Source organism: Antedon mediterranea, chromosome 2, assembly GCF_964355755.1.
Source record: "Antedon mediterranea chromosome 2, ecAntMedi1.1, whole genome shotgun sequence".
NCBI lineage: Eukaryota > Metazoa > Echinodermata > Crinoidea > Comatulida > Antedonidae > Antedon > Antedon mediterranea.
Genome location: NC_092671.1, coordinates 16,473,316 through 16,761,673, shown reverse-complemented (window position 1 = coordinate 16,761,673; position 288,358 = coordinate 16,473,316). Strand labels below are relative to the sequence as shown.

The 288,358-nt window shown below is 32.6% G+C and overlaps 11 protein-coding genes, 2 long non-coding RNA genes and 1 other non-coding gene across 21 annotated transcripts in view; 10 read left to right on the top strand and 4 right to left on the bottom strand.

Moving 5' to 3' along the window:
* Positions 1-36,305, top strand: part of LOC140040590 (uncharacterized) — a 63,872-nt gene extending 27,567 nt beyond the window's left edge. For 3 of the 5 annotated variants that reach the window (XM_072086638.1, XM_072086642.1, XM_072086639.1), the window contains 17 exons: positions 8,168-8,497; positions 16,129-16,395; positions 16,866-16,995; positions 17,301-17,491; positions 17,962-18,128; positions 19,064-19,220; positions 19,903-19,994; positions 23,804-23,933; positions 24,884-24,982; positions 25,854-25,995; positions 26,099-26,247; positions 26,507-26,698; positions 27,855-28,031; positions 28,142-28,423; positions 29,169-29,477; positions 30,362-30,510; positions 30,824-36,305. In XM_072086638.1, the coding sequence (XP_071942739.1) occupies positions 8,401-8,497; positions 16,129-16,395; positions 16,866-16,995; positions 17,301-17,491; positions 17,962-18,128; positions 19,064-19,220; positions 19,903-19,994; positions 23,804-23,933; positions 24,884-24,982; positions 25,854-25,995; positions 26,099-26,247; positions 26,507-26,698; positions 27,855-28,031; positions 28,142-28,423; positions 29,169-29,477; positions 30,362-30,510; positions 30,824-32,248 (4,155 nt within the window). In that variant the 5' untranslated portion in view covers positions 8,168-8,400 and the 3' untranslated portion in view covers positions 32,249-36,305. Of the gene's footprint in view, positions 1-4,127; positions 4,236-8,167; positions 8,498-16,128; positions 16,396-16,865; positions 16,996-17,300; positions 17,492-17,961; positions 18,129-19,063; positions 19,221-19,902; positions 19,995-23,803; positions 23,934-24,883; positions 24,983-25,853; positions 25,996-26,098; positions 26,248-26,506; positions 26,699-27,854; positions 28,032-28,141; positions 28,424-29,168; positions 29,478-30,361; positions 30,511-30,823 lie in introns of those variants that run through there. The other 2 variants (XM_072086640.1, XM_072086641.1) reach the window with 2 other exon arrangements.
* A 1,862-nt stretch (positions 36,306-38,167) lies between these two features.
* LOC140040592 (protein Wnt-3a-like) lies at positions 38,168-67,352 on the bottom strand. Its single transcript, XM_072086645.1, has 4 exons — positions 66,905-67,352; positions 41,436-41,674; positions 39,699-39,988; positions 38,168-39,328 (listed from the first exon to the last, which is right to left on the bottom strand). The coding sequence occupies exons 1-4, from the start codon at positions 66,976-66,978 to the stop codon at positions 38,849-38,851; spliced, it is 1,083 nt and encodes a 360-aa protein (XP_071942746.1). The 5' UTR covers positions 66,979-67,352; the 3' UTR covers positions 38,168-38,848.
* Positions 67,353-71,105: 3,753 nt separating this feature from the next.
* On the bottom strand, positions 71,106-83,687 carry LOC140039321 (uncharacterized). The gene is made up of 8 exons (XM_072084926.1): positions 82,993-83,687; positions 81,142-81,331; positions 80,737-80,864; positions 79,372-80,396; positions 78,495-78,879; positions 73,331-73,520; positions 72,860-72,990; positions 71,106-72,679 (listed from the first exon to the last, which is right to left on the bottom strand). The coding sequence occupies exons 1-8, from the start codon at positions 83,290-83,292 to the stop codon at positions 71,600-71,602; spliced, it is 3,429 nt and encodes a 1,142-aa protein (XP_071941027.1). The 5' UTR covers positions 83,293-83,687; the 3' UTR covers positions 71,106-71,599.
* Positions 83,688-84,146: 459 nt separating this feature from the next.
* LOC140039729 (uncharacterized) lies at positions 84,147-88,764 on the top strand. Its single transcript, XM_072085341.1, has 9 exons — positions 84,147-84,289; positions 84,639-84,712; positions 84,854-84,991; positions 85,186-85,324; positions 85,905-86,071; positions 86,276-86,399; positions 86,492-86,597; positions 86,801-87,058; positions 87,479-88,764. The coding sequence occupies exons 1-9, from the start codon at positions 84,277-84,279 to the stop codon at positions 87,798-87,800; spliced, it is 1,341 nt and encodes a 446-aa protein (XP_071941442.1). The 5' UTR covers positions 84,147-84,276; the 3' UTR covers positions 87,801-88,764.
* Positions 88,765-106,862: 18,098 nt separating this feature from the next.
* LOC140040588 (pleckstrin homology domain-containing family A member 8-like) lies at positions 106,863-112,284 on the bottom strand. Its single transcript, XM_072086635.1, has 9 exons — positions 111,937-112,284; positions 111,478-111,606; positions 110,974-111,279; positions 110,431-110,516; positions 110,086-110,141; positions 109,280-109,410; positions 108,813-108,883; positions 108,246-108,307; positions 106,863-107,782 (listed from the first exon to the last, which is right to left on the bottom strand). The coding sequence occupies exons 2-9, from the start codon at positions 111,585-111,587 to the stop codon at positions 107,597-107,599; spliced, it is 1,008 nt and encodes a 335-aa protein (XP_071942736.1). The 5' UTR covers positions 111,588-111,606; positions 111,937-112,284; the 3' UTR covers positions 106,863-107,596.
* Positions 112,285-113,994: 1,710 nt separating this feature from the next.
* Positions 113,995-128,385, top strand: LOC140040586 (endoplasmic reticulum resident protein 44-like). The gene is made up of 10 exons (XM_072086632.1): positions 113,995-114,120; positions 115,974-116,089; positions 117,820-117,935; positions 118,340-118,524; positions 120,251-120,363; positions 121,027-121,084; positions 122,501-122,617; positions 123,051-123,162; positions 125,271-125,412; positions 126,431-128,385. The coding sequence occupies exons 1-10, from the start codon at positions 114,064-114,066 to the stop codon at positions 126,666-126,668; spliced, it is 1,254 nt and encodes a 417-aa protein (XP_071942733.1). The 5' UTR covers positions 113,995-114,063; the 3' UTR covers positions 126,669-128,385.
* A 316-nt stretch (positions 128,386-128,701) lies between these two features.
* LOC140040587 (syntaxin-17-like) lies at positions 128,702-133,065 on the bottom strand. 2 transcript variants are annotated; one of them, XM_072086633.1, is made up of 7 exons: positions 132,941-133,065; positions 132,212-132,421; positions 131,805-131,870; positions 131,471-131,705; positions 130,613-130,782; positions 130,216-130,302; positions 128,702-129,448 (listed from the first exon to the last, which is right to left on the bottom strand). In XM_072086633.1, exons 2-7 carry the CDS (start codon positions 132,368-132,370, stop codon positions 129,215-129,217), a joined length of 951 nt encoding a protein of 316 aa, XP_071942734.1. In that variant the 5' UTR covers positions 132,371-132,421; positions 132,941-133,065; the 3' UTR covers positions 128,702-129,214. The 2 variants fall into 2 exon arrangements, with proteins under 2 accessions (XP_071942734.1, XP_071942735.1); XM_072086634.1 differs by having other exon boundaries at positions 130,613-130,779.
* Positions 133,066-133,200: 135 nt separating this feature from the next.
* On the top strand, positions 133,201-142,430 carry LOC140039727 (peroxisome proliferator-activated receptor gamma-like). Its single transcript, XM_072085340.1, has 7 exons — positions 133,201-133,339; positions 135,309-135,360; positions 136,536-136,612; positions 136,793-136,943; positions 137,604-137,803; positions 138,804-139,230; positions 140,340-142,430. Exons 2-7 carry the CDS (start codon positions 135,321-135,323, stop codon positions 140,606-140,608), a joined length of 1,164 nt encoding a protein of 387 aa, XP_071941441.1. The 5' UTR covers positions 133,201-133,339; positions 135,309-135,320; the 3' UTR covers positions 140,609-142,430.
* Positions 142,431-143,533: 1,103 nt separating this feature from the next.
* On the top strand, positions 143,534-199,794 carry LOC140040584 (nuclear receptor subfamily 1 group D member 2-like). Of its 2 annotated transcripts, none has more exons than XM_072086630.1 (8): positions 143,534-143,618; positions 161,338-161,430; positions 177,867-178,005; positions 186,233-187,257; positions 190,522-190,641; positions 194,337-194,463; positions 195,251-195,361; positions 195,786-199,794. In XM_072086630.1, exons 2-8 carry the CDS (start codon positions 161,353-161,355, stop codon positions 195,974-195,976), a joined length of 1,791 nt encoding a protein of 596 aa, XP_071942731.1. In that variant the 5' UTR covers positions 143,534-143,618; positions 161,338-161,352; the 3' UTR covers positions 195,977-199,794. The 2 variants fall into 2 exon arrangements, with proteins under 2 accessions (XP_071942731.1, XP_071942732.1); XM_072086631.1 differs by lacking the exon at positions 143,534-143,618 and adding an exon at positions 154,956-155,366.
* Positions 199,795-200,707: 913 nt separating this feature from the next.
* LOC140040591 (band 3 anion transport protein-like) lies at positions 200,708-223,473 on the top strand. Of its 2 annotated transcripts, XM_072086643.1 has the most exons (24): positions 200,708-200,839; positions 205,665-205,734; positions 206,219-206,279; positions 206,884-207,142; positions 207,547-207,752; positions 208,490-208,569; positions 209,157-209,317; positions 209,635-209,777; positions 210,215-210,395; positions 210,729-210,864; positions 211,583-211,684; positions 212,396-212,516; positions 212,689-213,066; positions 213,823-214,015; positions 214,374-214,580; positions 215,816-215,964; positions 216,631-216,831; positions 217,295-217,573; positions 218,173-218,262; positions 218,734-218,909; positions 219,320-219,573; positions 220,089-220,258; positions 220,788-220,958; positions 221,526-223,473. In XM_072086643.1, the coding sequence occupies exons 3-24, from the start codon at positions 206,235-206,237 to the stop codon at positions 221,592-221,594; spliced, it is 3,771 nt and encodes a 1,256-aa protein (XP_071942744.1). In that variant the 5' UTR covers positions 200,708-200,839; positions 205,665-205,734; positions 206,219-206,234; the 3' UTR covers positions 221,595-223,473. The 2 variants fall into 2 exon arrangements, with proteins under 2 accessions (XP_071942744.1, XP_071942745.1); XM_072086644.1 differs by lacking the exon at positions 211,583-211,684.
* A 6,598-nt stretch (positions 223,474-230,071) lies between these two features.
* On the top strand, positions 230,072-254,380 carry LOC140040583 (N-acetylneuraminate (7)9-O-acetyltransferase-like). Its single transcript, XM_072086629.1, has 21 exons — positions 230,072-230,246; positions 232,842-232,938; positions 233,155-233,275; positions 233,981-234,025; positions 237,882-237,944; positions 240,972-241,068; positions 241,981-242,058; positions 243,041-243,131; positions 243,831-243,936; positions 244,335-244,462; positions 244,766-245,005; positions 245,724-245,829; positions 246,255-246,344; positions 247,318-247,437; positions 247,565-247,721; positions 248,412-248,491; positions 248,612-248,716; positions 249,165-249,305; positions 250,209-250,286; positions 250,783-250,875; positions 251,305-254,380. Exons 1-21 carry the CDS (start codon positions 230,114-230,116, stop codon positions 251,548-251,550), a joined length of 2,415 nt encoding a protein of 804 aa, XP_071942730.1. The 5' UTR covers positions 230,072-230,113; the 3' UTR covers positions 251,551-254,380.
* Positions 254,381-255,371: 991 nt separating this feature from the next.
* LOC140039726 (uncharacterized) lies at positions 255,372-258,854 on the top strand. The gene is made up of 3 exons (XR_011842569.1): positions 255,372-255,473; positions 255,688-255,795; positions 258,304-258,854. It is a non-coding gene; the product is annotated as an uncharacterized lncRNA (long non-coding RNA).
* Positions 256,834-256,905, top strand: Trnat-ugu (transfer RNA threonine (anticodon UGU)). Its single transcript has one exon. It is a non-coding gene; the product is annotated as a tRNA-Thr (tRNA).
* Positions 258,855-260,275: 1,421 nt separating the features above from the next.
* On the top strand, positions 260,276-264,074 carry LOC140039725 (uncharacterized). Its single transcript, XR_011842568.1, has 3 exons — positions 260,276-260,438; positions 261,076-261,186; positions 264,020-264,074. It is a non-coding gene; the product is annotated as an uncharacterized lncRNA (long non-coding RNA).
* The last annotated feature ends 24,284 nt before the right edge of the window (positions 264,075-288,358 follow it).

The window sequence follows — 288,358 nt, the reverse complement described above, 5'->3', positions numbered from 1 at the left end:
TTTTGTTAAAAGCACATTAGCATTAACATGATCCCAAGTGAGTCTATGTTAGCAGTTAGTGAACATGACTTAAAACATTAACTACTGTACATGACTTGTTTCAAGGACTTTGCTAATGACTATTGTATAAATTGAACCAATCACTTACAGATTAAAAGTCTGAATCATTCACTTAAGAGTACTATTACATGTCAATAGTAATTAAAAATAAAATTGATGATAAAAGTTTAATATTTAGTTACCGGTACATAAATCCAATAAAAATCAAATTGAATAATATTAGTGATGACGTCTTCTCATTAATCATCAAATTTAATTGTGAAATAATAGGATTTGGTTTATATTGTTAGTTAAAGTACCTTTTTACTGTACAACCATTATTTTCCATTTTTTTACATTATGACGCTCGCAATTTGGCTAGAGAATATTGCTGTGCAATTGTCACCAACCACACATTGCACCAAATTTTTCACCCAAAGATCTGAATGTGCAATGTGCCACCTATTTGTAATGATGGAACAAAATAAAGCATGTTATGTGATGTAATTAAGCAATCAACTGAAACACATTAAAATATTATATATTTTTCTGTTTCTAGGAGTAAAAGCAAATGTGCAATACAAAATATTTTACTTGATTTAAATGATCAATCCATATCAAAGGAAATGTAATTATGTAATAAAATTCTTATTTTATAGTTACATTTTTGTTGAATGAAAATATGTAAAGGACAAGCAAATGACACTGAAAGGTGTGAAATCATACAGTCATGGTTTAATAAAGGTATTTTAGTGGTCAGGGTTAAGCTCATTACCAATCTTCAAAGTGGTGAGCTCCAAGAAATCACTTAAATGCACTTTATTGATTATTGTATGAATTAAATTTTAAATTGAACTTCTTAGTTTATAACTAAACTTTTAAGATAAAAACAAATTTTCACAGAGCTTTTTTTGTGATATCGGTGCTTTCCTGCTCAATTTTTCTTTTACTTTTTTCCCCCGTTGTTCCATATTGTAGACAAAATTTATTTTATGTGACTATTTATAGCAAGAATATTAAATTTCAGACGGTAATTATAACTGTTTGATTAAATTTGAACTTGTCTTTCACTATAGTCGTGCGTCAAATTTCAATTCCAAAATATGAAATATAATTTGACCGGCCAGAAGTTTTTAATTTTAGTAATATTCCATGAAGAGGACCACATGTTCTTTTCTGCGAATTGTCGATGACAGACTATTAAATAAGTTCGTGGAAGATGGATTTTATATGATATTCCACTAATCACAGCAAGACTTCAGTTCACACAGAGTTATCTCTTGGTCTTCATCAATAGCATGTTCCTGTCTCAGAAACTTGAGTAGTGCTATATTGCACGTCAGTGACATAGTATAGTATGTCATAACAGTTATTGTTTAATTGACTTTAATGTCGCTTAATGTCACAGAAATAGAGTTACATAAAAGTTTAATGATTCTTTTTTATTGCATTCCATTAGTGAGTTAGAATTTGGTTAAAACATTTGTTTGTAAAAATATGCATTTTATTGTCATTAGATTGATTTATTCATGTAAATGTAATATCTGTTAGTATTTTATATATATATATGTAATGTATGTTACCTACAATTCTAAATCAAGTGTGAACATGTCCTAAATTTTAAATTTTATAAAATCTTTATATTATAAATAAAGGCAAAAATAAAATTGAATCAATGAGAATTTATAGAAGTAAATGAACCAAATCTGTAGTGAGGTATGGAATTGATTTAAACCTGGTTGATCATCTGCCGTTAATAAATATACAGGAAAACATTTTGATATGAATATACTGAAATCGGATGTAGCTAAAACCCAAGGCTCTGTGTTATGATTGGTACTCTATTAAATGATGAAAACACAAACATGATTTTGTTATACCAGCCATTCAAACTAATTCAAGCTAATCTCTCCCCAAATGTAGGGGAGGCATGTCCTCTCTCCACCCCACCACCCCCCCCCCCCCCATCCCCAGGATCTGCTCCAAAGTTCTTCCTATTCTCATCTGCTAAAAAGATCTTGCTACCATAAGAGAATACTATCCTAAAATTATATTTTGATACAATGAGAGAATAAAAATAAATTAGTTTTATTGTAACTAAAATATATTACGTTTTTACTATAACCGACATTGATAAAACATATTTTCCTTTCTTATTAATTTTCATACCAATTTCATTGAATTGATTTTATAATAAAACATTGCGGTAAAGAATGCTTGGTGGCAGCAACCTGACAAAAAGACACAATGTCGCAAAAAGTTCTTTTTGAGGTTTGTAATTTGTAGCGAATTTAGCTTGCGTTTGTAGAATGTTGTGTACTTGCTGAGCAACAACTTCAAAAGAATTGTTTTTTCTTGACCTGATGTATGAGCTTGCGGCAATGAGCGGCTGACACATGATCAACTTGGTTCAGATCATCAGCACAAGTCATTGCTTAGCAACCAAGGTTTCATTTTCACCTGTCCAGCTGCTCTGCAAAATGTTTTTCATTTTCGAAATAAGTGATTTTCTTTTTTGAGATTAAATGTCAAAGTATTCAATTTCTGATTTTTATTTCAGTAGGCCCATACAGTAAATTTCAAATAAAAAGCCAATGCTTTTTTGTAATATCTAAATTATGAATTGGAAATATAAACTTATTAAAAAATTCAAAAATTGTCTGTATGAATAATTAATTAAATTAATGATTTTTGTATTGGTATGTAGGATGAAAAAATAAAGAATTCATCAAAAAATAGTTGGATCGCCTTAGATTGTTTTTAAAAAAAACCTGTTTATTTTATGTCTTTCCATCCAGCTCCATTAATAAAATCTTGTGTCATAACTCTCACTTGTGAGAGCAAGGGCTATTTTCAGTTTATCCAGGTAAGTGACACTAATATAGTGCAAACACTACTAGTGATTATGTGTAACATCAAGTATGTTTTAAAGAAATATCTTTTACTTAAATATTAATATTTTATTTTATCATATATTATTACTGATCCTTCATATCTTAATTATACTTACTATTTAAAGGGCCAACTATTAGACAAATTTACTTCTAGGTTGGTGCTCATTTTATGCTGCGTATTATTTGTATGTTATTTGATGAAATAAATGTTTGGGTTCTTTGAGTTTTTGTAACTTTTTTGCAATTATAAAAACTGGGATGAGATAGCGTAACATATAGTAGGCAAACAGTAGTCCTCCTACTGGTTTGCACTTGGGACCTTAGCTAAACTGCATTTTTATATTGTAATATGCAAAGGTGAAAGGGTGATAGCAACGGAATGTTAAAATCACCTACACCTGTGTGTAGCACTGCTGCACACCTTAGGTACCTCGTAAAAATCTAAAAATTGTTTCGGTATCATGCAAATTGACTTCATGGATAATGATACAGAAAACTTAATATTTGTTTGTTAGCTAGCTGTAAAAAAGATGTACATTTCCAATAAAACTTCAACTAAATACACAACACATTGCTACTATCCAACAGTTTCCATTGACACTATTGTTATATCTGCTATTGATTTGAAATAATAAAGTAATGAATTGGAAAGAAATTGACTTGTCGATTTTATGGGTCGTCCTTGCATCCATTCACTTTGGTTTTATTTAATTTTAATATTTTTTTTGTATTTTTTCTTTCTGTATTTTAAATGTATTGTTGAATGGATGCTAAATGAATAAATAAATGAATGAAAAATGAATTGCCATTTTCCATATTTAGCAGTATTTATTTTCACATGATTTTGTATTTTCCATATATAATATACAAAATTAACATAAAATTCACTAAATAGTATAGTTTTATCCAATTTTGAACATTTACAATAATCGTTATTTGCTTTATGGGTCCTAATTATACCTTTATTATAATGTAAACAAAATAAAGGGACATAGGTGTAAATATCCTCCTACAGGCTTCACAAATCTTTAACCTAATTATTCGTTTTCAACCTTCAGTCAATGGTATCTGCCTATAGGCAACAGTCATCAGTATACTTCACCTACTGTTCTGAAAGCTCTTCTCTGATTGGTCAAATCTATTAGTATTTCTTAGAACATTACCACCCACTGATTTGAGAGAGTTGAACAGTTCTGTGTGTATAGTTGTTAGTAGAAGCATTTTACACTAGTGAAAAAATGTATATTGTAGATTGTTATCATGTTTGAAAGAACAATACATATTGGATTTAATACAGGTAAAGTATGTAAAGATTCTTGTTTTCTTTATATGTGTGTTTTAAAAATAGAAATGATGGTTTTAGAGTGGTTATCAGCCATCTTTTGTGAGTGTTCTAGCTATATTAGTCACCACAAGCTGTAAGGTAAGGCCTGCATAGTTTCTTCATGACCTCCTCTTTCAATAGACCGCTTGCTTGTTGAATACAATGATGTGTTGAATAATGAAAAGCAATGCTTCAAATCAATTAAAGACAATTGTGTTCTTTTGTGTGTTTAACCTAAAAGTAGATGACAGTTTGCATTGTGGTTCTTAAAGGATTCCCAAAAATACTGTAGTAAATATGTTTTTGAATCCAAACACAATTTGTTCTATTTGATTTGACTACCGGTACTGTATGTACAATCTTATTTCTCCATGGTATAATTGTAATAGAGAAAAAATTATACTTTAATATATGTTTTAGTAAATACTTTTACTACATAATTTGTTTTATTACAGTGGCATAATCATTTTACTCAGTGATAAGGGTAGAAAATTTAGACATTTTATTCCAGAAATTTGATGGTGTTTTAAAAAAAAAGTTAATTCAGATTATATCTATTGATTAACATATTTGATTTTATATTTGATGTTATAAATTTGCTAATTATGATGAAAAATAATATTGTAATATATAATATATATAATTTTGCCTATACACAAAACTGTTAAATTGAACTTTTAAGATTGTTATGTTATAAATACTAGTATTGTTAATAGATATAGGCCAACCAATGAATATGTAAAATATATAAATTGAATTAAATATCATTTGTGACTACTGCGATATTATAGTGTATGGACAGATTATGCTGATGTTGTATAGAATGATTGATAGTGTGGAATGCTGGTAATGCGTAATTATTAAAGTTCCAGTAGCAAGTCAGTCAAATTAATACATTTTGAACCAGTATTACTGCTATTGTACAGGCAAAGTGTATGTTTGATGAAATATTATTTTCTTTTTGTATTGAAATGATACCGATCTTCCTTATGTATAATCAACACATATTTTTACTTTTAACCACTTGAGACATTAAATCTTTACATATACAGTAATTTTATATTATTAAAATCCAAAAGCAAATTACTGAAAATAATGACAATGTTGTGGGTATCAGTGACTGGATCTTAATGGAGATACAAAATAAAAAAATTAGCACAAAGTTAAATCAAAACAACCAGAAACATTAGCAGAGCTCTCGGACAACACTAGCACTTCATAATTTTAAATTACAAGCCCTAACTAAATAGTGTTTTCAGAAAGTCTGTCACTTCTTTCTAGTAATTTTTAGTCGCGTGGAAGCGACTCTATAGTTCACTATGTCGGTCGGTCGGTCTGTCTGTCTGTCGGTCTGTCTGTCGGTCTGTCTGACGGTCTGTCTGTCTGTCTGTCTGTCTGTCGGTCCGGTATCACTATGCGTTTTATCGCTTTCTGACCTTATCTTGATATCAGTTTAATCTAGTTAGGTCAATTTTTCACAGTATATTCCTTATGGCCAGGAATCAATGTGGTTATGTTTTCACGGTGCGCAATAAAAAATTACGCGGTCTACGCACGATTTAACGAAATCACGTTTGTAATCATATCTTCACAACCATGAATCACAATTAAATAAAATTTGGTACTCATAAATTTCAGGGCATAAATCATCATATGGCAATACAATTACGTGCGTAGCGCATGTAACGCATGCGTACGCGCGCTTAACATTTTCAAAATTTATTTTCGATGAAATAAGAGTACATTTCAGGCAATTTTAAGCGTTTACAAAATTGCCATGAGTGGGCATATTTTTGCGCGCGCACTGCACGTTAAATGTTATTGCGCACTCTTTTTGCCCGATTTCTGTTTTCTTGACTTACTTTTAAACTCGAAATTACGTTATACGAGCACGTCGAAAGTGACAGGCTACGCACGTGTAAATAAAAAAAAAAAAAATGTTTTTAAACATTTCAACATTTTTAAACATGTTCAGTAATTTCGGTCAGTATAGTTCACTATGTCGGTCGGTCGGTCTCTCTGTCTGTCTGTCTGTCTGTCGGTCTGTCTGTCGGTCCTGTATCACTATGCATTGTAGCACGCGACTTAATGGCTGTTGGCCTTGTTTTGTATGGATTCGATTTGATTTAGCGTTTTGCTGATTGCTACAGTAATAATAACTATATATTTGTATTTCTATAATAAACTAGCATATCTTAAATGTGCATGTTTACACTGTACTCTCTTCTGTTGTTATAGTATTTTATATATTTTTTTTCACATCAATTATTGGAACGTTAGTGACAGATTTATTAGCAAAGTAGTTTGGTAGGTTAGGGTTTACATGACGCCGTCAACGAACTAGGTCTTGACATACGAACTAGGTCTTGACATATAGCGTTTATTACACGTATGCATATTTATTTATAGTAAGGGGTTCAAACATGTCTACTTACATCAGGAAATAAGAAATTAAGAAAAATACCCACATTGAATAGGAAAACTACTGGAATACAAGTGATTCAACCAAATTAAGATACCTGAATTACAAGCTTTTTACAATATCATTAGATTTTATCAATAGCAGGTGTTTGAATGTAAGTTATAGTATATTCAACTGTATTTTGGGAATTTCACAATTCATTCAATATTCATATACAATGCGATCATAATGAATCGGATTCATTTCATGATTTCATTAATGAAATTTACAAATCAATACGACTCTTTTCAATAATCTGCCCATAGTTCAAAAGTGTGACAGCTTTTCTGCTTTTCCGCACTAATTTGGATTTTTTTTACTTAAGATTAATTACTAATGTTAATTAACAAATTGAGTTCCATCTAGAGTAGTTGCTTGCCAAGGTCAATTGTATCATTTCAATTTTACATTTAAATTGAAGAACACAATTACAGTGTACACGTATGTAGCTGTATTGCTCGTATACTCTTGCATTTCTAACACTTTCTCTTCTACAGTAATGCATACATTAAATGCACTAAAGAAGTGTTGTTGTCAATATTTAACTACTGTAGAATGTAAGCGCAACAATGAAACAGTATTGGAAAGCAATAAATATTACTTACTTACAAGTACAGTGACAAATGTTATCACTTATTTAATAATGATATACTATAATTAATATACTGTACAATTTTTTTGCATAATAAAACATTACATTTTCTTAAATAAATTATCGATGATTGTGATTTTGTCATACTGTAATACAGCAGTAGTTATTTAACAATCATGAATTGGAAATTTCCCTGACAGGTGACAAGACTACAATGTACGATACTGTACATTACATACATATAATATATATACTACTCGTTGTTAATACAACTTTTTAAATTAATGGTTAAAAAAATGAATAATTTTAAAAATGTATTTATTATGATTTTAAAAGATCCTTTATTAATGCTGTAAGAGAGGATGTCTCACCCACTGAATTTTGATACTTACAGTACTGTATGTGTACTCCCCCTCACTTTATACAGTACATCATCAAGGGGGCGGGATGGGCTTACAATAGAGTATACCCAGTCATTCTAATTCTAATTTATCAAAAATGACAGCAGGTCTTGCTAAGTAATCCTACCTTTTCTTGCTCAACTTGTCTGTCAAAGTTTTCTTTAAATGTCTCAATTTGACCAATCCCGTATGGTATAATAGAATGCTAATTTAAAGAGAAACATACCTTGTTACTGTTACCGCCCCCTTTTGACCTGTGGTATTACCACTTGCTCTTAGGTCACCGCTACTTCCCATCTTACTTAGAATTTTGTGACCCTAGGGGCAAGATATGTAGCAGCCAGGCCGAACTTAATCCAAGATTAACTTTATTTTCATTAAATATCAGACAGAATTGATTGACTTTTCTTCAACATCAGATGTTTGACTGACTTGTTTATTTCCATTTTATTTCAGATCACGGTAGCTTTTTAATTATTCATTGAAGCGGTGAAAGTCTGGCCGTATATAGGAGGGTTTATAAAAGGTACAGATGCTGTAGAAGTAGAGTCAGTTTAAAGTAGAGTCTTAAGTCGAAGCAGTGGATGTCTTTACAAGTGACTTTAGGCTAGAAGATTACAAGCTGGAGCTTAACACTGTAATAGAGGGAACCAAGGGACATCAACTTGTGACATTTATCAGAGCAAATCATGGGTAGCCTAATGAAAATAGTGTCATGTATTTTATTTACTTCGATAATTTCTATGAAGTCTTCAATTGTAGATGCCAGCAGTTTGGACAATTTCAGTAAGTTTTTTTTACTTGTGTCTAATATACAGTAATTTACTCACATGTTTCACTTTGTATAAGATGTCGGAATATATATAAATTGTTCCCGGCATTTGTCATCTTCATTGGGTACATTTGGCTCAAATTCATTATTTTTAGAATAGTAGAAGTTTTATAAAAATGGAATTCACAGTACCGTACTGTAGTTTATTTTAGACTCCATGCCCATCCATTTTCTTGTAGAATATATATATATATATAGCTAATCATTAAAAAAAACACTGTATATGTTAAAAGTGTTTTAAGAACATTAGGGTTGTTTTATGCTGTTGGGCTTGGCTTTAAATGTCATGTCAAACGTAGTTATTAGCTTGTTAAAAGGCTTGTAAGTATCGTTTCAATTGCGTCAAACAAGACAGCAAATATTGGTTAGACAATGATGTATATACTAGTTTTGGTATTCTAATACTAATAGTACTTAGAGATTGATGAGTGGGTGCAGAGTTTACATTAACCTGAATGAAAAGCATTTTAAAGTAAATGTTAAATTGTAGAAGAACAATTAGGAAAACAAAGTTTTCTTTTTGTTATCAGAACCTTAATAATAATTGTATAATACAGACTACATATTATACAGGCTGAGAAAAGGTTCCTTTATATCTTATATTCTCGGAAGCTCTTTAAATTTCTTTCTTGTTTTTTGGGAAAAGTGAGTCCTCTACAATTGCCAAGTTAAAGCTACTAGGTTTTTAGACTTGCAAATGCTAGCAGGTATTGTACAAGCCAAAGGAATTTTTAACCAGTACTTTATACCTTTATTAGCATCTCAAATCTTTATTTTACTAATTTGTACCAACAAAGAGTACAGGACATGCATTACTGTAGTAAAGCTTTAAAAAAAACCCGTGTCTACAGTACTGTAAAATATACAATCAAATCACAACTCATAATAATGTCAACATTGCTATAAGTATAAATTGTAAATAATAATTGGTTTCATTTTTGTAATATTTATTGGAATGTGAGGCATTAGAGACGTTATTAGGTTGTTGTTGATTAAAAAAAAAATATGACATTTCGCAAAATATTCTCTAGAGTTTTTTTGTTATCATACGGGTTTAAAGAAGTATCAGTAGTATTGTACTGTAGGTATAAACAATTAAACAAAAAATGATTTATTAATATCTATCTCAAAGATTTCAGATAATCATTGTCAATATAAAAATCTTGCCATTAAATAACAAAATGCACTTTCATATCAAGATATGCTATAATTGGTTATACTGTATACAGTACTGTACTTGAGTTAACCTGCTTTACCATTATTTCTACCTTCTACATGTAGTATCATTTAAATTTGAAAAACCCTGTAGTTTTTTAGTATTCACCATTAAAATATAGTGCACTATGTTAAACACCTTTGGGTGTAATGAAAATTTATAAAACACGATTTGATAATGAATTGCAGAGCAGCATTTATGATGGTTTCTTGGAAATTGGAGTTTAACACCAGTTCAATCGTTTTACTGTAATTCCTTTTATTACCTTAAAAAATTCCTTTATAGTTTCAGTAGAAGCTTCAACATTGTTTAAATCTTGTTGTTGTGGCAGCAAATGTGTTTGATTACAACATCGCTTTTCTGCAATTTAAGCATCCAGTAGAATCCCCAAAGGACACCTTTAGGGACCCATGAATAGGAGTTGGCCGGTAGTGTGTTTCTCTTGTTTGTTTCACAGAAAAGTGTCCCGTAGGGATGTTTGTTCCCTGAATAGGAATACCCCAAAGGGTATAATATTGTTTATAAATGTGTACCAAGCTATGTATCGTTGCTACTCCTACTCTCTCCACCCTCTATTCATCAGCATGTTATCGCCTTTGTTTTATTCCAATCCACTCACAAGTTCTTACAATATCTCCAAGTACTCTGTTTGTTCCCTGAATAGGAATACCCCAAAGGGTATACAGTAATATCTTTGTCTTAAATTAAATTAGTATGATAAATAACATAATTGTTTATAAATGTGTACCAAGCTATGTACCGTTGCTACTCCTACTCTCTCCACCCTCTATTCATCAGCATGTTATCGCCTTTAGCTTTGTTATACTTTCTTTTATTCCAATCCACTCACAAGTTCTTACAATATCTCCAAGTACTCTCACTTGCACTGAGGAGGAATTTTACCGAGGAAGGGGTTAGTGCTATGCTACCTGAAAGCTCTGCAAATCCTTTCTGGCTGTTTTGATTTAGCTTAAATTGATTATTAGATAAATTGTATCTTCATACGATTTCCAGCCACTGATACTGTAGCCACAGCATTGTCATTTTTTTCAGAAATCTGCAGTTTGAAATTTATATCTTACTTTTAACATGACATCAGTGACAACTGAAGGGACAAGACTGGAGGGAAAGTTCGATCATCATCATTTATTGCAAAATAATGATAAGATTGAGTGGGAGGCATTGCAAATGTTAATTGTTACCAGCGGAAAAATGCTGTGCTTACTGTACATATTTAAATTTTACTTAATTTTTAAAATCCTCCTTTATCCTTTTTTTTTCACAGTACCATGAGCGCTTTTGCGGAAATTGCGCTATAAAAATCATTTTTATCTTTTACACAAAATACATTTAAGTTAGTGCTATATATGTAGTAGTAACTAGTAGTAACAGAATAAATGTTGTATTCTTGAAAGGATATGGTGGGTTAATACTGTAGGTGGGTGAATTCAAAATGAGTTGCCTAAAGGGAGAACAGATCCTTCAAACTTGTCATCAATATCCTGTTTATTCTTACAATTTAAAAAAAAACCATTCATAATTTTCTTTTATTTCCACTTTGGTTAAATTTAGTTTAATATAATGTACTGTACAATAATGTCACACTTGCATATTTTGCGTTATAATGACCAGGTCATACCAGGTCGATGTGCAGATGTTTTTGCAGAGTTTCTTCATCAATATGTTCTTATATCTTCATTATAGGGTCTGTTTCTGCTGAAAAAATCAAAATAATCGATTTTTTCCAGTCACCGCAAACCACAAAAATAATCGCGTTGCAATTGAAAATTGCTACAACTTTAATCGGTTATTCAGGTAATCGGTTTTTAAAATCACGTCATCATTCCCCCCACAGCGGAGTTCAAGTTATGAAAGGCCGATGAGAGTTGGTTTGTTTTAACATCCTATCGCTGCCTAAAACTCTCACATGTAGGATTAAAAATTACTCTTACGTAAAGCTATTATTTGTAAAATAAACATCTAGGCCTACTACCGTACCACATACAACAAAATAATGATGTTATATTAATAAGGACACGTCGGCGAAAAAAGTTTGTTTCGCCGTTCGTTGGTTCTACCTTCGGCCTGCTAGGCCTATATAGGCTATATATTTCTACCGAAACAAGTCAACAGACAACAGGCCTAAAAAATGACATGTAAAACATCGTTAGCCTGGACTGGTGGTATGTAACGGGTGTACTTGTAACACAGAATCCTGGAGTCTCTCGGTATAATTCTCCCCCACAAAATAATACAAATCAAATGTTTAACATTTGATTGTTATTCGGTATACATCGCGATCGTGATTTTGCTGATCGTCGTCGATATCGTGCAAAACAGCATGCTTTGTTACGTGAATAAGTTTGTCATACTCTAGAGGTCAAAGTGAGGTCAATAATCGCTATTTGTGTTGCAGCTCAAAACTGCTCCGCAATAATCGGTTAATAATCGATTAAAACACGCAATGGATTGAGTGTTTTTAATCGGTTATTTTATTTTGCGCCGTTTCTGCTGCCCAAAAATAATCGATTAAAAAAATAAACGGTTAATAATCGATTATTTCTGCTCAGCAGAAACAGGCCCATAGTGTTATTATATACGAATCTTTGTTTTAAAATTGATTGCATGCTTTTGGTTATTTAATGCAGCTACTGAATATAATATGCAGTATCAAATTATAAACACTATTTTTAATTATTTTTTTAAAATTTCATATACATTCAACAGTGTGTAACTTGCCAATTACAAGATGGATAAACTATTTTATAATTTTATCGTGCTTATAAACTCATTTGAGACTTAGGGAGTGGATTTGAAACAGTTGCGAGTTGAAACCCTGGTGGCACTACCTGTACGTCAGGATTGAACCCCGGACCTTGGAATTGGAAGGCAGCTACAGCTTTACTACAGTAGTCATGATTAATCTTATTTCTCTCTAACAGTAACACTTACTGTATTATTTTTCCTTACTAATCATATTGTCATAATTGAGAATTATTATTAACTACAGTTTTTTCTCCTAACATTATATGAATTTTAAGATGTTGTTTGTTTCCACTCTAGTAATATCATTCCATAGAGACTATACAGCTTTTATTTTCATCGTGGATATTGATTTCAAAATGAATGGCATGTGAAGCATATCCGCACTGCTTTAATCAACCCTTTCTAATAGCGGACTGTGAATTGAGTGCAGGCTAACCTACACAAAATATTGATTTGGATAAAGTGTAATTATGGACTTGAATTAGAACAGATAAAATTCACATTAAAAGTAAATAAATTACAGGTGGTAGTGTGAGTAAATGAATAATTAAATAAAATTAAGGAATACCTCTAATTAGAGACCACTCATTTTATGTGGTCCTTCCTGATGAATACAAAACGAGGTTAGTAGTTGTAACTACAGTATTCCATTGATCAATTGTCTAAAAATTTGTATACGATTGGAGGAACAACGTCTTTCCTATTTCGTGGCAGCTTACCTGGTTAAAAGGATATTAGCCCTTTATCCACCAAATGGAGGACTAAAAGAGAAATTTTTAGTGTAACACCCCTAACTACCAATTTATATACAATCAAATAGATTATTGTATAAGTCCATTTTTAATAAAATGTTAATATATCTCCTTCCAGCACTGCAGGCTGCCATGGGTCTGTGAATGGCCTAATCCAAATTTCCTCAGTTTCCAGTTAAGCTTGAGGACTAGAATAATTAACATGAATATACTGTACTGTTTAGTAGAAAATTATCATAAAAGTGTATACAATTTATATATCATTGTTTGACCTTTTCGAAATACTGACATGAATTATGAGTACAGTATGAAACACAAGTTGTATCCATGGATCACTGACTTTTCAATATCATGGCTTTCTCAAATTGAATTTTAAAATTTTCATTTTTTTCCCGACACCCATAAACTACAGTACCAACCAGTGTTGTTGCTGTGTACAGTACAGTGAATTTGATGGTACTTTAAAATAAATAAAACGAAAAGTTATTATTATTATTATATAATTAATATTCAGAAGTTTTGTTGTCCTCAATAGTCTAGGATTATACAGTAAAAACGTACTGTACGTTAGATACTAAAACATTTGGTTAAGATGAACAGTTTAGAGATAAAATATTCGATAAAAATGGATCCTTGATGGACTAACTTTTACTTCAGATATATTAGTTTTAACATTAAGTTTAAAGTATCCAACAAACTTAGACGAACCAAATATTAATGGCATAGATAATATACTGTACACAGTTAATTTGTTTTTGTTGTAGCATTCCATAGTTTACTAATCCTTTTTATTTTTTATTGACTGTATAATCAGTTTTTGCAAAATATTCCTGACATTGTAAATGACTGTAATATTGCAACTCTTGCAATTCAACGGAAATTATTATTCAAAACTGATTTTGTATTATAGGAAGTTATTGAAATAAATGGTAGTTAGAAACCAGAAGTTATAGAAACCTAATACTCTATCTATTAATAATGCACAGTTACTGTATACTAATATGGAATAGAAAACAGTAGCTTATGATTATAAGTTTTTATGAATAACGTTATACTTGATTTTTTGGATAACATTCTGATATATGTAATTTAGGTTGTAGAAGTGAACCCTGGAAAGAACCAGTACACAGGAACTGGAAAACAAAACCTTTAAATATTTAAACTGTTATTTTTATCATCGCACAAATCTTTAGGGCACAAATTCTTTTTTTAACAGTGAATTATAGTAGGCCTACAATATATACATGCAGATGTTTATAATAAGCTACTACTATGTTAACAACTGCAGTATAAACTCAATAAGACATGGGTTCCAAAGTGTAAACATTAAAATTATTATTACTTGCTAATTCTAATTCTCATATGAAATAATTTGAGTTGAAAGGGACACAGATTTGTGGGTCACTTGTTTTTGCAATAGGTTAAAAGTTTAAACGAAACATCTTGGGGATTTTCACACTCAATAAACACCTATTTGATGTGTCAGGGTAAAGGTGAAGATAAATGATGTAGAAGTAACGTAGTATTTTTATTGCCATTCACACCAGATGTTAAAAACAAAGAATTAATTTGGAAAATATGATTGAATGTATTAACATTTTGAACTTGAATAATTGTTCGGCAGTCATATGATATGATGATGGACAGATATCACTAATTTTCTACTAAATAAAAAGGGTTGTTTATTTATGGGGTTGAACAGTAAGTTAATGAAAGATGCGGTTTATGACTTAGGATATGTTCAGATCTATTTATGCTATGCTTTCGTATCGCAAGCAATGTCATATTAACATTGTAACAGCAAAGTGTTGAGACTTGCGTTAGAAACTGAAATGTGATTGATTTGGGCGAACATCTTGTATGAAATTTGATAATTCCATAAGAAAGAAACTGTTGCTTGGGCGCATTCCCACTTATTCCCAATATCTAACAATTCACTTTTCCCTTCTTGAGGTGGTTAATTGTAAAGGGAATGATGGTGATTGGTTAAAATCTATTTTAGAAAAAAAGGACACTAGCTGGGTCTTTTTTTACTGTACCTTGTATAGAGACCCTTGTATACAGTACAGTAAAATTCCTCAAGATACTGTAAAACTTTATTCAATGAATAACATATTTTGATCTTTTTATTTTTGTTTTATTTCAAATTTATTTATAGAGGGTAACCCTTTCAACTAGACAAATTAATGCCAGATATTCATGGGCCCTCTTAAAATTCAATAAGTACATAGAACAGATAAATTACGTTGTGATAAAATACATATCTTTTTATGTAATATTTGTAATGCATATTCACAATGAAAACGTTTATGCACTATAAATAAAAGCTTAGAACCAAAATCTTTTGCGTAAATTGTTAATACTGTTGTACATTCTAATATCTTATGGTGAGCTATTCTATTAATATATCTGCAATTTAGTAGCCAGTGACTGATTCCCATTGTTAGTGTCACGGATTAATTATACTACTGGATTGGTTTGTGGTCTTTAATACAATTGATAGTCTTGCTTGTTCCATTTAGAGTGGTTGTTTATTAAATTGTAAAAACAACACACTGTAAAGTAGGTTTTATTCATAGAATTTCTAAATCTGAATGTTGTTACTTTAAATAGTATTATTTTGTTATTAATAAATAGAAAAACTAATTTATCTGTAAATTTATAATGATATTAATAATGGTATTATTTTTAATCAGTAAGTACTGTATTCCTATTACAAGCAGTCGATCAATAAATGGTGTTTTTTTAATAAAAGCAGAGTAGTAGGAGCTAAAGTATAAATAAAGCATATTTAAAATTCAATCTGTTTATACCCACTTGTTTACTAATTTGTCATATTATTTTATTCCAGCTATTATACCAAAAGATCCATATTATGAGAACGGTACAAATGTGACCTTGCGCTGTCACTTGGAATCGAACATGTGGACAGCGAGAGATTTGGTGTGGTACGCGTTTGTCGGTCAGTCCAGGGAATTTATGCCAGATAGTTCAATTAGAATAGTAAACGACAGTGTCTCTGAGCTTCATTTAATACCATATCTAGGGGACACCACTTACTGTTGTGCATTGCCCGATGATTTGAGTAATTATGACGCGTCAGTAGTACATATTGGATGTAAGTATGCTATCTGCATTTCTTAATTTTTACAAAGCATGGTTATTTATCAAGTAAAATTAATTTATACTATACTTCATTGAATCAAGATTTTGTTCGTACTTTTTTAAATCGGCCTGAAATTTATTATGCACAGGAAAGACTGCTAATACCTACAGTGTAATGTATGTTTTTTGATGTTTATATACAATTAAGGACGGCTTTTTTTTGTTTACCTCAATTGTTTATTAAGGCTAAAGAGTTTTTCACACCTCCTCCGGTCTGGCTAGACCAGGTTTGCACATACGGCTTTTCTTTTTCATGAAAAAGAGTTGTGCATAGGCACATGGAAAACAAACAGAAAACATTGATGTGTGATTTTATTTGATGGATTGGATCCGAACAGGAACTGATTTTAAGAAACACGTCGCTTTGCTCATACTTTTCTGGCATTTTGTTTCTACTGATATCAAATGTTTTTGTTTTTCCAGATAAACCTGATAAAGTGAAAAACTTTGTGTGCTATTGCAGAACTATCAGGTCTTTCTGGTGTCAATGGGAGGTTGTTCAGGGTTCTCATCGATTTTTTACAGACACATATTTCCGTTACAAGCCTTCACAGTAAGTTATTAATTTGCTTAAGTAATATGACATAAACCAGGTATTATGTGAATACTAATGTAGGAGCATACATTGATAATGATGAAATAGAATAAAATGAATAAAATAAAAATATATATAACTGTATGTACAGTAGTACTCTAGATTAGAGAGCTAAAAGGAATTGCAATTGTGCTTGCGTCTTCCCATACTTATACTATATATTATTTTAATTTATTCAACGGTCCAGTGCCAATTGCACAGTGGCTGTATGTGATAGCGGCTGTGTTTGTGTGGACTAGTATATGTTTGATTTGTTTTTATAGCGGATCATCATCAAATAATTGGAAAAACTGTCCGGAGCTACGACGTGTTGAAGATGAAAATTTGCTATCATGTACAGTATCTGCAGACAATGATGTGGATTATAACTTATATCAATACATTGTGGAAGTTATAGCATCAAATGAACTGGGAAATGTAACATCAAGTTCATATATTCATCCATCATTTGAAGGTTCGTTTGAAGGGCAACAAATTCCGAACGTTATCCCATTGATTAAGCACTTGCACTATTTTGTTGGAATTTCTCCTGATTTCTCTGGGAGCCTCTTTGAATTTTCATCCAATCTCCCGAATATTACTAAAGTTTTTCAAACCCATTTTTACTGTTTGAATTCTGTTTTTTTAGAATGTTATTTTTGTATTTAATATGTAATTACATCTGATGAGTTGCTAGAATGTGCGATGCAACTCTGGTAGACATTAAAGTGCTGTTTGTGCAGTGTATTTTTTAGTGATCAAATCTGTTAAATTGCGTCAAATCTGTTAAAACGCGTAAAATTCATCAACGCATGTAAGCCTCCCGAAAATTGTTAAATTGTGGTTGGAACATTTGAAAAAGGTGTGTATGTATGCAAATTGATTCTAGCAAGCACTGAATATTATTTTAGAGAATAAATGTATTTTTATTTTGTTTCTTTTTAGCTATACCTTACCCACCACAACATTTAGACGGAGAAGCTTTGGATGGATATAGGTTGAACATGACATGGGGTTTACCATATCAATGGCCACCACATTACGAACTTGAATGTGAATTGGGTTATAGAAAGAAAGTCAGTCCAGTGGAACCTGAATTGGATAAATCGACGGTAAGGTGACCTCATTCATACTGCATTTATCGTCTGCAGCAGACATGTTCTGGCAGTATGCCATTGGAGTGTTTGTGGCAGCACCAATGATTTATAGTTTTTGATTTTTATAAATTTCAAATGAACTTAAGTTCATTATAAGAACTTGTAAAGAGTATAACCAAAAAAAAAGCCCTGTAACTTTAAATAGATTGGATAAACATACAGGTATGATAAGGAAAAACGGTGTCACAAATATCATGCAGATATGTAACAATTGAAGCCATGGATCTGGGTAAACCTACTGCTTGTTTTTTAAATAGGCCTAGAGTCTGCTTTTACAGTATGTGAACTTCACTACAGTTTGTCCCTTTTATTAAAATATTAGAACTAAACATATGTTTTCTTTTTAATATATGAATAACCCATCTGAATTAAAATTTATATTTATGTAATTAATAAACATTTCTTGGTAGTTTAAGGAAGAAGAACTATTATGGACTTGAAATGAAAGAGGATGAAAAGTGTATAAAAAAATGAAATACTATATTGTTATTTCATCTATTAATTAAAGTAATTTAAATTGTATAAAACTAAATAATATCTTTTCTATGTTTTTTTTTATGTTAATCAAATGTTTAGATGTTCATTTAATAATTGTCGAGGACCTCTTCTGAAACAAGCTTCCTAGGTTAAAGGGTTATCCTCTGTTATACCATAACATAATACTTATTTAGTTTCTGTATGACTTTGTTTAATTTCAAATTATAATGAATTGTATTGTGTATATTATGAATAGCAATAAATATTACAAACAAACAAAAAGTTATAGAGGGCAGTAGACTGGTTTGAAGCAATGAAAATAGGTTTACTTGTATAAGAACTCACAATTCACACACAAGGTTGCACTATTTCTCCTAACTTGCTATACTTACAGATATTTTATTGTATTGTAGAAAAGTATTGATGACTGTACATCGGTTATGGAGAAAATAATTGATGATCTTCATCCCTTTACCACCTATGAGATCAGCATCCGAGCACGACATATATTCAATTTTCAAGAGTGGAGTGAATGGTCTGACGAGTTTGAGATAGTAACTCTTAACGAAGGTATGTTTGTTTTCGTCAGCCGATTCTTGGTACTGTAGCTATTTCCAAAGTATCATAGAAATATTTGGTAATACAACATCACATGTGTTTCACATGTATCTAATAGCAACCAAATTCTTAACCTAACCTTACATGACTGGCACCCATGTGATGCTGTATTGCCAAATATTCCTCAGAAATAGGTTGTATGTGGAGATACAGTACTGGGAATCGGGTGGTTTTCATTACCAACTTTAAAGGCCAATTTGCAGAAAACCGTTAATTGGCCAGAATCCAAATTTACCATGTTGTATTTTGACAAAATAAAATCTGTTTCTATCCTCTTTATAAAATCTGTTTCTATTCTCTTTATAAAATCTGTTTCTATCCTCTTTAAAAAATCTGTTTCTATCCTCTTTCCGTTCAAACACCCGTCCACACTCGGCGTTCTGTGTATATGGTCATAAGAAATAACACAGATTCTATATTTTTGTTTCCAACTTACCATTACCGCTCGTCTGTGTAAATGGGTCTTTAATTTGTTCATTTTCATTGTCCACATAGTATTTTAACTATCATACATACCCATGCCCTACGGTAAGCCCTCAAAACTGAATCGTTATTTTTTTTTTCATGATGCTACTTGTTTTTATTTAAGATTAATACATGTTTGATTGATGTGTTTTATATGTCTTATTTTCAGCTCCAAGTGGGAAGGTTTCTAATCTAAGAAAACTATCGGAAGATGTATTGCCTGATGACCCGTCTCTTCGGAAGGTTGTGTTTGTTTGGGATGTAAGTTATTTTTATTACAAAGAATCTGGCTTTAATAATCTTGTCCTATTTATAGGGGCCTCATTGCACGTTCATAATAGCCTGGCAATTTGTAATTTTCTAGCAGATTTAAAATAACCGATTTTAAATATATTTTTTTCAAATAAGTGCATGTGGCAACAAGAAGGACTGATTCATACAAGAGAAATGAATTAATGTATTTTGAACCATGACATTTAAAAAAAAATTAATCAAATTACTTTCATATATATATATATATATTATTCCATTATATTGCCGTATTTATTTGAATAAATTCTCCATCGAATAAACGCCCTCCCATAGAACATTGTTTGGACTAAACTCCCCCCATAGAACATTGTTTGGATTAAACTCACCCCATAGAACATTGTTTGGACTAAACTCCCCCCATAGAACATTGTTTGGATTAAACTCACCCCATAGAACATTGTTTTGACGAAACTCATCCATAGAACATTGTTTAGTCTAAACTCCCCCCATAGAACATTGATTTGACTAAACTCCCCCCATAGAACATTGTTTGGATTAAACTCCCCCCATAGAACATTGTTTGGATTAAACTCACCCCATAGAACATTGTTTGGACTAAACTCCCCCCCCATAGAACATAGTTTGGACTAAACACCCCCCATAGAACATTGTTTGGACTAAACTCCCTCCATAGAACATTGTTTGGATTAAACTTCCCCATAGAACATTGTTTGGACTAAACACCCCCCATAGAACATTGTTTGGACTAAACTCCCCCCATAGAACATTGTTTGGATTAAACTCACCCCATAGAACATTGTTTGGACTAAACTCCCCCCATAGAACATTGTTTGGACTAAACTCCCCCCATAGAACATTGTTTGGATTAAACTCACCCCATAGAACATTGTTTGGACTAAACTCCCCCCATAGAACATTGTTTGGACTAAACTCCCCCCATAGAACATTGTTTGGATTAAACTCACCCCATAGAACATTGTTTGGACTAAACTCCCCCCATAGAACATTGTTTGGATTAAACTCATCCCATAGAACATTGTTTGGACTAAACTCCCCTCATAGAACATTGTTTGGACTAAACTCCCCCCATAGAACATTGTTTGGATTAAACACCCCCCATAGAACATTGTTTGGACTAAACTCCCCCCATAGAATATTGTTTGGATTAAACTCACCCATAGAACATTGTTTAGTCTAAACTCCCCCCATAGAACATTGATTGGACTAAACTCCCCCCATAGAACATTGTTTGGACTAAACACCCCACATAGAACATTGTTTGGACTAAACACCCCACATAGAACATTGTTTGGACTAAACTCCCCCCATAGAACATTGTTTAGTCTAAACTCCCCCCATAGAACATTGATTGGACTAAACTCCCCCCATAGAACATTGTTTGGATTAAACTCACCCATAGAACATTGTTTGGACTAAACACCCCACATAGAACATTGTTTGGACTAAACTCCCCCCATAGAACATTGTTTGGATTAAACTCACCCATAGAACATTGTTTGGATTAAACTCACCCATAGAACATTGTTTGGATTAAACTCACCCCATAGAACATTGTTTGGACTAAACTCCCCCCATAGAACATTGTTTGGATTAAACTCACCCCATAGAACATTGTTTGGACTAAACTCCCCCCATAGAACATTGTTTGGACTAAACTCCCCCATAGGACATTGTTTGGACTAAACACCCCCCATAGAACATTGTTTGGACTAAACTCCCCCCATAGAACATTGTTTGGATTAAACTCCCCCTATAGAACATTGTTTGGACTAAACTCATCCATAGAACATTGTTTAGACTAAACACCCCCATAGAACATTGTTTGGATTAAACTCCCCCCATAGAACATTGTTTAGACTAAACACCCCCATAGAACATTGTTTGGATTAAACTCCCCCCATAGAACATTGTTTAGACTAAACACCCCCATAGAACATTGTTTGGACTAAACTCCCCCCATAGAACATTGTTTGGACTAAACACCCCACATAGAACATTGTTTGGACTAAACTCCCCCCATAGAACATTGTTTGGACTAAACTCCCCCATAGAACATTGTTTGGACTAAACTCCCCCCATAGAACATTGTTTGGACTAAACTCCCCCATAGAACATTGTTTGGACTAAACTCCCCCCATAGAACATTGTTTGGACTAAACTCCCCCATAGAACATTGTTTGGACTAAACTCCCCCATAGAACATTGTTTGGACTAAACACCCCACATAGAACATTGTTTGGACTAAACTCCCCCCATAGAACATTGTTTGGACTAAACTCCCCCATAGAACATTGATTGGACTAAACTCCCCCCATAGAACATTGTTTGGACTAAACACCCCACATAGAACATTGTTTGGACTAAACTCCCCCATAGAACATTGTTTGGACTAAACTCCCCCCATAGAACATTGTTTGGACTAAACACCCCACATAGAACATTGTTTGGACTAAACTCCCCCCATAGAACATTGTTTGGACTAAACTCCCCCATAGAACATTGATTGGACTAAACTCCCCCCATAGAACATTGTTTGGACTAAACACCCCACATAGAACATTGTTTGGACTAAACTCCCCCCATAGAACATTGTTTTGACTCGACTCCCCCCATAGAACATTGTTTGGACTAAACTCACCCCATAGAACATTGTTTGGACTAAACACCCCACATAGAACATTGTTTGGACTAAACTCCCCCCATAGAATATTGTTTTGACTAAACTCCCCCCATAGAACATTGTTTTGACTAAACTCACCCCATAGAACATTGTTTGGACTAAACTCCCCACATAGAACATTGTTTGGACTAAACCCCCACATAGAACATTGTTTGGACTAAACTCCCCCCATAGAACATTGTTTGGACTAAACTCCCCCCATAGAACATTGTTTGGACTAAACTCCCCACATAGAACATTGTTTGGACTAAACTCCTGCCATAGAACATTGTTTAGACTAAGCGAAACCCCCCACCCCATAGAACATTGTTTCTACTAAACGCCCCTCATAGAACATTATTTAGACTAAACGCCCTCCCCCCCCCCAGAACATTGTTTAGAATAAACTTCTCCATAGAACATTGTTTAGACTAAACGCCCCCACCATAGAACATTATTTAGACTAAACACCCCCCACCATAGAACATTATTTAGACTAAACGCCCCCCCCCCCATAGAACATTGTTTAGACTAAACTCCCCTCCCCCCTATAGAACATTATTGAGACAAAATTCCCCCATAGAACATTATTTAGAATAAAGTCCCCCCATAGAACATTGTTGTAAACGAAGCACCCCCCCCCCATAGAAAAACATTGTTTAGACTAAACTCCCCTCCCCCATAGAACATTGTTTAGACTAAATTCCCCCTCCTTCCCCCATAGAACATTATTTAGACTAAACGCCCCCCATAGAACATTGTTTAGAATGAACTTCCTCATAGAACATTGTTTAACCCGAACTTCGAACACCCTACACCACATGCATATACACACAATATTGTATTGATACATTTCTGTTTGTAGTAGAATTAATTGTCTTCCACGATCTATTTATTTACCAAGCATTTTGGTAAAATTTTTACTGTATTTTCTCACTCCTTGATACTAATTTAATAAAATTAAATTTGTTCATATCTAGTGGCATTTACTTGGTTATACATGTTGCTGTACCATAATTACACCCATATTATTCCCTCGAATAAATGCCTTCCTCGAACAAACTTCCCCTAAAAACCCTATAGAACAATATTATTCAAATAATGCTTTTTTTTTCAGGAAGTACCAGCCGATCAGTGTAATGGTGAGATCCTTGGTTACAATGTCTATGTCACAAAAGATGAATACACTATCAACAGTGAACCTGCATATAATGTTTCATCTACTAGACGATATATTGAAATTATAGGTAAGAAAAATGTGCAACAACAATTAACTCAATTAAGGAATAGGATACCACCCATGCTTTTAAAAGACATTTTGGTCATATAAAAAATCCTAGTATTGTAACATAGCATGGAATCATGGGAGTGATGCAAAGAGGCATCTTAAACGATTGCACTGTTATGTAAATTGCTTATTACAAGAAATCAGACATGTGTCCATACCCAAGCCTGTCGGCACAATTTCCTCTCAAATGTACCCAGAATTAATTTCTAAATATGACAAATAATTGCTCATTGCGCTTTCATCAGAGAAAACAAATGTTCTTTTTTTGTAGTATTTTATAAAGTATATATATAAATTTAATATAAATATTTGAAGTTGTTCTAATATATCCACAGTGTGTATCTATATTACTTATCTTCTTCATGGAAGATGTCACAACCAACAAATAAATATGTTCCTCATCAGTTTAACAATTAGATACTACAAAAAAAGAACATTTGTTTTCTCTGATGAGAGCGCAATGAACGTTTATTTGTCATATTTAGAAATTAATTCTGGGTACATTTGAGAGGAAATTGTGCCGACAGGCTTGGGTATGGACACATGTCTGATTTCTTGTAAAAGCAATTTACATAACAGTGCAATCGTGCAAGATGCCTCTTTGCGTCACTCCCATGATTCCATGCTATGTTACAATACTAGGATTTTTTATATGACCTATTATCTTAGTTAAATCTGCTATATACATATAGTATGTTGTTTTGTAGAGCACTCTTCAGTTCAAAACGGTGCATTTTTGTTGTGAATACTATTAGCATTTTGCATACCTGGATCAGCCTATATATTGTGCCAGTTCTGCGGTACATTTCATTTCGAAACCTGAGCTGCACTGACGAGATCTAATAAGATCGAAACAGTACTGTCTGCAGATTGGATATTAAATTTATATATATATTTTTATTTTTGTAGTTGATCAGTTTGACACATTCAGGGTGTATGTGGTGGCTTTCAACAGTGCTGGTGAGGGACAGCCAAACTTCCCATTAGATATATTTGATAGAACAAGTAGTAAGTAATGTTTCTTTCAAAACCACACGTTAACAGGGTGTCTAGTTCTTGGAGTACCTTACATATTTTTACATACAAAAAGTTGGATTTCTCTATTTAAGAGTTAACTCTACCAAAGATACATTTACAGTATTCATAGTTCATGGTTTAGATCTACTCGGTTTTTGTTCCTTTTCTTGGGTGTCTGTCGCCCTTTGGAACAGTTTACAAATCTCAATCCGTCAGGTTACTTCAATCACCTATTTTCACTCACCCTTTTAACTTGTATTTCTATTAGTTTTCAGCTTTTTATTTCTACAGTTAAACACATTGAGGCTTTTGCATAATGCGCTATATAAGCCCCTTATTATTATCTTATTGGAAATAAAGAAACAAAAAAGTTGTAGGGAATGAAAAGTAGTTAACTTCAATTCAATTCATCGACATTTTTATTCCATAATCAAAATAAAAACATATACAAATACAATACAAATAATAAGATAATGGAATGGGATACAAAATAAGCACAAGTGCTTTAAGCATGTAACCCTAACAAAAAGATCAAACAATTAGTACAAACAAAAAGAACAAACCAAAATAACATAATGTGATTTACTTAACTTAAATATTTCTATTGTTATAATATTGCTTTAATCTCTGTTTAAACAAACTTAAAGTGGGGGATTGTTTTAAATAGTCTGTTAAATTGTTCCAAATATGTGTTCCTTGGTAGGAAATACATTGCTGTCCGACTTTGGTGCGTTTTAGTTGTGGACAGTACTACTACTTGTTAGAGGGAAAACACACAACTCTTTGTACTATGTAAATGTATATTTGTGACCATTTGACCCATCCACTTGGTTTATTTGTTACCATTTTATTTATTTCATAGTTCCAGGGAAGCCTGTCAACATTGAAACTACAGCTCTTTCAAAAAGTTCAGTTTTTGTGCAATGGTCGGCACCAGTAGAAGCACATGGTAGAATTTTTTATTACATGGTGGACAGAAAAAAGACAACACAAAATGAAGAATGGTAATAAATATCAAGAATAGTATATAATAATATTATTGGTGTTTTAATAATACTGTTTCACAGTTGCAGCCTTGTTAAACTCATTGTTTTTCAATACTTATAGGATTACAGAGGCAGTTGACGGGAGTGAATATAGTTTTTTAGTTGATGATTTGGACCCTTACACCTTCTATGAGTTCAGAGTTCAAGCCAACAACTCAGCTGGCCTAGGTGCATGGTCAGAGAGTTCTCAGGTCAGGACACGGGAAGCAGGTTAGTATGGCTACTTCTTTGTTTTATATTTTAAAATCATGAGAAGCACTATTCTATTTAAAGAACTGAGCCTTGTCTTATGCTCTGTGTACACTATCATACTAGTGTGATGTGAGCAAATATGGTAGTGATATGACATTATCATTTCTATATATGGGCACATCACATTTTTTTGTCACATAAGGTTTGATAGTGTAGACAGAGTTCTTTGGTGTCATTGCAATTGTAAAACTAATAACTTTTACAAATTTTCTTTTAGAGCCATCTTCATTTCCAAGAGACATTAAACTGGTTACAATGAACGACAAACCGACAAAGTTGCTACTGACCTGGAGACCACCATACACGTTTCACAGCCGAGGAAAAATATTAACTTATAACATATATTTCTGTGAGAAAAATATAGCAGAATTTAGTTTCCATAATGCATCTGATGAACTTGAATGCGATGGTAAGTGTGTTTATTAAATATTTATCTTTGCGACGACCGGCAACCAAACTATAGAGTATCACGGTGCTGACGTCACGATGATAAGTGGCGCTGCGTGGTTGCTAGCGCAACCAAAAATGCGTTCAGCCTGCCTGAGTGACTCCAAGGTCACCAATGGTTTGGAATAGGCTTATTCAAGTAGTCATTTTAAAACATAATCATTTTTAATAAAAAAAAACTAAAATTTCAAAAGATCACTAAATATTTGTTTTTAACAATCAATTTATTCTTCAACTAGGTCTACAGTTTAAGTTAAAAAAAATCAAGCTAAGATACATAATTTGATAGAAATACAGATCTTTACTGTTTATCAACATAGTAGGGCTGAATGCATTTTTTGGTTGGCTAGCAACCATGCAGTGCCCTGTATCGTTGTGATGTCACACCGTGATACTCTATGTCATGTTAGTTCATCATGGGTCCATTCGGGAATATTGGGATCTGTTTCCTCAATCCCCAAAATTGGTTTGATTCTATGTCTAGACGACGACCGATGACACATCGTTTGACCTAGGTTGGTTGTCGGTTCTCGGTCGTCACAAATCAAAAGCTCCTTATTAAGGCTTAAATGATTCAGGTTTACCACTCCTGGTGTTCTGGGTTCTGCCACATTAGTACAGTATTATCTAAGCCTCCTGTTGTTTAAGTAAAACATAAAAGTAATTATCTAATTGGTAATAAGGTGCTTAAAATGAAATTAACCAAGTTTGTTGTTTACTTTCTATAAGTGAGCTGTATAGAGTAATGGTAAAAGATATCTGACCAGTATGTGCAAATTGCTTGCATCCTAAAGCTCTGTCTACACTATCAAACTTCATGTGACCAAAAAATGTAATGTTCCCATATAGACACGATGATGTCATATTACTAGTATATTTGGGCACATCACACTTTTTTGTAAAACTTTAGAAAAGATACGTTAGTGCATTGCCATAGGATGGGGCGTACTGTTGTACATACATTGTACAGGTGTATGTAAAGAACTTTCACACAATTCAAAGAAGTGAAAGCCTGTTTCCCAGTGTGCTGGTCATGTTCTAGGCCTACCAGGAAAACAGTCACTAGTCAAAATATATTAACTCTTAATCCTAAACGAAGTAATAATTTTATCTTTCAGAACCAAGATACTTAAATTTTACAGACATAGACGAGCATGAATCTCCAGAATCATATTACATTTATATATTAACTGACCTTAACACATACTCAGAATATCTGCTGTGGATGTCAGCTAGCAACATTGCTGGAGAGGGAATTCTCAGCCACAGGATGTCAGCAAGGACAGATGAAGGCGGTAAGTTGTGCACTAAATCTATACTACAGTTTATTTGTTAGTAACTTATGGAGTAATTTGAAGAGTCTCACTTCACGGAGCTAATCCATGTATTTAATTTCATCCTTCAGTTCCAGAGAAACCCGATCCCCCTGTAGAAGGTGAAGTTGATGCCTTTTCCGTAGAATTGCACTGGGAAGCCCCGGATAAACCCAATGGCAACATCACTAGATACATCATCAGTTACAACTCATCGGCAACAGAGATGCTGTCTAAGGAAGTTGATGGTACTAGTGTAGTAATCACCGAAAACATCTTTGGCAATTTGAAATATGCCTTCGCAGTGAGTGCCTGTAATGATCATCATTGCAGTGACTTTTCAGACCCGGTGCACATCACTACCTTGGTTGGAGGTAAGTAATAACTTCATTAAGTCTAATTTAATTGCTTAAGCTCTGTCTACACTATCAAACTTCATGTGATATGCCCATATATGGATGCAATGATGACATATCACTCCAATTTTTTTTGTCATACTCGTTTGAGGGTGTAGAAAGACCTTTATGGTCTTTGTCATAATATAGACAGCTATAGCTGAACACTTTTATAGGAACTCCTACTAATAATAAATACTATTTTGTTATGCTTCCAAGTAACAACATCTCAAAGGCTTTCAAACTTAAATTACAGTTTACACACTTTTTGTTTACCAGTGTGTGTACTCTTTCAATTATATTTTTACTGTAAACCTAGAACGTTGTACCTTCCATACCCATCAGTAAATTGAGTACCGTACATGTATTTCCTTAAGCTCTATTTACACTATCAAACTTCATGTGACAAAAACATGTGATGTACCCAAATATGGTAGTGAGATGATGTCATCGTGTCCATATATGGGCACATCACATTTTGTTGTCGTATAAAGTTTGATTGTCTAGACAGAGCTTAAGAGTATTTGTCAAAATATCAATTTTTGAACATATCCACGGTGAACCAGTATGCTATTAGTATTTATATCAATTAAATAATGATTACTAATTTTCACACAAGTTTTTTATTTAAATTTTAATGACAGACAGACCAAAACTGATAAATACCACATTTTTAAAATGTTATTCATTTTTTTAAACTGATCTAAATTATTTTGTATTTTAGTTCCGGAGCCAGTTTATTTATTTAACGTTAACCTTATTGCCACTGATAAAGTTGAGCTGACTTGGCTTGAACCAGTTCATCCTAACGGTGTCATCAGCCACTATATTGTTAGTTATCGACCAGAAAATATAACGGATTCAAAATGGAAGAACAGAACAGTGAGAGGATTGAGAACAACAATTCAGGTTGATTGCGCAGAGGGGGCGTCCTTCTTTACATACGTCATCAGAGCTGTGACGACAAATGGGTCGAAAATCTTGTTGGGTGACACTTTTCAAAAGAGATTTGAAATGTGCAGAAAGTTTCCAGGTAAAGATTGTGGGGAAAATAGAAAATAATCATAAAATAAAATTGTGGTTGACTTTGAACTACAATACCATAGCATAATAGGAGCAAACAAAACATTGTAGTTTTAAATACTATATTTTTGTGCTTATTACTTTACTTTCAATTGAATCGTTGTAGTAAAAGCATTGTTGATGCATAACTGACTGTATATAGACCTTTTAAACTTTTCTCAATTGATACTTTTTAAGCATTTCAACATTTCAAACAACATTTTGTTCCATTTTTTTATAATGTTTGTACAATCGTGTTGATTGCGTTTGTGTCATATATTATTGTTTTTATGTGTGTGCATTTTGATAATCACCTTACATTGTTTTGAGTCATCCTCGATAAACAAAGTTGAATAAAATTGTTTTAAAAAAAAACTGTATTTGTATTTCTATATTATTACAATTTAGTTTCTTTTCCAAAATTGGATAACTTTAGTACAAAACTAAAATATAATTGTGTGGATAGAGAACAAATTAGTCATGGTTTCGATTGATAAAACAAATATATTTAGTTAAATCAAACAATTGAAAAATTGGTTTTTAAGGTAATGCGTATAGGGCTATTTATATCTTTTTTAACATTGCATTTAGTGTCCACTTATAATATATTATAATAATTCATGCACATTATTTATGCTAAAGTTGGCGTCCTACTAGGATGCAATGCAAGGATGTAAACGTAACATACATAATTAGATGATTATTTAAACTGTCGCTTGTAATTGGTTAACTCGCTTAGTGAGAACCAAGCTTGAAGGCCTCAGTCCGCTTAATATAAAACACCATGTTATATATTTGAAATTATTTTGAATATATTTGTATATTGAAGCGTCTTATTTGTTTTATTTTGAACAGTTCCTGTGATTATAATGGCGGTGTTAATCCCTAGTCTCGTTGTCATGATGGCTGTTGCCTGTTTTTACATCATTAAAGTCAAGAAGATTGAACTTTTTAAACCGTTCCCTGAACCTCGATTTATTGAAGACTTCATTATTAAACCATGGGTAAGTTTTTATTTTACAAAACAAAGAAATCATTTCTGTGATAGACTGAATAAGAAATGATTAGAATAAACATTACATTCAGATGTACTGGTAAACTGTTGCTACAGTAAATAATATAAAGAACAAATCCAAGGTCTTTTCAATTTTTCTAATAAAATTGTCTTAGTAATCACATTCATTACTCTAGTAATTGATCACAGGTCACCATCAGAACAGATTAAAAAGAAATTTGCAGACAGGAATTTGCTTCAATATATTATATAAAGTTTATCAATGCAGCAATGTTGATTGTTTTTAATAATTTTCTCCATAGGATGCACCATTAAAACCAGAAAAAGAACATTTTGATCAGTTAAAATCATTTAATGATCGTTATACAGCGCCCCCCAACAAAATGCAGGAAAGAACTGTATCGAAAACAAGCAGTGGAATAGAATCTGACCAGGGTTTTGACGAGTCAGAAATAATGGGAGAGATACCAGATAAAACTACCAAAGCAGCTGTGTGCGCTTCAGGTCAGGGGATGGAACAATCCGTGAGCGAAAAGCATCGAGAAAACGGAGTGGATTATTTTGAAGAGGATGATGCAGTGTTTGAGCCACCTGTTGACAATGAATATTACCCTATTAAGGTTGCTTTGCTTAAAAGAGATGGATCTTTCGGCAGCAATGGCAGCGTAGAATATCATACAATGGGTACGGATGGATTAATTGCCATCGACACAAGCCAAGAGGAAAGTTGTAATTCGGTTGAACATCCTTCACCGATATCAAATGACTACCAATGCATGGGTAGAAAAGATTTTGTACCTCCATGTTTGAATACGTCAGCATCGGTTGATACCTCAAGCACTACATCAGATTATCCAGCTTCTCCTGACAGTTATGAGTACGGTGTATTAGGCCATACTCATTCAACCTCTCCACTTAGTCCAGTTTCAGTGAGCATACCAAGAGATGCCCCAGAATCGCCAGATCATTGTAACAAAAGTCAGCAGGTTTTGCTGCTTGCACCTTTAAATCAACAAAACAACAACAAACCAGCTTTTTCAAAGACAAACAATCTCAGAAACGAACCTGATGTATCAGGTGATTATGTTTGTAGCCCAAACACGCAGACAGAGGATCCAAATGACAATATAGATCCATATACTGTTATACCAATATGTGGTGGATCTCCACCTCAAACGTGTAACAGCATGCCTTATTCACAGCTATCGGTTAGACCAACAGAAATAAGAGAAGGCAACCTAAGCGATGGTTTCACAAAGTGTAATTATTCAAGAATACCAGACTGTCCGTTAACACCTCCGGCAAGTCATCCGTCTAAGTCATTAGATTCTTACTTGCCAGAAAAACCTCAAACAGACACAGTTGATAGAACTGATAAAGGAACAACTGGTGTGTTTGAAGTGCCAGATTCTGGTATTGATAGTGATCACAGTAACAACAGCCTAGGTATTGAGATCATTCCAGTAGATACGCCACAAGAGTTAAATGTGGAAGATGGAAAGGTGGTCAGTCTGCCGACAACGTTAGCAGGCAATACAGTCGTACAAAGACCGCAAACACAAATTGATATAGAACCACTTATTATAGACGATTTATTTACGCCATCTTGCGAACTTGATTCAGATTTACCAAAAACAGAATCATTAATGGAAACGCAAAATTCAAATAATATTTCAAATCCTATCAAGTCGTCGGAGGGAGATTACGTTGTTAGCCCAGTATTGTAGTTAAAGATATCTGATATGTCAATTGCTGCTAACCTTATTTCTGCTGTAAGAACTATACCACCTTCAGTAAGTGGCCATGCTGCTAGAATTCCAGATATGAAATGACATGAAAATGTATTCACTGACATTTTAAACAAGACAATATTGAATTTATTAAAGTGGACAGTAAAGCATTTGTTTAAGCAATTCAATTATGTAAGATGTTCAAAGAATATGGCTAGTATATAAATAGTGTTTTTTGTGCAATGGTACAAATAATTTTGTGAGGTGGAAATAGAAAATGTTATTTGTTCCTTTACACAAATATAAATACAATCATTATTTGTTTATAACACACCTACATTCGCTGCTAAAATGAGAGGCAAAAGGTATAAATCAATTGAAAAGGCAGCACTCCAATTTTGGACATGAAGTAGAAAAAGTTAAATAGAAAAAATGGCACATGCTACTTGTTGCTATTTGATGCGCATGGTAATGGTTGCTCATTGTAACAAGAATGAATTTGAATATATAACAAAATTGCACTCTTGTTGACATAAGAGTTCGATGGAGTTATTGAATACCATATGCACCACAATCCTCCATTCAAATGACAGAACCCTACTCAGGTGCGTTATAAAATGAAGTAATCATTATTATGGCTATATAAGTTGTGTTACTACAACTATTGGGCTTAAGACCGGTACAATTGACGACGGTGTTGCAACATGAAAACCTGTATTTCTCAATTGCAATGTCTAATTGTAGTTGTGATGCAGTTCAGGTGATGATGCAGTTACATCACAGCTTAAGAACATTTAAAAAAAAAGATTTAATCTAAGAACTAAAGTTTGTGGACATTTTTGTGGTCATTTGGCTTTAATTAAAATCATGAAATTTATATAAAATTCATTTATTTATAGAAAATGCATTAATTTTATTTAATGAATTAGCTTACTGTTTTATATGATAAATTGTAAATTGCATCTATTCAAGATTAGATAACTTCATTTTCATTTCATTTTTGTCTGACTATGTATGCATCTTCATAAATGCTGTCCGGCGGTGTTCTATTCCATATGCTTATCCATAACGTCATGCTTTTAAATATAATTGAAACAGTTATATCAAATTTATATCATTCATATCATTCAGCTTTTGGTAATTTATATTTTAATTATAATTGATAAAAGGTGCTTAATTGTTTTATTTAGTTTTATGTGCAGCTGTGGAATGTCATTGGTTCAAATCTTATCAAAGTCAATAGCTAAGAACATTGTCACTATCTTTATTTTTTTTTGTTAGTTCATTTAGATATGTATTATTTTAGTATCTCAATAGTATTTTCAGCAAATTGTATTCATGGAAGTAATAAATATTTTGATTATTGTATCTACTACGAAATAGCTTTGCTTTAAAGGCCAATTTACACAGACATGCAGTAAAGTGGAAAAGCATGAGCTTGCCCACATAGAATCTGTCTATTCTGAGTGGGTTTCTGCTCAACAACTCGTCCGTGTGAATGGTCATAAGAAATAAATATTGTTCTTTGTTTACCGCTACCGTTTGCCTGTGTGAATTGGCCTTAAGGGAGCTTTTGCCCAACTGTGAAGTACGTAATTGTACTGAATATTCAGTGCATTAGAAACTAATTAAAAAATATTTAAGCCTATTGAGTATTCCAAAAATGTCTTAGGTATCTGTTAAACCTGGTAAATGAGGATTACTTGTGAAGAAATAAATAAAAGTTAACCAGACAGGCAAGAAAAATATTGAATGAATATTGTTGACAGGGCCTGGTTTGATTGCAAATCATGTATTTGAAGAAACACCAACAACTGTATTTAGATATATGTACACAAATTTTAAATTATGGTATTAGGAAACCTTAAATAATTGTGTGTGTGATTGATTAAGGAATCTATATATTGATTGATTGATTGATTGATAGATTAATTGATCACTTGAGTTATTCTACTAACTAATATTGTCATTTTAAATGTGTTTTCAGAGAAGAGTAAAATTTCGCTTTTCCCTGGTTTTTATGACTTTGTTTTTGTTTTATATATATTCTGTATATCATGTATATACTTAGTGTGAAATACTGTTTATTCTCTCAATTCATATTTTAATAAGATTTTTATGTATATGTACATAATCGTTTTATTATACTGTACTTCATAATATCAATATTATTAAAAGTTAAGCCAACCATGGAGGTATGAGCCAACCACAGTAATAATAGTAAAAGTTACAGTTTGTTTTTACATTGGCTGCACGAACTACATTGCAATCAAAGTATATTAAGAAATGTATATTTGTTGAGAATATAAATAGAAAAATATCTGAAATATGTTGTATCGAGAAAGCATTGTGTTGTTTTGCGATTGTATTAAAACACTTTTAACCTTCAAATTCTTAAAATTCCCTTGATCTTTATGCACTGTAAAATTAATATTTTTCTAATAATAATATAGAAAAATGTAAAAAAAATGTATTAATCTTAGAAAAAAAACTTGTAATGTAATGCATGACATAATATAATTGTTGTATACAGTAAAAAAATATTTCGTTTTTATTTTATTGATTTATTCTAGGAAATATTTTTAGCCGCTCAACTAGTAATAGTATAAAGATGATCAGCAAAGAATCAATCTATGTTGTGATAACTACTGTAACTGTAACCTGTCCAATTTTGGAATTTAGCTTGATCATGGAACTTTTGACAACACTGATTTGTTTTGAGCATGTGCAGATGTTTGTTATGCTCCATGGTAGTCTTTTATTGTGCTATTGAAAAGTCTTTTAAAAGACAGCCGGGACACATTATTATTTGTTTGGCCTACATAATGTTATCTATTTCTTTTAAGTGCAGCTCAAAACTGGTGTACACTAATACAATTTTGACATTTAATTATTGGAGCACAAACAGGCGAAAAATGCTTTTTAGTGTGCTGGCCTTTAAGCGTGGTTCCCACTAGCGACGCAACACAAGGACGTAACGCAACGCAAGTGAATTGACCAATCACAAGCGATGGCTTATTCGCTTGTGATTGCTAACTGTCTATAACTTCGCTTGTCATTGGTTAAAACGCTTGCGTTGCGTTTACGTCCTTGCGTTACTTTCTAGTGGGAACCAAGCTTTAGCGTTCACCACAGAAATGAATAACAGTATTATTTTTAACTTGGATATTGTAACATAAATGTAAAATAAAATCTGGAATCAAAGTTCATTGGTGGTCAACCTGACTTTAGTCTTAACCTTTGATATAAGTCTCATTTTAATGCACTTTCTTGTTAGAAACGCTGAATTTTCTATAATGCGAGAACTGTGAAAATTGATATAAATTGGAGATGTTTTCAAACCCCTACCATCCATTAAGCATCTGATAGACCTATCCATTTTGACTTATTGTATATAATAGTAATATTCTGTAATCCTTATGTATTGGACATTTTATATGGCATTTAAAAAGTATATATTTTGTATATTTATTAAGGCCAAACCCTTCAAATGTATTACGGGTAGGTTGTGCGTAAAGAGTAAATCTGGGACGTGTAGATTGTTGAATGTTATAAGAGGGTACATTTAAACTTTTTATTTTTGACTTTTGTGTTCATAAAACATATTTTTATAGAAATAAGAAAAATAAATATTTTTGCATGTACCTAGGTTTATCATTGATTTATCGATGAAATGATATGTGTTAATGGAATTATATAGATAAGTTTGTTTTATGAATTTAGTTATATAAGAAAATATAGCTATATTCGTAATGTAATAGATTATCATTTTAAAATGTGAGATATAAATGTGCCAAATGTAAACCTACTCTCTATTGGTCTAATAATATTCATACGCATAAAAATAATATTTGTTTGTATTTGTTGAGATACTTTGTTACATAAAGTAATGAGCTGTTACAAGCGCCTTGAGCATTTTGCTGAATATTGGTAAGCTCATGGAGAAATGAGTTAGTATTTCTCAATGGTAAGCTTAACAAATCTTATTACATGTCCAGAACCAAATTGATAAACCAACTGTCATGCTATGTTACCTGTCATTGAATGTATGATATTGTAAACAGATTTACATTAATGTAATTGAATTGAATTTGTTTACATCATTTATATATTTATTTGGTTATTTCAACATTCTATTTCTTTTTATTTATTTTATATATTATTTGTTTTTGTTGGAATTTTATATTTACAGTTACTCATTTTACTAAAAATTGTGCAAAATAGGTTTCTTTTGATGTTGATACACAATGTACACATTACAAAACATGACTTTAAGTTTAAAAATAACCTTTCATCATTCACCTCATGCCATTATTTGTACCATTCCACATATAACCTTTCATCATTCACCTCATGCCATTATTTGTACCATTCCACATATAACCTTTCATCATTCACCTCATGCCATTATTTGTACCATTCCACATATAACCTTTCATCATTCACCTCATGCCATTATTTGTACCATTCCACATATAACCTTTCATCATTCACCTCATGCCATTATTTGTACCATTCCACATACAGTATAACCTTTCATCATTCACCTCATGCCATTATTTGTACCATTCCACATATAACCTTTCATCATTCACCTCATGCCATTATTTGTACCATTCCACTACATATAAACATTCATTATTTGTATAATAGACATAATCTACACGATTGATAATTCATTCAAATGTTTTTAATTCTCAAATTTCTATCTGTAAATTTTACAAAAATATAGTGAGATGATTCTAAAACTTCAATTTGAATCGTAAATGAAAAAAAAAAAGCAAAATACTGTAGATTAAACCCTATCAATGTAATCTATATTTACATGTATAAAAATCTCCAGAATAACTATTTGATTTGAAGGTTACACCTACAAGTCATGTATCTAAACTTTAAACCGTAAATACTCAACATTTACTACAGTAAAACTCCTTTTGTATTTTCCCTAACCGTGATGTGTCCACTTAATAGTAGGCGTGTCTCCTGTTTTACATCTGTGACGATTAGTTCTCCATAACTGTTTTGCGTCATCGCAAACACGTATGCGCATGCGTAATCGTATTCATAATTGTTATTCTTTCCTGATTAGTTATCTAGCTTATCTTAGCTACTAACTACTGACCAATCAGAAATAGTCATCATAGCAGCATCAGGACTATGACATGGGTAAACTTTGCTCTATCAAACTTAACATTGATGCAATCTAATATTTTATCTAGGCCCTGGCGTGACCATCCAACGTATGGAATGGATAACCGATTCAAGAAGGCTTATACGGGATATGTGTATGCATAGATCGGAAACAAATATGTCTGGAGAATGTCGTCTGATGTCGTGTTATCTAAAACTACTGACCAATCAGAAGCACGGAGCAATAATTAACGACGCTAAGTGCTGGCTATAATGTTATGATACCAGGGTACTCGTAGGGCTATGTCCAAACATTATTTACAGTATTATTCTAGCCTAAGGTGTCATGTCAGCAGACAATGCAAATGTAATTATAAAATGGAGGATCCTCCATGAGTTATTTTTTGTTATGATTAATGTTATCATTCTTGATATGTGTGGCTAAGATTGTTCAAGGTAACTGCATTCATAGTTATCATTGATTGTCTATAGCCTATATTATTATGCTAAAGGTTCTGTAATGGAAATTAACCTATGGTTTTCGTACAGTACCTCAGCCTACATTCTGTCCACGTCAAGTTCAGATTCTCTGGGGTAAGTATTTCATTACTTCTTTATAAGTATTATTTCATTTGTTAAGTTTACCGAATAGGCCTTTTTTGCAGGTTTAAACATTGGCTAGGTCCTAGAGATAGTTCATGACACCAGGGAAGAGTGATCTCTTCCCTAGTGTCACTTAATGAATTTCGAAACAAACAAACGTGAGAAATTGAGAGACATTATACGTCATACATTACTCTATATTTAATTACGTAATCTATCCAATTCAGCAGACTTAATTATAAGCATTCAAAAACAATAAAAACTTAATAGTATACACACTAGACTATTGTAATTATATTTCAAATATCCTAGCATACACCAACTGCAATAAATATAAATAGTATTATACAAATTATTATATATTTCTTCAAGATGAAAGCAGTACAGTTATTTACATTTATTTATTATATAAATACGAAAAATTGTAACTTTAATTTGTATACATTACATCGTCTGAATATTTTCGTTGTTTTTGGTAAGTACAATTGTATCGTATAGTTGAAAATGTTGTCAAGTAATTATGTTCACAGTAATTTTAAAAACGTATTACTATTCTACAATTATACTAACGGTGACACATGATTTCAGTAATTTATTCGTGTTTCGGGATTCAAACAGCGAAAGCTGAATTACCTATTTCAACCAACAGCACTCAACTTCTGACTTCTTGATAGATAGAATCTGTTTTTCTTCTTCAAGATGTCTGATTTTCTTCGAAACATTTGGGTTTTGTATGAGCGGTCACTATGCTGCTACTCCTCTGCGTGGCTCAATATAAGCTTCAATTCAAACCCGTGGATTGCGCGCCTAACGGGAACAACTTCCATTTTTTAAACTCTGCCTAGAATTTTGTTTCAAAGTTTATTAATTACACGTGTGTACATCATATTCGCGCCTGCATTGTTTACACTTAACCTCACAACACCACACGAATTGACAATCACAACGTTCAATCCTCTCAACGCGTTGCGTTTTGTAACCGCGTTGACAACACATTAACTCACAGCCGTCGATGGCGTGTGATGACGCGTTGCACACTCGTCCTTGCGTTCCAAACGATCCATTATCGGGATCATATTCGCAGTAACTGGGCGATATTTCATAGTAAATTAAATCACCTTTTGTTGGTTTCTTGAACATTTTGTATTTTGGTTTCAATGAATATTCGTTACCGCGTGCTGTTGTCTGTGACGTTATTACCATTTCTTTAGCGCTGTCGTAGCGAACTTTAAGGTTGTCACCAAGTTTTCGAAACGACGTTTGTTGCCACCAACACGTTTTGAATTCACATGTACCAGATATTCCGTGACATTTACACGCTAGTTCTACAGAGTTCAGGACAGCCTGCAAATAAACACATACGATTCATAAAAACTACGAATTGTTATTTATTCGGGATTTTGGAGTTTATTTCCAGGAATCAGAGTAAAGGTAAACAACTCAACAACATTCGATTGGACAAGAGTACTGCAAATACAATGTTATGGAACATATGTAACGATATCAGCATCTACAATTTTATTTTGAAAACGGAAAAAGTTGGTTGGAACGAATTTCGACAAATACTGTGTTACATCTATATCAATTGAGTAATTAAGATTAGGACATCTCTCCTAATAATAATATACCACATTGATTTTGACGATAAACCGCCTTATTGATTGTAACTGAGTTTAAAGATGAGTGAGGAAGATGTATGAAGTAATAGACCTACCTGACGTCCAGCTTCGTTGTTATGTCTATTCATTGCCGATCTTGCATTTCGATTATCTTCTCCTGGGTTCAAGAAACTTCTGCTAAACTTCACCCCCTGCATGATGTCCTCGCTGCACCCACCCCATTTCCACGTCTCATTTGGTGTGATGTCATAATCATGATTACGTGGTCCACGATGACGGCCATCGCAGCCACACGTCAGCAGGTCTCCTCGTGAGCAAGACCGTGTAACCGCGTGTACCATACCGGCTGCAAGTATACTGTGTACAAACGCCGACTCCCTGGAACCTACAAAACGAAAATAATGATAAAATACTATAATAACAATACATACTAAAAATACATGTACCGCCAATATTCAGGATTTATAACAAGCCTCATCCTTTGGAACATCTCTATTTAAGCTTGGTTCCCACTAGAACGTAACGCAAAGACGTAAACGCAACGCAAGCGTTTTAACCAATGACAAGCGAAGTTATAGACAGTTAGCAATCACAAGCGAATAAGCCATCGCTTGTGATTGGTCAATTCACTTGCATTGCGTTACGTCCTTGTGTTACGTCGCTAGTGGGAACCACGCTTTAGAGGACACCTCTATTAAGGATACACTTTCCTGTGAAACGAAACAAACGAAGAGAAATGTATGCTTACTATGGCCAATCAATTCCTATTCAGAGACACTCATATTAAGGGGAGGTTTTAGGTCCTGAAGGTGTCCCTTCAATAGGAGTTCAGTTCTACTGTATATAAAAAGTATTGTTATATACTCAGAATTTGTGTTGTATGCCGAACATTTTACAACTCATGGAGAGACTACAAAATGAATCTATGAATAGTACTCCGATGTAAGTAAACCTAAATGTTCATTATATATTTACTATATTTACCTACAGCCGACGGCGTTACAAACTAAATTCGTCTGACGATTTACAGTAACATTACTCGAATTGCCTTGAGATAGATACATGTTACCGGAGTATCCAGACAGCACGCGTGTCTCGATTTTATTATGAAACATTTCCAGAATGTTGCCAATTTATTGTGAAGTTAAAAATAACAGAGGCAGAAATATTGTTTTGAAGTGTGGAATAGAAAACTATGATGGAAGTATAGTAGAACTCCTATTAACGGGACACATTCGAGACCCTTTATAAGGATTGGCCGTAGTGATCATATTTGTTGTTCGTTTCACGGTAGCCTAAAGTTTCCCGTTGTTTTTTTTTTTCATTTCATTAAACAGCGAGTGACTCGCCAATTACAGAATGAATAATTTAATATCGTGCTTATAAACTAAGTTTCATTTGAGGCTTAGGGAGAGTTGAAAGAGTCGTAAGTTACAACCCTGGTACTAGGTCAGGATTGAACCACGGATCTTGGGATTGGAAGGCAAGCACGTTAACCAGCAAGCTAAGCTCCACTACCGTTAATATAAATGTGAATGTAAGATATCTCCTGATAGGGGTGTCTCATAGGAGAGGTTTTAGTGACTTCCTACTGTAGGCCTTTCGATAAATTTTGGTGGTGGTGAATGGTTAAAAATTGCGCACGTTCGTAGATGTGCACAGAATACTACGTCACAAACGTGTGCGCTACGACGTTTTGAACGCTTTCGTGACTTTCTAAAATTCGAATAGTCGCAGAAATAGTCTTCACAGGACCGATATGATTACAGCCATGTGTAGCAGACATGTTTTACATTATTTTATTTTTATTTTTCGTACCGCGTAATCATTACCTTTTCCTAAGACGTTTCCAAACACCGACTGCTCACCGACAATCGTCGTACAATTCCAACGCCGTCCTTTAAACTGAAATTGACATTCACCAATTCCCATGTGAGCGCCCTCAGCGACGCTAACCATCATCTTTGAGTTTTTCTGACAGAACTTGATTTGTTTGGTTACAAGCCCTGGTATCTCATAGCAATTTACGCCTTGATTCTCTGTAGTAGTTGTGTACCCTGTCCCCATATACCTAGAAACAGAAATAAATTGATAAACAGTATTTTTTGAGAAGCAAAAGATAGAACTAAATTATGACGTGAAGTTTAGGCCTACTTGTTAGTTAAATTACTTTGACCATTTACCATCCACATAAATCCTTTTTTATATATTATAGGCGTAAATCCACGCCTTTTATTGTTCGCGCATTCCTTCGCATCGCAAAAAATTGAAAGGGAAAATATAAATACCTATGCGCATAATACTCATATCGCGTGATTAAGTGCGCATAGAAGGCAGACTTAAGACAGCGCCTTATAACTGTACGGTACTGCTCTGTACCACCGGTGTCAGTCTGTATGTAATTTGTTTAAATATAATTTACAGTGATAGTAAACTCTGGAACATATGTTTCTTTGTCTTTTAAGGACATTGGTAATTGAATTCAGGTTCTGTCTAATTAACTTGAAAGTAAAAAATACATCATCTTGAATTTGTTTGGCTCTGGGAAGATTTGGGCCAATATCAAAATGTATCTAAAAACGGCATTATGGTCTCCATACTGCAACGCATCCACCTGTCTCAAATATCCCTTTTTGTTTTGTTTTATCTTTTAATTTAATATATACTTTATACATTGGATGTACTACTGTATAACATAATAATAGGTTTACGTTAGTATCGACTTGTAACAGTATACATATTAGTAGTAGGCCTCTGTAGCTAAATTGTACGTTGCTATAACCTAGTTTTATTATTTCAGTGATTGCCGTCTTGTGTTAATAAATGTTAACAAATAGCTTAATTATTTACATTTGTTCAAACAATTATTTTTTGTTCGTGTCTCTTGTATTTCTTATGCGTTGTTATAGTAGGTCTTAGCAACAACCAGCTGTCGTACTGATCTTAGAATTAAACATCAAATGTTTCTGACAAGGCTAGAGTTTAACTGAAATCAAACCCATCATATCAAACCCATTAATGACATGAATAAATTCACTCGTAAATTTCCCAACTTCGTATACTTGTTAACAAGGCGCATATTATCGCTCTGTTGACGACGCGTTTACGAGGCTGGTAGAGTTTATTAAGCGGGCTAAAGTTTCCGAGGACCTACACCTCTCCATTTTAAAGCAAAAGAAGTCAAAACTGGGTCTGTACATTAACACTCTGGGACATCGTAAAAGCTGACATAACTGCATGTTGTTAGCTTGTTGATTTGTACACTATACTGAGTACGTGTGTACGGAAAAACATACATTAAATAAGATAACATTATTACACGCATGTGTAAAAACCCTAATGTCTTTGACTTACATGAAGGAAAAGAGGCTTAGAAAGCTTAGCCGTGTTAATCGAATATTAGAGTGTATCAAGTAAGACGAAATTATAACAAAAAATAAATGTGTTGATTCGTGTCTGTATTAGGATACAGTGCCATACTGTCCCCGGTGAGACACAATTCCCAGTCTAGCGTATAATCCAGCTATATCTGACTCATGTACAACTTGTAAACAGTTTCTTTAGTATATTTATAGGCCTAGTAATAGTTACGGTGATGATATTCTCTTTTTTAGCCTATAAAGAATTAGAACAAAATAATGACGTATTCAGCAGTTAATCATGGTAGGCCTACGCATTTTTTTTTGACGCGCGAAATCTAAATTATGTGGCGTGTGTGACACACGGTAGAACGATGCGTCTACTTTTTTATACGCGTTTCAATTATTTTTAACAAAGAATAGAGATGGTAGAATACTATTATACTAAGCAATTGTTGTTGCCTCGATCTTGTTATTTCCGCTATTATTTCGCAATATTTCGTTACTTCTTATGCACAGTATTATGTTTTAATGAATTCCATTATAAATCGCGATAAAATCTGTGTTTAAATCGTAAAGCCTGTCAATCGTACTCTAAACATTTCTGTTGACAAACGACAAACATTTATTTCAATGACAGAAATAACAATGAATGAATAAATCCAATTTAATTTTAAAGCTGCCTTTTTATTACTTCAATACCGAAAGTTACGAGGGACAAAATAAAAAAGGAACACCCAAATTCCTCACAGAATTATTGCATATTCGTCAAAGCAATCTAATTGATTCGTTTCAATGGTTAATATTATCTTACAATAAGTATTTTAAATTGGCAGGAGTTTGTATAATAAATATAATAACATTTATTAATTTATTTCCGTGATAAGGTGCGATATCATCGAAATACCAAGGGTATGCAGTAATGTGTGGTGAGAGCTGTTTAGAACTCATCCGGAAACTTCAGTAATTGATATATAGATAATATCATAAATAAATATTGATAAGTATCAATTATGAAGCTGTCAATTATGAACATGTCACATGCCCGTAACCCGGATTAAGTTCATCAGTAACCCGGATTAAATTCATCAATGGAAACAACATTTCTATTTATTAATATCATACGAATGCAATGTACATCAATTTGTATTGCTCTCTGAGACAGAAATACATACAGTAGGCCTATAAAACAAATCTCAATCAAATACAAAATGTACTTTACTAGAAAATAAGCACATGCATAATATGTAGGTGGAATCATGTCAGGTTCACTCTGGCTAAAAAGGTGACCTTGTACATTTTTATAGCATTAGCTTTTAAATCGTTATTCGGATAAACCATTCATAATTAACTCAAAGAAAAATATTTTGGTAGACGACTTGTAAACATATTATAAACAGCTTCACTCAAACTGTATGTATTATTGCCCTATAACGAATACTTTACTGACGTGATACGATTGTAAACGCCTTCGTGTGGCACCAAACACAAAAACTCCTTATTAAACTCTTTACTTTAATGATGCGTTTTCCAATCTACTAAACCAACTTATTGAACAGATTTTACGATTATTACAAAACATAAAATGTTGAACAACGTCAACATATGAATCCACAAATGATTGAGGATCGGAAATGATCTTCAATTGCTTTATGGTTAGAAGGTAAAAGTTAATTAATTCTAGATAAAAAGTGATGTTAATGGTGTAATTAAAAAGAACTCTTAGACGAGTAGCACAGGTGAGGTAGTATCTACCGATTGGATTGTTGTCAACTTTAGCCCAGTGTGAGGTCTTCTTCCCAGGCAATACCGTCCTTATTATTTTCACCCTTATTATTGTCACTACACACAACTCGATTTAGGAGCTTGGAGAATATTAATCCAACAATTATAATTTCAAACTTTAGAACTTTCAAATTTTGTTGAATTGATGGAAATGTTGTAGGCCTGTTACTATGAGCTACGCAAATGCATCTGATTTCTATGACAAATAAATGAGCGTATTATAGATGGGTATGCTTTAATCTACCACACTATTGATTTAGCTTCACGTTGTATATGCAAATTAGCCTATACACGTTATAATGCAAGTTAACCTGCACGTTATAATATGCAAATTAACAAAATCGTGATTATGTAATCCATCTGGTTGCTTCAATAGATTTAAGTATTTTGGAAACAACTCTGTATTGTGATGTTTTAACCTTACTAGGGCTACTTACTAAGATGAAAAGATAGATATTTCTTTTTGAAAATGTATATATGACTGAATATTTGGATATTAGGCAATAACGTAAGGTCATAACTGGTCAGACACCTTGGATATTTAAAAATCGTCTACGTCATTCTAAGGTAAGACAAACTTATGTACACCTTTGAGGATACAAGTGAAATTGAAATTTAACCGCGAATAATTGAATAGTATATTTAAGATGTTACCGTGTCATTGCGTGCATGTGTTAATAGTCAGAGGGTACGATACGTGAAGGTTTCCCTCACTATTCTTCTTTATTAGTTTACAATCTTATACACTGGATTGATAAAGTTAGTAAGTGTTTTAGCACTTTAGAAATTTGTTGTGATCGCCGAAACAATGCCATGGACAATTGGGTTCATAATAAAGTGTGTATTATAGCTCGTTCAGCGCTTCTCCCGTAGAGGCTTGGTGTAAGGGAGATAAGTTATGTACCTCTAGTCTAAAGTAAAATTGCATTTATATTAGGCATACAGTACTTGAATATTGTTTTATGTGACTATGTTCATATCGCTTAGGTAAAATGGCCTCTAGAGATAAAGTTAAGCTTATTTGAATCGAATCATCTTTTAAGTTTTCTTTTGTTGAATGATATGCCTTACGGTCCCGTCTCTAATAGCCTAATACGATTATCACTAAACATCGCATCTCGGGACTTATTGTGTATTTTAGGCCCCGAAGGGTTGATATAGGCTAATTCCATACTCCATCGCTATTTTATTTTACACCGCAATTTGTTCACCAAACCCAGTACTTATTATAGGCCTATGCTAGAAATAATGATAGCAAGGTATAGCAGCGCATAATAGATGACCATACGATTTGAGTGAGTAGAAGAAAATTTAATAGAAATATTTCGTGTTTTTTTTTTCAAATCACAAATTCTTAAGGAAACTGTCCACAAACAGCGATGTGTAAAATTCTTGTTTTGCAAACTATCGTGCTAAATTTCACAAGGTAGTTTTCGTGTGTTGATTCTAGCATAGAGCAACCGTTTAGAATTTAAATGAGGCATGGCAATTCTTTAACAATTAACCATTTAACGATGAAGATGTTCAGCCCAAATTTCCTGTCCCTAACACCTTTCAGTACCGTGAACCGATGAGCGAAAGGTATTTGTTCGTGCTCTCTTCATGCAATTCTGCAAAGCGGACTTCCGAGTCATGTTAACTAACGAAAGACAAACAACGAAGACTTACCAAATCTAATGATTTTGCAAAAAAATACAAAGTCTGTCTTCCTAGATTAGTTATATTAGGAAATCTATTTTTTTAAATAATGCACGGTTTCATCAAAGAGGGATGTGTTGGTTTATTCTGAGCGTATACAGCGTGTATTGGCGGAGAATAAACATTGCGTAAAGTCGCAATGCACTATTAACTGTGAGCTACAAACGCGTAAAACAAGCGTGTTAGAATCATCGCATAATAATATAAACAGTAAGTTTAACTATTAATTGAAAGAGGCCAATTTATCTCTTAAAGCATATGACCATGAAGGTCAAGACAATTTTAAAAGTATCAACCACAAACACGTAACGGATATGAATACGCGAATTTATTTCCGTTGCGCAAACTGATGCTGTTTGTTATTATGTTTATTCCACAATCAACGTGCTAATTGAACACATATAGACGTGTATGAACTGACGTTATCCTAGCCAAAAAAAAAAGGTTACGGTAATAAGAATGAACAATGTAGGCCAAACGACAGTAAAACAACTCTGATACACCCCTATTCAAGGGACACCCATAATTGGGGAACACCAATGGGGAAACTTTCCCGTTAAATAACAAGGATAAACATATTAACAATCCCTATTCAGGACACTTTGTTTGGTCTTTTAATAGGGACTCTACTACTAATTGGAAACCAACTAATAACCACAGCACTAAAGACATGGAACATAGTTTGTCTTATGTTAATAATTATATTCCCCTTCATATACGACAAGAAACGATAGAAATATGAAATATCACAGAATGTATGTTGAGTAATCATTAAGGAAATGAATTTATGACAATTCTCATCAACTTAAAATTATTTACAGCTTTAATAAACAACTGCCAACATCAATATCCTTTTGGTCAATATTTTGCTTTTATTGATAAACTGTTAGAAAAGACCAACTCCCTTACTGTATAACTTGTATACTTTAATATAATTATTGTTAACGTTAATTCGTAATATTGTAGTATCCCCAAGATATGTATGTAATTGCTTTAACATTTACAACTATCCTTCAAAATAAACCACATTTTCTAAGTAACCATTCAGATAATGTTTTATAAGCCAATGAATTATGTGGTTACAATTAGAAATCATGAATCAGACAATTTAGACCTAATTTGTTAATGACCTATGACCTGTAACCCGATTTGTGATGAAAAATTGTTGCAAAATGTTTCGTTAATTTAATCAAATTAAGCAACGGAATAATTGAATTATAAAAGTTTGTTTAGGTTATTTTGAAATCATTGAAAGTTAACATTTCCTTTTATCATAATGTTTTGTGTGACTATTGGGCCCCTGAAATGAACAGTGTTTTTCACTGAGAGGGCTAACGGAAACGGAATGAATAAAAAAAAGTTTTTCCAAGCGTATTATAAATATAATCACAGAAGATTATTCGTAGCTGTAATTTTGCTTGCGTTCGAACCAAACCTGATTGGGCCAGGGTGATGGCATGTAATATTGAATTTTAATTTAAAATTTAAAAATTTAAGAATTTAAAAATGTTTAATTTAAAGTAAATACAAAGTTGAAATACAAGAAAGTAACAAGTTAACCCCGATGGACTTAAAGTTAGCTCCAGAGCTGTACAATTGGCATTGCTATCATGGATTTCTTAAATATAAACATAGTAACCTTTTCAAAAATGCATGGTAGCATTTGCCACCAATTTGATATCGAAAAAAATGCTGTCCCATTGACTATTAGCTCCACTGTAACAAGCTTAACCCAGGGAAAGTTAGACGCGTTGGGCGTGTTACAGAGATCACTAATGAGGTTGTTTAACACGCTAGTCTACGCGTTAAATGTGTTTACTGTGCGCATATTTATTAGTATACAGCAGTTCCATTCATGTGTGGGTTCATCCCACTTTTATTTCCATACATATGTTTCTCATCTCTTTACATCTTTTTTCTCTAGACACATTTTTTAGATCCATTAATTTTGATGACGAAATCGGTCAGTTTAAGTCACTTAGTATAATGTCACTTTGCTTTTCACCATGATCAATAAGTTAAGTTTACTGACTTGAGGGACATTGAACAGTGTGAACAATCGAAAACAACAAGAACATGTCCATCAGTCACAGCTGCCGTGACTGCGGAAATTGTCCAAAGTCTACACTCACCAACCAAACAAAATGTTTCCATTTGTTTCAAGTACTTCAGAAAGTTAAGTTGCAGAACTCCATCTAGGACATGGCTAATTTCCCGTCAGACGGTGGGGAAACTACCTCTATTACCTGGAATCATCCCACAGCCGGCTGAATAGATCATATAACTTGGGCCAACTTATACAAGTATGGATAATGAAGTTGTCTTGCTAATTTTTACTGACACAATAATCGAGTGTCAGGGGAAATGCGATTAAAAAGAACATGTGTTAAACTAGAAAGGTTACAACAAAGTATCGTAAATATTAAAAGACTGAAGATGACGATGCAGTTTGTTGACATACCTACGTATTACACATCCTTGTAAAGAATTATTAATATTAATCTCCCACGAGAACTGTATCAAAATACAGATGTAACTAAACATAACAAAAAGGGTTGTATTTAGAAAAAACAAACATAACAAAAATTGTTTTCAACAATGGTAATCCTAAATGAATTTGTGAAAAGAAAAATGTATATGTGCATAAATAGGTATAGTCTATATACGCATTTAAATAAATAGAAAAACTTTATTAGATATATATTAGAACAATATAAGCAACAATAACAAATACAATGATAATATCCCTCTAAATTTCCTAAATATACAAAATGTATAGAACATTGGGTTTATGTTCAGTAGTTTTTAGGCCCCGAATTCGTTTCTGAATAACAGTTATAATGATATTATTAATAAGTAAGGGTCTCTCACTCATAACTGAAAAATTACAATAATTAAGTAAATTATATTAACGATAATCTAAAGTTGGAATTTCTTAATAATTATGCATGCGTTGAAATCCTCGACAATTAATTATTACCATCGTCCTTGCCCCTAATCCATCGCCCCTGTCGCATCCCATCGCTTATTTGACAAATGCTGAAAAGTGTACATACAATATGAATATGTTAAATATAAAGTTTTCCCAAGTAAATCAAATTGAATAAATATTGAATTTAAGTCTTGATTTGTAAACAGATCCGGCTATCTTTGTTCATTAAAGTAAAATGTTTTAGACACTGTACACACATCCCGACTTGCTTATCAGTTTTTCTCCAGCTGTAGTTGTTAGGCCTAACAATGACAAGCCTTTGATTTTCAACTTGACTAATTTCTTTAGTTGTCCCAGCTTCAGCAGTGACACTTCTTACAATACTATCGAACAATATCAGTCTTTATTCTAAAATCGTGTTACTCGAAAGGGCTCTTTGAAAACAAATTGGTCACTCAACCTGGATGCAAAGCAAAATCGAATCATTTTTTTAATCCGTAAAATCTGCTTTTTAATCCCAGAGTAGTTCTGCGCCAACCAGTCTACGTTATTGAAATTGGCCCATAAGCCATTATTAACAATATACTACTTTATTAACTCGTTCAACCCGGGGCCATCCCACCCTTAAAGAGTGACACGCAAATACTACTTCTATTAATCACTTACGATATTTATCTGTCGATCATATAAACAGATAAGAATTTTAAACACAATGATACAATCTGTTTGAGTATTTTGACCCAAAATAATGAACATTGTATATATCTGAATGCCTAATTCATAGACAGCAATAAAATATATACCACATATTGTATGATAAAACATGTAAGTTTCTATAAGTAGAAACTGAAATGGTAAAATATAATATAATAGCGTTTGATAGCAATAGTCTGGTTAGATTGCCTAAACAATTGTATGATATTCTAAGCCGTGTATATTATAATAAGTAGTTATAGGTCTAACAATGTCCATACAGTATTTCAACTTTTAGGTTAGTTCTCAATATTCGTGTACGCAGGCCTACTATTATCTTTGCTCCATGCTGTAAGTGACGTGCTATTGGCGGGTATAGGTTACACGTTTGACAAATAGATAGTTTAACTTAAGCTTTCCTTTCTTTTGAGATAATTACATATACCAGATAAATAATACGTTTTAACAATTTCTTTATACTGTTAACCTTCATACCAAGTCAATATAGATTGGTTTTAATCCGGTCGATTCAAAACGATTACATCATCAGAAAAGAAAAGACTTGGAATAAGTCTCATGTCAAACCGATGGGATCATCTCAATGTGTCAACTTACGAATGTCAAATAACATAAAGGAAATAGAATGTTCGTGTTAAAATCCTCTTTTGAATGCATACAAAATTAATGAGATTAGACTATCCATGTCAACATACTTGTCAAGCCAATGAAAGAACACGCATCACCTTTTAACAAAAACCTACAACTCTTAACTTGATGTTATTGTATCGCATAGTACAATAACGAAGTCTAGCTTTTATGAGTTTCAATTTATAAATATGCTGTTGCTATTGACAATGTAGCTCCATGTACACTTATAGATCTTGTATGTATATACATTTAAATTAGGCCTAATGATATTCCAACGATGATAGGCCTAATACTAAAAAACTACTAACAACTAATATTCTATTTTGGTCGTAGACCTATTGATAATATTTATTAGTTATGTGTCTAGTTAGGCTTCTACAGTACCTGTATATTGTAAAATTTGAAACATATAACTGATAGGACCTACACTGTGAATTAGCATCAGCACAGACTGATGCCAAACAACCTTCTTTAAACGGTTGTACATTTATTTCTATATTTCACACAGTTAGGGCCTATACTAATATAAATATCTAGACATATCTATCTATCAAGTATCTGTTTCTTATTTCTATTGCTTAGAACGATGATTCATTTAACTTACCAATAAATTATATTCTGTTTCTTTTATTCACATAATATTTTAAAATATGATAGGCCGACAGATTCAAAAAATTGCCCGTAGCAGTAAAAACTGAACTGTGGCACATTTCTTCCAACGAAATTAAGTATAGTGTAGTGAAATAAAAGAAGTAGGTATTATTTTTACACCATGGCTAGATAAAATACAGAACCGACATCGATACAAATAACTTTCTTAAGACACATAGGCCTAATTCCATGCAGAAATAAGCAAAATAACACACGCCTACCATAAGTATAGTCCCAAAGTTGCTAGCATTTTACTTCTTTTCTTCTTTTAAACTGATCTATTTTTGTTGATCCTATGTCGTCTTTTGTAAAACATTCATGTGTATAGAATGGGTAAGACTTGTATATCAAATGGATCGTTTGAATGTGACTTGCATGACGAACGGAAGAACAACTTGTGTTCCCTTGACGAATCAAACGCTTGTCAGATAGTTAATGACAAATATCCATAACAAGATCTGAATCTCAAACGACCCGTTCGCCCCGAAAATTCTGTGCCAGTTAAAATTTAACATTTCGTTCTTCAACTTCTTTTTCAATATAAATCAATACGTAATAAAAAGCCAAATTAAATGTTAAAAGTAGAAATTATATTTAAAAGTAAAGTTTGTCCCCATCACCCAGGTTACAGTGTCGTTTGTTTAACTATTTTAACATCAATACATTTATATGAAATTATATATCGTATACATTTGCGCATTTTACAGTAGGCCTATTTATTAGTGAGAGGTATTTGTGACCAAAACGTGAATCAAAACGCGTCAATTCCCAGAACAAATGTTGAGTATTTAAGGCTGCTACACACTATGACGACAACGATAACGATCAATAGTTAAATATACATTTTTCTTATATAAAACAACGAAATTAGAAGTTTTTATTCTAGATAACCATTAAAAAAAAATCCAATCAAAATGATGTCATGATCAATAAGAACAATAAAATCGTTGTATCGTAACGAAATATTATTGATCTTATTAATCATGACGTCATTTGATTGGACGTGGACAATATTATTATTATTTTTTTTAATTTGTTTTTATTTCATACGCATCCAACTAAACAGCGAATAACTTGCCAATTACGGGATGAACGAAAACTTTAATAATTTATTTTGTTTTATGTAAAAATAGCATATTTATCGAGTTCCGTCGATCGTTATTCCTCCTGTAGGCCTATAGGCTAAATGGGCCTTTACATTTGAAACGAAGGATAATTTATATCGTTCCTTAAATTTAGAAAACAGTGGTCCGTATCTCAAGTATTTTTTTGATCGTCAAATATAGGCTAGAAAACAATTTAGTTATTTCAGAACATTCTAGACTTGGAATAGGAATATTCTGTAGCACCAGGAATTTAAAATATATAATTTTAGGATTTGAATATTTTAGAAATATAATGGTAGGAAACCCAATCAAAATTCAAGGCTCTTGAGGATTAGCTTCAAATTTACTAAATGTATTTGTTTTCAATTGTATTTCGAGGTATGTAAGGTTAAACCTATCGAAGTTAAAACTTTGCTGGAAGTTCTTATTCTCTCTAAATACCGCAAAGAAAGCTGCTATCACTAACATCAGTAATTGAATGATCAAACAGTTCAATTGTAAAGATTGAAAGCGTGTAAAATTGGATTGTACGTAGCTAAACCCTGACTTCATTCAACCGGTGGTTTACTTTAATAAATTGATTCATTGATTTGAACTGACTGTTTTTGTAGGCTTTGACGAATCATCCAGCTATAGAACAAACTCTCCACTGCGTGATGATAATAACAAACAGAGTTGCGATACTGTTTACACATTGCAATGTAAATAAATAATGAGAGGTGCGTAAATAGAAGAAAGTCGTGAAACTTGTCTTTTTATTTAACTAGTGTAACTAATAAAGGTAATCTCTGTATAGTTAGTATTCATAATTGAATATCAAACCAAGTATATCAGGCGGGGTATGTAGCTGGGATTGAACGGGAACTTAACAGTCAGGCTAGCCTAAAAGTATTATGCTAAGAATATACATAGTACATTTCTTTCATTTTCATGATTTTTTTTCGTTGATGCAACTTATTTTCTTACTTCAAATTAGGGATATGATTTGAACTGTTTAAGCTCTATCTACACTGCCAAACTAGTTTGATGTACCCAAATATGGTATTGATATACCTAAATATGGTAGTGATATGATATCATCATATCCATATATGGGCACATCACATTTTTGGTCACATAAAGTTTGATAATGTAGACAGAGCTTTAGGCTACAAAACGGGATGAGTTGTAATACAAATAGTTTTTATATATTTTGACAATTAAAGATGGACATACCCAAGTATGATACATGTGTCCCTCCTTAAAGATGGGCATACCCAAGTATGATATATGTCCCTCCTTATTGTAGATGACCAGGATGATCACCTGTTACGAAACTCTTAAATTAACGTCACAATTAAAAAAAAAGATTCCCAAGAAATGTCTTTTGTTGTGCTTTTTACAGTCCATTCTACCAATTTGAAGGGATTAAACTCAATTACACATGTCTAATCTGAATGTATATCTACCTATTGACTTGATTTTTATTTCTATTTATCTCCTTGAAAAGGTCTGAAGTGTTTCGTTATCCGCTTTTACGAGAGGTTACTGGAATACACAGCTTCCTAAGCTCCTTTTCGTATTCATATATTTCTTAAACCTCCACATTGTCCTTTATCTATTATTCTATATACAATTACTACACGTCTAGCTGTCCTATCCATGACTGACTATGTCTTGATGCGCTCTACTTAGTTTCTTACCAATCAAACCAACAATAGCTCCTTTTTGAGCAACTTTTGATGTTCATTCAAGTACTCACTTTTGTACAGTAACTAAGCATACCTCAAACTATGATAGGGCCTGTTTCTGCTGGCAAGAAAAAACGTTTTTTAATCAGATTGTTACTGTTATAGTTCCGACATTCTTCAATAAGTATTTATCAGTCTTTTTTGGCGATAAGATATCTTCTTAGTTAACTAATGCCATTATTTTAGTTTAGTTTGTGATTGGTAACCAAACATGTAAAAGGTAAAGGTATTAATATTTGTTTCTAGGTTAACGGGAAACTGAAGAAATTCGGATTAGGCCCTCCACGGACCCACGGCAGCCACCAATGAAGCTACCTACTTTATTAATTACAAACGATACGATAATAGATACCGTAAATAACTTATAGCTATATTTTTTGAAAAGTGTACATTACGGTATATAATACGGATTTTAAACTCGTTAAAACATTGTTATGATTTTATAAATCTGTGTGAATTTTGAAAACGTTTGATCTGACTACTGTCCTGATAGTCATATCTTTAAATGTCTTCACAGTCTCAGAACACATACAGAAATATAAAGATATGACCACATTTCAGTAAGAACTCGTGTATAAATAATTTCGTTAAAATGGCACTAATAACAAAATGTAGGCTACTCCAAACATATCGGTAGTATGTTTGTGGTATATTACATGCTTGGATTATTCGATGGTATTCGGTATATTGATTGAAGCGAAATCTTTATCATCATGATAGAATATTCCCATGCAAATCAGTAACAATGGGATGCACGTTATTTTGCCAGAGGTTATTAACGGTCATATAAGTGACTAAAGCAAAAATAAAAAAGTAAAAAAAAAATAATTTAATATGTGGTAACAATGAAAATCGATGCGGTGAAATTAATTTGACGTTTACTGTACCCATGATTTCTCTATGGTATACTATCGGTGCCAACGGACTCTTTTATTTCCATGTTTTGGGAACCGTACCACTAAACGTTATTTAACCTGTCATTTTCAATCACTTTTAATTAATTTTGTATCATTATTTATTTATTTTATGATATTTAGCATTAAAAGAGATATATATATATACTGATGACAAACAAAACATGGTCAGGGATGAAGCAACATTAATTAATTGTACTTCCTGTCTGCTTTCTAGCCTTCTCTCATTATTATTAATGTAAAACGACTGGATAATGAAACCTATCAACTTTCTTCCGGTAAACACACACGTAACATTAAAATAAAAACATCAGCATTAATGAAAAACGGTAGTAATAAACTGAGATTCTAGTTAACTACGACATGTTGAACAAAGTGTGTGGTACGAGTTTATTAAGTTTTAACAACGATGACGTTTTATTAGATTATTTTAACGGTATTTACAGTTGTGCCATACGATAATAATAGAAGCAGCCCCGTTCTTGAACGCGCGTTTTACCTAGGCCCATGAGAATCATCAACATCCCGTATGTTAGTGTGGTTTTGATTTATAGGTACATCGTGACGTTACACGCCATTTTATTGTACGCCTCGATGTCTAAAAAAACAAGCATTATCGTCTTAAATGATTTTATTTTGTATTTAATCTGACATCATTAAAACATAATACTTGGAATAAGTGGGTGGTAATTGGATGTTGATTTGTGACCGAATCTATAGGCCTATGTGTAACAGGTAGTACATTGACCATGTTCTTACACTGACACTGTAACCTACTTACATAATAATCATCTAAATATGGTTTTCAAAAGAATATTATTTTTCAATGTATCTATAGTTGATAGTGGATTTAGTAAACAGATAAGGTTTTGCGGTTACCACATATATATTGTCGATGTTTTTTTAATATAATTGTGAAGTTAGGAAGAAAATCCATGACTTAATGATTGAATTTGAGTTAGGCCTACATGACCATAAAAATAGAGATTTAATATTTTGAGAGCTGGATCATTGTAAGGTATAGGCCTACTGTACATCATGGCTTATGATACTTACACTTGTAGTGCTAATAGTCGCTGTAAACTTGTTGTGTATACACTAACATTATTTGAAGTATCAAACATGTCGGAAGTACGACTCATCTCAACTTCCTCTTTCCAAAACGGAATTTCTTTCAAGACAAACGTGATGTTTTTGAACCGAGAAAATCGAAAGAAACATTAATTTTAGAATACCGATAATAAACTTGCTTTAAAATTCGTGACTTTTAAGATACAAGGTGAAGATAAAAAATATTGCAAATTAGAAAATGTTTTGATCCGCTGATAATTTGACAATTTAAATTTCTTTATTATTGAATACCGGTAATAACTGTATAAACGTATTTAAATGATGAAAACGTGTCAGTTAGTCCTACAGTTGATATGCGTAAAATATCCGAAGTACCATTCAAAAAGTGGGTGTCCTTTTGATTCAGCTTCCATATGAAAATAATCATTCACCAAATAAAATCATCAGTAAATATAACACGATGTATAAAAGAAAATACTAGAGATATTCCTATTTACTGTATTAAAGATGTATTGTCCCCCCTGAAAAAAACTGTAATTTAAAGCAAAAAATAGTCAAATTGGCTGCCATTGGTTTTTGGTTAAATTTGACCATTTATTTTGTCATGTTTTTTTTACGGAAGGGATTAACTTTATTAAAACTACAAATAACCTATTCAAAGTGTGATTTAATTGACCTTCATTTTTCATGTTCTGTGTGTGTGTGTGGGGGGGTGGGGGGGGGGAGTACAATACATCTTTAAGAAATTTGGGGATACTTCAGACTGTACACCCCCATCGCGTGCAAGAATTAACTTGAGTGTACAAGCACAGACCACGATATGTCACATAATCTAACCACGTAGGAAAGTTTTAATTCATTGTTTAATTAAGTTGGTGGTTTTTAAACTTCCACCTAATTTATTTCAATGAGTTAAGGGTGGAGCTTCTCGTGCTTACTGGTTTATTCATTTTAGATAGGGGAAACAAAACAAAGTTTTTTGTAAAACGAATTATGGAGTTGTGATAGTTGTTTTACCAAAATTATTTGTGATATTTGTGTTTAGGCACAGCTTTGATGTTATCAGTTGATCCATCAAGTGGACTTAAAGTGGGAAACAAATCCTCAGTGATATCACAAAAAAGACACACATTGTTACGCGCGCGTACACACGCGTACACTTTTTGTTCGCACGCGTCAACTTGTATGTGTTCGTTCCTAAATAGTTTACTTCGTTCTAGCTCAGACCAAACCAGACCGATACTCGACTGTACATGTAAGATAAGAATATTACATCGGCTGAAATCATAATATAAATCGAGTCTTGTCTATTAAAAAATATGGAAATGATAAAAACTGCAACAGGCCTACTCACATACAGCATGCCGAGCATGGTATAATCAAAATATGTTAAGAAAGTAGCTATGATTATATAAGCAACCCTGGATAATCAAGATTTTTATCTATTGAAAGAATGCTACATTCAATCGTATCCCAAAATTAAGAAATGACACCAATTCGCTTGGGAAGGTATATGTAGACTTATCGTTATTACAACGACTGTGTGCTTAATTCGTTGACTGATGGAGGGTTCCTGATCCTGCTGCTTTGCTCAACTTATCTGGCAGCGCTTTACAAGTTTCTTAATATACAAAATAAACATAATATAGGCTTACAAATGAAAAATAAATAAAATTGGTATGTCTAAAAATTGTGTTACAATATTTAAAATAAATATAAAATAGAATTTAGAATTTCGTTGTTTTTAATAAATATTGCAAATATATTTCTTTTGCTTGTTGCAAAAGATGTCATAAACGGCCGTTCAGACGCGACAAGCGACTACGTAGCTATTGAGTCCAACGATTATTCTGCGCATATTATTTCATAACATTTGGATTGAATTGGCGTGTAGTCTAGTAGCGCGTAGTGAAACAAGAGGTTGCTAATGCGAGATTAACCCGATTCGTGTTCAAGAATTGCTTCTGACACAATGTCATAATTTAAAATTAATTAATTAATTTTAACTTTATAAATCGTTAAACTTTTTTTTTCACCCGTACTTTTTCATCGACCTAAAAAAGGCCATACACGTAATTTCTCTTATTCTGACGATTTAAGTGGAGGATACAGTGTTACAAGTACTCGTTGATTGGTTCATCCGTGACGGTTTAGTCAAATCATTAAAATAAAGGCTCAAAGTCGCCACTTAGTGAAATTCTTAATCAACAGACTGACTAAGTTACAATGACGCAGCAATGCTTGAAATTGTTGCATTTTGTCTGAATTACAATTTTATTTCAAATACTGAAATGATGTATCTGCTTGTAGTACTGCGCAGTCTACAAGTATATCTGATTGTAGTAATGCGCAGTCGCCGAGTATTTGATTATAGTACTGCGCAGTCGTCGAGTATCTGCTTGTTCTGCGCAGTCGTCAAGTGCATGCGTAATACTGCGCAGTCGGCAAGTATGTGCTTGTATCGCTATTCAGTTGGCAAAATATGCTTGTAGCGCTGCGCAGTCGTCGAATGTGCTTAATACTGCGCTGTCGTCAAGTATCTGCTTACAGTAGCCTACTACTGTACTCTAGTTTGATTTAATGCACTACCTAATATTTTTTAGATGGGAGGAATGCAACGGTGAATTAGGCCTATAGGATAAAAATAATCAGCCTGTTCTTTACAAAAGTAGTTGACAAGTATCATGTTGTAAGCAATTTAGAGTTTATACTTAAACCACATAGCACGAGTTGCCTCATAAAGTTGTACTGTAATTATACATCCATGTTACACTTAGTATTAACCTAGAGTCTGACCCTACCGGTTACCGCGTATATGTAGAAGGAATCAAACGGTTAATCTGTATTCGATATGACAGAGATTGCTTGTACACCGCGTCGCATCCCCGTTAAATGCGTCGTGTAACGCCTAGAAAATCATGGTTGGTGTAATTGATTAATTAAAATATAATATTACAGTAATTATTATGAAAGGACGTTCACCTGCGGTCTATTTACCAGAATTGGTGATTGTCAGTCTAAGAGGTATATATCACAAGGTCTTTATTCGCTCAATATAATTTGCTCGCATGAACATAACAATCGGACGGGTAATAACATAATGTATCAACCTCCCGTCCAGAATAATTTACGATATATTTTTGTACACGGCTACACTATACGGTTTAGTGCAAGTACAAAATGTTGTTATATAACATTTCTGCACTAATTGACATAAACGACACAATGTTGGACAAAATTGGACATCTCATAATCTTAACGGCGAGGATAAAAGAGATACAGGTTACGAAACATATATTTTAATACAGTACCCAATTAATTTAAACTCTACGTTTTGGGTCACAGACATCCTATATACAGTATAACATGCCCCGATATAATGTATCGTACGATACCATGTATTGCAGGCTATGTAATTGAATTGCTCACAGATAAGAAGAAGCTTACGAGTGCTAGACAAACGATTCATCGATTCACCGATTCAAAAATCGGACCTACGGGGGACAGTAATCCCATGACGCATACGGGACGCAATACTAGGCCGTATGACGAATTATCCATCACGCGACGTATCAACTTGTCGGTTCCTTGTAAAGTCTTAATTTCAAGTTCAAGGCGCGGTAGCTGTGTGATTGTGTGATTATGTTGACAACCATATTAATTAACAATTAACTCGCATTTACTCAAGGAAATCCGACGATGTGTATTCACGTGCTTTCCATAATAATTTTAAATTTAAACATTAAAATAATCATGTTTCGGCCTTCTTAAAAATTAACATTTTGCTACACATTCTCCGTTTCTAATTTGTATTGCTTAAATTAATTAAGATGTTAAGATAGAAAAAAAATACGGTTTTCAGTCACACCGCAAACACACAATTTATGAGATAATATTGTAAATTAAAAACATGTATTTTCTACTTTGCAATATGCCCCTCTATTTAAGAAGACATTCTTAAATATCAAATTATTTTGATTGAAATATGAGGCGATCCCGATTCTTAGATTAGTGTATTAACTGTCACCTAAAATTATATTTAAATAGTACATTGCAGAGGAACCATTGTGAAGAATTTCAGAAATAAGTTAACTACTGTCATAGAGGCCAACCAAACAGCGTGCGGTTCCACGTGCGGAAACTATAACAATCACAAATTAGTTTCGTAGGTTATTAAAATCTCAACATAGGCGGTCTCATACGTGCTAAGATCAAGTAGATGATGGGTGTACGGAGCCAGTATAGCGTCAGTTTAGGTTTCATTACAGCATTTTGGTTGTGCGTATGGCATGCAATTCCCCTGGAATATTATAGTATAAGGGGAAAGTGTTATAATGTAGTCCCAAAGGGGATTTTCTACTAGCTTTCTACCAGCTTATACGCAAGCGTATTTAATTTTTCCATCTTCCAAATCCATCTAAACGCATGCGTATAAGCTGACTCTTTCGATTCGAGCGAATAAATTCGCGTAGTGGGAATCGGCTTAAACACCACCACGTCATTTTTTTGTAATTACACCTAGACATGTCACATATTTCAAATTTTCATATCTATGTTTCGTAGCGTAAGGTTGAATTCGTTCCGCATTATCCAACGCACGTGAAATGATACGATTCAAGCGCGATACTTAGCCTACTCTTTACCCAAATAACGCAAATAAATTACGAATACGCAAACGCGATTTGACTAATTACAAGCGGCAGCTTGCTTTGCATCCTAGAACCAAGCTTTTGGTCTTTGAACCCAAGGGTATACCGTTACACGGCTACACGTACGGTTGCAATATTCTACGTTCCACGATAACTGCTCACACCTGCAACTCAGCCGCCGGACAACAAGAAAACATTTGTTTATTGTCACATTCAACGAGTCTATTGATAGTTACACTTCGTTAAAATAAAGTTGGACTGCCAGGAAGGGAATTAAATCAGAATTGATTCGCGACAATATCCTATTTATTTCCAATTTCACGATAATCTAATTGCTAAGTATTAGCCCTAAGGGTAATATTTGTTTTAAAATAAGGTGCAGGCACTCTTATCTGAAATACCATATCATAAAATCAAGTCACATAATTCTAATATGCCTTTACGAATATCGGAATTAGTCGGAAAAAATTCCAAACTGGTATCAGTTATTTTTTGGACGTTGCCTTTTTAAAATACCTCTTCTGCTTTGATGAAATACCACCTTAGAATCGACCACACCGACTTTTAGAGACACCAAATTTACTTTGGAGGTATAGGCCTAATCGTCAATTCGAAGCACAAACGAGTTTTTAGTCCTATCTAACTATTAACATAAAAATGTTAATTTGTGTTTTTATTGGCTATTTTATAATAGAATTATTTTCAGCTTGCCTTTCCTTAATTTTAAAAGTAAAATAAAAAATGTGCATTAAAATGCATGTTCGCGATGGTCTAACTTTTTCAAGCTTCTCGCGATCTGAAGCTTGACGCGTGTCGCTTCGCGTGTTATTATTCAGTGTGCACCGGGTTTTTGTGAGCCCCATTTGAACGCCGTGTTTTAAAAATAAACGCGTGTATTATAGTACGTATAGTATTCAACACACTTAATTAATTTGCCGCAAGTTAATATAACGCATAAATTAGAATCTGTTTGGTTTGCGGTTGTTTCAAAATCATTATCGTAATTATTTCCTTATTTGCCTATATTAGTTATTACTGTAAGTACCATTGTGTATATGGTGAACCACGAAATTAAGGCCTATCCTCCCCAAAACCCAACCCCCGGGAAACACAAACTTTGTTGATGGTCAATAAACAAATTAGATGAAAGCGGTTTGCGATGATTCTTATAGTTGAATCACGCAACCCCTTCATGTAATTCCACTCAGGAAAGGGGAGGCTTAGTAAAACGGTATTTTGATTAGAGATAAGAAGCAAAACCGGTAGAGCGGTGGGTTTCAAGATTGATGACATTAAAGAAACATGAACTAGAATTGTAGTCAATAATAAGACAGTGATGATTCACATCGAAGAGATGGTTTACTATTATTTTTAAACAAAGAAAATCTTGCTCGATTTTGTGGAATTAATTCTGCAATCAAGGACGCAGTTCATGACACATAATCTAATAGTGATATTATTACTCGCACGCATAATTTTCTTATAGGTTTTTTAATGCATGATGACGAACTATTTGCAATAGTAACTTTAGTTTAAACTTCTTTATTAGTTTGTGCTTCAACTCCAGTGCGCGCGTAATGTTTAAATAAATTACTGTAGGTCTATGTGTCATGGAACGCATTGAGGTATATTAAGGTTGTGTTACTTATTTTTAAATTGTTTATATTAACATCACATTTCGTTTGACTTTGGTCAAAATCATTTTGAAAATGGATAATTTTTTTTTCAATCTTTTTTATTTTAATACATTACAAAAAAATACAATTACAGACTAATACAAAAATTAACAATCAATTCTCCTACAGCAAAACAGTGATGCATGTATTTAATTATGTATCTATATGATGATGTTTAGTTACAGTATCTATACAAGAAAATAGCAGAACAAACAGATAATAAGGATTGAGTGGAGTTGTGGCTTGGTGGTTATAATGCTTGGCTACCACTCCAAGGGTCCTGGTTTCAAGTCCTGTAACATGTCAGGATTTTTTCCAAGGTCAAAATTACAACTCCACTCCCAAAGACTTGTAATAAGACTTTGTTAATGTAGAGCATCTTGTGTATAATGTTTGTCTTGTGAACCTCTGAGGGTCCCTAATGATCAGCAATTGCTGGATGGATCACCCTCATTAGATATGGTAAAAAAAACAAACAAAAAACGTTACATGAATGATAAAAAAACATACGGATTATAAAAAAGTGATAGGCCTAAGTTAAAGGCATTTGATTACAAAGTCTATGTTGGAAACTAGCAAAACATACAGATTATAAAAAAGATACAGGTATTTGATTAGAAAATGGATATTTACACTGATAAAATGCAGAATCGCCTTATATTTTTTAATGTAACATCTAAAATGTTATTTTTGTTTGAAAAATGAAAGTAAAACGTATGATATTAAGAAAGCGACACATGGGATTCCATCAACACTAAAATGATCAGAAGAGATGATGGTAATTCCTGTTAAGATATCAAAATATTGAATTTCTAACGTTTATGATAATAGAATGTAATTATTCTTTCTAGTATGAAGTCCTATGAAAAAATGTCTTTTTTTTATCAAAATATCGTGAATTAAAGTGTGTTTTCAGTGACGTGGAACAAAATAAATAAAATTTTAAAATCATACTTTCGAAGGAAAACTCTTTTAAAAAATGAAGATCTTTAAATGAATAGTTCTATAACATAACCCAAACGAAAACAGGGAGTTTATTATTGGAAGAGTATTACTGTAACACCAGACAAAACACAACCTGACTAGACTTTATACGGACGAATGGAACAGGGGTCAACGGGAAACTGGAAAACGAAGGGGACGGTGAAGACATACTGATGACTAAGCACCGGTAGCTCAAGGTTTATCTCGTAGGCCTACTATCTAATATTATTATTTATTTACATGTTAAAACTAAGGAGTTGTAATTTAGCTATAGAATAACACCTTCCTTGTACAACCCCTCCTTTGAGACACCAATATTTATTTTTTTATAGAGACCTTTACTCCATTTAAAGACATATCGCCATTTTAAATCAAAATACTTTTAATACCTAAACAATATTTCAGGTGAGAAATAACATTTCTTGTTAAAACTGTGATAAGGCGATCAGAGTGCATTGACGAGTGTTTTTAAATGTAACACTTTTAACAATCACTATACTCTAAGCATAATCCTAGTATTGTTAACATGGTTCAGATGTTTTAGTAAGTACTTTGACCCTATAATTCGTCACATAAGTGTTGCCACCTTACCCGAACGCGTTACAAGTAGAATATACAAGTTTACTTACCAACCCTCATCTTACTTTAAAGCTACCGATATACTTCAGTAGAAATATATAAATTTAATGTATTCTGAGGAATAATATTATAATAAAATGATAATAGTACCGTACATTAGAATGTTAGACATATTATCCTAAAGTGTCACTTAACGTAGTAGGCCTTCTTTCTTTTATGTATACATACATGTATTATACGCATGTTTTATTAGTTTGTAAAGCCGATTTTCCACTAGGCAAATTTGTTCGCGTGAATCGAAGGCGTCAGCTAATACGCATGCGTAGAGTAGGATTTGGAAGATGGAATACACATGCGTACAAGCTGGCGCTTTCGATTCGCGCGAACAAATTCGCCTAGTGGAAAATCGGCTTAATACATTATTTGCGAAATACCGTACCGTAATCTTCGTAAAGCGTGGTTCCCACTAGCGACGCAACACAAGGACGTAACGCAACGCAAGTGAATTGACCAATCACAAGCGATGGCTTATTCGCTTGTGATTGCTACCGGTAACTGTCTATAACTTCGCTTGTCATTGGTTAAAACGCATGCGTTGCGTTTACGTCCTTGCGTTACGTTCTAGTGGGAACCAAGCTTATAGCCATAAAAACATTATAATTATAGTTTGTTTTAATTGAGAAAGAGAAAAACAAATTGCATTGTAATATAATAAATAGGCCAATGTACAGGCCTAATATTGAAACTATTCTATTTTAAGGTGTATCTAATGAACCTGTACAATTTAAAAAAAAAGAAAATAACATTTTGAAAGTGAAAAGAAGATAAACATGTAGGAGAGGTAGTTCAGTCATAATTGTATACAGTGTTTTTAAATAAATCACTAAGGCCAGCCAATCTGACTTAAACTAAAACTTATTCGCAAAATAGGCCTACAGTTTTAAGTATATGTTCAAACTCGTCCACGGTCGGATGTCCTCCAGATCCAACCCTTGCTTTTTTAGTGCGAGTATCTTAACAAAGATAGAGAAAAGATAATTCAGTTACGGTACTTTATAATCTAAATATCAAAATCTAAAGTTCTGCAATAATGACAGTAAAAACTACAGCATGTTCACGTTAAAAATGTAAATTACATATTGCTATTATATACTTGGCATCATTAAAAACAGTGTCGGCTATATACGCGTTCTATGCTTACATAACATTTAAAAATGAACACATTAATCACCATCAAATAATAAAATGAATATACACTTGTCCAATTCTTAAGTTTACGTACTTTATGACATAAGACATCTGAAAGTAATAAGAGCCAATCATTCCAACATATTGTATAGAGTTTGACAGAATAAGGAAAGAAATAGGGTATACTCATTTGATCTTAATTATATATTTAATATTTGAATCCGTTGACTGTCATGAACACTTTAAACACGTTCCAGCTTTTCTTTTCGTCAGAATCGAGATTCAGCAGATTTTGTTAGAGAGTAAAATTAATTTTAAAATGTGGAAACAAGATCAGACATGATTGTTAAAATGCAGTAGGCCTACTAGTGTACATATCAAATGCAGTAGGCCTACTAGTGTACATATCAAATGCAGTAGGCCTACTAGTGTACATATCAAATGCAGTAGGCCTACTAGTGTACATATCAAATGCAGTAGGCCTACTAGTGTACATATCAAATGCAGTAGGCCTACTAGTGTACATATCAAATGCAGTAGGCCTACTAGTGTACATATCAAATGCAGTAGGCCTACTAGTGTACATATCAAATGCAGTGGGCCTACTAGTGTACATATCAAATGCAGTGGGCCTACTAGTGTACATATCAAATGCAGTAGGCCTACTAGTGTACATATCAAATGCAGTGGGCCTACTAGTGTACATATCAAATGCAGTGGGCCTACTAGTGTACATATCAAATGCAGTAGGCCTACTAGTGTACATATCAAATGCAGTAGGCCTACTAGTGTAGTGTAAATCTTAAATGCAGTAGGCATATACTGTGTACATCTAAAATGCAGTGGCCTGGCCTAATACTAGGCCTATAGTGTACATCTAAATTCAATTCAATTCAATTCACATTTATTTACTCATCGTTTATAAATATAATTTCATAGCATAAATGATGGCAATATTATGGTAGTTGATAAATAATAGAGTTTATTGTTTTAAATTCAGTCTTCTCCATATTGCAATGTGACCCAATAAAGGTATCACAGTAATTATAAGCATTAATAATTGATTGGTTAATAACATTATTTCAAATCCAAAAAAAATGACAATGCAAAGAAAAACGAAAATCACACTAAATTAGAATTTTCTCCCATTTAGTGAAGATATTTGAGAACCTTAACAGATATTGCGAAGTGCACCTAACAAGATCATTTTCACTATTCATAACTCTTATTTTAAGGCATGTTTACTATTAATTATTGCAAATATAATATTAGTTTAGGTTTATCATTATTGTTGAACTGTTGTTATTGCGTTTACACACTTTCCTTGTGTATTCGTTGTCAATTCCTTTCTCTCTCTCTCTTATTTTTATTTATTATTAAATTCATTTCAGCATAGAAACACATTACGTGGATTTGAAATCTATAGCAATGTTTCAATTAATTATAATAACCAATTGCATCACAATTATACATACTGTACTATCAAGTTACTATTTAAGCATTTGAATGTATTCCTAGAATAATATAGTTACAACTGAACATTCGGGTTGGCAATAGTTCAAATTGTTTCAACAATTGCAATAACTTTTGTTTTTTCCTAATCTCTATAAAAGTTTACTTTTTAAGTAGGCCACTTACCACCACATTGGTGTATATCCATCTACTAAGTTTAGTGTTAAAAGCAAACAAACCACCTTCACGTATTTCCACATTGTTTTTCTTTCACTCGTTCCAAATTGAATTAACCAAATAACTTGATTCTTGTCTTAACTTTTCAGAATCGACTTAAATCTATCGAATCGGATCCCAAATGCGGTAAGTTTCTGTGTTCTGTTCTTATGAAATTTGGTGCTTTGTTGATGATTACCGGCTTTATGAAGCAATTGTCACGCTCGGCTGATCTCACACCAAACTTGAAATCTTACAGTGCGTGTACTGTTCGAGCATTGTCTAATAGTGCGTAGTGGTTCAGATCTTTTGGTTATAGCCTGCGCACCAATAATGCCACCGTCTACCATGATTCACGAGCAGTTAAATTGAAGGTTATTCCCGCCTCTTTTTTATATTGGCATTCAGCCTAGTAAACAGAAAAGGAACCCCTCTAATCTTTTAGGATCTACCCAAAAATAACTATTCATGTATATCATTTCCCGTTGTACAGTTGGTGACGAAGTGGTAAATGACATTTATTATTAAGCTGTATTTATTGAAAAATTAATTTAGTATGATGAAAGAAACGGAAACGGAAAGTAGTATATTCATAACGAGATAATTAGGGTATATAAAAATGAATTCATAATATCCTAAAATTATAAGGGAAATATTTATTTTAAATTATATCGTTTTTTAAACTTGACCTGTAAATTATTGTCGTAACATCTAAATCAATTATTATAAAATAATTGTTTATTCTGAGATGTAGTTAGATCTACATTATTGTAGACAAAAGGTAAATTCAATTATATGTCGATGAACTAAGACATCTGAATAAACAAGATATATTTAACACATTAATTATGTATTGTACATGTCTGATTAAGATATTATTGATAATTTGCAATTCAGAATATTACGTTTGAAAATAATATCGTTTGTGACTGATTCCTTCTTGTTATCTAAAAAGGCACAATCCTCTGACAGAAGGCTTACGCGTTTGTTTTAAACATGAGCACATATTTTACTTATATCGATAGAAATTTCCATAAAAGATTAATTGACTTTGATGTTTCTCAATCAGCACCCATATGTGTCCATGTCTCTGAAGGAACACCGATGTCTACTAACGTCTAACTTGATCATGTGACACAATCAAATAGTTGGAATAGTATTGCAAGTCGACTTCTGATTGGATGATACCGCGTGAAAGTTAACATAAATGTCTTGAGCGCAGGCTTCTTGCAGATAGTACAGTACATTTTAAAACAACCGGTAAAAAGACAATGTTTGATATAAAGTATTTATAATGGAACAAAGTTTAGTAGTGCCAAAATGTCAGTATAAATTATTGTATCAAGTCCCATACAGATCACAATAGATATAAGATCTGACATAATTTTGTTGGTAGAGGAGACCTTGCGTATGTTGTTGATAATGAAGTTCGTTTTTGTTTTTTAAAATTACGTTATTCGTCTTTAGATCATCAAATAAGATATATATATTATACATTATTACTTTATATTGAATTGATTCACGATTTTTTAATAAGAACTAATTAAAAAATGATTTTAAACATAGCTGAAACGTTTTGAACTTATTATTGAAATATTTTCGTCTAAATTATCTACAGCATTGGCTCGTCATCAGTGAGTCAAGTGTTACTGTAGTATTTTCAGAACAATATTTATTTTAAGAATACATCAGTAACACTTTACTTTAAATAGAATTTAAAGAGACCAATGGTTTGATGTGATTGGCCTATTTGGATCCTGCCTGTTAAAGTAGGCCTACCAATTAAATGTACTGACAAATACAATTGTACATAAACTAAATATTAATAAACTTAAATATAATTCCCTTCTCTCATATTTAACACTGTTGATTTTTAACCATGGTCATAATCTAAGAAGTACTGTTCATAAGTTTCAGTTAACCCACTATATTTTTGTTTCTGGCCCTTTAATAATCAATTAGATACTAGTATTGTTAACTCTTCCTCTCTCTCAACTTTTCGTAGAAAACTTAAAAATCATTTATTATCATTGTACTCAAACTAGACCTTCAAACTGTTTTTGTCATGACCCTTTTTATTTTATATATATACAAATGTTTTTTTTTTCTTTTCGTCTTGCGTGACAAGAAATCTCTTCTTGCAAGATCCTCTATTGATGGTAATTTTTGTTTGTCTCATTATAAATTATCACTCTTTTTATTATTGCTTTACCATAGAAACTAATAAATGTTGAATTACATTACATTAGTAGAAAATGTCGTCCAAGTACATAGGTTTACGCGCGAAACTCTATGAAAGTGATCTCGTCATCGATATCGGTCGTTCTACTTTACCCTTTTTATGCTTCGTGACCACTTGGTCTGTGACAAAACTAATTATGATGAATTAATAATATGGTGTTTGGTCCTCACCTCTTTTCAAAATGATTATATTCAAAATCCCACATAAGTCGTTTGTTTGACATTTAAAACTAGAAAAAAAGATCACATCGAGTCCAAACATAACATGGTGAGAACAAACCAATACATCAGAGTACCATTTTTTATCTTGAATAAACATACTTAGCGAAGAACGAATCAAATCTATGTTTTCAAATTGATATTGTACTTTTAGAGAGATGCGAATTAAGACTGCAACATGAATTTATTCCCCTGCGAGTTTGCGCATCCGGACAAGAAGTTTGACTGCAAATTGTAGTGCGGCGTTTCATACACCTGTTGTTGAAGTTATGTTAGTTTGAACTCGGCAACCTAGATGTAATTTGCTGGAAGCTTACGGATGTAAGAACAAACGAAATACGGAAATTATGAACATCTATTGGCCGATGCGTATTCACTGTCAATTCTACCTCTTGTGTTTTTATACTTTTACCTTGACGAAAGGCATAGATAATTGATGACATCGTAAGTTTATTTGTACCGCTCGTCGATGTTTTTGATTTGATTTATTTTATTCGGCAAAAGTCATTTTATAAATAACATAGGCTACAAACAAAGAACAAAAATACAAAACCAATGGGTAACGCGTAAAAGTTTAAAAACTTGTTTCAATTTTTTATAGCCTAGAGTTATAATTTTTCTGCGTGTTTACCGCTGTATTTAAATACCTTTTCGAACCGCATTAGTGTAATATTCAATAGCTACTGGTAGGCCTAACGTACATTAGGCTTCTTGGTGGTGTTGCGGAATTTATTATTAGCTATACATATTAGTGTTCTTTTCCAAATCGTCCAAAGTAGAAGAATTCTAATTATTTTAGATTTATATTATTTGAGTTTTGCATTCAAAGATCTTGTAGTTTTGCTATGACATGACATGAGAGATGCAAAAACGCATTGAATAGAAGTGTGAAATATGTACAAAGATATGGTAAAGTACTGTGTCATTAAATATTGGATAAAAACAGCTAAATTAATCCAATTCCTTGATCGGATTTATATATAGAAACTATATAAGTACCGAGTTAAGGTTCCGATCCCTCTATAAAAGAATCTTTGTAATTAGATCATTTCCGAACTGAGTTCGTGTTCCATAAAGGCCTATTTACCCCAGGAATGTAAATCTAATATTTCCTCTTTTAATTCTCGTTGATTATTCAATAGACGTGTGATTTGAGTGATTGTAGTTACTTCCAGGATGTTGTACAAGGCATATAATATGATAAGCACCCGTTATTTCATTCAAATTGGTTGTTGTTTTAATTATCAAGTTATTAAGTTGATAAATTAATTTAAGTATCTGTGTGCTTAATCACCATGCACCATACTACTTAAGATACTTGGCGGTTCTTTTTGAATTAATAATGGTTTGTACTAGGCCTGTTGTATCAACAATGATGATTTTTCCAATTGTATTTAAGTTCATTAGATTTGCCACAAGTCTATTCTATTTACAGCGGGCGTTTATTTGTTTTTTCTTCAGTAAACTTATGACACGCCATGTATACCAAATGTTTTCTTTGTAGGAATATTAAGCCGGATCCTCGTTAGAACATAATTATCCCGACCTGTTAGCATGGCTTAGGCTACAATTTGAGAAAACCTTACTTCAGAACTGGCGACAGTTTATTGATCATCTGCTATGAATATTTTTGTGCATAAAAATAACAATAACATTGAAAAGAAACTAAAAAAATAAAATAAATTTCATAAAATATGTTTATATTACCTATTTTTATCAATTTTAATGATATAGTTAACCTTTTCCCCATGTTCTTACTTCCTATAATAATATAGGCCTACGGTACTTGGATTCTAGGCCTACATTATATTCAAAAGAACTTACGTATGGGTGGCTATTACAGTAAAAAATTATATTGACATGTAGGTCTACAGAGTTTCAACCTTATACAATTAAAATGCTAGTTTATTTTGTTACTTCGTGGCAACGCACGACACGCATAAAGCTAACGCAACCGCTGTTAGTGGCATCAACATCTGGTTGACGCGTATCCGCTCCTTTTTTGCAATCGAGTTTGCGCTATTAAAGAATAAGTTCTAGAGGGCATTATATACTTGGGCGTCTATTTAATTCGTTTGAACGGATGGATTAATAATTATGATTTCCTATTTGATGTAGCATATCCTAATGGTTGTTCAATGGTATTGGCTATTTATTTTACCTACAGCTCATTAAATATAAAACAAGAAAAACTTTTATTTATAATTATTCTGTATTGCCTGTCCCAAGAGCTTCATTAAAAAGTTCAATACTTAAACTATATGTGTTATCGTACCCTATAGAATCAAATAGATCACATTCATCAGTTTTGTAATTAGTTAGTTGAACGTTTACTGGGGTGTCTAACCGCAGTTGAGCCAGTTCATCATCTGTGTTAAATAAAGGCCACTCGGTGTAAATTGGATTGTATTTTACAGTTGACAACTCGCCAATCTCATTTGGATCTCCGGTATGAGCGAAGTTGGTCCAGTAATACACCATACTATCCGACAGAAGCTGTTCTTCGGGTGTGTATTCATAACCCAAGTAATTAGCATTTTGAAATATAAACGGTAGGTCGCCTCCGTGACAGACACGCCCATAGCAAAAGGACATGTCTTCGCCCCAGGCTTCTTCGAAAGAAAAGGCATGAGCGAATTCGTAGAGATAAATGGCGGATTGTCCGTTTTGTTGAGCAGAAGTTGACGCGTATCGCGTTGAGCAGGCGAATATCATGTCGGTGAACATATCAGACAGAACATCGCGTGAGTCGTCATCGAGTAGTCCAAGAGAGTACGTGTTTGTGAGTTTTAGCCCATCAATAAGACCAAATAGAGCAATAATGACTGTGCTTGATAGAGTTGCGGACACAGGTTCTGGCATTAAGGTGTATACGTAAGGCAGAGCATCCTCACTCATGGTACCCATTATCATTGGTTTGTCTTGGAAACTGTTCTGAGCGTATGCTTCGAGAGGATGCATTGGAATCTCAGCGCCATCGATGACTGGACCCCAGTATTCAAAATTCTGAAGTAGATCATCGTAATCAAGCATACTGGCTACCATAAGCTGTGCTTTCAAAACCTCGTCAGCTGAACGAGAGCGTAGGCATGTAATGTCACCAGAACCGCAACCCAGACTTTCGGCTAAAAGAGCTCCAATCTCTACGGAACTAACCCGATCACGATACGGTAGTGTGAATGGGTTACTCTGCATAATCGAACGTTGAAAGAGGCTGGCACTACCGGATGATGTCATATGTATGGCGATTGACTGTGCACCTGCACTTTGACCAAATAACGTCACCTAATTAAATATAATTATTATGTATTATATAACATGCCTATAAAGGTAGAAGGTCTCTTCAGTAAACTTTTTAGAGGGCGACATTTTACTTAAAGAAAATAGCTCGTGTGAACAAGAAACAACTGCATTCAGCATATCGATAATCAATAATTATAGCCCTATCAAAATAAAAATATTTACCGATTTTGGATTGCCACCAAATGCGGCGATATTTTCTTGTACGTATTTAAATGCCAATCGTTGGTCCAAAATAGCGAAGTTTCCATCCAGACTTTCCTCTTCCCCATCAGCCACCAAAAACCCAAGGGCACCTACATTTAGAAAATCTTGTTTTGTATGGCAAACTTATCAATGTCATTACAGTAGAAATACATTAAGGAGACACTCTGGTGACCTAACAAATTGTCCCCTTAATAGAGGTGTCCTCTGATTAGTGGGTGTATGAAAACATATATTGCCATTTGTTCATTCCATGAACAGAGTGTCCAAAGAAGGGGTTCAACTGTATAAGTTATTTTTAAAAAGCAATAAGCAAGAAAGAAAGTATTGGTAACCGTATATTATACAGTAATTGCCAGTGGGACGTAGGCCTACTAAATACAATTTTATCATACACTGCTTGATACGGGTGGGTTCTCAATACATACTTACCCACTCTGTAATTCATAACTACCAATATTGTGTTTGTTGTATTTGCTAAATGCTGGCCGTCGTAGAGTGGAGTTGCTGCTCCCCCGTGGTCGAAGTTACCACCGTGAACAAATATCATTACAGGCAGATTTGAGTTTTCATTCGTGTCCACTGGAGTAAATATGTTTAAATACAAACAATCTTCATTGTACTGAAATAAAAATTATTAGAACGTTATAGCATACAACTTTTTCTTTCAATCTTGTTTTGATTGTACTTTTTTTAGATGTTCACTTTTTGCTATTTCCATAAACTTCTTACGATCTGTCTACATATAGTATTAAACTAGTTTGACAAAAAAAGTGTGATGTGCCCAAATATGGTAGTGATATGACGTCATCGTGTCCATAGGCACATCACATTAAGTTTGATTGTGTAGACAGAGCTTTAGAGTTTATTTCTGTTGTGGTCATATTGCCATTTAAGCCATTTTAATTGGAAATCGTTTCAGTTTTAGGAAATATCATGATTATTGTAATAAATCATTCCAAAAAAAATAATAAATTCAGTATTTTACAAATACAATAATACCATATGCTACATCTCAATTTAACAGCATTTACAACTTTTTGAATTTAATTTAATGAATTTGAAATAACTGTATAGTTTTTGTTTACTTCTTTTAAATACTTCTATAACAATACAATACATAATGTCAAAAGTAACATACCCCCCCCCCCTCCCCCAAAACAAAATATATAATAAGAAATCAAACAAATAAAACCAACTTAATATGATTATTGTCAACTAATCAAGATTTAAGAAGTTCCATTTTTTGTTCCATGAGTCAATCTTATTGTTCTTAAGCAATATGTTGTTTATCAATTTCTCGAATTTTAGAACATTTTTTAAGTTTACAATACTTGGATTCATCTTACGGCTTCTACAAGAATAACTAAAATATTTTGCATAGAGAATAGTAGGATTTAAGTGCTCATTATCACATTAGAAATACTATCTTGTAATGTAACTGTATAGTTATAAACACACCAAATAAAAAGATGATGGTACGGTACCTGCATGTTTGATTCATGTATGGCTATTGTGGTGATACGTATTAATATTTTGTAAATGTAAATTAATCTACCCAATGATTATTTTATTATATAGAATACTAATTATGTTAATATGGAATGTAACAATAGAGTCCTTTTTATTATATTATATTATTGTTATTTATTCATAATTTTTAGGCATGACATTTTCAGTTACTTAAGTCCTACATGCTATTATTGTTTCAGATTGCGCTATGAAATCTTATAGGGCCTATGTTATATGCTATTGTGCAATTTGGTGTTTTAGTATAAACATAATAGGTTTCATTTTAATATATGTAAGTGCCAAATCCAAGCTAGGTATACTGTGCTTGTGTTCACTGAAGGGTGTCAAGTTGAACGAGAAAGAGAGAATAATGTATAATAAATGGTTTGAAGACAAAGATGTGTGGTTGGAAAACTTAAAAGTTAAAGTAGAGGATTGGTTTGCGGTGCTAGAGGTAGAGCAGTCTGCGGCGGTAAATTCTCATCGCTCCGCAAGCAGGAAATCAACTAACAGTTCAAAATCTTCTAAGCGATCACTAAGTGCTTCTGTGATTCAAGAAGAGCAAAAACATGCAGAGTTGCTAGCCAGGCAGAGGAGTCTCACAGAAAAGCAGAGAATCCAACAGGAAGAGTTCAAACTCAAACAGTTAAAAGAAGAGATAGACGTCGCCGAAGCAAGATTGAATGTTGCAAGGGATTTCGCAAGCGGAAGTGGTTCTGGTAGCCACAAAAGTACGTAATCAATGGAAGGGTTTCTAGATAGTGCATACCGACGAAATGTGTTATCGTTTGGTCCAGCGGATCCTGCTACTATTCCTGTATTAAATTTAGACCCATTTAATCCTGTTGTAGTCCCTGTTGTTCCTGGTGATGTAAGGCAAGCCTTTGCTCCAGCCGATCATGTTACAATTCCTGTGCTAACGTCAGTTGCTCCTGTGGTAGTTCCTGCTGTTCCCGTAAACGTACCGGCAACCCAAAACTTTGCTCAAGCAGATCCTGCTCCTACTACAATTCCTAGCTTAGCTTCGAACACAGTGACTGTCAGACTCCTGTGGTAGTTCCTGTTACGCAAACTCATCTGTTTCAGCAAAACCGGCAGGGTTGTCAGGATTCTTTTTCTTCTAATAGAAATGTTGGTTCTAATGATATGAACGAGGTGATAAGGACTATAACGCGGAAGCCACAAATGGAAATTAAGAAATTTTTCAGATGATACCTTGCATACATTCATTTGTGAAGTGGAAAACATCGTCAACAATAGGCCAATAACAAGCAATCAGGAGGATGTTAACGATCTTAAACCGCTCACACCTAACCAACTCATACTTCTAAAGGGTGATGTAAATCTACCACCTTGTAATTCTGAAGAGAAATCCAATTACTTCCGGAGAAGATGGAAACAAGCTCAATATTTGGCTGATCGTTTCTGGGAGAGATGGAAAAGTGAATATCTTCCGCTGTTACAAAAAAGACAAAAGTTGTTATCTCCAAGAAGAAATGCTAAAATTGGAGATATTGTTTTACTGATAAGTGAGAACACCCCAAGAAATGTGTGGCCAATGGGTAAAGTTGTGGAGACATTACCAAACAAGGATGGGTTTGTTCGGCAAGTAAAGGTAAAGACACATGCAAGTATCCTGACAAGGCCACCTGTGAGTAAACTATGATGATGATCCGGAAAAGTAAATCCGAGGCGTTGTCTATATTATTCTGAATTGAACAAAGCAAAAGAAGGAAACACAGAAAACTTAAGAAACTTTAAATGGACTTTATATTTAGCTTTATTTCTGTCGCTACTTATATACATTGTTGTTTAACATTATAGTCAATAAGTTGATGATGGATAATTTGTATTATAGGCCTGGATTTTACACTTTCATTGTAATTGTATGTAGAATTGTGCAATGCGCAATTGTGGGTGGGTATGTAAGTGCCTAATCCAAGCTAGGTATACTGTGCTTGTGTTCACTGAAGGGTGTCAAGTGAACAGGTGACCAACCATATGGGTTATGCTAATGAGGGTATAGCTTGCTTGGGCTGTGGCTGGCAGTTGGATAGTTAGGCTTGTTGGGTAAGGACCTAGCAAGCACAAAAGGCTTACTTAGAAGCCTAAGCTGGCCTAGCTATAGAAGTGGTAGATGTACCAAGGCTTACTTAGAAGCCTAAAGCTTTAGTTCAGTAGTAATTGATATAGGGTATAGCTATAGCTGCACATGTTATCCAGGCATATCTTTGGTAAGCAATTGAGACTTATCTTATTATTATTATTAGGCCTATATAGTTGTAATTATTTTAAACCAAGAATTATCTATATTGTATTGTTTTATCTATGACTTATTTAGATTTGCAAGAAACTTGTTTGTGCAGCATAAATATACAATTTATTTTTGATCAGTGTTTGTATACAGAGGCCTGTGATTGATTAAATAATTTTATAATAATACACAGTTGATTTTGTTTTAGTTGTTGCATTGTTTTTCTGTTTGTATACGAATATGTATTTATTTAATACTTACTTGGTTATTAGGAATCCTAACAATAGTATATTATTATTCTGTAAATAAACAAAATAACACGTATAGAAAATCTAGCACAGGCCTGTTCATTGATATAAGTAAATGAATGTAATAATTTACCACTTCTGGACAGGTTCCCATTGGATCGTCACAAACTTGTGGGCACCCTGGAGGCTGAGTAATACTCAAGAAAGTGTTGCTTGCGATCGAATGAGGTTCCGCTGGAGCCTTCCATCGCCTCTTCCCAACCGGTGGCATCGCATATGGAATACCGTAGAACACCCTCGCACGACTTGATAGTACCCCTTGTAACGTACCATACTTCGTGTAAACGGGGTCCGTATATTTATGACTGCATTTAGCGGACCCTGTGACGTTTCTAACACTCTTCGCATGGGCATCGAAAAGTAGGCAAGTTAAAAGAAAACCAACAACCGCTAACATGATGACTTATGTACGACAGTGATGACTTCAATAACAATTTTAAATATTACCATAGACATAATCGATCATAATAGACCGGTGCAGTGTTAATTGTTGTTCGGTAAAATATGCTGGTCAAAATTCCTGCTATATTCATCCTACTGATCAGTGTGTGCGCGCATGCTGATTAAAGCTATTGAACTGGTATTTTTTTAGCAGATGGCCTGATTGAATATTTTATTCACAACTCAAGCTGGGTGATTACATAAGGTGCTGTACCGTAGTTAATACAATGACAACATAAGCAGGAATAGCTCAGAAAGTAGAAGCCAAAGTAGTTTCGTCAGGACAAATCATTTTGAGTGAGGAATCTTAAACAACTATAAATAAACTTGAGTCACCTAAAACTGTATTGGATAATGTGTGTTTCAGCTTGTAATTGTATTCGAAAAGCTGTAATACATTGTTCTCTATGATATATTTATTGTGATAATTGTATAACATCAATACCTAAACAATAAATTGCATGTGAGTGTTGCATCATGGGAATGAAAACGCCCGTATCTCCGAAAGAAATAAAATCGTATGAATGAATATATGTGGCATACCTTGGTTCAATCTCTCTTGTAATGTTTCCAGTTGAACATTGAACAAGTTTTAAAGGCATGTTCAGACCTACGGATTTATGGTTTCGATCGTACTCCATAGGTCTGAACTAGAAGTAGTTTTACCTGCCACGTCCGGGTCGCGATTTTTTTTTCGTACATAAGTTGGGACCCCTTATGTGAAAGAAATACTTCCTAAATATAACTAAACATAACCCTTTAAACTATAAAGTAAAAATAAGTTTGCTCATGGGATTCGAATCCCATACATCGACATGTAAAGTCCATAAATCCACTCGACTATACAGACGGCATGAGAGAATTGTATAGTTGGCTCAATTACGTCACACCTTATGGATAATATGATTAATAATATATTCATGTTTATTTTATGACGTTTCATGAGGGGTCCCTAGCTTATGTACCAAAAGAAAAATTAATTTAATCGATTATAGCCGAAGCCTATAGACACTTCTTAAATAGATTACAATAAAATAAATGGAAACATCTAGCACAGTCCTGTAATAATGTAATAATTTACCACTTCTGGACAGGTTCCTACTGGATCTCCACAAACTTGTGGGCACCCTGGAGGCTGAGTAATACTCAAGAAAGTGTTGCTTGCGACCGAATGAGGTTCCGCTGGAGCCTTCCATCGCCTCTTCCCAACCGGTGGCATCGCATATGGAATCCCGTAGAACACCCTTGCACGACTTGATAGTATCCCTTGTAACGTTCCATACTTCGTGTAAACGGGGTCCGTGTATTTCTGACTGCAGGTAGCGGACCCTGCGACGTTTCCTACACTTTTCGCGTAAGCCTCAGAAAGTAGGCAAGTTAAAAGAAAAGCAAATACAGCTAACATGGTGATTTGAGTGGGCATAGCAGCGACTTTGACTAAGATTGTAAGTAAGATCATAGACCAGCTCGATAATAAAAGTATATTAAAGATTTGGCGAAATCTGCTGGTTAACATTCATAGTTGTTTTAATCCATAATAGTTTGAAATGTGCGCGTGCAGAAGAAGTTGTTATTCATTTCATAAAACGGGTATTTATGGCCCGATTAAACACGACTCATATTACGGTCATAAGGATTACTTAAAAAATATTTATTTACATGCAACTCATGGTTATTTTGGTTTATACATAAAGGAGGTTTCTTTACTTTCTCCGTGGTTTAATACACTGGTGCATTTAGTTACTCATTATGGGATGTAGGATTGTGATTATTGTACAGTATTTGCTTATAAACAGTTATTAAGTCATTGCCACGCCGTCTCTGAAAAAGAATTGAATTGATATGCATTTGTCTATATACTAATAATCGGCTAGTGTACTGGAAAATATTTGTGTTAAATGTTGTATTCGGTAAGCTAAATAATAATAATCTATTGCTTTATGATTGTATAACATCAATACCTAAGCAAGTGAATTGCCTCATAACCTATTTTGTCCCAGAACTCGCATATTACATTTTGGAAATCTCTATTCACAACGCTCCATGGTGTTTTGAAACGCATAAATGGCCAATTTCTTTTTGCTGAAAATTCCGGCCACTTTTTCAGGTACTTTTTAGTTTTGTTTACTTCTTTTTGATTTGGATTAGCATTATGAGCAAAATTTGCCCAATAATACACCATGGAATTAGCAAGTTTTAATTCAGCGTGTGTGTATTTGTAACCTGCGAGTGTTGCGTCATGGAAAACAAATGGCAATTCGGACGAGTGGCAGACGTGTCCTCGACAGAAAGTGAATTTTCCCCAAGCTTCCCTGAAAGAAAGTGCGTGATCGAAGACGTACTTGTAGATATTTGGCATTCCATGGCTTACAATCCCTCTTGTAATGTTTCTCGTCGAACATGTAAATATGTAGTCAGTAACAAGCTTACTTAGTAGATCGCGTTGATCTAGTTTTAGTATGTTCGGTGGGTATTTAAGCAAAACACGATACGCATCTTCACGGAAAATAGAAAGCACTAATTCTAGATATTCAGTGAAAGACACTCTACTACTGAAAGCTTCATAGACAAATATTCTACCTTCTTCGGTCAAAGATCCTATTAGTACTGGTTTATGCTGAAACTGACCACTTTGGAATGCCTTTATTGGGTGCATAGGAATCAGTTCACCTCCAATAGTTGGACCCCATGCTTCAACTAGTTGCAGCAAATGAACTGGGTCGATGAACTTCAATGAAGCTTTATCTTGGGCTTGAAGGATATCGTTTGCTGAAGAACGTCTCATACAATCAATATCTCTCAGACTACAGTTAAGGTACAAAGCTAAGAAGTCTCCAAGTAAGAGAGCACCAGTGTGTTTCCTGTATGGAAGAGTAAATGGATTACTCTCGACGATGGCACGATCAAAGAGATGGCTACTGGAATTGGAGATTAGATGAAGACCGACTGATTGTCCACCAGCACTCTGACCAAACAACGTCACCTGAAAAACGATAAAAGGTTCGTTCTAAAATATTGTTTCCTTATTTAACTTTAACAAATTCAGTAATTGCAATAAGCCTATAATTTTAATTTCAATATGATGAACTAAAAGTCGATAGAGTTGGTTACAAATGTCATACCACCAGATATTTAAAATGCCAATAACAACATACTGTAGCAATTTTTTCTTATTTATTTTAGATATTTTATAACTTTTAAATAGGTTCTTCCTTTTTATCAAGGTCTTATATAAGAAAATATTAGTTCAAGAATGGGCTTAACTTTCATCAACAACAAAAAAGAAATTTTACAAAAATAACAACAATTATTTTCAAACATACTCTATCTGGATCTCCACCAAATTGCTTGATATTTTCTTGTACAAATTGCAAAGCAAATTGCTGATCCAGAAACCCGAAGTTTCCTTCTATTGGATCATCTCCTTGAACGACGAGGAAGCCGAGTGCTCCTGTGTAAGAAACAGAAACAATGTTTTGTTATAAGGAAGGTTTGCAATTTTACAAATACAGTACAATTCGTAATCATTAAACCAGAAATATGTTTCAGTTTCTATCATAAGGGTCGCGACAAGACTTTCTAAAACTTTCAAAAGTTTCGATCAGTCCGTCTTCTACTCAATGTCAATGTTGTATATGCATTTCCACCAAAAGTAAAAGTAAACATGTTACGTAACGTCTTTGATTTATTGTCCAATATAATCTGCCAAGACTCTAATTGTTACTCACCAAGGCGATAAGCAATTGTCACTACAATGGTTTCTGTCATATTTGCTATGAATCTGCCGTCATAAATCCTTGCACCTATTCCACCATCAAGAAAGCTTCCTCCGTGTATGAACACCATCACGGGGAATCCAGAAGTCGCGTCTGTGTTAAGTGGACTAAATATGTTCAAATACAGGCAATCTTCACTAAACTAAAGCAGAAAAAAAGTGTTTTTATTATAATTTTGTTTTCCAAATCTTCTAACAAACTGTAAATAAGATGAAAAACTGGAATAATAAAACATATATTTTTGTGTAGGCCTACAGATGTTATTCTTGTTTATAATTCAATTCCGGATTTTAGCAGACAAACAAATAACGCATACATCACACATGCTATCCGAGGGCGGTGAGACTCCTACACCGAACTCAGTCGCTTTCGATGGGACGTCCCAGCCTGCATTGACACACCATTACAATTTTTTTAAATAAATTGGTTAAGACCAAGCATTGCTTGTTTCTAATCAGATCAAATATAATACTCATATAAGATCATAATAAAAATATTAAACTGGATTAATTACAACAACAAAAAACAACCATTTTGTCTTTCGTGGATTACTTCTTTAAGTTTAACAGAAAAAAAGCCTAACATCAAGTACGCATATTACATCCTGGACATCTGACGGGATTAAATCCCAGATCCCAAGAAATCTAATGAACGTACTGTTAAAGAAAGCAATAGTTCTAATTTATAGATTTTCCTCAAATTAGATATTGAATTAATGAAACCGTATGCAAATTAAATCAATAATGATTAATGTATCTTTTTAGGATGATGTCATCAGCCACACAAGATGAATACAGCTACTGTAGTTCAACCAATCTATAAAGGGCAGAGGGTGAGTAGGTTTTTAAAGTAAAATGTATATCCAGGACTCCAAATATGGATAAACTCTGATAATATCAAATCTGTGTCGGTCAATTGTCCAAATCTACAAAGTACTTCAAAGGTACGGTAGTGGATTTCTTGGCACGCATTTATTAGTTTCATTTTGTATAACTTTCCGGTGGTATTGTAACTTTCGATTAAATCAAATTAAACCACTGAGACCCGGAATCGTTGGCACATTTTAATAAGACGTTTTCTTGGCACATATTTTATAATTGTCTATTTAGTTTGAATTTAATTGATTAAGTTTTCCTGTGACCTTGTTTCACTTGTAACCAAAATAAACCATTGTTATCCGGTAGTTGTTTTCGTAATGACCACCCCATGACCTAACAAGTTTACGATGAACTTGGTCAATGTGACAGCTTTTGCAATATATTTCTTGTTCTCTGATAGTGGTACGGTACTGCAATTAAAAGACATTTTTAAGATCAGTTTCAATTTTTACAATTTGCGGTGATCTCCATATTGTTCGCGATATACAAATTACCGAGAAACAGGTCGGAATAGATTTTTTTTTATATTCTATAATGTAAAATTGGAAAAATAAAAAAAATAAAATCTGAACACTTTGAAATAGAAACAGCAAACGAACGCCTTACAGCAAACTTATTTGGAAAAATGGCATGAGTTTCATTCTGAGAAACCTAAAGTTGTTCCCATATATTGTGCAGATTATTACAAAATCTTCTTTAAAAAAGTTACTACTAACTCAATACTATGTATTATTAGGCCGACATTACAATATCTGAGTAAGCCACGAATCTTTTTACACTGTCTTAGGAACTACAGTGAACTTAATATTTCTCCATGGTCTATTTCCATCTTGGTTGGCTGCTTAGGTTCGAGTCATCGGAGAAAATCTGCTGAGTCTTTCCTAACTCTTCCATATTTTGTTTAGTAATTGGTAGGCCTACTTACAGTTTCAGGACAGGCATTCGGTGGTTCATCGCATGTCTGAGGGCACCCAGGTGGCCGATACACAGCTGGAAAAATAAAAGGATCCCATGAATGAGGCTCTTCTGGTGATCGCCAACGTCTCCAGCCAATTGGAGGAGTGGCGTACGGGATACCATAGAACATGTTGGCTTCATCCGTCTGAAATCCCTTAACTCTTCCATATTTTGTTAGAACAATCGGCGATGATGAACATGACACTTCAAATGTTGATAAAAACATAAACAATATAGCGACAATAAACATTCGTATTGGATACTTCATCTTAGGATACTCTTCCAAAATGACATATGAATTAAGTAGAACACAGTTTTAGAAGGAAGTTTGATGACGTAACGTAAACACGGAAGTATTATTGGTCGCTTTTGATGGGTCTAATGCTAACGGAAGCATACGATTGTGTATACAAACATCCTCTACTCTTATACAGATCGTATAATTTTAAGAGGTCAAGGAATACTACTGCACAGATAATGCAAATTGTATTACGTAGTAGGCCTATGTCTTATTGAATTACATAATATTATTCAGTTGACTTGATTTTTGTTTTTTATTAGTTTTTAATTTTAAAAGTACTGTGTAACCCAAAAGCGGGTATTCTAAGGAAGTGAGATTATGCTTCAAATAGATCACAAACATGTATTACATAGCATTCTAATTTCTACTTGGCCTATAATTAAAAATGTTATTTATTGTAATAAATGTTGACAATGGTATTCATGTGGGTCAGGGTAACCTATACACTTCCCAAATGCCAAGTTAAGCTTGGTTATCTGTATAGACACAGCAACGCAAGCGATTTTGACCAATAACAAATAGGCCGGATAATCCATTGCTTGTGATTGGTCAAATTACTTGCGTTGCGCTTATGTACTTGCATTGCGCTTACATACTTGCATTGCGCTTACGTCCTTGCATTTTGTCCTACTAAGTAGTGGGAACCATCTATTATATCAAGTCACATTACATTTAAAGGCCCTTACCAGTCGAACACTTAACCGATACACAACAAACGATCGATCGAATACAGTGATCGGAAATCAGTCATGCGTATCTGATAATAAACAATTGTTGCTACCACCACCGCCGCAACAATACACACAATATTTCAGTCGCTGTAAAAAGGCATTAATGATTCAAGTTCAAGTCTATTAAGTATTACTAAAAAGGCCAACAATGTAGAAGTACATCGAAGTTCAACCTACATTGGTCTTCAACATGTAACCGTATGTTATTACGGCTTAAATCATGGATTATAACGGTAAGACAAAAGCTTAACCTGTTTTACCTTCCCAACATCAAACTTATAGGCTATAACTAGGTGCTTAGTGAGGCGCAGGCTTTTGATTGGACCAGACAGTAGCTCAATTGAATGGGCTACTAACTAAAGCATAGGCTTACTTAATTTACTGATCAATATAAAACAACCATAACAAATACTGGAATATAAATAGCTTAGGCTAGGGTCTACACATATACATAGAACATAGTTTACTAAGCATCCCTTCAATCCAATTTAAATATTACAATTTACAATCCAATTATTTTATAAAAGTAACCAGTCTAGATCTCTAGATGTTTTTAATAATGTCATTTCATTTTATTTCCAGCATTCTCGGGTACAACCACAAATGATCTTCAGGCATGCTCTTGTTGTGGACGCACATTTAACCCTGAAACATTGGTAAGGTTATATCAGCATATTGGCATCTTATTGGCATAAAAATTATGTTCACAATTTCCCAGCCAATCAGTGAACCATCTACACATGGAGAAGAAAGTACACTGTCAACCTTTATAAATAATATTATTGTTTTCTTTACAGCAAAAGCATCAGAGAATATGTAAAAAGGTAGAAAATAAGTCCAAGAGCAGAAAGGTGTTTAATTCTGCTAAACAGAGAGCTATTGATAGTGATGTACCTTTAACTAAAGCTAAAAAAACTCAACCAATTGTAGTCACGGTAAGACCAGAGTTTGTAAACCAATTAATTATCTACTCTGTAGGAGCAATGTGGTCATAGTCTTTATTTAACAGCCTAGGAGTCTACCTATTTCCTTTTTGGAACACTCTAAGCATTCCTATAGATGTCATAATATTTTTTCTTTTTATCCTACTGTTGTGTACATTGATAAATCATTTATTTTTCTATTACAGAGCAACCCAGTGAAAATCACCAATTGGAGAGAGCAACATCTTGATTTTATCAACTCAATTCGGTCTGCCCGCCAAGTTAGTAAAGCGTTGAAGACCGGGGGTCCACTACCACCCCCTCCACCACCATCAATCAATCCAGGTACTGCTAATTCTTGAGTGATGCTACATTTAGTTTTGTTAAGATGAAACAAAGGTTGACCCTCTTCTTAGTTTATTGAGTGCGTGTTGACCTCCTGAATTTGGTAGAATGTAGGTCCTTAAAGTTGCTATGTTCGTGTTGATTTTAAATATGACCCTATCTGAAAGTTGACATGTAAGATTTAGAGATGTTGATACTCTTAAATATATAAGTAACGGTGTGATTGTTAATATAAAAGTTTATATATTTTTAAAATTTCATATGCATCCACCATAACTCACTCAATTACAGGGTGGCTAAACTATTTTATAATTGATTGTGATTATAAACTAAGTCTCATTTGAGGCTTAGGGAGTGGAGTTGAAAGAGTCATGAGTTACAACCCTGGCACTAGGTCAGGATTGAACCATGGACCTTTGGATTGGAAAGCACGTTAACCACCACATTTGGCACCTTATTTGGAAATAAAATTGGCCAATTAAGTTCATTGCTAAATAAAAAAAACAATTTCATAAATTTAAGTGTGTACTTAATGTTTTATCAATCTAATGTCATAGTTTTTATTTGTTGATATTTTCAGATTATATTCAATGTCCTCATTGTAGTCGACGGTTTAATCGAAAGGCTGGTGAAAGACACATTCCGTTTTGCGCAACACGATCAAAGACGTTCGGTGCGCCTGTTAAACCGCTCCACAAAACTGCTGTTGCTGACGTAGGATATAGCTCAACTGGAATAAGGAAATCTGTAAGAAACATTATTTGAATTGATTTTTTAAAAATACCTTAAAAGGTAAAATACTGGAGAAAATAACATCTTCTCTATTTATTTTTCTTCTGAAAGTGATTAACATCTTGAGTAGAGTCTTGAGTTTTTATTTTGAACATGGTATTATTCATATTGAAGGAATCATAAATAATGAACTGTTCATCAATTATTTCTGTTATATAGTATGATAGTAATGTAGTAAGGAGGAAGCCAAATGGGGGTGTAGCTTATTCAGGACGCAACTTTGAAGATGATCATTTTCGGGCAATGCAGGAACGAAGTCGAACAAACATTGGATTTGGTCGAAGTAAGCCCTTAACACATAACATTGCTAATTTCTCTACTTTTTTCCCCTTTATAAAACATTTAATCTATCATTATTTAATTTTAATGTTTAAGGTTCATTTGCCAGTCGTCCAACAAGTAATTACTCTTCCACTGGAAGTCAAAAGTTTGGAAAAAAAACACTAAGACCCAAAAGTGCTAAATTGAATCAACATGTCAGGTTTGTAAAATCATTATATCTAAAGCTCTGTCTACACTATAAAACTAGTTTGACATAAAGTGTGCCCAAATATGGTAGTAATATGACATCATCAGATCACATTTTTGTCACACTACAGCTTTTGTTTTTGAATAGTTGTTAAGATTGTGTATTGGAGACACACATCTGGCTCTGTCAACACAGCACTATTTTTACAATTACAGATTTGCTGATACTAGCAGTAGTGATGGCTACAAAACATCAGCACCCAAGTCTCGATACCCCTCTCATGATCCTCCAACATATTCATCAGTTGGTAGTGGTAACAGGGGTATGAACCAAGGTCAAGAAAATGGAGATGATAGGAGCAGGTATGGAAGCCAAGGCTCATTTCGAACGACAAAAGCAAGTCAGCTTCGTAGTATGAGCAGAAATCAATCAATCAGTGTTGGCGGTGCAAGAGATGCTTCTATGCATGAAACGTTAGTGTTATCATTATTTTATTATTTTATGAGGAGGAAATATTGATATTTTGATATACTGGTACTGAAATCTTAATAATATTATTATTACGTTTCTTTACCCAGGGTAGCCCACTGGTTTTTATTGAAGCCCTGCATACAACGTTATACATTATTACAAACTCAGCAGAGACTTAGTTATTAATAAATAAGTCTCAGTTCTCAATTCAACAGGAACATTTTTCCATATATCTCCTACCTCCTTGAGTATATTGTATGTACCTGAAACCTTACTTTGTAAAGTTGTGTGGAATTTTGTTTTTTTATGTATTTAAGAGTTTTTGTCTGCATGTGCAATTATTCTTCCATTTATATATGTATTATTGATATTGGTTCCAGTTTTATTATCGAAATTATTAGCATTTTTCATATTGTTTATAGAACAACTACATTAGATCTCAGTGGTGTACAAAATGGCGGCCTCAATCAAAGAGGAAGGAGCCCAAGAAGCATGTCACCCGCTAAACTACAACCAACTATGCAAAATGGATTATCCCCTCGTCCTCCTACCTCGCCAAGAGGACAACAAAATGATGGTAAAGTGCTGAAAGAACACTCTAGCCCGAGTGTGTCGACATCCTTTGACGAGGCAACAGGATCGCCTGCACCTTTCTGTTACAACTGTGGAACCATGTTCCCTTTGCCAGATGCAAGGTTTTGCTGTGGCTGCGGTATTAAAAGGGCGTATTTAACACCCATTTAGGTATAGATGTCATTGTAGAAGGAGATAGGTAAATGCGAAGCATCCTCGTATTACAGTATTGTGTGGGGGAATTTTTCTGCATCAACATTTATTAGACAGTACATACAACGATCCTTGATCCTAAATTCGTTTAAATGGTCAATAACTAATTATCTAACTACATTTAATTAGTAAACAGGGTTACATTAGGTGGTTAAAATCAGTACTGCAAGTATAAACCAACTTTATATACCATCGAGTAAAAATGCTAGAAGTACCGCGCGATATACCAAATTTTGCCTTACGTAAATTGATATATATAGATTCGTTGAGATAGTGTGGCTATCTTAAATCATTGAATATGTTTATTTTTATATATAAATTGACAGGCACAGAACAATAAACGGTGAAAATTAATTAAAAAAAGATAAATGTGATGAAATCAGTGAGAATTGGCAAAGCCCACGCTCACCACTAGAAATCCTTATACCTTTTCTTAATTTCATAAAATACATTTCTTTATTTGTCCTAAACACAAAAACCGTATATTGTACTTGGAAGGTTTTAAAACTACGTTTCAAAAACGTTGGGTTTACTCGCTCTGGAGCGGTTATATTTGCTAGTAGTGATATTCCAATAAACTGAAAACAATGATCGAGGAACAAGTCATGAAAAATGTTAATGTTGAAGTTCTAGATGTGGGCCACCACATATTCAGACAAATTAGAATTTAAATATTGTATAATAATAATAATAATTATAATAATAATAATTACTACTGTAATACATTAGTGGTGTACTGTACTAGATATTGCATTTTGACTTTTGACACGGGCCTGTAGGCCTAAATATGTAACCGAGGTCGTATTCGTATTGAAAAGTCCTAAAATAATTATTTTGTTTTTTAATTTAAAAAAATGTAAATACTGTAGATAGAGGAGAGTGGAAAATTTATGTTAGATATCATACGTGCAATAACAATAAAAAAAACCATCTATAATTGTCTTTATACATCAATTTAATTTCATCAATATTTTACTAGACTCATTAGTAATTTGTATCTAGAATTTTAATGCAATTGCATCTTTATGAAATTATTCAATTCGTGAAAATAGTTTCTTTTAAACAGTGAAGATGAAATACAATACTGAGAATATTATAATTCAATAAGAAATTATATTGAAAAGGAACGATGTTTCAACTCCATAATTGAGACATCGTAGTCATTCTCAAAATCAATTAATGGTCTAAATCAATGCAACTAAATATGATTGAGGTTGGGCAAGTACTGTAAAAAAAAAGGGCGTTGTTCACTTTTAAATCAATCTTTGTTTTCCAACTTTAAAACATAGCAGATTAAGGGTGTGGGGGTGGGGGGAATGTACAACAAAGGCAAAGACTGAAAACAGTTGTACTGTGTGCAATAACAACACTCAACATTGTACAAAAATCAAGTTAGACAAAATATTTTTTTTAAAAATCCAATCAAATGACGTCATGATCAATAATAACTAAAAAATCTTTGTATTGTCATGATATTATTGCTCTTACTAATCATGACGTTATTTGATTGGACTTATGAAAATATTACTTTCATCAAAGGCAGCATGGATGGCTATCCTATAGTTTTTAGATTTTGTTTTATGTAAGAAAATGCATATTTATTTATCGTCGATCGTTATCATCCTAGTGTAAATTGGTTTTAACAACATAATACTAAAGTAATAAATTAAATATTATTACCATAGAATGTCTATTTTTACCATAGAAATCTGTGAACATAACACACAGTGTTTTCCATCGTCTAGTAATCATTGTTGAAATATTTTAGTCTTGTTAAAATTCATATTCAGTTTTGGAAATTTAAATGTTACCGGTAATGAAATATTTTAATGAAATGAAATTAAAACTTTTTATTAAATCTATTCGTATACAGCGCATTATAAGCTGGCACCCGATGCGCTGTATAAAAACATTGTTGTGCAAAAGAGTGTTTCCTTTTAAATCATCCATATCAGTTATTTGGTATAATGTGTAATATGATTAATTAATAATATTTAAAGTTAATATGTAAATGAGTGCTTTTGCTTGCTGAGATTGCAAATGAGATTTCCTCGTTTATATCAGCAACAGATAAAGCTTTACCAAACAGTTTTACTTCGTCAATCAATCCTTGATATGAATTGTCCCACTTATCTTCATATCCTCCAATATAAATCGGGTTGTTTATTGTCGGGATGGGTCCAGAACAACAATTGGATTTACCTTTTAACTGTGCATCTAAATAAAACTGTATTGTACTACCGTTGTAGGTCATAGCAACATGATGCCAGTTATCGTTTGTGTATGTAGCGTCAAACAAAAAACTGCTTCCAGAAAACATTTTACCTTTGATAACAGATTTAGATTTTTCTTTTCGTATTTCGAATTCACCTTCCGTACGAAAACCATTGTTTATTATACTGTGATATAAAGATATACTTTTATATTTAAGAAATTGACCTTTGTATCGGAATTCAAATAGGTTCACAAACTTGACCCAGAAAGTCCAAAGGAGAGTTTGTCCAGATGTTTTAACGACCATTTAGTTTATAATAGAGTCCCTAAAGAAAACACTTAGCTTAATTTTGTGACTTTCCCATCGTTAAAACCAGGAGTGATCGACACTATTTAAGTACAGATTTGACAGTGTCATCCATCACAGAAATACCTTATGACACCGTTAATCACTCCCACTTAAACACCCCTGGATCAACTTAGGACCAATCGTTACCCTCACAGATGATGTAATGACATTATGCAAATGAACTGAGCCAATATACCCCCAGGTTTCAGAAGGGCCCAGACACACCTTACAACCACTTCTCCAGAAGCAGACCTACACACACCACACCTCACCGACAGCATCATTGATCCTCCGCGTTCCTTATCTATACTTATAGTTGTATATTGTACTGAAGTATTATACTGAATAAATAATATATGTGTTACGACAGTCAAGCGAGTTAGAGTCTTTCATTAGTACCTCAACAACCCAACATTATATTACATGGTGGAAGACCCGAATTTCATAAGGAACGGAGTGAGAAAACAAGAAATAAACACTTAACAAGACACGAAGACGAAGACGAAGACAAAAATAACCATATTTGTTTGAAAGGAGAGAAATTTACTTTGACTCAAAAGACAAGCTGAAACTTTATTTGAATGAGATCGAGACAAGCAGAAATTTTATCAAATTATTACCATTGGATGAAGACAAGAAGATAATCGAGGAAGACACAAAAGACAAGCTGAAATTATATTTGAATGAAATCGAGACAAGCAGAAATTTTATGAAATTATAACCATTGGATAAAGACAAAGAAGATAATCGAGGAAGACCCAAGAAGAATCAAAACAGAAGCAAGCGGACAAGAACTGTTTCGTTTAGAGACTTTCAACTTCACGCCGTTTTTTTTTCGATCGTTTTTTTTAACATTTACTTTTTTTGAACATTGATGAGCACCTTTAACATTTCTTTAATTCGTTGTTTGAACATTTAGACATTTTTGAACACTTTTTTGCTTTCCTTTAATTCATTTTTAATTGGATCCGAAGCATTTGGGGTAAGTCAAAACCATTTTGATTTTGATTTGTAACCTTGATTGAAAAAGTGAGAGTTTACATATACACTAAATTGTTTTTGATATTTGATTAATAATTAATATTATAAAGTATGGTCGACGTTGTTGATAACGAAGTAATTTTAAATGAGCCCGTCAATCCTCACCCCGTGCCCCACCTAAGACAAACCGATTTCCTTCCCAAAAGATATGACGGTTCCATAACCGATCACGACCAATGTAGTGCACATTACTTATCGTTTACCGACTACCTTGAGGCCCACACGTTAGAAAACCCTGTAAACAATGCCCAATTAATTAATGTAATAAGTATTTTTAAACGTAGCCTTCAGGGCCAAGCTAGACTCTGGATTGAGGGAAAGCAGTTCGATTCACTAGAATCCTTAAAAACCCAATTCATCAACAGGTTTAGTAAAAACAAATCAATCTATGCGCACATAAGAGAATACGATTCAATTACATACACCACTGGCGACAACGCCGAAAAGCACTTAACCAAAATCAAACAAGCCGCAGACAGAATTGGATACGCTGACCAGCAGATAAAGAATAAATTTATTTCGACCCTTCCACCAAAATGTAGAGCAGCTGTAGCCATGTCCACCCCAATCGATGCCACTATTGAAAATATTGTAAATAGCACACAAAATTACCTTGACCTTTCCGTAGATGATGCCACACGGGAAGTTTCATTCAATATCAATAAGGAAACAGATAGGCCTAATAGTCTCGAATCGCTCCAACATGAGATAAATTCTCTCAAGTTAGACATGGCCACAACAAAACGATCCCTTAATGATGATACTCGACGCTCACGTTCCCCCACCCGAAATTATATCCCAAGACGAAACCGAAGCCCAAGCCCCTACAAACCCCGATTCCAGACCCCACCGACTCCAAGATATAGACAACCTCCCCCAACCTGTTATTACTGCGGGAAACCAGGCCACATAGCAAGGCACTGCCGACAACAAAACCGCTCTTACGGAAACTATCCCCCGCCATACCCATACCAACAGTCAAACAATTACTACCCTAGCCACCAGCAGGATTTTTAAAAAGGGGACTAGATGCCGCCTATAATCTGGCCCCCCATACTAAATACGACAATTTTAAGGCAAAATACTTAGGGAATTCAGATAATATTGATTTGTTACTTAACGACAGAAATTACGTTAAAGGAAATTTACCAGATGGTAGAAATGTTTTAACTTTATTTGACAGTGGTTCAACTAGAACTATAATCTCACAATCGTACGTTAATTCCTCACTTTATTTATCGCGTTTAAAGCCAGTTAAAGTGAACACAACCAAATTTCGATTAGGTAACGGTGACTTCTTATATGCCAACCACTTAGTGCAATTCGAATTAATTATCCAAGGACACAAATTTAAAATTTCAGCATTAATCGTTAAAAATTTGACAGGTATTGACCTGATACTTGGAACCGAAACATTGTCTGAACTCGACGGTACTTTAAATTTTAAGGAAAACACATTTCGCATTAGACCAAAGATTTTTAGCTTTCGTCCAGTACACAAGATTTTTCTTAAACCCGGTGATACTAAAACAGTTAAATTAAAAGGAAGGGTTCCCGCCTTCGTACGCAATTCTGATGTTGTTCTACATGCAACCACCCATATTTCAAAACTTTGTCCATCAGATATGTTAGTAAAATTACATAGAGGAGAAACCAACATTGATATCACTAACAACACAAACAGAAACGTATCTCTAAATACACATCAACCTATCGCGAGCCTTCACTTAACCAACCTTGTAACAGTTACTAACGACCTACCAATTGATAGAATAAAGTTGACCAATGACAACGCAAACAAGTACCCACATTTAGAACGTACAGACCCATTGCTAACTTTAACCGAGGAAGAAATAATTAGAAAACAAGTTGATTTAACAGACAGCGTTTTAACACATAGAGAAAAAGAAGATTTGTATAAAACCTTACAACAAAACAGAAACGCATTTTCACTATACGGTGAACTATCTAGCTGCCCAAACTTCAAAGCTGACATACACCTCTCTAACGATGAACCATTTTTTATTCGCCCATACTTTGCGACAGACAAAGACAAACATGTTATTGAGGCCGAATTGAACAAATTAGTCAAACTAGGAATCTTAGCAGTAGGACACCAATCGTATACTTCCCCTGTCCTTCTTGTCTCAAAGAAAAATTCAAAAGATAAAAGAGTTGTCACAGACTTCCGCCATCTAAATTCCAGGATAAAACGTATTAATCACCCATTCCCATTATTGGCCGAAACTTTGAAAACAATAGGTAACGCTAATGCACAGATTCTTAGCGTAATTGATTTGAAATCAGCGTTCCACTGTGTACCATTAGCCGAACATGCCCAACAATATACAGGTATAGCTTCATATCATGGTGGAAAACATTATTATTATAAGAGATTAGCACAAGGATTAAACGTTTCACCAGGTATATTTCAAGCAAAGATTGACGAAATTTTAAATGAAATCCCAAATTCTAGAGAATTCTGTATCGCCCATCACGATGATATTATTTTATTTAGCCAAGACAAATTTGCTCATAAGCAGCACCTCGTTTCCGTTTTACAAGCCCTACAATTAAATGGTTTTAGAATTTGTCCAAAGAAATGTAAGTTATTCAAGAATAAAGTGCAATATATGGGACACACCATCCTGATTAATTCTTCAGGACACGCATGTATCACACCATTAGGCGACAGGTGTGCAGCTATCCGAAATTTGCCAGTCCCACGAACCCATAAAGAAACTAAACGATTTATTGGTGCAGTAAATTATGTATCCCATTTTTTCCCTCAAATACAATCAATTTTACGTCCGTTACACACACTCGCAAGCAAACGCCGAAAATTTTGTTGGTCTACTGAACACCAGAAAGCATTTGACGAAATTAAACAATTAATGGTTAAACCACCAACTCTTCAAATGCCTAGAAAAGAAGGTAGATTTACGCTATATAGCGACACTTCAAGAACCGCAACAGGTTCATATTTAACACAAACAGTAAACGGTAAAGAACACATAATAGGTTATTATTCCAAAATCTTACCACAAGCCTGTCAACGATATAGCGTCACAGAATTAGAGTTATTTGGACTTTACATTAACGTTTCAGCATTTCGACACTTACTAAAGGGTTGCGAATTTGATGCATTCGTAGACCACTCAGCAATTGTACAAATTTGGAATTCAAAAGATCAGCCATGTACACCCCGTTTACAGAAACTAATATTACGATTGTCCGGATACATTTTCCAAATTGGTTATAAGAAAGGAACTGAATTAGTTTTAGCAGATTTCCTCTCCCGAGCCCCTCGTGATGACGATTCCGAAATTGATCAAGTTGTACCCATTGCATTTAATATTACAGAGACTGAATCTCTTAACCCGATTACAAACACATCTACTAGCAGACCAGTAACAAGGTCATACGCCAAGAAAATGGGAATAAATATACCTGACCTACATAAACCCAAACCCAAACAAACGCCTGTCATTAATCAAAACCCAGTGACAACAAACACGCGACCTACACCTCAACCTTCCACTACACCACAGATAATCACGAGACAACAAACAAACGCACATCGATCACCGCCTATCATAACGCCACCTATCGCAACACCACCCCCAATACGTAATGTAAACATTCGACAACCTCCAGAGGAACGACTAGTAGACAAAAATAAACAAAGCAAAGACACTACACATCGAAATGTACCAGTTGAATTGTATACATCGCCCAAACCACTAGTACCAAACATAACTGAATTTAAGTCAGCACACATCCCAAAACAACAAGACTTAGATAGATTAATGGATGTTATTCAAAGAAAGATAATTAGAGATTATAACCTCCCAGTAGATGTTAAACAATTACGCGTTGAACAAGAAACTTCACCATTTTTTAAGCCAGTTTACGATTATTTAGTTCATGATATCCTTCCAGCTGATAAGAAAGCAGCTCGTGCAGTTCAGAATAAGTCAGAGCAGTACATATTGTGCAACGGTTTACTATTCCGTTTATTTTTCCAAGATAAAGGTGGAGAATTTGTATTGCAATTAGCTGTTCCTGAAAACTTAGCAGAGACTGTTATTTCTCAGTATCACGACAATTTGTTAAGTAGCCACCAAGGTACGATGCGTACTTACCTTACCATTAGGAAATTATTTTACATGCCCCTTATGTTCGAGAAAGTCAACAATTATACCCAAGCGTGTCTTAGATGTCAACAATTTCGTCCCAAAACCGATAAATTACGTCCTTTACACGATCGAGTACCAGCAACTTACCGTCCCTTTCATACACTCAGTCTAGATTTTAAGAGTATGCCAACATCACCTTCAGGTTTTAAACATATTATGGTAGTATGTGATGAGATAACTAGATTTTTGATTTGTGTACCTTTGAAATCCATTGATGCCGAAACAATTTGTGAAGCACTAATTCAAAAGGTCATCAGTATTTTTGGACCCCCATCTCGTCTTATTTCAGATGCAGCAACCTCCCTTACAGGAAAATTATTAACACTATTATGTAACACCCTTAATATTGATAGGAAAATCATCAGCGTCCACAATCACGGTAGTTTACAAGTTGAACGTCATATCCGCACCGTATCGGACCTGTTAAAGGTCAACCTTAACCAATTCGGAACAGATTGGGTTAGATTTGTATCAACAACATGTTATGCCTATAACTCGTTTTCATCCCCACATCTAGGAAACCACTCCCCTTACGAATTAGTTTTTGGCCGCCAACCTCCAAGTTTGACCTCATTAGCATTTAACCCTATTTCAGGATTGTCTCATTCCTATGAAGAATACTTTGAACATCTCAAGAAGAAATTTCAAAACATTTCACAGACAATGCTACAATTACAGCGAACACAACAAAACGTCCAAAACTCAAAAATTTCCCAACGCTTAGAAAAATGTCCAATTTACTCAGTAGGACAACTCGTATATTTATACAAGCCAACATCATCATCACTAACGGCAAATTCAAAGAAAATCGCCGCAGAATGGGTCGGACCATTAGTGATTCATGAAGTACTAGACAGAACACACTACATCCTAGCGACGATTAAAGGAGAAATACTTCGCGACGTATTCAATTATAACAGACTGAAACCCTGTTTTATGAGAACACCCAAAGAACGCAAAAATTTTACACATCTACAAAAACTTAAACAATTGTTGAATGAACCAACTGATGATAATAACGATAAAATCCAAAACACCATTAATGTAGTAAATGACGAAATCAATGTTGAATTTGTAGACGAACATGATAGGACACCAGCCCAATTGCAATCAGATACCCTTACACATCCAACTAAAGTAGAACCCCTTAACTTGCAACCTTACATTGACTGTGTAGAGAATAACATGGGATTAGCAGCTCCATTCCAAATGAAAGAAGAGCAAATAAAGGAACAAACTAATCTAATTATGACAGCACCTAATGATTCAAATATGACATTGAACCGAGGTAGATTTAAAGCAGGACATTTCCAAGTTTTAGTTTCGTATTCTAAACCGACTTCAGTCAAACGCAACACTGATAAAACAAAACACGAATCTAATGATCGCAAATTTTGGTGGAATATTGACAGATATAACGATACAGATAAATTAATTAAAGAGATCATTAATGATAAACAGATACCGATAAGTGGATCGCCAAAACGATTCATAAAACGTTTGTATAATGCAACAAATTACTGATTTAAATTTTTTTTGCAAGATTATTTTTAAATTACGACATTTGCTAAATGATAGCATAGTCTACGTATTTGATGAGATTTGTTTAGTAATGATGTGATTTCAGTTAAAAGAGAATTGAATTTATGTTTAAGTATTGATTTTGTAACGAGTTTTTTTTTGATGAAGATTAATTTTGAATTTTTGAATGATCGATATATTGAGATATTGAAAAGAACGACAATCATTTTGTAACAAATATTTTGTTGAACCTTTGAGTCGTTAATCTCAAGCATTAATTAATTGATATACAATAACAGGAGATTTTCTTAGTACTTTTAATTGTAATTTTTTTAACATTGAGTACAAAAGTCGAATTTGTCGACCGATTGAAATCGTAATTACCTGTAAATATAAATGCTTAAATCGATAAAGTTGTGACGATAACGATATATTGTGGATAAGTTTGTGTCAACGGGACACACACATTTGTTTCTTTTAAAGTTTTAAGTGATTAAGTTTGATATTTTGATTTTAGGCTAATCAGCCGCAGTTTTCTTGAGTTTTATGTTTTAATTTGATGATTTATGTTTGAAGACCATTAGAACGCGATAAGTTGTCGCACGAATTTGATGTATGTTCAATGTAACATACTATTTTTTTAAGTTTTGTAATTTTATTTTTAACTGATTTATGTTTGATTTACGCGAATTTTATACCAAATTCATTTTTAATTTCATTTTTTTAAGAGAGAGAAGAGAGAGAGTGAAAGTGATAAGGTTACACTTCAGAGTCAATGGTTTTGGCTAACTCAATTTTGCATATATATGTATAATAATGTTTTTTTTTTCTTTTATATAACTTTAATTTTGCATGCCACTATTATAACCATTTTTATATGTTAAATAGATTAGAAAAAAAAAAGGGAAACAGAGGGATGTGATATAAAGATATACTTTTATATTTAAGAAATTGACCTTTGTATCGGAATTCAAATAGGTTCACAAACTTGACCCAGAAAGTCCAAAGGAGAGTTTGTCCAGATGTTTTAACGACCATTTAGTTTATAATAGAGTCCCTAAAGAAAACACTTAGCTTAATTTTGTGACTTTCCCATCGTTAAAACCAGGAGTGATCGACACTATTTAAGTACAGATTTGACAGTGTCATCCATCACAGAAATACCTTATGACACCGTTAATCACTCCCACTTAAACACCCCTGGATCAACTTAGGACCAATCGTTACCCTCACAGATGATGTAATGACATTATGCAAATGAACTGAGCCAATATACCCCCAGGTTTCAGAAGGGCCCAGACACACCTTACAACCACTTCTCCAGAAGCAGACCTACACACACCACACCTCACCGACAGCATCATTGATCCTCCGCGTTCCTTATCTATACTTATAGTTGTATATTGTACTGAAGTATTATACTGAATAAATAATATATGTGTTACGACAGTCAAGCGAGTTAGAGTCTTTCATTAGTACCTCAACAACCCAACATTATATTACAATACCATAGAAAATATTTCCGATATCGTTAATTTTTAACCAGAAACTAACACTGAAGTTTGATCCAAAACTGAAGTGCTGAAAATCTTGAATAATGACTATTTGATTACCATTGAACATAGCAGCTCTTCCATTTACACCTTGTGCATATGTCAGATCTTCGCCAACAATGATGCCATGACGCTCGTTTCTAGACATGTCATCCACGTTACCTTCAAATGCGTAATGCGCCAATATATACGGGTCTGGCGTTACACTATTATCGGTAACAGTATTAGAAACTGGCGGTACCGTATCCGAGGATGGTCGCAACGTATCATAGGCTGGTGGTAATGTATCAGCATATAGCGTTACCGTATCCGAGGCTGGTGGTAACGTATCCGAATATAGCGGCACCGTATTAGAAACTGGCGGTACCGTATGAGAGGCTGGTGGCAACGTATCCGAATATAGCGGCACCGTATTAGAAACTGGCGTTACCGTATCCGAGGCTGGTGGTAACGTATCAGAATATAGCGGCACCGTATTAGAAACTGGCGGTACCGTATCAGAGGCTGGTGGCAACGTATCAGAATATAGCGGCACCGTATTAGAAACTGCCGTTACCGTATCAGAGGCTGGTGGTAACGTATCCGAATATAGCGGCACCGTATTAGAAACTGGCGTTACCGTATCCGAGGCTGGTGGTAACGTATCAGAATATAGCGGCACCGTATTAGAAACTGCCGTTACCGTATCAGAGGCTGGTGGTAACATAGCAGAATATAGCGTTACTGTATCAGAATCTAGCGTTACCGTATCAGAGACTCGCATTACCGTATTGGAATATGCCATTACTGTATCTGGCGGTAACGAGTCAGTGTGCGTCGTTACCGTAACAGAGCGTGGCGTTACCGTGTCAGAATCTGGCGATACCGTATCGGAACGTAACGTTACCGTACCGTACCGTAACACGAAGGTATCATATTATTTGGGCGGCTAACGTTACTGTTTTTGTGTTGAAATCTGACGCATTTTGTTTTACCTATTTTCTTGATACACATTTCCTTATCACCTACTTTTAATTGTATCAGGTCTTTTCCACATCTACTTGCCTCAATGTGAAGCGACAATATTTCTGATGATATGACTAACAGAAGGTATTGGCGAAACATTATCTAGAAAATAGAAACGGTCGGTGAGATTCATATTTAGACTAACAAACTACGAAGTGGACAGTGGCGTAACGGCTAAACTAAACCCAGAGGTCCAAAGCTTATGGGGAAAAAACAGGCATTAAAATACGTAAAAAAGGCGTAAAACGGCTACTTATGGTTTCTAAACCAGGGGCCTCAGATCTCTACGTTAAGCCATTGTGGACACACTTCTAAACGAAAGTACGAATGAATGGATAAAAGGACATTTATTTAATAATTATTAAACAATGTTTTTCCTCCAGTGCTATATACATACTTACACAATACGATGATTGATTAATTAATATGAAAATTAATTCAGTAGGCCTATAGAAATTCAGCTTACAGTAACCTGTATTTACATCTTGTAGTGTAGACAGAAGTAGGAACTACTAACAGGCCACAAAACGCGGTTGACAGGCAAATCAAATTTGCTTTTTGATTCGGTGTTTGGTTGACAACAAATTTAATTAGTAACAATTATGTCATTTCAAATCTATAGTCATCGAAAATAAAAACTGTGTCTGTTATAGGTATAACCATGGAACTACTAGTAGAATATGTATTTATTTGTTTAGGCCTACAACAATTTGATTACAAAACGCTTATTAAGGAGCTTTTGATTTGCAACGACCAAGGCAAGTTGTTAGATAGCCTTTGCGACCTCATATAATTTATGCTATATTTTACGTCATTTTTCCATCGTCTGTAAAATCTATTCAATTTTTTTTTTGAGTAAACAAAAAAGGAGTGGAGGGTGTGATAATAGAAAAAACCGACGGCAAAAAAAATATCTTTAAATCGAAAGCTCCGTATTTACTACTATAAAAGTTGATGTAAATTGACAGAGTCATTATGATAAAAAGTAATTCCACATTCATTTATTTCTCAACACTTGATTAAAACATGATAGATTGCATTATATTATAGGTCTACACTGTCATTTTCCTGATTTGGCAATAAACATTCAAGATATATTGTACCCCCGAAAAATAATTGTTTTTTTTAATGTCATTTTAATATCACATATAAAGTCTAATAGATTCAATTGTCAGACAATAAGTTTTTGGTTAAAATCAGAAAAGGCACTCTTCCCTGATTTTAACCAAAACTTGTTGTCTGACCAGGGAGTTGTAACAACTCCATGGTCTGACAGCCTATTAAAAGTTCCTTTTGTCTTTTAAAAAGTAAAACAATAATTACAGAAGTGAATAACTTTGTTAAAACTACATAATGGCCTATTAAAAGTCTGATTTTATTAATCTTTATTTTTTATTTTTGTGGGACAATACATCTTTAACGTAATATAATTACATTGTATTGTATACATTTTTTAAAATACATTATTACTTAAAAACAGAATTATTACAAATATTGTATTGTATATTATTTATTTACAATTATTTTCAGAGTTATTTTTTCTTATATATTTGACAATTTTAAGAAAGTTCTTGATATGTATATACTGTACTATAAAAATACCTGGTACCCATTAATGGAATGTTCCAAGAAGTCTAGATTTGGCTTGATGTAAAGCACTCAGATAGCGCAATGTTCCAAGCAGTCTAGATTTGGCTTGATGTAAAGCACTCAGATAGCGCAATGTTCCAAGCAGTCTAGACTTGATGTAAAGCACTCAGATAGCGCAATGTTCCAAGCAGTCTAGACTTGATGTAAAGCACTCAGATAGCGCAATGTTCCAAGCAGTCTAGACTTGATGTAAAGCACTCAGATAGCGCAATGTTCCTAGCAGTCTAGACTTGATGTAAAGCACTCGGATAGCGCAATGTTCCAAGCAGTCTAGATTTGGCTTGATGTAAAGCACTCAGATAGCGCAATGTTCCAAGCAGTCTAGACTTGGCTTGATATAAAGCACTCAGATAGCGCAATTTTCCTAGCAGTCTAGACTTGATGTAAAGCACTCAGATAGCGCAATGTTCCAAGCAGTCTAGACTTGGCTTGATGTAAAGCACTCAGATAGCGCAATGTTCCAAGCAGTCTAGACTTGATGTAAAGCACGCAGATAGCGCAATGTTCCAAGCAGTCTAGACTTGGCTTGATATAAAATATAAAGCACTCGGATAGCGCAATGTTCCTAGCAGTCTAGATTTGGCTTGATGTAAAGCACTCAGATAGCGCAATGTTCCAAGCAGTCTAGACTTGATGTAAAGCACTCAGATAGCGCAATGTTCCAAGCAGTCTAGACTTGGCTTGATATAAAGCACTCAGATAGTGCAATGTTCCTAGCAGTCTAGATTTGGCTTGATGTAAAGCACTCAGATAGCGCAATGTTCCTAGCAGTCTAGACTTGATGTAAAGCACTCAGATAGCGCAATGTTCCTAGCAGTCTAGACTTGGCTTGATGTAAAGCACTCAGATAGCGCAATGTTCCAAGCAGTCTAGACTTGGCTTGATATAAAGCACTCAGATAGCGCAATGTTCCAAGCAGTCTAGACTTGATGTAAAGCACTCAGATAGCGCAATGTTCCAAGCAGTCTGGACTTGCCTTGATGTAAAGCACTCAGATAGCGCAATGTTCCAAGCAGTCTAGACTTGGCTTGATTTAAAGCACTCAGATAGCGCAATGTTCCAAGCAGTCTAGACTTGATGTAAAGCACTCAGATAGCGCAATGTTCCAAGCAGTCTAGACTTGATGTAAAGCACTCAGATAGCGCAATGTTCCTAGCAGTCTAGATTTGGCTTGATGTAAAGCACTCAGATTGCGCAATGTTCCAGGCAGTCTAGACTTGACTTGATGTAAAGCACTCAGATAGGGCAATGTTCCTAGCAGTCTAGACTTGGCTTGATGTAAAGCACTCAGATAGCGCAATGTTCCAAGCAGTCTAGACTTGGCTTGATATAAAGCACTCAGATAGCGCAATGTTCCTAGCAGTCTAGACTTGATGTAAAGCACTCAGATAGCGCAATGTTCCAAGCAGTCTGGACTTGGCTTGATGTAAAGCACTCAGTAGTTTAGGAGAGACTGGATACACAACGATACGAGATTTGTGTTTTCCTGATAAACCAAGTACAAAATCGTACGATACGCTCACAACCAAGCTCAAAGAGCATTACAAACCTACTCGAATAACGATTTCTGAACGATTTATATTCAGAAATGTAAAACAGACACCGGGACAGACTATTTCTCAATTTGTATCCCATCTAAAGAAAAAGGCGATACATTGTGGTTTTGAAGGAGAGGCATTGGAAAACGCACTGCGTGATCAGTTCGTATGTGGACTAATAAGTCAGAGCATCCAAAAGAAATTATTGACAAAGAACCATACGTTCAAGGAAGCAACAGACATAGCCATAGCCTCGGAGGCAGCAACAGCGAATATGAAAAGTATGTCGCACGATGTGGACAAGCCAATCAACCACGTTACGTCTAACAGCAGGAAGTCTACGAAAACTTATCAAGCGTCAACCCTAACACGAACGCAGAAATGTGACCGCTGTGGTATGAACAATCATACAAGAGATACGTGTAAATACAAAAACGCTACATGCTTTAAATGCAACAAACAAGGACACCTAAAATCAGAATGCAGGCAGTCGAGTAAATCAACAAAACAATATAAACCTAAATCCATCAAGCAAGTAGAAGCACCGGATTACGACGAAGGTAATGACGATTTTGTAGATACAATGTTTTGCGTAGGCATTAAGCAGGACAATTCGGTACCACCAATAACGGTACAGATGCGAGTTGATGATATAGATATTGATTTTGAAGTAGATACGGGCGCAGCAGTATCGATAATTAGCTTTGACGATTACGAAAGCAAGCTTAGCCATCTACCATTAAAGTCAGTAAAACGTACACTTCACGCATACACAGGTACTAAGCTCGATATAGCAGGAGAAATTAAAGTCACCATGAACTATAGGGGCCAGAGTAACGTTCTCCCACTGATAGTAGTGAGAACACAGCGACGAAACTCACCACCCTTGCTTGGAAGAACCTGGTTAGAAGTGATTAAGTTGGACTGGAAGTCATTATTTCCACCATCGCTTGCTCAGAATTCGGTAGAAATAGATAACGATGTCGGTCAGTCATTCAAACGGAAGTTCCCAGAAGTTTTCCGAACGGAATTAGGTACGGTTCAGGGACACAAAGCGACATTACATCTAAAAGTGAACGCAATCCCAAAATTCTGCAAAGCTCGAAATGTTCCATTTGCGCTACGCTCCGCAGTTGAGGTAGAGTTAGACAGAATGCAAAACGAAGGAGTTATTTATCCGGTAGACTTTAGTCAGTGGGCAACCCCATTGGTATGTATTCCAAAGGCCGATGGCAGGGTACGTGTCTGCGGAGATTATAAAGTAACAGTCAACCCGAGTTTAAATTGCGACGAATATCCAATTCCGACCCCAGAGGAAGTTTTCACCAAGTTGGGAGGTGGAAAGCGATTCTCTAAGATTGATTTGAAATGTGCGTACCAGCAGTTAGTACTGGAAGACGAGGCGCAAGAGTTGGTAACGATCAACACGCACCGCGGATTATATCGATACACGAGGTTACCGTTTGGTATTTCGTCCAGTCCAGCCATATGGCAGCGATTCATAGAACAGGTGATAGCAGGACTTAAAGGAACATGTGCGATCATGGACGATGTTCTTGTTACAGGTGCGTCTGATAAAGAGCATATTAGTAATCTTGAGAAACTATTTGAGAGATTTAACAAGTATGGTCTCAGAGTGAAAGCTGAGAAATGCGTGTTTGTACAAAAGGAAGTAGTCTACATGGGACGTAAGCTATCAGCAGCAGGAATTCAACCGACAAACGATAAAGTGAAAGCCATCAAGGATGCACGAGCACCACAGAATGCAACAGAACTAAGATCCTGGCTAGGACTAGTTAACTATCACGCGTCATTTATTCCACGATTATCGACGATGATACATCCTTTGAATGAGCTGTTGGGAAGCAAACCATGGTCATGGACTGTCGACTGTAGTAAAGCGTTTAACGCGGTAAAGCGAATTATTAGCGAAGACATGATGTTGACGCATTATGACCCATTAAAACCACTGGAACTATACACGGACGCATCACCATACGGAGTTGGCGCAGTCATTTGCCACGTAAACGAGAACAATATCAAAACACCGATCGCGTACGCATTGCGAAGCCTGCATAAACACGAAAAGGGTTATGCACAACTAGACAAGGAAGCCCTAAGCATCATGTTTGGACTTCAAAGGTTTAGAACATACTTATACGGACGGAAATTCACGATAAGAACTGATCATAAGCCACTTGAACGCATTCTAGGACCTAAATCAGCTATTCCGACACTGGCCGCACAGAGATTACAGCGATGGGCAATCGTGCTGTCAGCGTTCGAATACGATTTAAAGTTCATTCCTGGAAAACAGAACGTAATTGCCGACGCACTCTCACGTCTCCCAATGCCATACGAAGGACGGGAAGACGATGCAGTATATAACATAGCGGGGCATACATTAGACAATTTGCCAGTCACGAGTACGAACGTACAACAGCATACCAGGAAAGACCCGCTATTGAGCAAAGTGTTATACATGGTACAGACAGGTTTATGGCAGTCAGAAAACGACGACGATCTAAAACCATTCCTACACCAAAGAGACGAATTGAGTGTAGAACAGGACTGTTTGCTGTGGGGATACAGGGTAGTGATTCCACCGAAACTCAGAGGGGCAGTTCTGGAGGAGCTTCATTGTGCTCACCCCGGAATCGTGCGTATGAAAGAGATTGCGCGAAGTCATGTCTGGTGGCCCCAGATAGATTCCGACATTGAACGATTGGTGAAGCAATGTCAAGCATGTCACCAAACACAAAGTCGACCAAGCGTAGCACCAATGATGGCCTGGATCTGGCCAAATCAGCCTTGGACACGAATACATATTGACTATGCGCAGAAAGATAAACGAGATTATCTAGTAGTGGTTGACTCATATTCGAAATGGCCAGAAGTCGTTCAGATGAACAGTACGACGAGTGCAGCGACCATCAAAGCGATGAGAGAGTTGTTCAGTAGATACGGATTGCCTGTTCAACTTGTAAGCGATAATGGACCTCAATTTGTTAGCGACGAATTTGAATTCTTCTTAAAGCAAAACGGGGTGAAACATGTAAAGGTTGCACCTTATCACGCCGCAAGCAACGGAGCAGCAGAACGAATGGTTCAATCTTTCAAAAGATCGTTAGCGGCAAGCCGAGCTAATGGGAAGGATTTCCAACAATGTTTGGACAGATTTCTTTTATCGTATCGCACAACAAAACACGCAACTACGGGACAAACGCCAGCGAAGTTATTCATGGGCCGTGAGTTGAGAACGCGAGTATCACTTTTACATCCCAGTACAGAAAACAAGGTACTTAACAAGCAGAGTGATCAGAAGCTTCATCACGACAAAACGAAAGATCTACGAGAATTTTACCCAGGTGAAATGGTATTAGTGAAAGATTTCCGACAAGAGGGAAAGTGGTGGCCAGGTACCGTGATAGAACGTACCGCTCCAAAATCATACGTAATTAGTGTTGAGGATGGCCGAGTGTGGAAAAGACACATTGACCAGTTGAAAGCGACAGACGCGGACGCTTACGCGAGTAAAACCCCTACTTCACATAGCGAGTTGGAACACAAGATTAAACAGACAGTACCAATAACGATTGCGAGCGAAACGATTGCGAACAAAGAGCAAACAACCACCAACCAACCGGTTGAAGAGGAACATAGATTGTCTTCATCGCCTGAGGTTATTCCACGACGCTCCACGCGACTTCGAAGGAAGCCAACACGACTTATCGAAGAGATATAGAACTTGTGAACAATGTTATTATTATGAACGTTAAAGTTATGTTGTTCATGTTTTTACACAAAATTATAATGGTGAGAATTACTCACATTTGTTAATTATTATGAAGAACCAAATAAGAACTATCTGGAACTATAGAAGCAGTAATTTAATCACGATGATTAACCTATTTGATTAACAAAATAATTAACGAAAGTTTATTGTGCTTATTGATATAATGTTAACGTTAAAATAAGAAAGGAGGAGTGTAGTATATGCACGCGCACATATAATATATGCGTACTGCGCATATGCTCTGACGAGGTTAGCCTACAAAACGTTCTATACTATTGTTCATGAATACTAGTTGGTTTCATTAAATACGTTCATTATTATACTCATCTCAACGTACTTATTAATTTGTCTACGACGATACACGACAAGCCTAATCTTAATAAACCCATTTTTAGAACATAAGAATTAATTTTACCAAACAGTAAGGCATCTTCACTGCCACCAACAATAATTGGAATGAGGATAGAGATAAAAGGTAGATAGAATACCTTGTAAGTTGGTCCAAAACCTCCTTCTTAAAAACAAAATAATTGAATTAAGATTTCCTGAGAAATATCTCTTTTACTAGATTTACCACAAATCTCTTTATTACAAACAAGTGTTCAGCTAAAGTATTGGTATGACGCGCCATATGTGCCAAAATGTTATGGATATCAAACCAAAAAAGAATCCTTTTTCTTTACATGTGTAAATGTACAGTTTAAAATTTCACAAAGATAGATATAAAAATGTCCATCTAGAACCTTCAAATATTCCCTTTTTTACATGTGTAAATATAATTGTACAGTTTAAAATTTCACAAAGATATCATCAAAGTATTTCATAATAGCTCTTTCAAAAAAGAAAATCTTATCTTTCACAAATATAGATGTCATCATTTCAGAATTTTCAGTTTTCAAGACCATGATCAGTGTAAAACTGTTTAATAATATTGCATATTGGTTTTAAAGTAGATATATAATGTAAAACATCTTCTTTGAATACTTGTTTAAATACTGGATTTTTGGCATCCTCTTTGTCGACACTCATACTGATCAAAAATGTCTCATAAGTTGGCAATAGATGCAATCCAGTCTGCAAGAAAATGAAGACAAATGTAACAGTTACAGTGGAACCTCTCTTTTGGGACACTAAAACTATTTAAGGAGGCAGTCCCTGTCAGGGGACACACCTATTCCAGAGGACATGAAATGAAGGGAAAATATTATATCCTCTTGTTATGGTTAAATTTTCATATCTTCTATGGTTTTATGTAGTATTATGGTCCCCTCTATAGTTAGGAAAATAAAACCTCCCCATATTACATTTTCCAAATTGGGAGGTCTGTTAGTTTCTAATAAAACTTTATTAAATTGGCTCAACACAACTTGTCTCTCCTCCCCAATCCACGAGTTCTCTCCCTGAACGCCCTCTATAGTAGAGTGACATTAATAGTACCAGCAGAAATATTTTTTTTAAGTACAGAAGAATTTGTATTAGTTAGTCGCAAGTTGCTTACATTTTTATACAACATAATACAAGATAGTTTTACACTTACTGAAATGGCTTTTCTAATAAAATAGTTGTGAAACATTGAAATAGTTAAGTCATATGCCACACCTGAAATTATAATAATTAATATTATATAAATGCTGTTAAATCTTGGTAAAACTAACTGCATTAATTAACAGTTATTATGGTTAAATTTACCATTTTTAACATCCAGTGTGAACAAGGCTTAAAAACAAACAAAAATTTGCGAGTGAGTGGCCGAGCGGTTAAGACAGTGGAACCGTAATTACATAGCCATAACATCGGCAAGGGTTCGAGGCTCACTCGCTCCATGGTTTTGGTGGTAGAACGAGTCTTCTCGGATAAGGACTATAAACCGTAGGTCCAGTGTACACATAGCTCATGCGCACTTTAAAGAACCTAGTACATCTTTCGAGACGAATAGGGGGTTACCCCGGTGTACTAGTCCACACAAACACAGCCACTGTCGCACACAGCCACTGTGCAAATTGGGACTGGACCATTTTAGAGGTGTTTACCACCTGTTGGTCCAGATCCTACACTAACTGAGTTAGTGAGAAGTCGAAATAAATAAATAAAAAAAAATTCTTACGTGCATCTTTGGTGAGATCCTTCTCGCCCATCGCAATTTTTTCAAGAAATATTGAGATGAATTCATACATCCTGAAAATGTAATTATTTTTGTAATTATAATACTTATAATACTTTCGATAAAATATGCAAGCAATCCCATTCATAGCTTGTTATATTTTCTGTCCTCATTGGGAAAAAATGTGATGCAACACTGCATAAACTAATACTGTAGTAAAAGAGGTTTAAATTCATATGGGTGAGAAATTATGTGATGTGCGTCTCCTAGTTATTATTTGATTGTTTCTTTCCCATTCTACAGTAGAAGATCTTTCTTTATTTCACACTACGCTGCTACTACTACTACTACTAATACTACTACTACTACTACTACTACTACTACTACTACTACTATTACTACTACTACTACTACTACTACTACTACTACTACTACTACAACAGTACGCATGAAGAGTTAGATTAACTTGCCTTCTCAACCACCTGAGTGACCTGCTACAGGTGTGGTGTTTCATAATTCTACCAGATTCAATATCGGATAACACCATAGCCTGCAATGTGTGGTACTTTTCTTTATCCTGTTCAAACAGTCTATTGATATCCTACAAGATTTCAAAAGCTATTTCTTACTGATGGGAAAAGAGTGGTTCGATGACAAAGGAGATTTCTGGAGAACATGCTGTGTCAAGCTGTAAGAGCTTTGTGTCTGATGCACAGAACAACACGATTTAACTATTTCATTATTTATGGCCAACTGTCTGGAATGACAATGTAAACTAAGCCAGGACTGTTTAAAGCATCTTGTTGGTTGGTCCTAACATTGATCAAGGGCTTCTGTCATCCAGTGCCCACATTGATCAAGGGCTTCTGTCATCCAGTACCCACATTGATCAAGGGCTTCTGTCATCCAATGCCCACATTGATCAAGGGCTTCTGTCATCCAGTGCCCACATTGATCAAGGGCTTCTGTCATCCAAAGCCCACATTGATCAAGGGCTTCTGTCATCCAGTGCCCACATTGATCAAGGACTTCTGTCATCCAATGCCCACATTGATCAAGGGCTTCTGTCATCCAGTGCCCACCTTGACCAGCGGAAAGGCATAGCCAATGCATCTGAAGCAGATACTAGATGTTTGGGCTGCCGTAAGTGCTGATTTTAAATTTAGAAAACATTTTTTTTTTCATTTCCAAAAACATAAAATACAAACGAATGTTTCTCAAATTGAGGAAACTACCAAACAGCGAAAATGTAAGGAGCAGAAAAAAAACAACTTACATGTAAATTGTTTTCTACCTCTCTTTTGATAACTGATATTCCTGTACCAAGTTTAGCTGTAAAATTGTGCAAAAGGAGCATGAATAATGTGTAAATTATTATATCAGTAAGACTTAATCTAATGTACATATTGACTATGTGTATTGTGAAATAACTTATGGAATTTTAGTTTGAATCTTGATTTGTTTAAATAGATGTTGAGATTCTCTATAAAGCATTATAAAGACAATACAGTATACAGTTTTTTTAACATTCGATGTGAATCAACCATGGAATTAACAGCACTAATCAACAGGAAAAACAGGTTTTTTTTAAAATAAATATTATAATATCACCGGAACTCACATAGAAATGGTCCCATTTCCAAACATGCTGCTATAAATATCTCTGTTGGTATTGTATTATTTTCCAAAAGTTTAATATCAGCAAACCTAAGTAAGAAAATAAAAACAATTAAAAAACATTTTATATCTGTTATTATCTGATATTTTTACTAATTACTTTGTAGGTTTAAGGGTTAAAACATGATTATATGATGGTGATAGTAGTAGTGATTCAATTATTTTAAGATATATTGTCCCTTAAAAAATATTTTTTACATTTTTGTTGTTGAATATGCCATTTTAATGTCACATAATAGTTATTCATTTTAACCAAAAACCGGAACAAAACAAAATTTTCCATAATAACATGAAATTTAAAGCAAAATATACCTAAATTGTCTGTTTGTCTTTGGTTTATTTTGTCATTTTATAAGTGAAATAATTATTTTTGTTGATTTTTTTCTACAGAAGTGAATAACTTTATTAAAATTGAAAAATGGACTATTCAAAGTCTGATTTGATTAATCTATAATTTTGGGGGGGAAAAATTATCAAAATACATTACGTTAAATTCAGTTCACTAAAAAAGGTTTTTGGACGGATATTTTGTTGTTGTTCTACATGATTTGGGCTTTGCTCTTCTTCTGTAGGATTGTACTCTTCTTTTGTTTTTCCCGTTTCTTCTATTATGTCTTCTAATATATTGTCTGCTTCTTGCTGATATACAAAATCAGTTTTTGCTTTTCTATATGCATCTTGTGGGTTATGTATGTCCACGTTTTGCAGGTTTTGTGTTTCTGTATCTTGCAGGATATGTATGCCAGGATCTTTGTTATTTTCGATCAGTTCATCGTCGGCTACAATAGATAATCTAGAACAATGGTAAATAACATTTTATGGTACTTAACAAGTACTTAAATTACAAGTTAACAATTGCGACTTATTCATTACAATGTTGTAGTATAAAAAATATGCCCTTATTTATTGTTTGTTTATTTTGTAATGCTTATAACAAGTGGAAATATGATAATGGCCTAAAAATACACTACATAAATTAAGAATTTCTTACATTTCAATACGTGATTCAACAGCGGGATCACTGGCAGACCATGCAAGAAATAAGACAAACACGAGACAACTGAAGCCTATAATCACAAATTTGCATGCATTACGACTCATCTTGGCAGGTTCTAACAATCTGTAATAAAGAAAATTGTTATGAAAGATGTTAAAATTATCGGTCAAATTATCTTGCATCATTGATTTGAACTTGTCACTGCAGGAAAATGATTTACTGTATATTGGCACATGGACAGACAGTCATTTTAAGTAAAAAATGTTTCTTGCTGAATGATTTACTGTACCACGATCTACACATTTGGCCTATACCAGTTTATATCTCCCTGTTCAGTGTTTATACAGTACATAATGAAAACTACCGGGATTTACAAAATACATCTATGAGTCATGTGGTTTCTAAACTGAACATTAATGTTGACCAATTTAACAGAATTCGAAAAATACCTACTAAACATCAAAATAATAACAACAACACTGTAGATGGCCAAATTTAAGAATCTTGCATTGCGTTTACTCTTTGCCAGTTGTCATTGCAACACAACACAGGCAACGGAAGCCTGACCTTGCAACATCGACTTATTTGCAAACAATGGATATTTTTCTTCTGCTCTACTACCCCAGATCAGATTTAAGTGAACTTTGCATCTATACATTTATTGAACACACAACTGTAGATTCATATCTGAAAGTCGCCACAAATGTACGAACGATAAGGCTAGGTATAAAGATAAACACATTCAAACAATTTTAATCAATAATTAATTTAAGTCACGCTTTGCTACACTTTAATTTGTTTACTTTCTTATGGTTCAGTGCGTCGTTATAAACTAATGGTGGCAGCACAACTTTAAAAAATATTTGAATAAAATTGTAATACGAGTACCGTAAATCTTCTAGTAGTAACCCACACTCTAATAGTAACCCCACTTCTAATAGTAACCCACCCTCATAAGTCAATCTATAATAATAACCCACTACTCTAATAGTAACCCATGGGGGTTAGTATTAGAGTCACAACAACTTATGATGCAGCCGTATTTTGAAAATAAGGAGATAATGCATTGATCTCGGGAGTGGGGGAGGATTTAGTGTTTTTGATTTTATAAAATAAAGTTAGAGTTCAAACAAATTTGTTTATTTGTACTGTTTTATTATTTTGCTATGAGTTGCTGACCGGAAAATTTGAGGCTTGGTTACAATTTTCAGGTGCCTAATTTAAGATTAGTAATAACCCACTAGGCCTACTCTAACAGTAACCCATCCTAAAAAAACAATCAAAGAATAATAACCCAGGGTTACAATTAGAAGATGTACGGTACTGTACTTAAAATGTTATAGCTGAAATATACATTTCCAAATTTTATTACGTTATAATAGAATTTTCATTAAAGGGGGCACTCCTATTCGACAAATACCAACAGTACTGTCCCTATCTACACATTCTGCGCCGCGCGGTGTCTGTTTGTTAGGCTGATGAGTTCGGCATCATTTTTGTTTTTAATACAAAAATATTACATTGACATTATGATAGTAGGGCCTACTATGGCTTGACAGTTTTCATAGTGAAAAGTTTGCCGCTAAATTTTAAATTCTCAATCAGTTCAGATCAATTGTGGAAACCCTACTATAAGGTATCCTATCTAAATCTAAATAATATATTATTTTTCAGGTGACCGAAAGTTCATCTTTAGTATTTTGGTCTCCTTATCCATATTATATCTAAAATGGAGAATAAAACTGAAACTGTATAATGCAGTTTATGGATAATTGTATATGCCTAAATATATAGAGTGCAAAGCTGGGGCATAATAACGAGCCGGCTTTATGATATCAGCACAGCCATACATTTGGCTCTGAGATAAAAATGTTAATAAAATACAAACATAAATAATAAAAAAAATAGTACCACTGTAAATAAATTACTAACCACGATTAACTTTCATAATAATACAGTATTAACAAGAACATAAATAATAAAATAATAATAAATAATATAAAAGATTATAAATTTAATAATATCCTCAATAATAGCCTAATAAAATTTCTTTAAACAATAAGATATTAATAATGTTGATAAGAATAATAATAAATAAATATACTTATATAGGCCTATAACTCCATCAAAAGTTAAGTGTTGTACTTTTCTTTTTCTTTAAACTTATGAACGCACCGTCATAAAACGTGTGCCGCTGTTCTAAAAGCGTCTGTTCAATAAAGTTATTATTATTATTATTAAACAAAATGTGTGTGCCGCCCTCTTTTTTAAAACTAGGCATATTACATTAATTTGTACTGTATGAATATGATATCAGAACAAATCAATTTGCTTATTGTTTTATTTTATCTTCCTGTTATAAACTTTTCTAAATATTTGAAATTTGTATTCAAGCAACCCAATATGTTAAACTAGTTTTAATTGATAACAAATATATCATTTAAAATAGTTGTTTTACAGTATTATATTTACGGCAATACGACGAGGTCATGTCATAGAGCCACACCGGCAAAATATTACGTTACGTTTGACATCGTGGATAATTTTCATTCGCTGAAAGTCGGTCCGGTTTTGTTAGTCATGGCTAACATGTTACTACAGATACCTGGAAACATGATATTTCTATGTTGTATTTTGGTGAGTTTACGGTGTTTATATAATTAGAAACCGATTTATAAATAGGTATTTGTTTTGAAGCATTATGCCTACGTTTTGATAATGATCTCTAGGCCTTAGTGTATGAAGTCGCTTGCTGTTAATTTGTCTAGGCTAGCCTATCCTACGTACAGTAGATAGGCTCTGCTGCTGTTCTGAGCAGAGCGGAGGGGAAGTCATTTGAGTCCCTGTCATGTTGTTGATTGAGAGTCTGAATGTGTATTCGGACGTACTGTAAGGCCTAGCCTATGCCTACTCAAAGACTGAATTAGTGGTCCCAAAAGTCTCTATAATTTATTGTAAAAATGCTTTTCGAATATTGTTTTGTTATTAATATAATATTAATAATAAAATGTTTAATTTTATTACTATTTAAATGTTTAATTTTGTATATTCCTACTAGGCCTAGGCCTATATAGGCCTAGGCCTAGCCTAGACTAGTTATTTATATTTAGAAAGAATCCACATGTACTGGAAGTAATAAACTGAATATCTTCTTTTTTAAGAAAAAATGTATAAATAATGATATTATAAAAACACTAATGCTTTTTGATGATGAACAACTCTAAAATGTATATAGGAAATGTTTTCTAAAATTTTGTATCTATTATGTTGTGTTTATTGTTTTATGTTTTTTATGTAAAAGGGTCCTGCGAAAACAGAAGTGTAAACTTCTCTATGCAGGATCCTTGCCATCATTTATGCTATGAAACTGTATTTATAAACGATGAGTAAATAAATGTGAATTGAATTTTAATTTTTAAATTAGGCCTAGGCCTAGTAAGTTTTTAAATATAATACTACTAGGCCTATATTTAAGTATTATTAGGCTTACATTACATGTCCATCTTTGACGTATATAACACATTGATTGTAGGTAGGCCAATTTATTAATTAAATAATGTTACTTGTTTCATTGTCATAGCTGAAAAGAGATGTTAACTCTGCATTAAACAGAGTAGTATTGAGCAAATGATACAGTGTAGTAGCATGTGGCAACAAGTTATTGTTACTATAGCCACCAGCTGGTACATTACTGTTTCTATACACTTAGAATTAGAATTTGACTATTGTTGTCCAATTAATGATTATTTGTTTAAAAGCTTTGAATTGTGATAACTTGGATTTCCTAGTGATAAATTGTCAAATTGTGGCTTTGAAATAGTCTTTGTGATTTATTTATTGTACTATGTAAATGTATCTTATTTAATGAAATTTGGAAAAGTTAAGGGTAGGCGTGGCATAGTAAATTGACTTCCTGAACTTTCAAGTTCTACTGACTTTTAAAACAATACCTTATTGTCTTTTATTGTATTTTAATTCTTTTTCGTTGTGCTTATCTAGAAAGTCCATGATGCCAGAGATAATTTAAATAATAAAGTAATCTAAATTATTTGATTTACATTATCCTGTTTTTATAATTATGTTTGATGTCATCACATCCCTCATAAACATGTTAATAATTAAATTATTAATAATTAAAACAATACCACTACCTGTTAAACACATTTAGTATCCACTTACATAATATTTTCCTTACCAAACTTGCAATGTTTGATTTAGTGATTTATTTTTCTATATACACATATACACATAATAGTTCTTTTGTACAGAAAGTAACTTCAACTCTCAATTGAATACAACTACCAATGCCATATCAAGTAACTCACCCTGCCCTCCCTAAGTAGCCCAAAAAACATTAAAAAAAATCCCCACTTTATTGCACTCGTCTACAGTACTGTAGTACCTTCATCCCTCCCCAGCTCACCATAAAAACTTGCAAACTCTTCCCCAGTTGTATCTAATCTCATTAGAATCACAATTTTTTTTTTCAGCTGGCCATGTTCGCATGTCCTGAAAGCACTCAGTCTGTTGTCACTTTGAATCAGGGAAACATTGATCAAATTTTAAATGGACATAAAGTCGTTTTTGTAAATTTTTATGCAGATTGGTAAGAACTTTGATATTAATATTATTTGTTATTTTTGTTTATATTGTCACTGGTCAGTGAATGAGTGTCACAAAATTAGATTTTTTTAAAGTGGAGCTACACTCAGACTTTCTCAGCTTATATCATGTTTAAGTATGTTTAATTGAAAGTGATTGCATAAAAAAAACCAGGAAAATACGGAAATATTTTCCAAAAACTCATTTCTAAAAAATCGGTCAGGAAATAGTGTTTTTTAACACATTACAGTTTTTCAGTAACTTAGGGGTTATTAGTTTACAATACGTCGCAAAACGCGTTACACTTAGCGACTGACGCGTTTTAGTCGCTGGTCAACGCATTGATGAAATGTCTCCCCTTTGGTAAATTATGTGTCGAAAAATGGGGAATAAATTTTATACACACAATTAATACGATTTGTTTAGGCCTAAGTAATATTTCCGATAAGAATGTCAGTATAATTTACATGTAACCTCATGATTTTCACTGTACAACAACAGCATAATAATCTTATCAGATTGCTTTTAACTTTAAGCTAGGGCTAGGCCTAGCTCAGCCGTCTGCTCAGCCTAGCTAGCCTTGAATTTTTGTCTAGAGGCCTATGTATTCATAGGCATGGTCGTTTCGCCCCATTTATCGTTCCTGGGTTTTCTCGCACATTAAGAATTGTGAAACACAAAATCCTATAGTATACAGAACAAGAGTAGTAAAGAGTAGTAAAGCGATGTGCAAGCTTAGACCTGACTGAAAAGCAACTATTCAGGCACCCTATCATGGCCCATGGGTAGGCCAAGGTCGGGTGCCAGCAAAACAAACTTCACTGCTGTCAGCCTAGCCTAGCTAGAGGCCAAGCAGCATCGGTACATACCTACACTCTAGTAGGCCTAGGCCTAGCTTTATTGAATATATAGCCACGTCTTTCTCAAATCTCGTTAAATTTGACATTTTAGTAATAGTCTCATAATCACATTATTACACTGTGAAACATAATAGGGTCACATTCAGAATGTTTTAATATACTTTTCGCCCGTCAAAAATAGCATCGCGACAAAATAACAGATCGCCAGCTGCAGTAGTGTGATTGTGAAAAATGTCACGTGATCGTACTCCCTAGCAAAATAAAAAACCCAATTGGACCCGAACGGGGGAAAGTGTCTATTTACGCAAAATTGCGCAATGTATACGTGATAAAAATACCAGAAATAGAAAGATCTGGAAAAATTACATCAATATACATTTTACATTTTTTTTTTGGTGAAGAAATGAATTTTTTAGGATTATTCAAATATACCCCCCTTTTGCATGTAAAATAATAGGAAATTACAAGGTATCCCCCCAAAACGCAAAAAGGCGTGATTTTCAAGAAAATCGTACTCATTGAAAAAAAATTCAAAAAAATATGAAGTATAAGGGATGATATTTTTAAATAATAGTTGAAATATATGAAAAATAGTAATTTTCTGGGTGGAGCTCCACTTTAACCAATCAACTTTATTAAAAAATTCGAGACACACAGGTAGAGAAATTCTAAAAATTTTTCTAATTTATTGTACATGTACGAATTTTAATATTGTTTTATTCTGTAGGAGTATTTTAACTTTTATAAATATCCTCTTATATTTTTGTACTACTGCTGTAGTACAGTTGCCATCCTTGAATGAATAAATAAATATGATTTTTTAATTGCCCCGGGACATTGTTATGGTTATTATTTGTTATCTTATCGTTTTTAGGTGCAGATTTAGTCAAATGTTGAAGCCTATATTTGAGTCGGCTGCAGTAGAATTAAAACAACAGTATGACAAGCCAGGAGATGTAGTATTAGCATCAGTGAATAGCGAAAGTGAAGGTAATATTAATATCCTAGATATTAATTAAGTGCAGCTTTAAAAATAACATCATAACTGTCATATTTGTGTGAATCATTGTATTATAATGACTTTCTACTGGATGTTGTTTATAATGGAAGTGTGATGAATTAAAAAGGCACTTTTCTGTCCCGTACAGTATAAACTATAATGAACTTGTTGATTTACAAATATCCCAAAATGCAAGTTGACTTCTGTATCAAGCTCTGTCAACACTCTGCCTGTTTTTTTTTTTCATTTTAAATAAATTGATGTTCACCATATGTAAAATTTTAAGAAAATAAAAACAAAGTAAAAACAAATATTTAAACTAAAATCACATACTATATATTTTGGTAAAACGGCAAAGATTTTCTTAAACTAATTTATTTGTTTGTTCTTTTAGGCGACATTGCATCAAAGTACCATATAACAAAATACCCTACCTTGAAATTATTCCGCAACGGACGCATCGCCAAGCGTGAATACCGTGCGCAGCGTTCAAAGGATGCGTTTGTTAAATTTGTTAGAGAGCAAATGATGGATCCAATCGCTAGGTGGAACACCCCAGCTGATATTGATAATATTGATGTAAGTTGTCAAAAATCAATTCTTTTGTAAAAAAAAAGGGGATGGACATATCTATATTTTCATACAATTTTTCAAATATAAATTATTCATAATCATCATTTTGGCTTTATAATTTAATGATAAATATTTTGGAATTGGTTATTTTAAATTATGGATTAACTTTAATTGAATGAATGCTTATTTATATTTTTATTGTAGGCCTACAGTTTTTAAAACTATCCTTGTTATTCAAATAATTTTATTGACATGTATATACATGTGTGAAACCCAGAATAGTACCAAAGTACATTCCGAAAAATATTTTGCGGTTTTCAAAGTGTAGTAAATTATGCTCATATACAGGGACATTAGATGCATTAATAATGACCAGTTAAGAGGTGATTAGTACAGTTCAAGATGCTATAATAATATCCACAATAAGGTTAAATTAAAGCATCACCATACTCATACTGTAAACCTGTGAATTAATATTATGCAATGTTTGAGCTAAATAGGTCGAATATTATTAACATATTATATTATAGTTATACAGTACAATTTTAGTATTATTATTATACAATTTATGTACAGTATATAATGTGCATTTTTAAATCAGATTTATGGAACAAAAGCTAGTGTAGGTAACAAACAATGCGATAATGTTAATTACTTTATTACTAAGATAATTACCTTGTGTTGAATAGTAAGTATGTAACATATTGAGATTATGTATTGTGAAAAAGACTTTAACTGCTATTTACATATAAACTTGTGAATAATACTGTATACAACATGTGGTACAGTACTAATTTGTGTGTATGAATGAAAGGAACACTATAAAACATATGTTAGTACAGATTTGCAGATTTTGTGTGTGCATTTGCAGTTTAAATCCTATCTTATCTGTGTTCAAGGTTTACATTCAGTATAGTCTAAAATTTTCCCAATACAGTAAGTTAAAAACAATTGAAAAGGCAAAACAATGAAACATATGGGACTTTGTCTATTGAACAAAAGCAGAACTATATTCCCATACAGTTTCTGTTTGAGGGTCCCTAATGATCAGCTGATGCTGGATGGACCACCCTCATAAAATATTGTTGAAATAAATAAAAATAAATAAAAATACTACTAATAGTAGGCTATTTTCCCAGTAGTGGTACAGGAAGTATCATAACATTGTGGTATTGTTTATTATAGCAATATTTGTACACATGAATATAAACTCCAAATTCAAATGAAAAAACAAAAGGCAGAATAGAGTGCTTTGTAAATATCGGTGATGGCAATTCTTAGAATCTTAACTGAATATTTAATATTGTTTATATGAATATTAATTTTTACATGTTCTAGCAGGAAAATAATTTATATAATTTATTCTGTATAGCTAATCTATAAATTGTCATCAGTCTCTGTTATGAAAATCAAAATAAATTAAAGTAATTTAAATCAAAGAATATAAAATAAAATTTTGTTTGTATAACTTATTTATTAGATAATTTAATAATTGTTTATAATTACCTTCGCCAAAGAGGTTATATTTTCATGCATGTGTGTTTGTTTGCATATTGTTAGTTAGCAGGATTACTCAAAAAGTTATTGTCCGATTTTCATAAGATTTTAAAGGATGATTTCACATAGCTGTATGAGACAGAGGTTTGCACTCACTGAGTTCTAGTTTAAAAATGTTTTATGTAATTTTTAATTTACTAATATTTTATGATTAATTTCTTTTTGTCTTTTATAGGATAAAAAACGTTCAGTGATAGCATACTTTGCTACACAGGATAATAATTATGAAACCTTTGCAAAAGTAGCAAATATACTAAGAGACGACTGTAACTTTTATGCAGGAGTAGGGTAAGTACCATCATTGTATTAAAAGAGAAAAGTTTATGAAATATTGTATGTATCTTTCACTTAAATTGTGAATTTACATGAATGAAATACTTACAAATTGGGTAAAATCAGTTTCTCCAATGTTATCTAAGTGATTCTTCATGGAGGGGGAACCACACAATATGGCTGCTGCGATCCACCATGCAATACGCTAGGTACCCGCCATACGCAGTCATGCACTACTCATGAGTGTAGAGTGTATTTTAACACGAGAACATATTAACTATTAGGAACGATCCTTGTATGCAAAAATGCTAGATAATTTACCACCAGTGATTTATTCATTTCTAACAATATAATTATTTTTATAAAAAGTTCACTATGGTTATATATCATTTTAGATTATTTTAAAATTTGACATAATATTTAAACTATTGCGGCCATCTTGAGTGGGCCCTCCTCGCTTATTGGAGTCACTTCCTGTATACAGTTGACGTTCTACTACTTTATTATCTATGGGTAAAATAGAACTTTTATTCGGCCATGCAATGGATCACTGTGATACAAAAAATAACCTAATGTAAGTTTCTCCCAAATATACCAAAAGGATGACTACAGAAACCAAACAATTATTGAATAAATGAAATACTTTATTTAATACAATTTTATTTATTTTAAAAACAGTGACAACTTCAAATCTGAGCTTGTTGCAGGACCTAGTGTTATGTTTAGGCCACCAAGGGTAAGTACTGAAAACATGTCCTTATTGTATAATACATTCATTCATCAGTGGAAAATTACTTCCATTTATTGTCATTTGCATATGAAATATACATAGAAATTATGTTTGCTCTGAGATATTAAAAAACAGATAAATGAAAAACTAACAAAAACAATTAAAAGTGTCGCATCACTCTTGTACGGCATACTGACAAGCATTCAGTGGATAAAAAGCTGTTACGAAACCTATTTGTACATTCAAGAGATGATGGACCAGTAAAGTCTACCGCTACGTAGCACATCAATACATTATGCATGGGATGAGTAGAATCTTGCAATATAAAATGTGTTTTCTTAATTCATCGATTTTCAAAAACGGATTCAATAGAGCTCTGCTCAATTCCAGTGATACTTGATGCGTACTTAACAACATGTTGTAGATCTGACTTATCTTTACTTGTGGCCCCAGTAAACCACAAAACAAAACATACAATGACCGTAAAAAAGTGCTCCAACAAAATAAAAGTAAAAACATTGTTGCCAGCATACTACATTATAACATCAACCAACGAATATATATCACAAGAATGAGTAATCCGCGATTTTCCCTGTAACAGTAATATTGTCCATGTGGTAGGGCGCCGCCATAAGTGAGGATGTATGTGGGATGTATACAACTTTTTGTGACGGTTACACTAATCAAAGGCTGGAACACCGGTAGTATTTTCATGATAAAAAATGTTATCACCTACTGTACATGCCAACATCATGTTAAATGCTGTTTGGATATTTAATTGTTCGTTTCATGCAATTTATTTAGTAAAAACTGCCGAATAAACAGTTCGCTTTATCAACCGGGCGCTACCGATAGCTAACATTGTATCCTATTAATAACATGTATTTTATAATAAATTATATCATAAAAACAATACTTAATTTACCGGGCATAGATTAGTACGCGGCAATGGTAAAGAATAGGCCATGCTGAGTAACGCTTCGTTGATTTTTGGTGTTGCTGTTAGGCCTTTTTTGTGAACTAATTTAGCATGTTAGTAAATAATTGTCTGTAGAAGTGAATGTACACTTGTTTGTTAATAAATATGTATTATAAAATGGTTTACAATTGCAAAATATATTTTCATAATTCTATTTAATGTATAATATCTATTACATCAAGTCTTATTTAGTGTGTATACATCCGCCCTTATGAGGGCGGCATCACTCTCTGTTACAAATTTCTCATGCAAAAACCGCGGAATACTCATTTTTGTGATATATATTCTTTGCATCAACCCAAGAAAAAATAATTTACTCATATTAACAAAGGGAATTAATGTATCACTATTAATAGCCATCTCCTTTTTGACATTTTTAAGAACACATTGGTTGATAGAGTGTACAATATTCTTTAAAATTTAGTGTTTTTTTTTTTATACAGACAAAAGATAGAGATATGCTGTATCTTGGCCCATTGACGAACTTCGACCTTTTACATACTTGGAGTAATGACAAGTGTATGCCTTTAGTCAGAGAAATAACTTTTGAAAATGGAGAGGTACAGTACTTAATTCTAAAAATGAGTCCTTAAATATGCAGTGATTAAAAATTGTTTTTTCATCGAGTCCAGTTTTCGTAATAATAATATACTATAATAGGGACTTTTAGATTTGAGTGATTTTGCAGTGTTATGACGTCATACGTCCACTCGTACTCACATCAGAGAGCAAATGGCAAAGTGCTCAAATTTGCCAAGTCAACGTGCCAGTCACCTACAAATTAATCATAAGGTAGCAGTCGACGTGAAAATCTAAAAGTCCCTAATAACAAATTCACAAGACCTAAGAAAAATCTATTTTTAAACAAAGATTCTCAAGCTATTCCAAGAGTTTAATGTAATCATCATCCAAATGTTGTGTATATTCTGTGTATTATGTTTTTATCAGTACAGTATATGAATTGTTATATATTACAATTTTAATGTTTTCTAGGAATTGACAGAAGAAGGATTGCCTTTCCTTATTTTATTCCACGATCCAAATGATGCAGATATTGTACAGAAATATAATGATATAGTAGCTAGGGAACTTGTTCCTGAAAGAGGTAAGTAACATAGCTATATAACTTGAAATAATGCAATCTAACAGGATGCTGAGCTCTGAAGATAAAGCATTTATCTGTGGCTGCTGCTACACAATCCCACTCAACTTTTTTACTGATTTTTTATTACACACCTTACCGTAGGGAATATGTACATAGTACAGTGCTGTAAGTATTTGTCGCAGCCAGACTAACAGTGAAGTATATTTGATTAACAACAAATAAAATCTTCAAAATATATTTAGGAACCATGGCGGTACGGTAACTTTTATATTTTCTAGGCCCCCAACAAAGTATGATCGCCACGAACCACGCACTTCATAGCGTGACAAGAAAGCACTAGGCCCCCTAAACATTCCATCGCGTGGTGGATTGCCGCATCTCCCATTGTCGCTATGGCGTGACGTAGCTCAAGTCGGACTTGCGCGAAGAAAATAATGTAATTTGTATACAGTTGTAAATAAAGATGATTTTCATTATTATAACTTATACCAATGTATATTTAATTAAGCTAATATAAATATAGATATTTCATTCTTCAATATCTGGCCAATATAACAACTCAATGACTGTTACGTTTTTTATAAACATCGTTTAAAAACCATTTAGTCGACCATTTAGCCTGCCCCCTCCAGGACTAAAAAAATCGATCAAAATCCGTTACGATTTAGTCGAGGTTGGCCTGATTTAGTCGGTGATTTAGTTGAAGTTCGGTTTATGAATTAAAATGACGTCATTTTTTTAGTTTTAGCTCGAACTACGACTAAAGTCCGGTTTAAGAATACGGGCGATAAGATCAAAGGATTATTACGAGTTCCTATCTTGACAAGAGCTCAGTGTCCTGTTGTTAGATTGCCTTGCTTGAAATAAGCTTGAAAGATGCTCACCTGCAAATAATAGTATACAGTGTACAGTCAACTCTCCCAAAACCAGAATTGACGAAAAACTGGACTTTTTTGGAGGGCCCAATTTGTCCCTATTCTAAATGTACTGTAATTTATTATGAAAACCGGAATACCCAATTCAGGAATCCGGACAAATTATGAAGTACAAAACACGAAAATTAGCGTCTGAAAACCGGACTGACAGTTAAAAAACTCCAAATATTTACGAAAACAACGTAACATAGTCGTCGCTGACTCGGATTCAATACATTCACAATGTACAAAATCTTTTAACCATACCCTGACCAGGGAGTTGTTAATAACAACTCCCTGCCCTGACCATGCATGAATTGCGCGACGTTTCGCGGCGGTACGATCAAATAATGTTGCCATGGAGCGCTACACTGTGATTGACAGGTCAGTTCATTTTTAACCCACAAGGCGGCAATTGCTTTGTTGCGTATCGAACTGCGGTGGGGGCTAGGACTTTTTCACATCGAAGCGCTATGTCTTAATGTCTATTGTTTTTAGCATATATTGTTAACAACTCCCTGTCTTTTAGCATATGAATTGTTTTTTAATAAAGTTCAATTTACATTCCACTCTGTGTCTTTGTTTTGTTTAAATTATTGTTAAATTCACAATTGCAATAGGACTTTAAAAAGGAATGTTTCACTAAAAATGTGCATCATTAACATGTTTTATTGGTACAGTAAATAATGTAACTTTTAAAAAAGGTAAATTGAATTAGCTTAATATTAATAAAGTAGGCCTAGGCCTATCAGTATTTATTTAATTAAAACTAGCTTGACACAATCATAGCCTAGGCCTTCCCTACGCTAGACCGTACCGGGCAGCATTCGGACCGGTGATTCAAAGCAATTTCAGTGACAACGTGATAACTTTAAAAATATGTTTTCAGGAAACCGGACTTTCGAAAAACCGGAAAATATATGCCCGCCCAAGGGTGTCCAGTATTGGGAGAGTTGACTGTATAGTGTACCAAGTTCTTTAACGTTCATTATGTACACGGGACCAATAGCTGTACGTCCTATCCGAAGGACGAGGTAATGAGATTAAAGCATCTTGCCTAAGGATACAGTCTCATCAAGAATGCAACCTGGCCCAACATTGCTTAACTTTGGTGATCTGACAAGAACCAGTGTTTTAACGCTGTATGGCCATATCTTTAATAATATATTATACTGGATTTTGTTGTCTTTACAGAAAGTGTGAATTTCTTAACAGCAGATGGAACCAAATTTAGCCATCCTCTATCTCACCTTGGTAAAAGCACAAAGGATCTACCAGTGTTAGCCATTGATAGTTTTAGACATATGTATCTATTCCCAAATATTAAAGTAATGAAGTGAGTAGTGTTATGTTTTTGTTTTTTGTGTGTAATATTACATATAATTATCAGTGAGTTGGCTAAAAACTGGAGAATACCATACAACACAACAGTTATAAAAGTTAGGTTTGTGGTACACCATGTGTTGCCTAAAGGAAATAAAGTACAATAATAATAGTTCATTCTTATATAGCACATATTATAAGCAAGCTCTCAATGCGCTGCACATTATTACCTCTGTCATTTTTTTAATCATACACGTATGGAAACATACTCCCATAATAATGCAGCCAGTAATCAACGCAAAGTTGTGTCTTGATCTAACCCATTTTATACACCTGGGTGGAGACAGACAAATGTAAGTAAAGTGAACCAGGATCTTACGATCAGTAAACGATCGGACAACACACTTCGGCACAAGTATGGTTAAGAATATCTTAATGTTTTGGTTGTTTTGGTACAATCGTCTTCTTTACTAATGTTTATTATACTGTACTGTATTAATGGTCTCTGTGTTGTACATGATGCATTCCAGTGCCATATTCATTCATTCATCTTTTTATTTCAGAATATCATGGTGACATAATATATCCATAGCAAAAGAGAAAAAACAAATCTTAATCTAAGAGCTCATAAAACAAAAATAAAACTATATAAATATATAAAGTCAATGCAACAAGGCAATCCATTGTATGTGCATTCTTGACACATTAAGAGCATGGCGATTAATGGCCATGATCAAAGAATTACTACTTGCGTTCACATGATTTTTAAAACTAAAAACAGATTTTCTAATGAACTCATCAAAGGATGGGACGTCATTTAAGACAAACATGCACTACAATTTCTAGGCTGCTTCAGCAGCAAACGTACGGCATCGTTATAACATACTTTCAGTGATATATATTTAGGCATATAATATTGAAATTATTTAATCTATACAGTATAATCTTTTTTACAGTACTTCAGGTCCATTTTTAATTTTAAGACCATTGTTTAAATTAAAAATAATTTAATTTTTTTTTCTTAATCTCAGTGAACCCGGAAAATTACGACAGTTTATAAAAGATCTGCATTCAGGAAAACTACATCGTGAATTTCACCACGGACCAGATCAGACAACGCAGACGCAACCGCCAACAAAAGGAAAGACCGATACTGCCCCTGTTGATAATGTTGTCAAACGTGACGCACCCGAAACTCCTCCTGAAAGTACTTTTGTAAAATTAAAACCAAGTTCTCAGCGATACTCTATGGCTCGCGATGAGCTTTGAGTAGATACCGTTTTATGCATAGTTTACACGCAATATCATGTGTAGATATACATGTTTTTTTCTTATTGAATTTGTTTTTAATTTGTATTGCCAACATTGGTGAAAGTAAAGTTTTCTACTTTTTAACTAGATTTAATTGTAATTCCTTGCGCTTTAAAATTTCTTTGCCGTTTAATTTGTTTAATAAAAACGTCTTTAGTTTAAATCCAGACAAGGTACTGATTTTTTTCTCACTACAACATTTGATTTCTTTTACTATAATTATAAAATATAAACCCACCTTAACTCTAAATGGGGACATTTGCATGCGTAAATGAACCGTGCATGTTTAGGCTCATTTACTAAATTTTGCTAGATAGAAGGCTATATTGATCAAGACTAATTCCGATTCCAAACATACAACAATAAAACCTGCCAATACCTTACTCACAACATTTGTTTTTGTTATACAGTACAACACTAGAGAAATATTGGATGCAATATTATGACCCAACTTTGGTAAAGTCTTTACTGATGAATATTTATTTGAATATGTACATAATGCGTATCTATAACTTTACATTGTGTGTGATGTTCAACGATTCAGTCTGGGTAAGGTTGTATAGAAAAGTAACAACATTACTGAATTATTAACGCTGTATTTGGAAATTCTGGTTGTGTTATAGAAAAGTACGCTATGCAAAGCACTTCTTCAGTTCAATGCCTATCATAATGCAGATGATTTACAAAATCTTCACGTATCTGTAAATGCTCATTTTGTCACTAAAAACTAATCTTTAAAAAATAGTCTTAAAAATTGAACAATTATTTGGTCTTGTGACAATTGTCTACCTGACCTAATCAGAGAGTAATGCAATTTAGTTTATTTTGTATACAAAATTTAAATATATCTAGGAATAAATTTGTGTAAAATAGTTAATTTATCAGATACAGATTTATTTGTTTTCTATTGTTATGTTTTGCCTTTTTCATTTATTACTTTGATATTTATTTTCAAACTAGACTTTAAATTTGAATTTCAAATTTTGACAATGCTGCTTTAATGAATGTGTTTCTGTTATGTTTATAGTTGGTCATCGGTTTACACATTGCGGCTCTCACATAGGCATGGAGTCAAATCGTATTCTGTCTCTCACTTCTTGAGCTAAGTTTTACACATTTTTCAATCGTATGGGGTCTCAACAATCCTATTTCATTGTGTACACCACCAAGATAATTAAATCTGTTTTTATAATTTTATAGTACAATTTCAAATATCCATTTGAAACAAACTTTCTATATTTTGTCTTTTTACAATTCACACGGCAACAAATTTGACCAATCATGATGTGAATCGATCATTCTGTCACTTGACATTGGTCAACCTACTTTTGCGTTTTTCCTACGTCGTTGCGTGGCATCTAAGTGAGAACAAAGATTTACAGCGTATAGGACAAAGAATTAGTTTAATAAAATCAATTGCGCAAAAAAAAAAATCATCAAAGTTCTTTTATAGACAGATAGCAATACAGTTTCCATTATGCATTTGGTTCACAAACTATGAAACTCAATGATCATGTTTGAAATACAAATTGATTGAAATCAACAGAATAAATCTAATCCATCTTCTAATCTATATGTGTGTTAATTGTTGTATTCCATGAATGAATGTTCTTTTTCCAAGTGTTTTAAAAAGCGATTTATTCAGATATTTTAACTGAATATATCAAATATAAGCAAATAAGAAAAAAAGAGAAGCTGCATGTGTGTCGGAAAGTTATGAGAACCAGCGCTGTGCAACTGAGAGATATTTATTAGTTTCTGTCATGTCGGAAAGTATAGAAATGAAAAAGTTTCGCATAGTAACTTGCATTACTTGTGTGTGTGTAGCTTAAGAGAGTTTGGAAAACAGGACATCACAGATTGAATATTTTTCTCTATACTCTCTGAACATATCTTCTATTTTATGAGTTTTGTCTTAAAGGATATTTTTAGGTTCTATCCAGCTATGGTAAGGTAAGTTCAATTCAAGGTCAAAATATTACACAATATGCTTTATTTACAATATAGTTTAATATTCCCATTGAATGTTATAAAACTTACGAATACAAATTAAAACATTTTGAAAACATTTAAGAAAAAAGAAATTGTCTACCTATAGTAGAAATATCAGAAAATGCATATTCTCTATGCTTTTTTGTAGACCTTAAATTTTGAAAACTTTTTTAACTTAATGTTTTGTAACCATAAGTATTTGACTTCTCTCAATCGGCCACTTCCATTTGAATTTTCGAAGGCTAGGCCATACAAAATTCAGGCCTAACAATTTAAAAGCTGTCTGTGTAATAGAACCCACCCAATCGTTTTAATGGGAGATAATGCATGACACGTGATACGAAATCAACCAATGAAATGGCAAGGATACACTATATTAAATCATATTTTGTTGATGGCATACATATTCATTTAGTGGAGTGGGTGAGTTCTGTTTTCAATGTTAGTTCACTACAAAAAAAAACCTTTTGGTCGTTATAATACTGTAACCCTTGCTATTTATTATAAATGACTTAATCTAAGTGAGAATTAAGTGCTTGTCGCTCTTCCATATCTACCATTTCTATGTCATTGGCTTTGTTGATATTCGTTTTTAAAACACGTCCTCCTGCGTACCCTACAAGAGCGCCACCACCGGTTGCTAGCAGACCTATTTTTGCGCCAGCGTACAGTCCAATAGGTCCACCAACCAAACCACCAACAATGGCCCCGCTTAATGGTAATATTGCTGTTTTAAATCTGGTTGCCTGTAAAGGAAAAAGTCCAGTTGATTTGATTTAAACTTATAATTGGCTTTGGTTACATTTTCGTAATATAAATGTACTTGAATCTATTTACAATTTGTTTAGTATTCTGCCCATCAGGTTATGTCCATTATTGTAATAAGTACATTGAAAATAAGTTTTATATGGTAATAGCTCATTCCATTTCCTGTATTATAAGGAAGAAAGCATAAAAATATTGATCATAATTTTACAAGGCTATCGCTTGAATTAGATACCCGAGCCAAAAACTAAATAAGCATTTCCTCATTATTTCATAGTCCAACAAAAACATACATTGATTTTCTTCCTTTTAAATCCAGGAACAAATGCATGTTATAAACCACATCCAACTCTGGTCTAAGGCTGTGTTTATACAACATCCTTCTTACTTTACATGCTTTCTATGCATTCACGTTTTCACAGACCAAGTTTAATCTCCTAAAACTAAGCCGTTCATACATGAATTTTAACAGGAAGGTAAGTTACAGCCAAACATCTGCTGCTATGTACTCTATTACATACAGAGGGCAACTTATCCCCTGAGGCTACATAAAAAGGCTACTTCAGCTCTCCAACTGGTCAAATTTTGCCAGTCCTCGAGTAGCCTTTCCAGGTGGTTTTATAATTTCATGTAATCTCTTTCTTTTTCTGTGCCGTTTATACTACACCCTAACCGAGAAATGTGTTGAATTAGCATGTTGTATAAACATCCACCTGAAATTGCCTCTTAAATCTTTCTTCCTACTAACCTTTAGCAGGTGCATGGCTCCTTTTTTAACATTGGCTTGTGCGCTGTCAATGTGGTCTTCTATACTTGAAACTTGTTCTTTCTGACCCTAAAATTGAAATAACTAATTAATCTACTTCTTTACAAACGTCAATTTATTTTATATAGCATTTAATTTTAACCTTAATTTTAGTATTGACATTTGAAAGTTTGTAAGGCAAAACTCAATATGGGAGGATAATCGAAGCATATTGATCAAAACAGCAAGAAACTCAAACACTTCTTTTTAGAACTACAAACGTTGTGTACTACAAACTTTATATCAACAGACATTTGAAAAAGGTCATGGAATTGAATTTGGAATATATTATTTCATGTTTTTAATGTATTTTAGTGGTAACACCAATTTCCAAATGTACCTTAACCATCAAAGCAAAGTCTTGTATGGCAGAGTTAAGTTCCATCAGGCCTTGTTGTAAATGTTTCCAAGATTCTTGTGATGCCTCTTTTCCTTCTTTCTTCTCCTCTTGTGCCTGTGTTGTAAATCGTGTTTCTGCAACACTATTTTCATAGCTATCTACATTCTCTGCTAACACAAATAATAGAATATTAGTATTCACAAGCCTCTTACAATTTTGTTCCGATACTCTTCTCATTGAACTGCTTCTGATTGAGGTTCAACAACCTACAGTGGCGTAACACAGAGGCCTGAAGCCCCTGGTTTAAGGACCCCCAAGTGGCCCTCCCACTTTTGAGGCCTCGGACATTTTAGCCTTTTTCAACGTATCTTAATGTCTGTCTTTTCCTGTGGGTGCTGCTCAGAGGCCCCTGTAAGCTCCATGAGGCAAAACTCTCCCTTAACAGAAATGGTCCACAGGCTTGTCAAGAGTGTAAGCCCATAAAACACACAATTGTAATTTGATTATATTAACTGCCCATCAAATACAACCCAAGGGTACTATTAGGTCATTTACAACAAGGTCACCTGGACAGCTCATGAAAATTCCTACATGGTTTTCAGCAATTTCTGTAGTGGCCTCCCATGTGTGTCAAGATAAACAATCAGAACTGGTAAATTGTTTAAAACAGACCAAGATTTATTACCCGGATTTTTTCAAAAACCCGGGTGAAATGGACTGATTCTGCTAAGGGAGAGAAATGCCTAATGTCCGGAGCCCCTGGGTTTAGCCAGTAAGCGTTCATAGCCGTTACGCCACTGACAACCTATCATGTTTGCAACAAAAGGTCATAAATCATAGATCCACCACTAAACTTACCTTCAATACTCAATCTTAGCCTGGTACTGCTTTCTTCTTGACCGAAAACACCAAATTTGTCTCCCTCACTTTCCTTAAATAAACACTCTAGCTCTTCATTTTCACCCATGAAATTGATGACAGCTTCAATAGCTTGTATTTGTGTGGGTTGTACACGTTGGTCAAATTCCTCCAGGTCTGATTCACTTATTTGATTACGCAGTTTCTGCATCTCCTTAATGTTGGACTTGAGTTGCTGGTTCATTGAAAAAAAAAAAATGATTTTTTAAACCTCAAATATCAAACTTTGATGTTCATTTTCACCTGCACAATGTAGAATATCCATTGATATTACCTGTACTGTTCGGCTGGCATTTATTTGTTCATTGTTAACTTTGTCCCAATCAAGTTGCTGTTGATACTGGAAAAAAGAAGTATAACATTCGTAATTAAAATCATATTTTAACTTACGGAGTCCTTCTCTAAAGCTCTATCTACACTAAAAAACTAGTTTGACAAAGAAAAAGTGTAATGTGCCAAAATATGGTACTGAAATTCCCAAATATGGTAGTTATATGGTATCATCATGTCCATATCTTGGCACTGCACATCACACTTTTTTTGTCACAAAAAATTTGATAGTGTAGACAGAGCTTAAGATAGTATGATTGAGTTTAAAGGATACTGTCTACTGAGTAATATAAAATGCTGTGTGTACAATTAAATGGTTCATTAGTTTTGCTTTGAAGCACTACTACTTACCCTTTCAATATTCACTTTGTGCTGGTTTAAACGTTCTAAATCAGCTGGAACAATGATTTTAGTGAATTTCATCACAGCATGTTCTACACGTTTCAGTGGCTGCTTCTGAATGCATCCTAAACTTGATGACCTTTTTCTTGTATTCTCAAAGGATGCCATTCGCAATGAATTTGTGTTTGCTTTACATAATTTTTTTTGTTTTGTCAGAATCTGAAATGAAAGTAAAAAGTTATGTTTTATTTAACGCATTTGGAAGAATCGAAGAATTATATTATAATTATATAGGTCAAATAGTGTTATTGGTTTAAAACCCTATCTGGTGATACCGGCTGTAGTAGATTAGTATGACTCTGTTGGTTGGGTAATGTATTTAATACTCTTAGTCTTTATATATTTTATTGCTATTTATATTGATTGGATTTGTACATAGCTGGTCTAGGCCTAAAACACAATTCATACAGTGTAGGCTAGGCCTATGCTGCTTTAGAAGATCTTATTCATGGCTCATTGTTGCCATTGTTGTCTGCAGCTCTGGTTAACCATGAACATGATGGTGGAACAGACAAGAGCTTTGTTTAGTGGCTATTCCCTCCTCTCGCCTAGCTTGTACAAAGCTAAGTGTAAACTAGGGCCTAAAAGTAACTCTGGCCTAGGCCTAGCCTAACTAGTAGGCCTAGGCTAGGCCTAGGCCCTTCTAGACTGCATAATTCTTTATAAAAAACATATTACTTAATGATTGAATTAATGAACAAAAATGGTGGTCCTAATTCTGTAAAATATTCTGGACGTTCTTGAAATGTTTACGTCGTTTTTTTTTATGGAATCTTCTGCTGGATCAATATTAATAATGATGGAATAATGAGCAATGGCAATATTTACCAATAGCCTCATAGTTACAGCCGCAACCGTTTATGCATTAATATGAGCCGTCTGTAAATGGAAACTACGTGATGACCTTTAACATAGTTTACCAGCAACTTTTTATAATACATTACATCGTTTCCGTCGTCGAAAACTAGCGCGTGATTAGTAGATAAAAAAAACTGTCCTAAAAACCTTCCAGATACAATATCAGCATAAAAATTAGACAGAATCCAATTACATGAATAACCGCCGTCTTGTGTGTTAGTAAGTAACATTGCCTTCTTGTTCTTGTTAAGTAGTTTTTTGATCAGCAAACAATGTCAGGCCTCTTGACAAAGTCTTGATTTGTTGATTTGTAAATTGTAATTAGGCCTATAGGGGCCTAGGCCTACTCTATCTATAATTCTAGGGCCTACTACTACTACTAGACAGGGACAAGGGCCTCAATAACTAGACATAGCTAGGGCCTAGCCTAGCTAGATCCACCCTGATCACCACTGGTCCTATCTAGTATAGATATATGTGACAATGACATTGCATTGTATTAGAGTCTACGGTACGGTCATGCTAATCTTCGCCCGGTGTCGTGTAGGGCCTGGTATCGCCATCCATACATACCATTACCATAACCATACATGCATTGGGGCTCGGTACATCGCCTGGTAGTGGTAGGATTTTTTTATATAAAAAAATTAAAAAGGATGCCAAGTTAAGTACATTTTATTAAGATGCTTTAGTCGTATTTACCTTTTTTATATATATTTTTCTTTCCAGAAAAAAAGTTAAAATCAGTTAATATTGTTGACATTTTTATTCATCACAACGCAAAAACAAAACAGGAAGGTATAATAATACCTCCCTGAACAAAACATCACTTATCACATGGGAGTGCAGTCTTCAGTTTCGGAAAAAACATAATCAGTATTTTGACAGTTTTTTATTTTAAAAATTGTATTATAAAATGTACAATTAAATTAATTATTAAATATCACAATAACATAAATATTATGTTAGCGTTTACTTCGCCCATGTTACTGGGCGATACTAGGCCCTACTGGGCGAAGATTAGCATGACCCTTGCACTAAGCTTTCTCAAATTGGTTTCGTTATACTGTAGAATTAAATGCCCTATGGAAATGTTTCATATCACATAGTCCAGGACACAAGTCATTATAATAAAAAATAGGATTTTAGCTTTCATGAAAATCATTTGGTTTTAAGAGTATTTATAAATTTATCTGGGTTTTTTGTACTGTTTAGGTAAGGTTTTGAATTTTCAACATCTACAGTCAATATTATTATTAATTATTGGGCTAGATAAATTAAATTGATTACTATATCATTAGCCTAGTATATGTAACTAACTAAACACCAATTAAAACCATTTACTAACATGTGCAACTACTTTCTACCACCCGCAACCACTTGTTAACCATGCAGAAATACTTTCTACTTTACCACCTAAAACTCTGGTTACCACACCTGCAACCACTTGTATAATGCAAAAATACTCTGGCTTTATCAGGCACTTGCTACTATACTATCCATAACCACTTGCTCCAATGTGGACAACCCCTTCATTCACAACCACTTGCTACTACCATGTGAAAATACTTGCTAACCATCATCATGAGCTATTTTGGGTATAAAGTATGTTATTAAGTTGAAATTTAAATCAATGATTTTAGTTGAGTGCGGTAATGTTTAGTACTAGGTGATACCATTACCAGTACTGATGCTCTTATTTAATTGCTTATTAATGAGTATTAGTCATCAATCAATCATGCCATTATTTTATTATAGGCATTCAGTTCACCTACTTTTTTCTGTCAATGTTTATTTATGCTGTACACTACTATACTATGTAAATAAAACTTGAGTATTAGGTAAACAAAGGTTTACCCCAGCCAGACCACCATTATTAAAGCAGTGGTACAGTAGAGCACAGTTTATGATTAGATTGATTCTCTCTTAAGAAATAAAACTAAAATACAGTACTGTACTACTGTATAAAAACAGGTATTTTTACTGTTCATTATGTACTCCAAGCAATGATGCAATTATATTGCAGATTGCACTGTACTTTACTTACCATATCTACTTTTATCTAAGATAAGTTCTCTTTTGAATAATCTTAACAGTATTGTAATGTTTAAACATTTTATTAAATACATATTGATTTGATTCATTATAATCAGTTTTAATTGTGCAATGTTTTTAACTATTACTATAGATTGAATTTAAAATGGAATCTCCGCAATCTGAAAACACATCAACATATTCTGGTAAGATCTTTTTTATTAAATCGTCATACAGTAGATTCATAAAAAAAATAGTGTATTACTATTATACTATACAAAATTCTTGTCCTACTGTATGTACTGTACGATATTATATATTTTTTGTTTCGCTGACAAATTCTGATTGGCATTGGGGAAATATTAAAGTTTCTTCTTTTACCTTATTCTGGTTAATTATTTGAAGCTAATCAATTTATTATATTTTAAGCAGTACTGAAATATATTATTTCAGATATTTATTAACTATTTTAAAAGATTTATAGCTAAAAAGAAGATCATAAGTAATAAGTTATTGCTTATGTTTCTTGGAATATTTCAAAACCTGATATAAAGAATTTATCTTTGTCACCTTGACTGAAGAAGAAAGGCTTAGAATAGGAATTGACCCAGAAAAGAATGATGAAATCCAAAGCTACTGTAGTGTAAAGGAAATGCTATTTGAACAAGCTTACTATATACTGTACCTAAAACTTTACAATTAATTAATTGCAATTTGAGTTTCAAAATGATCTAAATTATTATTCTCAGCTCTACGCTTAAAAGCGGAAAACCGCGTAGCTTGTCCACTTAGAATCTGTATCTCTCCTGAGCGGAACCCGCCTGTTCGCTCCGCGTTGTGTGTAAATAGTCATAAGAAATAATAATTAACATAGATTCTATAATTTTTATTACCGTTACCGCTCGTCTGTGTAAATTGGCCTTAATGAAGATTTCATTAAAATTAAATGTTATTGTTTTCTGTGCCGTGGTACAGTAAATTATAACATTCTTAAAATATCATTTTTAATGAAATCTTCATTAAGGCCAATGTATGGCCTTGTACTGTATAACATTGTATAACTACTTGCACTGATCTTGGAAAACACAGCGCTTTGAAACCTTTGTCTCTTGCGCTTTATAAATGTTATTTATTATTATTATTATTATTGTTCAGTGTTGTAAAGGTCATCTTTTTTAATACCAAAATGTTTAGTTAACATTGTGTATAAGTGGTTTCCAATATTATAGAACAGTTCCTTTATCAGTAAAATTTTTAGAATGGACAGAATGATATATTCTATTTATTTATTTACTGCTCTGAGCCCATGAGTTATGTCGCTGGGCCAAATAAACTGTATTTGAAATGTCAGTAATATGTTAAAATTCTAACTTTTGTTTAGCTATGTTGAAGTGCCAGATTTGTGGTGACCATTCCTCAGGACTTCACTATGGAGTTTATTCCTGTGAGGGGTGCAAGGTAAGTCCCTTTATTTTTAAGTTCCGAAACCTATGTTTTATGCCTAGTGTACATCAAAATGGTAGTAGTAGTAGTAGTAGTTATAGTGGTAGATTAATTCCGTGTTATTGATACAAAAGAAATTATTATTTTATGTTAATGATGTACAATTTGATCAACTTGCGTTTTTATGTTTTACAGGGTTTCTTTCGAAGAACACAGCGGTTGAACTTACAATATAAAGTTTGTCCGTTTTGGGATACCGTTCCATGTGACATCAATGTTTCAAATCGCAACAAGTGCCGTTATTGTAGATATAACAAATGCTTGAGCCTTGGAATGTGTGCTGCAGGTAAGGGTACACATACGGCGCAAAGCTGACGTACATGGACGTCTTGCGTAGCCTACGCCTTTGCTTATGAACTAGGCAGTGACATTGTTAACACTGCACTCACTATGCCACTATGTCCTTGGCATTATACGACAGCTACATACTGTACCTCATTTTGTATAACGCCACATCATTTTGACCTTATTTCAAGATATTTACCAATGTTTTTTTAATGTGCAGTAATGAATAAATAAAATCATCCTTTATTTCAAATATGAAAAAAACAAAAGAATGTAACAAACATCCCAGGTCACAGCTTGAGGGACCAAGCATATAGCAGGGCAAAATAAGACAACAAATATAAAACACTTAAAATGAAAAGGCAAAAGTAGAAGAAAACACATCAGGCAAAAAATCAGATTGTTATAAACAGATTTCTGATAAAACGACCCATTTAGCTGCTCTTTGCTCTGAATGCGTATTAATTGTTTAAGGTGAAATAATAGCTAGCTAATAATGGCTAAAAGTAAAGTGAAAATGAGAAATCACTATTTTACAACATATACAAATCATCTTTATTTTTCTTGTTTGGGTGACAATATATCTTTTTTTCAACTAAAATCTATATCATACTGTATATCAAACAATTTCCTTTATTATTTTAACTTATATACGTTTTAGCTGTACGCATGGGTCGTGTACCAACAGCAGAGAAGGTGAAGATCATGAAAGAAATTGATGTTGAAAATAAAAAGTCAAGTGTTGACTTGGAGCATGATCAGTTTGTAAAATATATTTGTGATGCATACAAAGAGACCTTAACAGAATTCCAAGACGACGAGATCAATTGTTTTCGCCAGTATTGCGCACCATACGTTGATGTAGGTTGACTTTTCAATACGTACAAGTTCTTGATGTTAACAAGTTTATTGAGCTTGTTTTATAATTTTCAATCATAACAAAATAGGAAAAAATATATACTGATTTTTGGCTTTTTGTGGTAGTGGCATACTATAGATTACAACTTTCCCGATTTTGGCGGATTGTCCCGTTTTTTTATGTTGTTTCCCATTGTCTCGCCAAACTCTGAATTGTCCGCTTTTCCAAATTACCGAACTAAAAAATTTACTTACTATATCTTCAGCTTTACGGCATTAACAATTTTAACCACTGCTGAAGTGTAGGCGTAGCTTGATGCTAAACAGTACTGCATTGGTTGCCTATCTAAATTACTAAACTAAATGGTACCAATAGTATCTCTCTCCCTTCCCTGTCTCGCGGCGTGGGGCCCTTCTGAATCGCTTGGCTCTGCATAGGCCTTCCTAGCTAGGAGCCTCGCATTCAAACGCCGCGCAGAATGTATTGCTTTTAACACAGCTATTTTAACACAATAAAAATGTTATATAGTTAAATAATTAAAATAGAAGTTTTGAAATGTCCACGTTTAAGTTTATGAACTGCATATTTTAGGTTATATGTATTTCTATTTGTAAACAGGAAAATGGCATATCGACGACCGAATGTCACGCTAAGCTCCGCCCACTTTGTTATAAATTATTCTGTGGCTTCCCATCGTGTTTCGTAAAGTCCCTATTCATTAAACGTACAGACAGAGTGTATAATGTGAATCATAATGATGTCCCTCTTTTGAACGTCCTGGGGTTGGAATGTCTGTAGTGGGTACAATATTTTTTCTCATAGCAAATTCTAGTTGTCCTAAAATGCCTCTTACACTGTAAATGTTTAGAAATAGCCCTGATCTATCAGCCAATGTAAAGTTAAGATAGAGTATAAATTTCAGAACTCTACCGGATTATGTACATCTTAAATTGTGTAGATCATAAAAAGATACTGTTTGTAATTCTGTTTTCTTTAACACAGGACCCAACTGACATCAGTTTAAAAAATTGCGATTCCAACCATGCTCTACCACGAGAGATCACAACTATACAAGGAATAATTAAACACAACAGTAGCCTCACGGAAATATTTGTACAAAAAGCAGCTAAGTTTGCCAAAAAATTGGATGTCTTTCGCAGTTTACAACTTGTTGATCAGATGACGCTTTTTAAAGAAGCTGTATTAGAGATTGTGTCGGTTATTCATGCTTATCGATATGAAGGTGGAGTCGTGCGCTTTCCCGAAAATAACACTTATTTTCGATCCGTGACATGTGTTCAGCACTGCTTATTGAAAGATGGACTTGATACACCTCACTACCGATTTAAATTTTCAAGGCGTGTAAACAATATTGGTATTACTGCCGAAGAAATGGCACTTGTATGTGCATTAATAATTGCCTCACCAGGTAAGTAAAAAACCAACAGCACGCTTTGCAAATGACATGCTTAGAGGCCTATGATCATTGTGTAGGGAAAATAATCAGTGGGGTCGGAGATCATGTTGCTTTTGCAAGTGTATGGAATAGCTTACAAGTTTTTACGAGTTGTTAATGCCGTGGGTGCCACTGGCTCGAGGATACTAGCGTATATCCTCTGGTGTAATCCTACTTTGGGTATAATCCCAACCTTTACTTTAGGTCTGAAACAGGCATATCTCCTGGTATAATCCCAGTATTGAGTTCAGATGCTTATCATATTTTTCCCGAACCAAGGTTACCCCTGGTATGGTCCCACCCCACAAAGTTGGCCCAATTTTCTGTTCTAGATGGGTGGGATTATACTAGATGATATATGGTATATAAATTTTCATTTTTTTTACAGTAGAACCTTCATTTTACGTACGGTACAGGACCGAAAGGTGTACGTAAAACACAGGATTCTTAAAATCAAGGTTGACCTTAAATTGACCCCAAATACGTAGAGATCGTAGCTACTGTATATAAAGGCTACCGTGTTTGCCTACTTTACTGTACAGCATGCAGGTGGTGGCTAGCAGGCCTAGCAAGATGTGAGGCCTAACTCAAAAAGTACAGTATATACAGGCTGTGCGATGTTTAAATAAAGTGTAAATTAAAATATCAATGTTCTTGTATTTTCCATCAATAAAAACAGTCGCTGCTGTAGGGGAATGCACGTGTGTAGCTTGTCTCGCACAGCAGAATTGCTCACACAGCCATTTTTATTATGCATTGTGAGTCAGAGCCATATATATAAAAATTTATATAAATGGCTCTGATTGTTGTTGTTAAATTGTGCCCTCAATGTAAAAAAATGATGACGTCATCGGTTATTTTAAGCGTATGTAAATCAGGGAACGTAAAATTTACTGTATTTTTAACTACAACTAAGTTCGACTACAAACTCAATAAATGTTGGGTACATGTCTCCAAAAAAGAAATAAATGTTGAATTGATTCATTGGCATTTGTGAGACTATGAAGTTTTGTTTCCATTTCATGATTAATTAATTTGTTGTAGAAGAAAAACTAAACAAAAGTATATCTGTTTACTTTCAGATCGAGAAGGCCTTATTGAATACAATAAAATTGAAGAGTTTCAGCAGAAACTATCATCAGCTCTTGAAAAGGAGGTGAAAAAGAGCTCACCGAACGAGAGCACTCGATTTGCAAAGATTGTTTGCGTGTTGATAGAATTACGAGGACTTATTCCAACTCAGATTCGCACGATAAAAGCCATACGTGATTTACATAATGGGAAGCTACCAATTGAACCGACGCCTTTAATGAAAGAAGTACTGAGATTAGATAGTGACAATACATCATAGCTAACAATTTAGGGGTGGATCCAGGTTTTTAAAATGGTGGTGGCCTGGGGCAAAAAATGACACACTGACGATATTTGAACCACAATTTTATTTATTTCCTTTGAATCCGCCCGCCCCCCCCCCCCCCCCCCTACTCAATATTTTATTTTTATTTGGTATAAAACAAACCCAATATTTGTTTGGATGTTTACATTAGCTGTGACATAATGATAATTTTCAGATTTTTATTTCCATATAATTTAATATTTGTGTGATATTTTGTACATTCCAAAATTTACTTTAAATAATTAAAAATTAATATACAGCTAATTCAATAAACTGTTCTTTACTTTTTTTAAACTTTGTAAAAATGGAAAGGAGGAGAACCCCCTTGTCAATTGTTGCATAGAGAGATTAGCTATAAAATACTAGTTGAAGACAAAGCTCTAAAAATTGAATATTTATTGCATTAGTGCCTTTTTACCATATGTTAGCATCACAGAAAGTATAAATACATGTTAAACTAGAAGGCCACTCTGAGAGTACATACCTCAGCCTAAAGTATAATTCCTCTACATATGATTTCCTCAACATTTTTTTTATTTTAGTGTGATTAGGCTAATTGTACTACAACCTTGTGAATGTGAGTTTGGTGTAATGCTTATATATCCAGCCTTCAAGTTGAGATTGAAATCCCTGGTTCAATTCCTGTTAAGGACCTTATTTTTATTTATATTTTGTTATTATTTTTTATTCTTAATATTTTTTGTATATTTCTTTACTATGAACCTAACGTTACGTTAAGACTGCTTAGTACTAGATCGCAGGCTTTTGAAAATTGTCTCCTATCTTTTAACACTAGCAGGTCAGAAAATAATAATGAAAGTGGTCCAGAATTGGGATCCTTATCTGGATTGCCTCCAAAATGGAGTGGTCCATGACCATATCTTTCTGTGGTTTCAATTTGGTAAACATCTGGCAATAACCTTTTTGAGTAATCCTGCTGACACACACGCTACATAATACCTTGGCAAAAGTAATAGTTCTTTTATACATGAATACTGCCACCTATTGGTAGAGTTATAATAAATAAACCTCTTTTTTATATATAGATAATATCTCTATGCTTCTATACATTAATTTAATATTTTCAAATACTGGAAAAATATACATAATTAAATGTTTGATAAGAATTGATATATAGAAGTATAGGATTCAGTAAGGAGAATTTTTTATATTTTATAAACTGTACTAGCTTTATTTGTACTGTTGATTGTCTTCCATCCAAGACCTGTGTATATACAGTTCTTTACCCCTTTTACAACACAGGAGCTTAAAACAAACCTGTGTCGTGCCGGATCATCTCCACATTTTTGCCGGCAGTGTAAAAGGGGTATATGTCTGTATACTCCTTGTTTGTAGATATTTACCAAATTTAAGTGTGTTGTAATTCGCATTCCTCAAGGGCATTTTAGGAGTGTGTTAGGTAGGTGAATGATCGCACTCCCACACCTCAAAAGGCAATTCCCGAGCCTAGTGTAAATTTGTTTCTTTGCTGTTTAATTGTTTATAATCAAATTTATCAGATTGCTATTTATATAATTTAATTGATAGTTTAAAACTATTTGAATAAATTTTGTAGTTAGATGCAGCTACTGAATAATCGCTTAAATATAAACAAATTTAACATATTTTATAGAAATGTTTTAAATACATAAATTGTATATATTATATATAGATTATAGCAAATTTTACATTCTATAGTTAAGTATATCTGCTAATTTAAGTTTATATTAAATACTTTGTATCATTTTCAAAAATAAACTAAATTCAGCTATTTTGTATAAGCTAAATATTGTACTGAAACCATAATTCAGTCGCCTTTTTTGTTTCTGTTGATAATTTTTTTTTAAATCCAGTGGAAATTCCAAGAAAAATAAACGTTTGTACCTGAACCAACATCACAAATCCATTTTTGGTATTTCGGTTTATTGTAAAATTTGATTTTATTTATTTGGTTAAAAACATGAATAAAATGACACAAAAAAATGGAACAGTAAAAACGAAACTAATTGAATCAGGATAAGAATGTTTAAAATAATATAAAACTTATTTTCATTTGTGTCCTTAATTAAGAACAAGAAAATATAACAATTTAAAAACATCTAAAAACTGCAAGCTCATGATCTAACATTTGCTAAATTATATCCGCACTTATTCTTGATATCATTTCAAATTAATTAACACTTGGTATATCACCAGTGGCTTAAAATTTGTTTCCGAGCCTGTTGATTTATATTAGTGTTTGCTATCTACATTTAAATGAAATATTTGCTAAACAGTACATACATATTCTCCCATTATTCAATTGCACCAAATCAAATTATAAATAGCAATATTAATCATTACTATTATGATTTATTACGAAGACCATGTATTAAGTACTACCTTATTAATTGAAAAAAATTAATTGAACTGTGGACATTCATTTATATTCGTCACAATTTACAGGTGCATGTGATTAATTCATGAATACATTGATTGTCAATAAGGAAAAATATGTACTAAGTAATTAAGTGTTATCAACAGCAATCCGAGCAGGGGAGAAATTAGGTTTAAAAGTGTTAGAAGGGGAAGTCTATTCTAACTAATAGTTAGTACTACAATATGTGAATGAGAATTATAGCTAAAACAGTACAGTAACTCGTTTTTTTTTATAGCAAAATATAATTAGTTGACATTATAATGACGTGTTGGACGGTTTGAGCCAATCGAATCATTCTATTTGCGACTAAAACGTGTGACAATCATTAAGTAGGTCAATGGGTCATGGTCAGTCACCTTTCTTTTGTGTACGCATACGACGACGGGACGACTATGCATGTTTTTGTCTGGAAAACTGGAGAGAGCGCCACAGCACAGCATACTACTTTTTTTCTTTGACAGCAGTGGAATCGCGTGAAACGCTGGTGGGATCTCCTCTCGTAACTGCAAATTTCATTAGGAAAAGACACTTAAACCACAGGAAGAAGTAAGCAATTTTTATAAACCTTATTTCATTTATTTGTACTAACCAACTAAAACATAGATATTGAGAATACGTATGATATTAAAAGGTTTGTTTAAATCGGTTTGCTAGCCTCTCCGAATGCGGGGAGCTGAGGAGAGCGTGTTTAACAAACGACGAAGAGCCTAATAAACAAAACAGACCTCATCATCGTGTCTGCTTAACTTCTCTTTCGCGTGCATTAAGAAATCATGCTGGGCTTCCCCATTTGCTAATTTACCGAAATCGCTGCAGGTTTAATAAAGTCTGTTCTGTTGTCTGCCGGAGGTGAATAACCGGTGTAGGCAATCTTAATTTCGCGTATTTTTTGTAAATTAAAACAGTGATAGAGTAGGAAAGGAAGAAGAAATAATACATATTACTATCTAGGCTAGGTCTACTACTACTACTACTACTAGCTAGGCCTAGACTAGCTAGCTAGGCCCATGCACAGGCCCGGTTATACCCCTATCTAGGCCTAGTTTTCCTAGCCTACGAGGTAGGCCTATATTTATTTTGTCAGCCAGCAGGATGAGTTTTTGTTTTTTCAGTCAATGGACATCACACCACTGCCAGTCTGCTTATCTGAACTGAAACATGTTTTACTTGACTGACAATGGGCCCCTTTGTATTATTTGAAATTTGTATTGTGTAACAATGGAGATTATTTTATTCTATATCAAGGCCTAGGCTAGGTACTACTCTACTGTGTAGTAATACTAAGGCCTATGTAGTACGATTATTATTATTCCAAATGAAAACTTTACTTTTAATTAACTATATGAACTATTCTTCCAATTCAAACAATATTGATAGTAAGTAAGTAAGTAAAGTGTTCCAAAAAGTGAACTTTTACAATTTTTAGAATGCATCTTTCCTTAATTGAGAGTATCATATTAATTAAACATTATTTTACTGTATTCTTGAGTATTTTAATTGTAATAAAATGTGTAGGCCAAGAACTCGCCCTCTATTTTTATTGCTTGTTGTAGTAGGCAGATGTAGACCTACAATTATTATGAGTTACAGTAACAACACAGATGAAAGTCTGATATGATACCTTTATCAATTGAGCATGCTTAACTCAGTGAATTTGAACAGTGTGTACAGTAGATAACAAACAACATACTGTATTGAACCCAACACAGTAGTAACAACACCATCTGTGAAATGTTGTAAAAAACAATAAAGGAATTATGTAAAAAAAGTATTTAAAAAAATGGATAATATAAAAAAAGGGGTAAATGTACTGTTCACAGTTCAAAAAGTAATTCTTCATGGAGGAAGACCACACCATATTGGCTTGACCACACCATATGGTGGCTGTGATTGACCATACAATACACTGCCCCCTCTACACAATCACGAAGAACTGTACGCCTTCATTGCAACGCGAGAACGTATTCTAAAAGACCATTGTACTGTACGCAAAAATGATTCATTTCATTTCATATTCATCAAAAATATTTTAATTATAGCGGCCATGTTGAGTCATCTCCCCCCTCCCCCCACCTTCCTCATGTTGCAATCACTTCCTGTCTACTGTACTGTATACAGTTGACAATCTAGTATGTATGGATATAACATACAATGCCAGTATAAATATTAACATTAAAGTTCATTTGGTATTTCAACCTCCAGATCTAGGGTAAATGTCTTTTATATCTGGAACAACAAAGAATACCCGCCATGGCTAGGCATTTACAGTGATCAAACAGTAGTGTACAGTAGCAGGAATTTAGTGATGGTGAGACCACACCCATGGTTTGGGGCCTACAGTATGTGTATTCAGATACTGTACAGTACATGCATTAGCAACCACTGTCTTTGGGGATGGTCGTGTAGTGATACTTTTCAACATCATGATGTCAAAATTAGTAAAATTACAGTAGTTTAATTCCAATATTTTTATAATAGAAATCTAAAGGATCCATATTTGAACAAATCTCTTCTGCATACAATACTCATAGTGTAACATATTTGTAATTGACAATATAGTAACTGAACATGTATCTCACCTAATTCCTCTATACAATATCTAATCTTCTACTTTATGACCTCCTGTTGAATATGTGTCAATTTTAATGTCCTAGATACTTTGCGGTCTATATTTAATATCTTAATTGTTTATCCATATTTTCAAATATCATGGTAGCATTATTATTAATAAAGGGAAATATGTAATCTTCTATAGTAAAGAGTTCTATATTGTGAGTACTAAGGACAATCTTTCTACATACAAATCACAAAATGACCATTTACTACAGTATATTTGAAGAGCTACTGTAGTGTATACCAGCATTTCATAGAAAAAAAGTTATTCTAGGTCACTGACCAAATTTAGGTCTTAATTTTAATTATTTTTTTTTATGATTTAAGCTTGCTATCTTATGTTATATGAATAAAATAGTATTAAACTTTCAAGGCGTTTATTCTATATATATAAATATTTTATCCAGGATATTAATAAATCATAAGTTTATCTGGTGACCTAGATTTCTTAAGTTATAATTATACTGACTTTTTTTTATTTAAAAGTGACAATAATTTCATAAGCCTTTAATTTGTTTCAATTTTGTCTGTTTTGAATGTGATATTAAAGTAGTATACAGTACATTAAAAAAATAATTGTATTATTATAAATATATGATTGGCCCATAAATAACAAAATGAACTTTAACTGTGATAAACCTAATCCCTAAATAATCAACCTAGCTTAACTGCTGAATAATCAACTTAACCTCTGAATAAACTGAAACCTACAGCAACCCTCTAAGAATCTCTACTTCAAAATTCATACAAATTTTAGACCTTAAAAACTGGGCCCTCTATCTTCTTGCTCCCGATCGTATGTGATCCCAATCGTAAGCTCAGTAATGCTGATATGGGCATAGTATTAAGTCCACACCCTCCAAACTCCCTCCATACTGTATGTGCTTAAATTTATTTTCCAAATTAGATTTTTATCCTTAGGTCAATATATGAATCGAGGATGATTTGGCTATTAAAGCCCCATTCCCTACGTTTTTTAGATCTAATTTAAGATCACAAACTATATTTAATGTAAAAATAATACTATATGGTCCTATTGCGATAACTTTTTTCGTCTTTAAACGGTTAAAAATGTGAAAAATAAGTCGATTCTAATAATTATAGCGGCCTGCTATAAATCCCAAAATGCATTGCGCGCGGATTGATATTTTTGTTTTTCACCTGTAATTCGCCCACTTTTCGATCGATCGTGAGGCCAAAACAAATGGAAGACTCCTAACTTTTCAGCGAAAATACCGGGTTTTCCCCAATTTGTATCAACGGAGTCTGGCAAAAATAGAAAGACAATTAATGCAGCAACTATACAACGTCAGGCTAGGTACAGTATATAGCTCGCGTACGATGTTCGTACGTTACCGATGTTTACCAGCTAGGCCTACAAAACTAAGCCTAGCTAGGCTAGGCCTAAGACCGTCCACGAGAGGTCGATCGCCGCGAGCTACTTAGGTAGTGCATTGTTTCTCACTTTTTATCATAATTTACCATAAAACGTACATTTAAGACAAGAAATGACATGGTTTAATGTTTTTAAAGTGATATATATGTATTATTTTCAAAAAAACGTCCAAAATTGCAGGGAAGGGGTCTTTAAGCAATGTTTTATTACGCCCTATATCCAGTATTTATCAGTACCCCAACAGTTTTTCTGAATATAAAACAAAACCACAAATTAAACGTTATTGAAGAACCTTTTATGTTTATAAAATACAGGCCTATGAACCGTCCTATGCCAATTCATCACAGGCCGACTTGTCCCAATACCAATAATAAAGTGAAATTTACTTATGTTTTTTAACCCAGCTTTAACCTTATATAAATCATTATTTAGTAATGAATAAAAAAAAACACATAATTTTAGTGTTATATAGTATAGTAAGATGTTTTGATTAACAAATTTGATTATGTTATTTATTTGCACAATATCTCTTATGCCTTTCTCCCTTAAAGTAATTCAATGTTTTTAATTTGATCCTTTTCAATTAGCATTTAATTTTGTTCTCTAGCCAAATTGTTGGTAATTTGCTAAACAAGTATATTTTTTTGAATTAGCCTAATGGGTTTGTTCACAACTCTCCACATACACATTTGCCTGTTCAGTCACATTCTCAAAGGTGACATAGATAGAAGAAATCAAGAAAGTTGTACATGAATTTCCTCTAATAATAAAAGGGGCTTCAACCTTGAAACAAATTGTAATTATTATTCAGCAACCTTGCTATAAGCAAACAGCCTTATGCTTCAAATCCACCTTTATTATAGCAAGATTGAAAGGTGAAAGTAAGTGTTAGCCATAATGTTATTCACAATAGTTGTTGATGAGACAATTTTTAGTTTGTTAGTCCTAAAGACTAAAGTTTTAGAGATTCTTATCCTTGAGGTAAGATTTATCCAAGGTTTGTTATGCCTTTAAATTAAACCTAAACTAGGGCCTGTTCAGACCTACGGAGTTATGCTTTCGTATTATACACAGTGTACTGTACGCCATCATATTCCTACTGTAGGTCTGAACCCGAAAAAGATTATTGGAAGCCACCTCTTACAACACTGATCGTTCGTTACAACAGCTCAATGTATGAGACTAGTGAACGACGCTGACGATACGAAAGTCATGCATCAACGATTTTGACCTAACCAATCAAATTTACTTCTGAATACCAGATGTTTGCCCAAATTGGTGGCACTACAAACGAAAGCGTTAGTTAAGCAAATCTGAACACTTTGCTGTTACGACGCTAATTATATTATGACATTGCTTGCGATAAAAAAGCATTTACCGCCATGGATCTGAACTTCACCCTTATTCCTTTTATAAGAACATTCTGCTGATGAATGAAATAAGAGCAAATGAGTCGGCAATAATTAAAAAAAAAATTAAAACAAAAACATACAAAAATATTATTTAAAGTACAGTAGAACCTGTGTTTTATGTACCCTGATTTTACGTTCCCTTGATTTTACGTACGCTTAAAATAACCGATGACGTCATCATTTTCTTACATTGAGGGCGCAATTTAACAACAAAAAAGCTGTGGCTGTGTGTGTGACGTGTGTTATGTGTGTTTGAGACAAGCTACGCACGTGCATTTAAGCAGCGACTGTTTTTATTGATAGAAAATACAAGAAAATTGATATTTTACACTTTATTTAAACATCTCACAGCCTGTATATACTGTACAGTACTGTACTTTTCTAGTTAGGCCTCACATCTTGCTAGGCCTGCTAGCCTGGCCTGAATAGTCTAGGCAAGGCCTAGCTAGTGACAACCTGCATGCTGTTCAGTAAAGTAGACAAAGGGTAGCTTTTACCTACGATCTCTACGTATTTGGGGTCAATTTAAGGTCAACCTTTTACGAATCCTTTGTTTTACGTACGCCTTTCAGTCCCGTACCGTACGTAAAATGGAGGTTCTACTGTATGTGTACAGTACCCATAAAATAGAACATTTTGAAGTTAGAAAATGAAAACTAGGAAAAGAGTAGAACTGCTATTAAAGCTCAGGTACAGGCAGGAATTTTAAATATAATATTTGGTTAATTGTACATAAATAAAATATTTGTAACAGAAATCAAGACGAAAAAACATGAATTTCCCTTAATATGGTAAAATACAAAATTTTGCAAAATTCTTCCATAAAAACCAGGAAGACTTTTTTTCAGTAGTTAGGTAGTTAACCTAATGTAATAACTTGTCTGGTGACTCCCTAGATGGTGAAAAAAGATGGTGGATATACGGTGGATAATGTTTGCTATAGCATAAAAATAAAAATCTGAAGTTGATTAAAAATATCAGAAATGTAATATTCAAGTTATATTATCTATATTTAGTCATCTGATAACATTTTTTACCACACCCTTTATTTTTCATAGATTTTTAAAATGCCTCTCTATTTACAAAATTTGTGTACAAAAGAATAGAGATTTTGCTGTGTAATTTGAACTATCCCCCCCACTGATAAGAAAGTGCTTATTTTCAACAAGCTTGTGTAACACAAGTAAAATCTCAAAAATTATGAAACATAGGGCAAACTATAGATCAAAAATTATTGGAATGTATGATCAATAGAAATTTTTTGCCCGCACCTGGCCTTTAACAATATGATGTACTGTATTCAATTTATGTCTACTTTAACCCCTCATTCCCGATTTAAACAGTTTCTACAGTAACCAAAACAAGAAATAAGTTTGAACCTCTACTCTACTCTCCATACTGTATATGGAAATGAAAACTGTTATACATTTATAGTATAAAACATACTGTACCAACAACAAAGAAAACTAAATGGATGTCATGAGAAATTATCAACAGAAAATTTAAACATGTCTGGGGAAAATTTATTGACATAAGAAAAAGTTCATCAAGAAACAGTACTGAATGGTGATAAACACTATCAGACTATTACGTTTGTTTATTAGTTCTTTATATGTAGGTTAAGATGTCTGGCAAATTTATAAATAAATCGAGAATTAGGTCATTTAACTGTACTGTTATAACCTTACTTTATACTTTCTTTATCTGTTAATTACATAAATTATTAGTTCATAAAGTGCAGGTATTACATTTTAATAAGTATTCATGTATTCATTAAAACATTTTACCTTTAGTGTACAATAGCACAAACTAATTTATGGTAGTGACTATAAACTTATGCAGCACTAAATAAAAAAAAAATTTGCAAGGAAGAAGCCAGACCAAAATAGTAACAACAAATTACTTAGTTGTGAATATATTTAAGAACATATATAAAATTAACAACAATAAAAAAAAAACATTTTTCAATATCAATCATCTTTATTGTTCGAAATTCCATAGGACTGTATCAGTTGAATTCACTAGAGTCCCAATAGATCCATTTAATGTTTGAAAGCATAATACTCAAGTTGTGTGAAACAAAATTAAAACAGAAAGTATTTAAGGGCATCGGAGCTTGGGGAAAAATATTACAATTTCAGAAAAAAAATGTATAAATGTATGGCTTTTTTCTTAAAAGAAATTGATGCTGTAATTTACTTTCATTCATTATTTTATGTCAAGTTACTTTACAAGGTTATTTAGAAGCAAGGGCATAATCATTGCCTTTTGTATTATTTTGATTTAATAAATTTAATAATGTACAATGTTGAATACAAGTTCAGGAAACTGCAATTGATTCCCCTAAATTTAATTGGAAAAATCATGTACTGTGTTGTGGCCTAATATATACTTTATAATGCTAGTTACAAAACAAATATTAAAAGTAAAATAATATTATTTATAATACAAAAAAAACTACCACAGAGATTGTATCCACAGAAGCTATATACCTTTGAAGGTTGATTGACCTTTTTACAGAATGACCTTCATAGATTTGACCTACTTATGTCTCTTATCTCTGAATAGAAATGAAGAGAAATGAAATTTAATTGAAAGTGCATAGACATAGGGTAGCCTTGTGCTAACATACATAGGGTAGCCTTGTGCTAACATCAACCATGGAGGTTTTTCCTCCATGCATCAACTACTGAAGTGTGTGTAAGGCCCTGTTCAGACCCATGGCGTTAGACCGTTTTAGCGTACAACGTTACTATCAAGGTCACGTTACAAACCGCAGAGAAAAAAACGAGGTGTTCAGACCCATAGCGTACGATTATCGTTACAACGGAAGTACGTCATCCAGGTTGTTTCTAGTTGCATATTCATGTGCTCTTACCCACGTGTTTTCATCATTATTTCCACTGTATATAGGCCTAGATCTCAGCCCTACAATTATGACAAAATTTGCCGTAAATAAAACATACCTCAGCATTTATAAGAAATATAGTAGTGCCAAATTTCTGTTTCTATTGTTTTTATTTTGTTTGTAGTAAAAAACATTTTCCCCAGGCTCTTGTGTTACGAAAATAAAGCAGGCCTCGTAATGATGAAGAAAAAAATGATTGTGATTAGTCTATTCAGTCCAGTCAAAGATATATATTCTTTGGTCCAGTCGGTTGAAAATAACCCTTAACTTGCTAATAAAAGGGACACAGCTCCCCTTGTTTGTTTACTGATTTGTTTAGGAGTTAGGGGGTTTTCAGCATTAAACTTGTCCAGTCTAGTCTGCCTTGTATGAATGACTGACTTGATGTCCCACGCTAGTTTTTAGCTTGAATGAAATGCGTGAATGGCTCTAGGCCTAGCTAGGCCTAAAAAGCGGATGGGATCGTAGTCCCTATGTTTAAATACAAGGTGCATGTATTTAAGTCATTTGTTAGAAAATATATTGGTAATCAGTTGATAGTAGTTTGTAGCCTTTGTAACAGTTGTATTTGTAGTGTAGTTAGGCCTTATTTATTCTGGCCTTTTTGTTATTGAAATCCATCTCACACATTGACGATACAAGATGTCAGCCTAGGTCAATTCTTGTTTCGCGTCATAACAGGAAACGTTCTGATTGGATACAACGTTGACTTACAGTAGCGTCGTACGCTAAAACGGTACTATCAACCGTTTTCCACTACAACGCTACAACCGTTGTACGACGCGTTGTACGCTAATCCTCAACTGTTCAGACACACATTCTTTTAGCGTCGTACGCTAAAACGGTCTAACGCCATGGGTCTGAACAGGGCCTAATACTCTACATATAGTAGTATATAGGACAGGCTGCCTTGTTCTAAATAACCTATCAATTCTATCCTAAATTGAAATAAGGTAATATTTTGCAGACTTTAATAGCTATTGTTGGGATTTTGTTTTTACAATGTTTTTAATAATTGAATTTTTAGTTGTTTCAAAATTCAATTAATATTCTTTGTAGTATAAATTACTAAATTAAAACAGTTTTATTTTTAAATGGTTTGGAAAACCTTATTTCTCTGGGAAAACCAAATCTGTCTGAGTCAAATTGAGGTGACAATTTAAATGGACACAAGGAGTGTTTGCCTATTTTCTAAATTAATTTTGTAGAAATTGTACAGCAAGTATTAGTAAAATTAAATTAATAACCAAAGTATAAACAATTTTGTTATTGTCTTTTTGTCTAAATACAGTACATAAGTATTATTATGATTTAACTAAGTAATGCATTCATTTTTAATTTGGCTTTATTTAATTTTGAATAAAACTGAGATATGGTAGGTTTGTTTAGGCCCATTTTTCTATCAACTTTCCACTGTTGGTATAGAAAACAAAGGCTACTGGCCTAAATAGTTTGAACCTTCTGTTGGCTACGGGTTTATTTTGTGCAATAGGATGTACCCCATTTTACTTTCCTTTCTGGGTATATAACAATACACCTATTGTACTATATTTACTTTTGAATTGTAATTGGTGATGACTATGTTTCTCCCTTTGGCTCTTTTGTATTGGTAGTTTTAATGTGTAACCTTTACTCTTCATTTAAAGATTTAGGACACCTGAAGGAAGGTCATCTTATCCAGTTCCTTTTGAACACCATTGACAGTTAATGTAACAATTATTTTTCCTCTTGCTTTCAATCTGCATACACATGTCACAATTATAGCAGGTCATTTTATCAGTAGATGACCATCCTCACCAGTTTAATAGCAAATCTGCCTCAGGCCTGTCCAGCTTATTACAGTTCTGATCCCAAAGGTCTTATAACTCAACTATCTTGAAAGCTAATCTCATGACTAATATAATATCAACTCTTAATTTAAAATCAATTGTTATTTATGGCATATTTATATTATATCATAGAAACAGAAACATTTGTTAAATTGAAAGATTCCATAAGTTGAATAAATTTGATTTGGTGTTTGGTGGTTGTTAGAAATAATTGTAGCCAATTTGAGTATGATATGATTTAAATGATACTATATAGATGACATATAAGATACTGTACAAAGAGGATACACAGTACAATAATTTTACAATTGCACAATTGAAAGTTAGTAGAATTTAATGTCTTTTAATTTTGGTCATTCTATAAATAATTATTCACTATATCAATGCGTCAATGACATAAAAATTACAAGAACAAATACAAAAGAACGGAAAGAATGGATATCCCATTTTTAAGATAGAATATAAATCAAGGAAAATTTGGCAACCCAGTGCAATTATTTAGAATATTAAAAGTATGATTCAGACATAAGACATCTGTACCTAAGGCTGTGTTTTGTATTGTATATCTTTCTTAATATCCAATTTACACTTTCAAAGCAGGTGATAGTTTGCTGTAAAAAGCAAGTTGGACTCAACTTCTGATTAGCCTAGAGAATAGCAGTACCATTCATGATTTATTAGTAGTACTGTAGCTTCTATAATGAAACAAAGGCTTGTTTGTGAAAATGTTTTGACTCAGGTTTCTGGGCAAAATTATTTAAAAGCAATTGGTTCACTCAAATGCAAACTTGTTATATGCTATTTAGTATAACATTATTAATAATACCAGCCATGTGGTTTTCGGTTTTTATGGAATTCGTTTATAAAGCATCATTTTAAGAAAATTAAATAGTCATACTACCTAATATTTTAGGAATATGGACACTGAAAATTGCGGCAATGTCAAGGAAATTCAGCACAGACCGGAGTTTTCCCTTTAAAACGCACATGACACATATGGATGTAATATTTTACACTATGCATTATCACAATCATAACTAGTAAAAAGCATGTATTGCTGTCACCATATCATCAAGTTGATTAACGAAGTCGGTTGAATTCTTTTTGTTGTACTTAGGCCTATACAACAATACTGTATATACTGGATGATATTATACAGTTTTAGCCACTGAAAAATCAACTGTTGCCTATGAATGGACGAAACAACTAAAAAAAGTAATTTGTAATTGATGTTTGTTCCATACATTAGTTTGCGGAACGTTGGTCTACTACTAGACATTCTGGCAAACAGCCTAATCCTACTATAGAATAGAAATTAAAATTGTTTTTTTTACGTTGTTGATACAGAAAGTATGTTTTTTACAGTGGAGTCATTTGTGTTTTCTAACTAAAATATTTAATACATGTGGTTTTATCTTCATTATTAAATTTAAAACGCCATGGGACTTATTATGGCCAAATATTCAATCAGCCTCCCTTTAGACAACCAGGTTATTAATATAGGACACTATACCTTCTATGTTGTTTTGGCAATGAAAGTAGGCCTGACGCACATAGCCTATGTTTGCCTATTATAGTTATGAATTACCTTCTTTTTATGAAGTATGTCAGATACGAGAGTTCATTGGAGGTTGTATGTGCTCTTTCGTCCGGTTACCATTGTCTGATATTCACTACTATAAATAACTCACTCCCTGGACAATCACCTAATGTTAACACAAGTGTATTTTTTTTGTTTCACTGGTATGTGATACTTGTGGGGAACGGTTGTAACAGCGGGAGAAAGACTTTAACTGCACGGCAGGAAAGTGGGTCAGGGGTCATTGAAGCGTGAACTGAATTAATGAGAGAATGGTGATATAAACACAAGGGCAATCGATCGCTTTACAAGTAGGTCTGTGCTTTTCACAAAGTGGGTCTTAGTACAAGTATAATTGGGTCTTGTCTACTCGGACTTCCTTGTAAAAACTCTCTAAGATTGTATTGTGTAAAATAGTTTGAAAATTGTTTGAAAAAGTGGAACTTAATATGACAATTGGGTCTTGTCTTTTGTGCAATACACTACGTCTCTAATCCAAGCACTGGCTCAGCTGTGAGATTGTTGCGTATCCTTTGGAACTGGCTGTAAAGCGTAAGGTACTGTATGTACTATAAAATTATTTTGACCATGTTGTACAAATAAACCTGTACAATTGTTGATATTAGCAATTGTTTAACAAAATAACAGGTACTTTTAATTTTAAGATTTAGCCCCTTAATCATAGTGTATTGTTGTGTTGTTTAGTTAGAGTAAAGACTCATTATTTATATTGTACTGTATGCCAATATTAAAGTGAAGACCATGCATAATATTATTAATAATACAGTACAGTATTTATTAATATTACATAAGTTTTTGTAATGAAATAGCTAGCTAGCTATTTAGCCTATAAATTGCTTTTCATAAAACGCTATCATTCAAATAGCTTGTAATCTAGGTCAGTCTATATACAAGTGAACCATTGCTTGCTTGGACTACTATCTATGGTAGCCATTAGATTGATTTACTACCTTGGCACAACATGGAAATTTCTAACCTCTTTAACATAAACTATGATATTTCCCTCTTTGTGTACCAGTATAATTATTAAGTTGTTTGTTTTTCATAATATTTGTACACTTTTTTACACATTTAAATTAAAAGAGCAGTCGGCTAAACTCCCTAAAATTCACTGTGTTGTGAGGTGAACTGTAAAAGAACATAGGTTTTGTTTGGTCCATAATGATGCAGATCCCATCATCGCTCTCCGTATGGCAGTCGGAATAGTGCACCGTCTTTCAGATGAGACGTTAAGCTATTGACGTTAAAAAATGCAGTACATTTTTTAAAAGGAGAAGGGAATCGTCTTCCGGTGTACTGCCCAGAAATATTATGTTAAATTTGTAGATTTTGTAGAATTTGAAATATCCATGGTTTCTGTTAACTTACAAACACAGTTCTCTACATTAGTAGTATATTGTCGGATATGATAAAACTATTTTCTTTATCTGTTTTGATATAGGAATTGTTTTCAGTATGGTTATTCTAAACAGTTTGTACAGACCAGAATAGCTGGTAAAAATAAGTAATAAAAAATAAATGTTTCTCATCCGGACTTTTTTATATAAGAAAGGAGGTGGTATACAGGCACTTGTATATTAGTGACACTGACAACACGCTTATTAATAGATTTATATTTTTTTTTTGTCTGTCTGTAGATCCATCCAAAAGTTCATTTAGCATCAATAATTGTTCCGGGCCTGGCGGACCCAACCTACATTTGAGCTGGTTTTCCGGAAGAACTGAGCAATATTTTTTACTGTATATTTAAAAAAAATCTACTTTCTTTATCTTTTATAACAATAGAAAACAATACACTTACTAAGTGTCATGCAAATCCAAAGATGATATGAAAGTAAAAGATACAAATCTAATCTCATCAAATAACCCATTGAAATTAACATGTGAAACTTTAACAATGTAATTAGTGGTATCAATGTTGTAATATACTAATAATAAAGGTTTGTACTTTTGTAGGTCATCCTGTACAGAATATCATATAGTACAGTACAATGAAGTATATGCATTTAATAATTCAACAAGCTAACGTACTGTACAGAGAATCTAGGTCACTTAAAACAAAGTTGAAAGCCACATTAGCTTGAAATTAATCTTACACCACTGATTACATTGCATGTAGTACTGAAGGGCCCCGTTTCTATTAAGAAGAAAAGAATAGTTTGAACACTATATTTTTACAAACGTGCATTTTCTTACCAATAAAAAAATCATCCAATAAAAAACATTTTCATTTGTTCTCTATCAGCAAACCACCAATTAGTTATTACACAATGACAACCAAACTAGGCTTTAGAAAATTAAGGTTCAACATGGTTCAACAGTACCAAAGGAAACCAATGTTATGTTCTTTGTAGTTTTTCAATAGAAAATAAGTACAGAGAGAATATTTCATATATGTGTATATACAGTAGTTCCTAAGGAAAAGTATGAATTATTCAGACCTATCTTTATTATTTATATTTTTACTGAGTTGCTCAATGAGTTTACAGTATTCCTACAAACATCACATTTTGACCAGTTGTACTGTAGTGTACAGATAGCAAATTGCGACACCCATTGTCGCAAATATGAACATCTGGCCCATGTTAAATACAGGTTGCGATTGAGTGCTAAAAGTCTTTACGGCCATCAGTACAAGTGGATAACTTCACAATAGGATTCCACAGGCTCTGATTGGCTGATTTCATGACATGCTGCAGTGTTACCAGTACATTGCAAACAATTCTTTACCTTAATCATTTAATATTTGCACACAGTAATTAAATTATGTTTATTACTATTAGCCGTACAGTGTCCATATTGTATTCTACGAAGCAAAGTTTGCAGAAACTTTTAAGTAGTGGTTGTGTCCCGTATGGTTTCAAAATTGAGATTATAACTTGACCTAGTTTCGGAAAATTAAGGTTAATAATATATCGGACATACACTGGAGATTCGCTGATAATCTATACTCAAAATCTGATTTAAATGAAAAACCCAAGTTGATTATTTTGTATTCTAGTTAATAAACACAGATGTGCATGTGTCTTTATGTGATGGGTTAGTAATTATATGCTTGTTTTCTGTATTAATTCAAAGTACATACTAACCTTACAACTATACAAACCTTACAACTATACAAACCTTACAACTATACAAATACTGTACTTGTCATCTATTGTAGACATACATATTAAAATATAAACATTTTTGTTCATACAATTTAAATAATGACTTTATAATAATACATCAATTTCTCACTACTACTAGTTATAGGAAAATAAACAAATCTATGATGAATTTATACCTTTAAAAGAGTGGGGAAATTACCCTGGCTTTTTAGTGCTGGCCCCTCTATACCAGAGCTGATTTCAGTTCATATTTCTTGACACATATTTACCCTAAAGGAATATGTAATATAAATAACGAATAAAAGGTTTATTCTCGTAGTGAATATTGTACATTTAAGATTACATAAATACTGTACATTTCCCCCTTCCCTTTGTTGTATTTTAATGATTGTTTATTCTAGAATAAAGGGTACATTGTATAATAGATAATAAAATAATATACTGTAGTGGTATACAGTTAGTATATATGCTGTGTCAATTTCACTAGTTACTTGGTTACTAGAAGCTCTTTCATCTGACCTACATTCCACACTGCTTTTTCTAACCTTCCAGCAAATACACTATCAAGTTCTCCAAATGAAATCAGACTTCATAATGCTGTCAATATTACACTTTTGCTGTATATTGTCATGTGATCAATATGTAAAGTAAATAATAATATTACACGAGCAAAGTGTTCCACAGCAGCGAATTCTTCGTAATGGGGGATTTATTGTAAAAACAGTTTTTATCCTTTTCACTATCATTCAGACAATCTTAAACCATGTGTCTCAGTTGGCAACATAATTTTAGTTTACATTTATTATATAAAGTTCATCTGTTTATCACCCTTTGTTTTCAAGTATATGGGCCTCAGTATCCAATTTTGTTCCAACTTACTATAGTATTTAATTTAGAAACTCAGTCAATGCAACAAAATGCTTTTTTAAATTAAATGGTTATATTTTATATTTAGTAATAGGTAAAAATATAAAACAACTTTTTCATCCATCCAATTGCAAATCTGAAAAAAGGGGTTTTATATACAGTACTGTACAGTAGGCCTACTGTACAGTAGGCCTCCAGTACCTTGAATTATTAAACATAGCATATTGAACTTTTACAGTATTCCAGAATGTTCTTGCTAGTAGTACATGTTGGCACTGCTACAAAAATATAGTCAGTCTTTATCAATTGTACCAGCAAATTCCTTCTGCAGTATATAATAGTGTTCTAATTCCAGGCTATAATAGCCACTTAATGCTACTGAACTGTATAGCATTAGGTAATTAACACCATTTTCTTCTGTAAACTTTCATTTTGCGTCCAACAGAACACTGCACTTTACTTTTTAGACCTCTAAAATCTCCTGAGTCTGCTTGTTTCTAGTTTGAAAAGGGCACCCCTGGCTACGGGCTTGTAAACATCCATACAGTAGTCGGCTAGCGCCAGAAACACCAATAATGCCCTATTATGATGTTAAATTATGAAGCTACTGTATTATATACCGTAGTCTCACAAACTATGTTTTTTTGTTTGTTTTTTTTTACTTTAATAATTTTTTTAAAATATTTATGTCAACTCCATCACTGTTTACTTGATGCAATAAAAGGAAATAAATAAATAAAATAAACTTACGGAAACAATAATTATATTGAAGTCAGTAAAAACATGATGAAATTTCATAACCTGTCAGAAATGGAGAGAAATGCAGAATTGCAATATATATTATAGATTATGTTAGAATTGCCACTATCTATTAACTGCAATGAATTTTAAAATAAATGTTCATGTTTTCAATTATTAAATAATTTTTTTTAGCACGACATTGAATGACGTCTCCTCTGTTAAACCAAAAAATGAAAGTAGCATTCTTATACTTATGATTGTTTAGAGTCTGTAGTTGGTTTTTTTTATGACGATTTTAGAATATTGTTACCGTATGTTGTTTTATATTACTTTTACACAGCTACTGTATGAGTTAATGTAAATATTTATATCTTTTTATATGAGTTCAATAGTGTTGCTCAGAAATAGTTAATTATTCGTTGTTAATGCTAGGGGTCACGTTTTTAATTTTGCCAGGAGGCGAGTTTAATCAACTTTACAGGATAAGAAATGTAGTTATTAATCTGAATATGTTTTGTTTTTGTTTCAGTCCTACCTACAATTTTTTACACAGTGGCTGGGGATTTCCAAACATGTTTTATCTCATTTCATTACAAATGATTAAACATTTCTTGATAGAAACTCATTATTAATATTACGGCATCAACATTGAACTATAAATGAAGCTGTAAAAAATTAAAAATATATATTTTTTTGGCTGTGGCGTAGGAAAGAGTTTTGAATAAACTTTCACTTCGTGACAGTTTACAGTGATAACTGAACTGTTTTTTATTAATAGTATCAAACAAGGAATAGAATAAGAGGTTTAAAGTTCACGGTTTTGTCTGAATCCATTATGTCGTGCAGTAGCATTGACATTATGTTAATAATTTGTGTTTTACAGTTGTAGTCTATTATGAAATGCCATTTGAGTGATTATTTCATGTGCAGAGTAATTTGTTGGCCATTTTTTATTGGATCAAATATTTATACGTGGCTAAAACTTCATCTTGTGTCAGAGGGCAATCTCTATGTCTCTTACCCTGGAGAACCGATTTCCGAATCCATTTAAAACTTTAATGGTTATGTCGCATTAAGTTAGATTTTGCGCTGTCCAGATAAGCAGGGGAAATTTCATGGGCATTTCGATTCATTTCCTGTATCAGAGTTTCTTTGATTGAGGTTATCAATTCCTATAATACATATCTTGAATTCATCAGAATTTTACCAGATTGTCATCAATCAATAACATGCAACAATCTCTCTTGCAATGTCTCGTTACCGACCGTCTCGCAGTTAAAGTAAACGATTTTCGAACTGTTGGTGAACTCGAGTACAGTACTAGAGATTTAAATGAGACTATCATGTTAATATGAACTTAACCAATCAGAATGGACAGATCATTTAAAGAGGAAGGGAGGGAGGATTGATTATTAAACATGAGCAACTTGGATAATTAAACCACTATTATTACTAAGTTTTACATGTTGGGTTTGTTTTTGGAGTGGTCAGAGCTAGTTGCCACAAGTGAGTATGACTATACAGTAGTATCTCATCATAGATGCTGTATGTTTTGAGAGAATGTTTCCTACAGTATGTCACTTTGGTATTTGACAATGGTTCTGTGCAGTTTGAATTGTAGTTGTCAGGAATATGTAATATAATAATTTATTACATATGGATGGTAACTGTATGTTACCAAGAACACTATACTCCCATATTTTGCAACTTTTAATCAACTATTACATTAGTCATTTAACTACATTGAATACATTTTTTTTTAAATGCATAATTTTATTTTATTTTTCAGATTGTTATAGCAGATATGAACATTTTATGTAAGGTTTGCAGTGACAAAGCTTCTGGGTTTCATTATGGTGTTCACACGTGTGAAGGTTGCAAGGTAAGCTTGGTGTATCTTTCTCCTTGTGTGTATTGTCCCTCTTCTCTTTGTTAATTTCTTCTGATATTGTTTTCCCAAAGTGCCCTTTTCAAACAATAGAGTGCCACTAAATACAGTAGGCCTAACCAGAATAGCTCATGATGATTTTTCCTCCTTTGTGGAAACTGGTTTGGTTTCTATACTATTATCACTTTCCCCTTCATCCATTTTGAAGGCTTAAGATTTGTATATGCCTTTCCTAGTGTGTGTTGTCTATGCTACTGTATCTGTCTTTTCTACATACTATACTACACAGTTACACTGATCGGTGTAAATTGTTCCTCTACTTTTCTTCCTTTTTTGATTATTTTAGGATTTGATGGATCATTTTGTGTGTAAAGGACTTAGAAACATTATATTAAGAGCTATACAGTAATACCAATTATTATTATTTTTATCACAGTATACAACATAATATACAGTATTAACATCATCACATCTTTATAATACTACTGTAATGTAATGATTTGTTGATACAATTCATAATCACTGTTTGACCAGTGAGTTTTAACATTTTTTAATCAATTTCACGGTATTAAAAACAAAGGGCGGATCCTGGAGCATGTGTTTGCTTCCCACTTTTTGCCATGGATCCATCCCTGTGATGGATTGATTCTCACAGGACAATCGTGTAACTATGATTTCTCACACAATTGATAAACGAGTTAGTATAAACCAGCGATCGATGCGACTCTTCTTCTTGCTCGTTGAATTATTCATATGATACTCGTTGGCTAATAACCTGGCCATAGGCTTCACCTGAACTCTAGTGTGTTTAGTTGACAGTAGGTTTACACTGAAACAAACACTGCTCTTGTCCAACAATAGTGTGAATTGAATATAAGCCTTCGTTTAATCTGTTCTCACTAATGGGATTTTGTACAAAATTGCTGTTTAACACATGTATATTTTATATAACATAAACAAATTTAAATTGAACAAATACAAATTGAGGCTGGAGTAAAATTTTAAAATATTATTTTATTGATTAAAAATAAAAACTATAAAACAATTGATTAATGAAAACAAAAGCACTGCATAGTTACAGCATAGAAGAAACTCCTATAGTTACAGAAGCTAATCACAATAAAAGATGTTTGCAATACGAAAAGAAATATGGGGAAAGTTTATTTATTTTTTAAATTTTATGTGACAAAAAATGTGATGTGCCCATATATGGACATGGTGATGTCATATCACTACCATATTTGGGCACATCAGACTTTTTTTTGTCAAATAGTATAGACAGAGTTTTATCAAAAAGTCTTTATATTGATGGCATTAGTAAATAAAAATAAATTGTTAATAGTATTTGGCTGTAAAACAAGTTTATAAGTCCAAGATCGATGTGTCCTTGATGTGGCCTAAATAACTAAATTGGACTTGTGGTTTGAAAGTGACCACAAGTAAATTGGTCAAGCCAATGAGTAGGATAAAAAGGGGAAATATTTAATCTAAGGATGTCTGCATCTTCTTTTTGAAATTTAGTTTTAATTCTAAAGATTAAAGTAGTAAATCTAGTGAAGATACCCAATATTGGACGGTACTACTACCAAACTTTATTTGATTGCTCTATGATTCACCTTTTACTATATAAGAATCAATAGAACACATGCTCACAAACAATAATGGTTTAATTTGCTGACCGTTCGTTCGCCGTAGCAGGACCCAAAATTTGGAACAGATTACCAAGTCACATTAAACACTACTACGACTATAATCAGTTTAAAAAACATTTAAAAGCACTATATTTCAAAGAATGTTACGATACTAATTGATGTGAAGCGCCGCTGATTATAATTAAATGTTGTATAAATGTGCGCTATACAAGTAATAATATAATAATAATAATAATAATATGTACATGTACTGTAGCTTCCATCAATACATTTTGGCAAATTGTTTTTGTACTTACTTTACTGTATGCTTTTTACAATCTATTGCGTCATAATATTTTGTGCTAGAGTACTTATTATACACTAGTACTGTATACATATTCCCTGTCACTGTGTCAGGTATTACAATTAAAAGTACTTTTAACATAGGCAGATCCAATGGAGGTCCCAGCGAAAAGCCTAAAGCCCTCCCCTAAAATTACAATGCAAAATATATGACATTTAGTTTGAACGATTTATTGCTGATGGTAGTACCCAGATATTTCTTGAAGAGAAGCATCATAAAGAAAACCATCATTAATTATGCTGGTCAAACATTGAAGAACCAAGAAATTATGTAGATATGTTATTAAGAAAATCTAGGTCACTCTTCTATATGATGCCTGGTAATAGACTCTCAACTTTATTATTGTCAGATTGAGGTAATGTAGTTCAAAGGTCATAGTCTACATTTCTTTGGAAACCAACTCCTTATGTTTGAAAAGGAAGCAATCCAAAATGAAAACAACAACATACCATCTGTTTAACTATGATTTTATTTAACACACACCTTTTGATTTTAAATGATCAATAATCATAAAATATGTTGTTATTGAAATGAATACATTAAAGTCTAGTTAAGGCTAGTAATCAAAATTTTCCTAATTATTTTTGTCTCATTTATGTTTTGTTTACAGTACAGTACAGATGATTGAAGTGAATTTTATACAATAACAAATAAAAATACTAACGTTATGTTCATTTGGCCCAGTACTTTATTATTTTAGACAGTGTAGTAGTTATTTTTTAAAAACTAAATTTATCTGTAATTTCACAAAGTGCTCAAAATTTCCTGGTATTAAATGAAAATTATATGAGATTTAGTGTGACAGAACGATAAAACATATTGAATTGAATTCTTGTAAATATTAAGTAAATTGGAAGAGATAATATAAATTAATAAGTTAAACATTCAAATAGAATAGTGTCACAAACTGACATTCATATTGTACTTGATGTACAATATTGACATAAATTACTCATTGTATTAAAGGTAATATTAAACCGGATAATAAAAAAAATGTGCATTGTACAAAAATAGAAAGGAAATCTGTCGTTATTGGAACACCTAATTGTGAATAATGACACAAGCAAATCTGATTGATTTATTTCCTTGAGTTGGCCGCTTTCGCGCACTCATTTCTGAGAATAAACATAATTAAGGTGTGTGCACAGAATCAGATAAAGATGCCCTTTATTGCAGATAGCTTAATATAGCATCATTAACTTGTATTGCTTAGTTTGTCTGTAGATTAAAGATATACTGTACAGTATTGTCAAATGCTATTTTTAATCTCACATATTAGTTATTGGCTTTGACTAAAAATTGGATCGGGGAAATTATTTACCTGAAAAAACTGTAATTTAAAGTAAAAAATGGTCAGATTGTCTGTCAGAAAATGGTGTTTTTTTTTGTCTTATGTGTCCATCCCACTTTTATTGCTTTTCTATAATATACTGTATTCTCTTGTATTATAAAAAAATAAAATCAGTATTTAGAAACAAACAGACAGTTACTTTTCGGTTACATTTTTAAAACCGTTTATTTTGTCTTTTTATAAGTGAAATCATGTTTAAAAACTACATAACTTTTTTAAAACTGCAAGAATAAGAAAGGTATTTAACTTTTATACTGCAAACACCCTACTGGGTTAAATTTTCAAAGAATTCAAAGGCATATAATAGGAAGTAACAAATGTAATCTCATTCTATTATTATAGAGATTGATAAAAAACCCTATGCCAATGCATAACATTGTTATACACCAGTCCATAATGGGTGGGTATTGTCCGGGTGGTTATTGTCCGATTTCCGTAAAATTACGTCAAGTCTGATTTTAATTATATTAAACAACAAATATGAAACTTATATAAAATTGTGTCATGAATTATATAGGTCAGAACCAGGATAAATCAGTCACTTTATTTTTCCTCTCAATTTTCAATGATTCAGTACAATTTAATTTCCTCAATGAAAAATCGTCAGCTTTGTGTGTTTCTTAGATTGAATATATAAATCATGTGCGATTACCACAGCTGAAATGTGATATTTCCAGCTTGCATTAGCACAATAATTTTATTTCATTGCTTCTGTGTAGTACATTACTGTACAGTGAGTATGTACTAGTGACTTTATCGGATCTAAGGATAGATAATGTAATGATAAAGCTCCACCAGACCCTTTTATCAGGGTTGGATAGGTTTAACCCATCCACTGAATGTAAATTGTAAGGCTAGATATCGTAGTGCAAACCTGTTTACATCTTGCATTGAGATGTTGCATTTAATACTCAATAGCATTGTCTTCATACCTGCCCTGCTTAAAAAAACATAGTACAGACCAGATTTAGTAGTGAAAACCTGTTGATATCTTGCATAAATGTTGCCTTTTTATTCAATAGCATTGTCTTCATATCTTTCCTGCTTAAAAAAAGTATAATGCACCACAGTTACATTGGAAGTGAATAAATAAATGGTTTCAATTGAAGTAGGTCAATTAGAATGAACCTTATCAATTTTAATTATTCATGGGTGTGGTAGCCACGCCCAATACTTTAAGCAGAGAACAATCAATACATGTTTAAAGGGCAGTTTGAAAAGATGTCATCACATTGACCATGGAGAAATAAGAACTTATTTCTCCATGCATTGACCAAAAAACATAGACACACCTTACAGTACCTTTGATTGACAGGTGTGTTTTTTAACTAGGAAATAGGCTAAACTTTGGAGTGGCTTATTGTTAGTTCGCATGACCTATTTAAAGTCTATATAAAATATCAATTTACAAAAATCCTTTATGAAAATATTTCACCCTTTTCATTACACCACCATTTAAGTATGAACTTACTGACAAAAAAATGATGCATTTGAAGAGAGAAAATGTTTTGAAAGAAAACCTAGAATTATTTTGATAAAAACAAGTGAACATGATGATATTTATTCTGGTAAACCTACATTGCAATTGAAAGTAGGTTACTGTATCCCTTGATTATCACTTGTAAACTGTGTTGCAGTTGTCATTAAATTTGTATTCAAATTCTTTTGCTGGATAAACATGGATTAACACTTGTATATCAATAATTACATACATTTGGCAAGATATTTTGTTTTTTTGCTATCATCACCTTTATTCCCTTGCTACTGTATTAATTCAGCCACCTTTAGTCTCTTGCTATTCAGCCAATCCATCTTTGTTTTTCATTTTCACAATGCATATTCTTTTATTAGGCAAGAGATCCAGTTTAAAAAAAAAATAAAAATAATTACATACTATATGTTTTTACAATCACCTACTGTAACATACAATATTCCATTACAAGGTAAAGGGATCTACATTTTATATTCGCAATTACCTAACATACATATTATCTTACGATGTTAGTGAATCCATCGCACCCAGACAGTTGACCAACCAATTAACGGCCGTATTTATTGCACTACATTTGTCTTAACTGGCCTACATCCATGGCAAATGAAACCGTTCTCTCTCTCTGACGGTCGTTAGGAATCGTGGTGTAAACGATTCAATGATTTCAATGTCACGTTTTCATAGTTTCTGTTAAGGTCAGCGTCCATTCTACTTATCACGAATGCATGACTGCTTCTCGACATTATTATCTTTTTACTTCTTATGTAGTCTATGCGTTGTTTAAAGTCGAATGTATTGCGGGTAGAAAAAGTGGCTTATTTAATTCCGTTTCAGGAAAGCTATTTTTATCAAGCTTCCTACGTAAATGTTTTTCCGCACCATAATTTCCTAAAGCTGAAAATATACATTAATTTGTAAATTTAAAACATATCCATTAACTCATTTTATTTAATGTTCTCTAGTGTAATGTTACTCTTCCAAAATGGACATATTAATCTTCTAGCATTGATACAAACGTTTTATTTGTTATTTATTTCGAACCGACTAATAAAGTATGCCATTTTGCAGGACAGGAAACATGGTGTACTAATCATGTTAGAGTATTTTTGATAAACTGAAAAATTTAAAACTTGATACAATGAGAAATCTACAAAAGGAGACGAGATTGCTTACACGCAGTGGTAGGGCTTATTAAAGAAGTATGAGAGTCTGAGTTTGAATCTTAAATGTTAACTAATGATAGTAAATAGTGGTTTTGAAAGGTTTCATACTGTAGATCAAAAATACTTTTTTCAAGAATTAATATAGTGAAAGTTATACTGTAGGTTGAATAATCAATTTTACAATTTCTACGCATGTTTGTTGATTAAATTATACCAAGTAATTTCAACTGTATTAATGTTGATATTACTGCAGTCTTAGGAATACAACCATAGGGCTTAGTACTATTATTAATGATGTTCAATTTCTGTAAATCGTAATTTCTGTTGAATATATTCTTTGAAATTAGTTGCATCAAAGGGCACCTGAATGTTGGGAAGAAGTTGAGTTATTGCTACAAATTATGATTTATGATGGTGATAATGAGGCTACAAATTATTATGGGAGTCATGTGAAGAATAGAGGCTGATTTTCGCAGCATCACCATTGTGATTGTTTGCACTACTACAACAAACCCGCAAAGTTGAAAACCGGTTCAACACGTTTGTAACAGAAATATACAGTATATGACATTTTCATTGTTTTTGAAAATTATGTGAAGCATTGTGCTGTAACAAATTTGGTGTAATAATAATATTCATAAAAATTATAAAAAATGGGGATTTATATGAATTAAAAGAATATCTTGTGTTACAATGTTTAGCATGTGTTGTGAACTATGTTTCTTAGAACATCAAAAACCAATTTGTAGTTTTGTAAATGTTTTATAAAATACAGTATATGTACACCAACGGGATGTGTACAGTACAAAACCCATCTGAAATGTGAATTACTCAAGGTTTGTTTAAATCATTTCATTAATTTTATTCATCCAAAGAGAAAAGAAAATTATTATTTAAAAAAAATAGACTAAGATACATTAAACAATTGGAAAGTCCATCAACAAAGAGCTAAAAGCTTGTAGTTGATAACCTAAAAAACTTACTAAACAGCTATAAAACTGTTTATACAAAAATATAAATATAGTTTAAAAATACTTAGGAAGAAGTTATAGTAGCATTGGCAGTACTTGAGAATAGATTCTGTATATTGTTTGAAGGTTTGCATGGCGATATCAAATGTTGATATAAAGTTTGCAGGTACACCATGTATATTAGTTCTAGAAAGAACTGTTGAGTTTCTCGACGTTTCTATCAGTATGCTTTGATCGGCCTCACTCACTCAATACTACAACTTCTAGAAAGTACTGTAGTTTTCAAAGAGAGGTCAAAGTTTACATTTTCCTCTAGTATTGTTCTATGAATAATAAATTAATTTTGTTTAATAGCCTCGTCCCTAAACTAATTACAAAAGTAAATGATTAAACACCTAATTGGAGCCTAAACTGTCATTTAAATCCTTAAATAGATGGATACTGTACATGCTTAATATGCATATTGCGTCAATGTAGTACAACAGTTAAACTTTATGTTATCCTTGACACCTACATATTTCACCCTTACCTGTCCATGCGGGCAAATTAATACAAAAACTATATCACGCTATAATTTTGTCTGTCTTTAGGCTCGTTTTATGAACTTTGTATCTAATATTCATTGATCTCTAGTATAAATGACACTTTGAAAGCATTTTCCGGAGGGAGAACGAACGTGCTAATAGGAAGGGGGAATTGCAATATGCAATATTCCTGAAGGGACATTCTTTACTCAAGATTTACAATTTAATCAATACATATTTTTGATATATTTAAAATTAAATTGAATTCCTGATTTTTAAACTTCGGTTTTGTTCTATTCTAGTCATTATATCCACTTTGATTTTATCTTTTAAAATATTCACATGTTCTCTTTCATTACAATGTAGAATACAGAGATACAGCAACAAATTGAACATACAGTACAATAAATTCCTTCTTTGGGACATCTCTATTCAAGGGATGACCTTTATTAAGGGGACACTTTCTTGTGAATCAAATGAGGGATATATGTGTTAACACTATGATAATCGGATGCCATATCTCCTAGGGTCCTACTGTATTTTTAAATAACAACACTGTTGATTACCATAAAACAGTTAGTCCAAGTTTTTTTTTCTTTGCTTTTTACAGCAGTTTTAAAATATAAGATAAATACAAGTTTTTTATAATTACGGTATGTGAAATAAATTACTTGATTTTTATTCAACTATAGTTCATCACAATTTTATGGAGGTTTTGAAAAATGAGAGGTTTGATTTTGATTATGTAATATTTCTAGCCTGTACTACTATATAAATTGGAGTAAACAATTTATATAACATCGGCATAATAAATTACAGCCATGCTAAATAAAAATATGTGTGAATTAAAGGTTAAAGAGATTTCTCTTAAACTTTTTGATATTATGTTTAAAAAATTACTGAACTGTTCAATTTGTGTTGATTAGTTTGATTTACTTGCTACTAACTTTTCATATTATTCTTATCAATATCAGTAATTTATGTAATTGATGACTTCAAAAAAATTAGAATGGTGAACTGAGATGGCACTGATAATATCTATGCTAAAGAGTTTAATAAAATGTTAGTATGTTTTCTGTTCTTTGCCTCTTTTCTTATATATATATATATATATATATATATATATATATATATATATATTTATATTTTGTATATACAGTAGATGTGTTTAATATTAGTCACGATGAGACTAGAGACTAAGGGTCTGTTTCTGCTGAAAAAAATAAAAATAATCAATTTTTTCTAAGTACCACAAACCACAGAAATGATCGCTTTGCAACTGAAAATGTTCTCCGACGTTAATCGGTTATCTGGTAATCGCTTTTTAAAAATCACGTCATCCATACCCACATCGCAGTTCAAGTTATGGAAGGCCGATGAGAGTTGGTTTGTTTACATCTTATCGCTGCCTAAAACTCTCACATGTAGGATTAAAAATTGAACTCGTAAAGCTATATTATTTGTAAAATAAACATCTAGGCCTGCTACCATACCACATACAACAGAATAATGATAAATGATGTTATATTAATAAGGATACGTCGGCGAGAAAAGTTTGTTTCGCCATTTGCCGTTGGTTCTACTCTAGGGGTAGAAGTACTGTAAATTTGTTGTAATATATCTCTTATTTCTTTCTATATTGTATTTTACAGAAATTAAAGATTTTTCCCTCTTATAATTACAAAATCAATATTAAATTTATAAATCTTCTTATTCTGACTTTCATAATTAGATAAATAAATATCAAGTTAAGATAAACTGCTCTGGGATATATACTGTTTCTAGTGATTTATAAACATATTGAATTAATCAACTTTAAAATTAATGCTGCTGATTTTACGGAATGGGGAAATTTTGGATTAATAACAAATCATTTCAAGAGTCAAGAATTATTAATAAATAAATGTATTAAGATAGAAATCCGTTAGTGATCCGTCAATATTATCTATTCTATTTCATGACCTATATTCTACATAATTTTTTAAAAGTCGATATCAAAAAACTAGATTAAAAATTACCATTTATATAAATACTTCACAGATTCAACATGATTTTTTTTTCAGAAATCTAAAACACTTTAATTTTAATCTTTCTACAAAATATTTTCAATACACTGACAGTAAGCTAAAAATAAAATTTTACAAGCCCTAGAAAGCTATAATTTATTTTAAAACACATTGTATGAACAGTAAAAAGAAAAAGACGTTTAATTCAATTCAATTTCATCCAATAATTACAAAGTCAAACAAATAATAACTTCATTTAAATCGTGAGAAAAGCATACTTTAATTGTGGGGTCCAAGTAACATAAAATATTATTAGATGATTATACAATAAAAACATTTAAAAACAAAAATTATTATTAAGTACTGGATACATTAGTGATATTAAATAGTAAGCGAAACATTTATTTACTGAGCTTGGAAGCATACACATTTAGATAAAAGTATTATTTATTTATTTCTAAATATATTTTTTCAATGAACAATTTAAAAGCAAATAAAAATGAATGAACAATGTAAAACATTTTACTTTATATTGAAATACTTTAAATATTTGTGTTTTTTATAATATTTGTATATTATAAATAAATTATTAGTACTGTATGCATTGAAAATTTATACCTGTATGTTAAAATAACACAACGTTTTGATTTGTATTGTATATATCTTCCTCCAGATGTGAAGTTGAAAACATTCATTTAGTTTAAATTTCATAAACATTAATGAAAGCTTATAGGTCAGACAATGTGACATTCAGAAAGTATAACGCAGCCAGAGATTAAATATTTGAGTTTAATGTAATGAACAAGAAAATGGAAACGACGACGACTAATGTTCCAATAGAGTAGAATATTGCCGCTGTTTTATGACATACTAGAACCACGGACATTACATGGCCTGTACAGCTGCCTGAAAGCGAGCTATTCAACATAACTCAATCGTCAATCGCCACGGTTATTTTTTTTGTCCAGTATCGACTCGGCCTACTTTCAAATGTAGTTCAGTATAATGTAAGAAGGTCAGTGATGAAGACTATGTCGACAGTCGCTGCAGGAAACTTACATAGCCTTTACATGTGATACTAGCAAGCCCAGAGTTCATGTAACAAACGTCTCTGTACTACCTAAAAATATTTCAAGTATTAATTCTATCAATATGTACATTATAATATCTTGTATATTTCACAATAATAATCTTTTTGTCTTCATAGCCATTTTATATTCTAGCCTACTATTTCTGTTATTCAATATTGAACTAGACCTGACGTGATAAAAACAACTCTGGAAATATATGTAGTAAATATGTGTTCTATTTTGATTAAAATTTACTAAACTATTTTATTATACATGTTATATATTATTGTATCAGAATTTAAAGAAGAAAATTAAAAATCAATAATCCAAGACAAAAAACTATGATTTTATACAAATTGTATATAAATTGTTTAAAAAAATTATTAAAAACACAATTTTAAGAAACGACAAAAAATATAGTTTAAAGCAGTTACTCCAGATTATGAGTGTATTGTACCCATAATATATTACTGTGTTTATTTACTCAAGATCTTTTTAAAAATAAACTATTTTTCGTAAATGTTTGTGTCAATTCATGTAATGCAACAATTGAAAGCTGCCGCTAAAATAGAAACATCAGTAACTTATTAAATTATTAATACATGACCTAGTTTATATCTGGCTGATGTGTATAGAGGATATGGTGTTAATCTTCTCAGTATAGACGGCCTAAATCCAGTCTTGACCCTGTCAAAAGTAGTATCATCGTGTTTTATCTATTTTACCGGTATGGGTAACGATGATACTAAAATGCAAACACAATTGCGTGCTTCTGAAATTTGAAAATTGCACCTTTTGTTCAATGTAATTAAAGAGTACTGTTACCAGTAAATATTCGCGATGATCTCACACATCTGTCAAATGATGAATGTATGTAAACATGTTTTATATTCCAGACAGAATGCAATTTGCTGCCTCTGTTGTTTACAAATGAATAACATGATTTTAATCTGTGCTGTGTAGTGTTTATAACTCCGAAGAAACAATGTTAATTATTCTCTATGGAATGAAAAAGAGTATACAGAATGTATGTACCAACATACTTAACAATTAAATCAACCATTCAACTCACTCCTTTAATTTTTTACGAATGTGTTTGAATTTACTGTCAGTAGTTACTGAATGTTTACGCTACCCTTTGTATTTTCACCTTCAATTTTTAAAGGAGGGAGTTGTTCTAATTAATCTGATATACATTACCCAGCTATTAAATTTAAAAGACACACTTATTATAGCATGGAGATGTACTGTATGGTTTGGAGTGTACACAGACTATTATATTCTGGTTCTTATATTCACATAAACAATTACATATTCATAACAATTGGCCATCGCAGAAGGAATTGAATTGCGGCACAACATTTTTTTATAGATTACATTTACAAATCATATAACAATATAAATATAAGATAGAAAATTAGACCTGATAGCTTATTCTGAATTCACATTTGGCTTAAACTGTATCCATCTCAGTATATTTCCATTTAAATAAATTTGTGAATAATAATTTAATAAAGATAAAAAGGTACAAAATAATATGATACTCTATAATCATGTGTAGCTCAAAACTAATTTAACATTTTCTGAACTTTAAAAATTGAACTGGCACGAACAAATCAATTTTTAATATACTGTATTATATAATGTAGGTAGCAATATCTAGTAAAGTATGTTTACATTGTACACTCAGTTTTTGTGCTGTATTTTCTGTAAGTGCTGATATGAAATCAGAAATTGTTATTGTAATGTAATAGTAGTGATATTTTCTAATATTGCAGTGGTTGCATTGATTTCTTCAAGGCCAGAGTAACATGCAATGCAATTTGAAGATGAGAATTGTCTAAGAAGGGTGTAGAGTTACTGGGGACATAATTGCTATTGGCAGAATTCTTAAAAACATCTTTAATATTGACTACATAAAGATCAACATCCATGAAAACTAAGTCAAATTAACGTTGGTAGAAAAATCAATACTTCTCTGACCTTGAGACTAATTCGGGCTTGTAAGAGCTACGAGAGTGTCGACGGCGAGAGACAAAGGGAATGTACTTTACTGTAATATGTAGGACGATTGAGATGGAACACATTATGTTAATTTATACATCTCTGTTACATTGCGTGTATGTCAATCGAAAGTGAAGCCATGTGGAAAATATAAACTAAAGCCCAGCAATATGGTATTGGATTATTATATGTACATGTTCTATGTCACTAGTAATTAAGCATCGGTACTTTAATGTAGGTGTACTATTTTTGGTGTCGGTAGCAGAAATTAAAAGCAATTTAAGATACAAAGAGTTTTTTTTACAAAGAATTTGTAAAATAATTTTATTGTTTGAAATGATTGATTTAATTGATGGATGATGAACATTGTACTTTCAAGTTACGTAGTGTTTTTTTTATTTGTATTAAATTAGAATACAAAAGTATTCATTTCTGAAAATTACTTGTGTCCTATTGTTCAGAGAAACAAATTTACCTATAAAGAATTTCTGAAATTCAATACTGTTATCAATAATATTGTATTTAAAAAAATGAATTCTGCCTCCCCTCAAAATCAATGAGTAAAGATGATTAAAAAGTGGTTTACAGTACTTTAGTGGTTTAAACTACAGTACTTTTTTTAAACAAATTAAAAGTTTCTAAAACTGAATGATTCCACCGAACTTACGAGTTAAAATAACTATAGTGAGGCACTTAATGAATAGGCAAACTGCCTTAAAATGTGACATGTTTCGAGAAACTATTCTCATCATCAGAAGAACAAAAAACAACGCCTAGAGTACTTGTATACCAATAGGACAGGTTGTATGTAAATAAGGAAGTAATTAGCATGACAAAACAACAAGGAATGTAGGAAAAAATTGTTTTATATTTTGATATTTAAAAATTGGTACTCGGTCAAAATAAAATGTGTTTCTGCCCTGTACAAACTTGATTCTGTTTTGATAAACTTTAAGCCGTTTGTAGCTACTGTAGTGCATCTCTGAATGTTCTTTATGAGAGTGAACTATCATTTTTATAAATAGTAACATAAATTCTACACTGTATTTCAAGTGCACTTAAAAAAAAGTGCAGTCCAGTACATTAATAAAGTCCAGTATAATTTATTGATGACCAGTAACGTGCTAATTCATTTTCTTTGTCATCACCTCACACAACTTGCACTTTCTAAAGTACAAGGAACTAAATAAACCTTCTTTTGATTGTTACATGTTAGATATTAAAACTAAATCTTCTTCTAAGTTTCCCATTTATGAACACTATTAAATCCAAAACAAATTCACATACTATACAAATATTAGCTCATTTCTAATCATTACTGATGAAACCATTTACAAGAATACAGTGTACTCTACATAGGTTTTTTTAAATCATTATATTCGGCCAAGTGAGTGGTCGAGCGGTTAAGACAGTGGAACCGTAATTACGTAGCCATAACATCGTCAAGGGTTAGTTAGAGAGACTTACTTGCTTCATGGTTCTGGTGGTAGAGTAAGTCTTCACAGATAAGGACTAACCGTAGGTTTAGTGTACACATCTAACGCATGTGCAATTTAAAGAACCCAGTACAATATTTGTATAATAATAAATTATTATTAATTATTATTATTATTTGAAAAGAAGCAAGACCATTCCTGTCCATGCTGAAAACATCGCATTTTTTGTCAAGCTATGTTTTTAGTGTATAGTCTTATGTAAATTTGTTACATTGGATTTGATAAGATCATTTTAGAAGTCTGTAGTAATTAGTTCTAAAGATTAAACTCTGTGCACACTATGTAAATAACACTCTCTCATGTTACTGTCGGACCGGTTATCCATATGAATAGATGTCGCCAGGAGTGTAATACGAGAATCTGAAAAACGCTAGTCTCTCTTGTTGTTTGTGTGAATTTGCGGAAGAAGGGAAGATTTACTGTAAAAAGCTTGAAATGTGGGTCACAACTATAGACGTTCAAATTGCGGCTAGTATTACGTACAAGTATCAATATATAGTTCAATACTTTGTACTGTATTACCAATATTCAATTATGCTACTTGGGATTGTTTTCATTCTTTCACTGTTTTTATCCGATTCAGGATCTGCAGACATGATTGTTGACTGTTGGTTATATAACTTGTTTGTTGGCTTTTCGCTGGTTTTTTTTACGAGCATATTCAGTGAATAATACCAGCATAAATGATTAGAATAATTGTATTTAAACTGCTTTATATAACTGTGAACATAAAATTATGTAAAAACAATGAAAAGTCGGTTGTTTTTTATCTTTTTGATTTATGAGTTGTTAATGTCATGTTCCTTCAAAATATTCCAATAATTCACATGTTTGTTGTGAATTTTATAGTTTCAATAGTCATCATAAATGGATAAATTATGTACTTTTGTGATCTTAGACACAAAATGAACTCTTGTTTAACCATTTTGAATATATAGTGCCAGTTTCAATGTATTTTATTATATAAAAAAAAAAAATTATATGTTCGATATCTTTATTCAATCATATTAAAGCATATTCATAAAAAAAAATACATTGCCGCATAATGCTGAATTGTAGTACAGTACCTGTACAAAAATGAAAAATATTATTGACAAATTACACAAATAAATACAAAAAACATATGTAATTTAAAATAAAATACAAAGTGAGAAAGAGCAACCGCTACGATACAATCATAATTATACAAATTCATTACACAGAGACTTCATTATTACTTGATCAATTTCAAAATTATGTTACTACTGTACCTTTTCGTACAACATTAAAGTCTTTAAAATTTGGTATTTTACATGTTTTAAATTTTATGAATAACAAGAAATATTTCTTACAAAAATCATCTCACGATAACTACAGTCTACATTCATCTCAATATTTATCAGCAAATGTTTTCATAGACTCTCTTTTCCCACACATGCTTTGGGGGTGTGTGGGCCCAGTCCGAGTTTTTTTCATAGACTCTCTTTTCCCACACATGCTTTGGGGTGTGTGTGTGCCCAGTCCGAGTTTTTTTCATAGACTCTCTTTTCCCACACATGCTTTGGAGGGTGTGTGTGCCCAGTCCGAGTTTTTTTCATAGACTCTCTTTTCCCACACATGCTTTGGGGTGTGTGTGTGCCCAGTCCGAGTTTTTTTCATAGACTCTCTTTTCCCACACATACTTTGGAGGGTGTGTGTGCCCAGTCCGAGTTTTTTCATAGACTCTCTTTTCCCACACATGCTTTGTGGGGTGTGTGTGCCCAGTCGGAGTTTTTTTCATAGACTCTCTTTTCCCACACATGCTTTGGGGGGTGTGTGTGCCCAGTTCGAGTTTCCAAATATGCATTTTTTCTTAATGCAGGGGCGGATTTTTGTAATATATATATATTATATATATATAAATCCAAAGGCAAATTACTGAAAAAAATGACAATGCTGTGGGTATCAGTAGCTGGATCTCAATGGAGATACAAAAATAAAAAGCCAAAAGCTAAATCAAAATATATATATATATATTATGCGTCCATTTACATACAATTTTTTCAACGATTTTATAGGAAAAGGGGGTACAAATCAACATTAAAAATCGTTAAAATCTTCATTGTTCAACTTCAACGTTACGATCGGTAAAACTGACTGACCGATTAAATAGTTCATCAAAACCCGTAACTTTTTCAATTTTCACACGGGCTCCGCGGCTGCGCGGTGTTGAGCCATGTATGCCAAATATCATGGTTTTAGATCTGATAAGTTCAACATTCAATGTTCTTGTCCTTTCTATAACCAATGGAGCCATCAAATTAAGTGAGTTTTTTTTTGCATAAAGTATAAAAACATTTGTGGATTTTTAAATTATCGTTTATTTCTTTGCTTTTTCAGGGGTTTTTCCGGCGAAGTATTCAGAACAAAGTATCGTACAAGCCATGTAGTGGTCAGTGTTCCATCCAGAAAGTGAATCGTAATCGATGTCAATACTGCAGGCTGCAAAGGTGCCTTCAAGTCGGCATGTCACGAAGTGGTAAAGCTTTTTTTATATTATATTAATTTACTCTGATTATCTTTTTATATTTGACGGAGTGGGTTCAAATCCCAACAAAGACAATGAAATCATGGTTTCTGACGAAAAAAAAACCAAATAAATAAAGCAGCTATTCAAACAAGAATGATACTAGAAATACACAATTTGAAACGGTAAAGAAAGGAAATCTGTGAAAATGAGAAAAAGTTGCCCCCAAGATTCGAACCCAGAACCTTCTGCTTTATATGCAGATGTCCCAACCATTAGACCACTGAGGCTTTCATGGTATTGTTGAAACTTGATTGGACTCTTTAACACTCCCAGCGGAACAGCACTAGTCCCAAGTAATTGTATGCACGCACCACAGATCAAATTAAAACGCCCTTATCTTTTCAGTATTTTCTATTCACGAAGCGGGATCTCACAGATTTCTTCATCTTTATGGTTTCAAATTAATTAATTAAATTTCAGTATAGTACCGGGCGCTTTAGAATTCATGTTCTGTGCCTGATGTGTTTATATATTGAAATAACATAGTACCTTGCACTTATTATTATATTAGCAGTGATAATTTTTTTTAGCTGTTTAAAATATAATGGTATTATCATGTCATTATCTTTGTAAATGAAACTACTCCAATTAGGTTCAGATAACACATTGAGAGACTATTTGGAAATGAACTATTTAAAAATTATCTATTAAATATCTGATAATTATTGTAAAAAAAAAACTAATGACATAAATAAATAGGATGTCTGAAAATTGGCAGCATAAACGAGGAAGTGTAGCATTACAATGGGTTTAGTAAGAAGCTGGTAGATGGAGGCAGGAGATAAACCGCGACCTACATAGTGTAACCGGGCAGGTCGTCGTCAAGGGATGCTTCTAGTGTACTGGATGATTGATCGGTGACAGTCATAGGAAGTAGTGTTGATAGTTGACTTTGTATAAAATCAAAATCTTATTTGATTGAATAACTTGTTATAATAAATATCTTTTTACATAATATACGATATTACATAGGATTGTATGTACAGTAGGATGTCAAGCCCATAGTCAAGGGAGTTCGGACCCTCCTTTTTTTTTCCTGAAGTGCCCTTCTTAAACTAAAACCATGTGTGTGTTTAATTATATGTCATTCCTTGTAAGTCTTCCAGTTATAAAGCCCAGTAGTCCATTATGATACTGTAACATTTATTATTTATTATAGTTTAATTGTGAAGTATTTAGAACTTTTGTTTAAAAAATTATATTTTTAGTATGAAATTTCTCATATTTGCCAGCATTTTTGCTTATCCAAATTATTAAATTGGCAAATTTAAAGGAAAAGGATACATATTATTTTCGATCACTCATGTTAATCTTTAAATTTAAAATAGAAATGCATTTTCAAAGAAAGTTTATTAATATTTTTAAATAATATAATATATAATTACGTTATACTGCATTTATAAGATAGCATGTTTTTGACAAATGTAAGAAGTAATTCAGACATCTACCAATCAACAGGTGTTGATATTTCTGTACCAACCTGGGTCAGGTCATCGTCATCGTTGGAATTTAGAAGTACACAACGAAAGAACGTGAAGTAGTTTCTTTTTCTAAGTATACTTGAGTTGTATCCGGAAAGTTTTACATTTACACTGAGGAGTTGCAAAAGCTATTTCAATTTGTCTGACATATTTACATAATTTGGTTTTTAAATTCCCAATTTGGCCTATAACTTTCTTGATTATGATAATTATTCATAGAGAAAGAGTAAAATATTTTTTGAATTTAACTTTTTTTAATAGTTTACTGGCCAATAACAATATTCAAAACTTGGATGCATAGAATTATTTCACAGTAAACAAATATGGCCGATTCTATACGTCGTCATGTCTATTATAAAATTTAATTTTAAATCTCTTAGGAGAATTAAGCTAACAATATTTAAATCTTGGATTTAGAAGTATTTCGCAGTAAACAAATATGGCCGATTCTATTATTTATATCATCATTCATTTCTATTAATAATTATATAATTTAATTTAATACTTTTAAGAAAATAATTAAGCTTTGGGATTAAAAGCAGGAGAAAAATTGTTTTTGGGAAGATGAGAAATGACCTAAAACATTAGATTTGCTTGATTTTCAGGAGAGTTGAGATCTATAAATAATAATAGCCTAAAGCTGATAAATACTACAGTGGAAATACAAATGTTAAACAGTAATAGGATTGTTCTCTACTGATGATGATGCATCATTCAAGGTTATATGGCATCATTTAAGAGTATTGATAATATTAATATAAAATGGATTGTTGTCCTTGGAAAAAGCTGTAATCGGTTTGTACCCTAAATATGCTATTTTACCTGTATTCCCAAGGTAAAAGTGATGTTAACTTAAAGCACCAGAAATTACAGGTTCATAATATTTTATTCAAATTGATAGCAGTTAATAAAATAAATATAAATCACATATAATCACAACCTTGTACTACTTATGCTAATTTTCATGATGTAATTTGAAAATTTGAAAATGTGAAATCGCTGCAATAAAATAATTTTTATTGGTGCATTTTAGCAGAAACATAATTTAAGATTTTAATATAATTTCTTAAAATAATTTCAGTTGAAATAAAATTTAGCTTCATTTTTCATAGTTTATTATTATATTTAAAAACCTACTGTATGGAAACAATTCTTTTTTCATAGAAAATCCTAAACCTGATAGCCCTTTGAAATAAACGTACTATGATCTAAAGTTTGTCAAAAGAAATTTAGCACCAAAAAAAAAATTAAATTAAAAAAAATGAGACTTTTTAGTGTATTATTCTAAAATTATGTTACACTTTTTATATTTTATTAGGTTCTGATTTGATTGGATATTGGATATTAAACATCTGAACATTTTTTTGATTATAAAATGCCATGGATTGATTTTCTGATTGTTAACTGATTTATTTTTCCTACTTTGATTGAAGTTAATTATAGAAAAACCCCTCCTTTGGGATACCTATTCAGGGGACACACCCTAATAAGGGGACACACCCTATTAAGGGGACACACCCTATTAAGGGGACACACCCTATTAAGGGGACACACCCTATTAAGGGGACACTTTCCTGTGAACCAAACAAGGAGCAATATATCTTGTAACACTATCAGCCAACCACTATTCAGGGACACCCCTACACACTTTTGGGGGTCTCGACTTTATTTCATTTCATTTCATTTTAATTTATTTATTTCACTTTACAAATATATAAATATAAAGTGGAGGAGCCTAAAAGAAAGCAAAGCTTGTGGTGAATAGGCTCCTCAAAAAAAAACAAAAAAAAATATAAATAATATAACACAATTAAAAACTCCAAAAAAACAACAATTTAACTAATATCTTTTCTCTAACACATAAGTTTAACATGTTTAAAACTTTAAAGAGGCTCTACTGTATAGTGATTAGTATATATAAAATTATACAACATATTTAGATATGTATATGAAAATACTGAATAATCAAAATACAATTCAATTAGCATTATTAAAATTTAATGTGGCAGCTTTTTGGATTTTCTTTACGGGTTTAATAATATCCTGGTAGACTTGTAATGAAAACAAATATCTGCTTATAAATTTAAAGTACATTGCTCATATTAATGTTGAACACAATAACATTAACAGCTTGAAAATAACTAATAAAAGCTAGGTCATTAATTGTTAATTCATCTGACCTACTTTATCATACAATGTTATCCATGTTGTGTGAACCTTACTGTTTTTTTTCGCCAATGATATACAAAGAGTAATAAGCAAGTTGCTTCCGGATAGTTTTCTATTGTTCTTGATAGACCAGACCAGGATCTTTTGCTAGCTCACGCCTCCAAGTTGATTAATGGAAAGCACATCTCTTTTGTTTTTATGTTTATTATTATTTATTTTCCTGCTGGAACGTTTTCACCATCGATGTTGGCGTCATCATTAGGGCGTCATCATTAGGGCGTCATCAGTTGACAACTAAGCAACATAGTTAGGGAGATCGGACTTTCAGTGTTGCTGGACCTAGGCCCTGGAACCACCTACCCTTGAACATTAAACACACATCATTATTCATCACTACTCAAAACTCACCTTTTCTGATTTTTTCTACAGTGCCATGAGCAATGAATGTTGGATTGGCGCTATATAAATCGAACGATTGATTGATTGATTGATTGATTTATATACGCAATTAACATAAAATTAGTAGATAATTTAGTATAAAAATCAAAACATATTTTCAATTTATACAGTAAGCTCTTTCAACATTTTGAGAGTTGAATAAATTGTATTAAAGTGAAGAAGTTTTCTCATTGGGAAATAGTTTTATTGTTAGTGTTCTAAGGCCCCGTTTCTGCTGCCAAAAATATACTGTATATATACGGTATATTTTTTGGCAGCAGAAACGGGTCTCATAAAAAATATACCGTATATATATGCGGTATATGTATAAATAATACGCATAAATATCCCCATCGTTTGTGGATATTATACGGTATATTCCAAAATATACCGTATATTTCGTACCCCGTTTCTGCTGCACTCAAAATATACCGTATATGTGACCCGGCCCATGACACGAGGTCAAAACTAACAGAGCGTGACGCGTTTGTTTGGTTTTTCTGCTGCATTGACACACACGTGTATAAGCAAGCAACAGATCAAAATGTCACTGTGGACTGAAGAAATAACTATTTTTGCAATTCAATTGTGGGGAGAAGCGAAGGTTGGGGGTAGACTGCATGGTAACAGAAGAGATACCGAGATTTACAAAAGTATCTCAAACAAAATAAAAGCAAAATTTGTGGTAGACTTAACGCCAAAGTTATCGGCAAACGCCGTCGTCTTCTTTGCATAAATCTAGTCAATGCCCATTCTACATTTCTAGATTGTTTGTGCGGTGTAAATTCGTTGCCACTTCTGCTCATTAGATTTAAAATAGAAAGCAATGCTACGACGTTTTGAGAAACCATCATTGTTTTGTTTTTGTCAGGTATAAACCTCACTACACGAGACTCTAGGTCAATCCATACTTCCGTCTCATGAAATGCATTTTGGGTATTAAATGAAAGTCAACTTTTTTACAGCCCACCCACAAAGTATGTGCAGCGGAAACGGTGCACGAATTTCATATACGGTATATATACCGTATATTTATACGGTATATTTATAAGGTATATTTGGGATTGGCAGCAGAAACAGGGCCTAAAATATTGATACATGTGTCAATCATGTTCCCATCTGTTTCTGAAATTAGATATGATATAATAATTAGTATTATTTTACAGTATTTTAATACAAACAGGAGGCTGTGTCTTTTGTTGCTATAAGAAGTATTATTTTTGAACTAGATGATAATGAGGATGAAGAACCTTTAATTTAAAGTTTTTCTTGGCCTGGATGTACAGTAAGCTCGCCCAAGGTTCAATTCAATTCAAGTAAATTTATTTTGCTAAATTGCAAGAGACAGTTTTGAATCCAGAAGATGAACAAATATTAATTAATTAAAATCAAATATAGCTGTTTGTTTGTTTGTTTTTATTGATTTTCCACACAAAATGAATATGATAATTAAGAAACAATAAACATATATATATACAAGAAAGATGTGTGGCTGGTGGGCAAATAAGTTCAAAGAACATTAAGGCTTACCCACCAGAAAAGATACAATAAACATAATCAATTATGACGAGTAAGATATACATAGTAAGAATATAAAATAAGAAGTAAAAATACATTTAAGTAAAATAAAAAATTTTAAAAGTAAATAAATAAGAAAAACAGTCGTAGTATAATTTATTAAATAAATGAATCATAAGTGTTTAAACTTTAGCATTTGCTGGACAATAAAGGAGGAGGTGTTCAGTATATGCGTAATCCATTGCTGCAAAATGACTTATGAAATAGGTCAAACTGTCCACAGTGTTCTCAGTGCCGCAAGTATCAACCCATACACTCAAACCCATTTGTGTGTTCTAGTATAAAAGTTGTGTATAGTAACTATTAACCCATTTTCGGGGTTCAGATTTCTAGTTCAACTAGCCTACAAACTGCTATTATAATTTCCTGATAACTTCCATACACTGTAACAGAACGTTAAGTGAAGGCCTATATTGGGTATTGTTTAGTGTCAATCATTTAGTGACCATGATATGAAACTTATAGTTTAAAACGACTCTAGGCTAGTAGACTGCAATAATATGTAATAATATTACATGAAATGTCTAGCGGCTGACTGGTCAAACTGCATGTATTACCGTCCATCAAGTATACATTTCAGAAGGAAAAAGCTTTATCCATGCATCGATTATTAGAAATAAATTGTAAATGTTTTATTGCTCTACGCATTTCCACTAAATAGAAAAGAACAAAAGTATTACATTTCTGTGTATGAACATAGAGATAATAATATCTCTATGGTATGTACTATGGAAACAACCATTAGAACAAGAGCATCTCTTGTAGCAATCTCTTGAAAGAAGGATTTTTTATTGGCCTACAAATTTTTATTCTGCCTTTTTTCAGTGCCATACCTTTTTAATTTTAATGAAATAGTTTTATTCTTGAAAGTATAATAAAATCGTTTTAGATAATATATGTTGCAAGACTATAAAAAAAATATTGTAAGTAGTATAAAAGTAGACATCTATTTAAAATGTATATTGTGAACGGCAGTAAGCTTCCTGCTCTGTCATCTTCTGTCGTTATTAAATGATATCTCATCAGGCGAATGACCTAAGAAAACAAGAGATGAAAAAAGAAAAAGTTCTAAATCAATTTGTTTCAAGACTTTGATTGTCTTAAATAAATTTATACAAAGCTTGTATGACAAAACCTGTAATGGAAAATCATAAGCCATGATAAATATCCTATATTTGAACTAACTATCTTTCAATATAGGTTAGTTTCTATTTCATATTCATTTCGGTCTGGATCACATCAAAGACAGCCTGCTATATTTGATTGCTTTATCTAGAGTTCAGTATGATTTATGGGCTGCGTACCTAGTTATGTTTCTTAGCTAAACAAGTGCGGTTGTAAAGCAAACCAGTATAAAACATGATGTCCTAAAAATTAAGAAAGTTATGAACCCGTTGTTACATTAAAATGACAGTTGCGCGATTCAGATTACTATTGATGCTAAACTTAATTTTCTAGATTTCAAAGCCGTATTTATTGAGTGCTTGGTCACGTTTGTTATTTATTTGGTATTCTAAAAAGCAAGATAAAAGATAATTAAAACCTTTTGTTTGTTGAATATGTCATTTTAATGTCGCATATACAGTTAAAAAATAATTACAAAAAATATAGTTACCTCAAAAACTGTAATTTGAAGCAAAGAATAGTCCAATTGTCTGTAAAACAATGGGTTTTTAGTTAAATTTAGATGTAACTTTATTAAAACTACAAAATGGCCATTTCAAAATTCTGATTTTATATCTTTATTTTTCATGCTTTTGTGGAGACAATAGATCTTTAAACATAAAATATTAAGTTTTGTACTAGCTTAATATTTTAGGTCTCTTTCAATCTTCTTTGCATCATTGATACAATAGGTGTGATGCCCTTCACCAGAATTGAACCTGAAAATACCTTGTTTGCAAGCTGGGTCCTTTTTTCAAAGCACGTAATTAGTTTCTTCATCATCATCTTCATCACTGTTTATAGTAGCAACAATTCTATAGGAAATGTCTTTGTAATCACATTACAGCATGTATTTGATAACAAACACATAATGAAGAGACTAGATTCAAAGAAAAAAAAAATATAATAAAAACATATTGAGTGCAATAAAAATTTGTTCATGTTATGGCAAGGTCCGTTGGTTAAATAAATTAGACCAAACAATATTTTCAACTTCCTAACCATTTGGAAAGGTAGTCAAATTTATCTCGCATTAACAATCTCTGACCTCGTTTCAAAGCACACGGTACAGTGTCCAGTGTCGTGTCAAGATATTAGAAGTCAAATAGTAGGATAGCAAAATTAGGTTACGCCAGGTCTAGTGTAATCCAGTGAATTAATTTACTGGCAAAGTATATATGAATAGTATTGAGTTCTTTGCCATAAGTACCGTTACATCCTTGCAATGAAGTGTTTTTACGCTATGACCTATACACAGCCATCTTTTCTGTCAGTTCTGATGCATTACTAGACTTTGAATATTTAGGTCAAGTGTTTGATTTCCTTTTCTCTTCTTTTTTTCGCAGCTGTGCGATTTGGAAGAGTGCCAAAAAAAGAGAAGCTTAAAATGATCGCCGTGATGCAAGAGGCCGGGGATCATTCAAGGCAACCAGATCAAAACGGAAGATCGTCGGGTTCTTCGCAACCTGATCAACCACTTGATTTAAGCTGTAAACGCGATAAGATGGAAGGAAACATAGCATTGATGAATCGTCTGCATAGTGAGAGTGGTCACATGAATGGCTCATATGTTCCTCATCAGTTTAACCCTATGACCAAAATTGGTTTGACAACTAGTGCGGGTCTGAATATACCTATTGCCATTCCATATTTGGACATTGCTGACGCTAATGGGGTAAGACCAATGACTCTAACCTCTCGGGAAAACCAACAGGTGGTGCCGATTTCGCAAGCAGCCTGCAATCTCCCGTCAACCACTGCCAGTAAAGTTAAACACGCATACAGTAATGGACATGTCTCAGCTAGTGACTATACGAGTGTGTCTCCTTTTTTACCAATATTTGGGCTAGGAGTTAATAGATTAAACAATTTAGGCCACTGTGATTCAAATTTAAACGGTAAAGATTATCAAAACTCCCCAACGTCAGGAGAAGCTGATGTAGTGAAACCTTCTGTTATTGTTAGCCAAGAAAATAATACGCACGATACTATACACCCAAAAAAACGATATGTCCCACTTTGGAACAACAACGGATCCAATACAGTAGACATTAAGCAGGAAACGACAGACGGAAATCACATTTCAAAGCCTGAACAAACTTTTAACAATATATTTAATGAAACAAAGATTGCAAAACCTAGTCGTATATTACATTACACAGAGAACAGTCAGTTACAATTATTAAAACGATTAAAAGAATCTGATTTGTGCGGAAACAAGGAACTACATGAACAGTGTGTACAGTTGACAACGAGTTTGTGTGACGTGCATTCAATGACATCTGTCAATCAACTCGAGAATTTAGAACGCATTCTTCTTGCCGCAATAAATCATAACACAAGGAACATGCCGAAACATCCTGCTGTAAAGGTATATCAATGATTCTCACAATAAGTTGCTATATTTTACCCATTTAGCATTTCATTTTTACATTCACTGTTTTTGTGTGTATTATTATATTATTTAGTGTAGTTTTTTCTGGCACAATTTAAAAAATGCTTTGCATTTACCATGAAAGAGGGTGTCTGAATTAGTGAAAGTATCTCATGGTTGATAATTTTACCCCAACCATAGTATTGGGTACCATCATAAAATCTTATATTATATAAATCTTTTGATTGGAGGCTCTCACAGGTAGAGCGAGAACTGTACCATCCTTATGGTAAGGTTATCTTGTATTAAAGAGAAAATTATTGCGAGTGCTATTTGTTAAAACTTGGTCATTAAAGCAATAAGGTTTATGCGATTATATTATAAAAAAAACTCATATAAGAAATGAGTTTTAACATTTACGATATTGTATTCTGCAGGTGTTGCGAATGCCATTTGTCATGAGCGAATGTTAAACTTTCAATTGTACCAAATTCATCCAAGTATTTTGATGCAATACAGATTAAAGATCCTATTAAAGTCTTTGTTATTGATCCACTTTGGACAACCTTGATTCATTATAGATCATTAAAACCTAGTGGGGTCATTAACCACAACTTCAACTGAAAAATGAGATTTATTATTTTTGTGGTGGTGTTTTCATTAAATATTGTACAGAAAGAAGGAAATGAGGATTTAATAATTATGTAATTTGTCATTTTAAACAGACTTATTATAATACCCAGCCACTTTTATGTTTAACCCACATACCACATTTTTTGATAATCTATTTAAAAATTATTGTTCAATGTCAACATCATTGGTTACCAAGATGTTCTGACTTTAGAATTTTTAAGCCTACTTTGACAAATGGTGAATGTGTCTTATTTCTATTTTATTCTTTTGCAAACATGATGAATGTTGTTGTTATTACTGTCTGACTTTTTTCAACACTCAGTCTTCACTATTGGAAATTAAAACTTTGTGGAGATAGAGATAAATACTTCAGAATTACATACAATACAACATTATGCACAATTTTGTTTTGGCCTAAAGTTACAGGAAACCCTTAGTAAAACAAAACAGTAACAACTAGAAAGCCACTCCAAGAGTGCATACCTCCGCCTACTGTAAAATTCTCCTACATAAGATTTCTCCGGTAAAAAAAAAATATATATATATTTGTGTGTGTCTTAATGCTGTTTGTGATTTAGGCTAATTTCACTACAAGCATGTGTATGCGAGTTTGGTGTAATGGTTATGTAACAAGCCTTTCAATTAACAATAGCTTCAGTTGACTAACAATAGAACAGCAACGCGAAAAAGGACAAGTAGTTCTCGAGAAAATGCAATTTCAGTATACTTGTTACTTTAAGACTGCTCGCCGGCTTTTGAAAAATTCTGTCCTATCTTTTAACACTAGCAGGTCTGAAAAGTATACTAAAAAGTGGTCCAGAATTGGGACAATGGTCCCAAAATTTAATGGAATGGTCCTTGACCACATATCTATCTATACATTCATTTTGGTAAAGATCTTGTAATTACTTTTTGAGTAATCCTGCTAACAAACAAACAAACAAACAAACAAACAGATCAACATACTTGGCCAATTTTCAATTTGGCCAAGTAACAAACACACGCTACCTATTACATATACCTCCTTGGCGGAGGTAAATTATAGACAAATCAACCATGAAAAGCCCTGATTCTTGATTTCCCCCAACTGTGTGGCTGACCTTTCGGTTTATGGCAGGAATTCATTCTACACATGTCCGATAAACATGTGCAGAATGACTGATGTAAAACCACCAACATTTTCTATTAACGAAATTTGCATTTTCTCAACATTTATTTCGTCTGATAAATAAAATGGGGTAAAGGTAAATTTGTTCATACAAAGAAAAACAAATTACATGTAGTTGGGATCATATTTACTGTAGAAGTACGAAAACACTTAACTCTGCATCAGTATCCTCCTTGCCCCCACTAAATACCATACCTCATTGTCATTACCAGTAACATCATCTACATCACCACCACCACCAATAATTATTGTACCACCAATAGCAATTTTATCATCATCATATCCTCAGCAATATTATAGCATCAACATCCATGGTCAACTTATTACCATAATTTTCTATTTACTTTTGTTTACATTTTTGTTTTCAATATCATTGCTAAGTAACTAGAATATTTTAGATTCTTGACAAAACATAAAAATTCTTAATTTCCTTCATCATTGACATTATTTTAAGCGCTCTATTATCATTCTCAGCGTACTATAGTCGTTATTTATTGGTTAACCTTGAAAGACTATTAGTGTCACTACAAGACATGTACTTCATCATAATACCATTTTTCTCAACATAGTTACACAACTAAAATTGATTGCACAAATTAATTATTCTTAACCAAGCTTGCTAAATCCAATGATACTGTGGCTTGTTATTCTAAATTTTGCCAGAAGGTGATATAAAACCGGAAATGTTACTTAACTCGTGGATTGGACCGTCCATTTATCATGCCTTTGGTCGAAATAAAGGTCCTAGGTTTAAGACCAAACTATTTGCTTTATCCACGTACAATTGATTTCCAATACACTATGGCAGTAATGATACATTTAGTAGTAGTTACTTAATTTTTATGTGCAAAATATAACAAGATGCATCTAGGAAGACTATATTTATATATAAAATTCACCTGCAGTTTAGCATCCACATGACATTAAATATACAGTATGTATTTACAACTTAAAACAAAAAACGGAATTTCAGGCACCTTTTACATTTTAATAATAATAATAGTTCATTCTTATATAGCGCATATAAGCAAGTTCTCAATGCGCTGAACATTACCCCAGTCTTTTTTTTTGATCAAACGCCTATGGAAACATGCTTCCATAATGCAGCTAGTAATCAGCGCAACGTTGTGTCTTGATCTAACCGGGTACCCATTTATACACCTGGGTGGAGAGAGGCAAACGTAAGTAAAGTATCTTGCCTACGGATACAAGCAATACAGCGAGAGTTGGATTCGAACCTCGGTCAGTAGTCCAACGTCCAACACACTGCGCCACACGCCACATTTTCCCCTATAAAATCTAATCAAGTTGAATACTACAATCCTATGTAATTTCTGCACATATAAAATTTATTTTACTGGCCTTCAGTAACAAGAGGGAAACAAGGCTTTTTTTACACAAATTTAAACCTATATTTTAGTTTCAATTTAATAACACATCAATGTATTTGTTTTGTATAGGGTTCTGGTAACAATGATGAAGATGAAGATTTTAGCGATAGGTTTTCTCCAGCAATCAACCAAATAATTGCTTTCTCCAAAGGGATTCCTGGATATGCATCTCTACAGCATGACGACCAGGTAATTATATTAAAAAAGAAAAGCTATAATTTATAGTTTTTCTGGTTCTATGCAGTGGCATAGTGACCCTCCAACACTGGAGGCCTCTGGCATATTTATTCTTTTTCGACATAATTTAAGGCCCTTTTCTTACTCTTGGCCCTGCTCAGGGGCCACTCGGGATCTGGGTTTAGCCAGCGAGTGCTCATAACTGTTATGCCACTGGTTCTATGACTAGGCTAGAGTAGTCTTTCATGCTAACTAAATGCAAACATGTTTTGTGTTTAAGTTAGAAAGCCAAGAATTGTTTGAATTGTTAAATTGCAAACATAGTTTCTAAGATTGTATATAATAAAATATCTCATCTGAAAATATATTTCCCAATTGTATGGACATATTATGTAAAATGCATTTTTGAATTAAAACAACCTAATATATTTTAAAAATGCATTGTTACGACATTTCATGACAGTAAATTTAATAGGATGAATCTCCCCTACCGCAAATCGTATCCCTAGGGTGACTTTACCGAATGCTTTTGCAACCTGACAGAATTTATTTGTCCGTTTCTATCGTTTACTTTTCAACCGATTCAAAACTGTTTAATTTTAATTTTGTGTCTGAAGAAAGCCAATGCGATTATGACACATCATTTTAAATTTAATATTTGATTTTGTCTCAAGGGTAAATTTTAAAATTATGATTAAACAAAAATATTGACATTAATATTTAATTTTAGAATAATTTGTATACGTGTCATAATTCTAACATACAAAAAAAAATTATACATTTATTCATCTGTAAAGTGTGTTGCTTATTTAAAACATTATTTATTTCGCAACATTTATTTCCCACTGAACTGTATATGTGAATTTTAATTAAAAAGTTCTAAAACTATCAATTTAAATTTAATTTCACCTAACTGTATAGTTTTTAATATTGTATATCATTGCTCTAGTTTATTAATTATTTTTTGTACAATATTGGTTATGTTCTTTATATATTCTTCTATATTTCTACTATTTTTTTGTCCATTTTTAATTTCACCTAACTGTATAGTTTCTACTACTGTATATCATTTCTCTGGTTTATTTATTTTTTGTACAATATTGATTGTGTTTTTCCTTCTACTGTTTTTTTCCTTTTTCAATTTTCACCATAATTTCCTCCTCTTTCTAATCTTTTACTTTCTTTTTCATCACTGTTCTTTCTTTTAGGTTTTTTTATCTCTCTTTTCCCTCTTTTTTTTCCATTATTAATATTACTATATTTACTATCTATTCTTTCCCTTTGTATGTGTCTTCCTGTACAGTCTTCACTTCTTTTTTCTATCACCTTTTCTATTGGCTACATTGAAAAGAGCAAGAAAAAGAAACTTATATTGAGGATTTTAATTTGCAGGAGGCCGGCTGTAGGTATTATAATAGCTGTCACTTTTTTCTCTCCCTTTTTAGTATTTAAAATGCTTGGCCCAATTAATTTAACCCATTAATAGGTTGTTGTATACTCTAGGGTATAAAAGGCTTGACTCTATATTATGTCGGACAAGTATATTTATCATTATTTATTTATGATGTAATAACCTAAATTGTTTACTGGAACTAGGTTTCGTAATTTATTTTAATCTGTCTGTTTATCTTATATAGGGAATAAGGTTTACAGCTTCTATCTAGTTTTTCACCATTAATTCAATGTTAATAGCGCAAAGCCATGACGATCCTGCTACTTTTGTCTAATCCCCTAATTTCACTGCATCGATGTTGCGTTTTATGATTTTTTACAACATTTATTACATAGTATAAATCTTATTTGAATGATCATAAAAAGAATACACAGTTTCCACATTGTTATTCAATTTAGGTATGATGTAGTATTAAGTAGTTTTACCTAAATACCCCATTTTTATAAACTATTTTGTGATTACTGTAGTGCCCATTCAAATGGAATTTTAAACTGTTACTATTAATGTACAGACAAAATCATACATGCCACATTTTAAATCAAGCAATCTGGGGCATATTATATAATACTATATAGTAGTGAAGAAACAATTTTCTAGCTCTACAGTATCCCTACAATGAATATTGTAAGCACAACATTGACTTGTATGGCATGTATTTGAGCAATTAGGTACCCAAAAACATTTGCACGTAATATTTGCACCCTTCTAAATGCGCCCTAGTTTCTTACAATATATTAATTTTAGCCCTACTGCGAGGGTTACACCAGAGGAGTATGTAATCAATTTACCAAAGGTTCACATACTGATAAATATAACTGAAGTAAACAACAATTCTTCACACTTTACTTCCTGAGTCTTTTAATAAATATGTGATTACATGTAAATCTACTCATGTTACAGGTTTTTTTATCTCCATAAGTCTGACCTGGTTTGCTACTTAAACAAAACTATCATCTTTAAATTGATAGTGCCCAGGGGATCTTGTTAACATGGCCTACATTATTGCTGGTCCTTCCTGGAAACTAGGCTGGCAGTGAACTATTTTTTAAAATAATATAGTAGCTATTTAAACAGCCATTTGAACTACCTACTGTGCCTTTAGGGAGATTTTAATTTCACTTTTTTTTCTCCTATTTCTCTCTACTTGAATGATTTCAATGTTTAAGCAGGGAAATGTAAAATATCTTCCTGGTTTAAGAGACAAGGAGAGATCCTTCAATCATGCAAAATCGTTTTTCGAAAAACTATTAAAACGATGAGCCTAAATAATACAATAAAATATTTCTTTCTTTTCTTTTTGCTGTTAATGAGTAATGTCATTAAATAAGAAGTATTTAGTTTTTCATTGAGTTATTACCGTATTATTATTATTATTATTATTATATTATTATATTATATCAAACTAAAAAGTATTTTTTATCCGTACTTCTGTTTGATTTCATATACAGTTACAACAATTAGCTATGATTAGAATTGGCTGCTAAAACTATTAATTTATTTATTTACTATTAAAAGTGTAATTATATATATACAGTACACAGGTTGGTAGGTTTTCAGACAGTTTGTAATATGCAGGTGTTGTTTTGATTACGTTTGTACCATTTAGCCAAATCCTTTTCTACTAATAATAATAATATAAAAACGATAGTCTTCTGTCAACTGCTGTATTTACCATGCACTCTATCTATGTTATATAATCATTGGTTTATTAATAATCTAGTTTTGCTTTTAGTGCAAATTGTGCCTTCTTTTGTTTAAATTTTGATTGATATTATTTGTGAAAATACTCATTGAATAGAATGGTATCATTTCTTGCTAAATAGAAACCTTAATTAACTTATTTTACGAAAGATTTTTAATCACCTTTCTCATTTTATTTCTGTGGGCTATATTTCATATTTCCTGTTATGATTAGAAGAAAAACTATCATCATTACTATTTCAAAGCATGTAATGAGCTCATATTGCAGGAAATCTACATTTAAGTAAAACTGAGATTAGGTATAACTATGATAGCTACTTAAGCAGCATGCAAACAGTTATGCCAACCTTCTATTCTTGCAATCCTGGGTTCAACTCCAATTCTGATCAGAACCGAAGGATTTTTTCTCAAATAAAAAAGTTGATGAGTGGTGTTCAATTCGTTTTGTGTAGTAGATTTGTTTGATTATATTTTAAGAAGAATTATGTTGTGTTCAATTCTTTTTGTGACATAATTCATACATGGTAATTTATTACTTTTTTTCTTTTTCTAGGTTTGTTTATTAAAAACTGGTTGTTTTGAAGTGGTTCTTCTACAACTCTGCTACCTGTTTGATACTAGTAATTTTACCCTGACATTAAATGGAACGGTCTATACGCGTGAGGATTTCGCTCACATGGGTATGTATGTCAATAATAGGAATCTACTAATTTTAGGATTTTTTTTCTTAATATTCTACTATTAATAATAATACACTATTTAATAAATTCATCAATATACAATCTACTCAAGACGAATAGCGTGGCCGTATACAAGGGTGTTAAAAAGTTGCTATCCAATCAAATTTGAAACATACCTGGAGATGCCAGGTTCAAATCTTAGTTTAGGTGGCTTTTTCTCATTTTCATAATAAATTAAATTTGTAATTTCCAGAATTTAGTTTTTCTCTATGCATGTAAATTTATATTATATTTAAATTCAGTTTTAGATGAGTATTTGTAATATAGTAACATAGAACAAAAGGATTGTACAGTAGATGCGTTTTCAAATGTTTTTTTTTGCTTGCTCCATCTCTATAACGGTCATTTGAAATGTAATAAACAATGCAGTTTGCTGAAATGGATTGTATTTCCTCATTAATAACATGCTCGTTAGTAGAATGTATTGTGGCTTGAGGTCAAATAAGGGTCATTGGACGGTCAACGTGGGATTAGTATTAATAAAACTCAAGATGGCTTCATTTTGTATTGTATGTCCGTCTGTAGGATGGAATCAATTTGAAAACAACGCATTACTTGTCATCCGTTGAGATGTAAGGGATTAGTGATTTTTTGCATTATTTTTTTAAAAATGGAGTATAATTGTTCAGAAATTATGTGTAAACTTTTCATATTGCTAGTTCATAAACAATGCTAGTAATAACATATTAAAATTGTTATAATTAATATAAAATTATCTGTACTTTAGGTCTTGACATCTTAATGAATGCGATGTTTGACTTTGCAACACAAGTGAATCGGTTAAAATTAACAAAAGAAGAAATGATAATGCTACAAACAGCCGTCATGATTGCTAGTGGTAAGAATAACAATATTTTGAATTGTAATCACTTCATTGTGAGTAATTCATGTACTTGTGTGTATGCAGGGTAAACAATGAAAGAATCGCTGTAGGTCAGTAAGTGCCTTCATCAAATGACCACATGATTCTCTTTATACTGTATCTCCACATATAGTATTATGTGTCCAGGATCATAGGCAAATTCTATAATACATTGTCACATGTGGTAACCGTATTATAATAGGTTATGCTTATGACCTATGATTGGGGTTCACATGATATGTTGCACTGTATCAGAGAGAATCAGTTAGAATAGCCATTATATAGAAAGTTGTAATTCTGATCAACTGTTTGTAAAAACTTTCACAGAAACCTGTTTTTTAAAGAATTTTTAATTTGTTGATTTTGTTAATACACATATTGTATGTAATTTTATTTTCAGACCGTCCAGGCTTAAAGAATTGCGAGATAATTAAGATACTTCAGACAGACATTTTAGCCAGCTTGGAACACTTATTGTCACACAGTCATCCAAAGGAGTTTACTGTGTTCCCTTCTTGTATACAAATACTCTGGGGCCTTAGAATTCTGAACGAACGCCATGCAGAAACGTTACTTGCTTACCAACGGTAGAAGGAAAGATTTTATTCTAGAGGGCAGCAGATACAATTGGCGAAGTGGTTCACTATTATCTACATGCATTAACCAAATGAGTTGTGTCTTCAATAATGTGATCATTACGTTGAAATGTGTGGCAGATTCAAGTAAATACACAGACTGGACGTTGGTTGGTAATTGGTTGTGAAAGGAGTGTATTTTGATTGTCAATTTTGGCTTTTTAATGTCTGAATGGTTATTATACAATCATATTATAGACATAATTGTAGAGTCATAAGAAAAATAAATTTGTAGTATTTATTATAAAAAAAAATTTATTTAACATAAAAATGCTATTTTTCTTTAAACGTACACAAAAAATAAGAGAAATATGTTTGACTTTGAAACAACAAAAAACATTTCTGAACCAGTTTGCTTTCTCTTGTCTGTATTTTATCAAAATGCAAATTTATGCCTCTAGAGGGCAGTACATATATTATTTTGAAAACAAATTGATAAATTACTGATTCATTACAAATTCTTTCCCTTTGAATCTATTGTCTATATTAATTATGTATAGGTATATTTTGTAGTATTATTATTATACTATTTTTAAGCCTATAGTTGTATATTGAAAGCATAAAACATCTTTAATAGCACAGTTCAGAAGAATCACTTGTGATTGGTTACATTATTTGCGTTACATACAGTTACTCCTTCATGGAGCATAGTATTTAACAAGCACATTTACCAACTCAGCAGCTGAAATTATATAGTGTGCTTTTTGTTTAAACTAAATATTATATTCTGCACTGATGAGATTATATGCCCAATATGAATATTTTTTGAAGACATTAACATTTTGGGTATAGTGTTTAATTATGATATCATACTTCATGTTTACACTGTATGTTATGATGTCATATTTATGTGTACACTGTATGTTATGATGTCATATTTATGTGTACACTGTATGTTATGTAATTCTCTTTTATACACACTATGTGATGATGTCATACTTTTGTGTACACTGTATGTTATAATATACATATACACTGTTATGATGTCATACTTGTTTGTACACTCTGTTAAGATGTCATACTTTTTGTACACTGTATGTTATGTCATACTTTTGTGTACACTGCATGTTATGATGTCATACTTGTGTGTACTGTATAATACCGTACATATTTTACACTGTATTTCATATGATGTCATAGGCATAGGCAAACCTATGGTTGTTTACACTGTATGTTAAGATATATATTTTGTTATTACAATGTACTTCATGATGTCATACTAGTTTTACTTATTGTGGTATGATGTCATATGTTACACTGATTAGTCATACAAAAATCAACACAGTATTTTGTGATGTAATGTTTGTTCTACACTGAATTACGTATTCTTCACTGCTGAGTACAGTTGCATGCAATATAGTAATACATTTATATTTTTGTTCTCATCAATAGTAATGTACAATGCTATAAATTGTATAACAAAGAGTTTTGTGTTCTAATTTTAATAGTACATTATTACATTTTAAAATTTTAAGTTTTGACTCTGAAACCGAGTCTTAAAACAATGGTATCCTTTATGTTTTAACATTTTATTTTTTGTACATTTACAATCTTTTTGTTTATTTTTATGGATTTTATCAAAGATATATATGTTTATAATATTGAAATGAAGTGCTCCAGTTTTTTGTATATGACTGTATTACTCGTTTATATTTATTTATATAGCATAGGCTTTGTTGATGTGGAAAATATTAATTATCGCCTGTTTTTATTATGCAAAGAGAATTTTTACATATTAATGTTTGTCTTTTTTTGTTAATTTGATATTTAACATTCAATGCTCCTAGAAATATGCCTTTAAAAGGACTTAGATCCGTAAACATTGTTTTTATTCTTGCCCTCAAATTTGAAACGTTTTTTTTTTTCATTCAAATACTTATATTCATTTGCCTAATTTTAGGACACTTTGTACGTTGGTTTAGTAGATTATTTCTTAATTTATTCTCGCTACCCATAAATATTTGCTTTCTTTTTCCTTAATTAAGACATTTCTTAATTATATCAAAACAGGGTTTCTGTCCAGCTTAAGGCAACTATGGCTTTATTTTAATAAATTAGTTAGATTTGTTCCATTTCAAAACATTTTTTTGGTGAAGAATTTGATATTTCTTTTATATTTGGCTGTTTAAAACACTATTTTAAATTGCAACCTTTTGTATCGAAACAGAAACACATTGAAATCACTAATAGTAATACACAATTATTGTGCCTCTGTGTTCAAATAATTGTGCTTATTTGGGTTAGTTTACCCATGGAGAACTCCGTGGTTTACCAGATTAAAATTGTGATAACTACTCTATTAAATAGATTATTGGTGAAACAATTGATTTTATCATAAACATGTTTCATCAAGGAATAACAAATCCATACATGTTTGACATTAATTCAGATTTGTTAAGTAATGGGATTTGTGTGTATAGATTTTAAAATTTGATGGTGTTTCAGTTTATTGTGTGCTTAACGTACCTGGATAAACCGAAAATAGCCCCTCTTTCTGAAGAGAGGATTACATTTACGAAAAGAAAAGATATTGTAGGTTTATCCAGGTAAGCAGCACTCATATAGATTACCAACACACCACTGTTGGTTTGTGTATGTGACTTCATAATCCCATTATTTGTTGTTGAAAACAGATATTCTTTGATATTGTGTAGCTAGTGAACAGTGGTCTTTGCCAATGTAATCATTTATCAAATTGGAATGATGATAAATGTGTTTAGTGCAATGGATTTTTGGAGACGTTTCAGCTGATTAGATTCATTCAAATTGTTTTTTTCTTTAATTAAAAAATGTCGGAATAGATAATTAATATAATGATAATTAATTTCCGTATAAGATAAAATAATAAATTGTTAATATAATTATTTTTGAGTAACATAATGTCAAACACATGTTCTTATAAACTTGTTTGACAGAAGTTTGCAGAAAAAGAGTTCCATTTATATATGTTATATTTAATTTCAGAAAAAAAAATTCATAAGTTAGAACAAATTTCCTTAGGAATCACCAGCATAGCCTTATTTAACATAACTTTAACTTCCCACAAACATTAAACATTATCATCATCATTATGTGGACGCATCCGAGATGGAGTTCATAATGTCACGCCATAAAAAAAGTATAATTGAATACAAAAATTAAATGTCAACCAATTTGGTTGATTGTCTCAATATGTGAATGTTTATTATATATATTATTTGTTGTGTTATATTTAGAATGAACTTTGAACCATAGTTATTATTATATTATCATTGGAAAAAGCATTGATTTACTACTACCAATACTTACTATGATTTATCTGTGCTTTGCAGAAAATTGATTGAACCAAGGCATTTGAGGTTAAAGGCCTGTATGTTCAAAACCGAACCACAATGCCACTAAACTGTGATTCTGATTACCAACTTGTAAAAGAAAGAGATAATCAAGTATAAATAGACTAATTCATATTTACTTTCTGATAAAATTACAAAGTTGAGTTAAATACGTATATACTGTTTCATGGCTTATTATAAATATGAATATTAAATGCAACCATGGCATAGTAAAAGGAGAAATCTAAAGAATTCACATATAAAAAATTGTATTTACTTGTAGTTCCTATAACAATTGTTTTTCATTGTTGTGTTTTTATTTTTTGTTGTTATCTAATGAAACCAAAGAAATCTATGTTTCCGTTAAAACTCTTATTCCTTCATAAAGATGCTATATAAGGAAAAGTATGAGCAGTTGTAGCAATTCTCCTTGAATAGTAAATAAATAAAAGGATCAAAACTACATGTGGTTTCATTTTGTTTGTTATGTAATGTAGGTTTATTTATTTTAACAATATTTTATGAGGATGGTCCATCCAGTGGAAGCTGATCATTACGGACCCTCACAAAAATGATATGACAAGACATAAACATGCAACAATTAAGATTAAATTAGGTAAATACAATTGGAAAAAGATATAAATTTATTTTTATATAATTTTGTATCAAGAACTTGTGAATGTGGAGGAGTGTGTGCTGTCTGGTGCACATTTGTTAAATAGTTAATATTATATAACACCTATATAAATTCCTGTCATTTGATTGGACGAATGTGGGTCACATGGCGTGCAATAGTACGCACTATTCAACGATCGTTAAATAGTACTTTTTGAAACATTTTTGTGTACGAAAAAAAAAACGTCTAGATGTTATATAAAACAAATAATGAATGTTTTGTATTCGTGTAATGGTACAAATAATGGCACTTGGTGAATGATGAAAGGTTATATCAACTCGGCTTTGCCTCGTTGATATAACCTTTCATCATTCACCTCGTGCCATTATTTGTACCATTGCACTCATAAATATTCATTATTTGTATACAGTAGCACACTTTATATACATACACCATAATCATAATTGAGATAATTATATTGTTCTTGATAGTTATGTGGTGAACCATAACAACGTGAAGAAAATAAAGTAGACCATCCTCCATGAGTAAACTAATCATTACATTATGTTTATAAGGATGTACACTTGACTTTTTATTAAATTATCCAGATTCAGATATGATGAAGGATTTTCATTGGTTCAAAGTAAAAAGGTCAAAGGTCTATGACCACATTTTTAAGCTTGTGTATCAACAAACAACTAAGTACGTGCAGAGAGCCAGCTAGGATTCTTACTCAGCAGGGAAGAGAGAGGAGGCCACCAAGCCAACAGGAAATAAAACAAGTCATTATCGGCCGAATATTGGATAGCCTAACGTATCAAAGTTAGGTTTTGCAGCATAATGTAAATTACATCATCATAGGCTACCGAAATTCATATTATTAATTAAGGAGGTGAGTAGGCTAGTCTAGCCTAGGCCTCTAGGCAGGCCTAGCCCATCTATCTAGCTAGGCCTAGGCCTAGGCCTTCTAGGCCTACTAGGCCTAGTACTAGTTAGGCCTAGCTAGGTAGAGGCTAGCTAGCCTAGGCTAGGCCCTCTCTAACTAGGCCTACCTAGGCTAGGTAAGCTACTGTAGTCAGCCACCATGTTCCATCCATGATGGATGGCATGGCATGGTAGTAACTAGTAGGCCTAGATAGCTAGGCCTAGAGTAAGAGTTAGGCTCTTTTTTATATAGCCTAGAGTATGCTGAGGGACTGGGCAGGGCTCCGAGTCCCAGGCTACTAGGCTAGGCCTAGCCTAGAACAATTTCAATAAGGGGGTAGGCCTAGGCCAGTACAGAAGAGACCTAGAGACCTAAACTTGTTTAATTAATGCAGTTGTCAATTGTATGACCCACTAGGCCTATATGACCCTTGGCAGAGGTGCGTCATCAAAAACGAAGAACCTACGAAATGGTAGTGTACACAAAATCCGACCAAAATCACACAAAATCGATGATAACACCTTGAATTTACAGATTCTATAAAATATTTCAATTTTAATCGTTTTGTTATCAAAAAACATGACTTTATCTATGAACAAGCTCGCCAATGGAGTTATTATGTGATATGGATTTACGAACAAACACATCGCGCTATTTGCAAGGCAACAGACGCACAAGAAGGACATCGCACAGAGCATTGAATTCAATATTAAATGTCATTTGTTCCGATAACTTGTAGCACACGTCGCCTACAAAAAAAAAACCCATAGCCAACTGTATAGAAAAGTATAGAAATAAACTACAGTAAGTAAATTGTAAGAGAAAAGGATGGCGATAGGCCTATTTAGGCTAATTGTAGAGCCTATAGGCCTATAAAAAGTGTCCGTATCATAGATTTTACACTTCTTTTTAAAAATGTTATATGCGTGAATACAACTTAGAGATCCTTTTTTTAAGCATTTAATATTATTATGTTGATGTATATTTATTATCTATAATAATTGCCTATTGTCTAAATGTATGAATAAATACAATAAGATATTTATTTTCCCTTAGTTACTGTATAGTATTTTAAACTTTGACATTTTCCCCATTGTAGCCTATACAGTATTGCTGATTTAATTATTCGCCAGTTTAAAAATGCTTTTCTAATGTATTCAATCATAATGGACAAATACTATTATCAGTATCGGTTAGTGTGGTTGGTGAAATGACAGTACTATATAAAGAAGAAAAATGTAAAAAGTAAAATAAATATTTCATTAACCAACGTATGAACCACTAACAAAAACATCCTTCCGCAACGTATCATATTGATGCGCGCAACATAAGAAATTATTCTATCTATTTTGCATCCCCTCTTACGATCGAAAAATCATTATGATGAACGTAAGGCAGAAACGGTGTTGGACACGTCGGTTCCCACTTGTGATGACACACAAGTTTGTTCTTAAGCCCCACTTTGCGTTGATCTGGAAACTAATTCCAGCTCTAAAAATATTTCCCGGGCCAAATTTGACAGAATATATTCAAATTATGATTTCACAAATCACTTTTTCACAAAAGCGATCACAAAGACAAAAGCCATTCGAAAAATTAAAAATATTCGCTCCAAAATTACAAGTTGCCGATTTTGTTACAGTTGCAATGTGATTAGTGACGATAGTGTGCTCATGTTTAATTTATTTTTCAAGATTAAAACGGGTGTTTATTCATATTGGTATTAGGTTTACTGACACTGTCAAAAGACATGTTTAATGAAGTTCCAGTTCCGCCAACCACAATTGTCCTCATCATCAAAGTAAAAAAAACGAAACTGACTTTTGTTTTCAAGCATTTCCCGTGGTGAGTACAAAAAAAGATACTCTCTATAAATCTTTATTATAAGTGATGGTGAATTGTTATCGGGCTTAACCACTCTAACCCCAACCTTCTATCTCACAGGCTTGTGGATGAGACGACTATTCAACAGTCTCACGATTTTCAACAGATTCTCGATCGTAAGGGGGGATGCAAAATAGATAGAAGAGTATTTTCTTATGTTGCGCACGTCAACGATATGTTGCGGCAGGATTTTTTTGTTTAGTGGTTCATACGTTGGTTAATGAAATATTTATTTTCCTTTTTAATTTTTTCTTTACATAGTACTGTCGCTTCACCAACCACACTGAATATTGTGACACTGATATATTTTTTGTCTATTATGAAGACATTAGAAAACATTTTGAAACTGAATAAAATTGAAATCTTTTTTAAGAATCACGATTTTGTATGATTTTGGTCGTATTTTGTGCACACTACCATTTCGTGGGGTCTTCGCTTTCGAGGTCTTCGGTCTTCGATCTTCGCTTTCGAGGTCTTCGCTTTCGACACACGCTATAGTGGCTCATAGTCATACAATTAACAAGTGCATTATGTTTTTAAAGAATGTTGGTGTAGGTCATTTATATCTTTAAGTTTAATTGTTAGTTTTCAAAAGATTCATTGTGCGCGATTTGGAAGGTTTTGCGCATTACCCTGTATGCGTTTACAAGGAGTTTCACAGCCTAGGCCTAATAATAGTGAAAACAAAACTTTTCCCTGTGCCATACATGCCAACACTCCTGTATTAGCTGATAGACTCCCGTATTTTAGACTTGTCTTCCGGCCTAACATCATGCTCCTTGTTTTCCACATTTTCTCCCGCATTACAAAGGTAACTGAATTTTGATATATTATGTGTGTTGTTTTCTGCATTAATAAAAAAACTTAAATACACACAAGTAAATTTATGATATTTAAACTATTGTACGATTATCTGATTTTTTTTTCTGAATGGAAAAGGGATACCCCTCACACAGCCACCATGTGACGTCACTCCACACACTGCATTCCTTACCTCACCTGGTCTCGATAATAGATAGAGGGCACTTTCGACCTAAAAAACACCAAACTTTAATTTTGGCATGTATGGCTCTGCTCACCATATGTTTTTGTCATACACATTATAATGATTTCAACATTTTGCTGGCAGTGTAACATAAAAGTTGATGTATATTCAACAAGTATTGTAATAAAATATGCCTTAGTGGGCACAGGGAACTCAGATAGAAGACCAGTGATTATGGTTTGAGAATATTTGGTGAATATTGTTATTGCTTGTACTAATTTGTTCAACCTAATAGTGTCAATGTCAACAGACTTAACAGATATCAGTTCAAATATACAATATAAAACTATATATATTTCTGATTAATAATTAACTGAATGAGCAGTAGTGTCACATGTTACTCACATGAAATGTATTTTGTTTTTAGGGAAATTCATAACATATTGTTAATGTTTTTAAAATTAATATGGCTCAATTCCAACAGTAAATGCTAATGGCGCCAATGTTAATTGATGATGTTAATGTTAATTGTACATAGTGATAGAGAAATTGTTAATTTGTGAGTATTTTAGCAGACTGAACATAAAACACTGTACAGTAGGTCAATCTTAATCTATTGTACAGTATCTAATAATTTATTGTTTATAATAAATTAGTAACATTGTATTATTTATTATACAGAGATCCATATGAACCTTTTCACTAATGTTTACTGTACAATTTCTCTATTTCACAGTAGCACAGTAAATAAATGGGTAGCCTCAATTTAAATGAATGTGTATACACTGTCTGTAGTGATTGTGAATGAAATGTTTTTATTTAACCTCTAAGTTACTGTTTCTGAAAAAAAAAAATTATTTGTCCAGATTGATAAAAAACTTGTTTGATTACGATCTCGATCGCCAAAACCAGTTTCCGTGGAGCAATTTTTAGCTCCAACAAAATTGTGGTCTCAAGTTGACCTTACTTTTAAACATAATGACATCATCACACAACCAACCACAAATGATCACCAATAAAAAATATGTAATCTGTATCGCATAAAAATATGCTGCAACATGATCTTTGTTATGTATAAAAAATTACTAATACGGTACATCTTGTTTCTTTAAAACAATTCAGCAGAAATTGATAGTGATTGTTGCACAGTGGCTGCTTTATTTATATACTGTACTGTACAGTATTATTTTTATTTTATTCACACTCTACATGAAGCAACAAGACAACAACAAATAAAGCACACCTAATCTTAATACTACATACATTTCTTAAGAATACAAATTTGCACTGATGAAGGGCTAGTGTTGCCCGAAAGCTCTGTTAATTTTTCTGGCTGTTTTATTTTATATCATTTCTATTTAGCTTTTTGCTTATTTTATTTTGTATTTTCATTGAGATTCAGCCACTGATATCCAGAGCATTGTCATTTTTCAGTGCTTATTTTATTTTGTATTTTCATTGAGATCCAGCCAATGATATTCACAGCATTGTCATTTGTCAGTGCTTAGTTTATTTTGTATCTCCATTGAGATCCAGCCACTGATATCCACAGCTTGTCATTACTAAAGAAAATATCAATGGTAAATTGAATGAAGTTCTCCAATATTATAAAGCAAGTTAATTATTAATAGCTAATAGAAACTGTAAGAAACAATAATTTAGTATGACTCACAACCTTATTGATGATGATGATGAGTGTGTAAAGCATATTTGATATCTATCATTTCCTAGTGTTTTCCTGGTTGTTTCCTTCTGGTTGGGCCCTAGGATAGACCAGGAACAACCTAAAAACAAAACTCTATTGTTTTATATTTATGGTTTTACTTTGGCTTTTAATCTGCCGGTGAACTTAACAGACATGCATTGTAGTATTTGTTACAATATAGTTTTCAATTACGCCTCATTTTGTTCATTCTTTACCAGGACAGTACGGGAATAACTAGCGCAGAAAGAAAATTGGTTAATGTGGTATTTCTGTTTTATAAAGATCAAGGTACAGTATTAATAAACTTTACTTTGAAGATACATTAATTATTATTTTTATAACTATGATTTTTATATTGTTACTTAATCTGAAATACTGGTAATTATTTCTGGCTTAAAAATGTTTTTTATACTTCTTCTTCCCTAGACACCTAGGTCTAGGGCATTTATCAACACAGCAACCTGAAGTACATTATATTAAATACAAAAATTAGATGCAAAATGAATTATTTCTTTTTTTAATGCAAAAATAAATGTAGACATATTTTCAATTAAAGTAATATTTCTGGAAGCCAATAATTAAATGAACTTACTGAATTAAATTATAAAATGAAACAGTGATAATAATACTATATTACAGTATTTTTTACCTTATTATTTTTAATGTAATATACTGTAGTAGTAAAAATAATATCTACAAATTATTATTTATAAAACTAATTCATGAATTTGATTATAAAATTTGAAGGTTTTTTTAACTTTTAATTTTGCAGATATCAAACTGTGGTTATGGATGATAAAAGTTCAACAAGTAAAGATATCCCAAGTATCTCAGTGAGTATCAAACCTTAAAAGCTCTGTCTACACTATCAAACTTTATGTGACAAAAAAATGTGATGTGCCCATATATGTCATATCACTACCATATTTGGGAATATCACTACCATATTTAGGCACATCAACCTTTTTTTGTCAAACTAGTTTGATAGTGTAGACAGAGCTTTACAAAGTTGTAGGCCTTTGAAATATTAAAATAATATTTTTTTAAATGTTAGAATGATCTTAGAACTGTAGCTATGATATGATATACAGCCATACCGCATTAAAATACCGTCATGATATGCTCTGCATAGCTAGCAGTCCTCGGTCAGTAGAGGGATTAAACCGAATTTTGCCAGTTTCCAGTTAAGCACGAAAACAAGTAATTGTAGACTGTCGGCAAAACTTGTGAAAAACTTTATTAAATATTGTTTATTATTTTCATGATTACTGGGTACTGCACAAGTGCCGGTTTGGAATCTCATTTTGCAACGAACGTAATATATAATAATAATAACATAATATAATAATAAATAATAACACGTAATATAACACAGTTAATTTGACAAATATGGAGAAGAGATACATCATCTAAATTTATTTATTGTTCTTCTTCCAGATTGAAATGGCAGATATTAAAGATGATCCAAAAGAAGAAGAAGGAAAGTCTGTGCAAAAGGACGAAGATGCAAAGTCTCACAATGCCGAATTGGATGCAGACATCAATAAGATCTTTGAACCGTTGGAAAAACTTGACCTTGAAATGTTCCGGACAATGTCTAGCCCTGAGGTCTCAACCCAGGCTTCATTTCAATTTGGAGATTCCATGCAACCAGAAATGGCTCAACGGGGCCAGTTTGGTGAAAAAGATTACACTTGTAAGAATTAATTTTAAAAGTGTATATCCTCAAAAATTCAACAATTTGAAGATGGCCATAGAGCTGGATATATACTTATGTTTGCCTATCTAAAAGGGTCATTCTTGCTGCTTATATCAGTCAGACCAGTTGGCAATGAAGTAATATCACATGGAATATTATCCACAATATGATACAGGAAATATGTCATAACAATTCTACATAAATGATTATATGATATAGTAATACTAATATTTGATGCTTGCAATAATACCTGGCATATTATGGGCCTCTGATTAAAGGGCTAGCAGAGTATACATGCTGTATAGCTGATTTGGGGCTTTTCTTGTATGAAGATAATAGTTTTTATGATGATAGATAAATTATATGATAATAAATTGTTACTGTCATGTCTCCCAATATAGCACATCGAAGGTTATCCCATCAAACACATCACACCTTAAGTCCACTACTTAGGAAAGCTTCCTCAAAAAGTCTTGGAGCAGAAGGCCTGCCATACACTGGTTCCAAAAAAAGTATAGCATCACAACAGCTAAAGAAATCAATATCTGTGATTGAAGAAGTTCCATATGAGGATACTGACGGAGATTCAGATAGACCTGTTCCGAAAGTACGAACCTTAGTGTTTTTTTTTTACTATGATATTCTATTTTTATTGTTTTTTTCACTAAAAAATACAACTAAATAAATTCATGTCATTTGATTAGATGATTGTGTGTCACATGATAAGAAAAAAGTTACTTATCAATGGGTTTCACCTAGTGCGAAATATTCCTAATTTTACTAGCTTAAGCCTGGACAGTGAGACCCCCTAACAACAGCATAACAACAATGCTTTTTGCATGCTCTAGCGGTTTTGCACATGCTCCAGTGGCTTTACACGTGCTCCAGCGAGAGTGCTGTGAATTCCTATCAATTATCTGTGAAACAAATAATCCCATTCGGTGAAAGATGAAAGGTCATATTCTCACTCTGTTGTCACCATGTGCAAATATAACCTTTCATCTTTCACCTCTTAAAATTATTTGTACCATCAAACTCATAAACATTCATTTGTATATTATGAAATGCCTAAAATCCGACACTTAACCCTCCACATTCTAATAATATGTTTTGAGCAAGACTTGAGCCAGTGACACATCAAACACACTACAGTAACACATTTCTACACAAATTGCTTGAAATAGCTTGTAGATATAAGTTGCCTTGTCCTTTTACAAAATAATTATTCTACATGCGTGATCTCTAATATTCACTGACAACAAAATGTAAACATTTCCAAAATCCTCTTTGTTTGTTCGTTTTTCTCAAATTTTATCTTTTGATGATTGTTATTGTTTTTTGTAGTTTACAATAGGTTCTCCAGATGAAGATGATGATAGTAAAGATGAGGACGTTACTCAACACAATAAAGCAGCACGGCATAGGTACGACATGTACTTCTAGTTAGCGACGTGATGCAGCAAGATTTCATAATAATATGTAGAATTGTTGCTTTGGGTTAAAATAATTATCCTATACAGTACAACCATCATTTTACATATCCTGCATGTTCCCTGCATTTTACGTACACATAAAATGACCGATGAAGTCATCGTTTTTAGTAATTTTAATAAATAAATACTGTGTAATATGTTATTTTCTTCCATTAAAGATGCAATTTAACAACAACAAACCATATAAGTGCATAAGACTTTATTTAAACATTGCCCAGCCTTCATATACTTTTCTAGTATTCTAGGCCTAGCTAGTGACAGCTGCATGCTGTAAAGTAGGCAAACATGGCAGCCTTTTTAGATATGTATTTGGGGGTCGATTAAGGTCAACCTGGATTTTACGAATCCCATGTTTTACACACGTCTTTCAGTCCCGTACCATATGTAAAATGTAGATTCTGCTGTTAAGTTAATAAATTGACCAATATCTTCTACCAAACATCGAACAAACAACGTATGCATAATTACTAAAAATAGACTAATTATCAGTTAAATTTCTTTGTTTTTTGACAAACTAGTGTGGGTCATCGGCATCACCACCATCGTCGCACTGATATGGGATTGAGGACATGTATTGGTAGTCAGGTGAATCTAAAGGGGATGGATACAGCAGAAATAATTCCAACTGAAATGGATGAGGCAATTATGCTCAACAAAGCAGATTTAGAAGATATGGCCAGTAAGACTATTTTCAATTATTGTTTTTTGCAGATATGTATGTGATAATTTTACACATAAATCTGCAAAACAAATCATTCTTTTCATTTTTGATAATTAATAGATTAAAGTTATTCAAATTATTTTGGCTACTTTAGTATATTCTTATTTTCGAATGATTTGGAGTTTGTAGGTTAGTTGACACTATACTTCACTTTAGTACTTTAAAAACTAATATTATTTCCATACTCAAAATAGAAATGTGGTTTATAAGCAATAAAAGTATGTGAAATATTATACAAAACTAATTCCAAGTGTACTATAATATTTTCTTATCAGCTCATAGGTTTGAAGATACTGGGAAAAGGAGACACAAAGTGCAACGTCGAAGACGAAGTTCTATCATCCACGGAGGAACGGGTTCTTACAAAAAGTCAAAAACAAAAGACAAATACAACAAATATGATCATAAACCTCATGAGGTATTATTTGTCGTACAGTTATTTTATGTAGTAATTTTTATAGATTTATGTTGATATGGAGTACACTGAAACTGAGCGAAGGTGACACATTGGTGACCCAACAAAGTGGTCTTTAAATAGGGGTATCCCAAAGGAGGGTTCTACTCTATGAGATATTGTTTTATTCAATTATTTAATCTTTGGAAAGAAGTGGGTTGGACTATACAAACAAGGTCCATTTTGCATGGAAATTCATTGTCTAAAGCTCTATCTGCACTATCAAACTTTATGTGACAAAAAATGTGATGTGCCCATATATGGACACGATGATGTCAAATCACTACCATATTTGGGCACACCATACTCTTTTTGTCAAACTAGTTTGATAGTGAAGGATACCCTTTAATAGACTACCTACAATCACAACTATAGTAAGTTATGCTTGATAACATTTCTAGGTGTTTGTCGAATTGGATGAACTTCATAGAGGAGACGATAATGAGATGCAATGGAAAGAGAAAGCTCGTTGGATAAAGTTTGAAGAAGATGTGGAGGAAGGGGGCGACAGATGGGGTAAACCTCACGTAGCCTCATTGTCATTTCATAGTTTATTGGAACTTAGAAGAGGTCTAGAAAAAGGTAAGGGATAATTTGAAGATTGAATATATTTATGCATATATTAATGCGCCTATTCACCACCAATTAAAATTGGTAAAAAAAAAAGGTAGTAAAAATGTAACTTGGTGGTTAACATGCTTGCCTTTCAATCCCAAAGTCAAGGGTTCAATCCTAATGTCAGGTTCCTGGCTGTAACTCTTCTCTCTAAGCATCAAGTGAGAGTTTGTAAACATTGTTTATTCATCTTGTAATTGGTAAGTTTCTTAGTATTGGATGTGTATAATGTCTTTAAGAATAAATAAATACATTTAAAAAAATAAATAAAATATGGAAAAAATACATTATATATTTCAGGTTCCTTGATGCTTGACATGGAAGAAACAAAACAGTCGGATATATTTCATCGAATTGTAGAAAACATGATCACGGCTGATCAAATAAAGCCAGAGAACAGCGGCGATGTAATGCGAGCATTGCTCTTAAAACACAAGTAAGAGGTTTAAAACTCATAGACAACATGTGTAATGATATTACACATTTTTAATTTGTATTGCACTTTTTTGGTATGTTTGACGTGATTTGGTTAGCTAGACCTTATCACTTTATTTGCTGTTTTTCACCATTTGAATAATTTTAACAAATTTATCATTTATACACCAAGCAATAGAGGGCGCTTGTTTATTTGATTGCAAAATAGAAGTTACCTCATTGCAGCAAACATTTTACACTTGACCGGGTTGTATAATATAATAAACAATTTGATATGCAATTATTGAAATTCTACCCCCAATACAGACACAGGTGATATAGGGACCGTTCAGACTTATTTACCTGGATAAGTTGGCTTCATAGACCAGTTATTGCTAGGCTAACTTTGGTAGGCAAGCCAACAACAAACCCGGCTAAATAAGCTTGAACAGGCCCATAGTATTAAATGTCTTTAATTAAGGTACTGTAGCCTGACACTTATTGTGTATAATCATGAATAGTAAACTGGTTTTGTAGCGATTGTTTATTATTATTTTTATTAATTATTTCAAATTTATTTAATTCTATCAAAGCATGGATAGGGTTTTTATATATAGCATGTAGACACTTTTGAATGAAAAATCATTTTCTATCTCAGTGCTTTTATTTATATAGTATTATATTGCAGTATATTTTTAATTTGAATTTTAGTTGAGCACATTATAATTTGATTTGTTTAGACACATAACGAGAAGACAAAGTTTGATGAAGAATCTGTCTTCCGTTAATCTTGGGTCTCTGATGCCAGTAGACAGACAGTATCATTCTGAAGCTAATTTCAGGCATGTTTAAGCTCTGTCTACACTATCAAATTTATATGACAAAAAAATGTGATGTCCCCATATATGGACATGATGTCATATCCCTACCATGTTTAGCCATATGACTACCATATTTGGGCACATCACACTTTTTTTTGTCAAACTAGTTTGATAGTGTAGACAGAGCTTTAGATACCGTACTCATGCTAATAAAGACACTCCTATCACCCTAATTTTGGAAGTCAATCAAAAAGGCACTTAGCGTACACCATTGCATATTTATAGTTGCACATTTTCAAAATATTTATTGATTGTTTAAAATGTGTTTCATTTAAATTTACTTCAGTCTAAAACTTTCCTATATGGGTAAGTACTGATTACCCTTATGCTTAGTGATAGTGATAAAAAAAAAGGTGTTTTATTTACATGCTTACGGTGTTCTACCTATCTGTTACTGTAATAGTGTTTGTAATAGAAAGCCTATGTTACAGTTTATGTTTTCTTGGTGGTGTACTACATGTGTTGTATTGTTTGATGTGTTATAATACATTTTTAATTTTTTTAATTCATCATTATGCTTCATCAATTTCATAAAAACATAACAAAAATCATAATCATCAGCATTATTATAATAAGCGACAGTATTATTATTACGAATTACATTATTTTAATTCTCATCGTATCACATTACAAAATGTTAGTATTTATTATAGTGAATTATTTATATAACAGGCATATGAAAGAGCGTCAGGGCTTATTAAAGAACATCTCGACGTCAAGTCTGAATCCGGTTGACATGAAGAAGATTCAGACTGAACCTAATGACCTCGTCACTGAAGCAAATAACCATGCCGTAAGTTTGATTTGTTTAGTGGTTCTTTATTGGTGCTCCTGAACAATTTTAGTCACGTTTGTTGCTAGATGTGGTTGTCAACAGATATGCTTTATCTATTTTTAGAATTATAATTTGTTCACACACATTGGGAGATGTTTGTATTGGCTATTCTAAACTTTTAATTGTACAGGACGAAGTGAAGGCACCGATGCTTAAGACATTTTCAATTAGTATGGAAAATCTGAATGACATTCCTGAAGATCAGGAGTTGAGTCAGAAACCTTCAGTACACTTCAAACTTGGTAAAAGAAAACCAAAAGAAGACAAGTCAGAAGGCATCATGAAACGAATCCCAAAAGATGCTGAAGCTACAACAGTTCTTGTTGGTGAGGTGGACTTCTTAGACCAGCCAGCGATGTCATTTATCCGCCTTGCTACTGGAACCATTTTAGATAACTTCACAGAAGTTCCAGTGCCAGTTCGTTTTATCTTTGTGCTATTGGGACCAAGTGGTGACATGGACTATCTAGAGATTGGAAGATCTATCTCAACTCTTATGTCAAATGAGGTAGATTTCATTTTCATTTCAAATTTCAGTTTGTGTTTAATTTGTATTTTTTGCCATTTGGCAGTGTAGTCTAGTTTCTAGACCGTAATTAGTAAAAAGATAAACATGTTGGCACATATGGCGTTCTATACATATAACACTTAAGCTCATTTCCAGAAAAAAATAAAAAATGCTGACGGGTGGACTAAAATAAAAAAAATAATAAATACAAACTTGGGGCAACTCTATAGATGATGTATTTATTTATTTATTTATTTTATTTTATGTCTTTAGGCACTGTGGCCAAGGATTACCAATAGTGAATTAATCACTGTCCTATCAGATAGGTGGTAATCCCCCTGATACAGAGGCTATTGTGTGAACCAGTTCACCGGGGTAACCCCCTACTCTTTTTCGAATAATGAACTGGGTTCTTTAAAGTACACACAGGTTATAACTGTGTACACTGGACCTACGGTTTATAGTCCTTATCCGAGAAGACTTGTTCCACCACCAGAACTAGGAGCGAGTCGGCCTCGAACCCTTGCCGATGTTGTTGTTGGCTCTTTAGGTACGATAAACGGCGCCCCTGCCTTAACCGCTCGGCCATATGACTCGCTCGATATAACACATAAACAACACTCATCTTTTAATATATATATAGAGTATTCTGTAGTCTTACTTTTGCTACTTCATTGGATAAAAAAATGTTATTGCTTTTGTGATGTGACCATATTTTAGTTTCTTACATTTACACAGTATGTCTATTTTATTTAGAATTTCCATGAAGTCGCTTACAAAGCAGACTGCCGTCAAGATCTTCTGGGTGCTATTAATGAATTTATTGACGACAGTATTGTACTTCCCCCTGGGGAATGGGACAAAGACCTATTGCTGCCCATCTTACGACATCAAAACCGAAAGGTTAAAAAAAGACAAGAAGCTCGGCGTAAAAAGGAGGAAGAAACTGGTAATTTGTTTAAAGATATATTGTGTTGAATATACCATTTTAATGTCACATAATAGTTATTATATAACACCTAAATAAATTCCTGTCATTTGATTGGACGATTGTGGGTCACATGGCGTGCAATAGTACGCACTACTGTTACTGTTCTCACTTTGAAAATTAAATGAGAGAACAAATTATTTGACTGAGAACAATGTTTTAAGTGAAAATATATATTGTACAGAAGTGAATAACTTTATTTAAAAAAAATACAAAATGGCTATTAATTTTTACATCTTTTATTAATTTTTATATTGTATTGAGAAAATCAATATGTTACTTTGCAAAATTAATATTTGATTTACATTTTGATTGACAGCTACAGATAAAGGGGAGTTAGTGCAGCAGATTGACCCATTGGAAAGGACAGGGATACTGTTTGGTGGGCTTTATAATGATATTAAACGTCGGTACCCTTTCTACTTGAGTGATATCACGGATGCATTTAATGTACAGTGTTGTGCTGCCTTTATTTTCATATTCTTTGCCTGTTTGTCCCCTGCTATTACATTTGGTGGTCTATTGGGTAAGTCTTTCTATTCTTTCCTTGTTTTGGTGGTCTATTTATGATTCTTAATTATAATTGTCTATGTACTTTAAATTGCTGGAAAAGGAATGCAGTTATGTGGGTTTTGTTCTGAATTGGGTAGCTTTTACGTTAACAAATCTTTAAATAAAATATAAATAAATCAAATCTTATTAATATTGATTGAAAAAAAAGTTAACTTTTCCCTATAGATAACCATCATAAAGCTCTGTCTAAACTATAAAACTAGTTTGACAAAAAAAGTGCCCAAATAAGGTAGTGATTATGACAAATATATGGTAGTGATATGACCAAAGATTGTATAGCGCCGCTACGTGGCGCAAGATAGGTAACTGGGTGAGACCTTTGTAATCCATGGACGCCATTCCGGCGGACAAATTTGAACCGGAATAAAGTCGTTGTCAAGGCAATATCCACGATGTTTCGGTTAAAGAACGAAGTTGTCTAACCAAACATATCAATGTAAACACACAGAATTAATCGGAAAGTGTCCAGATCCCAAAGAAACTTTTATTTTACTTTGTTTACATAATTTCTTCCCTTTTCCATAAATCAATCATCAAGATGGTTAACCACAGATACTTAGAGGCGGACCGCAAAATTTAAACCATTTACATTTAAATCACAATAATAACCTGTCCGCCCGAATGGCGTCCATGGATTTACTGGGCCCGTAGTGTTATAAGATAGGAGCTTGGCAACAGTTACCTATCTTGCGCCGCGTAGCGGCGCTATACAATCTTTGATATGACATCATCATACACATATATGAGCACAACACATTTTTTTTGTAGACAGAGCTTAAGTTTGTATATAACATACATAATGAAGCAACTATAAATGAAGAAATATCTTTATTTTATTTCTTTATTATCTTTCTATTATTATTCCCCATTATCATGTTTTATCATGTTTATTGTTTTAATTACTGTATCACTATTGTTTCCATTTATTAATAGATTGAAACTTGAGAATGTATGATTATTATTTTAAAATTATTTTATTTTTTACTTGTTGCTAAACACTGTACAACCATCAGTTTATTATAATTGAAATGTCCTAGATCTTGTATTTTGTTTTCACTTTTGTAGAATATATTTTATTCCTAACCATTATCCCAATCTGTTTAGTTTTTAACATTTTAATATTTAGCTTTGTCAATTTCTTGTCTTCACGAAAAAAAAACTTTAAATTCAAAAAATTATGTTTTGAAGGCGAGAAAACAAATAATTGGATGGGTGTGTCTGAGATGATATTTGGAACTGCTTTATGTGGCATTGTGTTTGCTTTATTCTCCGGCCAACCTCTGATGATTATTGGTGCTACAGGTCCTGTGCTTATATTTGAAGAGAATCTGTATTCAGTAAGTAACAGAATATTCTACATGTTTATAGGAGTTCATTTGTCTAAATAAAGTTATTATAAACATATATGCACAAATATAATTTCATCGTTAAATTGTAGGTAACAAAATACAAATTATTATAACAGATTAATCAATCAATCAAAATCAATTTATTCCATAAAATAAAACTAAGGATGTACAAATATGTCATCAAAAAGTTGTGGAAATAGGGTCTCAAAAAAAGCAAAGCTTTTAAGTCGAAATCCTTAAAAAACAATAAGTTATTTATATCAATAACAAACAAACAAAAAAAACAAGAAAGAAAGAAAACAAAAAAAACCATAGAGTTAAGCAAAAACTTTAATTACTCTTGACAAAAGAGTATAGAACAAAATGTTACCTTAAACAGACTAAAATACAGCACTGTGCTACAATATTTTCAATGCGAATTTTCTATTCACAATCCATTGATGATTATTGACTAAAATTCTAGGCCTTCTGAACTTATTGCTTAAGCTCTGTCTACACTATCAAACTTTATGTGACAACAAATGTGATTTGCCCATATATGGACATGATGATGTCATATTTAAGCATATCACTAGGGCCATATTTGGGCACATCACACAAGTTAGTTAGTGTAGATAGAGCTTTTAAGATGATTTTCTCTTGTTGTTTTCATAGTTTTGCAAAAGCAGTGACATTGAGGATCTATATCTTGAGTTTCGGGGTTGGATTGGAATCTGGATTCTCATCATCACAATATTTGTTATTGCGTTTGAGGGCAGTGTAATGGTGCGATTTTTTACTCGATTTACTGAAGAAATTTTTGCTCTTCTAATCTCGCTTATATTTATATATGAAGTCTTTAAAAAACTTAGTAAAGTAAGTTATGATTTGTGTTTTTTTAGATATAAATATTTAAGAATATTAGAAAAATTAATTTGTGAAAAATGTGTATTTCTAAAATTTATGTATGCAGATATTTTCTATAACTGATATTGAATTATGATGTTCCAAATTGTTATCCTTCATATAATTAGAATTCTAATTTACAGTATATAATATAAATCCATAAGTAATAATATAAAATAAGCAAAAAGCTTAATTAAAATGATAAAGTAAAACAGCCAGAACAATTTGCAGAGCTTAGACAAAATTGAGACAAGCACTGCCTGGTTGGACTGGAATAAAAGAAATAAAAACAATGGAGGCACAGGCTGGTGAATAGAGGGCTCAGAGAGTACGAGTACAAATTAATGAAGATAGTTTGGTAGATCATATAAAATAAAATAAGCAAAAAGCTAAATCAAAATGATATAAAAAATATTTATAATTGTTTTCATAGATATTCAGCAAAAATCCACTACTATCGTTAGACTTATACTGTGAACATTACGACAATGCATCAACGACAGAGTCACCGTATATGCTATCTACAGACATGTACTATGAAAATACTACGTCACTTACATCATCTAGTAATACCTCAGATTGCACAACATTTTCTGAAGAAAAACATGGTGAACCAAATACGGCATTTATGTCTGTGATCTTAACATTTGGGACTTTCTTCATCGCATACTTTTTGCGTATATTCCGCAATAGCAGATTTTTAGGAAAACATGTAAGTGCTCATATTACTAAATCATATACGTAATTCAATTTCTTTATTTCAGAAATTATTTCATCCATATCAAAATAAAAATCCTTAAATATATTGAATACATATATTTGCAAACACAGGCAACGAGAATATTACAACTATTCAACATATGTTGCATAAAATTATAATAGATTTAGAAGACAACATGTTCAATAAACATACAAGCACTACTGCTTCTTGAGATATTCAGTATACAGCGCAGGGCATTATTGTAGCATACATTAAGTGATCTAATAGTCTTATTAAAGGACAATTTGACCGAGGACCATATTTTAACAACGTATTAAGGATGTACATATGATTTCAAAACCATCGCGAAATTTTGCGATGCACCTGTGACGTCACAGTAATTTACAGCGACGGCTGTGCGGCGATATCCTTAATATGTTGTAAAAATATGGTCCTCGGTCAAGTTGTCCTTTAAGACAAAGGTTAACATGTTTTTACACACTGTCCATGGTAGGATTACAACTGTAGGCCTAGTATACATTTCAATGCATCTTTTTCCTGAGCTTAGAAATGTTCTATAGAAATAGAAAATTTCGCTATTAATCTTCCAGGGACGCAAGATGTTAGGTGATTTTGGTGTTCCTATTGGTATTTTAATTATGTGTGTATTTGATTATGTCGTGCCTTATGTCTACACAGAGGTAAGAATTTAATATTTTATTTTTGTTTAAATGGTTGGCATGGCGATAACTAGTGGTGCCCTAAAAATGAAACGAGAAAAAGAATATATATTTATTACAGTTATAAGATGAAGATAAGATTTTGTTGTTATGTCTTCTGTAGTAAAATGCTTCTTGCTTCAGAAACATCATCATTTGGAGATATCACTTACTTTACTTAGTCCAAGACATACTCAAGCTGATAATGACTAGATTCCTCCATAACTTCGTATATGCCATTGTGACAGCCAGTTCATCTCTCTGCATACCAGTATCTGTCTTGAGATGGTGTAACACAAACCTTACTTCACTAGTGTTTATCATTGTTCCATGCTACTAGTATCAAATCTCATAACATTCATAATGGGCTTTCCATCATGCAATTGGCAATAAATGCCTGAGTGCATTCTAATAATGAATTAAAGTGTAAAGTAATTTTTTTTTTGTGAATAGAAACTTCAAGTACGTGGTGGTTTTAATCCGACTGACCCATGTAAACGCACCTCATGGTTTGTAAATCCTATCAAACCACTTCAAGATGGCCGACTTGATTTAGTATTTGTGCTTGCTGCTGCAGTACCAGCAGGCCTGGTCTTCATCTTGCTATATATGGAAGCGCTTATCACATCGTAAGTTGATGGGGAAAGTAGAAGCTTGTACCCATACTTTGGCTGGCAATTTTGGTTCTAGGTTCAACATCACCCACTTGTATTTGAAGACTGCTTAGTCTTTTAATGTTGCATCTGATATCTTAATCATACACAAACCTCTCCTGACTCTCTATAAACCAAACCTTTGCATTCCGTCCTTGTCACTACCAGAAAACTATATATGGAATGGACATACTTATGTATTGCATATATTTATATTTTTGGAAATTGAAAGAAGAAGATGTTCTATTTATATAAATTATGTATAGCAATCATATTATATATATAAAGTCATTTCAATCCATCATGCAGTTTCAGCGCCCTTTAGGCTTTTGAGAGCATTATATTTAAAACATTATTATTTCAAATCATTCATTTTGTGTTTTAAGGTTGATTGTTAACAAAAAGGATAACAAGCTTAAGAAGGGTTCTGGATATCATTTGGACATGTTTCTTATCGGCATATTGGCGTTTGTGTGCGCCCTCTTAGGTCTTCCCTGGATGACAGCGGCAACTGTTCGTTCGGTCACTCACATTGGTAGCGTATCAACTTTCAGCAAGACGACCGCTCCTGGTGTTAAACCAAAATTGGATAAAATTTATGAACAACGAGTTACTAACTTGTTAGTAAACGCCTTGATAGGTAATTCCTGAAGCTTAATTGTAATATCTACATATTAATAATAATAATAGTAATAATCCTCGTTCTTATATAGCATTCATTGCACAAACTTCACATTACTACCCCAGTCATTTTTTGGATCAAACACATATGGAAACATACTCCCAATGCTAATAATCAACAAAAATGTGTTTTAGGTCTTACCAGGTACCCATTTGTACACCTGGTTGGAGACAGGCTAATGAAAAGCTCTGTCTACACTATCAAACTTTATGTGTCCAAAAAATGTGATTTGCCTGTATATTTATTATTTATATATTGATTTTTGGGCATATTTGTCAAATAAGTAAAGGATACAAGCAATGTGACAAACGTTTGATTCAAACTTGCAATCTCACACACTGCACCACATGCCTTACGAATATCTACATATTTTGAAGATAATGTATGTAACTAAAATCCAATGAAGAATTTTAATATAATAATCAAGCTAATTTCATTATTATTGTATAATGATAATTTGTGTTATTTTATAGGATTATCAATATTACTGGGCCCTGTTCTCAGTCAAGTGCCTTTAACAGTACTATTTGGTGTCTTTTTGTATATGGGAATTAGTTCACTTAGTGGTATTCAACTGGTAGAAAGAATCGAATGTTGGTTCATGCCAGTAAAGCACCATCCAGATGCTATGTTTGTTCGCCAGGTAAGATGAAGCATTTCATTTTATCTATTCTAATTAGCTGTATTGCCACGACTGATTAATTCAATTTTTCTTTGGAATATTGTGTACTGGTCTGTCCAGGAAATGAGATAACATACTGTACAGAACTGATTGGGTGCTGAGTAGGGTGGGAAAAGTAATTAGGTCGTGTGTTCATTTTATTACATTTTTTTTTTCATTTTAATTCAATTTAATTATTCTTTAATTCCACATACCGTACACCACATCATACACGTGCTGGATGATGCATATTTAAAGATCTGTGCTATGCAGACCACAGATCTTTTATAAGCTAATATGCACCTTTAAAAAAAATGAAACAATTATAGGTGCTGTCAAGAATGGTAGAATCAAGACATTAAATGAACACGATCAACAATTACACATTCTTGTTCTGTCTAGTAGGGAGAAAGATTATTATTTAAAGTACTTAAGATTAAGTTTTTTGTCATGAGCGATGTTATTTTCATATGTTGGACAATAAAAGAATTTTTTATTTGTATGTTGGCAGGTGAGGACGTGGCGGATGCATATGTATACATTTATTCAAGTTGTCTGTCTGTTAATGCTTTGGATAATCAAAGTCACACCAGCAGCATTGGCGTTCCCTTTCTTCCTTATTCTTTTGGTTCCGGTACGCTCTGCGGTTGGAAGAATTTTTTCACCATCAGAACTTGAAGCGGTAAGTTTAATAAAGTTTATTTTTCTGCAATACATTAGATATTTATTTAGGACAAATGTCACTTTCTGTTATATACAACTACACTTTCAATGCAGCGTTTTCATTACGACTTTTGCTAAATCAGAAGATGTCCCTGAAGAAATGATTTGTCGCATTCAGATTGGCAAAGTTCAATCAGGTCCATACACAGAGTTGATTTTTACAGGAGACTATAATGTAGGTTTTCGCCAGATACATATTGGTCAATAGTAAGAGAAATGTCACTATCAAACCTTATGTGACAAACAGATGTGATGTGCCTATATATGGACATGATGTCATATCAATACCATTTGTGGGCATATTACACTTTTTTTTGTCAAATTAGTTTGATAATGTAGACAGAGCTTTAATCAGGCTCAGTATCACACAGAATATTTTTAGTCTGCCAGTGATACAGTAAATTTTTCTATACTTAACCGTATTCGTGCCAATTTTCCATAGATTGTCTATGCACAAATAGATGCACATATTTATATTTGATTTATGATATTTTCGGTATTAATTAATATTTTTTTATAAATACAGCTTGATAATGAAGAGCAGGAGGTCACAGAAACGGAAGATGAGTATGGGGAGACATACATGCCAATTTAATTGTGTAGGTAGTTAACCCAATTTGCAGATAATTTCAAATCACTAGTGTTAGGATCAGGTGATTACAGAAATGGATGACAGCTGGGTCATGTGACAGTTAGTACCATCATTAGCAGCTATCAGTACATGTGAAACATTGATAATGATATTTGACAATGTACCAACCAAGTGATTTGTCCCATAGCAGAGATACAGTAGCTGACTGAACCAAGTGATTGTGTCTCTACAAAGACTTAGTACTACTACTAAGTTACAATCAATGAATGTGAAAAAGATTAAAAAGCAGAGCAATTTATTTACACAAATAGTTCCAATGCAATTGTATTCAACAGTATTTACTATCAGTAATATCCAGTCCATAGAATATCAACATAACATTAGTAATATTAAGCTGTTTGTATATATGTGTCTAAAACGTTACTCAACTCTGATTCCCAGTAATAAACGAATGGTGCTAATGTTATATTTTTAATATTTTCAATTGCCAAATTTGTAGCATTGTGTAATATAACATTTTTATTGTTACAAAAATATTCAGTTATTCAAAAAAGGTTTGGTGCTCATTATGTGGAATACAGTACTCTTTGCACAATGTAAAATAATTTTATTACAATTTGTTAAGACCAATATTTTAGAGACTACTAGAGATGTGAATGCAGTGGTGTAAAGGCTATGAGCGCTCTCTCACTACACCCAGGAGCTTAAGGGGCACCAAACATGAGCAGCCCAAATCCATGTGTAGAAGGCCCCTTAGGAGTGCTAAAATAGGGGCCTTTGCCTCATGTATTATGGGTGATGTATGAATGACTAAAACATGATTTTTATGTAAGCAGAATAGTATGATAATCCTATCATTAAAGAACTTACTATTTTTCTTTCCAACTTATAAAGGTTGCTGCTCATATTTTAGAATCAGTAGCATTTACTCTGTATTTTGTACTAAACAAATTCAACAACACTCTTTAGCTGTGACTTTCCTATCCTCTACTGTTGTTAGGATCTGTTTTTATGTTCTTATATTAAGATACAGTACTGTGTAAATTATATTATGTACAAAATGGATTGTTTATTACTTGTCTACATTTATAGAATATATTATATATTGAACAATAATTAAATACTGTATACTTTATTCCATTATATTCATTTTTTATATGTAGTTCCATATTGAATGTATTCCATGAAACGTTTTTTAATGTATAACTTTATTGTATTTATAGAGTACAGTACATACTCCATTCCATTTTGTTTGATTTCTATAGATTCTTTATATTAATAAAAATGACAATAACTAGGTCAGGTCAATCGATGGTTGTCGATCGTTACCTAGAACTACGAACCATCAAAACTATGTCGAGGGAGTGAGAACACGCGTCCTAAAATATCTGGATGCGCACAATGAATGATGAAGTTTGGTTGTTGGATTTTGTATTGTTATCACACATCAGCTTAATATGGAATTTATATCATAAATTTCTAGTAAATTTTAAACTAAAATCGGCAACACAATTGGGCACTTATTTATGATTTAGATTTTGGTTTATTTTTTTTTATTTTGGCTAATATCCCAAATATCTCATACACTGTACTGTATTTACATATTGTAATTCTCCTTGACCATAACAAGGATATACTGAAATATACTAGAGATTAATGTAATTATCAGTAGCCTACAAAAAAATATATTGAAATTGTATTTTTTTTCCTATTATTCATTTAAAAAGATTGTTTACTTGATGATGAAAATTTGAAAATAAAATCGTTGATTTATTTTTGTATACAATTATATAGTAAGTTTTATTTGTATGTGTTTCTATGAAAAACCAAAGAGAAATATTCACGAATATCCAACTGCATATTTTATTGTATATAGTAACATGCAAATGATGTTGATGATTTCTATATAGTTTATCTTTTTTTTTCATTTTTATATTAATAATTGATTCACATATTGTATGCAATATTTCAGTGTTAATAAAATGTTATTCGATTTTTATCAGAACATTTTTTGTGTGACAAGTTATGGTATTTTTGCTTTAATTTAATTTTCCATTTTCTTCTCCTCAACTTGAATTAATGTATTCTTATTTCAATTCTAGATAAAGTTAAACGAAATAGACATTATAGCCAAAAACAAAGATAATGAAGAAGTATACTGTATGAGTCTTTGCCAAAAAATAATGCTGACCACACTTCTAATGGTCGATAGGTGGCGTGTGTGATTTTTATCGTTCAAAAAGAGCTATATTTCCTATACCATCCTGGCTAGTTGAGAATTCTCAACTATTTTATGTTTTTTTCTACCTTTCTGGAAAATGATATAATCCAAATTGTATTAATACTACCAGTAATAAATATTTAGAAACACTTGCATACCTTCACTAATTTTAGTTGTTTGTAGTTTAAGACAATCTTAGTGATATTTAAATGAAAACAATACGATAAAAACTATTGTGTCTGTATTTTACAAGATTATGAATTCCGTATAACGTGCATTGTGGGTACTTCAATTTTTATAGAAAAGCTAGGGAATCCTAATTTAGTAGGCAACATATGGGGGCGGGGCAACCAAACTTGCTTATCAAATCAAAGCACAGTAAAGCAAAGGATAAAATTAATGTACGATCCAGTTTACCACTGTTCTCGACTATAGTCATTTTGGTATACTTGAGCACAGTGATAAAGAATAGGATAAACTTAACAATATACAACAAATAGCATTAATGTACGATCCAGTTTAACACTGTTCTCAACTATAGTCATTTTGGATACTTGAGAACAGTGATAAAGAATAGGATAAACTTAACATTATACAACAAATAAAATTAATGTATGATCCCGTTTAACACTGTTCTCAACTATAGTCATTTTGGTATACTTGAGCACAGTGATAAAGAATAGGATAAACTTAACAATATACAACACATAACATTAATGTACGATGTAGTTAAACACTGTTCTCAACTATAGTCATTTTGGTATACTTGAGCACAGTGATAAAGAATAGGATAAACTTAACAATATACAACATATAACATTAATGTACGATTCCGTTTAACACTGTTCTCAACTATAGTCATTTTGGTATACTTGAGCACAGTGATAAAGAATAGGATAAACTTAATAATATACAACAAATAGCATTAATGTACGATCCAGTTTAACACTGTTCTCAACTATAGTCATTTTGGTATACTTGAGCACAGTGATAAAGAATAGGATAAACTTAATAATATACAACAAATAACATTAATGTACGATCCAGTTTAACACTGTTCTCAACTATAGTCATTTTGGTATACTTAAGCACAGTGATAAAGAATAGGATAAACTTAATAATATACAACAAATAGCATTAAGGTATGATCCCGTTTAACACTGTTCTCGACTATAGTCATTTTGGTATACTTGAGCACAGTGATAAAGAATAGGATAAACTTAATAATATACAACAAAAAACATTAATGTACGATCCCGTTTAACACTGTTCTCAACTATAGTCATTTTGGTATACTTAAGCACAGTGATAAAGAATAGGATAAACTTAATAATATACAACAAATAGCATTAATGTACGATCCAGTTTAACACTGTTCTCAACTATAGTCATTTTGGTATACTTGAGAACAGTGATAAAGAATAGGATAAACTTAACAATATACAACAAAAAACATTAATGTACGATCCAGTTTAACACTGTTCTCAACTATAGTCATTTTGGTATACTTGAGCACAGTGATAAAGAATAGGATAAACTTAAAAATATACAACAAAAAACATTAATGTACGATCCAGTTTAACACTGTTCTCAACTATAGTCATTTTGGTATACTTGAGAACAGTGATAAAGAATAGGATAAACTTAACAATATACAACAAAAAACATTAATGTACGATCCAGTTTAACACTGTTCTCAACTATAGTCATTTTGGTATACTTGAGAACAGTGATAAAGAATAGGATAAACTTAACAATATACAACAAAAAACGTACATTAATGTACGATCCCGTTTAACACTGTTCTCGACTATAGTCATTTTGGTATACTTGAGCACAGTGATAAAGAATAGGATAAACTTAACAATATACAACAAATAACATTAATGTACGATCCCGTTTAACACTGTTCTCGACTATAGTCATTTTGGTATACTTGAGCACAGTGATAAAGAATAGGATAAACTTAACAATATACAACAAATAGCATTAATGTACGATCCAGTTTAACACTGTTCTCAACTATAGTCATTTTGGATACTTGAGAACAGTGATAAAGAATATGATAAACTTAACATTATACAACAAATAACATTAATGTATGATCCCGTTTAACACTGTTCTCGACTATAGTCATTTTGGTATACTTGAGCACAGTGATAAAGAATAGGATAAACTTAACAATATACAACAAATAACATTAATGTACGATCCAGTTTAACACTGTTCTCAACTATAGTCATTTTGGTATATTTAAGCACAGTGATAAAGAATAGGATAAACTTCGAATAAACAGCAAATAACATTAATGTAAGATGCCGTTTAATACTGTTTTAAACTATAGTCATTTGAGTATAATTAATCACAGATAAAGAATAAGATCAACTTTAATACTATTTATTAAATAAAAAAAACTAATTCTATATTAACACATATTATTTACATATACTTTCACTGCTGATTTCTAGTATAAACAGGCCATAGGCCTATACATGGCTGCAGTCGCGTGCTCAAATTTGAGTTGGTGTTTACCGACCGACCGATCGACATAGTGAGCTGTAGAGTCGCGTTTGCACGCTACTAAAAAGTTCACAAAAACCGTAGGACGGGCACAGGGAAGTTTGTTCGAAACTCCAACCCCTCCCCTGGCTATGCGTTTAGATTTTTCATGCCTCCTTTACAAACCAAGATTATTAGAATACTATTAGGAGGATCAAACACAATTCTTGTTGCCAGATTTCATTGACATTACAGGTATGAAGTCTATCAATATACAGTACCGCTTAATACAATACTTGTTGAGGCCTATCCAGGCCATCTATACATTTTAGTGTTATTCCACTTTAAAAAAGTCGATTTATATCAATACTCATCAACATACGATATAACGATAGAATTTATTGCAACTTGTCCATGTCGTATTCATCTACAAATAAAGTGTCTATTACCGTACTTTTATAAATCTATTTATATCAATACCTATCAACGTATGTACGTGTGCATATTATATATACAAAAATATATACATCAACATAAATGTCATATCATCTACAGTCATTAGTGTTATTTCACTTTTAATATTAGTAAATCCAAAGGCAAAATACTGAAATAATAACAATGCTGTGGTCTCAATGGAGATACAAAAAAAGAAGCGAAAAGCTAAATCAAAACGATAAAGTAAAACAGCCAGAAAAGTTAGCAGAGTTTTCGGGCAACACTAGCCCTTCATCAGTGCAAGTGGGGGTACTTGTACAAGATAGTGTTATTTAACGTTTAGTCGATTTATATCAATACACTCATCAACATATGTACGTGCAATTCACGTCTACAATCAATAGTGTTAATTCCTCTTTTAAAAGTCGATTTATATCAATATACTCATCAACATATGTACGTGTCCACGTCATATTCATCTATAAATATTAGTGTTATTTCACTTTTAAAAGTCGATTTATCAATATACTCATCAATAAATGTACTTGTCCACGTCATATTCATTTACAAATCAGTGTTATTTCACTTTTCGAAGTCAATTATATCAATATAGGCCTACTCATCAACATATGTACGTGCAATTCACGTCATATTCATATATGATCAATAGTGTACAGCTAATAGGGTTATTTCACTTTTAAAAGTCGATTTATATCAATATACTCATCAATAAATGTACTTGTCCACGTCATATTCATCTACAATCAATAGTGTTATTTCACTTTTAAAAGTCGATTTATATCAATATACTCATCAACATTATGTACCGTACGTGTCCACGTCATATTCATCTACAAATATTAGTGTTATTTCACTTTTAAAAGTCGATTTATATCAATATACTCATCAACATATGTAAATCGTGTCCAAGTCATATTCATCTACAAATATTAGTGTTAATTTGACTTTTAAAAGTCGATTTATATCAATATACTAATCAATATATGTACGTGTCCACGTCATATTCATCTACAAATATTAATGTTATTTCACTTTTCAAAGTCGATTTATATAAATATACTCTACTCATCAACATTATGTACGTGCAATTCACGTCATATTTATCTACAATCATTTGTGTTAATTCCACTTTTAAAAGTCAATTTATATCAATTACTTATGAACATATGTATGTGTCCGCGTCATTCATCTACAAATATTATAGTGTTATTATGTTTTTCATATTATCACTGTGCTCAAGTATATGAAAATGACTATAGTTGAGAACAGTGTTAAACAGAATCGTGTACATTAATGTTATTTGTTGTATATTGTGCTCAAGTATACCAAAATGACTATAGTTGAGAACAGTGGTAAACGGGATCGTACATTAATGTTTTTTGTTGTATATTGTTAAGTTTATCCTATTCTTTATCACTGTGCTCAAGTATACCAAAATGACTATAGTTGAGAACAGTGGTAAACTGGATCGTACATTAATGTTATTTGTTGTATATCATTAAGTTTATCCTATTCTTTATCACTGTGCTCAAGTATACCAAAATGACTATAGTTGAGAACAGTGTTAAACGGGATCGTACATTAATGTTTTTTGTTGTATATTGTTAAGTTTATCCTATTCTTTATCACTGTGCTCAAGTATACCAAAATGACTATAGTCGAGAACAGTGTTAAACGGGATCGTACATTAATGTACGTTTTTTGTTGTATATTGTTAAGTTTATCCTATTCTTTATCACTGTTCTCAAGTATACCAAAATAACTATAGTTGAGAACAGTATTAAACTGGATCGTACATTAATGTTTTTTGTTGTATATTTTTAAGTTTATCCTATTCTTTATCACTGTGCTCAAGTATACCAAAATGACTATAGTTGAGAACAGTGTTAAACTGGATCGTACATTAATGTTTTTTGTTGTATATTGTTAAGTTTATCCTATTCTTTATCACTGTTCTCAAGTATACCAAAATAACTATAGTTGAGAACAGTGTTAAACTGGATCGTACATTAATGTTTTTGTTGTATATTTTTAAGTTTATCCTATTCTTTATCACTGTGCTCAAGTATACCAAAATGACTATAGTTGAGAACAGTGTTAAACTGGATCGGACATTAATGTTTTTTGTTGTATATTTTTAAGTTTATCCTATTCTTTATCACTGTGCTCAAGTATACCAAAATGACTATAGTTGAGAACAGTGGTAAACTGGATCGTACATTAATGTTATTTGTTGTATATTATTAAGTTTATCCTATTCTTTATCACTGTGCTCAAGTATACCAAAATGACTATAGTTGAGAACAGTGTTAAACGGGATCGTACATTAATGTTTTTTGTTGTATATTGTTAAGTTTATCCTATTCTTTATCACTGTTCTCAAGTATACCAAAATGACTATAGTTGAGAACAGTGTTAAACTGGATCGTACATTAATGTTTTTTGTTGTATATTGTTAAGTTTATCCTATTATTTATAACTGTTCTCAAGTATACCAAAATGACTATAGTTGAGAACAGTGTTAAACTGGATCGTACATTAATGTTTTTTGTTGTATATTGTTAAGTTTATCCTATTCTTTATCACTGTGCTCAAGTATACCAAAATGACTATAGTTGAGAACAGTGTTAAACGGGATCGTACATTGTTGTTGTATATTGTTAAGTTTATCCTATTCTTTATCACTGTGCTCAAGTATACCAAAATGACTATAGTTGAGAACAGTGTTAAACGGGATCGTACATTAATGTTATTTGTTGTATATTGTTAAGTTTATCCTATTCTTTATCAATGTGCTCAAGTATACCAAAATGACTATAGTTGAGAACAGTGTTAAACTACATCGTACATTAATGTTATTTGTTGTATATTGTTAAGTGTATTCTTTATTCTTATTAATTGTACTAAATTATTAAAAGAAACAGTAGTAAGCATAACATTTCCCCACTCCTACATTAGCATGGTAGGACATTGTAATGGTCGCAGGTGGCTCAACTTTATTACTGCAATGGGATGGACATGGTCCTACTACCACCTTACCATCCAATAGGATTCCAGTAAATTTCCTTTACTACCAATCATAATTCAGTAATTAAATGACCCCTTAAGTTAACAAGGAAATCAGCCTATCCCATTATACCGGTAGGCTTCGTCGTTACAGGCGTACTGCGGTAATAGTTGAGAATTCTCAACTAGCCAATTTGGTATATTTTATATACCTGTCAAAAACTAGGCCGCCGTGCGTGTCGTCGTCGATGTTTATATGAGGCGAGGAAAGTGACAGCTTTGGTTGCTAGCCCAGCGTCAATTTCTACCGTTTACATTTCATCTTGATTATAGTTTGACGATGGCTGGTGGTGTTCTTGAACAATCCACAAGAGAGTTAACTGAAAAATGCTCAATGAAGAACGCCAAAAGGCTAGCCTTCACACTTCTCGCAGTGATTCTTGTTCTACACGGTGTTGGTTATTATCTTGAGGGTACGTGGCATATAGGCCTACCTAAAATACGTACTTGTCTTGGCCTAGGCCTAGCATATTTAAGAATATTTTAGTTTTTCTTTTGTGAAGCATATGCTCTAACTTGCCTAATAGTAGGCTACAGGGCGCCGGCTACAGAGGCCTAGCTAGGCTAGGCTAGGTAGGACATAGGCCTAGAGCTAGAAGGCTAGAAAGGAGGCTGGCCTGGCTAGCTAGGCTGGGCCTATGACCAAGGCCTAGCCTATAGTATACCTTAGCTTAAAGTTGCTATTTCTTTAACAATATTGATTGTATCTCATGATTTGTTTCTTGATTGTTTTCGATCAATCTAACTAGGCCTACTGTATAACAATTTAGGGAGGTTTACGAATTTGATGCGTTTTAATGAATTTGACGTGTCTAACATATTTTATTATATATTTTAAACTCATCACAAAATACCTTGCGCAATCAGCATTTCGATTTTTTCGGAGGTGCAAAGTGCATTCTACCAACTAATCGGATGTAATTATGTATTAAATACAGAAATATTCTTCTAAAAAAACAGAATTCAGACAGTAATGCACTTGTCAATTGTATGACCCACTACTGTATATGACCCCCGGGAGAGGTGCGCCATTTGTCTTTCCTTATGAATACCATGACGCACACGTGTGTCAAAAATATGACTTAAAAGTGACCATGACTCACCTATTTTGACGTACTGTGACAATGTTGTTTATGATATGGTGGGTGGTAAAGTGACAGACATGGGCATACATTGTTCATTGCTGTGACATACATTTTGATCAATAATTATTTGTAAATGATGCACCCAAGACGCACCTCTCCCGGGGGTCATATAGTGGGTCATGCAATTGACAAGTGCATAATGTGGGTTTAGCTAGGCCTACTACTATACCTTAAAGTATCCTTGAAACAATGTTGTATCTTTGTCATGTGTGGTCCCTACTTTAAGTACTGTATGGGGGTGAGTGAGGAAAAAATAAATGTGTTAAAATAAGGCTTGTTGGAAGACTTCCTTTCAGCAGATCTTTGAATGTAGTAATACTCTGTTCAGTTGTACATGTGATAAGAACCCATTCACAATGTTCAATTGCATGAGAAAACTAAACAAAAGTAGTCAATATATCAACAGTTTTATCCAATCTGTGTTGCTCCTGCAACAACAAATTCTATAGGCTCTGATTAGTTGAATCATGGTTTTACCAATCACAAGATATTAACAACATGTTAGTATTAGTTATTTCATGTTTTGAAATAGTCAAATAGATCACATTTAAATTTATAAATAAATTCTATAGAAATTTTATAAAATGATAGATTATAAAACATTCTATAGAAATTAAAATATGTTTCTATAGAAATGTTGTACTTCTATAAGAGTACCCTAGAGCTCTATAAAATGTTCTATAGAATTGTATAGAGCCTTTTTTTAAGGTAACATAACATTTGCTATTGTTTAATGTCTTTAATATCTCATTTACTATTAGACACTGAAATGTGTATACTGTATGTTCTGTTTTCTTTTAATATTAACCATTTTTGTTAAATCTTGCTGGCAAAACCGGCTTCAGAAGAACACTTGTCTAGTTGGTGTCTAGCCTAATATCTGATCTTTATAATACACAGCAGTCAACCATGACATCACATAGATTCAGAATATTAAAAATAACTAGTATAAATCAGTTCCAATTGTGTTGTGTTGTGTAACATAAGTTCCATTGTTAAATACTTTCTATAGATTAAATTTCATCATTTATTATTCTTGTTCTCAATAGCAATTATCGTACAGTAACTGAATTAGTGGCCGAGCGGCTCATGGCTCATATGATGTGCATGAGTAGGGGGTTTACACCGGTGTACTAGTTCACTATAGTCTGTTCACTATTTGGCAGCACCGACATAATGTGACCCTTCAGGGAGAAACATGTAGTTGAAAACAGTGTTGGCACTAGGCAAAAAACCACCTAAAGCTCTGACATTAGACATAAAGTTTTAGTCACTTAAGTTTTAAAGATGGAAATCCTTGATGGGCACACTCAGTAGGGTATTGTTTTATTTCTAAGATATTTTTCTCCCAACAATGGCCAACCTTCCTCAATGGTTGAAAAGTTTAACATTTAAGTCCATAGCACATTAAGATGACATTGTTTGTTGAGTATTAAAAAATATATTACCATTAATATTATATTCATAGCTTAAAAAGGCCATTCAGTCATTTCTGTGATATTGATCATTTTCCTAACCCCAATATAAGGAAATGCTCGACAGATGTATTCAATTGTTTTAAATATAAACTGTGCAGAGCATGTATTTAATTGTTTATAAATATAAACTGTACAGAGCATATATCACGGTGTCTTTTCAATATTTATGTAAAGTTAATAATTCCTGGAATATACATTTTTAATTTTCCAAAAAGTTTCACTTCAGTGCTATATTAGATTTTGAGTGGAATATAAAAATGAAACAAAATGTCGGTGCAGGTCAAAGTGTGTGTGTGATAATATATATTGTTTACATGCTATACCCAACATAACAATTATGTCCTTTCAAATATTAACTGTATTGCAATATTTTTTATTTTTCTAGGACATGACACATGTGATGTACTTTTGACGAGTGGCTACTATTTAACAGCTGACCAATGGCAACCTAAAGGATGTATGATGCACAAATACAAACCAGGGTATTAAGTGTTCATTCATATCGGTCAAGTTTATAAAATTTGGTCTTGTCCTTTATGCTGGTCAATTATAGTGGCAAACTGGACGTTTGTTCAGCTGCACAAATACAGTATGCCTTATTGAGTGATTCTTGGCTAGAATTACTGTACAAGTATAACAACAAATTATCAGTTTATGTTATCCATGTGACAGACGTTTTGAAATATTTTTTTTTATAGAGAAATTGGACAATGTTTTCAGAATCAACGTGTAGCCATCGTTGGTGATTCCAGGATGAGACAATTGTACTACTCACTAGTGACCCAGTTAACTGGTCATGCAGTGGACGATGTTGTTATTGTAAGTTATTCCAATTTTGGAGTATGTGAAAAGTTGAAACAATAGCAATAGAAAGATATGTGAACTATGATGTATGACATTTGTAGTTAAAATGTTAAAGCTCAGGTACAGGTATGAATGGTAGATATAATATCTGGTTAAATGTACATAAATCAAATATGTGTAATAGAAATCACGACGAAACCTTTAAACTTGCCCAAGACAAAATTTGCCAAATATTCAGCATACTTTTTCCAGTAGTTAAGTAGTTTAACCAATATAATACCATATCTGGTGATTCCTTAAAAAGTGCAAAAAAAGTTGGTGGGTATATGGTGGATAATTATTGTATATAGCACGAAAAATAAAAATCTGAACACCAGAAACGTAAAATTCAAGGTACAGTATATTACCTATATTTAGTCATCTGAAATTTTTTTTTACCACACAGTTTATTTTTTTATAAGAATAAGGATATTAATTTGTAATTTGAACTATCCCTTCAATGAAAATAAAAATATGAAACATAGAGGAAATTATAGATCGATAATTCTTGGAATGTATAATCAATAGAAATTTTTTACCCGTACCTGACCTTTAAATTAAATCTTTTAAGAATGTCTTCCACAACACAACCTGGGGCATACACCATAGAAATGCCAAACAACAGTGTTTTTTATATTGGCTTGTAAAAGGGGTATTAAAACAATGTATTTCTATTTTCAGCATTCAGATCTTTCACACACAGATGCATCTACTAATACATTTATTGTAAGTATTTATAACAATACTGTACTATTTATTACTAATACTACAATACAATGTACCCATCTAAATAAAATATGCTGTACTCATAAACTTCCATTATGAAACAATAGACACTGCAGCTATGTCATTTTGAAGTCATCATTATTACTAAATGTATCAAGAGGATATATCAATCTTTCTTTAAATCTTTATCTTAAATTTACACTCTGAAAACAGATTCCATTCTTTCGTAATTATGTTAACATTTTTTGTAATTTTTTCTGTAATTTAAATTCGTCACTGAAGAAGGTCTGTCACGCCAAATGAGGTACCACTGCCAAATGAGGTACCGCACTTAATTTGGCGTCTAAGGCGCCAAATTAGGTACTATTGCAAAATGAAGTTCTATTGTAATTTTGTAAAATACAGTTTATATAAAACAAACATATTTAAGCCAGTATTAAACTACAATATGTATTCTGTGTTGTTACGCCTGTTATTAGATCAAGCTATTACATTAAATTAAATATAAAGCAGCAAATAGTTATCCTTTTTTGATTTTCGTCGAATAGATCGAAGCGGAAGTGCTTCGGTCATGGTCCGCAAATTATATGATACGCCTTGTGTGCCAAAATGTTTTTACTGCTTTTAGTTGAATCACCGCGTGTACAGTTAAAACCAATAGATTGTGCTGCAGTGCAGATTGTCTGTACAGTAATGTGGGCTGTCTGCTTGAGGGTCTGTCTATCAAGGTACAACATTTCAACGAAGCCAATTTAATATTTTCATTCTGTTTTAATATCTGTAGAATGCGTTGTCATTTATTCTGAAGCTAATACTGTAGGCCTATATACCGTAATCAGGCGGTATTATTAAGGCTAGCTCACGTACAGCAGAATTCACGTAGAATTATGTGGTGTTGTTGCTTGATTGTAAATTTCCCAGATTCTTCATTAGAAAAGAACTGATCAATTTGAATTGAATTAAGGTTAATTCTAGAACTGATATAAGGAGTCTTTAGAACAGATATTAAGATGTCCTCTATAAACGGAGTCCTCACAAACTCATATAAGAGGTCCTCTTGTAAAATCAGGTTCCCGTCGAATTTATTTTAGATAAGTAACTATATTATCATGGATTTCGTACCCACCATTCCATCGATAGCTTTTTTTTTCTCTTTTGTGGCGTAAACACCACTTTTATCCACATTCATATATTATCTCATGTCACTACATAAAATCATATTATTTAACACATTTGTTAATTCCCAATGTCGTTACAATTCATCAGTAACATTTTTACATTTATGAATTCCGTATTGCCTCCTATTTTCATTAATGTTCTTCGTTGTAAAATATTTTACACATAAAGAATTTGTGAGATTTTCAATTGTTTGTTTTAATTTTACAACCCGGATTATGTATACAATGTATTTATATACAAGATAAAACGAATTAAATCAGATCAGCACCACCTGTAACTCGTATCACAGTGAATTCTTTTCTGATAATCGAGCAAATTAGAATTTATATTAACATAATAGTATTTCTTAAAGCTACCCATTTTTCTATACTTGTTTCTTTATTGTTATATCTTTCACATTCAATGTTATATAGCATATTGCTTTTAAATGAATTCCATAAAGATTTACCCACTGGCTTATTTAATGCTGATTTATTCTATAAATAGTGAAGGCTGCAAATGTGTAAATATAGGCCTAATCTACTATTCCATCAATATAGCTAATTAAATTACTGTATGTCAATAAATAAAAAATATTAACTTACAGTAGCATCCCATTCTCATCACCCCACAAAGTATAAAAGTGCATGCATGTTATATATTATGTACGACGTATGAATTGATGGAACGAACAATCGAGATGAAAATAACGCATGCAATCTCCATTGCAAAATTAGGTTCCATTTAAGTATAAATTCTAATATTCCCGACCTCAAAATAATTAGTGTTATAACTACGGTAACTGTATTTAGCTTCCTAGAATTTCATCCACCCCTCCGAACATGCTTTCAACATCGTATGAACAAACAAGGTGACCGACTTCATTGCAAATTTAGGTTCCATTGCATTATTGCGAATTTAAGGTTGTTTCCGACTTCGAAGTAATACTTACTTAGAATTTTGTTCACCACCCCATTCCCATCCAAACTTGTTTCCCACATCGTAATATGAACCAACGAGATGACGACTTTATTGCAAAATTACGTTCAATTATTTGCGAATTCACGTTTGTTCCCAACCTTAAAATAACTGTATCATGTATTTGGCTTGCTTAGAATTTCGCTCACCACATTCCCATCCAAACTGTTTCTCACATCGATATGAACAAATGAGATGACAACTTCATTGCACAATTATGATCCATTATTGCGAATTTATGTTCAAATGTTTCCGGCACCAGCTGAATAAAATATCTAACATATTGCAAAATTAGTCTCTATATTATTGGGAATGTTACTTTCCGACATCAAATATTGTTAAAACTTGATGAAAATGCTGAACTAATTAGGTACCATTATTTATTTATTGTGATATGCATGTTCAACTGTTACATTCTATTACGGTACGTGACATGAAAAGATTGATAACAAAAGAGAACAAGGCAATATCTCATCTTTTAACATTTAGATAATGGAACCAAATTTTGCAATAAAGACTTTATTGCAAAATTTGGTTCCATTATCTAAATGTTTCCGACCTTATGAGTTATTGTTTTGATGAAACAATTTGATGAATTTCCCCTCGACTACCTTTAGGCCTACCATCCCTTATTTATTTATTATAGGTCACACATACATGTGTAACAAATGAGATGATGAAATTATAACGAATATCCAACTAACAATTTGCGACTTAGGTTCGCCATAGTATTGCGAATTTATGTTTTAATGTTTCAGACATCAAAGGAAATATAGTGTTATACTGTAGGTATAATAAGTGACAAAAATGTGATCATGTAACTAATATTTTTAAAGAACTTATAAATAAAAAACTTAGGCCTAAATAACATTGGTCATATACATTTAAAAAAACGGAATTGATTAAATAGTAAGCAATGTTAAACAAAAAAATATATATAATAATCAGTAGAATAACAGGATACATTCATATTCAACGAATAATCATTTTAATTTGAAAACATAAACATAGAAATTCATAAAACCGAACAAAATAATAACGGGAATCATGTACCGACGAAAGGAACGTCAAATCAAATTATTACTAGAAAATAATCCCATAACTCAAACACTAAACGCTTTAGCGCCCAAAGGCAAATTGTCCCAGACCATGTCCGCATAACATGCAGACGTGACTTCAGACACGCTAAAACGAGTAGTCTCCTTTTCCAGCTGCTTAGAAAGGGGTCGGTAGGCTTCCCATCATGCATTTCGAGTTTTCTAGATTTTTCGATGAACAGTGCCTTTCGTTTTTTACACTAAAATAGTAAATTTTCGTCGTATGTTTCAGTTATAATGGTTTAATTTCATACAATGAGTAAAGGTTATTAGGTTAGAAATACTCCGGTTAATAATTTTCAGTTTGTGTTTATTTGAAAATAAGTAATATCAATATTTATAACACGATTAGCTCGCCAGAAACGTGCTGCCAAATTAAGTGACCTAGCCTTGTGCGATACAGGCCACGCGAACCTCATTTGGCAATGTCACTTCATTTGGCGTTACAAGGTCTACCAAAACATGTTTGATTTTGTATATAGTTTTGTCAGCTACCAAATAAATATCTCGTGGTCAGCCTTAAAATTTGTCTTTGATGTGTCACAGTTTTCTTGTCAAGTCTTCCTTGTCAAGTCTTCCTTTTGATAAACGAATATAAATGATATTTCTTTTTTTATTCACAGGAGTTCTTTTGGCAACCTAATGTAAATGATTCTACTGTTGAATTATATAAATCCTGGATTAAAGTAAGTTATGAACCTTCAATTATTATTTACCCATAGAGATATCATACAAGAATTATACATTCAATGTGTGATCGCTTTTTCAGCTGACTCTAGTTGTGTAATATTTCGAAGTATATGCATTTATTAGCTCTGTATACTATTTCTGTATAGTGATAGAAATATGGTTGAATTTAGATATAATGCTTCTGAAATAAACAAAATTTAAATTAATCATTTCAATGTGTATACTATTCTCACTGAAAAAAATGACATTTTTTGTCTGCAAATCTTCTATGATATAAGGCCGTATACTATTAAAATACAGTAAAACCTCGAAAAGAAGCCCATGGGCTTCTTTTAAGATGGGCTTCTTTTAAGATTGGCTTCTTTTAAGATTGGCTTCTTTTAAGATGGGCTTCTTTTAAGATTGGCTTCTTTTAAGATGGGCTTCTTTTAAGATTGGCTTCTTTTAAGATTGGCTTCTTTTAAGATGGGCTTCTTTTAAGATTGGCTTCTTTTAAGATTGGCTTCTTTTAAGATTGGCTTCTTTTAAGATGGGCTTCTTTTAAGATTGGCTTCTTTTAAGATGGGATTCTTTTAAGATGGGCTTCTTTTAAGATGGGCTTCTTTTAAGATGGGCTTCTTTTAAGATGGGCTTCTTTTAAGATGGGCTTCTTTTAAGATGGGCTTCTTTTAAGATTGGCTTCTTTTAAGATTGGCTTCTTTTAAGATGGGCTTCTTTTAAGATGGGCTTCTTTTAAGATTGGCTTCTTTTAAGATGGGCTTCTTTTAAGATGGGCTTCTTTTAAGATTGGCTTCTTTTAAGATTGGCTTCTTTTAAGATTGGCTTCTTTTAAGATGGGCTTCTTTTAAGATGGGCTTCTTTTAAGATGGGCTTCTTTTAAGATTGGCTTCTTTTAAGATTGGCTTCTTTTAAGATTGGCTTCTTTTAAGATTGGCTTCTTTTAAGATTGGCTTCTTTTAAGATTGGCTTCTTTTAAGATTGGCTTCTTTTAAGATTGGCTTCTTTTAAGATTGGCTTCTTTTAAGATTGGCTTCTTTTAAGATGGGCTTCTTTTAAGATGGGCTTCTTTTAAGATGGGCTTCTTTTAAGATGGGCTTCTTTTAAGATTGGCTTCTTTTAAGATTGGCTTCTTTTAAGATTGGCTTCTTTTAAGATTGGCTTCTTTTAAGATTGGCTTCTTTTAAGATTGGCTTCTTTTAAGATTGGCTTCTTTTAAGATTGGCTTCTTTTAAGATTGGCTTCTTTTAAGATTGGCTTCTTTTAAGATTGGCTTCTTTTAAGATTGGCTTCTTTTAAGATTGGCTTCTTTTAAGATTGGCTTCTTTTAAGATTGGCTTCTTTTAAGATTGGCTTCTTTTAAGATTGGCTTCTTTTAAGATTGGCTTCTTTTAAGATTGGCTTCTTTTAAGATTGGCTTCTTTTAAGATTGGCTTCTTTTAAGATTGGCTTCTTTTAAGATTGGCTTCTTTTAAGATTGGCTTCTTTTAAGATTGGCTTCTTTTAAGATTGGCTTCTTTTAAGATTGGCTTCTTTTAAGATTGGCTTCTTTTAAGATGGGCTTCTTTTAAGATGGGCTTCTTTTAAGATGGGCTTCTTTTAAGATGGGCTTCTTTTAAGATGGGCTTCTTTTAAGATTGGCTTCTTTTAAGATTGGCTTCTTTTAAGATTGGCTTCTTTTAAGATTGGCTTCTTTTAAGATGGGCTTCTTTTAAGATGGGCTTCTTTTAAGATGGGCTTCTTTTAAGATGGGCTTCTTTTAAGATTGGCTTCTTTTAAGATTGGCTTCTTTTAAGATTGGCTTCTTTTAAGATTGGCTTCTTTTAAGATTGGCTTCTTTTAAGATTGGCTTCTTTTAAGATTGGCTTCTTTTAAGATTGGCTTCTTTTAAGATGGGCTTCTTTTAAGATGGGCTTCTTTTAAGATGGGCTTCTTTTAAGATTGGCTTCTTTTAAGATTGGCTTCTTTTAAGATTGGCTTCTTTTAAGATTGGCTTCTTTTAAGATTGGCTTCTTTTAAGATTGGCTTCTTTTAAGATTGGCTTCTTTTAAGATTGGCTTCTTTTAAGATTGGCTTCTTTTAAGATTGGCTTCTTTTAAGATTGGCTTCTTTTAAGATTGGCTTCTTTTAAGATTGGCTTCTTTTAAGATGGGCTTCTTTTAAGATGGGCTTCTTTTAAGATGGGCTTCTTTTAAGATGGGCTTCTTTTAAGATGGGCTTCTTTTAAGATTGGCTTCTTTTAAGATTGGCTTCTTTTAAGATTGGCTTCTTTTAAGATTGGCTTCTTTTAAGATGGGCTTCTTTTAAGATGGGCTTCTTTTAAGATGGGCTTCTTTTAAGATTGGCTTCTTTTAAGATGGGCTTCTTTTAAGATTGGCTTCTTTTAAGATTGGCTTCTTTTAAGATTGGCTTCTTTTAAGATTGGCTTCCTTTAAGATTGGCTTCCTTTAAGATTGGCTTCCTTTAAGATTGGCTTCCTTTAAGATTGGCTTCTTTTAAGATTGGCTTCTTTTAAGATTGGCTTCTTTTAAGATTGGCTTCTTTTAAGATTGGCTTCTTTTAAGATTGGCTTCTTTTAAGATTGGCTTCTTTTAAGATTGGCTTCTTTTAAGATTGGCTTCTTTTAAGATGGGCTTCTTTTAAGATTGGCTTCTTTTAAGATTGGCTTCTTTTAAGATTGGCTTCTTTTAAGATTGGCTTCTTTTAAGATTGGCTTCTTTTAAGATTGGCTTCTTTTAAGATTGGCTTCTTTTAAGATTGGCTTCTTTTAAGATTGGCTTCTTTTAAGATGGGCTTCTTTTAAGATTGGCTTCTTTTAAGATTGGCTTCTTTTAAGATGGGCTTCTTTTAAGATGGGCTTCTTTTAAGATGGGCTTCTTTTAAGATGGGCTTCTTTTAAGATTGGCTTCTTTTCCAGATTACTTTTGCAAACCTTTTCAAGGTTTTACAGTAGTTTCCCCAGTGCCAAATACCAGGAAACAAAGCACTAAATTAAACCTATTTTGGAATGTACTATTTTGTTGTAGGGTACTAAACCAAAGCCAAATTTGATTGTTCATGGTGCTGCTACGTGGACTATCAAAACATTCCAAGGAGACTTTGAGGCACTGCAACAATACAAGGGTAAATTCATCTTCATCTTTTTTCACCATTTGTCACTGGTATTATCGTTATCATCCTTTTTACTACTTTCCATATCATTCACATTATTTACCAACATCACTATCATCATCGTAATATAATTACTTTCATCACAATATCATTGCCACCATCACTATCATCATCACAATATCATTGTCATCATCACAATATAATCACTATCATCACAATAAAATTGTCATCATCAAAATATAATCACTGTCATCACAATACAATCACATCATCAATATCATCATCACAATATAATCACTGCCATCACAATATCGTTATCATCATCACAATATCATTGTCATCATCATCACAATATCATTGTCATCATCACTATCATCATCATCACAATATCATTGTCGTTATCAATATCAACATCATCACAATATCTTTGTCATCATCACTATCATCATCATCACAATCATCATGAACATTATCACCATCAACAACATTACTATCCGCTTCATCATCATCTTTTAACACCATTCATCATCATTATTTAATGAACATTATTTATCAAAGATTCCGCAGTCCTTTCGTCTCTAGACACCTTTATCTCCTAGTACAGACAGTCACTCCACATTGATTAGAAATAATATATAATAGGATTTTATTGTGAATAGTGCTTTTCATAATTACCAAATTTATATATTTGTATTTGTATAAGGAATTACTGACTCATTGTTTTTCCTGACCTGTTTTTATTGGGTTTTTTTTGGTCAAATAAATGAAATGAAATTATTACCAGTATTGTCAGTAGTATTATTTTTTATTATAATCAGCATTAATAACATCACTACCAAAATCACAACACTAGTTAATTTGTAGTAAATAATGCAGTTCAAAGTTTAAAACATTAAAAACTGTTTTATCCATCTAATTATTTAGTAAATTTAACAAAAGTTTCTACTGAAATGGACAAATTAGTTAAACAGCCAGATGTAAACATGTTGTGGATGTTACAAGGTAATGTCAAAATTGTTTTTAAATATTTTGTTGTTTGTGGGTTTCTTTCACTGATACTTTTCATTTTTTAACAACTACTGTATGAGCGCATTTGAAATGGTAGCGTGTGGTGTAAATTTTGAGATAAACCAGCTGTTTCAAAGGGCCTGTTTCTGTTGAGCAGGAATAATCGGTTATTAACCAATTATTTTTTTAATCTATAATTTTTGGGCAGCAGAAATGGCGAAAAATGAAATAAAACCGATTAAAAAATAACCGATAATCCATTGCGTGTTTTAACCTATTATTTGTTGTTTTAACCAATTATTGCGGAGCAGTTTTTAGCTGCAACACAAATAGTGATTGTTGACCACAGTTTGACCTCTAGAGTATTGCAATTCTCACTCACAAAGCATGCTGTATATTTGCGCTCAGCAAAACAACGATATAGACCGATGAGATAACATTTCATTGTTATTATTTTGTGGGGGAGAATTATACCGAAAGACTCCTGGATTCTGCTTTACAAGTACACCATTAATGTGTTTTGTGGTACTTCGAATCGCATATTTTTATTTTTTCAGCAGAAACAGACCCAAAAACCTAACTCATGAGGTGGATTGTTCAATTACACCTTAAACCGCAAGCTCATTAATCACAATATAAGGAGCAATTTGACCTTACTAGTGTAAAAAGATGCATGAATATGACTTTGCTGGGTACATTTTTCAGTTTACATGTGTAAATTGGTCATTGTCTGAACGATCACTGGTTTAGCTCTCAAGGGTATTAAACTAATTTTACGTCCGAACACAGCCTAGTTGGAGAGCACCATTGCTAATTGACATTGGGTTCCATTTCTGTCATATAGTGGTCCTATTGGCAATTTCAAAACTTTGTTAAATATATTCTGTTGTGTTTGAGTCATGATCAGCTCAGGCAGTTTGCATTCTATAATTTTTTAATGAAACTATAATAACATGAAACGTATTACATGTTTCAGGTCCAGTACAGTACATGCTATTATCTGAAGAAAGAAAGTCCATTACAAACAGTCAAATTGATATGTACAATGATATAGCATTTGACGTATTGTTAGTATAACTTTCACTTTTTGTGTAATATTGCATATTGTCAGTATCGGTTTGTCTTCTAATTTATCTTTGATTTATATCCAAATCCATTCCATAAATCTTCATTATCTACACTACATTGCATATGCAATCATAGCTTCATATGAATATCCCAAATTGAACAAATACTGAGTACAATTACTTAAACCATGGCATATGCATGCCTTGCTAAGTTGTTATGGAATATTTCCCAAAAACCATTTTGACGCCGTAAGACTGGAATTTAAAATTAAACTTCCTCTTCTAAGCATAGATTCACAAATTAAAATATAGTTTTAAGCTTTTATTGTTATTACAATACGATTATTGTTTTTATTAAGTTTTTCTTAGCATTGAAATTTGATTAACAAAATAGGAAGAAAGTGTAATTGTACCTCCACAAATGGCTGGTGTGTACCACATGAAATTGTAAGACTTGCATAGAAATCCATAATATGGACATGTCGGGAAAAATTTTCATTTTAATATTTTGTTGAAAATTTAGCTAAATCAAACTAAATTTTGAGTCTAGAAACATAGTTTTGTATTTTTTTGCTACACAATTTTATAAATGTGTAACAGAAGGGTAGTTTTTTTTATAGATTTTTGCTATGCTAAACTGGCAAAATTATGTAATAAAAATCGAAAGAGTTAAATTTATATATATTTAATAATTTTCAGTCATGAATCAGACATTCAACTTTGGCAATCTGTTAGGAAAACAGCATTTTTTTCTCCAATACCATCAAAGGACGGACTTCACTTTCCTGCTCTTGTTGTTGACATTGTAAGTTATTTTGTTCAACTAATAATTCATAAGCCAATAATATTGTAATGTAATTCTCATCCTGTTAGGTTGTTAGAAGGTGTTGTATTTGTAATGAGAAGGTTTTGTATTTGTAATTCATGCATTGCATTATACAGTATCATAACTTTTCTTAATTTACATAAACAATTATATCTTAATTTCCCATTGTGCAAATTTAATAGAATTCAATTTTATTTTCATTTTACTAGTTGTAAGTACCCATTACTGTACAAACAGACTTTCTGTTACAATATAATTGGTACAAAATAATTAAGCATAGAGATTGTGTACTGTGAATTTATCTGGTGTTTACATTGTAAACCATACGTTGTAATTTAAGATTTTTCAAATAGTAAAACATTCATTTTTATTAATAGAATTGCCATCTGCTGTTGAATTGGATCTGTAACAAGGATGTTGATCCAGCGGATGCCACTTGTTGCAAAGGCTTGCCGTTTCCTCTTACGTTTCAACAAAAATCATTGATTCCCTTTTTTACCTTTTGGTAAGGATTTTTTATACAATTAATGTTGGCTACAGCAAGAACTCATATTTAAAGACACAATTGTTGACGTTTTATATAATACTTTAGAAAGTCATTCCTTTTCTTAAATGTACGTTTTATGGTTGATTATGATAAAAAGAGTAAAACAATTATGTACTACCAAAGTACCTCATTTACGCGCATATAAGGATATTTTCAGTAATTGTAATTGTGTGTAATAATCTGTCCACACAATCTTTATTACATTTTCAGAATCAACAACCAATATAGTAAACTGTTCTTACTGTATGTCTGTCTTTTCAGCTTTTTTGGCACACTGTTTATGTATATACGCATTTGGAGGAAAAAAACGGTACAGCCGAATCCTGCAATGTGCGAAGAAGGTGCTGGTCAAGTGGCTAATGGTCACTTACCTAATGGACATGTTCCGGAATTGGAACCAAGACGACCAAATGTTTTAAATGATGATGAAGAGTTATATAACGTGCTGTTAGCTCTTACGAAGTTTGGTGTTATTATGTTATATTTCTATCTTTGCGATAGGTATACATTTTTTTATATTGTTCCCTTTTTCTTTAATCTAAGCTTAATATTTATATTTACAATTTTCTTAAATTATCTCTACTGAAAAACAATACTAAGCTACTAATCCTCCTGCTAGTAATTTTTAATTGGACTGACAAAAAAATAATTCTTTTTCTCCTGCTGTAGATCTGGCCATTCAAGTTTTTCTTCTCTAGTGTGGCCAATCATGTGATTTTTTCCCTCTTGGGTAGAGGACAGTTTATTGTTTCATGTTCAACGTCTTAGTTGTACTAAACGTTATAACAAGTCGTGTTTCAATATAATTAGCCTATCTGGATCATAAAATAAATATTTTATAAATTGTATATAAATTTTATATTGTATATAATGAATTATATTTTATAACTTTTAAAAACTTTCTTTGGTTTTAACTTTTTTTCAAATGTATTTTTAACTTTTTATCTGCTGCAGTTTATTTACAAAGAGTTTCTAATTTATATTTATTTTTATTTATTTAATCACACTCTTCTTTACAAAAAGACCAGCTAATTCTGGCTTTTTAGCAATTAAAAAAAAACACATAAAACATCAAACAAAATAACAAGTTTTGACAATCTTACAACAACAAATAAATATCGACCAAACAAGCATAATGACTGTAAAAGATAAATTGAATTGAATCATTTCTATACAATTAAAGCTTAACAATGTAATTTGTTTAAAATATATTTTGCAGGACTGACCTTCTCCCGAAAGAACAGAAACACTTTAGTTACATCCAGTTCTTTGTGCTTTTTGGTTATCTCAGCTTGGGATTTTTCTTTGGTCGAGAAACCAAACAAGTAAGGTTTATTCATATTTTTTGTTTTTATGCTATCAATCAATCAAATGGTGGCGTCACCTAGAAAGCAAATGCTTGTGTCAGGAACGCCATTAAAAAACAGACAAAATGAAACAGAAAACATAATATTAACAAAAACATGGCCACTAAATATTGTTTGATAATATATATCTGAGGATCATATAGAATGCGTTCGAGTTAATACGCTTAACATGCTATGTTGCGTTTCATTAATACAGATATGAACAAAAATATATTTTTGTTTAAAATGATAAATTTTTACAAGCAAAAAAAAACATTTTATCTTTCAATGGAAATGTTATATCCATTTCGTGAATAAAACAATTCAGTATAACATTTAAATAGAGAATTTTGAATGAGTTTACTATATCAATTGATCAGGTAAAAAAATTTGTTATTACACAGCCCACCGTGTTAAACCGCGACCAAACAGATGAGTGGAAAGGATGGATGCAGCTTGTTATCCTAGTGTATCATATCACCGGCGCTAGTGCGGTAAGCTTCTCAAAGTATTATATTTTACTTGTATTTTTATTTAGATATTTAAGCCTTAAAAAAAAAATTTTTTTTTAACTAAAATTATATTGATTGCTTCTTTGTGTATGGTTCAGAATCGAAAGGAACAATTATTAGGTAATTTTTAACCAGTGCCATACAAATTAAAGAATGTATTACTCAACTGATAGTCCCATTGTACTGCCTAATTTTTTAGCAGATCCAATGCAAGCCATTCTATTAAATGCCATCATATACAGTATTTATATATCTACCAATCAGTCAAACACTTATATATATATATCATGAATAATACCACCAAACTTGCGAGTTAGGATGACTATAATGAGGCATTTAATAAAAAGGCAAATTGCCTTAAAATGTAAATGTGACATGTTTCGAGAAACTATTCTCATCATCAGAACAGTAAACAACGCCTAGAGTGCTTATATACCAATAGGACATATTGTATGTAAATAAGTAAGTAATTAGCATAATAAAACAAGGAATGTAGGCAACAACCAATCATATGGCAAGTGTGACGCCGAAGTTATAGATTTGTTTGTTCAAGGAAGGTTTACTCCACGAGATGTGGAGGGCTTCCTTGACCTTAAGTTTGAAAGCGGAATCTTCAGAATCCAGAACGGTGAAGCAACCCGTATTAGCGAGGGCCTTACACCGTTCTGAATCCTGCAGATGTTGAAAAATGTGAGAAGCCTTGTCCCTGAAATGTTCACGCAATAGTTTCTCGAAACATGTCACATTTACATTTTAAGGCAATTTGCCTTTTTATTAAATGCCTCGTTATAGTCATCCTAACTCGCAAGTTTGGTGGTATTATTCATGATTTATCTAACAAATACAGAGGCCAACTACTAATAAGTGATCTACGGCAAGCTGAGAAGTTGTCTATCAAGAGTAAGAAAGTTATATTCATCCTAACTTATATATATATATATATTGTATTTTACAGGTTTTACCTATCTATATGCATGTTCGTGTCCTTGTTGCAATGTATCTGTTTCAAACGGGATATGGACATTTCAGCTTCTTCTGGAAGAAAGGAGAATTTGGTATTGTCCGTGTTTGTCAGGTGAGACTAATAATTTTAAAATATTTTTTATGGGTGTGACAATAAATGAAGTCTGGGTGTAAAAGTTTATCTTGGTACCTGATTATTCTGAATTTTAAACTCTTGTGTACTACTTTTGTTCTTAAAGGTTATGTTCCGTTTGAATTTCCTGGTGTTTTTTCTTTGCTTGACGATGGATAGACCCTACCAGTTCTACTACTTTGTTCCTCTCGTCTCATTCTGGTTCCTGGTAGTTTATGTTGTCATGATCATACCACCTAGAATGACTGTAAAAACAGCAGCTGGTACATTAATTAATTTATTCAATAGCTAGAATAAAATGATGGCACTGTTGGATAGTGGGTAGTGCTTACAATCACTGGGTAAACTTTCTGACTTCAGTTCTAGAATGTCCACATTGAAAAAAACAATTTACTAACTCATCTCTGGATGTACCTGGAGAGCATCTTTGACGTAATATGTTGGTGAGCTGATAAGGGATGGATGTATATATTCCATCCTGTAATGGGGTTTAGCTTTTTTAAGGCACCCCAGAGACTAGAATACAATATTAAAACACTGCAAAAGGGCTATTAAGAAAATCAACCAATCTTTAAAAAATTCTCTTAAAGGTGTATTGTCTCCCTGAAAAAATAATTCTTAAAACATTGTTTTTGTTGAATATGCCATTTTCATATTACATAATATCTATCCACTTTGACCAAATATTTTATCGAAAAAAAATGTATTTACCTGAAAAAAGAGTAATTTAAAGCAAAAAAATAGTCAAATTTGCTGCCAGACAATGGATTTTTGTTTTAATTTAACCATTTATTTTGTCATTTTATAAGTGAAAACATTGTTTTTCCTATTATTTGATTGTGATGAAATTTTTTAACTAGAAAATAATCTATTCAAAGTCTGATTTAATTAATCTTCATTTTTTTATGTTTTTGGGAACAATACATCTTTAATGTTTTGTTATTTTATTTCAGAACACCAATCACACTATTTACTGATGACTCTCAAGATTATTGGCTTCTTTGTTGTATGTGCTTTAATTGGATTTTCAGAGGTACATAATTGTTTACATTATTCCACCAGTAATATAGCTTTCTTCTAGCTAACAAATATTGCAGTTTAACTTGAAAATTGTTTGTAATTTGACTAAACTTTGCTTGTTTTTTTCTGGTAGGTTTTATTTCAGAGTCTGTTTGATTGGTGGCCAATGCTAAAGTTATTTGCATGGCCAGGCACTTCATTACACGAATGGTGGTTCCGTTGGCAACTAGATAGATATGTAAGTTTTTTAATTCTAAAGCTCTGTTTACACTGTTTCACAACTTTATGTGACGACAAAATGTGATGTGCTAATATATGAACATGATGACATAATATCACTACCTTTCATTCAATAGTCTAGACAGATTACATAATATTTATCCACTAGTATAGAGCTTTGGAAAAGTTTAAGAATACTGAAACAATGTTATCAATTCTATTCGGTTGCATTCTGTAGACAAGACAATCTTTTAGAGCCTCAAAGGTTTATTATTTGATCGTATAAAAATAAAAAATTGACGAGCCATATGTAATCATCATCAGAAATGAAAGTAGTTATTTTTTTAAAGCCTACATGCAAAGAATATGCATTGAGAATACTTGCAAAAAAATATACAAAGCTACTTCGCTGTAGTTACAAACAATTACAATCCACACAAGTAAAAACATTCTTCTTGGTATTTCAGATTGTAGGATATGGCATGCTGTTTGCTTTTGGATACATTTCACTGATTTCAATAGGCAAAATTAAGGATAACAATCCCACCAACTTATTCAACTCAATATTAACAATTATTGTAATAATAGCAAGCATATTATCAATAACAGTAAGTATCAATTTATTTATATCTAAAATGTTAGCTTTTTTAGGTTATAAATAGGCTAATGTTTACTTTACTCTGGAAGAAGAAAATCCATAAAACTTGTTGCATCTATTTACTGAGTAAATAGCCTGTTAGACCAGGCTAGCCAGGGGACTGTATAACATTCCACACATCTCTCCATTTCTATGCCAGCACTCTATAGTCCATCCACGACTAAGGTTCAGTACTACTACTATTATTGCTGCTGCTACTACTGCTGCTACTACTACTACTACTGCTACTTCTACTGCTGTTACTGCTATTGTTGCTGCTGCTATTTCTACTGCTGCTGCTACTATTGCTACTTCTACTGCTGCTACTTCTACTACTGCTACTACTATTGTTGCTGCTGCTAGTTCTACTGCTGCTACTACTATTGTTGCTGCTACTACTTCTACTGCTACTACTATTATTGCTACTGCTATGTCTACTGCTGCTACTTATATCTCTACTGCTGCTACTTATATCTCTACTGCTGCTACTTATATCTCTACTGCTGCTACTTGTATCTCTTCTGCTGTTACTTATATCTCTACTGCTGTTACTTATATCTACTGCTGCTACTTATCTCTACTGCTGCTAATTATATCTCTACTGCTGCTACTTATATCTCTACTGCTGTTACTTCTACTACTGATGCTGCTAGCTACTACAGCTGCTACTTATATCTCTACTGCTGTTACTTATATCTATACTGCTGCTACTTCTACTGCTGATGCTGTTACTACTGATGCTGCTAGCTACTACTGCTTCTACTACTAATGCTGCTATAACTGCTACTGCTATAACTGCTACTACTACTGCTGCTGCTGTTTGAGAAAACCCATTCTGATTGAATGCTAATCTAAATTTGGCTATTTTTTATAGGTGTATACTTATCATTCATTTACTTGTCCTAACAAGCCAGAATGTAACGAAGTTCATACTTTACTTAGTTTATTACCGGTAAGTGTTTTATTTTATTTATTGTAACACAAAAATTCACTGGAAGATATCCATAATTTGATTTTCGTAGTTATAGTGTGTTTATTATATTTATTGTTTAGTACTTTACTTTGCATTCAATATTACTCACATAATTACGTAAACATTAGCAGTTTACCATGGGAAAGTGAGGCAAAATGTTATCATTTGGTTTTTTCTAAATAGGCCAAATTTATATCAGCCTCAGTACTAAAATAATAATGTATTGGTTCTCTTTTTTTGTGATGAGGTTCGACCACATAACAATACAATATTTAAACTATATAATCAGCGGGAACACATTATAATAATTTATATAGCACACATATCCACTAAAAGTGCTTAAGGCGCGCTACGTTATATACATAATGGATTAAAAAAGTAGTCAAAAGGTATTAGGAGTACATTCAGTTAAGAGGATTACTCTTTCTAATATTCTTTTGTAGGAAATATCACATTTTTTTGTTTATTTTGGTAGGTTACTGGTTTCATTTTAATACGTAATGTTCCTGGTTACTTTAGAAGCAAATACAGTACTTTCTTTGCATGGTTTGGCAAGATGTCACTTGAGGTAAGTAAAACAGTTATTATGTTGTCACATGAACATACAATATCATTTTACTATGTTGTCACATGAACATACAATCTCGATTTATTATGTTGTGGCATGAACATACAATCTCATTTTATGCTGTGGTCACATGAACATACAATATCATTTTATGCTGTTGTCACATGAACATACAATATCATTTTATGCTGTTGTCACATGAACATACAATATCATTTTATTATGTTGTCACATGAACATACAATCTCATTTTATTATGTTGTCACATGAACATACAATCTCATTTTATATCTAAATATCTATATTTAAAATTGTATATTCTCCAATCTCAACAACATTTTGATAATTAATAAAAAACAATAAAAAACAATAGAAAAGTAATTTAGTAATTTTCATACATTAATTTAATGTTTATATTTTGTCTTGTAGCTTTTTATTGCTCAGTATCACATCTGGTTAGCCAATGACACAAAGGGAATTCTAGTGTTTATACCTCATTACCCAACCCTAAACAAGATAGTCAGTTCGTTCATTTTTGTTTGTATCGCCCATGAAATAATGACCATCACAATGACCGTTACAAAGTGGGTTGTGCCAAACAACATGAAATTAGTATTTAAACGTTTTGTCCTATTCTGTGCAATTTTAGTACTTCTGCTTTTAGCATCTGTTTAAAACATATATATATATGCTCCTCTACTTTCTGTTATATACATATATAGTATGTTGTTTTGTAGAGCACTCTTCATTTCGAAACGGTGCATTTTTGTTGTGAATACTATTAGCATTTTGCAAAGCACGCTCGTTGAGCTTGTGCACTCTTTGTGTTCATAATCAGTGTACCATGTCCCGCATACCTGGCTCAGCCTATATATTGTGCCAGTTCTGCGGTACATTTCATTTCGAAACCTGAGCTGCACTGACGAGATCTAATAAGATCGAAACAGTACTGTCTGCAGATTGGATATATATATATATATATATATATATATATATATAAATCATAATATTGTAAATTATAGAAACAGTGCTCATATTCGGAACATGATCTCATAATCGCGTCGAGCATAGCTCATTGGCGAAAGTTCCATATTTTTTAGTTGTATGAAAAAATGTCTCTGGCTGGATTCGAACCTGCAACCTCTCGCTTACAGGGCGAGTATCATATATATATATATATAATATAATTTTATCTAATTAATTTTAATATTTATGTGTGTCTTTCAACCACAAGTTACATATTTAAATCTGTATGGCTGTTAGACTTAAGTCGGACTTAACTAATTAATTTATTTTTAAAATGTAAATGCCAACTTACGAGATTATGTTAGTTTTAGTTATTTAAAACCCAGAGTTGGTAAGTTGTTTGGTCAATTTTATTTAAAAAATGTAAATCCAAACCTAAGAGATTATGTTAGTACTGTATTAATTATTTAAAACCCAGAGTTAGTAAGTTGTTTGTTCAATTGTTAAAATGGAAAAAACACCCACTCATATACGTTCTCTGTAAAAAAAATTATACACACTAATACCCACTTATGTTAAAATGGCGTACTATAAAACAAAATGTTTTATGTTCGTTAAATACGGAGAACATTTTCATTCAAAGCCTGACTGTCCCTACACAGAAAAGTCAATCTTTCAATTTGTACATATATATTTCATTATTTTGTATACATACCTAGTATAAAATAGATAATTTTATTTAGAAATTTCTTGGGTGTTAAGTTGGTTATACTTCAGGAAAGTTAATTTTCTCAAGTACTCTTTTTGATTTGTTTCCCTTTTATTGTGTTTATTATTAATTATAAGCACATTGCCAAGGGTTACAAATATAATACAAATACAATTTATAAAGAATTATTATAATTGTGCTCGTTGATGGAAAAATGTATTGTCTGTAGAAGACAAATTTATATTCCACATCAATGTACAACCTCATAAATATGTTGTATAACGATCTTTTATCAAGAAATGACACGTTTGATAGCCTTGACAGAGACTTTTCCGGGTAATAATTTAAGTATATAATATAATTTTTTTCTAATTAATTTTAATATTTATGTGTGTCTTTCAACCACAACAAGTTACATATTTATATCTGTATGGCTATTAGGTTTAAGTCGGACTTAATTTATATTAATTTTTATTTCAAAAATGTAAATGCCAACCTAAGAGATTATGTTAGTATTAATTATTTAAAACAGAGAGTTAGTAAGTTGTTTGTTAAAAAAAAACCCACTCCTATCTGTTCACTGTAAAAAAAAAAGACACACACTAATACCCACTTATGTTAAGATGGCGTATTATAAAACAAATAAATGTTTTATGTTTGGTAAATACGGAGAATATCTTCATTTATAAATTTAATTTATTATTATTATTTTTATTCAAAGCCTGACTGTCCCTACACAGAAAAGTCAATCTTTCAATTTATACATAGGCCTATATTATTTCATTATTTTGTATACATACCTAGTATAAAATAGATAATTTTATATAGAAATTTCTTGGGTGTTTAAGTTGGTTATACTTCAGGAAAGTTAATTTTCTCAAGTACTCTTTTTGATTTGTTTCCCTTTTATTGCTTTTCTCTCTATCACTTCTATATCTATTAATTATACAAAATTATAAACTGACTTAATTATCAAATAAACAAGAAGTTTCAACCAATCACAGCACAGTACCTGCCCACTCAAAACTATATTTTCTTATCCTATTTCTATTCTTTTTTACAACATTTTTTTTAATATAAGTTTCTACTATCAATAGTAGGCCTACTAAAATAATATTTTTAGCTTATCTTTTATATTAAATGACATGGTATTAGAAAGGAATATTTAGTTGTTTTTTATTGATTATAAGCACATTGCCAATGGTTACAAATATAATACAAATACAATTTATAAAGAATTATTGTAATTGTGCTCGTTGATGACAAAATGTATTGTCTGTAGAAGACAAATTTATATTCCACATCAATGTACAACCTCATAAATAATGTTGTATAACGATCTTTTATCAAGGCTATGACACGTTTGATAGCCTAGACAAAGTAATTATGTCTCACATAATTGTTGAGAATAAATGATGTGTAAGACTTTTCCAGTAATAATTTAAGTACAATCACCATTTTGATTAGCTAATACTTTTTTAAGGCTTGTAATAATGATAATTAGGAAACTTTGATTTCCGAATGACAGGAACCACACGTAAAGTTTTTTAATTAATTATACTAATATCAATGTAATGTATTATTTATATAGCGCAAATTCCATACATGTTGAAATGACGCTTACACATTATTACCCCAGTTATTTTGATCAAACACGTGTGGAAACATACTTCCAAAATGTTGCAGCCAGTAATCAGAGCAATTTGGTACTTTGACCTACCAGCTACACATTTATACACAGGCTGAGTGTAACATGTGGCATAACAAATTTTTATTTTGCTTGTTTATGGATATTAATTTAAAGAAAATATATTCTTATACAACCTCATACATATTTTGTATATTTTTCAATCAATGAATATTTAATTGAAGAAAAAAAAAAGTCGTTTTAATATAAGTTTCTACTATCAATAGTAGGCCTACTAACGCACCGGGGGAGTTTATTCAAAATAATGTTCTATTGGGGGGGGGGGGGGGGGATATTTAATCTGTATTAACTTGTTCAACAGAAACGGTCCGTAATATGAACGCGATAGGTAATTCACTAATGTTATTTAGGACAGGGGTACAAATACCTTTTGTAAAATTGTGACCGAGCGCTCGCTAAATAGTTTCGTATGTAGTTTGCGAAAATTCTGGACAAGGAAGCAACGAAATAAGAGCGTTGACAATTTCGATGTGGATAATAAGCGAGCGTTCGTCCTGCATTCTATTTACTCGGGTAAACCGATGTAAGTGATTTTTCTTTTTACTTCGACTAACATGGTTACGCCACTGTATTCAATACAGTAGTATCACACTTCAGCTTAATTACCGTATCTTATATAGTTAATTAGGCCTACTTTAAACCTTAAACGATCAAATAGGTGCCCTAACACAGTGTTATTTAAAAACTCTAAATAAGTATAATAATAACAATAAATATAATAAGTATTTTATTGGCACGTTTATGGAGTACAATAATTACATTTTGATTGGGTTGGACGTAATTTAATGAGATTAAGCAAAATTTCTTTAGAAGATCAAATACGATTATTGCAAAATAAAAATATGTTATTATTTTTGTACCATTTTCTTGAATATGCTATTGCTATTTTTTTAAATGTTATAATAGTTATAAATGAGATTTTGCATTTGTATTTATTGATAAATTATTGTGTAATGAGTTTTTTTATATTAGGCATGTTTTTAATTTAATACTCGAATCAATAGTTCTCTTCAGTTGAGTATTTTATAGTATTTATGCCTATTGTGTTTTCTTTCTTCTAGAATGTAAAATATGAAGCAGAAACAGTATAAGTAAAGTGCATTTCGTCTTACATCCACAGTTGCGGTACAGGTGGTTCTTGATCGCATAGTTTATTGTGAATCGCAGGTATACACAAAGTTCTCTTACTCTCCTGAACATTATTACGCTAAGAAGGTAACATTTAATTTCGATTTATATCATTTAACTTTTTATCCATTAACACAATCGGAGAATATTGATTGTGTGATATGGTTAAGGGTATTTTTTCTCCTGAAGTATATATTTTTAGGATTGTTTTCCCGATTTTTTATATGCCTACATTATATACATATGTTTACATGTATATCATCGATACAATTCCAACTCACGTGTGATATTTCGTTTTCAGCTCATTGACGTGATCATTTTGAAGTTCCCGTGGTCTATCTTTCCATCATCATAATCGTTATTTTGGCCGTTTTTTTTCTTCTCAACAACATATCAATCCAATTTCAAAGTAAGTTATTCGTTTATTATATATTGGTGTCACAATCTGAGGTTTATTGAAGATATAGTGGGCTTGAAAAAATATTTTTGTTGTTGAATATGGCACTTCAATAGTTATTCACTTTGACCAAAAATTGGACAGAGGAAAACAATATTTATCAGAAAGAAATTGAGTCAAATAATCTGTCACACAAAAACGTTTACTTTGTCTTTTTATAAGTGAAATCATTATTTTTGTTGATTGTTTTTCTACGAATTGTGAATAACATTAAAACTGCAAAATTGCCTATTCAAAGTCTGATTTTTCATGGTTTGTGGGACAATACATCGTTAAAGTAAACAAATTCCGACATAACGAAAAGAGAATAGTCGTCTGGTTTAGGATAATTGTCGAAGAGAGACTAGACATCCGGATTCTAGGTCAATTCACGTGATTGCCTTCGCGCACTCTTAATTCTTCACACACACCACTATGCAAAATGTGTCGAGGCTAATCGACAGTTAGTAATTGACATAGCCCAAAGAAAGCTTAGACCCACAAGAATAAAGAATGTGTTTAATTTGTGTTCTGTAATATTTTAATTCTGCTATTTTATTAGCAAACAATATGCATGTACTCAAAGGAACTTTAAAAATGCGCGTATATGAACACATGAGATAGGAAGATTAGACCCACGAGAATAAAAATTGTATTTTTGTGTAAGGTTTATTGTTTAAATTTGCTGACTAATTACTCGGACTGTGTCATACCTAACACACACACGTCACACTAGAATAGACATGGCTTTAGAGACTAATAATTAGGCCTAATAGTATTATTAGAAACTATAATTTTAACACGTAATTCTTTAGTTATATAAATATATATCCAAAGGCAAATTACTGAAAAAATGACAATGCTGTGGGTATCAGTGGCTGGATCTCAATGGAAATACAAAATAAAAGCGAAAGGCTAAATCAAAACGAGAAATAAAACAGCCAGAAAAGTTAGCAGAGCTTTCGGGCAACACTAGCCCTTCATCAGTGCATATATATATATACCATACATGGCTCTGTGGTCTAGTGGTATGATACTCGCCCTGTAAGCGAGAGGTTGCAGGTTCGAATCCCGCCAGAGACATTTTTTCATACAACTAAAAAATACGGAACTTTCGCCAATGAGCTATGCTCGACGCGATTATGAGATCATGTTCCGAATATGAGCACTGTTTCTATAATTTACAGTATGATTTATATATATATATATATATTTTTTTTTTTCTCATTCTCACAGATTTCCTCATCTTTATCGTTTCAAATTAATTAATTAAAGGCCAGGTGCGGGCAACAAATTTCTATTGATCATACATTCCAATAATTATCGATCTATAGTTTCCCCTATGTTTCATAATTTTTGGGATTTTATTTGTGTTACACGAGCTTGTTGAAAATAAGCACTTTCTTATCAGTGGGGGGATAGTTCAACTTACACAGTAAAATCTCTATTCTTTTATACACAAATTTTGTAAATAGAGAGGCATTTTAAAAAGCTATGAAAAATAAACGGTGTGGTAAAAAATGTTATCAAATGACTAAATATAGGTAATATAACTTGTATTTTACATTTCTAGTATTTTTATTCAACTTCAGATTTTTATTTTCATGCTAAAGCAAAAATTATTCACCGTATATCCACTATCTTTTTTCACCTTCTATGGAGTCACCAGACATGTTATTACATAGGTTAAACTACCTAACTACTGAAAAAAAGTCTTCCTGGTTTTTATGGCAAATTTTTGCCATATTAAGGGAAATTCATGCTTTTTCGTCTTGATTTCTGTTACAAATATTTGATTTATGTACAATTAATCAGATATTATATTTAAAATTCATGCCTGTATCTGAGCTTTAAATTTCAGTATATCATCGGGCGGTTTAGAATTAATGTTCTTTGCCTGTTGTGTTTATATAAAAGTATCTCTTCGGAGATCCCGCCTCGTGAATAAAAATACTGAAAGATGAGGGCGTATCAATTTGATCTCTGTTGCGCGTGCATACAACTGAGGACTAGTGCTGTTCCGCCGTACCACGCCGAGAATGTTAAAGAGTCGCTATCCAATCGAGTTCGAACAATACCATGAAAGCCCCAGTGGTCTAATGGTTAGGACATCTGCATATCAAGCAGGCGGTCCGAGTTCGAGTCTCGGTTGGGGCGACTTTTTCTCATTCTCACAGATTTCGTCATCTTTATCGTTTCAAATTAATTAATTAAATTTCAGTATATCATCGGGTGGTTTAGAATTAATGTTCTTTGCCTGTTGTGTGTATATATATATTTGTTGTTATTTCCTATTAAGCTGACACTTTCTATCCGGAGAGTATCCCCTTAATAGCAGTTCTACTGTACTTCATAAAATACCAGTCTTGAGCCTAGCAACACGTGTAAAGACCGTGAACCAGACTTTTTATTAATTAGAGGGACGAACAAACTATACGTATTTCTCTACTCTACTATTATATATATATATTTTTTTTTCAGCAATGGCAAACAACAGTAGTTTGTTAGAAGAAGAAGAAGAAGAAGAGGATTGGGATTCGATCATTCAGCCATTTTTATACACTGACTTGGAAAGATATTCAATTTATATATTTCTTCCAATCGTCGTGTTTGTTGGACTTGTCGGTAACATATCTACTATCATCATTATTGCGAAAAATAAACACATGCAAAGTTCAGTGAATATGTACCTTCTAAATCTTGCGATTTCAGACTGTCTTGTGCTTTTGTTTTCTTCAATTTATATTTGGGTTAATGTTATTTATAGTCCGCTACATATTTTTTACGATAATAGCATTATTCCCGCAGAGTATTGCAAATTTACTTTTGTTTTTGTAGATTCGGCCTACATGGTTTCGGCAACCCTGATTATGGCAATTTCATTCGAACGCTTTTTAGCGATAACAATGCCACTGAAATATCGGTCATATATTTCAAAGAAACGTACAATTAAAATATGCTGCGCTATATGGGTCATTTCTTTCATATTGCAAAGTAGAAATATTGTGACCGCTGGTAAAGAATCTATAACCTGGCCCTGGCCGGACATGTGGAAGGGGGCACCACATACTACGTCCGTGTGTGTGTTGTGTAGTCCCGATACTGACTATAAAGTATGTAGTGCTATGTATATGGTTATAGAATTTGAATTCTGGTTGTTTTTAGTATACCTAATCATAATGATGCCGCTATATCTGGCGATATGCTTTTCTCTGTTTAAACCATGTTCTAAAAAGAAAACCGAGATTTCAGCAGCAAGTAATCGAAGAAATTATGAGCGGAAAGCGTTAACCACCGTCATTGCGACTGTTTTTGTTTATGTCATTCTCACGGCACCCCATAATGCACTTTGGATTTACTCTTTCAGAAGCCCTAACGTTAATTGGGATTTACTTGTGAGATTTTCTAATATTTTTAGATATTTAGCTTTTATTAACTCCTCTATTAATCCAATAATTTACAATATTGCGAATGATTCCTTCAAAAAGGCATTTTTGGAATTGTATGGGTTTTCATGGAAAAAGACAGAGAAGAGAAGAAACTCGGGTATTAACACGATATCAACCGGTACTGCGTTGTAAATTCAGTGCGTATTTAAGACTTAATAAATGTTTTCATATTTTAGCGAGTAGTATGTGAACTTTCTGAACTCAAATAAATTGTCCGTGTATCATTCTTAAGCACATGTACGTATGACGATGTAGTTAATTAATTTAGATTAGGCATATTATTTATATTTATATTGGATATGCCTATTAGTGTATATACAGTACATACATACTTGTATATTCCAGTATCTGGTTTAAAATGATTTAGTGATGAATATAATACGCATATTGCGTACAAAGTATGCACGATGTACGCACGATAAACATACCTGCATGAATTGATTGTAATTTACTAGATAGTAAACAGAAACCAAAACGAGGTTTCATATATTGATAGATTTTTAGAGTAATTTTAACGCAAACAATGTTAAACGTTATGTAAGTAATTAACCTAATCGAATACGATTGTTGCATTGAAATACAGTTTGATTATTTTGTCAATAAATGCAATACTGTAGTTTTAATATAATATAAAAATATTAATAGTATACCGTGATAAAATGATTGTGTTATTCTAATCATTTATTAATAAATAATCATAATTTTAAAAGCTGTACTTAGTGATATATTTGAGTAATATTTGATGTATTTTAGTAATAAACCATCCGAATTGAGTGGTTGTATTTCCAATTAAACGGCTAATATTTTATATAATAGAAATATGCCAATATACTTATTATTATTACTTATATAATTATTGATTTTTAATAATATTAGGTGTAAGGCTATTATTGTATGTATTCAAGAATATTTAAAATAAATATGAAACAATTGAGATGAACGCAAATTAATTATACCATTAAACTCACGCCTATTACTGAAAGGAAGTACCAGTTGTGCGAATTCATAATTAATTACTCATCAGTGAAACAATCTAGTTGGCCGAAATCTATGTGTTTATATACCAGTTAGACGAATGACAGTTCGTATTGTCTTTGGAATCGCAGTTTACCACTTCCCGCCAAAACGTTAGTATCGTCGTCATTGATTGTCCGATTGCGCAAAAAGGTAATTTTATTTTCTGTTATTAATATTCCGTGATAAGGTTTATTTTAATAACCATTTACTTTGTTTTAAAAAAGAGTGGTAAAGATTGATGTTGATGCTGTTTTTAGAGATAGTATTTTTTTCTTCTTTGTTTTTGCATTAGTTGTGGTTCATGTGCTCTATGCAATGGTAAGGACCTAATAATATGTTGATATAAAGTTTCTCAATCCTGAGGACGATCAAAGCATATTGATCGAAACGTCGAGAAACTCAACAGTTCTTTTCAGAACTAATATACATGGTGTACCGCAAACTTTTTATCAACATTTTATTTCGCCATGCAAACCTTCAAACAATATTTGACCTAATAATAGAAAGTGTGACCATTTACAAATTCAATAGAATAGATATGATGATGATTCCGCACATTCCTCATTTTATTTCTCATTTTATTCCCATTTTATTCCTCATTTTATTCCTCGTTTTATTAGTTGTAAAAGCTGGATTAGATTTATTTCTGCTTCATAATAATAAACCTATATATATATTTGGTACATTTAACATTCGTCGCTAATTTCGCAAAGTGCCAATTAAAGAATTTTGTTGTGATTTGAAAATCTTGGTCCATGCTAACCGTTAAATTTTGTTCTTTTTTCAGTTCGTCAGCCATTGAAACTGTGCGTTTGAATTTTACACTGACCTGTATCTCTCCAGTGGTAAAAGTTTCACTGACGTCATTCTGGTGGTCAACATCATCTCCAGTTTCAAAGTAAGTCAGTTGTTTATTATTTTATAATAATATAATAAACATCAACATTTAAAAATCAAAATCCCGACATTTCAACTGATTTCTAGAAAAAAATGTAAATAGAATCTTCAACTTGAGTCGAGACCCTGTGTAATTGTGATGTACTTACTGAACTTTTTATTATTATTAATTCTGTATCTGTATTAAAAATGTAATTGTACTTGTATGTCGTTCTATAATCTAAAACAAACAAAAACAATTTTTTAACTTTTGTAACTTATGACTGTTCATTATTATGCATGCATTTCTTTAATTATGTATTATTTGTAAGAACCTTATTTTTAATGAAAATGTCATCCATGTAAAATAAGTTTATAAATTAAAAAAAAAGAAAAAAAAAGAGCATATTAGCGAGAAAATAAATTAGGCCTAAGTAAATTGTAACCGTACATACATACTGGAGTCAAAAACCTATTCAGCACCAAATAGCCTACTGAAAGGTGTTCGTTAAGAATTTTCTTCGATTCCGTAATGGCTTTGGCTTGCCTGATTGTCATACTCAAAATTCGAGAAATTTTAATCCACGGATCACGATAGTACAGCAAACAGCATCTTTTTTGTAATTGATGTATTCGGTCCTCTACAGATATGACCAACGTATCGGATATACTGACTGTATATGCAGTCCCTCACGGAAGATGTTCCAACAATTTCACATATCCTTTTGTTGGAATATACAAGTCTGTAGATATCCTCATCTGGTTGGTCAGCCTCATTCTTTGCCCTGTTAAACCCGTACATTGAAGTGAATACTATAATCGAAGGAAAATAATATGTAATTTGAAAAAAATAATATGTAATTTGAAAAACACAATTTATAATATATTTATGAATTAATAAGTCTGTAGAAACCAATAATTGGACTGAACGAATTGCATTTAACTTCGAAGAACTTGAAGAACAAAGTATTTAAACAACATTTGTAAAAGTAGTAAGTTATAGTTAAATTAATATATGCACCAAGCGTTCAATACTTTACTTAATTTTGTGATGATTTGTCAATTGTCATCATCGCAATTTATCTTCACAAAATAATATCGTTTTATTTGTTCGTGAAGCTAATTTTACCTGCAATTACGTTTTTAGAACATTATATTATTATCGTTTCATAAATTCGTGTTTGAAATTATGTTTATAGACTTGCGTAATATAAATTTTGTGTTTATTACCTGTACGTTTGCAAAAATGCAGTAAACAAAATGAAAAAAGATATTTTAATCAATATTACAATACAACGACACGACGGAATGTGGCATTATTGGCAATTTTACAGTTAGGACGATAACTTTTAACAAGTTAATTAGAGTCATCAATCTGACGTTAATAATGTATATCGATTACCACTTTAGTATGTTTGATCGAATGCACGGAAAAAATCGTACTAAAAGACCGGTACCTTTGCAGATAACTTGAAATGTAGTAATCCTACAATCCTTAAATGATGGAAGGAAGAAGCTGGTGTTGGGAAATCTGTCCATATGGGATGTATTTGTCCATTGTGTATGTTGTCCACAATAGGGTCTTTCCGTTTAAGAACTGTCCATCAGATGGGCTTTGAGGGCGCGTCACAACCCTCTACTGTAATACCTAGCCTCGTATTTTTAAACAAATAATAAATGTTTATGAGTGGAATGGTGCAAATAATACCATGAAGTGAATAATGAAAGGTTATATTTGTACCATTCCACGAATATAAATATTTTATAGGCCTATCATCTAAATAGATTCCTGTCATTTGAATTAGATTGAATAAACCTGGTAGGCTACATTTGATTCACATTCAATTCATTAAATTTAACATATTTACATTGCAAAACAATTATATATATATTTATTTATTTGGTTTTATAAACACAAATACTGTATAGTGTTAATTATGTCAACAAACGACCAAACAATTCTAGGCTAGATAGCATTACAAAACCTCGACGGGCAACTGAAACTGATCTAAGCTATTTTTTTCGTCGATTTCACGTCTTTGTTCCCATTAATTAATAACAAAATCATACAAACGATTTAATGAAGCAAATTTAAATCTCTCTCCGTAATTCCGTCGCGACACGACGAGAGTTCAAAATGTTTTACTGTATTGTTTTTTAAAACAAATAGGCGGCGCTGTTTAAATATATTTTTCGTACGCGAGAAGATTTTTTTTCCGTACACGAAAAAAAAAAAATTTAAAAAGAATAATTAACGAATCGTTCAATCAAATGACATGAATTTATTTAGGCGTTATATAAAGGAGAATAAATTCTTTATTATGGAAAACTCAATTGCGCCCTCAAAGCTATTTTGAACAAAAATCAAACATATTATAATATAATGGACAAATTAAACCCTCAGATTTCACCAAACCAGGGAAAAACACAGACCGTCTACGTACGCTTAATATGACCCGTGAATAGTCGATAAATTATGTGTACTGCATCATCTAGAAAAGTAAAGGAAAAAAATTAACATCCATAAACAACGAATATTTCCTTATACACTGTACTGTAATCAAATACCAGCTGTATCACTCTGTATGTTTTGCTATTTCCGCATATAGGAGAATTAATTATTTATTAATGTTTTTGTACCGTAATTCAATTCAATTCAACTTTTATTTCAGACAATTGTCCATGTAGTATAATACATTACACAAAAAAAGATAAAGGAGAGAGGACCAAAACTTTTATCTATGTATTAGACCCATTGAAAGATGGAAAAAATAAATTAAATAAACACCTAATGAAAATTGTGTAGGCCTTACCTATATATCATCCCACTCACTAATTGTTAATTTTGTTTTTAGTGATGGCAAACAACAGTAGCTTGTCTGACGAAGAGGATTGGGATTCGATCATTCAGCCATTTTTATACACTGACTTGGAAAGATATTCAATTTATATATTTCTTCCAATCGTCGTGTTCGTTGGACTTGTCGGTAACATATCTACTATCATCATTATTGCGAAAAATAAACACATGCAAAGTTCAGTGAATATATACCTTCTAAATCTTGCAACAGCAGACTGTATATTGCAAAGTAGAAATAGTGTGACCGCTGGTAAAGAATCTATAACCTGGCCATGGCCGGACATGTGGAAGGGGGCACCACAGACTACGTCCGTGTGTGTGTTTTGTAGTCCCGATACTGACTATAAAGTATGCGATGCTATGAAGCGGAGTGTTGAGGTAGAGTTTGGGTTATATTTGGCATACCTAGTCGTAATGATGCCGCTATATCTGACGATATGCTTTTCTCTGTTTAAACCATGTTCTAAAAAGAAAACTGAGATTTCGTCAGCAAGTAGGCCTAATCGAAGAAATTATGAGCGGAAAGCGTTAACCACCGTCATTGCGACTGTTTTTGTTTATGTCATTCTCACGGCACCCCATAATGCACTTTGGATGTACTCTTTTAAAAGCCCTGTTGTTAATTGGGATTTTGTTGTGAGATTTTCTAATATTTTTAGATATTTAGCTTTTATTAACTCCTCTATTAATCCAATAATTTACAATATTGCGAATGATTCGTTCAAACAGGCATTTTTGGAATTGTATGGTTTTTCATCGAAAAAGACAAAGAAGAAAAGAAACGGTATTAACACGATATCAACCGGTACTTTGTTGTGAAAGTTCTAATTCGTGTTATATTGTAATAAATGGATTTTCGTAGCCGAGGGGTTAATAGGTTCTAGACTGTTTTTCAAATTAATGTAAAAAGATAAATATTTGGGCATTTTATACGTAAAATACTTGAGAGCAGACTTTCTGAACTTATATATGAGAAGGAGGAAGAATCGTACCTTCTTTCTGCGCAAGTAATAGTATATTCGTAGTCGTGCTACAGTTTAGTTATTTATTTCAATGTTACAGTAAGATTATTTTATCGTAATGTTTGTAGGCCTGTATATGGAGTGGTTTCGTTATCATGTTTGAAATTTAAAATAAAGTTCGTTCCGGTTGTTGATTGGCCTACCGCTATTTTCTATTTCTTTTCTTCTTTCTTTTTTCGGTTAATTTGTTTAATTTAAGATACAAATTTGTGTAATATTTTGCTGATGAAAACTTGAATTGTGTCATCATCAAATTTAAAATGGCGCCATCTATCATTTTAAATAAAAACTAAAATAAATGTAGCCGCTCAAATATAATTATATACACATTGCAACTAGTAAATTCGAACAAAAGTCCGGCAAAATACTTCACCAAACTGAAATACTCGTTAATGAAATTAAATTTACTAGATGGCACGCTCGCTTCGCTCGCGTACCATCTAGGGGTGCTCACAGATGGTTCTCGAATACAGTAGAATCCACGGACGGGGACTTTTTTGGGACACTAAACAAAAACGGAAGTGTCCCCCTAATTGGGGTATTCAGAAATAGAGACAACAAAACCAATACTGGATTCCATAAAGGACAATTAATTTATGTGGATTAAAGAAATTAGGGAGAAATGGAAATGTATGTACGGGAATTGGGCGGCACGTGGTGGTGGTGATGGAACCGCAGTAATAAAGTTGATTGTATTTATATATTATAAGAACCAAACTAAATAAATAGACCTAGACATTCTGCGAAATGGAAATCGGAAATGCAAGCTCCTATTCAGTGAAAAATTAAACTGTAGTCTACCTAAATATTTAGGGCAAAACATCGGTTGTGGTGTTGAAATTCCTGTAAACATTTGTGTGAACCAAACTGGGTTGAATTTCTGTCATGAGTACTGATTTGTTGGCCTGTGATTTATGACGCCTAAGGGATCTATCTAGACTTATTTTTTAGAATAATGTACGTACCTGTCAGATACAATTGTCTTGTGTCGTATAATAAATAAGTACTGTAATAGTTACTGAAGTTACTATTACAATCTCGTCAATGAAAACACGAAAATGTATATGCACTTACTTATGAAAACGTATACAGTATTATACTCAGTTATTGAAACAGTAGGTTTAAAAAAGTTTCGTTTGTCTGTAAAATGATGTAATCAAGCTGTTTACATGAGTCTTAATTTATAAGCACATAAACTTACATAGAAAGTAGGGTATCATAAATTTGGCCTTAGCACTCGGGGGAGTGGCTAAGATGAAGTCCGTGGGACTACTAAATATAAATTGTAATGAACCTCGAGGGACATAAATAGGAATATTTCATGTTTCATTATCAATGTATAATAAATGGAAACTGTTTACCGATTCAAATAATAGAAATTGGTTTTTAACATTTTCCGAACCTATTGCAAGTTTATTCTCAAAGGGCCCATATATTTACCTACCGTATGTGTTAAACCAAGGGCTCATAAATTTACCTACAGTACTTGTGTTAAACCAAACTCTGGCAGACTGAGAGATTGGGATGTTCCATTCATCGCAAATCAATACATTTGTATAATCGTATATTAAATCTATCAAAATAGTATTTTTTAAAGAAAATCGGCCTGTCTTCAACATTATGATGGTGTACTCTAGCTGTTCAACCGGTTTTCAGCTATTAAAAACAATTATCGTAGGAGGAGATAGAAAAATGCGAAGCCTCCTCGCATTTTTTGGCGGGTATTTTTCAAGATGGACATCCATTAGACAGTGTATACCACGATCGGAAAACACCCCTATTTGGGGCAAATCGTTGAACCTAAATTCGTTTTAATCGTCAATAACTAATTATCTAACTCAATTTAATTAGTAAACAGGGTTACATCAGGCGGTTAAAATCAGTACCGAAAGTACGAACCAACTTTACATACCATCGAGTGAAAATTCTAGAAGTAAGGCGCGATTTACCGAATTTTGCCCTTACGTAAATTTATATATAGATTGCATTTGCTGATATTGACATGAATGTTCAACTGTAAAATGGAAAGTATAGCAACATATTGATGCGTCGAGAATATAGGCCTAAAACGTTCAATTTAAAATTAAATTGGTGAAAGAAACATTGACAGAAGTTGTTACATACAGGACACAACTTTAGGTAAGTGAAATTGGTGTTTTTTTTCTCTTAACTTTATTCGATCACATAATTCAATTTTATAACTATTTACTTCTAATAGTCAAATGGCAGGAGGGGTCCACCTGAAAGGGGACAAATTTCCATCAAACTTTTCTAGACCAGAATTGTCCGTAGATTACAAATCTGGAAGGTAGGCGTTTTCAAGATATAAGGGATAAAAGTTTAAAATGTACTAATTACTGTATAACAATGTATTAATTAAGTATTAGTAAATATTAATTATGTAATTTAACCAATTTATTGAAGCACAATTTTGTCTTTTGTTACATTGTTATGATTATAGGTATCTATTCAGCCACCAAATATTTTGCGATTAAGTGTCAAATGTCAATACTGACTAATCATAAAAATGAGCCCATGTAACCAATACTGTGTTAAGACATCTAATACTTTTTACACAAAGCAAAATCAGAGAACTATAACATCCACAGAATAGAGAATATGACAAATCCAGGTTTTCCAGAAATTATTATTTCTCTTTCTGTTTAGAAAAAGGCAAACATTTCAACAAAACATTCTTGCCAAACTTTTCGGAATAGTTTCTGAAAGTTGTAAAACAATTGACAAATGAAGCTGTAAACCTAAAAAACTACCAACTCTAGGTAAAAACCACATAAATGCATTCCGTTTATTAGTTAAGTGCACAGACCATTTTGTAGTACACGTATTCTCCGTTATGCGAGTATTTAAGTTATAGGCAAAAAACAAAAATTATATATTAATTTCCAAAAGCATAAAGAACACTGAGATCAGATAGGTTATTACCTAAAAAAGAATATTACATGGGCCCTGAAACAACCATGTTCTGACGACCAAGCTTTGCGAAAAATTTATTTTAAAAATGTGTTTATGAATTTTGCTTAACCATGTTATATTTTTACGGTCAGCATAACATTTTAACCTAACAGTCTTAACTTACGTGGGTTCTTTCCACTTTTATTTCCATATACATTTCTTTCTCTTAACACGTCGGTGGGTGATCCCAGCACACACAACGGACCATAATCTAATTTTAATTAGTCGTCATTACATTTATAAATGGTTTGTGCGCATGCCCGAGTACTGAAAACCATGCATCATTGGTTATATTCATGATGTTTACTTCCCAATTGCTTACTGATGTTTGCTTCACTTAATTATTATAGGCAAATATAATAACAGGCGATGCGTAGTTTGCTGAATGCGCAAGAGAACCACCTTATCTTCTCGCATAACATTTTAAATAATGGTTTTGTCTATTATATGAAATTTATTCTGTGCTTTGAAATATCAGATCATCTTGAAGCTCTGTACATGTAAGTCTATTACGTTTTAACCGATCCGTAGACTAGAAATAAAATTTAAGTAGTAACTGAATTCATGTGGTGCCCGCGTACAAAAGTATTTCTAATTACTTACGAATTTTGGCGACCAACTTTATTTGTGGCATCATTTTCTAACGTATACTTATTTTTTGTGAATGTTTTTGTTACAGTTCAAGCCTACTTAATTAACCTGCTTCTGGGTAGCGCAAAGTAAGGTAACCACCATAACGTACTGACAACGGACGGCCGAAGGTAAGTTTCTAAATTGTATTTACTAACCAGTAGGCTTAAACGACTTTTCGCCTACGTCCTTGTTTTGCGTCCAACGATGGCAACCAAAACCAACCTTTAGGCACTTCTATAGCGGTAGTGAGTTGTACTTTTTTTTTCAAAGGAAATTATATTTAAATATTATCTAATGCGTTTGTTATTTCCTGTTTCAAAAGAAAATGGAGATCAACAGTAGCAGCAACGCGTACCAAGAATACAATTGGGAGGAAGTGATGGAACCATTTTTGTTTGCCGATTGGCAAGTTTATGCTACACTCTTTTTTGTACCAACTGTGGTGTTGATTGGTATCATAGGCAACGTGTTAACTATCGTCGTCCTGAGTACTAACCCACGTTTGCGGAATTCGTTGAATATCTACTTGATAAACCTAGCGATGTCAGACTGTTTATTTCTAGTAATTGCGCCAATTTATATGTGGGTAACCGTGACTGAAAGTCCCATTCACCTTTACTACGATAACAGCTGGTTTCCGGTGGAATATTGCAAGTTCAATTATTTTGCCGTGGATTCAACCTACCAGCTATCCGGTACTATTACCATGGCGATTTCTGTCGAACGGTTTTTAGCCATTACAAAACCTTTGAAATATCGCGCGTACGTGTCCAAGAAGCGCACGATCAAAATATGTTGTGCAATATGGTTTCTTACATTGCTATGGCAGTCTCGTGTGCTATTTTTAGTTACTAAAACTCCGTTGGAGTTTCCTTGGCCAGATATGACAAATGATGCACCAAACTCTACAACTATATGTACAGTCTGTGATTTTGCCTCTACTCCTGAGATATGTGATATCAATGGTTATATAACTCTATTCGATGTCTGTCTGTCTATTCTTTACCTTTTATTAATGATTCCGCTGTACGGTATGGTGTTCTTGTCTGTGCGCGGGCCGTTTAAGAAATCACAGAAAGAAGCGTCATCAGCCAGTAACCGCGTCAACTATGAAATGAAAGCGTTGCGAACGGTGATCATTACCGTTTCAGTCTACGTTCTACTTACCGCGCCACTAAATATTATGTACATTTTTTATTATTTTGGTGCCGCTGATATTGCCATTGTCATTTGGATTTATAATATTTTTAGATTTCTTGCTTTCATAAATTCAGCCATCAATCCGATAATTTACAATGCTTCAAACAAAGCCTACAGACAAGGTTTCTTGAAATTGATCGGTGTTTCTTCAGATGAGAAACCAAAATCGGGAAAATCAATCAATTCGATGAAATCTTCATCTGCCGTTACGGTTTCAAGCACCATTGGCAAGTAAGCTAGAAGCAATAGAATTGATGCAGCAATGCATCGTCTTGAATCATTGAACTATTTACGTGTTTCGATTTGTCAAATAAAATTTAAATTCGAATAATTGGTATTAACCAATTAACTGTATATATTTATTCCGTTGAAAGAAAATACTACTAAATTTAAGTGAATGTTATATTGTTTGGCGAATGACATGGCGAATAAAAACTAGGTTTGCAATACACCATTTGTTTCCAAAAGGAAATAATAACATACCGCGAACCTATCTTTATTAAATGAATGTTTTAATATTGGTGGATCAAGCTAAACACTTTGTACTATAAATGCACTTATATATCTTGAATTTTGAAATATTGTAATTAGTTTCCAATTAAATTAAATGTATAGCTGTTAATGTGTTTCAATTATGCGATAATATCGCTATCACATTATATGATTTTGCGCATGTCACATTGATTTCAATTTATTAGGAAAATCATCATAAAAATACACACAATTACCAATAAATAAATGATTAGTAACAAATGTATTGAGGTAATATGCGCAGAAATCTGCGTGTGTCACATAAATGTACAGGGAAATGCGCTGAATCAAGTAATTTGTTTTGCGCATGTCATGGCAAAAAATAAAATGGTCGAAATTTGGCCATTTTGTAAAAATTCCATGTAAGAGGGAAATATTGCCAAATTTCGACCCTTTTATTTTGTTATATAACTGGTTACTATATCATAATTGATATGCGCAGACTCATATAAAGTGTTCTGCGCATGTTTTAGCATTGTTAACAAATTCCCATTCAAGCTTGACCAACTACTAGGCACACAGCAATCTGTCACTTGTATTGATCAACTATTAAGCATACAGCTGTCCCACACTATACCAAACCACGGACTTCTACTGCATAATTTGCTTGTGCATACTTTGCCTGTGGGCGTTTTCAACTTGCTTTGCTGTGTTATCTCCATTTAATTCTAACTCGATGGCAGGTAGCAAGAAGAAAAAGGCACATTCCGACGAGCAAACGACAGATTCTGTTGAGGACAGCAGCCAGCCTGAAAAACAAAAGGAATGCATTAATGATTTAGATGTAAAAGAAAGGATTGACTCCGAATTGCAGAAATGCCTTGCATCTGATTCCCCTTTTATGACGAAAATCGCTGAAGCTGTTTCTAATGTCGTTCATGACGAAATTATCGGTAAACTTACTCTCCTTATCAGAGACTCTATACATTTTGACATTAACGAAACGAACTCTAAGATAGGCACCCTAGAAGAACGAATTACAGGGTTAGAAAATGATATCGATAATGCAGAGCAGTATTCCAGACGAAATTATCTAATTCTACATGGGGTCCCTGAAACGCTAAATGAAAGTACCGACATTGAAGTAATAAAGGTCTTCAAAGAAAAACTGAACGTTTCTATTGATAACACAGATATTGATCGATCTCATAGGTAGGAACCGAAAAGAGGACGCCGATACCAACAAAAAATCGAGGAGTATCATGATCAAGTTTACCAATTACAAGAGGAGAAGCGAGATTTTCAAATCTAAGAAACGTTTCAAAGGCACCCAATATTTTGTGCACGAAAACCTGACGGTCAAAGCTACTACGAGACGTTAAGACGAAGTATGCCAAATCAATAAAATCCATCTGGACTCAAGATGGGAAAATTTGCATACCCACCAACGCATCGACGAAATTGGTCGTCTGCAATCAGTCGGATCTATTCAGGTGTCTAAAAGACTTAAACGCTTGAACATTCATGACCACTCTTAGACCTTATCATATATTGTAGTTAACAATGCTAACCGAAGTTTTTTATTATAATATCACAATTCCGTTCCTTATGATGTTTTCTTCATTATATTCATTTACTAACTTACCTGTTGTTGTTGTTGTCGTTTTTATTGTTGTCCTTGTGTTTGTCTGCATTTACATTATTATATGCAAATAATGACGAATAATGGGTTCTGCGCATGTCAATTGTGCTATAGTAACCAGTTTTATCGAAAAATAAAAAGGTCGAAAATGTGAAATTTTTTGAAAAATCCCTGAACGATAGTACAGGGAAATTTTCGAAAAATTGCCGATTTTCGACCCTTTTATTTTTTGACATAAATGGTTAATATTGCATAATAAACATGCGCAGAGACGAATAATGGGTTCTGCGCATGTCAATTGTGCTATAGTAACCAGTTTTAACATAAATGGTTAATATAGCATAATAAACATGCGCAGAGGCTAATAATAAGTTCTGCGCATGTCAATTGTGCTATAGTAACCAGTTTTATCGAAATAAAAAGGTCGAAAATTGGCCATTTAAAAAAAAAATCCCTGTACAAGGAAATTTTTGAAAAATGGCTTTTATTTTTTGACATAAATGGTTACTATTGCATAACAAACATGCGCAGAGACGAATAATGGGTTCTGCGCATGTCAATTGTGCTATAGTAACCAGTTTTGACATAAATGGTTAATATAGCATAGTAAATAAAAAGGTAGAAAATTTGCCATTTCTTTAAAAATCCCTGTACTATAGTACAGAGAAATTTTCGAAAAATATCCGATTTTCGACCCTTTTATTGTTTGACGTAAATAGTTACTATTGCATAATAAACATCCGCAGAGTGCAAATTCCTGTACTATAGTTCAGGGACATTTTTGAAAAAAAAAAAATTATGATATAGTAACCATTTATGTCAAAAAATAAAAGTAAAAGTATCGATATTATAATATAGTAACCAGTTATGACGTAAAGTAAAAAGGTTGAAATTTGGTAATTTTTTTGAAAAGCGATAAAACGCATAGTGATACCGGACCGACAGACAGACCGACAGACCGACCGACCGACCGACATAGTGAACTATATACTATAAAAATGTATTTCTTATTTTATTTAACAAATCATGAGTCTCCTCTCCTTAATTGCAAACACAAAAAACGATCTGAGCATGTGCAAATGTATATAAAAGCACTCAGATAATGTACAGAGGGCAGTATAAAGATATAAGCAGTGAGTTAGGCAGATCATAAGTCAGCTCTCCTTAATTGCCTAAGTCACACAGCTGGCTTAGGCAGAAACACAAAAAAACGATATGAGCATGTGCAGATGTATATAAACAAGGCCAACAGCCATTAAGTCGCGTGCTACAATGCATAGTGATACCGGACCGACAGACAAACAGACCGACAGACCGACAGACAGACGGACCGACCGACATAGTGAACTATACTGACCGAAATTACTGAACATGTTTAAAAATGTTGAAATGTTTAAAAACATTTAAATTTTTTTAATTTACACGTGCGTAGCCTGTCACTTTTGACGTGCTCGTATAACGTAATTTCGAGTTGAAAAGTAAGTCAAGAAAACAGAAATCGGGCAAAATGAGTGCGCAATAACATTTAACGCGCAGTGCGCACGAAAAAATCTGCGCACTCATGGCAATTTTGTAAACGCTTAAAATTGCCTGAAACGTACTCTTATTTCATCGAAAATAAATTTGGAAAATTTTAAGCGCGCGTACGCATGCGTTACATGCGCTACGCACGTAATTGTATTGCTATATGATGATTTATGCCCTGAAATTTATGAGTACCAAATTTTATTTAATTGTGATTCATGGTTGTTAAGATAATGATTACAAACGTGATTTCGTTAAATCGTGCGTAGACCGCGTAATTTTTTATTGCGCACCGTGAAAACATAACCACATCGATTCCTGGCCATAAGAGAATATTCTGTGAAAAATTGACTTAGCTAGATTAAACTGATATCAAGATAAGGTCATAAAGCGATAAAACGCATAGTGATACCGGACCGACAGACAGACAGACAGACCGACAGACAGACCGACAGACAGACCGACAGACAGACCGACAGACAGACATAGTGAACTATAGAGTCGCTTTCACGCGACTAAAAATGCTACCTTTAAGTAACAAAATTTAATAGCATCAGCTCTTCAGATTAAAATTAACACTGATGATTTTAGAAAAGGAAAGTAGCAATAAAAGAGAAAGAATTTGTAACAAATGGGTTAAAAAATATACTCTAAAAATGTATTTCTTATTTTATTTAATAAAAAATCATGAGTCTCCTCTCCTTAATTGCCTAAGTCACACAGCTGACTTAGGCAGAAACACACAAAAAAAAAACGATCTGAGCATGTGCAAATGTCTATATAAAAGCACTCAGATAATGTACAGAGGGCAGTATAAAGATATAAGCAGTGAGTTAGGCAGATCATAAGTCAGCTCTCCTTAATTGCCTAAGTCACACAGCTGACTTGGGCAGAACACAACAAATATAGTATATTGATATAAGCATGAGTGAGTTAGGCAGAAAAACAAAACAAAAATTATGACTTAGACACTTTTGTTATGAGGCTGTCGATATCATCTATATACAAAAAAATTCTACCTTTAAGTAACAAAATTTAATAGCATCAGCTCTTCAGATTAAAATTAACACTGATGATTTTAGAAAAGGAAAGTAGCAATAAAAAAGAAAGAATTTGTAACAAATGGGTTAAAAAATATACTATAAAAATGTATTTCGTATTTTATTTAAAAAATCATGAGTCTCCTCTCCTTAATTGCCTAAGTCACACAGCTGACTTGGGCAGAAACACAAAAAACGATCTGAGCATGTGCAAATGTATATAAAAGATAGATAATGTACAGAGGGCAGTATAAAGATATAATCAGTGAGTTAGGCAGATCATAAGTCAGCTCTCCTTAATTGCCTAAGTCACACAGCTGACTTAGGCAGAAACACAAAAAATATAGTATATTGATATAAGCAGTGAGTTAGGCAGATCATAAGTCAGCTCTCCTTAATTGCCTAAGTCACACAGCTGACTTAGGCAGAAACACAAAAAATATAGTATATTGATATAAGCAGTGAGGTAGACAGAAAAAAAAAATTATGACTTAGACACTTTTGTTATGAGGCTGTCGATATCATCTATATACAAAAAAATGCTACCTTTAAGTAACCAAATTTAATAGCATCAGCTCTTCAGATTAAAATCAACACTGATGATTTTAGAAAAGGAAAGTAGCAATAAAGAGAAAGAATTTGTAACAAATGGGTTAAAAAATATACTATAAAAATGTATTTCTTATTTTATTTAAAAAATCATGAGTCTCCTCTCCTTAATTGCCTAAGTCACACAGCTGACTTAGGCAAAAACAAAACAAAAAACGATCTGAGCATGTGCAAATGTATATAAAAGCACTCAGATAATGTACAGAGGGCAGTATAAAGATATAATCAGTGAGTTAGGCAGATCATAAGTCAGCTCTCCTTAATTGCCTAAGTCACACAGCTGACTTAGGCAGAAACACAAAAAATATAGTATATTGATATAAGCAGTGAGTTAGGAAGATCATAAGTCAGCTCTCCTTAATTGCCTAAGTCACACAGCTGACTTAGGCAGAAACACAAAAAATATAGTATATTGATATAAGCAGTGAGGTAGGCAGAAAAAAAAAATTATGACTTAGACACTTTTGTTATGAGGCTGTCGATATCATCTATATACAAAAAAATGCTACCTTAAAGTAACCAAATTTAATAGCATCAGCTCTTCAGATTAAAATTAACACTGATGATTTTAGAAAAGGAAAGTAGCAATAAAGAGAAAGAATTTGTAACAAATGGGTTAAAAAATATACTATAAAAATGTATTTCTTATTTTATTTAAAAAATCATGAGTCTCCTCTCCTTAATTGCCTAAGTCACACAGCTGACTTAGGCAAAAACAAAACAAAAAACGATCTGAGCATGTGCAAATGTATATAAAAGCACTCAGATAATGTACAGAGGGCAGTATAAAGATATAAGCAGTGACTTAGGCAGATCATAAGTCAGCTCTCCATAATTGCCTAAGTCACACAGCTGACTTAGGCAGAAACACAAAAAATATAGTATATTGATATAAGCAGTGAGTTAGGCAGAAAAAAAAATTATGACTTAGACACTTTTGTTATGAGGCTGTCGATATCATCTATATACAAAAAATTCTACCTTTAAGTAACAAAATTTAATAGCATCAGCTCTTCAGATTAAAATTAACACTGATGATTTTAGAAAAGGAAAGTAGCAATAAAAGAGAAAGAATTTGTAACAAATGGGTTAAAAAATATACTATAAAAATGTATTTCTTATTTTATTTAATAAAAAATCATGAGTCTCCTCTCCTTAATTGCCTAAGTCACACAGCTGACTTAGGCAGAAACACAAAAAAAAAACGATTTGAGCATGTGCAAATGTATATAAAAGCACTCAGATAATGTACAGAGGGCAGTATAAAGATATAAGCAGTGAGTTAGGCAGATCATAAGTCAGCTCTCCTTAATTGCCTAAGTCACACAGCTGACTTGGGCAGAACACAACAAATATAGTATATTGATATAAGCATGAGTGAGTTAGGCAGAAAAACAAAACAAAAATTATGATTTAGATACTTTTGTTATGAGGCTGTCGATATCATCTATATACAAAAAATTCTACCTTTAAGTAACAAAATTTAATAGCATCAGCTCTTCAGATTAAAATTAACACTGATGATTTTAGAAAAGGAAAGTAGCAATAAAAGAGAAAGTATTTGTAACAAATGGGTTAAAAAATATACTATAAAAATGTATTTCTTATTTTATTTAAAAAATCATGAGTCTCCTCTCCTTAATTGCCTAAGTCACACAGCTGACTTAGGCAGAAACACAAAAAACGATCTGAGCATGTGCAAATGTATATAAAAGCACTCAGATAATGTACAGAGGGCAGTATAAAGATATAAGCAGTGAGTTAGGCAGATCATAAGTCAGCTCTCCTTAATTGCCTAAGTCACACAGCTGACTTAGGCAGAAACACAAAAAAATATAGTATATTGATATAAGCAGTGAGTTAGGCAGATCACAAGTCAGCTCTCCTTAATTGCCTAAGTCACACAGCTGACTTAGGCAGAAACACAAAAAATATAGTATATTGATATAAGCAGTGAGGTAGGCAGAAAAAAAAAATTATGACTTAGACACTTTTGTTATGAGGCTGTCGATATCATCTATATACAAAAAAATGCTACCTTTAAGTAACCAAATTTAATAGCATCAGCTCTTCAGATTAAAATTAACACTGATGATTTTAGAAAAGGAAAGTAGCAATAAAAGAGAAAGTATTTGTAACAAATGGGTTAAAAAATATACTATAAAAATGTATTTCTTATTTTATTTAAAAAATCATGAGTCTCCTCTCCTTAATTGCCTAAGTCACACAGCTGACTTAGGCAGAAACACAAAAAACGATCTGAGCATGTGCAAATGTATATAAAAGCACTCAGATAATGTACAGAGGGCAGTATAAAGATATAAGCAGTGAGTTAGGCAGATCATAAGTCAGCTCTCCTTAATTGCCTAAGTCACACAGCTGACTTAGGCAGAAACACAAAAAAATATAGTATATTGATATAAGCAGTGAGTTAGGCAGATCACAAGTCAGCTCTCCTTAATTGCCTAAGTCACACAGCTGACTTAGGCAGAAACACAAAAAATATAGTATATTGATATAAGCAGTGAGGTAGGCAGAAAAAAAAAATTATGACTTAGACACTTTTGTTATGAGGCTGTCGATATCATCTATATACACAAAAATGCTACCTTTAAGTAACCAAATTTAATAGCATCAGCTCTTCAGATTAAAATTAACACTGATGATTTTAGAAAAGGAAAGTAGCAATAAAAGAGAAAGAATTTGTAACAAATGGGTTAAAAAATATACTATAAAAATGTACTTCTTATTTTATTTAAAAAATCATTAGTCTCCTCTCCTTAATTGCCTAAGTCACACAGCTGACTTAGGCAAAAACACAACAAAAAACGATCTGAGCATGTGCAAATGTATATAAAAGCACTCAGATAATGTACAGAGGGCAGTATAAAGATATAAGCAGTGACTTAGGCAGATCATAAGTCAGCTCTCCTTAATTGCCTAAGTCACACAGCTGACTTAGGCAGAAACACAAAAAATATAGTATATTGATATAAGCAGTGAGTTAGGCAGATCATAAGTCAGCTCTCCTTAATTGCCTAAGTCACACAGCTGACTTAGGCAGAAACACAAAAAATATAGTATATTGATATAAGCAGTGAGGTAGGCAGAAAAAAAAAATTATGACTTAGACACTTTTGTTATGAGGCTGTCGATATCATCTATATACAAAAAAATGCTACCTTAAAGTAACCAAATTTAATAGCATCAGCTCTTCAGATTAAAATCAACACTGATGATTTTAGAAAAGGAAAGTAGCAATAAACAGAAAGAATTTGTAACAAATGGGTTAAAAAATATACTATAAAAATGTATTTCTTATTTTATTTAAAAAATCATGAGTCTCCTCTCCTTAATTGCCTAAGTCACACAGCTGACTTAGGCAAAAACAAAACAAAAAACGATCTGAGCATGTGCAAATGTATATAAAAGCACTCAGATAATGTACAGAGGGCAGTATAAAGATATAAGCAGTGACTTAGGCAGATCATAAGTCAGCTCTCCATAATTGCCTAAGTCACACAGCTGACTTAGGCAGAAACACAAAAAATATAGTATATTGATATAAGCAGTGAGTTAGGCAGAAAAAAAAATTATGACTTAGACACTTTTGTTATGAGGCTGTCGATATCATCTATATAAAAAAAATTCTACCTTTAAGTAACAAAATTTAATAGCATCAGCTCTTCAGATTAAAATTAACACTGATGATTTTAGAAAAGGAAAGTAGCAATAAAAGAGAAAGAATTTGTAACAAATGGGTTAAAAAATATACTATAAAAATGTATTTCTTATTTTATTTAATAAAAAATCATGAGTCTCCTCTCCTTAATTGCCTAAGTCACACAGCTGACTTAGGCAGAAACACAAAAAAAAAACGATCTGAGCATGTGCAAATGTATATAAAAGCACTCAGATAATGTACAGAGGGCAGTATAAAGATATAAGCAGTGAGTTAGGCAGATCATAAGTCAGCTCTCCTTAATTGCCTAAGTCACACAGCTGACTTGGGCAGAACACAACAAATATAGTATATTGATATAAGCATGAGTGAGTTAGGCAGAAAAACAAATCAAAAATTATGACTTAGATACTTTTGTTATGAGGCTGTCGATATCATCTATATACAAAAAATTCTACCTTTAAGTAACAAAATTTAATAGCATCAGCTCTTCAGATTAAAATTAACACTGATGATTTTAGAAAAGGAAAGTAGCAATAAAAGAGAAAGTATTTGTAACAAATGGGTTAAAAAATATACTATAAAAATGTATTTCTTATTTTATTTAAAAAATCATGAGTCTCCTCTCCTTAATTGCCTAAGTCACACAGCTGACTTAGGCAGAAACACAAAAAACGATCTGAGCATGTGCAAATGTATATAAAAGCACTCAGATAATGTACAGAGGGCAGTATAAAGATATAAGCAGTGAGTTAGGCAGATCATAAGTCAGCTCTCCTTAATTGCCTAAGTCACACAGCTGACTTAGGCAGAAACACAAAAAAATATAGTATATTGATATAAGCAGTGAGTTAGGCAGATCACAAGTCAGCTCTCCTTAATTGCCTAAGTCACACAGCTGACTTAGGCAGAAACACAAAAAATATAGTATATTGATATAAGCAGTGAGGTAGGCAGAAAAAAAAATTATGACTTAGACACTTTTGTTATGAGGCTGTCGATATCATCTATATACAAAAAAATGCTACCTTTAAGTAACCAAATTTAATAGCATCAGCTCTTCAGATTAAAATTAACACTGATGATTTTAGAAAAGGAAAGTAGCAATAAAAGAGAAAGAATTTGTAACAAATGGGTTAAAAAATATACTATAAAAATGTACTTCTTATTTTATTTAAAAAATCATTAGTCTCCTCTCCTTAATTGCCTAAGTCACACAGCTGACTTAGGCAAAAACACAAAAAAACGATCTGAGCATGTGCAAATGTATATAAAAGCACTCAGATAATGTACAGAGGGCAGTATAAAGATATAAGCAGTGACTTAGGCAGATCATAAGTCAGCTCTCCTTAATTGCCTAAGTCACACAGCTGACTTAGGCAGAAACTCAAAAAATATAGTATATTGATATAAGCAGTGAGTTAGGCAGATCATAAGTCAGCTCTTCTTAATTGCCTAAGTCACACAGCTAGCTGACTTAGGCAGAAACACAACAAATATAGTATATTGATATAAGCAGTGAGAGGTAGGCAGAAAACAAAAATTATGACTTAGACACTTTTGTTATGAGGCTGTCGATATCATTTATATACAAAAAATGCTACCTTTAAGTAACCAAATTTAATAGCATCAGCTCTTCAGATTAAAATTAACACTGATGATTTTAGAAAAGGAAAGTAGCAATAAAAGAGAAAGAATTTGTAACAAATGGGTTAAAAAATATACTATAAAAATGTATTTCTTATTTTATTTAAAAAATCATGAGTCTCCTCTCCTTAATTGCCTAAGTCACACAGCTGACTTAGGCAAAAACAAAACAAAAAACGATCTGAGCATGTGCAAATGTATATAAAAGCACTCAGATAATGTACAGAGGGCAGTATAAAGATATAAGCAGTGAGTTAGGCAGATCATAAGTCAGCTCTCCTTAATTGCCTAAGTCACACAGCTGGCTTAGGCAGAAACACAAAAAAACGATATGAGCATGTGCAGATGTATATAAACAAGGCCAACAGCCATTAAGTCGCGTGCTACAATGCATAGTGATACCGGACCGACAGACAAACAGACCGACAGACCGACAGACAGACGGACCGACCGACATAGTGAACTATACTGACCGAAATTACTGAACATGTTTAAAAATGTTGAAATGTTTAAAAACATTTAAATTTTTTTAATTTACACGTGCGTAGCCTGTCACTTTTGACGTGCTCGTATAACGTAATTTCGAGTTGAAAAGTAAGTCAAGAAAACAGAAATCGGGCAAAATGAGTGCGCAATAACATTTAACGCGCAGTGCGCACGAAAAAATCTGCGCACTCATGGCAATTTTGTAAACGCTTAAAATTGCCTGAAACGTACTCTTATTTCATCGAAAATAAATTTGGAAAATTTTAAGCGCGCGTACGCATGCGTTACATGCGCTACGCACGTAATTGTATTGCTATATGATGATTTATGCCCTGAAATTTATGAGTACCAAATTTTATTTAATTGTGATTCATGGTTGTTAAGATAATGATTACAAACGTGATTTCGTTAAATCGTGCGTAGACCGCGTAATTTTTTATTGCGCACCGTGAAAACATAACCACATCGATTCCTGGCCATAAGAGAATATTCTGTGAAAAATTGACTTAGCTAGATTAAACTGATATCAAGATAAGGTCATAAAGCGATAAAACGCATAGTGATACCGGACCGACAGACAGACAGACAGACCGACAGACAGACCGACAGACAGACCGACAGACAGACCGACAGACAGACATAGTGAACTATAGAGTCGCTTTCACGCGACTAAAAATGCTACCTTTAAGTAACAAAATTTAATAGCATCAGCTCTTCAGATTAAAATTAACACTGATGATTTTAGAAAAGGAAAGTAGCAATAAAAGAGAAAGAATTTGTAACAAATGGGTTAAAAAATATACTCTAAAAATGTATTTCTTATTTTATTTAATAAAAAATCATGAGTCTCCTCTCCTTAATTGCCTAAGTCACACAGCTGACTTAGGCAGAAACATACAAAAAAAAAACGATCTGAGCATGTGCAAATGTCTATATAAAAGCACTCAGATAATGTACAGAGGGCAGTATAAAGATATAAGCAGTGAGTTAGGCAGATCATAAGTCAGCTCTCCTTAATTGCCTAAGTCACACAGCTGACTTGGGCAGAACACAACAAATATAGTATATTGATATAAGCATGAGTGAGTTAGGCAGAAAAACAAAACAAAAATTATGACTTAGACACTTTTGTTATGAGGCTGTCGATATCATCTATATACAAAAAAATTCTACCTTTAAGTAACAAAATTTAATAGCATCAGCTCTTCAGATTAAAATTAACACTGATGATTTTAGAAAAGGAAAGTAGCAATAAAAAAGAAAGAATTTGTAACAAATGGGTTAAAAAATATACTATAAAAATGTATTTCGTATTTTATTTAAAAAATCATGAGTCTCCTCTCCTTAATTGCCTAAGTCACACAGCTGACTTGGGCAGAAACACAAAAAACGATCTGAGCATGTGCAAATGTATATAAAAGATAGATAATGTACAGAGGGCAGTATAAAGATATAATCAGTGAGTTAGGCAGATCATAAGTCAGCTCTCCTTAATTGCCTAAGTCACACAGCTGACTTAGGCAGAAACACAAAAAATATAGTATATTGATATAAGCAGTGAGTTAGGCAGATCATAAGTCAGCTCTCCTTAATTGCCTAAGTCACACAGCTGACTTAGGCAGAAACACAAAAAATATAGTATATTGATATAAGCAGTGAGGTAGACAGAAAAAAAAAATTATGACTTAGACACTTTTGTTATGAGGCTGTCGATATCATCTATATACAAAAAAATGCTACCTTTAAGTAACCAAATTTAATAGCATCAGCTCTTCAGATTAAAATCAACACTGATGATTTTAAAAAAGGAAAGTAGCAATAAAGAGAAAGAATTTGTAACAAATGGGTTAAAAAATATACTATAAAAATGTATTTCTTATTTTATTTAAAAAATCATGAGTCTCCTCTCCTTAATTGCCTAAGTCACACAGCTGACTTAGGCAAAAACAAAACAAAAAACGATCTGAGCATGTGCAAATGTATATAAAAGCACTCAGATAATGTACAGAGGGCAGTATAAAGATATAATCAGTGAGTTAGGCAGATCATAAGTCAGCTCTCCTTAATTGCCTAAGTCACACAGCTGACTTAGGCAGAAACACAAAAAATATAGTATATTGATATAAGCAGTGAGTTAGGAAGATCATAAGTCAGCTCTCCTTAATTGCCTAAGTCACACAGCTGACTTAGGCAGAAACACAAAAAATATAGTATATTGATATAAGCAGTGAGGTAGGCAGAAAAAAAAAATTATGACTTAGACACTTTTGTTATGAGGCTGTCGATATCATCTATATACAAAAAAATGCTACCTTAAAGTAACCAAATTTAATAGCATCAGCTCTTCAGATTAAAATTAACACTGATGATTTTAGAAAAGGAAAGTAGCAATAAAGAGAAAGAATTTGTAACAAATGGGTTAAAAAATATACTATAAAAATGTATTTCTTATTTTATTTAAAAAATCATGAGTCTCCTCTCCTTAATTGCCTAAGTCACACAGCTGACTTAGGCAAAAACAAAACAAAAAACGATCTGAGCATGTGCAAATGTATATAAAAGCACTCAGATAATGTACAGAGGGCAGTATAAAGATATAAGCAGTGACTTAGGCAGATCATAAGTCAGCTCTCCATAATTGCCTAAGTCACACAGCTGACTTAGGCAGAAACACAAAAAATATAGTATATTGATATAAGCAGTGAGTTAGGCAGAAAAAAAAATTATGACTTAGACACTTTTGTTATGAGGCTGTCGATATCATCTATATACAAAAAATTCTACCTTTAAGTAACAAAATTTAATAGCATCAGCTCTTCAGATTAAAATTAACACTGATGATTTTAGAAAAGGAAAGTAGCAATAAAAGAGAAAGAATTTGTAACAAATGGGTTAAAAAATATACTATAAAAATGTATTTCTTATTTTATTTAATAAAAAATCATGAGTCTCCTCTCCTTAATTGCCTAAGTCACACAGCTGACTTAGGCAGAAACACAAAAAAAAACCGATTTGAGCATGTGCAAATGTATATAAAAGCACTCAGATAATGTACAGAGGGCAGTATAAAGATATAAGCAGTGAGTTAGGCAGATCATAAGTCAGCTCTCCTTAATTGCCTAAGTCACACAGCTGACTTGGGCAGAACACAACAAATATAGTATATTGATATAAGCATGAGTGAGTTAGGCAGAAAAACAAAACAAAAATTATGACTTAGATACTTTTGTTATGAGGCTGTCGATATCATCTATATACAAAAAATTCTACCTTTAAGTAACAAAATTTAATAGCATCAGCTCTTCAGATTAAAATTAACACTGATGATTTTAGAAAAGGAAAGTAGCAATAAAAGAGAAAGTATTTGTAACAAATGGGTTAAAAAATATACTATAAAAATGTATTTCTTATTTTATTTAAAAAATCATGAGTCTCCTCTCCTTAATTGCCTAAGTCACACAGCTGACTTAGGCAGAAACACAAAAAACGATCTGAGCATGTGCAAATGTATATAAAAGCACTCAGATAATGTACAGAGGGCAGTATAAAGATATAAGCAGTGAGTTAGGCAGATCATAAGTCAGCTCTCCTTAATTGCCTAAGTCACACAGCTGACTTAGGCAGAAACACAAAAAAATATAGTATATTGATATAAGCAGTGAGTTAGGCAGATCACAAGTCAGCTCTCCTTAATTGCCTAAGTCACACAGCTGACTTAGGCAGAAACACAAAAAATATAGTATATTGATATAAGCAGTGAGGTAGGCAGAAAAAAAAAAATTATGACTTAGACACTTTTGTTATGAGGCTGTCGATATCATCTATATACAAAAAAATGCTACCTTTAAGTAACCAAATTTAATAGCATCAGCTCTTCAGATTAAAATTAACACTGATGATTTTAGAAAAGGAAAGTAGCAATAAAAGAGAAAGAATTTGTAACAAATGGGTTAAAAAATATACTATAAAAATGTACTTCTTATTTTATTTAAAAAATCATTAGTCTCCTCTCCTTAATTGCCTAAGTCACACAGCTGACTTAGGCAAAAACACAACAAAAAACGATCTGAGCATGTGCAAATGTATATAAAAGCACTCAGATAATGTACAGAGGGCAGTATAAAGATATAAGCAGTGACTTAGGCAGATCATAAGTCAGCTCTCCTTAATTGCCTAAGTCACACAGCTGACTTAGGCAGAAACACAAAAAATATAGTATATTGATATAAGCAGTGAGTTAGGCAGATCATAAGTCAGCTCTCCTTAATTGCCTAAGTCACACAGCTGACTTAGGCAGAAACACAAAAAATATAGTATATTGATATAAGCAGTGAGGTAGGCAGAAAAAAAAAATTATGACTTAGACACTTTTGTTATGAGGCTGTCGATATCATCTATATACAAAAAAATGCTACCTTAAAGTAACCAAATTTAATAGCATCAGCTCTTCAGATTAAAATCAACACTGATGATTTTAGAAAAGGAAAGTAGCAATAAACAGAAAGAATTTGTAACAAATGGGTTAAAAAATATACTATAAAAATGTATTTCTTATTTTATTTAAAAAATCATGAGTCTCCTCTCCTTAATTGCCTAAGTCACACAGCTGACTTAGGCAAAAACAAAACAAAAAACGATCTGAGCATGTGCAAATGTATATAAAAGCACTCAGATAATGTACAGAGGGCAGTATAAAGATATAAGCAGTGACTTAGGCAGATCATAAGTCAGCTCTCCATAATTGCCTAAGTCACACAGCTGACTTAGGCAGAAACACAAAAAATATAGTATATTGATATAAGCAGTGAGTTAGGCAGAAAAAAAAATTATGACTTAGATACTTTTGTTATGAGGCTGTCGATATCATCTATATAAAAAAAATTCTACCTTTAAGTAACAAAATTTAATAGCATCAGCTCTTCAGATTAAAATTAACACTGATGATTTTAGAAAAGGAAAGTAGCAATAAAAGAGAAAGAATTTGTAACAAATGGGTTAAAAAATATACTATAAAAATGTATTTCTTATTTTATTTAATAAAAAATCATGAGTCTCCTCTCCTTAATTGCCTAAGTCACACAGCTGACTTAGGCAGAAACACAAAAAAAAAACGATCTGAGCATGTGCAAATGTATATAAAAGCACTCAGATAATGTACAGAGGGCAGTATAAAGATATAAGCAGTGAGTTAGGCAGATCATAAGTCAGCTCTCCTTAATTGCCTAAGTCACACAGCTGACTTGGGCAGAACACAACAAATATAGTATATTGATATAAGCATGAGTGAGTTAGGCAGAAAAACAAATCAAAAATTATGACTTAGATACTTTTGTTATGAGGCTGTCGATATCATCTATATACAAAAAATTCTACCTTTAAGTAACAAAATTTAATAGCATCAGCTCTTCAGATTAAAATTAACACTGATGATTTTAGAAAAGGAAAGTAGCAATAAAAGAGAAAGTATTTGTAACAAATGGGTTAAAAAATATACTATAAAAATGTATTTCTTATTTTATTTAAAAAATCATGAGTCTCCTCTCCTTAATTGCCTAAGTCACACAGCTGACTTAGGCAGAAACACAAAAAACGATCTGAGCATGTGCAAATGTATATAAAAGCACTCAGATAATGTACAGAGGGCAGTATAAAGATATAAGCAGTGAGTTAGGCAGATCATAAGTCAGCTCTCCTTAATTGCCTAAGTCACACAGCTGACTTAGGCAGAAACACAAAAAAATATAGTATATTGATATAAGCAGTGAGTTAGGCAGATCACAAGTCAGCTCTCCTTAATTGCCTAAGTCACACAGCTGACTTAGGCAGAAACACAAAAAATATAGTATATTGATATAAGCAGTGAGGTAGGCAGAAAAAAAAAATTATGACTTAGACACTTTTGTTATGAGGCTGTCGATATCATTTATATACAAAAAATGCTACCTTTAAGTAACCAAATTTAATAGCATCAGCTCTTCAGATTAAAATTAACACTGATGATTTTAGAAAAGGAAAGTAGCAATAAAAGAGAAAGAATTTGTAACAAATGGGTTAAAAAATATACTATAAAAATGTATTTCTTATTTTATTTAAAAAATCATGAGTCTCCTCTCCTTAATTGCCTAAGTCACACAGCTGACTTAGGCAAAAACACAAAAAAAAACGATCTGAGCATGTGCAAATGTATATAAAAGCACTCAGATAATGTACAGAGGGCAGTATATTGATATAAGCAGTGACTTAGGCAGATCATAAGTCAGCTCTCCTTAATTGCCTAAGTCGCACAGCTGACTTAGGCAGAAACTAAAAAAATATAGTATATTGATATAAGCAGTGAGTGAGCGCTTAAAATTGCCTGAAACGTACTCTTATTTCATCGAAACTAAATTTTGAAAATTTTAAGCGCGCGTACGCATGCGTTACATGCGCTACGCACGTAATTGTATTGCCATTTGATGATTTATGCCCTGAAATTTATGAGTACCAAATTTTATTTAATTGTGATTCATGGTTGTGAAGATATGATTACAAACGTGATTTCGTTAAATCGTGCGTAGACCGCGTAATTTTTTATTGCGCACCGTGAAAACATAACCACATCGATTCCTGGCCATAAGGAATATACTGTGAAAAATTGACATAGCTAGATTAAACTGATATCAAGATAAGGTCAGAAAGCGATAAATCGCATAGTTATACCGGACCGACAGACCGACAGACCGACCGACCGACCGACATAGTGAACTATAGAGTCGCGTCCACGCGACTAAAAATCCATGTACTATATATATAGTACAGGGAAATTTTTGAAAAATTGCCAAATTTCGACTCAAAATTGATATGCGCAGAATCATATAATGTGTTCTGCGCATGTCAATTATGATTTAGTAACCAGTTATGACGAAAAATAAAGATTTCGAAATTTGGCAATTCTTAAAAAATGTCCCTGTACAAGGATTTTTTTCCCAAAATTTCGACCTTTTTACTTTACGTCAGAACTGGTTACTATATTGTAATTAACATGCGCAGAATACATTATATGATTCTGGCGTGTTTTTTTTTAGTTAAGGGAAAATGTCGATACTTTTTTTTGTTGACATAAATGGTTACTATATCATAATTGATTTGCGCATATAGGCCTAATGTGTTCTGCTCATGTTATATTAAAAAAATAAAAAGGTTAAAATTTGGCAATTTTTGGAAATTTATTACAAATTCTGCGAATGTTAATTATAATATAGTAACCAGTTATGACGTAAAATAGAAAGGTCGAAATTTTGCAATTTTTGGGGAAAAATCCTTGTAATAGTACAGGGAAATTTTGGAAGAATTGTAGTTACCAGTTATAACATAGTAACTAGTTATGACGAAAAATAAAAAGGTCGAAATTTGGAATTTTTTAGTA

What these genes read in the sequence shown, in the direction of transcription:
- LOC140040588 (XM_072086635.1), bottom strand. Translation starts at nt 111,587, where the DNA reads ATGAGTCGTAATGCATGCAAATTTGTGATTATAGGCTTCAGTTGTCTC. An exon ending in GTTGAATCACGTATTGAAAT is followed by an intron (nt 111,280 to 111,477) that starts GTAAGAAATTCT and finishes CCATTGTTCTAG; the next exon opens with ATTATCTATTGTAGCCGACG. An exon ending in AGGTAGAAAACAATTTACAT is followed by an intron (nt 109,411 to 110,085) that starts GTAAGTTGTTTT and finishes GAAATCTTGTAG; the next exon opens with GATATCAATAGACTGTTTGA.
- LOC140040586 (XM_072086632.1), top strand. Translation starts at nt 114,064, where the DNA reads ATGGCTAACATGTTACTACAGATACCTGGAAACATGATATTTCTATGT. An exon ending in GTAAATTTTTATGCAGATTG is followed by an intron (nt 116,090 to 117,819) that starts GTAAGAACTTTG and finishes TATCGTTTTTAG; the next exon opens with GTGCAGATTTAGTCAAATGT. An exon ending in CTGATATTGATAATATTGAT is followed by an intron (nt 118,525 to 120,250) that starts GTAAGTTGTCAA and finishes TGTCTTTTATAG; the next exon opens with GATAAAAAACGTTCAGTGAT.
- LOC140040592 (XM_072086645.1), bottom strand. Translation starts at nt 66,978, where the DNA reads ATGTGGAAATACGTGAAGGTGGTTTGTTTGCTTTTAACACTAAACTTA. An exon ending in TGGAAACGTCTTAGGAAAAG is followed by an intron (nt 39,989 to 41,435) that starts GTAATGATTACG and finishes TTCGTTTTGTAG; the next exon opens with GTTCCAGGGAGTCGGCGTTT. An exon ending in ACAACGAAGCTGGACGTCAG is followed by an intron (nt 39,329 to 39,698) that starts GTAGGTCTATTA and finishes GTTTATTTGCAG; the next exon opens with GCTGTCCTGAACTCTGTAGA.
- LOC140039727 (XM_072085340.1), top strand. Translation starts at nt 135,321, where the DNA reads ATGGAATCTCCGCAATCTGAAAACACATCAACATATTCTG. An exon ending in ATTCCTGTGAGGGGTGCAAG is followed by an intron (nt 136,613 to 136,792) that starts GTAAGTCCCTTT and finishes TATGTTTTACAG; the next exon opens with GGTTTCTTTCGAAGAACACA. An exon ending in ATTGCGCACCATACGTTGAT is followed by an intron (nt 137,804 to 138,803) that starts GTAGGTTGACTT and finishes TCTTTAACACAG; the next exon opens with GACCCAACTGACATCAGTTT.
- LOC140040584 (XM_072086630.1), top strand. Translation starts at nt 161,353, where the DNA reads ATGAACATTTTATGTAAGGTTTGCAGTGACAAAGCTTCTGGGTTTCAT. An exon ending in ACACGTGTGAAGGTTGCAAG is followed by an intron (nt 161,431 to 177,866) that starts GTAAGCTTGGTG and finishes TTGCTTTTTCAG; the next exon opens with GGGTTTTTCCGGCGAAGTAT. An exon ending in CGAAACATCCTGCTGTAAAG is followed by an intron (nt 187,258 to 190,521) that starts GTATATCAATGA and finishes TGTTTTGTATAG; the next exon opens with GGTTCTGGTAACAATGATGA.
- LOC140039321 (XM_072084926.1), bottom strand. Translation starts at nt 83,292, where the DNA reads ATGAAGTATCCAATACGAATGTTTATTGTCGCTATATTGTTTATGTTT. An exon ending in TTGGTGGAGATCCAGATAGA is followed by an intron (nt 80,397 to 80,736) that starts GTATGTTTGAAA and finishes ATCGTTTTTCAG; the next exon opens with GTGACGTTGTTTGGTCAGAG. An exon ending in TTGGTGGCAATCCAAAATCG is followed by an intron (nt 72,680 to 72,859) that starts GTAAATATTTTT and finishes ATATTTAATTAG; the next exon opens with GTGACGTTATTTGGTCAAAG.
- LOC140040591 (XM_072086643.1), top strand. Translation starts at nt 206,235, where the DNA reads ATGGATGATAAAAGTTCAACAAGTAAAGATATCCCAAGTATCTCA. An exon ending in TGGTGAAAAAGATTACACTT is followed by an intron (nt 207,143 to 207,546) that starts GTAAGAATTAAT and finishes CTCCCAATATAG; the next exon opens with CACATCGAAGGTTATCCCAT. An exon ending in TAGAAGAGGTCTAGAAAAAG is followed by an intron (nt 210,396 to 210,728) that starts GTAAGGGATAAT and finishes TATATATTTCAG; the next exon opens with GTTCCTTGATGCTTGACATG.
- LOC140040587 (XM_072086633.1), bottom strand. Translation starts at nt 132,370, where the DNA reads ATGGCATCCTTTGAGAATACAAGAAAAAGGTCATCAAGTTTAGGATGC. An exon ending in ACAAAGTGAATATTGAAAGG is followed by an intron (nt 131,871 to 132,211) that starts GTAAGTAGTAGT and finishes TCTTTTTTCCAG; the next exon opens with TATCAACAGCAACTTGATTG. An exon ending in GCTAAGATTGAGTATTGAAG is followed by an intron (nt 130,783 to 131,470) that starts GTAAGTTTAGTG and finishes TATTTGTGTTAG; the next exon opens with CAGAGAATGTAGATAGCTAT.
- LOC140040583 (XM_072086629.1), top strand. Translation starts at nt 230,114, where the DNA reads ATGGCTGGTGGTGTTCTTGAACAATCCACAAGAGAGTTAACTGAAAAA. An exon ending in CAGTGGACGATGTTGTTATT is followed by an intron (nt 233,276 to 233,980) that starts GTAAGTTATTCC and finishes TTCTATTTTCAG; the next exon opens with CATTCAGATCTTTCACACAC. An exon ending in ATATCACCGGCGCTAGTGCG is followed by an intron (nt 246,345 to 247,317) that starts GTAAGCTTCTCA and finishes TGTATTTTACAG; the next exon opens with GTTTTACCTATCTATATGCA.
- LOC140039729 (XM_072085341.1), top strand. An exon ending in CATTTAACCCTGAAACATTG is followed by an intron (nt 84,713 to 84,853) that starts GTAAGGTTATAT and finishes TTTTCTTTACAG; the next exon opens with CAAAAGCATCAGAGAATATG. An exon ending in GATGCTTCTATGCATGAAAC is followed by an intron (nt 87,059 to 87,478) that starts GTTAGTGTTATC and finishes TATTGTTTATAG; the next exon opens with AACAACTACATTAGATCTCA.